The sequence below is a fragment of the Globicephala melas genome, chromosome 2 (assembly GCF_963455315.2).
Source record: "Globicephala melas chromosome 2, mGloMel1.2, whole genome shotgun sequence".
NCBI classification, from domain to species: Eukaryota; Metazoa; Chordata; class Mammalia; order Artiodactyla; family Delphinidae; genus Globicephala; species Globicephala melas.
This window is the reverse complement of record NC_083315.2, coordinates 137,564,114-137,852,471: the sequence shown is the minus strand read 5'-3', so window position 1 is coordinate 137,852,471 and position 288,358 is coordinate 137,564,114. Positions and strand designations below refer to the sequence as shown.

Genomic DNA, 288,358 nt, shown 5'->3' with positions numbered 1-288,358 from the left:
TAAAGCATAGTGTCTAAAGCAGGGTAGCACTTAAATATATTTGTTTCCATCTCTTCACTGTTCCCTGAGTTCAAAATAGAATCTATCATGTAACAAAAATCCATACGCATAATGCAGCATTGGATTGAATTTATTTCAGGGATAGAAGTATAAATAACACAATTGTTAAATATTTCCCATTTATTTCCAAAAATGTTCACTAGTATTTGTATTGGGATGATTGACTAATCTCTGCATCATCTGTCTCCACCCTTGGTAAAAACACTGAGCATTATGGGAATGCCTGGCTTACCTGTGCCAGATTCACTTTGCTCCAGTGGGTGGAGTTCTAGTGGTTTCCAAATAGAACAAAAGCTTGGTGAGGAGCAACAGGTTGGATAGAACTGGCTCCCTTGGTGGGCCATGGTCCTCAGGCCCTTTAAGACACATTGAAGACCAGCCCACATCCTGCCTTCAACCTAAGAATTAGTCAGAAAAGCCAATAACTTCTGTGAATCAAAATTTGAGTTGAAGTTTGAAAGCCTGAAAAAAATCACTGGGTGGTGTAGACAGATGAAAAAGTGGCCAAAGGACATTTTCAGTGGGGCCTTAAGTTCTATAGAACAAGCTAATTCCACAAAAAAGAAACTCTTGGGATTTCTGGAGTCAGGGACTAAGGACCCACAGGTCAATGCCCTCTGAGCACCAGCCATTGGGCTTTCTTCCTGGCCTCATTTGGCCTGGGCACTGAGAACACCAACAAGGGGTGGGATAGGGAGGGTGGGAGGGAGGGAGATGCAAGAGGGAAGAGATATGGGAACATATGTATATGTATAACTGATTCACTTTGTTATAAAGCAGAAACTAACACACCATTGTAAAGCAATTATACTCCAATAAAGATGTAAAAAAAAAAAAATCGGATGGCTATGGTATGAAGGGGGTGTCTTGCTAACACCCTGAAAATCTGCAAGAGCTACCACAAGCTAGGACCCATCTTTGCTGAGGTGTACAGAATTCTTGTTGATACAAGTATTCTTTAAGTTAAAAGCAATAAATTCCTTCTGGTTTAACTTAAAAAAAATTAGTTGGGAGAACTTGGATTCTTTTTCTTTTTTCCTTTGTTTCCTGAGCTTTTTGGCCTCTACCAGTTAAATAAGGGTGCTGGCCAAAGTGCAACCACCGCCTATAATCTTTGTCTCTTTTGAGTCTTTAATCTTTCCATGGCTTCCTGCTCTCAGCCTACACTTGAAGTCTACCTCAGTCCAAAGATTTCCCTTGTCCAGTCATCTCAACGCATTACTATTCTGCCTTGTTATAGAGCTGGAGGTCTGCCCTGCACTCTTTATTCAAGTAATCACTACTTGAAAAGCAGGAAGCCCTTCCTCTGTGACTTTCCCATGGCTCCCAGCTCAAACCTTGATTACGGCAAATACTCAACTGGTTGTCCTGAATCCGATGCAGAGCCTCTACCATTACCTCCTCTACCCTCAGAAATTACTCGTAGGCTCTACTGTTGATGTATTTTCTCCTTATATTTAACCGAAATTAATCCCACAATAATTTGTCTTTTCATACTCCATTGGTAGTACATTGTTTGCAAAAATGGCCAAAATCATTCTCTTCCTTGTATCCATGCTCCTTTGCAATGTGGCTTACCATCTCCTCCCATTAAGAGACGGAATCCGTTTTCCCACCCTTTAAGTGTGGGCTGACCATGTGACCAGCTTTGACCAATAAATCACAGCAGAAGTGATGTTGTGCCCTTCCTAAGCCTAGCCCTTAAGAGGTTTGTGAGTTCCTATTCTCTCTCTTAGAACTCTGCTCAGCCACCAGCGAACAAGCTTGAGCAAGCCTGCTAGATAGTGAATGACCACATGGCCAAGTCAACCCTGTCAGCCCTGTTGGCGTTAGCTGACAACCAGTTACTTCCTCAGGTGCAGAGCTCCTTAGCTGACCTGTAGCTGACCGCGGATGCATGAAAGAATCAAGTAAAGACTGGAAGAATGTACAGCTGATCCACCCTAAATTGCTGATTTGCAGAATCATGAGTTAAGTAAACAGTTGCTGTTTTAATCTATTAAGTTTTGGGATGGTTTGTCCCATAGAAATGGTTAACCAACACACTATCCAAAATGTTCAGATGTTTGAAGAGTCTAAGGAGCTTCCGGTTAGTCAACATGGCTCTACAAATTTACGCTTTGATACAATTTTGGTGCTTTAAACTCATAGTAATAAGAGATGCAACAGAAAATAAAAACTGTAAAGCTGGCTCATGGATGAACATCTCTGCAACCAGAAATCTACATTGCTCCCAGAATGAAAGCAGGGAGAGGTGGCTGGGAGCTTGGTGTCTGCAGAGTAAAGGGAGTTAAAGAGTTCCACCTGAAGCAGGGAATAAAAGCCAGTTTACTGCTTGAAGCCAGGAGCTGGTGGGGGTAGATAATGCCCTCACTTTTGCCAGCTCATGAAAGGAGGCTTATACATACTTGCTAAGTATTATCACTCAGGTATCTCCCCCCACCCCGCCTCCCCTACTGACTTTGCTAAAACCAATGGTCAGTTCTCAGTCCTCATTTTACTAAGCAGACTTTGATAGGGGTGATCCCCTTAGACTGGTTTCACTCCTACTTCACTGGCCACTTTTCTGTTTCCTTTCTAAAGGTTTCCCTCTTCTTCCCAAACTCTTAATATTGGAGGATGTTTAGATTCAGTCCTTGGTCCTGTTCTCTGTCCATATTCACTCCTTTGTGATCTTATCAGGGCTCATGGCTTTAAATGTCATCCAAATTCTGACCCCTTCCAGTTTAACTCTCTAGCTCAGATCTCTCTCCAAACTCCAGGCGCAGATATCTAACAGCCTACTTAATATCTCCATTTGGGTGTCTAACAGAAATCTCAAACTCAGATGAACTCCTGATTTTCCCTGCCCCAACATCTGCCCAACACTCAATCTTCCCCATCTCAGGTGATAGTAACTCCATCCTTTGGTTCCTGAGGCCCCCAAACCTTGATACAACCATTTTCTCATCTCTCTAAACAAATGTACCAGGAAATAATTTTGGATTTACCTTCATCATTTAACTAGAATCTGATCATTTGGGATCATAGCTTTTGGTAAAGCCTGAGCCTGGGGGAATGAGAGGACTTGGACCCAGTCTCATGAATGGAAAATGAGTAAAGCTACCTGCTGGCTCAGTGCCCAGATCTCAGGTGTCCAAATCTCTCCAGAAGACGGGGGCCCCATCTGTTTCCAGGTCCAGGTGAGGCAACTGCAAAACTACTATTGGAAGGAGGTGGGAAAGAGAAAAAAAGTAAAACTCGCTTTAAATAAAATTTGGAAAGCTTGCAAACCAAAATTCTAAATCCCACCTCAAAAATCTAATGTTAATAGTCAGTCAACAAATTACTTACTCCAAATAAAATTATTTTATAGAATAGTCTGAAAAATATTTTTAAAATAAGCATGTTTTCGAGTATTCAAAGCAATAAAATGGACTGGCTTCTTTTTTTAAAGAGCAAGATGAGAAACACAAGTAGGCAGAAATGAAATAAGATTATGTGAACATGAAAATAAACCATTTGAAATCTTGGAACTGAAAATTATAATAATTTGAATTAAAAATTCAAAGATAGGATAAACACTAGGCTGAACACAATTACATAGATAATTAATGGAAGTGGAAAACAGCACTGAGGAATCTACCCCTACATATCCAAAGACAGAGATAAAAAAAATACAAAAAAGGACAAGGAACATAGTTTGAATAGCTCCAACACGTGGTAAATAGGAGTTCTGAAGAAGGCAATAAGGGAAGCAAGATTTGAAGAGATAGATAGTAGAGACTTTTCCATGACTGAAAATAGAGTAGAGTCCTCACACCAAAGGAGTGCTTTAAGATGGACAGCTAAAAAACCCATGCCTACCAGACAGATTGAAGTAAAGCTGCACAGCACTAACATTAAACAGAAGAGCTCAGAAATTTCCAGAGAGGAAACATATATTATCTTATCTAGAAAGAAGTGACAACTGCATTGACAGATTTCTTATCAACAAGAACAGAGTCAAAAACCCCACGAAAAGAAATATTAAAGGATGGTATTCACGAAGAAAAGTCAGCCCAAGTCATGAAATATAAGAAATCAGGGTAAAATAGAAATTGACTACATTTATCAGTAAGTTTAATTAATTATTGACCATAAGGGCACACATATTAAGCTTTTTTTTAGGGGGAGTATTTAAAAGGGGTAAAATTCAAGCTCTACACTGCAAAACTAAGATAGAAGGAAAGGAAAACCATGCTCAGTCTATGAGGGCTATGCAATAGTAAAGAGAAGGATAGAAATTCTGAATAACTTTAGCCTTTGTTAGAAGAGTTTAGGGTTAACTATGTGTGTTTAAAAAATTAAAGGAAATCACCAAAATCAACAAATAAATTTGTATTTATTAAAATAAAATTTTAATTTATTAAAATTTAAAAGTATATGGAAACCTTATTAGTAGAGTAGAAGATAGAAAAGGAGAAATTTACAAAGCTAAAAAAATTATGGTAAGGAGAAAACCCAAAATAACAGGGCAGAAGTTCAAATATATTGCAATAAAATATGTATCTACTAACATGGTTATCACAGTAGATTTTTTTAAAAATCCAGCTATATGCCTCCTATAGGAGACATAATTAAAACAACACTAAAAGAGAAAGTGTGACTATAAAGGAATTAAAAAGGTGTACCATGTAATAATAATAAAAAGAAACCTGGCACATTAACATTATATCAGACTAAATAGAATTTAAGACAAAAACACTACATAATCATAGAAGGGACAATCCACCAAAATGTAGCATTCGTGCACCTGCAGGTACCTAACAGCATATCTCTGAAAACTACAAAGCCTAAGTGAGAGAATTAGAAGCAGAAATCAACAAGTCAACAATCATAGTATAGATTACTGAGACCAAGTAAGGTGAAAACTTCGAAAGAGTTTTAAAAGTTTGAACAACAAATCTCCAAGACATGCAGGAAAGTCTTTATTCCCAACAGCATATATTTACATAATCTTACCTCCTATGAAAATCACAAAGGACATCTCAACAAATGTAAAGGGATATGATAGAGGCCATGTTCTCTGACAATAGTGCAATTAAATTTGAAATCAACAATGAAAAGAAGTTTAAAACAATAATAACTATAACATATGTTTGGAAACTAGTAAAGCAATCTTCTAAATAACTCACGGGTTAAAGAGGAATTCACAATTGAAATGATAAAATATTTAAGAAGTAAATGACAACAGAAGTACCTCACATCACAATGACAACAAAAGTACCTCGAGAACTCATCCAAAAAAAAAGTGCTGTTTTGGATATTTTGGGAATAACTGGAAAAATGCGAATAAGGTCTATAGATTAGATAATACTACCGTATTAAATTTCTTGATTTTGCTAATTATACTGCGTTGTGAATGAACGTCTTTGTTCTTAAGAAATATGCACTAAAATATTTAGGGATTCAGGCATATGAAACATTCTCAAATGCATCAGATGATGACGATAATGATGATGGTGGTGGTGATATCCAGAGAGAAATAACAAAATGTTATCCCAGAAATGGTGAATCTGGGTGAAGCGCATACAGGAGTTTTTTTTTTTAACACTATTTTTGTAATTTTTTTTAAGCTTGAAAGTTATTTCAGTTAAACAAAGAAAAAAACCTGTAAGATGCAGTTAACGCTAAAGGAGACTTTATCTTTAAATCTAAATAGCTGTGTCTTTTAAGAGGGATAGTGATTTGCCAGACATGATTTCCCTTCTGAGGGTTCTCTGTTTCACTGATTGGATAAAACAAAAAACCTGTTGTGTGAGAAAACTGCGTGTTCTGCACATGAGCAAAGTAGACCACGATGCCTGTTGTATATGAAACAGCATCTCAGGGTTGGCGGCACCATTCGTCAGGAATTGCCTTGGGGGTAAACATAGACTAGTGACTAAACAGTGATGTCACACAATTGTTTTAAATAAATAAGCCAGAAAGGCAACTTGTGCCACGTTCCAACTAGGTCATCAGATTTATTTAAGAAGTTTTGACCCTAGGATGTCTCTCAGCCTTTTATAATACTTTGTGTTCCTCTTTCCACATAATTCAAAACAGTGGAACCCAATCTCCTTTTAAATGTTTCCTGAGAAATCTGCCTCTTAACTTCAGAAGAGCGCTGAAGTGTCAACACTGCTGAGAGATTGTTTCCAGATGCTCAGCATTCGTAGAAAGGTCTTCTGATGGAGGATAAGAGCAGGAATATGTGAAACACGTTGGGGCTCCCGAGGAGTAAGCGTGAGGGTGGACAGAGGAAGAAGGAGAAGAGGGAAGAGAAGGTCAACGCGTGGTTTTGAGAGGAGGCTTAAGGATGGTTTGGGGAAGTCTACCAGCCCCTACATGTTCACAAGGTCTCTCTGTCGCCAGATAAAACTTTTTGGTGAACACGGAGAAAGTTCTAGACTGAGGGCCTCGGGTACTCCCATGGTAGAGAGTACTTGGCAGAGATGAAAGAGGAGAATGCAGGTTCTAGATGCGTGGTGTCACTATTTACTCAGTCAGTAGATTAGGGTGGATCTGATAGAGTGGGCCATCTGGATGGTTTGGGCACATTACTCGTTTTGCAGCAGATTCACTTTGGGGGCATTGTTTGGGACACTGCTCTCTCTGGTCCATCGGACTCATGGTCTTGGCTCTGCTTTATCTGACAAAGTCATAGCGACCTTTGGGTCAATGGCACTCACAGCATCTCGACAGCCAGAAGGAGACTAGCAAATGCTGCCACCTCTAACAGCACAGTTTAGGTTTTCTACGAATTCTCTATGTTCCTTTTATGTCAGACTCTGTCTGTTTTAATTAAAACTACTTCAGAAGGCAGAACATGGGACCAGTTCCAGAAGTGCACATTTCACGACTGGCGAGTGTCGAGGGTCAGGAGCAACTTGCAGATTTCTAAGCTGTGCCTAAGTATCATCGTGTCTTGGAAGATGACCGTGCGATGGGGGTTTCAGCCCTGGTTCCGATTTCACCTGACCACACCCCTATAGCAGCCGTTCACTACAGAAAACCTTTCCAGACTGGATGGGCTAAGCTGAGAATTCCTAATCTCCCAGACATAAAGTGTGAGGACCTTGTCTAATCACTGCTCCCTGACAATTATTATCTTTGAAGGAAAAAAGAAGAAAAATATGACTGGATGAAAATAAATATCTCATAGGAACAATCAGTGAGCTTTCTGGTGGAATTTTTCAGGGCCATAGAAAGTTAGTGCTAGAAGATGGCAGTGTTCAACATTTATAAAGATGTTCCAAATGCTAAAAAATAAGAATAATAATAATAGAGCCTGCCTCTACCCCTCCCCCCACCAAAGGGTTTCCCTGAACACCAGTTGAAAACCTCCAGCTTAAGAAAATGAGGCCCAGGGCTTCCCTGGAGGCGCAATAGTTAAGAACCCGCCTGCCAATGCAGGGGACACGGGTTTGAACCCTGGTCCGGGAAGATCCCACATGCCGTGGAGCACCTAAGCCCGTGCAACCACAACTGCTGAGCCTGTGCTCTTGAGCCCGCAAGCCACAGCTACTGAGCCCGCGTGCCTAGAGCCCATGCTCTGCAGCAAGAGAAGCCACCTCAATGAGAAGCCCGCGCGCCACAACAAAGAGTAGCCCCTGATCGCCACAACTAGAGAAAGCCCGCGCGCAGCAACGAAGACCCAATGCAGCCAAAAATAAATTAATTGGTGAAAAGAAAAGAAAATCAGCCCCAGAGAAATTGAAAGCCATACCCCAGGCACGCCAGCTAATTGGTGACAGCACTGGGACCAGAGCCCTTTCACCCACAGAAGCATTTAGTCATTGCCTAGAAGTCAGTGCATCATGAAAAATGGATGGCAGAGACCAGTCTCTGCCCCCAGTAATTTTCAGTGTGAGATAGGCACTGTCAGAGTTAGCACACACACAAAAGTATTTTCTTCAAGCCCTCCAAATACGGGCAGGCAGGCTAAAGTCTTTGAGGCATTTATATTAATATGCAACAGACTATGCCTCCAGGAACTCATATGACTTCTCCTCCACCCCAGCGTGAGGCCCAGGCCATAAAGACAGTAGAGCAAGAAAGAAAACAAAGCAGAGATGCAGGGTATGTGCATCCTTGGGAACCCATGGATGAGTCCCACAGCAGTGCCACGTGTTTCCACTCTGGCCACGACTTCCATTAGCCATGCCATCACATAGTTTGGCAAGGATTTTGCTTCTTTGTTTTCGGTTTGTTTTTTTCCAGGGGGAATAGGGAGAAAGGATAAGAAAACACTACTTCACATAATAACATGGTTATATTAACATACTATTTTAAAACTTGTCACAGTTCACCCACATACTACAAATTAAATGTTTCATAATAACTCTATGAGAGCATAAGAGCAGCATTCTCCTTATTCTACAAAGAAGGAAAGAGGAGAAGGAGGTCATGTGGTTTGCCCAAGGCCACTTCATCGGTTGGTGACAGATGGGATGACCAGTGACTGAGGGAGGAACACGCCTTTCTAGACTGGGTTCAGACTCTGCCCTTCAGTAAACATGTCACAGATACAAACAGAGGGACTGTTCTAATTTGGAGGAACGGAACAGAGAAGACATTCCAATGGTGCCTGAATCAGAAAGAAAAAAAAATAGAAAGATAATAGCAGACATCATAGAATTCCCTCTGACCTGTGTGTTCTTCAGAATTGTTTGTAGATGATTTATATCCAAATGTAGATGTGCATTTGGTGGATAAGGTCTGGCACCGGAGATGTATATATCTTTCAGAACCTCTATTAGCTAGTTGAAACTACCTTTTCCTATGAAGAGTTTTAGATCAATTTAATTCACCCCTGAAGTAAGACTGAAGAAACTGTGAGGAAATGAAGGGTGGACTTTGAAAGGAAAGATCTGTAGCAGTGCCAAAGCAAGCCCCAGGAGTGAGGGACTAATCTGGCAGCTGTCAGGACAGATCAGCTCATGGAGTGAGAAGTGGGTTGATGGGAGGGAGCTTTGGCTGCAAGGACAAAGCTGGACATGTAGGTCCAATTTTTCAAGCTGCTTCTCTTCCACCGGGAACCCCCCCAAAACCCCACATGCCTTGTCACCTCTTCTGATGGAGGTAGAATGCTACCTCTGGCCACAAGAGTCATCTCTAATTTCTGGAGCCTGAAACATCCAGGCTCACAAGTCCTGAAATACCACAGGTTTTTCAGCGGCTTGTCTGAGCTCTCCTGGAATTCCTTTAAAATGCAGAAGGATGAGTCACCCTGGGTTCATATCTGCACGGAAGGCTGGGGAAAGGCCCAGACACAAGGTGCCAACAGTGCAAAATTTGTAAAGCAAATCTAGTGAATAAGCAACTACTTTTCAGATCCTCAAAACCTGTTGAGGATTAAGATGTCTTTCTGGCAACCCAGGGGGTGTTCATGTGCCTGTTTCAACTTTACCAGGAGCTTCAGGAAATGGTAAGGTGGGACAGCCAACAAGAAAGCTAGCATCATTCACGAAGGATGGGCATGGTTTTCAAATAAGGAATCACTTTCCTCTCAAAGAGAATTTCTGACCACCCTAGAAGGTGATCCTGGGAACTTCTGAATCTTAGAATAAACATGAACATCAAAGAACAAATGTCTGGGGAACACACATTCTTTCTTTCTCTTTCTAAGTGACCCATATTATATGCCCCCGACAATATTCCCAAGGAGCACATCTGCCTGGGGTGTAGGGAACTGGAAAGCTGTCCTTGGTGTGGCAGCTGACTAGTCCACTGACCTTGGGCTAATCATTTAATTTGGGATTGGGAATTCACAGTCAAAGCCATGATTACTGTGATCCAACAGAAGTGAGCCTGCCTGGGCATGGGAACCCAAGGGTTCTAAGTTTAAGGATTTACTCCTTGGGAGTGGAGGCAAAAGGTTCATGGAAATAAAGCAGCCCATATTTGAATGCCTTAGCAGTGAGTTTTAGGAGGACTCCCACACCTTTCAACAAGCCCTCTAGGCTTTTCAGTGGGCCTGGGGGGGCATCACACACTTGGGCTCAGAGGCTAAGAAGCGGGACTTGGGCAGTTCATTAGACTCTTCATGGGAGAGTTGGAAGAGATGTGAGTGACGACGTTTTTGCTCACCATTGTCTCACCAGACCAATCTTCTGGAAACACAAATTTAATGTTCTCATCGCTGCTTAAAATGGGTTTCCATTGTTCTAAAATAAAAGCCAGACTCCTCAATACTCTTTACACATCCCCACCTGTCCCAGTCCCTGTCTACCTCTCCTGATCCCTGCTTTCTTCATTCCCTTTGATCCAGACACAAGGACTTTATTTCAGTGTCTCCAATGCTCAGGCTCTAATCTCAAGCACTTCCTTACCCCTCTTTACTTTTTAATTTCTATTTTTCTTTCGGTGTTCCGCTCAAATGTCACTTCCTCTGAGAAGCCCTCCCTGAATCCTCCCCTCCCCACCCCCGTTAGATCAGATGAAAGTGCTTGTATGTTCTTGCAGAGCATCCTATTCTTTCCCTTTAGGGCCTTTATCACAGTCGATAATTACATACTTACTTGTTTACTTATTGGATCGATTCCAGTCTCTCCCACTAGATTATAAGCAGTGTCTATTCACCACTGTATCTCTAATGCCTACACAATGCCTTGAACGTAGCAGACACACAGTACAGTGATCTCATTAGGATGAAGGTGATGTGAAGTAGAAGACAGTGACATTCCTATAGAAATCCAGAGCTCTGCTCTGATCCACACCTGCAGACCTTATTGGTCAATGGCCACCAACACCCCAGCTAGCCAAACAAATACTTTTGGAGGAGTGTTAACACCTGTGAGTAAAACAAATCCATTCTTTTCATTAGTTTTGGCTGTTCAAGAACACAGGGAATTCGAGAAGAGTGGAAATCTCAAACTACCCTGCTCACTTTCATGGATGGTAGACCTGGTGTGAACACATTCCACCAGCTGCCCCATCTCTGGGGATGGGGGCAACAGGGCAGAGTGAGGGAATCTGTGTGTAGGGACTCTGGCCCGACAGTGGGATCCAACACAAGCAGATACTTAGAAATATGCTGACAGTGGGGGTTATGTCTCTTCAATGCACTGGAGGCAAAACCCCTTGTTTTAAAAACAAAGCATTCATACACAGCCAAGAATGTCCCTGAGTCAATAGTCCTAACCCTTCCTCAGTCTGCCGATGAGGCCCTGGGTGAGGCTTACCAGACCAATGGGCCAAGGACCTGCCACTTAGAGGTTACCGTCTCCGTACACCCAACTGATGTTGGTCAAGCACAGACTGGGTATAGTAAGAGCTTGGGAGACAATAGGAGATGAAGAACATTGAAGGCTACTACTGACAGATCAGTGTACATAGACAAGAACAGAGTGTAATTCCAAGGTCACACAGAAACAAGGGGGTAGGCTCTGCTCCCGAGCAGTGAATGTCCTCTACATCAGGGATGAGATCCCTGTGAGCTGAGATCATTCAGGAAGTCTTCCTGGAGAAGGTAAGTTTGAGGTTTCAAGAAAAACAAAATTGGATTGGCAGGGAGAACTGAGCTGTGAAAAGCTGGGTCCACAGTTACGAGGCTGCCTGGAGCTAAGAGTCTGTTCGAGCTGTGATTTGAGATGCCTCCCATCAACTGTTTTGGGAAAAATAAATCCCTTTGTAGCATCTATAATAAACTGCCCAACATCGATGTGATGAGGTGAAGTTTTGTTTTTCTTTTCACTTGGATGTTGGGATGCAAAGCAGTTCCTCTCTGATTCTCTCACTAACCCAGGATCCCAATAGGCACTTTGTTCCACCAGCTGAATCAGCCTCCTCCCCTCCCCTAAATTTTATAACTAGGACTGTGCACTTTTGCTTACTGTTGGTTACCTCTCCTGTTGTCTGAATCATTCTCCATGGAAACATTTAAGTCCCGAATTTTAAGCAGCTGTGTCCACTTAGCTCCTGTTTACCTAAGCAAAAATGTAAGAATAAAAGGCACAGGGCATACCACAGCAGCCATTACTTTCCACAAGGAATCAGAGATTGGAAGTGAAGCTAAAACATCTTCAGCTATAATAGCATCTCTTTTAAGGTAAGCCATTTCCCCAGGGAGAGTTTGCTGCTCTGAGCAAAGGCAGGACAATAAAAGAACAAGGATGTCTTTCTAAGGCTGCAAACAGAGCGGCTGACACCTTGAAGTTGGTTTGCTTTTGACGGCTTTAAAAGCCAGGACAGCAAAGTGCCCACATTACATTTTCTATAAGCTGGCCAAACATCTCTCTCTCTTTTTTTTTTTTTACTGCATAAGCCCCCTAATATGTGTAGAGAACAGGCAGGGAAGGATGTCCTGTGAGATCAGGTTTCTGTTTCAGCAGGTGTCACTGAAGCCTGTCTTCCCCTGAGCAATTTTCTGCACTTCTCTTCCATTTTCCCCTGTCGGGCCCACTCTGGAAGTCACCGGTCTGTGTCCTCACCGCCCATAGTTTCTGCACCTTTCTTTTCAAAGGCAAATGAAAATAGTGTTAGATGGTACAAATGGGCAATTGCAGACTTACCCTCCTCCCATTTCCCCTGAAGTATTTGGTAGTTAGACCTTGGAACTGGTTCCAGCAGCAATGGGGTTAGAGCTACCGCCAAAGCTAAAGCCAAATTGGATTTTATTTAGGAGGTAGTCTCTTGTCATTTTCATCTCCAGATAGAAGACTTCTCTGTTTCCCCAGAAGATAAAATCATAGAATAGCAGTAACAAGGTGGGTGATTCTGCCAACAGGTGGGTGAGGTCTCTGGTTGAGGGAGGGGGTAGAGGTGGGTACTGGTTCTCCTTGTAAGCGTGGCCATCATCTCCTGCAAGCAGAGCTTGGAGGAATTTCATCCACCTGTTGTGGTTTTCCCAGGTAGGAGCAGCGGATGACTGGGACTCTAATAATGACCGCTATCAGCCGACTTTGGGTGGGGTCTCTCAAACTTTAACCCATATGCAAATCATCTCAAAATCTCTTTAAAACGCAAATCTCCTAGTGGGTCTGGGACAGAGCCTGCATTTCTACCAAGCTCCTGGTGACGTCGATGCCACTGGTGCCATGCACACTTTGAGTAGCAAGAGCTTAGGTTTTTATTTACTGCCTTCCTACCCCCTGCTGGGCTATGTTATTTTATCAAGACTATGCGGTAGGAGTGAAGGCCAGTTATAGCCTCCTGAATCATCCATTGCTAGAGCTGTTTCTTGCAGTACATTCAAAAGGGCACTCCCAGGAGTTCCCCATTGTACAAGAAGCCCACTTGCACCAGATACTTCTGGGCAGGCAAGCCACCGTGCAAAGCTGCTTTGGTTCTTGTTGGTCACTACCAGGCAGCGGCTGGATGCTGCTGGAGCGGGAAGTTTTATGTGATAGTGTGTGTTGATGGCGCTGACTCTGAAGGGGGTGGGGACTTCTTTGCTGCAGCAGCTTCAGCTCCCTCTAGCTGCACCCTCTCCCCAGGCTCACGCGAAGGATGAGTGGAAGCTGGGAGAGAAGGATCAGGCGAAGTTCTGCAGACCTGGGGGTGTTATTTTTCACTTTCTCTGCTTCAGGACATCCCACACATTTTATAAATATTTATGGGACAGCTTCCCTCTTGAGAGCGCCCAAGTGTGGAGGGTCAGTGGGGAGGATGGTTGAAGAAGGAAAGGAGGGTGCTCGTGGTGCAGGAGGATGGGCAGGTGGGGGGAAACCCTGAGGGCTTGTTTCAGGCCAGTCTCCTCACCGGCAAGAGGAGGAGTTGGACTAGACTGTTAAACCAGGGGTCTGTGATTTACGCCAGTAACTCCCTGCAGTTGTAAGCAATGTTTGATGGGTGTGTAAATTTTTCTAGGGCGAGAGCTCCTAGATTTCAACACTCTCTCAGGGTTCACAAAACGTCCATCAGCACCTTTGCAATCGGGATCATCTTCTAGTCCCTCCCAGAGTGGATATGTGGAGCGCTGGGCTTCTAGAAGCGGCGAATATCAAGTTCAGACCACGGGATTAGGAGGGACAAGGCAGCCACTCAGAACCATTTTCAACAGAGGCGGAAGGGGGTCAGCTATCAACAACAGAGGGAAGGCTGAGCGGCAGCCAATTCAAGTGACTCCACTAAACCGAGCTGGGAGCTGAATCCGGACTAGAACCCAGGCTGACACACAGAGAACAGATCTGCACTGCGGAAAAGTCCCTTCAGTCAGCCCGTCGTTTCGGAAGGGCAAGACATTTGTGACCACAGCGCCAGGAGCCCAGCTGGTTATTTCTAGCTCGCTGAATGTCAAAAATCCAGGCCGCTTCTCACAGCAGCCTCCACTTGTCAGACCAAATCAAGGCATCAGAGCGTCAAGCAGGCGAATCAGCTGCCTCCAGCGCAGGCCTAGCGGCGCCCGCGCGCTGCCCCGACCCTGTCCGCGCGCAGCCCCGCCCCGCGCCCCGCCCACCTGCAGCCCCGCGTCCCGCCTGTGCCGCCGCTGGGGTTCTCAGCGTGGAGCCTCTCGGCAGTCTGCGTTGGCCAAGTGTGCCCACAGGACGTGGTCTCCCACGGCCTTTGACCTCAGCGTCGGACTGCGCACTCTCCCTTCTCTCTGGTTGTATTTTTTATTTTTTGATCCTCCCACCTGCACTTGCTTTTCTCCTCAACACAACTCCCATCTCCCAGTTGCTCTCTAGATCCAAATCAATGAGCTGGTTTGTGTCTGCAGAATCCAGTTTTACAGCAACACAAGCAAACGCCAATCCTGAGTGTCGGCTGTCGGTTTCCCTTCTCAATTTCCTTTCTTTGAAATATTAGCACAACTGCTGGCTAGGTTTTGGACACAGCAGGCTAACCTCGACCCTCAGGGAACCGGCAGTCTCCTGGGGGAAGAGAAGGTGATGTTTAAAACTGTGATATGAGAGTATATATAAGTCCATGCCATGGAAAGTAGATAGCTAGTGGGAAACAGCCACGTAGCTGATCTCCCTAGATCAGCTCAGTGCTTTGGGACCACCTAGAGGGGTGGGATAGGGAGGGTGGGAGGGAGACGCAAGAGGGAGGAGATATGGGGATATATGTATATGTATAGCTGATTCACTTTGTTATACAGCAGAAACTAACACACCACTGTAAAGCAATATACTCCAATAAAGATGTTAAAAAAATAAATTAAAAAAACAAGCAAACAAAAAACCCGGTCCCGATGGTCTCGGGACAGGGAATGAGCATCGCACGCAGAGAGAAAAGGCAGAGTGTACGACTTGAGACTTGTAAGGGTGGCTGTATATGTAAAGAGGTGGGAGCCAGTACCGCGTGATGAGCGAGAGAGGAGATAGGAAAGGACTCTGAGTCAGAGAAAAGAGTGTAGAATTTATCCTGACAATTCAGGCCTTTGCAGGGTTTTTCGGTAGTTTCATTTTGCTTTGGAGGGTTTTAACCAGGGAAGTCATCCATCGGATTTGTTTTCTTAAATGGGAGGGGAGGCAGAACTCCTCTAAGTCCCAGAATAGAGGCAGCAGCATCTTTAAAGATTGTAGCATATTCCAGAGCAGGGGCCATGTTCTCCCACGTGGGGCTCAAATTACCCATTTTCTTCCGATTACGCCCACCACTGCCCTGTTGCTTTATTCCTATCCCTAGCCCCACTCTGACTGGTTTGGCCTTCTGCATCCCACTGGCTCTTGCCTAGCCTTTAGGTAAGATGCTAGGTTGACTCTACTTCCAAGCCACCACCATGTTTCCAGCATTCATTGATTCAATGAATATAAGTGGTCGCTCTGTGCCAGGTGCTGTGCTAGTCACCGCGGGCATACAGAAGGGTAGATTCACATCTTTCTTGATCTCAAAGAGCTTAGAATTTGTCCAGTGGTTCCCAAATTTGCTCATGCATCAGAATCATTAAAATACAGCTGATTGAACATCACCTGGACTGACTAAATTGGAATCTTTGGGGGTAAGTGCCAGGGAGCCATATTCTGGAAACTCTCCCCCAGGTAATATTGCGAAGTAGTCAGAACCACTGATCCTTAGAGGAATGTGGAACTGGAATTTCTCTGGTGGCCATTCCTCTGCATGGCTGATGGGGAGAACAAACCCAGAGTCTGGCTGTTGGCCACAAGACAGAAATCATCAGAGGAAGACAGGCAAAGCTCAGTCTAACTGGGCTGTAAGTCTGGGACCTGCTCACGTGACTTCAATGAAGCAGGAGGGACAGTGGGGATGGATGAATGGAAGAGTAGAGTAGAATGTATTGGGATGGTGGGCTGGGCTATGCCTGCCTAGAGTGGATAGTGCCTCCTTCTTGACCTAAATGGTATAAATCATCCATTAGAAAGCAGGAGACTAGCTCTCTGGCTTGTTGACTCCTTTTCAGGACCACCTTGATTATCATGGTCAAGAGCTAGGGATGATTGCACCCGGTAGTTTCCAATGGTGTCTGTGATGAACAACTAATAGAAAAGAAACATCAAGTACATTGTACACAAACCCATAAATCTCCACCAGTTAAGTCTGAGTATTGGGGCAAGCTGAAGCAAAGGGAGGCTGTTAACTCACTGTTCCCAGAAATATCCCCCATATGCTTATGGCTGCCCTCTGAGGGATTCCAGGAAGGGGTGATCCTGTCTGATCATGCCTGGAATCTCACACCCTGGAGGATGGATCTTCATGGGGTTTGAGAGGATTAAATTTCCAGTTCTACTTTTCACCTCTTGGTGAAGACTCTTCTGAAACATCTAATAGTTAAGTATTTACTTGTTGAGAGCTAATTATGGCCCAGGCACTGAGAAGCCTCAAACATGAAAATATGTACAACCCACTTGGGAAGATAGGACATAATTGTAAATAAAAGTAAATATAAGGTTTAGATATTTCCAGACCACAGGAGAAGAACTGATTTTGTTGTTGTTTGAAGTTCTGTATCCCAACCACTAATCCACACAGGATGTATTTGAGAGCAATGTATTTTGGGTGATATAAAGGCACGTAAGGCATAGTCTTTGCCCTCAGGAATCTCACAGTCCAATAGGGAAGATAGGACATGTCAGTATAAACTGTAATAGAAAATAGTATAGGCTGGGACAAGTGAGTGATTCCATGTTAGCTTTAGCATCAGTAGGGCCTGTTCTGAAACTTTTTTTTTAATACCTCTTTATTGGAGTATAACTGCTTCACAATACTGTATTAGTTTGTGTTGTACAACAAAGTGAATCAGCCATATGCATAAATACATCCCCATATTCCCTCCTTCTTGAGCCTCCCTCCCACCCTCACTATCCCACCCCTCTAGGTCATCGAAAAGCACGAGCTGATCTCCCTGTGCTATGCGGCTGCTTCCCACTAGCTATCTATTTTACATTTGGTAGTGTATATATGTCCATGCTACTCTCACTTTGCCCCAGCTTCCCCCACACCCTCGTGTCCTCAAGTCCATTCTCTATGTCTACGTCTTTATTCCTGTCCTGCCACTATGTTCATCAGTACCATTTTTTTTTCAATGTGTATATCATTTTATTTTTTTAAATTTATTTTTACATTGTTGGAGATTTTATTTTAATCTGAAGACAAACTGAAGTCATATTTTCAGCATTTTAAAATGGGATTAAATAATATAATTTTGTTGTTCCATGTAGCTTCCATGCAAAATAGTGTATATGTCCCCATGTATGTATATATGTGTGTTTTTGTGTCTATATCTATATCTATATATATATCCTACTGGTTCTATTTCCCTGTAGAACTCTAACCAGTACAGATTTTGGTATCCTTATATCTTTTTGTTTGTTTGTTTGTTTGTTTTAACATCTTTATTGGAGTATAATTGCTTTACAATGGTGTGTTAGTTTCTGCTTTATAACAAAGTGAATCAGTTATACATATACATATGTTCCCATATCTCTTCCCTCTTGCGTCTCCCTCCCTCCCACCCTCCCTATCCCACCCCTCTAGGTGGTCACAAACCACCTAGCTGCTCTCCCTGTGCTATGCGGCTGCTTCCCACTAGCTATCTATTTTACATTTGGTAGTGTATATATGTCCATGCCACTCTCTCACTTTGTCCCAGCTTACCCTTCCCCCTCTCCATATCCTCAAGTCCATGCTCTTTAGGTTTGTGTAGGTTTGTGTCTTTATTTGGTTTGTGTAGGTTTGTGTCTTTACTTCCGTCTTACCCCTAGGTACTTCATGACCTTTTTTTTTTTCTTAGATTCCATATATATGTGTTAGCATACGGTATTTGTTTTTCTCTTTCTGACTTAATTCACTCTGTATGACAGACTCTAGGTCCATCCACCTCACTACAAATAACTCAATTTTGTTTCTTTTTATGGCTGAGTAATATTCCATTGTATATATGTGCCACATCTTCTTTATCCATTCATCTGTTGATGGACACTTAGGTTGCTTCCATGTCCTGGCTATTGTAAATAGAGCTGCAATGAACATTTTGGTACATGACTCTTTTTGAATTATTGTTTGCTCCGGGTATATGCCCAGTAGTGGGATTGCTGTGTCGTATGGTAGTTCTATTTGTAGTTTTTTAAGGAACCTCCATCCTGTTCTCCATAGTGGCTGTATCAATTTACATTCCCACCAACAGTGCAAGAGTGTTCCCTTTTCTCCACACCCTCTCCAGCATTTATTGTTTCTAGATTTTTTGATGATGGCCATTCTGACTGGTGTGAGATGATATCTCATTGCAGTTTTTTTTTTGTGTGGTATGCGGGCCTCCCACTGTTGTGGCCTCTCCCGTTGTGGAGCACAGGCTCCGGACGCGCAGGCCCAGCGGCCATGGCTCATGGGCCTAGCTGTTCCGCAGCATGTGGGATCCTCCCGGACCGGGACATGAACCCGTGTCCCCTGCATCGGCAGGCGGACTCTCAACCACTGCGCCACCAGGGAAGCCCTCTCATTGTAGTTTTTATTTGCATTTCTCTAGTAATTAGTGATGTTGAGCATCTTTTCATGTGCTTCTTGGCCATCTGTATGTCTTCCTTGGTGAAATGTCTGTTTAGGTCTTCTGTCCATTTTTTAATTGGGTCGTTTGTGTTTTAGATATTGAGCTCCATGAGCTGTTTGTATATTTTGGAGATTAATCCTTTGTCTGTTGTTTCATTTGCAAATATTTTCTCTCATTCTTAGGGTTGTCTTTTTGTCTTGTTTATGGTTTCCTTTGCTGTGCAAAAGCTTTTAAGTTTAATTAAGTCCCATTTGTTTATTTTTGCTTTTATTTCCATTTCTGTAGGAGGTGGGTCAAAAAAGATTTTGCTGCGGTTTATGTCAGAGTGTTTTTCCTATGTTTTCCTCTAAAAGTTTTATAGTGTCTGGTCTTACATTTCAGTCTTTAATTCATTTGAGATTTATTTTTGTGTATGGTGTTAGGTAGTGTTCTAATTTCATTTTTTTACATATAGCTGTCCAGTTTTCCCAGTACCACTTATTGAAGAGGCTGTCTTTTCTCCATTGTATGTTTTTGCCTCCTTTGTTGTAAATTAGGTGCCCATATGTGCATGAGTTTATCTCTGGGTATTCAATCCTGTACGATTGATCTATATTTCTGTTTCTGTGCCAGTACCATACTGTCTTGATTACTGTAGCTTTGTAGTATAGTTTGAAGTCGGGGAGCCTGATTCCTCCAACTCTGTTTTTCTTTCTCAAGATTGCTTTGGCTGTTCAGGGTCTTTTGTGCTTCCATACAAATTGTAAAAAATTTTTTTCTAATTCTATGAAGAATGCCATTGATAGTTTGATAGGGATTGCACTGAATCTGTAGATTGCTTTGAGTAGTATAGTCATTTTCACAATATTGATTCTTCCAATCCAAGAACATGGTATATTTCTCCATCTGTTTATGTCATCTTTGATTTCTTTCATCAGTGTTTGTTTTATAGTTTTCTGAGTGCAAGTCTTTCACCTCCTTAGGCAGGTTTGTTCCTAGGTATTTTATTCTTTTTGTTGCAATGGTAAGTGGGAGTGTTTCCTTAATTTCTCTTTCTGATTTTTTGTTGTTGGTGTATAGGAATGCCAGAGATTTCTGTGCATTAATTTTGTATCCTGCAACCTTACCAAATTCATTGATTAGTTCTACTAGTTTTCTGATGGAATTTTTAGAATTTTCTATGTATAGTATCATGTCATTGGCAGTGACAGTTTTACTTCTTTTCCAATTTGTATTCCTTTTATTTCTTTTTCTTCTCTGATTGCTGTGGCTAGGACTTCCAAAACTATGTTGAATAAGAGTGGTGAGAGTGGACATCCTTGTCTTGTTCCTGATCTGAGTGGAAATGCTTTCAGTTTTTCACCATTGAGAATGATGTTGGCTGTGGGTTTGTCATATATGGCCTTTATTATGTTGAGGTAGTTTCCCTCTGTGCCCATTTTCTGGAGAGTTTTTATCATAAATGGGTGTTGAATTTTGTCAAAAGCTTTTTCTGCATCTATTGAGATGATCATATGATTTTTATTCCTTCATTTGTTAATATGGTATATCACATTGATTTGCATATATTGAAGAATCCTTGCATCCTGGGATAAATCCCACTTGATCGTGGTGTATGTTCCTTTTAATATGTTGTTGGATTCTGTTTGCTAGTATTTTGTTCAGGATTTTTGCATCTGTGTTCATCAGTGATATAGGTCTATAATTTTCTTTTTTTTGTGGTAACTTTTTCTGGTTTTGGTATCAGGGTGATGGTGGCTTCATAGAATGAATTTGGGAGTGTACCTCCCTCTGCAAGTTTTTGGAAGAGTTTGAGGACTGCTCTTACCTATTCTCTAAATGTTTGATAGAATTCGCCTGTGAAGCCATGTGGTCCTGGACTTTTGTTTGTTGGAAGATTTTTAATTACAGTTTCAATTTCATTACCTGTGATAGGTCTGTTTCTATTTTCTAATTCTTCCTGGTTCAGTCTTGGAAAATTGCACCTTTCCAAGAGTTTGTCCGTTTCTTCATGGTTGTCCATTTTATTGGCATAGAGTTGTTTGTAGTAGCCTCTTATAATCCTTTGTATTTCTGTGGTGTCAGTTGTTATTTCTCCTTTTTCATTTCTAATTTTATTGATTTGTGTCCTCTCCCTTTTTTTCTTGATGAGTCTGGCTAAGTGTTTATCAATTTTGTTTATCTTCTCAAAGAACCAGCTTTGCTACTGTTTTCTTTGTTTCTATTTATTTCTGCTCTGATCTTTATGATTTCTTTCCTTTGAAATATCTTCTTCCCACACCTAGACATCTTTCAGAAGACAGTTCTAGTGACTTTGGGATTCATCTTAGAGTCTTATCTGTGTCAATAATGTGAACTTTTCATTACAGTTTGAACTTAGTTCTCTCAATTATTTCCCAGAGATACTTGTGATTTAAAATGACAGAAACCAAGAGGTTCAAGCCTAGAAAGGTGGGTGAAAAGTGATTTCCACCTGGAGAAAGTCATGGCATTTCTGTGCAGAGCCATGTGCCCTGATCCTTGCTTGAAAACTGGAGGAGTTGACTCAGAAGAGGCAGGTGGGAGCAGAGGCCGCTTAATGTCTCCCTGGGAGGAGGTGAGGAGTCTGGCTCCTGGTTAAAAACCTGTGGGTGATTTGTGTGATTTCTCAGGCCTGACCATCAGCAATTACAAAGGCTTTGCCTGCAGGCCTGCAGGCAGCTTCCCGTGCTTTGGTGCATAGCCCGAGAGGTGCAGTTAAGGACCCAGGCCCCACTCGCTGGTCATGCGCTTCGCATATTTACATTCCTAGCTCAGAAGCGCCTTCATTCCTAGGTTTCTATGACTGAGGCCTTGGGCAGAGGTCCTCTTCAGGTGCTGTCTCTCCTGAGGCCTCCTTACGGTGGGGAGGAGGAGGAAACTGTGAAGACTCTTCCCCTCCTCTGACTCACTTCTTTTCCACACCTAGCCCTTCCCCTCCCCCCACCCAACATTAGGATCCATAAAACTGCCTTTTTCTCAGGGGCTCCCTCAACAGAGAGATGACCCCCACATCTATGCTGGTCCACCCGACCTTGGGCCGGTGTTCAGTTCCATGAGGGAAAATGGAACAGGAAGATGTGTACTTTCTCCAGTTGTAGAACTTTCATTTATGCCATCACAGTGAGTGATTAAAAGCTTGTTGCTTTAATTGGCTACATGGACCCCTGACAGCATAGCCCGCTCGCTCTTTCCCACCTGAGCTCCCAACAGGGGGACCCCTCCAGCTCCCTCCCTTCTGGGAGCACACAGTCAAAGCATGGGCCCATTTCTGTTGGAAGCTATGACCTCTCCTACATGTGTTTCTACTTCATTTCTAGATTGGATTTCTCTGTCTCTCTCACAGTTAATTGACCAAGGACAAGACAAAACTCAGGATTGCCATGAGGGCTAGGCAGGGAGTCAGCAGGAAAGAGAAGAATAATGAAGCAGGCATTGGCCAGATCAGGACTTACAGACGTGAGAACAACCCAACCTCAGAGACTAACTTCTTCCTGTCTACACTTCTGAAGAGGAACCTAAAAGTCCAAGAGGTGAGTGACCTGGCCAGGGCCACCCAATCAGAACCCAGGTTCTGATTATTTCCAGGTTTCCTTCTTGATCTTCTTTCTGCTTCCTACTACAGGTTCTGGGCAGGACTGTGCCCCTGGTTCCCAGGACCACCACAAATGGGGAAGAAGAGACTAGAGCAGGGTTCTCAAATTAGAGTGCTTAGAATCCCCTGAAGGGCTGGTTAAAACACAGATTGCCAGCCCTTCCCCCAGGGTTTCTAATTCAGTAGGCCTGTGGTGGGGTCTGAGAATTTGCATTTCTAACAAGTGTCCGGGTGTAGCTGATGAGAACCACTGGACCAGCCTATATATGACCAAAAAGCAGCAGAGAAAGAAAGAATGGAAGCTGAGTAAAGGAAAGTAGGAAGAAGGAAAGGAGTAGGAGTGACATGGTTTATTAGGGCAAGAAATGAGGTCCACGGAATGGTTTTGGGAGGTTTGTTTTTCTCTTCCTCGTCCATCCTGACTTCAGGCTTATCTAGAAGTTTTCACAGTATCCTTTAAATCCCTCCCCTGACTGCTGAGGGAACCTGGCCCACAGGTGAGGTAACCTAAGCCTCCACTTAGATTATTAGATTTCCTAGAGCTGGAGCTAAAAAGCCCTGAGCTGGCTGCTCTCCCAACATGCCTCACGGCTTCTTCCCTGTTCAGGTAGCTACAGGCTGCACAGCTACCTGCCTCCCCTGAAGCTCGAGGGCTCATGTCCCAAAGGCCATGAGAATGAAGAGTCTTGGAAGGTGGTTGCAGACAACTCAGTCACCTCTCTCTGGCTTCCGTGGTGCGCTCACATGAGCCCTGGCGGATCAAGGCTGCTGACTCTCAGAGAAAGGTAAGGAGGTGCATACATGGCAAGGAGATGGGTGGAGGGATTAAATAAACTCCACAGCCGCGTTGCCTCAGCTCATCTTTCAAGTTCTTCTGAATCATCAGGGAACATGGACTTGCTTTCTTAATCCTTGGATCTGAATGTGGGTCACTGAGGTCTCAACCTGTGTTTGAATGTAATAGCATGGAGGAGAGCCAGATATACACGCAGGAAAAAAGAATTAGCTCTCGTGTGGGTGTGAAAACCCAGGAGCGACCCCCCTCTCCAAATCTGTTCACTGTTTGCCGAGCTCCACAGGGCTGTGGGAAAAATAAGGCACAAATGTTATGTCCAGTGGCCCAAAGCTGTGCCAGGGCTAGCAGTAACCTCAGGAGGAGGTCAGAGATTGGCCAAGGCAAAGGCAGAGAGCAGGAACCCTCCACTTGGGGTAGAGGCACGAGAGGGCCCAGGGTGATGACAGTGGGAGCTGTGCGCCCCCCCCCTTTTCCTAAGCCCTGTCCAGCTGCTTAGTGACCCACAGAGGTCCAACCAACAGGCTTCTGGGAGCTTCGCAGACCCTGGCTGGCTCTGTAGTTAAGAGACTGATAACACATTGAGGCAAAAGCACACCATGCCACTCAGAATGCAGAGACTTCTACGTAGCTTCTGTGTTGTGATGAACTCTAGAAGAGAGAATCAGAAACCTGGGATAGATTTTCTACAGCAAAAGCCTGAGAATGTTTTCAAAACACTCAGGTAGGGGCTTCCCTGGTGGCGCAGTGGTTGAGAGTCCGCCTGCCGATGCAGGGGACGCAGGTTCGTGCCCCGGTACGGGAAGGTCCCACATGCCGTGGAGCAGCTGGGCCCGTGAGCCATGGCCACTGAGCCTGCGCGTCCGGAGCCTGTGCTCCGCAACGGGAGAGGCCACAACAGTGAGAGGCCTGCGTACCGCAAAAAAAAAAAAAAAAAAAAAAAAAGACTCAGGTAGGGTCTGGGGCTGTGAGGTTCCTCATGTCATCCCTATTCTTCCAGTTTTAGGAATGGGGAGCTGCCATGGAGACCCCCTTTCAGTCCCTTCCAGAAAAGCCCGTGTGTGCCTGGTGGGTGTTTCTCTTCCTGGAGAGGAGATGGGTGAGGCCCTGGATAAGCTTCCTGAAACCACAGGAAAAGAGGAGGCTGCTGATTCACCAACAGCAGCTTCCTGGAATTGCAGTGTCAGGCTGCAAATGAGCGATATTTTTCCAAGTTGATCCAGAGCTGTTACAACATTCCTGCTCTATCCCCATCAGACCTTCCTGTAAGTCAAACCAGAAAGCTACCCAAACCACGCATTCATGAGCAGTCAAGGACATGAGATTCCAGACACACTGTTTCCAACTTGCCTTAATATCCCTCCTGAGACCTGGTCCAATCAACCCCATGCCTCTGGACTTTCTTAGTGGGGCCATGCAGTTGTCTGGCTGGCCCTGGAGTCATGTGGAAGTCCATGTGTGGTTCCAGGTCATCCAGGAAGTGCAGGACTGGCCTGATTCCCAAAACGGGACTGTCAGCTGAGTAAAGAGCAGGGCCTTGCACCGGCTTTGCCTAGCCTTTCACAAAGATCCATTCTCTGTCTGGTCCTGCCCAGCTCTCCAGCTTGTCTGAATAGAAAGCCGCCATGTCTCATGCTGGATCAGTCTTGGCCTTTCCTCAGAAGTAAGAACTGGTGTGGAAGTGCCCCTGCTTGACCCTGGTGTCTGTTTCCCCCATAAGAGAGATACAAAGAGAATCCAAGTCTCTCTCCTGCTTTTGGAAGGTCCTGGCTCCTATTTGGGATGAACTCCCTATGGGTGCAGCTGGGGAGTTGCAGGGAGGGGCGAGGAGAAACTCTGGGCTTCTCACATTCTGCCTCTGAGACAGATTGCAGTGGGAAACAAAAAATAGAGCTCCTTAGTTCCACTTCACTTATCCCTTCCTCGGCAAGTGGAGAGCTAACGAGAGTGGAGGTGTCTGGGGAATAAGACAGATGGAGCTGAGAACTAGGCCCTGCTCTTAGAAGCAGTGACTGAACTCCACACCTCCTCTAGGATGAGCTGGAACATGATTCTTCCTCCTTCCCTCCCCCCTCCCTCCTCCTTGACTGATGCTTATGGAGCCTTTAGATGGGGAAATGCTGACTTAGCTAAAGGTCTCTGCATTTTTTTTAAAAATAAATTTATTGACTGATTGATTTTTGGCTGCATTGGGTCTTCGTTGCTTCCCACAGGCTTTTCTCTAGTTGTGGCGAGCGGGGGCTACTCTTTGTTGCGGTGCGAGGGCTTCTCACTGCGGTGGCTTCTCTTGTTGCAGAGCACGGGCTCTAGGCGTGCGGGCTTCAGTAGTTGTGGCTTGAGGGCTCTAGAGCGCAGGCTCAGTAGTTGTGGTGCATGGGCTTAGTTGCTCCGCGGCATGTGGGATCTTCCCAGACCAGGGATCAAACCCGTGTCCCCTGCGTTGGCAGGCAGATTCTCTACCACTGCGCCACTAGGGAAGCCCCTAAAGGTCTCTGCTTTTAAACCTAATTCCTCCGTTATGCTAAATGTAACTATAATTTGTGTGGAGAGGTAAGAGTTTAAGTCGTCCTTTTTAAAAATCCTTGTCACAGTCATATAAAGTGGGTATTGTTGCTGCTTAATCAATGAAGGGAGCGAGGTTTGGGAGAGTTTAACAACTGGCCCAGGGAGAATGCAGGGTCAAGTTTCACATCCATGTCTCCTGACTCAAAGTCCATATTCTTCAAGATCCATAGTATAGACTCAGCAGTTACTGTTGGCAGCCCCTTGGAGTCCAGGAGACAGCTCTGAGCCTCAGAAAGTCAGTCCCTAGAATCACACTCGGGGTCTGTCAAATGATAAAACGAAAACAGTCTAGTAACGTGTTTGATGTGCTTTGTTCAAGGGAGAAACATCCATAGATTGGAGGAGGACAGTGCCCCAAGCGCTCCTCTTGAGGGATTTTGGGCAAGAGGGAGTTCTTTAGTGTGTTAGAAGAGGCAACGCTGAAGCAAGGCATGGTTGGCTAGGAGGTCAGGGACTTCCTTATAAGGCTACTGGATCCTATTTTTCTAGGCTCAGGTGAGCTAGCTACAGCTGAGTTGGAGGATTCTGATTGGTGTAGTTAGGTTTCCTTGACAGGTGTTTCCCATAAGTGCTGGCTGACTTAGGTTTAGATTTGTGATGTGGGCTGGCCCCCGGCGGCAGCTTCCATTTGGGGGGGTCCTGATACATGAATTAACTTTATTAGGGCCCCAACATTCTGAGAAGATACAGACCAAGCAGAAAATTCTGCTGTGCCTGTGGCTCTGTCTCAGTGTCGGTCTGCAAGAAGCACATGTGGTTGTGATATTGTGATTTATAATAAGAAATATACATTTGGTCTTGGATCCTATTCCTGGCACAGAGCTCCTAAGACCCTTGGGATTTCCTATGATGAGAGTGATAAAGATGTCTTGTTATATTAATGAAGCAAATTTGGAAAGCACCTAAGGATGGGGTTGGTTGCCAGTAGAGCCATCATGTGATTAGAGGGCTGGAACTTCCAGTCCCACCCCTCCCTCTGCACCCCTCCCTCTGCACTGAGAGGAGAGGGGCTGGAGATTAAGTTCAATAACCGAAGGCAATGATGTAATCGACCATGCTTATGTAATAATGCCTCCATAAAAACCCAAAAGGACTGGGTTCAGAGAGCTTCCAGGTTGGTGAACACCCAGAGATTTGGGCAGAGTAGTGTGCTCTGAGAAGCATGGAAGCTCCGTGCCCTTTCTCCATACCTTGCCCTAGTACCTCTTCCAGCTGGCTGTTCCTGAGTTACATTCTTTTGTAATAAACCGGTAATCTAGTAAGTAGATGTTTCTCTGAGTTCTGTAAGCTGCTAGCAAATTAATTGAACCCCAGGAGGAGGTTATGGGAACCTCCTATAATCTATAAGTGGTTGGTCAGAAGCACAGGTGATAATCTGAGTTGTAGGACTTAACCTGAGGGATCTGCCACTATCTCCAGGTAGGTGTCTGAATTGAGTTGAATTATAAGACACAGCTGGAGTCAGGGACTTGCTGGTTGTGGGGAACTTACCCTTCCCACCCCGCCTCACTGAATTGGTGACCAGAATCTTAGTGGTCCTCACAGGGCTCGCCCCAGTGCTGTAACACAGGACAAACAGAATGAACAGAGCAGCATGTCTTAACCTCTCAGGATAAGTTGCCAAAGCCTTCTTTTTTTCTTTTAAAGAAAACTTTTTTTAATTAATTAATTTATTTTTATTTTTGGCTGTGTTGGATCTTCATTTCTGTGCGAGGGCTTTCTCTAGTTGTGACAAGCGGGGGCCACTCTTCATCGCGGTGCGCGGGCCTCTCACTATCGCGGCCTCTCTTGTTGTGGAGCACAGGCTCCAGACGCGCTGGCTCAGTAGCTGTGGCTCACTGGCCTAGTTGCTCCACGGCATGTGGGATCCTCCCAGACCAGGGCTCGAACCAGTGTCCCCTGCATTAGCAGGCAGATTCTCAACCACTGCGCCACCAGGGAAGCCCTTAAAGAAAACTTTTAATTTGAGAAGTATTTGGTAACTTAAAAGGTTATTGTCTATTGATCATTTTCCTATATATCATTGAGATATAATTGACATATGACATTGTATTAGTTTCAGGTGTACAACATAAAGAGTTGACACACGTGTGTATTGTAAAGTGATCACCACAATAAGTTAAGATCTGTCACCTCACATAGTTACAATTTTTCTCTTATGATGAGAATTTTTATGATTTACTCCTAGCAACTTTTTTTTTTTTTTCGGTATGCGGGCCTCTCACTGTTGTGGCCTCACCCGCTGCGGAGCACAGGCTCCAGATGCGCAGGCTCAGCAGCCATGGCTCACGGGCCTAGCCGCTCCGCAGCACGTGGGATCTTCCCGGACCAGGGCACAAACCTGTGTCCCCTGCATCGGCAGGCGGACTCTCAACCACTGTGCCAGCAGGGAAGTCCTACTCCTAGCAACTTTTAAATATACAATACACTATGGTTTACTATAGTCACCATGCTGCATCCTCAGAATTTATTTATCTTATAACTGGAAGTTTGTACCTTTTCACTCTCTTCACCCATTTCACTGCCACTCCCTCGTCTGTTCCCTGTATCTGTGAGTTGTTTTTTTTTTTAAGATTACACATATATTTGAGATCATACAGTATTTGTCTTTCTCTGACTTATTTCACTTTGTATAACACCCTCTAGGTCCATCCATGTTGTTTCATATTGCAGAATTTCCTTCTTTTTATGACTGAATAATATTCCCTCCTCATATGTGTATGCCACATCTCCATTCATCCACCTAATAGTGGACTATTAGGTTAAATTCATGTCTTGGCTATTGTAATAATGCTGCAATGAATTGACATGGAATGTATATATTTTTCAAGTTAGTAACTTTGTTTCTTTTGGATAAATACCCAGAAGTGGAATTGCAGGATCACACACGGTAGTTCTGTTTTTAACTTTTTTAAGGAATCTCCATAATGTTTCCATAGTGGCTGCACCAATTTACATTCCCACCAACAGTGCACAAAGGTTCTCTTTTCTTCACATCCTTGCCAACACTTGTTTCCTCTTGTTTTTATAATAGCCATTCTAATGGATGTGAGGTGATATCTTACTGTGTTGTGTGTTTTTTTACCACTTATTTTAATTGAAGTATAGTTAATTTACAATGTGTTAGTTTCGGCTGTGCAGCAAAGTGATTCACTTACATAATGTATATATAAATGAATATATATACATATTCTTTTTGAGATTCTTTTCCACTATAGGCTATTATAAGATATTGAGTATAGTTCCCTGTGCTATATAGTAGGTCCTTGTTGTTGTACTGTGTATATGTTAATCCCAAACACCTAATTTATCTCCTGCCCTGCCCCGGGCTATCCCCTTTGTTAACCATAAGTTTGTTTTCTATGTCTGTGAGTATTTCTGTTTTGTAAAGTTCATTTGTATAATTTTTTTAGAGTCCACATATAAGTGATATCGTATGATATTTGTCTTTCTCTGACTTACTTCACTCAATGTGGTAATCTCTAGGCCCATCAATGTTGCTGAATAGCATTATTTCATTCTTTTTTATGGCTGATTAATATTCTATTGTGTGTATATGTGTGTGTGTGTATATATATATATATATATATACACACATCACATCTTTATTCATTTATCTGTCAATGGACATTTAGGTTGCTTCTACATCTTGGCTATTGTAAATAGTACTGCTATGAACATAGGAGTGCATATATCTTTTTGAATTATAGTTTTGTCCAGATATATATACCCAGGAGTGGGATTGCTGGATCATATGGTAACTCTTATTAATATTTTAAGGAACCTCCATACATTTCTCCATAGTGGCTGCACCAATTTACATTCCTACCAATAGTGTAGGAGTGTTCCCTTTTCTCCACACCCTCTCCAGCATTTGTTATTTGTAGACTTTTAAATGATGGCCATTCTGAATGGTGTGAGGTGATACCTCATTGTAGTTTTGATTTGCTTTTCTCAAATAATTAGCCATATTGAGCATCTTTTCATGTGTCTATTGGCCATCTATATGTCTTCTTTGGAGAAATGACTATTTAGGTCTTCTGCCCATTTTTTGATTGGGTTGTTTGGGTTTTTTTGATATTAAACAGTATGAGCTGTATATTTTGGAAATTAATCCACTGTCAGTAGCATCATTTGCAAATATTTTCTGCCATTCTGTAGGTTGTCTTTTTATTTGGTTTATGGTTTCCTTTGCTGTGCAAAAGCTTCTAAGTTTAATTTAATTTTTGTTTTTAATTCCATTACTCTAGGAGACCGATCCAAAAAGATATTGCTGCGATTCATGTCAAAAGAGTGTTCTGCCTATGTTTTGCTCTAGGAGTTTTACAGTATCCGGTCTTATATTTAGGTCTTTAGTATATTTTGAGTTTATATTTGTATATGGTGTTAGAGAATGTTCTAATTTCCTTCTTTTACATGTAGCTGCACCACTTATTGAAGAGACTGTCTTTTCTCCACATCCTTGCCAACATTCTCTTGTCTTTTTGATAATAGCCATTGTAAGGGGTGTGAGGTGTATCTCACTGTGGTTTTGATTTGCATTTCCCTGATTAAGGCTATTGAGCAACTTTTTAATGTACTTGTTGGCCATTTGTATGTATTCTTTGGGAAAAAGTCTATTCAGATCCTCTGCCCATTTTTCAGTTAGACATTTTTCGTGTGCTATGGAGTTGTATGAGTTTTTATATTTTGGATATTAACTTCTTATCAGATATATGATTTGCAAATGTCTTCTCCCATTCTGTCGGTTGCCTTTTCATTTTGTTGATGATTTCCTTTGCTATTCAGAACTTTTAGTTTGATGTAGTCCCACTTGTTTGTTTTCACTTGTATTGCCTTTGTTTTTGGTTGTCAAATAAAAAGAAATTATTGCCAATACTTATGTAAAGGAGCTTGCTCCCTTCGTCTCCTTCTAGGAGTTCTGTGGTTTCAGGTTTTATGTTGAAGTCTTTAATCCATTTTGAATAGATTTTTGTGTATGGTGAAGATAGGGATCCAGTTTCATTCTTTTGCATGTGGCTGTTCAGGTTCCCAACACCATTTATTGAAGAGACAGACCTTTTTCCATTGTATGTTCTTGACTCCTTTATAGTAAATTAACTGACCATATATGCACTCTCTATTATGGTCCATTGACCTGTGTGTCTGTTTTTGTGCCAATACTACACTTTAAAAAATATATATATTTATTGGAGTATAATTGCTTTACAATGCTGTGTTAGTTTCTGCTGTACAATAAACAAAGTGAATCAGCTATATGTATACATATATCCCCATATGTCCTCCCTCTTGAGCCTCCCTCACACCCTCACTATCCCACCCCTCTAGGTCATCACAAAGTATCAAGCGGATCTCCCTGTGTTATTCAGCAGCTTCCCACTAGCTAGCTATTTTACATTTGGTAGTGTGTAAATGTCAATGCTACTCTCTCACTTCGTCCCAGCTTCCCCATCCCCCACCCTGTGTCCTCAAGTCCGTTCTGTATGTCTGCGTCTTTATTCCTGCCCTGCCACTAGGTTCATCAGTACCATTTTTTAAAATTCCATATATGTGAGTTAGCATACAGTATTTGTTTTTCTCTGACTTCACTCTGACTTCACTCTGTATGACTTCACTCTGTATGACAGACTCTAGGTCCATCCACCTCACTACAAATAACTCAATTTCGTTCCTTTTTATGGCTGCGTAAGAATTCCATTGTATATATGTGCCACATCTTCTTTATCCATTCATCTGTCAATGGACATTTAGGTTGTTTTCATGTCCTGGCTATTGTAAATAGTGCTGCAGTGAAAATTGTGGTACATGTATCTTTTTGAATTATGGTTTTCTCAGGGTATATGCCCAGTAGTGGGATTGCTGGGTCATATGGTAGTTCTATTTTTACTTGTTTAAGGAACCTCCATACTGTTCTCCACAGTGGCTGTATCAATTTACATTCCCACCAACAGTGCAAGAGGGTTCCCTTTTCTCCATACCCTCTCCAACATTTATTGTTTGTAGATTCTTGATGATGAACATTCTGCCTAGTGTGAGGTGATACCTCACTGTAGTTTTGATTTGCATTCCTCTAATGATTAGTGATGTTGAGCATCTTTTCATGCGTTTGTTGGCAATATCTATGTCTTCTTCAGAGAAATGTCTGTTTAGGTATTCTGCCCATTTTTGGATTGGGTTGTTTGTTTTTTTGACATTGAGCTGTATGAGCTGCTTGTATTTTTTGGAGATTAATCCTTTGTCAGTTGCTTCGTTTGCAAATATTTTCTCCCATTCTGAGGGTTGTCTTTTCGTCTTGTTTATGGTTTCCTTTGCTGTGCAAAAGCTTTTAAGTTTCGTTAGGTCCCATTTGTTTATTTTATTTCCATTACTCTAGGAGGTGGGTCAAAAAAGTTCTTGCTGTGATTTATGTCATAGAGTGTTCTACCTATGTTTTCCTCTAAGAGTATTATAGTGTCTGGCCTTACATTTAGGTCTTTGATCCATTTTTAGTTTATTTTTGTGTATGGTGTTAGAAAGTGTTCTAATTTCATTCTTTTACACGTAGCTGTCTTGTTTTCCCAGCACCACTTATTGAAGAGGTTTTCTTTTCTCCATTGTATATTCTTGCCTCCTTTGTCAAAGATAAGGTGACCATAGGTGTGTGGGTTCATCTCTGGGCTTTCTATCCTGTTCCACTGATCTATATTTCTGTTTTTCTGCCAGTACCATACTATCTTCACTACTGTAGCTTTGTAGTATAACCTGAAGCCAGGGAGCCTGATTCCTCCAGCTCCATTTTTCTTTCTCATGATTGCTTTGGCTATTCAGGGTCTTTTGTGTTTCCATACAAATTGTAAAATTTTTTGTTCTAGTTCTGTGAAAAATGCCATTGGTAATTTGATAGAGATTGCATTGAATCTGTGGATTGCTTTGGGTAGTATAGTCATTTTCACAATGTTGATTCTTCAATCCAAGAACATCTTATCTCTTTCCATCTGTTTGTGTCATCTTTGATTTCTTTCATCAGGGTTGTATAGTTTGTGGAGCACAGGTCTTTTGCTTCCTTAAGTAGATGTATTTCTAGGTTTTTTATTCTTCTTGTTGCAATGGTAAATGGGAGTGTTTCCTTAATTTCTCTTTCAGATTTTTCATCATTAGTGTATAGGAATGCAAGAGATTTCTGTGCATTAATTTTGTATCCTGCCACTTTACCAAATTCATTGATTAGCTCTAGTAGTTTTCTGGTGGCATCTTTAGGATTTTCTGTGTATGGTATCATGTCATCTGCAAACAGTGACAGTTTTACTTCTTCTTTTCCAATTTGGATTCCTTTTATTTCTTTTTCTTCTCTGATTGCTGTGGCTAAAACTATGTTGAATAATAGTGGTGAGAGTGGGCACCCTTGTCTTGTTCCTGATCTTAGAGGAACTGCTTTCAGTTTTTCACCATTGAGAATGATGTTGGCTGTGGGTTTGTCATATATGGCTTTTATTATGTTGAGGTAGGTTCCCTCTATGACCACTTTCTGGAGAGTTTTTATCATAAATGGGTGTTGAATTTTGTCAAAAGTTCTTTCTGCATCTATTGACATTATCATATGGTTTTATCCTTTAGTTTGTTAATATTGTGTATCACATTGATTGATTTGTGTATATTGAAGAATCCTTGCATTCCTGGGATAAACCCCAGTTGATCATGTGTATGATCCTTCTAATGTGCTGTTAGATTCTGTTTGCTAGTTTTTGTTGAGGATTTTTGCATCTACATTCATCAGTGATATTGGCCTGTAATTTTCTTTTTTTTGTGATACCTTTGTCTGGTTTTGGTATCAGGGTGATGGTGGCCTCATAGAATGAGTTTGGGAGTGTTCCTGCATCTGCTATATTTTGGAAGAGTTTGAGAAGGATAGGTGTCATCTCTTGTTTAAATGTTTTATGGAATTCGCCTGTGAAGCCATCTGGCCCTGGGCTTTTGTTTGTTGGAAGATTTTTAATCACAGTCTCAATATCAGTGCTTGTGATTGGTCTGTTTATATTTTCTGTTTATTCCTGGTTCAGTCTAGGAAGATTGTGCTTTTCTAAGAATTTGTCCATTTCTTTCAGGTTGTCCATTTTATTGGCATATGGTTGCTTGTAGTAATCTCTCATGATTCTTTGTATTTCTGCAGTGTCAGTTGTTACTTCTTTTTCATTTCTAATTCTATTGATTTGAGTCTTCTCCCTTTTTTTCTTGATGAGTCTGGCTAGTGGTTTATCAATTTTGTTTATCTTCTCAAAGAACCAGATTTTAGTTTTATTGATCTTTGCTATTTGTTTCTTTTTCATTTTTTTCTGATCTGATCTTTATGATTTCTTTCCTTCTACTAACTTTGGGGTTTTTTTGTTCTTCTTTCTCTAATTGCTTGATGTGTAAGGTTAGGTTGTTTATTTGAGATTTTTCTTGTTTCTTGAGGTAGGATTGTATTGCTGTAAACTTCCCTCTCAGAACTGCTTTTGCTGCATCCCGTAAGTTTTGGGTCATCACGTTTTCATTGTCATTTGTTTCTAGGTATTTTTTGATTTCCTCTTTGATTTCTTCAGTGATCTCTTTGTTGTTTAGTAGTGTATTGTTTAGCCTCCATGTGTTTGTATTTTTACAGCTTTTTCCCTGTAATTGATATCTAGTCTCATAGCATTGTGTTCGGAAAAGATGCTTGATACCATTTCAAGTTTCTTTAATTTACTGAGGTTTGATTTGTGACCTAAGATATGATCTATCCTGTAGAATGTTCCATGGGCACTTGAGAAGAAAGTGTATTCTGTTGTTTTTGGATGGAATGTCCTATAAATATCAATTAAGTCCATCTTGTTTAATGTGTCATTTAAAGCTTGTGTTTCCTTATTTATTTTCATTTTGGTTGATCTGTCCATTGGTGAAAGTGGGATGTTAAAGTCCCCTACTATGATTTTGTTACTGACAATTTCCCCTTTTATGGCTGTTAGCATTTGCCTTATATATTGAGGTGCTCCTATGTTGGTTGTATAAGTATTTACAATTGTTATATCTTCTTCTTGGATTGATCCCTTGATCATCATGTAGTGTCCTTCTTTGTCTCTTGAAACAGTGTTTATTTTAAAGTCTATTTTGTCTGATATGAGAATTGCTACTCCAGCTTTCTTTTGATTTCCATTTGCATGGAATATCTTTTTCCATCCCCTCACTTTCAGTTTGTATGTGTCCCTAGGTCTGAAGTAGGTCTCTTGTAGACAACATATATATGGGTCTTGTTTTTGTATCCATTCAGCCAGTCTATGTCTTTTGGTTGGAGCATTTAATCCATTTACATTTAAGGTAATTATTGATATGTATGTTCCTATCACCATTTTCTTAATTGTTTGGGGTTTGTTTTTGTAGGTCTTTTCCTTTTCGTGTGTTTCCTGCCTAGAGAAGTTCCTTTGGTATTTGTTGTCAAGCTGGTTTGGTGGTGCTGAATTCTCTTAACTTTTGCTTGTCTGTAAAGGTTTTAATTTCTCCATCAAATCTGAATGAGATCCTTGCTGGGTAGAGTAATCTTGGTTGTAGGTTTTTCCCTTTCCTCACTTTAAATATGCCCTGCCACTCCCTTCTGGCTTGCAGAGTTTCTGCTGAAAGATCAGCTCTTATCCTTATGGGGATTCCCTTGTATGTTATTTGGTGCTTTTCCTTTGATGCTTTTAGTATTTTTTCTTTCTTTTTAATTGTTGATAGTTTGATTAATATGTGTCTTGGCATGTTTCTCCTTGGATTTATCCTGTATGGGACTCTCTGTTCTTCCTGGACTTGACTATTTCCCTTCCCATGTTAGGGAAGTTTTCAAGTATAATCTCTTCAAATATTTTCTCAGACCCTTTCTTTTCTTCCTCTTCTTCTGGGACCCCTATACTTCAAATGTTAGTGCGTTTACTGTTGTCCCAGAGGTCTCTGAGACTGTCCTCAATTCTTTTCATTCTTTTTTCTTTATTCTTCTCTGTGGTAGTTATTTCCTCCATTTTATCTTCCAGGTCACTTATGCATTCTTCTACCTCAGTTACTCTGCTATTGATTCCTTCTAGAGAATTTTTACTTTCACTTGTTGTGTTGTTCATCATCGTTTGTTTGCTCTTTAGTTCTTTTAGGTCCTTGTTAAACCTTTCTTGTATTTTCTCCATTCTATTTCCAAAATTTTGGATCATCTTTACTCTGAATTCTTTTTCAGGTAGACTGCCTATTTCCTCTTCATTTGTTTGGTCTGGTGGGTTTTTACCTTGCCACTTCATCTGCTGTGTGTTTCTCTGTCTTCTCATTTTGCTTAACTTACTGTGTTTGGGGTCTCCATTTCACAGGCTGCAGGTTTGTAGTTCCTGTTATTTTTGGTGTCTTCTCCCAGTGGGTAAGGTTGGTTCAGTGGCTTGTGTAGGCTTCCTGGTGACAGGGACTGGTGCCTGTGTTCTGGTGGGTGTGGCTGGATCTTGTCTTTCTGATGGGCAGGGCCACACCCAACAATGTGTTTTGGGGTGTCTGTGAACTTAGTATGATTTTAGGCAGCCTCTCTGCTAATGGGTGGGGTTATGTTCCTGTCTTGCTAGTTGTTTGGCATGGGGCATCCAGCACTGGAGCTTGGCCATTGGGTGGAGCTGGGTCTTAGCGTTTAGATGGAGATCTCTTGGAGAGCTCTTGCCAATTGATATTACGTGGTGCTGGGAGGTCTCTGGTGGTCCAGTGTCCTGAACTTGGCTCTCCCACCTCAGAGGGTCAGGCCTGACATCAGACAAAAGCACTAAGACCCTCTCAGCCACATGGCTCAGAAGAAAAGGGAGGAAAAAAGAAAGAAGAAAAATAATAAAAAGAAAAAAATACTAAAATAAAATTTTTTATTGTTAAAATTAAAAAAAATTTTTTTAATTATTAAAATAAATTGTTTTTAAGAAAGAAGAGAGCAACCACACCAATAAACAAATCCACCAATGATAACATATGCTAAAAACTATAATAAGATAAACATTAAAATCAGAAAAAAGTCAGTCACAGAGAGCAAACCCCAAGGCTACAGTTACTCCCAAAATTGAGGCAGTGGGCTGCCTCAATTTTGGGTTGATTCGTTGTCTATTCAGGTATTCCACAGATGCAGGGTACCTCAAGTTGATTGTGGGGATTTAATCCACTGCTCCTGAGGCTGCCTGGAGAAATTTCCCCTTCTCTTTGTTCACACAGCTCCTGGGGTTCAGCTTTGGCTTTGGCCCACCTCTGCGTATAGGTTGCCCTCAGGCTTTTGTTCCAGCCCAGAGAGGATGAGGTTAAAGCAGTGGCTGATTATGGGGCTCTGGCTCACTCATGCCGGTGGAGGGAGGGGTATTTATAATTGGAATGCAAGTCAAGCCTGCAGGGGCAGAGGCCGGCGTGACATTGCAACAGCCTGAGGCATGCCGTGTGTTACCCCGGGGAAGTTGTCTCTGAATCACGGGAACCTGGCAGTGGCAGGCTGCACAGGCTCCTGGGTCAGGGGGGCGGTGTGGATTGTGACCTGTGCTTGCACACAGGATTCTTGGTGGCTGCAGCAACAGCATTAGTGTTTCATGCCCATCTCTGGGGTCTGTAGCCGTGGCTTGCACCCATCTCTGGAGCTCATTTAGGCGGTGCTTCTGCCTTCTATGCGCAGGGAAGGAATTCCCTCTCTTCGCGCACCCCGAAACAATGTGTCTTGACTCTTAGGCAGTTCCACGCTTTTTCCCAGACTCCTTTCTGGCTAGCTGTGGCACAGTAGCCCCCTTTGGGCTGTGTTCATGCAGCCAACCCCAGTCCTCTCCCTGGGATCTGACCTCTGAAGCCCAAGCATCAGATCCCAGCCATCACCCGCCCCAGCGGGTGAGCAGACTAGCCTCTCGGCTGGTGAGTGCTGGTCAGCACCAATCCTCTGTGCAGGAATCTCTCCGCTTTGCCCTCTGCACCCCTGTTGCTGCGCTCTCCTCCATGGCTCTGAAGCTTCCCGCCCGCCCCCTCCAGTCTCTGCCAGTGAAGGGGCTTCCTAGTGTGTGGAAACTTTTCCTCCTTCACAGCTCCCTCCCAGTGGTGCAGGTCCCGTCCTTATTCTTTAGTCTCTGTTTTTTTTTTCCTTTTTCTTTTGCCCTGCCCAGGTACGTGGGAAGTTTCTTGCCTTTTGGGAAGCCTGAAGTCTTCTGCCAGTGTTCAGTAGGTGTTCTGTAGGAGTTGTTCCACATGTAGATGTATTTCTGATGTATTTGTGGGGAGGAAGGTGATCTCCACTTTTTACTCCTCTGCCATCTTGAAGGTCCCCCCTCTATTCTGTTGCTTTTGAATGGAATGTTCTATATATGTCTGTTAATTCCATCTGATCTAACATGTTACTTAAGGCCAGTGTTTCCATATTGATTCTCTGTCTGGATGAATTATCCATTGATGAAAGTGGGATATAGAAGTCCCCTACTACTATTGTATTGCTGTCTATTTCTTCCTTTAGGTCTGTTAATATTTGCTTTAGATGCTCCTATTTGGGTGCATAAATCTTTACAAATGTTATAATCTCTTGTTGGATTAACCCCTTTATCATTATATAATGATCTTATTTACCTCTTATTACAGTCTTTGCCTTAAAGTCTATTTTGTTTATGTAAGTGTAGTTACCCCAGCTTTCTTTTGGTTTCCATTTGCATGGAATATCTTTTTCTACCCCATCACTTTCTGTCTGTGTGTGTCCTTCAAAGTGAGTCTCTTATAGACAGCATATAGTTGGGACTTTTTTTTTTAACATTATTAATCCATTAAGCCACTCTCTGTTTTGATTGGTGAATGTAATACATTTACATTTAAAGTAATTATTAATGGGCCTGGACTTATTGCCATTTTGTTGATTATTTTCTGGCTATTTTGTATTTCCTTTGTTCCTTTTTTTCTCTTGCTCTCTTCCTTTGTGATTTGATGATTTTCTGTAGTGATATGCTTATATTCTTTTATCTTTCATGTATCTACTGTAGGTTTTTGCTTGTGGTAACCATGGAGCTCATATAAAATATCTTATATTTGTAACTGTCTATTTTATATTGATAAGTTCAAGTGCATTCTAAATCTCTACATTTTTACTCTCCTTCTCTATCCGTTTTATGTTTTTGACATCACAATTTATTTTTATCTTGTGTATTCCTTAACACATTATTGTATAGTTGTTTTTGCTTGTTTTGTCTTTTAACTTTCATACTAGATTTACAAGTGATTAACCCACCAACATTACAACATTAGGGTATTCTGAATTTAACTATATGTTTACATTTACCAGCAAGATTTATACTTTCATATGTTTTCCTGCTACTAATTAATACACTTGGTTAGCTTAAAGTAGTCCATTTAACATCTCTGTAAGGCTGATGTATTGGTGATGAAACCCTTCAGCTTTTGCTCGTCTGGGGAATTCTTTATCGCTCCTTCAATTCTGATAGACAATTTTGCTGGGTAGAGTATTCTTAGTTAGTAGCTTCCCCCACCCCCCCCAGCACTTTGCAGGCCAGAAGAGAGTGGCATCATATATTCGAAGTTTCTACTGAAAAATCTCCTCATAGTCTTATGGGGGTTCCCTTGTACATAAGTTGTTCTCTCCTTGTCTCTAACTTTTGGCAATTTATTGTGTATCTTGGTGCAGATCTCTTTGGGTTCATCTTATTTGGAACTCTCTGGGCTTTCTGGATACAGATGTCTGTTTCCTTCCCCAAGTTTCCTTCTGTTTTAGCCATTATTTCTTCAAATAAGTTTCCTGACACTTTCTCTCTCTCTTTTCCTTCTGGGATCTCTATAACGTGCCTACTGGTTCACTTGATATATGCAATCAGTCCCTTAAGCTTTCTTCACTCTTTCTTTCTTTCTTTCTTTCTTTCTTTTTAACTCCTCCGATTGGGTGAGTTCCACTGCCATGTCTTTGGATACACTGATGCTTTTTTTTCTTTCATACAGTCTGCTATTGAACAGTTCTATTGAATTTTTTAGTTCAGTTATTTTATTCTTCAGCTCTGTAATTTTTGTTTGGTACTTTCTTATATTTTCCATCTCTTTGTTGAAGTTCTCACTTTGTTCATGCATTGTTCTCCTGACCTTCGTGTGCATATTTATGACCATTATTTGGAACTCTTTAAAATTTTTTAATTTTATATTGGACTATAGTTGATTTACAATATTGTGTTAGTTTCAGGTGTACAGCAAAGTGATTCAGTTATACATTTACATATATCTATTCTTGTTCAAATTCTTTTCACATTTAGGTTATTACAGAATATTGAGCAGAGTTCCCTGTGCTATGCAGTGGGTCCTTGTTGATTACCTATTTTAAATATAGTAATGTGTATATATCAATCCCAAACTCCCAACTTACCCCTTCCCCCCACCTTTCCTGTTTGGTAACCATACGTTTGTTTTCTAAGTCTGTGAGTCTGTTTCTGTTTTGTAAATAAGCTCATTTGTATCCTTTTTTTTTTTTTTTTTAGATTCCACATATAAGCAATATCATATGATATTTGTCTTTCTGTGTCTGACTTACTTCACTTAGTACGATAATCTCCAGGTCCATTCATGGTGCTGCAAATGGCATTATTTCATTCTTTTTTATGGCTGAATGATATTCTATTGTATATATGTAACACATCTTCTTTATCCCTTTGTTGATGGACATTAAGGTTGCTTTCATGTCTTGGCAATTGTAAACAGTGCTGCAATGAACATTGGGGTACATGTATCCTTTTGAACCATGGTTTTCTCTGGATATATGCCCAGGACTGGGATTGTTGGATCATATGGTAGCTCTATTTTTAATATTTTAAGGAACCTCCATAATGTTCTCCACAGTGGCTGTACCAGTTTACATTCTCACCAACAGCGTAGGAGGGTTCCATTTTCTCCACACCCTCTCCAGCATTTATTGTTTGTTTGTAGACTTTCTGATGCTGTCCATTCTGACTGGTGTGAACTGATACCTCATTATAGTTTTGATTTGCATTTCTCTAATAATTAGCAGTGTTGAGCATATTTTCACGTGTGTCTTGGCCATCTGTATGTCTTCTTTGGAGAAATGTTTATTTAGGTCCTCTACCCATCTTTTGGTTTGTTTGTTTTTTTTAAGTATTGAGCTCACGTGCTGTTTGTAAATTTTGGATATTAATCCTTTGTCGATCACATCGTTTACAAATACTTTCTTCCATTCTGTGGGTTGTCTTTTCATTTTATTTATGGTTTCCTTTGCTCTGAAAAAGCTTTTGAGTTTAATTAGTTCCCATTTGTTTCTTTTTGTTTTTATTTCCATTACTGTAGGAGATGGCTTGAAAAAGATATTGCTGCAATTTATGTTAGAGTGTTCTGCCTATGTTTTCCTGTAAGAGATACATAGTATCCGGTCTTATATTTAGGTCTTTAATCCATTTTGAGTTTATTTTTGTGTATGGTGTGAGAGAATGTTCTAATTTCACTCTTTTACAGTAGCTGTCCAGTTTTCCCAGCACCAGTCATCAAAGAGACTGTCTTTTTAACATTGTATAGTCTTGACTCCTTTGTCATACGTTAACTGACCACAGGTGTGTGGGTTTCTCTCTGGGATTTCTAGCCTGTTCCATTGATCTATATTTCTGGTTCTGTGCCAGTACAATACTGTTTTGATTACTGTAGCTTTGTAGTATAGTCTGAAGTCAGGGAGTCTGATTCCACCAGCTCTGTTTTTCTTTCTCAGGATTGCTTTGGCTATTCAGGGTCTTCTGTATCTCCATACAAATTAAAAAAAATTTTTTGTTCTAGTTCTGTGAAAATTGCCGTTGGCAATTTGATAGGGATTGCATTGAATCTGTAGATTGTCTTGGGTAGGATAGTCATTTTGACAGTGTTAATTATTCCAATCCAAGAACATGGTATATCTTTCCATCTGTGTCATCTTCAGTTTCTTTCACCAGTGTTTTATAGTTTTTGGAGTACAGGTCTTTTGCCTCCTTAGATAGGTTTATCTCTAGGTATTTTATTCTTTTTGTTTCAGTGGTGAATGGGATTGTTTCCTTAATTTCTCTTTCTGATCTTTTGTTGTTAGTGTATAGAAATGCAAGAGATTTCTGTGTATTAATTATGTATCCTGCAACTTTGCCGAATTCATTGATGAGCTCTATTAGTTCTCTAGTAGCATCTTTAGGATTTTTTATGTATAGTATCATGCCATCTGCAAGCAGTGACAGTTTTATTTCTTTTTCTTCTCTGATTGCTGTGGCTAGGACTTCCAAAACTATGTTGAATGAAAGTGTCGAGAGTGGACATCCTTGTCTTCTTCCTGATCTTAGAGGAAATGCTTTCAGGTTTTCACCATTGAGTATGATGTTGGCTATAGATTTGTCATATATGGCCTTTATTATGTTGAAGTATGTTCCCTCTGTTCCCACTTTCTGGAGCATTTTCATCATAAATAGGTGTTGAATTTTGTCAAAAGCTTTTTCTGCATCTACTGAGATGATCTACTGAGATGATGGTTTTTATTCTTCAGTTTGTTAATGTGGTGTATCACACTGACTGACTTGCATATACTGAAAAATCCTTGCATCCCTGGGATAAATCCCACTTGATCGTTGTGTATGACTCTTTAAATGCATTGTTGGATTCAGTTTGCTAGTATTTTGTTGAGAATTTTTGCATCTGTGTTCATCAGTGATATTGGCCTGTAATTTTCTTTTTTTGTAGTATCTTTGTCTGGTTTTGGTATCAGGGTGTTGGTGGCCTCACAGAATGAGATTAGCAGTGTTTCTTTCTCTGCAATTTTTTGGAAGAGTTTCAGAAGGATAGGTGGTAACTCATCTCTAAATGTTTGATAGAATTCACCTGTGAAGCCATCTTGTCCTGAACTTTTGTTTGGGAGTTTTTTAATCAGTTTCAATTTCAGTACTTGTGATTCGTCTATTCATATTTTCTATTTCTTCCTGATTCAGTTTTTGGAGATTTTATCTAAGAACTTGTCCATTTCTTCTAGGTTCCCATTTTATTGGAATATAGTTTCTAGTAACAGTCTCTTATGATTCTTTGTATTTCTGTGGTGTCTGTTGTAACTTCTCCTCTTTCATTTTTAATTTTATTGATTTGAGCCCTCTCCCTTTTTTTGTTAATGAGTCTGGCTTAAGGTTTATCAATTTTGTTTATCTTTTCAAAGAATCACCTTTTAGTTTCATTGACTTTTTCTATTGTTTTATTCATCCCTGTTGCATTTATTTCTGCTCTGATCTTTATGATTTCTTTCCTTCTACTAACTTTGGGTTTTGTTTGTTCTTCTTTCTCTAGTTGCTTTACATGTAAGGTTAGCTTGTTTGAGATTTTTCTTGTTTCCTGAGGTAAGATTCTATTGCTATAAACTTCCCTGTTAGAATTGCCTTTGCTGCATCCCATAGGTTTTGGATTGTTGTGCTTTTGTTTTCATTTGTGTCTAGGTATTTTTTTATTTCCTCTTTGATTCCTTCAGTGACCCATTGGTTGTTCAGTAGCATATTGTTTAGCCTCCACGTGTTTGTGTTTTTTATAGTTTTTTTCTTGTAGTTGATTTCTAATCTCATAGCATTGTGGTCGGAAAAGATGCCTGATATGATTTCAACTTTCTTAAATTTACCAAGGCTTGTTTTGTGGCCCAGCGTGTGATCAATCCTGGGGAATGTTCCATGTGCACTTGAGAAGAAAGTGTATTCTGCTGCTTTTGGATGGAATTGCTCTATAAACACAAATTATATCCACCTGACCTAATGTGTCATTTAAGGCCTGTGTTTCCCTATTGATTTTTTGTCTGGATGATCTGTCCATTGATGCAAGTGGGGTGTTAAAGTCCCCCAGTATTATTGTGTTACTGTCAATCTCTCCTTTCATGGATTTTAGCATTTGCCTTATTTATTGAGGTGCTCCTATGTTGAGTGCATATATATTTAAAATTGTTATATCTTCATCTTGGAGTTGTCCCTTGATTATTATGTACTGTCCTTCTTTGTCTCTTAACAGTCTTTATTTTAAAGTCAATTTTGTCTGATACAAGTATTGCTACTCCAGCTTTCTTTTGATTTCCATTTGCATGGAATATCTTTTTCCATCCCCTCACTTTCAGTCTGTATGTGTCCTTAGATCTGAAGTGCATCCCTTGTAGACAGCATATATATGGGTCTTGTTTTCATATCCATTCAGCCAGTCTGTGTCTTTTGGTTGGAGCATTTAATCCATTTACTTTTAAGGTAATTATTGATTTGTATGTTCTTATTGCCATTTTGTTAATTGTTTTGGATTTTTTCTTGTAAGTCTAGTCCCTTCCTCTTTTGTTCTCTTGTGATTTGATGACTAGCTTTACTCTTGTGTTTGGATTCTTTATTCTTTTTTTGTGTGTGTGTCTGTTGAAGATTTTTGGTTTGCAGTTACCATGAGGTTTTGATATAGCAGTCTATATATAAACAAGATTGTTTTAAGTTGATGGCCTTTTCATTTGAAATACATTTCCAATATCCTTCATTTGTGCTCTCCTTACAATTGCTAGTTTTGATATCATATTTGTGTGTGGATGATTTACTACCTTTACTGTATATTTGCCTTTACTGGTGATTTCTTCCATTTGTAATATTCTTGTTTCTAGTTGTGGCCTTTTCCGCCTAGAGAAGTTCCTTTAGCATCTGTTGTAAAGTTGGTCTGGTGGTGCTGAATTCTCTTAGCTTTTGCTTATCTGTAAAGCTTTTGATTTCTCTGTCAAATCTGAATGAGAGTCTTGCCGGGTAGAGTATTCTTGGTTGTAGGTTTTTCCCTTTCATCACTTTAAATATATCATGCCACTCCTTCTGGCCTGTAGAGTTTCTGCTGAAAAAATCAGCTGATAACCTTTTGGGAATTTCCTTGTATGTCATTTCTTGCTTATCCCATGTTGCTTTTAATATTTTTTCTTTGTCTTTAATTTTTTCAATTTGATTACTCTGTGTCTCAGCATGTTCCTCCTTGGGTTTATCCTGCCTGGGACTCTGCACTTCCTGGACTTGGGTCACTGCTTCCTTTCTCATATTAGGGAAGTTTTCAGCTATTATCTCTTCAAATATTTTCTCAGGTCCTTTCTCTCTCTTCTCCTTCTGGGATGCCTATAATGCAAATGTTGTTGCATTTAATGTTGTCCCAGAGGTCTCTTAGACTGTCCTTATTTCTTTTCATTCTTTTTTCTTTATTCTGTTCCAATGCAGTGATTCCCACCATGAAATTTTTAGTTCAGTTATTGTATTCTTCAGTTCTGTGAATTCTGTTTGGTACTTTCTTATATTTTCTTATACTTTCTCTTTGTTGAAATTCTCACTTTGTTCATATGTTGTCCTCCTGATCTTAGTGTGCATCTTTATTACCATTATTTTTAACTCCTTATCAGGTAAATCACTTATCTCCATTTCATTAAGGTCTTTTTCTGGGTTTTTATCTTGTTCTTTTGTTTTGAGCATATTCCTGTGTTTTTCATTTCTCTTGACTCTCCATGTTGGTTTCTGTGCATTAGATAAAAGAGCTAGCTCTCAGTCTGGAAGTGGCCTTGTGTAGGAGATGAAACTTACTGTTCAACCCTGCCTTAGCTCTTGCTTTTCTCTCAAACATTTGTGATTGTCCAAGCAGCCATCTTTAATCTTGGTGACTCCCAGTTGGTGAGGGGTGTGCCAAGACCTGTCAGTGTCACAAATGGGGGATCTCAGTCAACCCCAGATGTAGGCTGATAGGAAACCAAACCCACAGGAAGCAGTATTTAAAATATGCAAATATGCCTCTTTCAGGGGGAACACTGGATATGGGCATTTCTGTCTGTTCCCTTTGTACTGAGCCCTAGGGGATAGCCAGTTAAGAACTGTTTATTTTTGGCTACCGTCCCATTGAACCTCTTAACACAAGCCCCACTGGTCACCAGACTCTCAGGGATGTATCATTTGGGTGACAGCCACAAAACCCAGGGTACCAGATGTATGCACAAGCTTCGTTATCAGAGACACTGGTTACCTGGGGTGGGACAGAGGGAGACTGCAAAGATGGCACCCACTGGCCTCCCTGGTCACTGGAGAGGATAGCAGTTAGCCCCTAGAGATGTGTTAAGTTAGAAGCCCGACCTTCAGGCTGCAGCTTTTAAGATACGTAGATAGGCCTCTTTCATGGGAAGACTGGGCATTTCAGTCTGTTGCCTCTGTGCTGTGCCTTGGGTGGATAGCTAGTTAAGAACTGTTTTTCCATCTGTTACAGCGCTGTTGCACCCACAAATATAAGCTCTGCTGGCCACCGGAGTCAGGTTATCAAGGGTTTCATCCCCTTGGTGGCAGCTGGTAATGCTAGGGTGCCAGATGTAGGCACAAGCTCCTTTCTGCGAGGTACCTGTGACCTGGAGTGAGACACAAGCAGAGTGTGAAAATGGCATTGGCCAGCCACCCCAGTCTCTGGAGATGACTGTATTTGACCCCTAGATGCCTTAGAAGTCTACCCCTCAGGCCATAGCTTTCAAGGTAAGCAAATAGGCCTCTTTCCCAGAAAACCTGGGCATTTAGTTCTGCTGCCTGGGGTCATAGTCATGATGAATCCATGGGAATAAGTTAAGAACTGTTTCTTAGTTTGTTATAGCCTTGTGGGTCTCATGGACACAAGCCCAATTGCCTTTCAGAGCTAGATATTTTGGGGGCTCATCGCTCAGGTTGAAGTCTTAAAAGTTGTTACACCAGATATGAAGACTAAACCCTTCATTCCTCAGAGAGAAGTTGAGCGTTGTGAGTTCCCTCCTGGTTGTGTGTTACTGAGCTGGGGGTGGGGTTTATGGTGAGATTGTCTCAGCCTCTCCTATCTGTTTTGATGTGGGGTTTTTTTCTCATTTGCCCAATGTGTACAAGTTACTCGGCTAGTGTCTGGATTTCTTTCAGAGGAAGTTGTTCCATATGTAGCTATAGATTTGGTGTGTCTGTAGGAGGAGGGGAGTTCAGGAGCCTCTTATGATGCCATTTTGAACCAAAACTGCAAAAACTTTCTTAACCTTCTCTCTCCCACACCTTATTTTCTCAAATCTTAATCTAAGACTTCATTTCTGTTTTCAAACAGTTGAGTGTCTTGACTCTAAGAAAAACCATTTCTTAATGCCTCTGGTTTTCCCCACTGAACTCTTTGCCCCTGAAAGGTCCAGTAGCTAGGAATGCAGACTGGGACCAATACTGCTGGTTACCTGATACACAGCCTCCTTTATCCCTTTCACACTCCTAGAACCCCGATTGTGTCCTCCATCCTTGCCCTCCAGGAGGAAATGAATCCCTCTCCAGGCCCAGTGGGCTAAGTCATAATTTGTCCAAGACTTAGCCTCTAAACCACTGGTTTTATATCCTAAATGCACATTGAAACCATGTGGGGAGCTTTAAAAATCCCACCAATCCCACCTGGGACTCCTGGGCACACTCAGGAGCTGTAGTTCGGCTTCTATTACCCTTGTCAAGTATTGTTTTAGGTATAATCATGTGTGATGGTAAACTGGCTGATGGGATATGAGGATGTAAGGCTGGGACACTTCTGGGACTGTTTTACACTTTAAAAAAAAGAAGTCATGATTCAGAGGTGTTCTTTTTCTGTCTTTGGAGGTTGTTGTCTGTATGTGCCCCGAGGTGAAGGAGCGTTGTTTAGTTTAGTAAGGGATATGTGGACATTATCACATTTGATCCTCATACTACCCAATGAGGTACATAATAGCTTGATTTTCATTATATACCCATTTTAGACAAGGAAAGTAAGGTTCACAGAAATTTTAGTACTTTCTCCCTAGTGACAACAAGTAGAGCAGAGCCAGAATGAACCAGATCATCCTGGTTCTGAAGACCATGATTTTCTTGTTATTTCTTACCAGGGGGTGTGCTGGTAAGTGGTCAAAATAGTGCTGCAGAACAAAACAGAATGCTGATTTGTACCACTTACCAGTTTTCGTGGTGTAAATATTCCCACCAGGCCCAATTTTAAGCTGACATTGTGAGCTCACTCAACACTGACTTGGGAAGAGATGTGTTTGATTGGTTCCCGTGAGCCAGTACGAGCCAGCTCCAGCAGAGCACAAGAAGATGGGACAAGTGCTCAAAGGCAGCCTTTTTTTTTTTTTTAATTGGGGTATCGTTGTTTTACAATGTTGTATTAGTTTCTACTGTACAGCAAAATGAAGTAGAGTTCCCTGTACTATACAGCAGGTTCTCATTAGTTATCTGTTTTATACATATTAGTGTATATATGTTAATCCCAATCTCCCAATTCATCCCACCTCCCCTTTACCCCCTTGGTATCCATACGTTTGTTCTCTACATCTGGGTCTCTATTTCTGCCTTGCAAACCGGTTCATCTGTACCATTTTTTCTAGATTCCATAAATATGTGTTAATATATATTTGTTTTTCTCTTTCTGACATACTTCGCTCTGTATGACAGTCTCTAGGACCATCCACGTCTATACAAATGACCCAATTTCATTCCTCTTTATGGCTGAGTAATATTCCATTGTATATATGTACTACACCTTCTTTATCCATTAGTCTGTCGATGGACATTTAGGTTGTTTCCATGACCTGGCTATTGTAAATGGTGCTGCAATGAACATTGAGGGGCATGTGTCTTTTTGAATTATGGTTTTCTCAGGGTATATGCCCAGTAGTGGGATTGCTGGGTCATATGGTAATTCTATTTTTATTTTTTTAAGGAACCTCCATACTGTTCTCCATAATGGCTGTATCAATTTACATTCCCCCCAAGAGTGCAAGAGGGTTCCCTATTCTCCACATCCTCTCCAGCATTTATTGTCTGTAGATTTTCTGATGATGCCCATCCTAACCGGTGTGAGGTAATACCTCATTGTAGTTTTGATTTGCATTTCTCTAATAATTAGTGATGTTGAACAGCTTTTCATGTGCCTCTTGGCCATCTGTATGTCTTCTTTGGAGAAATGTCTATTTAGGTCTTCCATCTATTTTTGATTCGGCTGTTTGTTTTTTTGATATTGAGCTGCATGAGCTGCTTGTAAATTTTGTGGATTAATCCTTTGTCCATTGATTCATTTGCAAATATTTTCTCCCATTCTGAGGGTTGTCTTTTCATCTCGTTTATGGTTTCCTTTGCTGTGTAAAAGTTTTAAGTTTAATTAGGTCCCATATGTTTATTTTTGTTTTTATTTCCATTACTCTAGTAGGTGGGTCAAAAGAGATCTTGCTGTGATTTATGTCCAAGAGTGTTCTTCCTATGTTTTCCTCTAAGTGTTTTATAGTGTCCAGTCTTACATTTAGGTCTTTAATCCATTTTGAGCTTATTTTTGTGTATGGTGTGCAAGTGTTCTAATTTCATTCTTTTACACGTAGCTGTCCAGTTTTCCCAGCACCATTTATTGAAGAGACTGTCTTTTCTCCATTGTATATCCTTGCCTCCTTTGTCATAGATTAGTTGACCATAGGTGCATGGGTTTATCTCTGGGCTTTCTATCTTGTTCCATTGATCTATATTTCTGTTTTTGTGCCAGTACCATATTGTCTTGATTACTGTAGCTTTGTAGTATAGTCTGAAGTCAGGGAGTCCGATTCGTCCAGCTCCGTTTTTTTTTCTCAAAATTGCTTTGGCTATTTGGAGTCTTTTGTGTCTCCATACAAATTTTAAGGTTTTTTTTCTAGTTCTGTATAAAATGCCATTAGTAGTTTGATAGGGATTGCGTTGAATCTGTAGATTGTTTTGGGTAGTATAGTCATTTTCACAATATTGATTCTTCCAATCCAAGAACATGGTATGTCTCTCCAACTGTTTGTGTCATCTTTGATTTCTTTCATCAGTGTCTTATAGTTTTCTGAGCCCAGGTATTTTACCTCCTTATGTAGGTTTATTCCTAGGTATTTTATTCTTTTTGTTGCAATGGTGAATGGGAGTGTTTCCTTAATTTGTCTTTCTGATCTTTCCTTGTTAGTGTATAGGAATGCAAGAGATTTCTGTTGCAGGTTGTATCCTGCAACCTTACCAAATTCATTGATTAGCTCTATAGTTTTCTGGTGGCATCTTTAGGATTTTCTATGTATAGTATCATGTCATCTGCAAACAGTGACAGTTTTACTTCTTCTTTTCCAGTTTGGATTCCTTTTATTTCTTTTTCTTCTCTGATTGCTGTGGCTAGGACTTCCAAAACTATGTTGTATAATAGTGATGAGAGTGGACAGCTTGTCTTGTTCCTGATCTTAGAGGAAACGCTTTCAGTTTTTCACCATTGAGAATGATGTTTGCTGTGGGTTTGTCATATATGGCCTATATTATGTTGAGGTAGGTTCCCTCTATGCCCACTTTCTGGAGAGTTTTCATGATAAATAGATGTTGAATTTTGTCAAAAGCTTTTTCTGCATCCATTGAGATGATCATATGGTTTTAATTCTTCAATTTGTTAATACAGTGTATCGCATTGATTGATTTGTGTATATTGAAGAATCCTTGCATCCCTGGGGTAATTCCCACTTGATTATGGTGTATGATCCTTTTAATGTGTTGTTGGATTCTGTTTGCTAGTATTTTGTGGAGGATTTTTGCATCTATATTCATCAGTGATACTGGTCTGTAATTTTCTTTTTTTTGTAGTATGGTTGTCTGGTTTTGGTATCAGGGTGATGGCTTCATAGAATGAGTTTGGGAATGTTCCTTCCTCTGAAATTTTTTGGAAGAGTTTGAGGAGGATGGGTGTTAGGTCTTCTGTAAATGTTTGATAGAATTCACCTGTGAAGCCATCTGGTCCTGGACTTTTGTTTGTTGGAAGACTTTTAATCACAGTTTCAATTTCATTACTTGTGATTGGTCTGTTCATATTTCCTGTTTCTTCCTGGTTCAGTCTTGGAAGGTTATACCTTTCCAAGAATTTGTCCATTTCTTCCAGGTTGTCCATTTTATTGGCATATAGTTGCTTGTAGCATTCTCTTATGATTCTTTGTATTTCTGTGGTGTCCATTGTAACTTCTTTTTCATTTCTAATTTTATTGGTTTGAGTCCTTTCCCTCCTTGATGAGTCTGGCTAAAGGTTTATCAGTTTTGTTTATCTTCTCAAAAAACCAGCTTTTAGTTTTATTCATCTTTGCTACTGTTTTGTTTCTATTTCATTTATTTCTGCTCTGATCTTTATGATTTCTTTCCTTCTACTAACTTTGGGTTTTCTTTGTTCTTCTTTCTCTAGTTCCTTTAGGTGTAAGGTTAGATTGTTTATTTGAGATTTTTCTTGTTTCTTGAGGTATGATTGTATTGCTATAAACTTTCCTCTTAGAACTGTTTTTGCTGCGTCCCATAGGTTTTGGGTCATTGTGTTTTCATTGTCATTTGTCCTGGTATTTTTTGATTTCCTCTTTGATTTCTTTAGTAATCTCTTGGTTGTTTAGCCTCCATGTGTTTGTGTTTTCTACAGTTTTATTTTCCTGTAATTGATATCTAGTCTCATAGTGTTGTGGTCGGAAAAGATGCTTGATACTATTTCAATTTTCTTAAATTTACTGAGGCTTGATTTGTGACCCAAGATGTGATCTATCCTGGAGAATGTTCTGTGTGCACTTGTCAAACCCAGCCTTTGGTGGTAAGATCCATATTTCTCCCTAGCCTTACTCTCAACACATATATCTCCAGAGCAGATCTCTGTGCTGGAGTTCTGCCTGGTTAGGGAGGATGTTTAGCTCTTCTTCCTAGAAAGCAGATAAGCATGATGAGGGACAAATCAATAGGGGTGAATTCAGAGGTTTCCTAATGCCCCTAGGATGCTAATGGTGCAGACAGTAGTCCGAGAGGACTATTTATCACTCTGCATGATGGTGAGTCAAGAGAGCCTTTATCACTTGTTTTACCTCTTTGTCATCTGAGCTGCTGTGCATTTTGTACACACTTCCTGAGCCCATCAGCAATGCTGAGCACAGGTGCAGGACTGTGTGGTATAGTGAAAGCAGCAGGGGCCAGGGCATGTGGCCAGTGGAGACATTATGGTGAGCCAGCCCCAGGCCTCCCCCGGTGGACCCAGAGAAGCAGCACAGTTACAGTGTGCTCGCTAAGCCCATTCAGTGTGTGTCATGATGGTCTCCCAGGGTTGAAAGGAGCCTCTCTGAGATGGTCCATTCTGACCTCCTGTCCACCATCTCACCAAAGATTGTAGAGTCCTTGAAGATGTCCAGTGATGGTGAACTCTTTCTTTCCCAAGGAAGCTGATTACACGTTTGAGTACCTTTGTGAAACAAAGTTCACTTTTATGCTAAAACAAATTCTTTAACCCTTGTTGCAGCCTGACATGATCCTAGTTTTAACCCTGGGGGCTCTAAATTACCAGACTCTCTCCATATAGCAAGCATTAGGATGGACTAGGTTATGCCACAATGACAAACAACCACCACAATCTTAGCAGTAATGAAAATATGAGTAATTATTGCTGATCTTGTAAAATGTCCATCAAGGGTTGGTCGAGGGCTTGGCTGGAGGGGAAAGAGAGTCCGTCCCAGCACTGAATGTTCAAGGTTACACACATTATACATCATTCTGCTCTTAACTTGTTGGCTAAAACTCTTCATGTGGTCTCACCTGTCCACAATGGGGCCAAAATGGGGCTCTTACTCAATGTCCAGGAGGCAGAGAGCTGGAAACACTTGAAGAGCAGCCTTAATGATCACCACAGTAGTTGTTGTATACTTGAAGGTAGTTACCATGTCATCCCTCATTTTCTTCTTGGGCTCACGCCCAGTTTACCCTCTCATTGCTGTTGTTACACACTTTTTCTCCCTTCATCACCCAGTTCACTCTTCTCTGAATATGATCGAGCTTTGTATCTCTGTACTGGTGTCTGCAACTGAGTGCAGTTTTCCAGGCATAGTCTAATCATGGCCAGCTCAGTGGGGATCATCATCCCCCTCATCTGACAGTGGGAACTCTGGGGCCTCGGTTGCATTTTTATTTTTTGGGGTAGCCACAGCACCCTGTGGTTGTCTATTCACTGGACCATAAGCTCCAGTGGGGAGTGTGGGGACTGTGACTGTCTTGCTTGTCATAGTGTCCCATAACTTAGCAAAAGGTCTGATAAATCCTAATAAACATTCATTGGATGAATACATACATTGAATTTATTCTCTTTGCCTCTGCCTACTTTTTTGCCCCTGCTATCATCTCCATCTTGCCCTGATATAATCAGCTTTTTCAGACCCAAGTACAAGTTTCATTTATTTCTTAAATTTGTTCCAGGTAGAGCTGAGAAAGTGTATTATCTTTGTAGTCAAAAAGTGGGTGTTTGACCCCCAGCTCTGATGGTGTCATTCAAGAGCACATATTTCTGAAGCACCTGTAATGGCTCAGGTGCCACAGGACCACAAGCCTGCCTTACCATTGAGTGGGTTCATTTGGGTAAACACTATCACATCTCTAGATTAGAGTGCAGGAATCTTTGGGTGTGTTTTTATTTTTGTTTTTTTGCTTTAGTGTTTTCCAGCCACAAAAGCATGCCAGGCATATAGTCCGTGCTTAATAAATATTAGCTTCATGAGTGAATGGATCTCTAAGCTTCACTTTGCTTTTATGTATCAGAATCTCCTGGGAGGGCATGTGTAGTTTGAAAACAAAGTAGCACTTTGTCTCATTATCAGATTGTTGTGATTGGTCATGATGTTTGAAATCTAAAATAAGACTCATGGAAGATGTGAAATTTGTCTGTTACTCTCCAGGAAGCAAGGGTTACCCAAGGTTGCAGAACACTGTTTCAGATTGATACTAATCTATTAATCACCATACTTTGGGTACCATTGTTCATTGAATCCTGCTGGGCCACATGGAAGTAAGACTTTGTCATGTATGTTGTTGAAGCTCAGCTATGTGAAACTGATCTTACAAACCTGATCCACCAGTCTAGTAAACATCAAAGAAGAAAACAAGATTAGACTTTCAAGAGTTGTTTTTTATGAGCCCCGGTAAGGATCAATAACCCTTCTGGTGCTCATGCATTACTGCTTAAATAATTCTGCAATTTTGCCTGTACTTACCTAAATAATTGATATCATCTCTTCATACACCTTGGCCTATGATTCATTTTCTCAATAACTATTGTATCCTTGAAAATCATTTTCTTTGAGAAAATAGAAAGGGAGCTGAGTTGAGGAATATTGCTTTCTCTTTCATTCTTAAGTGCTTGATTATCAGTTGCTAAAAGGGGGCTTATCCTTCTTGTGATCTTGGGCTGATCATGATTTTAGAGAGCCTTTTTCCTTTCCATGTATGGACAATCATGAGAAATATGAAGGCCAACCACGTATAACATGTGGATATGTGATTTTGGGGACAAGCGATCTGTGTGAGACTCAGGGGGATTCGGGTGGAGAGAGCTAGCAGAGAGGGTGTGTGCGTGTGCCAGGGTGTGAAGTTTGCAGAGATGGACAGGGAGGAAATCTGAGTGATGGAGGTTTTGTGTGTGGTGAGAGTAGTGTGGAGTTGATGTCTACTGGTGGAGGCTGATGAACCATGTCCCTCTGTTCATCTCTACTCTTGAGAGCACAAGCCTGTTAGAACTTCAGAGATCATCCTGGTAATTCCTGACACTGTCAGATCAACTGTGACTACTAGACTAACCCTGGTTTCTAATTTGAAATGTTTCCAAAGAAGATTCCTCTTTCAACCTTTACAACCACTTGAATGTTGGACTGTACTCAGTGCCTGCACAATCTTCACTTTGTCTAGCCCAAATTCTCCCAGCTGTGGCCCGAGCCCTTAGAAGAATGAAACCTCTGTGAGGTAAGAACTGCCTTGGTGGCATGAGAAAAGCAGCTCTGGGTGGTCTTTGAGTGTTACATGAGGACAGGGGTGCTACGGCCCAGGTTCTAGTGAGAACACATAGGACTACGCGCTCTCTGGTTTTACCAGAAACCTTCATAGGTATCTTAATCCAGGAAGAACAGGCTCTGTACGCTACGGTTGGCTTCCAATCCTTAGGCATGCTAGGATGCAGTGGACATCTTGAGCACACGTGTTCTCTTTTCCGAACTGGTCCACAGGCGTGCTGAGGGTCCAGAGGGTACCGGCAGGTATTGGTGTTGAGGTGTGGTTCTTGTGTTATTTGGTCAGAAGTCAGTTGAATGTACCTTCAGATTAGATCCAGCAGAACGAAAGAATTCCTGAAAGGCTTGAGAGAAGAGCCATTTTAGGGGAAAACCATGGGTACTTCTTAGTCTCTTTTTTTAGGGTGAGCAGCACAGTTTCAAGCTTAATGCTGACTCTGCATGTCAATCAGGGCAGCATGGACTCAAAACATCCTAGGAGAAGTTTTTAAAAGAGTCTCCTGAGAAATCTCAGCGGCCAACTAGTTAGCAAAGTACAAAGCCCTCCCACATGGAGCTGGCAGGCATCCCCATAGGTGAGATGGGCAGGATGGAGGACATGGGGGTCCCACTCTGCCCATTTTCTGGGGGGCGTCACATGCAACCTTCCCTTGGTCCTCTGGAATAGCTCACAGTAATCATTGTTACCACTGACTGAGCATTTTCTATGTCCCACCCTGTAGTATGGGTTTCACGTAGAGTATCACATCTAAGCCCTGCAGTAATAGGATGGGCCAGGCAGGTGTCATTCTCACTCCCACTTCACAGATGAGCCCTGTGGTCACAGGTTCTTCTGAACTGATTTGCGGATTGGACCGAGCAGGCCAGAGTGCAGCGTGTGGGCCAGAAAATGGGAGGCTGGGGAACTGACCCCCTTTCTCCAAGCACACATGTTAAGAGGCAGAGTTAACACACAGACCTACGCTCTGCCCAGCTCACTCCTGTGACGGCTTACCTCCAAGAACCATGGGCGGCACAGGCAGGGCTGCACTCAGAGGCTGTCTATGCCAGGGCAGTAGCTGACACGGGGTTGGGGTGCGGTGGGGGTGATGCTGGAGATGCAGAAACACAAGGGAAGGACGGCTGCCATTTCCGGGCTCTAAAAGAGCCTATAACGTAGGCAAATCAGGATTTTATGTCATCTTGGTGGTTGGAAAACTGGCTGTATGACCGGCTGGGCTGTAAAAATCAAATGAGAGAGGGAGAGAGAGAGTACAGAACTGACTTATTACACCAGGGAATAAAGAGTGTGGAAGGGGAGGGGGAGGAGAGAAAGCACTGACAAGGGAGTGGAGGTGATGGGGAGAGGGGCAGCTGGGACAGGAAGAAGCCGACGGTGGCATTCAGCTTTGGTTCTAATTCAACACAGGAAGGAAGGGAGACGACAAATCCTCATTTATAGCCGCACTTGGACCCGTTCTGTCCAACCCACACCTCAGTTCAGAGCAACTATGACCACAGGGCTCATTTCCACTGCAAATGTCTCCAGCTGTATCTGAGTCTTATCCCCAGGTGACATAAAATGAGAAGTTGTAGGACACTGAGCCAGGGGCAATCACAGTGGGCTGCCTAGTCATTTTAAGTCAACACAGCCAGATTAAGCAATGAGGATGACCAAATCCGGGAATAAAGAGGACCTAAAGCTTTATGACGTTGGCCTGTGGTGTGGTCAAGGCCAGATCTGTGGCTGGAATATGTTTATGGCAATGTGAACCTAATTAAGATCAACAAATGATAAACGGGGCATTTTTATTTCACTCTTTTCTTTACTGCCAAGTTACATCAGCTCTGTAGCTGGAAACATGCAGCTGCCCGGGTAGGACTTGGGCTATATGCCTCTTTCCTGATGATGCTGTACTACCAGCAGGGTGGATCACAAGGGTGGGTTACCAAAACACAAAGAAGCTCCTCCGGGAGGGGAGAGGAAGGGAACGGAACCCCTCACCCTGCACCCTTACCCTCAAGGCTCAGAGGTTACCGCAGGGGTTCAGACAGGGTTTACAGCATCCAGTCTGGGTTTATGACCCAGACTACCAGACTGTTTCCTCTTCCTTGGGGCGGCCCAAGTCCTGATTACGTCATTCTGACCTGCCCCAGTTCCTTTAAGGGGGTGCATGAGCAGCTCCAGGCCCCTGACATGCAAATCACACGGTTTCACTGCTGGTAAATGGTTCTGCAGACCGGCTGAGTAATACCATCCTGCCCAGCAGGCAGCTTATCTAGTGCTTTCTGCTAAATCCAGTTTACACCCTTTTTTTTTTTTTTTTTTTTTTTTTTTTTTTTTTGTGGTGCACAGGCCTCTCACTGTTGTGATCTCTCCCGTCGCGGAGCACAGGCTCCGGACGCGCAGGCTCAGCGGCCATGGCTCACGGGCCCAGCCGCCCCGCGGCATGTGGGACCCTCCCGGACCGGGGCATGAACCCGTGTCCCCTGCATCGGCAGGCGGACTCCCAACCACTGCACCATCAGGGAAGCCCTACACCCTTTTTATTGTTCTCAATACCTTACAAAAATGGGAAAAATAAAATTGGCCTTAATAGAGGAATTTCAACAAATTGGGCTAAAACTAGGGACTCAGGAGTTAAACCGCCTTGTCCCAATCCTGACCCTACTGCTTTACTTGTGTGACTTTCAACAGGTTACTTAATCTCTCTTAATACCTCAGTTTCCCCAGTTGTACAATGAAGATGAGAGTACCCACCCCTTGGGGCACTGAATGAGTAAATACATTGAAAGTGTTTGCATCAGGGCTTCATACATAGTAAATGTGCAATGAATGTTAGCCATTAGTAAGTGAAAACCCCTTCTGCAGTCAAAGGATAATCAACACGTCAGAGCAAATGCTTTACGGTTTATTCTTTCAAATACTCAAGGCTGCATGTCTAACTTAGGTTGGCGTGGAATAGTTTGGGAGAGTAGGGACAAATGGGTGTCGGGAAGAGGGAGTAGGGTGATAAGGCCTGAGGATTTCTCAAGATTCCTGTTGCAAGAGGCGAGATGGTCTTGAGGGAGGGACGTGTCAGTGTGACCTCGTCTTGACCTCCATGGTACCTGCTGAGCTCAGGGAACTGGGCAGCCCCAGCAGACTCAGCACCTGCTGATCAAATGGCTTGTGGCCAGCCCGCCTCAGGAAGTGTGGACCTGTGGCCTTGTGATTCTCAGAAGGGATGCGAGGTTTAGGAGAACTGATGAAAGATGTGAAACAGAGCTCTAACCCTGGAGTCGGAGACTGAGCTTTAGGTCAATATCACGTACCTCCTCTCTCTCCTCACATAAAAGAGCGATGGGGATGAAGCGCTGGAAATCCCATCATTGCAGGCTTTGGCTGTTGGATAATCTGATAGGTCTGGAGTGATCTTAGAAGAATGGACTGAACCTGAACTGGGGGACCCAGGTAGCAGGCTTGAGAATAGATTGTGACGAGGGAAGCTGCTGAGTCTGGAAGATATTTGGGTCCTCTGTAGGCCTGTGATAATGGATTTTGTAAATGAACACGGGGGCCTGCTTTATTCTTTGTGGTTCTTTACACTGTGGAGTAAACCATAGCCAGCAGCTCATCAGCCCCACTGCTCTTCAGAGCTGCGAAGTCGCTACAAAGGCCAAAAAAAGTCCTCAAGTCAGAATGAGCCTCCCTTTCCAGAAGTCTGTTGGATCAGAACATCAAAGATTTAGACTCTAGACCGGATCCACTCTTTACCAAGTCTGAAACCTTTGGGTAATCAACTAACTCAGCTTCTCAGAGCCTCTCTTGTTCTCGTGTGTAAAATGTACCGGGTATTCACACCGGAAATAGTGGTAGAACGAGCTGCTTGCCTCACAGGGATACTGGGAAGAGCCAGTAAAACTGCATGGGTGAGAGTATTTCTGCACTGCTAAGAGCTAAACATAAAGGGCGGCTCCTAGCTACTCTCTTCATTCGAGAGTCATTTTTCACGTTGGGATGCAACAAAGAATCCCCAACAGAGACCGTCACTTCTGCCCAGATACCCCTTGGCTGCTCTATAATTCCCAGTCCTGCTTGTAGTTAGAGGGAGGCCATGTTCTGGCCAATCTGGTGTGAGCAGAGGTGATGTGTGTCCCTTCTAGGAGATGTAGTTAAATAGTAAGCACCGCCTCCATCTCTCCCTTCCCTTGCTGTGGCAATCTTGGAAGCTGCGTTATCAGAGGGCACAGTTACGAGTTGGAAGAGGGCCGTTGAACTTGCTCTCACTGGATGAGAAATAAGCAATTACTATGTCTAGCTACTAGGAGTTTGAGGGTTACTCTGTGGCAGCGATACTTAGCAGTCATTACCCTGACTCAGAATGAAAGTTGTGGTTAGGAAGAGACAGGCCACGTTCATTTAAGTGCCTTACACAATGTGATGCCAACCTTTGCTCTCAGGACATTGCTTTGAGTCAAGAGTTCTAGCCATTCTGCTCAAAGCTTATTTTAATTACATATCTCCTCTCCTAGTGGGGATGGGACAAATCCTTCTGGACAAGAAAAATCCCTTTTGTTACAAAATGCATTTATTTCAGCCAGATAAAATTCTCCAACTGCATACATGGGTACATATTATAAGGTCCTTCTTTGATACATGTCCTGCTTACAAGAGCCATTTCTAATTATTAAAATGCATACCAAACAAACATCTTTGTCTCTTAAAATATAATTTAAATAAATTGCTAAGGTATAAGCCATAAGTCTGGTCATGGATGCGAGTGGAGTGCGATTCTTCAGTGATGAGTCCAGAGCAATATTGGCACATTGCCCCCATGATGAGATTCCACAGGTCAGCGAGCACCTGAGCTCACCTGCTGATTAACCTGCCGATTATGTGGATAGTTGCTGTTGGGGCATTGAGCTGCCTTCTGTGAAAAACGTTATGTGCAAAGTATGACGTAGGCAACGTGGAGAGGCCTTTCACAGAACGCAAATGCCATTCACGTAACTTAAGGATGAAAGCTTGGTGAAAGCAAGTCTGTTGTTTACACTGCTGGGTATTGCGGCCCCGTCTCACTGGGCACTCAATAAATATCTATTAAATGAAAGTAAGGATAAAAGAATAAGCTGTGGCCGTTGCCTTGGTGCCCATCTGTTGTCAGGAGGGGGCTTTAAGTTATGAGCTTTATGGACACACTTTTTTGTTCAGAGTAAATTGTTCTATTTGGAAGCCATCCCTTTCCTTCTCTTCAAGTTCTTCCTTAGCATTTACAGACTTCTTGCAGAAGTCTGCCAGTATTCGGGGCTCAGTGGCTTACAGAAGAGCCCGGCACTCCATACAAAGTCTAGGTTTGTCCCTTGAAGTAAAACGCCTGATTGGCTCAGAAGTTCTAGGATCTGATTTATTCTTCACACCTTTTCTCCTTTTGGCTCCTGTTAATCTCCCGAACCCCAAGTAGCTATGGAAACTCAGAGGCTGAGCAGTGTATTTCTTCATGAAATCTCATTTCAGTATCAACTGTTTCCAGGACCGTGGCTCCCTCAGGACTTGAAATACTGTAGTTGATCTCTTGACGTTCCGTCCTTCACAGAGTTCTCCACCTGCTCCCTGAAGGCAAGGTTCTTGTTCTAAGGCTGATGCTGAGGAGTTCCCCACAAAGGAAATTCCTGGAAAATCTCTATCCCCTTTTGATTCTCATGCCATCTCTCCCATTCCCCATACGGCTATGGATGCAATTCTGGAGAGACAAAGGAAAAGTTTCTAAACTCATCCTGGTTAATCATAGGAAGATGTCCCTCATCAATTGGAGTTAAAGCTGGTTCTTCCTTTATGAAGTCGGGGTCAAAATTACTGACGTCTTCTCGGGATTTCTGTCAAAAAGGAAACAAGGGAAATTTCAGATTCTATGCACTTGAGGTTTAGTCATCTTCCACAGGACTTAGCCCATTTCAATGAGTTCGGAGGCCTGCCCTGCAGCTCTCTCGGTAGTGTTATTCACAGTTATGACGATCGGTTAAACAGTGCTTATACTACTTCTACTGCATTGTGTATTACTAGGGCATTTGGTAACCGCCAATTCACTAACCCCACAAAAATCTTGCTGAGCAGGCCAGCCTTAGGTTGGGAAACTGAAAAATTAATGTGCTCACCTGACCCAGCCAGCTGGTTCACCCTCCCCATTTCACTGAGGTACCACTTCTCAGCAGGCCTAATGGAGAGGCACATAAACCAACAGAGGTAGAGCAAAGTCACGCTTGCCCCACCTCCTGTCTTACAAAGGTCTAGATGCTTGAAGAGATTTTCTTGAAAGACTTCTTGGAAATGCTGAGTTTAGGGAACAAATGCCTCTCACTTTACTCAATAGTCAGATTCATTCTGCCCTGCTGGCAAAGCTTTCCCTCCTCCCAGAGGGGCTGGCAGGGGGATGTCCATTAAAGGAAGTGGCTTTGTCTCTGTGTCGCAACCTAGCAGGCTGTTACAGATGAAGCTAATGATGCTTGGAAGTGTGTATTTTACATCTTCATAAGCTAACGCTGGAGAGATCATTTTTACCATTGTGAGACCTCCTACTTCTCTTCCTTGAGTCAATGATTGATAGTTTTCTCTCTGCCTTTGAGCACCCCTCGTCCCCCTAACTCTTGAAGTACTGCCAGCCCAGCTTCTCTGCCTTCCCATTGTGGTTCTCTTGACCCATCCATGAGAAGGAGCTTAGCTCTCAGACCGAGAGCTGGACCACCCTCAGGAACGCCACCCCACTCAGCTGCCTCACTTCCTAGTGAGGTGCTCCCAGTATTTCCTAGTCAAAGAGGACTCGGCCTGTTCTGCCCTGAGCCCTGTGCTGCAGTAGCTGTTACAGACCTGAGCTCTCCAAGCCAGCGAGCCAGGCTTAGGGCTTTGAGGAGCATTCCATGGCCTCTCTACTTTCTTGGGGGCTTGGGAAAGGCACCCTGACTAAGGAGCGTAAGGAAAGCAGCTAGGAACAATGTTGGGGAAACCTGGAAAGTTTCAAGCCTTCTTAGACCCCAGGAAATTTTAAATTAAGAGAGGATGGGGCCAGGGCAAGCAAGAGGTAAAAACTTTTGGAGAAGTAACCCTGGCACACACACACAGAGACGTTGCCTCAGGGGCAAGGAGCCCAGCCTCCTCCTGGGTGAAGTACCTTGCAGAGCGGCAGGCTGAGCTTCCGGTCTGATCATTCCCCAGGGGACCACCGGGCTGCTCAGTGAAACACTGAGACGTTTTAAGAAAGAAGAAGGTCTACTAAGGTGGTCTTGGACAACTTACAATTCTGGGTCTGAAAGGCGGTTCTACTTGGCGATGGTTCAGCTGGGTCCAGTCGATTTCCTTAAAGAAAGGATGTCGCAAGATGGCATGCTCGCCACCCAGACTCGGGCTGCCCAAGCGCATAGTGGGGTTCTTGGTCATGAACTGAGAGGGAGAGAAAGAGAGTCAATCATTCAATCCTAGACAATAAGTATGTCACAAGACGGTAGGCATTCGCTCTGGCAGAAGAGCCGATGTGAGGTTTTCCGGCTGATCTGGCTTAACCGGCTGAATTTTCCCAGCGGCACAGCCACCATGAATCATCCCGTAAAGGCGCAATTTTCCTTTACACGAGGCGCAAATTGCTCATGTGTATTTATGGCCTTCCCCACTTCCATTTCAGACGTGGCACCGAAAATAAAACCGAGGGGCCCGGTTTTCTGTCCTGTAAATACCATGTATATTTTTTTTCCTCTTTAAAGAAAAGAAACGCTTTATAAAATAGTGTGCTTTTCTCTAGCACTGCAGTTGTGGACAGCCGGCATCTTATGAATGGGGCTACTTTTCAGAACAGCTGTGCCATTCTTCTGAGAGACCCAACCAGCCGGCCAGGATTCCCACTCTCTGACAAGACCACAGAGAGAAGAATGAGAGTCATTTTTCTGAAGAGCTGTGTGAAGAAGCCGCAAGGGTGAAAAACTTAAAGTTCTGTGTTCGGGCTCCAGGAAAAACAAAGTTGGCCGCTTTTATTATGCAACAAAGATATCACAGTTTTGAGTGAAAAGTGTTTTTCCTTTGAGATGCTCCCTTCTCTCCTGCCCCTCCATTTTGAAATGTCTCATGACTGGGACTCTTGCCACATAGTCCAAAATTTAAAAGCACTGCCATACATTCAAGGAATGTGTGTATATAAATCCTCTGTATTTATATCCATTGGGCACTTCCTCGCAGCTGAGCTCCTATCAAGATGTTTTGGGCTAACCCTCCTTTCCCAGAGTGGTCAATAAAGGCATTCTGATCGTATCCTGACCAAAGACCAGTATAGGATAATTCACTTTTCATGGCCAGAATGTCATTTTCAATTTTAAAGACACATAAGCTAATTTCCCATTATCAAAAGAAAATTGCCTTGGATAAGAACTTTTTAAAAACTTTCAATCAAGTTATCTTTAAATGAATTTATAACAGTCCCCAAGAACCCCTTTCCAAGTCTGATTTATGAACACAAAAGTAATGATGTGTTCATAGAAATGGCTTTGGAGTGGAATTTACACAGTATTTTGGAAAAAATCCTGAAGGTGCACACAAGAAAGGGTAGGGTTGGGAGGTGAGCAGCCCTGCCACGTCAGGTGTCCAAAGCTGCAAGACTTCGTGGATTGCTTCAGGTGAACGGGATCAGGTGGAGGGAGGAGGCTGCCGAAGTCCCTAAGCAAATCTGACAGGACAGACCTCATAAAATGCTAAAAAAGCTTCCAAGGGGAGCCAGTAAAAACTGAAGACACGGATGGGGTTTAATGGTTTCTCCTCTTTCCTAGAGACAAGGAATGAAAGGCCTGGTGGCGCTGAATTGGGACGTGGAGCTCGAAAGTAAAAGCAGCTTTCAGAGCTCCACAGCAGTTAGCACTCTGGGCACGCACGGTGATCAGCGTAGACTTAGGAAATATATCTCATAAACAACTCCGCTCTGAAAGAGCTAGGAGCTCATGCTGCGTGGGCTCTCCCCAGATAAGTCTGTGCAACTCAGAAAGGCAGGGGAAAATAAATATACAAAAGAAATGAGTAGATTCTCTCCTTAGGAAAGTCAATAGGATACAATCCCTGATGGAATAGCCATGTCTATTCTAAGAGCTAATTAACAAAAAACAAACTCAATGCTGCAAAAAACTCAAGCTACAAGGACAGCAGAACAGACCCAGATGGCTTGTGGGAAACTCCCAGGCCTGCCAACGGTGCGAGCAGAGGACACCTTGTGAATGTGTGAGTACAACTTGTTCTTCTGGGCAAGAGGAACAGTGTGGGGCTCTTGATGCCAGGGTGGCAGAAGCCCTGGTGTCTGAACAACTTTGCCCATTTCTCCCTGCCCCGGCACGCAAGCCAGCCTCCCAAGGGGCACCGTGGAAAAGCACTGCCCAAGGAACAGGAGACCAAATAGTGGCTGCTCTCCTCTATAAACTTCATCCCTGGGAATGGAGTCAGGCAGAATGGCCCTTTCACTAGCTTATGCTTAGAATTCTGATAAATCCTTTCAAATAACCAAGCAGTTTTGTTTTTGTTTTTTTTTTTGTGGTACGTGGGCCTCTCACCGTTGTGGCCTCTCCCGTTGCGGAGCACAGGCTCCGGACGCGCAGGCTCAGCGGCCATGGCTCACGGGCCCAGCCGCTCCGCGACATGTGGGATCTTCCCGGACCGGGACACGAACCCGCGTCCCCTGCATCGGCAGGCGGACTCTCAACCACTGCGCCACCAGGGAAGCCCAGCAGTATTAACTTTGGCTGTATCTAAAGGGCTCAAGATATTCATTCTCCACATAAAAATATTCAATTTACAAAGGTTTGTAGGTGTCTATGCAAGGCAGTGCACTAGGCCTCATAGGGGGTGGGTACATGGATGACAAGGACAGTGTCTCCCCCCAAGAAGGAGCTGATCAAGAGAAGGGGCCGAGGCAAGCACACTTTATCTGTAACGCAGCTGGACGAAAGGAAGAGAGACACTGCCAAGTGCAGCGGGAGCTTCGGAGAGAGACTGGGAAAATCGCATTGGGGGCTGGTGGTGAGAGGGCAGGCGATGGCCTCCCAGAAGAGATGACAGTTGCTGACATGAGGCAGATACATAGAATTAACAGAGCCAGGAAGGAAGAGGGCAGTCACGCCTGAGAACGCAGTTGGCACAGCGGTAGGCAACCACCGGCCACGTTGGTGAGGGAGCCTATAGGGTGGTAGGGCTGCCGTGAAAGGACGGCCGAGGAACCGTGGGGCAGCCAGCAGGACCCGACGAAAGCGTACGAAGAGGTGAATGACGAGAGCTGCCCTGTGACGCAGGGATGACTCTAGCCACGATGGGATGGAAAAATCCCTCATGGAGGGGTAAGAGATTTGTGGGTAGGGGGCTGACTAGTTAGGAGGCTGAGACGACAGCCGAGAAGACACGACAAGTCTGGAAACTAGATTTTCTGGTTAGTGGAAAGGAAAAGAGGGGCGCAGGTCCTGGGGAGCTTGTGGAAGAAAAATGAGCACATTCCACACTGCCTGGAGCTGGGGGGAAGGGGCAGGAGGACAGCCAGGTCCCAGGGTCCTCTCCGGCTGTTGAGGGACGGAAAAGGATAACAAAAGAGAGACTGATTATTGTTGGGAGTATTAGTGTTAACAGAAGTATAGTAGTAGTAGCGGTAGTAACTTTGGTCAAAGGGATGAAAACAAAAACATCTACCATTTCTCAAGGTCTTGCAGATCTGGGAGGTTGGTGAGCTCAGCTTTGCATCTGAGATGCGCAAACATCCTCCAGGAGCTGACTAGCCCTGTAAGCCTGGGGTGCAGGCCAGGGTGAGAGGTCTGACACCTAGGGCCATCACCGTTTGGTGAGAAAGAGCTGATGCTGGGAGGGCAGAGGTGGAGGGAGAGAGAATAGAACTGAGAGCAGCTCCAGGCCACAGACATTTTATTTGGCCCACATAGAGTGTTTCTAAAATCATTTTAACTACTTGTCAAACATTTAAAAAGTAGCAAATGTCACATCACACACATGAAAGTCAAGTTTTCCAAATTCCCTTGGAAGATGGAATATTCTGGAACATTGGACCTGCACTTCTTCTTGGTGAAAATGACCTGGAGTTGAGCAGTGGCTGCCTCATTAGCTGGGGCGGGTGACTCCCTGTTCCCACCACTCCCCTCGGCCTCATACCTGGCTGGCTCCCCGCATGCCTGAGCCCTGGCTCCGAGCCCTGGCATAGGGTGGAAAGAAGGCCGGGGTGGCAGCAGGAGCTCATGAGAAAGCCAGAGCAGGATGAAGACCACGGAACAGAAACCAGCACAGGGACCATTCCGGGCAGGAGGAGGGGTGATGGGTGGTGCTGAGGGCGTGGAAGGCTGGGCGGGGAGGGTTATAGCTCCTCTGTGACTAACCCCTCCCTCCTACAAAGATGCAGAGGTGGGAAGTTCAGGGAACACTGAACATCAGTCCCAGGCCTGGAATCTTTCACAGTACATGTCGGTGGAGGGGTATGGGGTTGGGGACAGGAGGGGTTCACTGCCCTAGGCCAGGCCCAGGACTCGCCTTAAACACGGTGTTCCTGCTGCTGTGATGGTGACGGCACGATCCCGTTGCAGAAAACTTCCTCTGTTTGCTTATGCCCCTACTGGGACCCGAATGCCAAACAAGTTAACAACCGTGGCGTTTACAGCCATCACTCAGCTGTGTCTAAGGTCATACTGAAAGCTTGCCTCACCTCAACTGACCTTCTCCCCGACTGTGGTCCCAATGGGGAAGTCAGCCAAAGAGGAAAATAAAGTGACTCCATGGAAGATTCTGGACACATTTACTAAAGGAAGCAGAATGGCTGCTAGGGTCAATGAAAGCACGTTATAAGCCGCAAAGAGGGAGGAGGCCAGGGTGGAAAATCTGATTCCACCCCGAATGTAAGTCTCCAGCTAACTGGAGAGCAGGGGCAAGAATGTGTGGACTCGTTTCATATTCCCCTTCCTCCTGTGGCCCTCGTGAAAGTGGAATTTCTCTAGAGGATCCAGAAGGAATCAGAAGCACACCTGCCCAGAGAATGAGAAACAACAGTTCCTTCAAGGCCGCAGAGAAGGCATGACCACAGGGGAAAGCAGTCATCCAGGCACCTTCCTGAAGAAACATAAGCAATGCAGGCCAGGTCTGTACAGGAATGTCCTGCCAAGCCTCCAGCCAGCCAGGGACGGATCATAAAGGATATAAGAGCTCCTCTGATATGGAGGGCCCAGAGGGGAACTGGTGAGGCCCTGCAGCTTCACTGCTGTGTCTGGATGCCAGTTCTCCCATTGATGAGCTGTGTGACTTTGGACAAATGTATTAACTTCCCTGGACCTCAGATTCCTCAACTATAAAATGGAGACTTTTCTGTATATCCTAATACGATAATGAGTAAATGAGATCATCAGTGTAAAATACCTGGCACAAGAGCAAGCCTTCAACCAAAGCTAGTGAGTTTCAGCAAGACCTTGTTAAACCACTTGGAGGGCCACCCTGTCCGACCTAAAGACAGGGGCATGGACTGAAAAGCCTCTGAGAGATGAACATCTGAGGTGAGCCTTGGCCCCGAGGCTTATCTGGCTCTGTCTCTCTCTCTCTCATACTTTGCAGCCAGGAAAAGGAACCAAGGTCTGTTTCTACCTTCACAGCCCCAGACTCCAACAGGGGGGTGGTAGTGATGGTCTCAGTGAAAAACAATTTTTCTGACAGCAAAGATTTCTAAAGACAATTGAAAGTAAGAATACAGATGACACGCAGGTTTTAACGTGCAGTCGTATCTGCTTTCACAACAGAAGGGAAGTGCTGAGCGCAGGGTGAAGGGTGCAGTGCAACACTTTCCTATAATTCTGAGGTCAGCTATAGCACTTGTCATGTCTTGTGGGCTCTGCTACACCTGAGGCGGCTTTGGTTTTGAGTTTTCAGATGTTCCAGAGGATAGAGTTCAAACTCACCCCATGTTAACAATGTGTCTAGAGATAACAGGGTCCAAATGTACTCTAAAACTCATTCAAACGTAGGCAATGACTACAAGTATATTTCCTTCCAAAATCTGATTTCATAGGAAGAGGACTAGTTATATAAATAGGGCCATTAATCTAACGAGATTTTCTTCCAGGAGATAGAGAACACTGTATTTTCTACTTAACAGATGGATTTGGCTGTTGGGCAAACAAAAGGACCTTTTCCTTTCATTCAACTTCGGACCAAAGGGCAGAGAGTTAGCAGATAGTGCTGGTAAGCATGCCAAAGGACATCCCCATCAGTATTCCAGGGAGATGCTCCTAGTCAGGAAGAAGGAATTTTATGACTCTACAGAGAGTCCTGAGGAGGGAGTGCAGAGAAGGAACACAGGACACAGAACAGAGTATGGTTCACGGCCATGAAGGCCACCCTGGGGTGGATAAAATGCATGCTTGTGTATGTTGCAGCCTCCTGTGTCTCTGTGTTTTGCCACTATCACAGGTAGAGTCTGACCTCGTTACGAAGACTAGTCAGCAACCTTCTCCTCTCATACCCCTTCCTGCCAGCTGCGGTGGTGGGCATACAGCTGGCAACCACCAGTGCCAGCCACATTTCTCCAAAGAAGACATAAAAATAGCCAAGAGGCACATGGAACGATACTCAACACTGCTAATTATTAGAGAAATGCAAATCAAAACTACAATGAGGTATCACCTCACACCAGTCAGAATGGCCACCATCAGAAAATCTACAAACAATAAATGCTGGAGAGGGTGTGGAGAAAAGGGAACCCTCTTGCACTGTTGGTGGGAATGTAAATTCATACAGCCACTATGGAGAACAGTATGGAGGTTCCTTAAAAAACTAAAAATAGAGCTACCATATGACCCAATTCCACTACTGGGCATCTACCCTGAGAAAACCATAATTTGAGAAGATACATGCACCCTAATGTTCGTTGCAGCACTGTTCACAATAGCCAGCTCACGGAAGCAACCGAAATATCCATGGACAGAGGAATGGATAAAGAAGATGGAATACTACTCAGCCATAAAAAAGAACAGAATAATGCCATTAGTAGCAACATGGATGGACCTAGAGATTGTCATACTGAGTAAAGTAAGCCAGACAAAGATCATATGCTATTGCTTATATGTGGAATCTAAAAAAATGGTAGAAATGAACTTATCTACAAAACAGAAATCGACTCACAGATGTAAAAAACTAACTTCTGGTTACCAGGGGGGAAAGGGAGCGAGGGATAAATTGGGAGATTGGGATTGTCATATACACACTATTATATATAAAATAGATAACTAATAAGGACCTACTGTATAGCACAGGGAACTCTACTCAGTATTCTGTAATGACCTGTATGGGAAAAGAATCTAAAAAAGAGTGGATATATGTATATGTATAACTGATGAACTTTGCTGTACACCTAAAACTAACACAACATTGTAAATCAACTATACTCCAATAAAAATTTAAAAAAAATAGGGAAACTGAGGAACAGACCCACCTGGAACCTGCCCCAGGCCACACAGTTTGGGAGCAGTAGAGCTGAGATTTGAAGCCAGGCCTATCTAACAGTAAAAGCCTTTGCCCTCAGTCACTATGCTAAACCTCTTTTTGAGGTTTACCAATCTTCTCATTTGGACTGTGGATGAAAGAGCAGTGACAGGTCAGGAGCAATCCTGGGATGATGCCCAGGTAAGAATGCACAGCACTGTGTGTGTTTACCTATGTTGTACTTCCTTTGCTGGCCCACAAGCTATTCTTCTTTCTCTGACTCTATGGAGGGAGAAGGGATGGAGATGTACACCCAGAGCAGGTGCTAAGAGAAGGGAGAGAAAAGGAATAGTCTTGAACCCAAGGAATCCTTCATTCTGACCACCTGGTTTTATTTCCAACAACTGGGGTCTTTATATTGGAGAAGAAAAGACAGATGCCACTGTTGATAGTTTCAAATAATGGAAGTGCTGTTGGCCAGAAGAGACGGTTCTAAATGGGAGAAATAAGTATGGGGAGTGGAAGTTAAAGGAGTGTATGTAAGGATGTCATAAGGAAAATTAAAACAAAAATTTCTAATACTCAATGCCATTCAGTGAGAGAAGGCGCTTCCCCGGGAGGAGCGGGACTGTCTTACTGGAGACACTGAAAGAACCACCTGAATGACCCATCTGTCGTCAGGTGCGAGGGGAGAGCAACGTCCTCCAGGCTCTGTGCCTACATCAACAGTCTACAGTCTTATCCTTTCTTCTCTATTTGGAATTAGAAAACTTTTGAAGATAACTGTACCTCCCTCAGCTGAAGATGCCATGTTTTCCTTGGGTCTGAAGTGGACTTGCTTTATAAAAATGAAATAAAACATGTTTAAGCTGATCTCCAGAGCTAGTTACTGAAGGAGTGGGCAGGTGAGTATGTAAGTATATTTGAACACACCAACGGATCAATGTCTTACCTGAGCCACATCAGAATATTCTGTGAGATATCTCCAGAGACGGTCTACAGTGCACTTCATTCCCTCCTAATGGAAACAAGTACAAAAATGCCCTGTCCTCTTTCTCTTTCTGCACTGGGGCAGGAATAGTGCTAAAATCTGTTGCAGGTTTGTTGGCTATATTTTCCATCCTGTCTCTGATTAGAATCCAGCAGCCTTTACATGGGCATATACTTATTCCTTATCAATGCTCTTAACACTCTGCCTTGCCTGTGTTTTATACTCATTATAGCTTCCCCTGAAACCCAAGCCATCTCAGTAGCTTCACTAAGGTCATGTGATAACACTGGTTAAAAAAAGTTTAAGATCAGAGATGAGTCTCAGAGACAGAAGCCCAAGGTCGGGCCCTTGTGCCAATGCCAGTGTTGTTGGCCAAGAAGGTTTTATTCCTGGCAAACCAGACCCGAGCATCTCTGACTAATGGTGAGGGTTTCACTGCTCTCCAATAACTCCCAAGTGTTGAAGGAAAAGGAAGCTCACCTGATAGCTGTGATCCCCCAAAGTGCAGCTATTGAAAGGAAGCAAGTGCTAAAGAAGGATCCTCCAGAGGCGTACTACACAAGGTCTTTATTTCCTCCCGATGAAACCCAGGGCAACACCCTTCTTTATCCTGGATACACATTATCTTGGGTGTCCAAACCAAACCTAAGCACCACCTGCTAAAAGTTAATGCTCTTTGATCACTGGAAGGGACAAATGAAAGAAAACAAAGTGCACTACTTAGAGTTTTTAAGTGTGTTCCTTAGAGTTTTTCCAACTTAAAACAAAAAGCTCTTCTGACCCGCAGGCATCAGTTAGCAAACCCCTACATAGAAGAGATTTCCATGCTCATTTTACAAAACCTGATATCTTTATGCTTCTATCTGAGATAGGAAGATTAAAGAGTCATGTGGTATTAATACTTCATTAAAAAAAAAAAATCCTTCACGCTGCTAGCCACAGATAAAATGTAAGTTTCCTAAGAATAGAGGTCCTAAACAATCTAAAATGGGGGAAGGAAGTTGAGAATAGTAACTTTAATAAAATGATAAAGAATGCCAAAAATGAAGCCTCTAGGAAGATCAGCATTTTTCTGTTTTCTGCCAACACTAGCCTGGCCTATCTGTGAATAAATGGTCCATTTCTGAAGGTGTTAGTTTCAGTAAGAAGCCTGAAGCTCCATTTCCTCATATGGGAACTCCAGTCCCGGCAAAGGGCAGGGGCTGCCAGGCTTCATGTTAACCATCCTCTTTTTAAAGGACCTTTTAGTAACTTACTTTTGGATTTTCCCTGTAACGCTATTTCAAAAATTGGCTCTAACGATGGAGAGCTGGGTCCTCTGCATGACCCTGGTCCCAGTTTTCCCTCCACTTCCTCAGCCCCCTCCTGGCTGACCACCTTTGGCTGCTGCCTTGACCATTCCAATCTTTGCCAGGAGGGGAGGAGGAAATGCAGAGGATCAAGCCCAGTGCCGCTCTGGTCAATTGCCTGGTAACAGATGTGAGACACACTCAGGGCTAAAAGAGGATCCCAAATTACTTGTGGTTCCTTCTCTGTACACAGAGGCAGACGAGACTCCTGCAGGCAACGCACAGAGGATGAAATCTGATAGGCGTGATGACAGATAAGCCCACATGCAAACACACAGCTTAATTTCTGTAAAGCTTAGGAGCGAAAGCATGCTATAATCTCCTTCTGAGGCCAAGTTTACAATGCCTCCCGAACTGACAAAGGTGACTCAGGAGAATGCAGCAAACTCCTTTCAGCACTTATTTAACCTGGCCACCTGTGTGAGCCCCGAGAAAAGGGCGTTGACCTCACCCAAGTCAGCACTGGCGCCTTGTGATCTCTCACCGGAGATGATTTAGCACAAAGGCATGCTCACCTCAGAGACAGAGGGCATCACCTTCCTAAGCTCTGGGGACTCACGAGGACTCCCTCAAGTCTTTCTGGAGCTGATGAGGCCAAAGCTCAGCGCAACTGCAGAACCTCTAAGCAAACCGTACATTTTCGTCTGTGTCATGATTATTCACGTTTTGGGATAATTCAGTGCCAGTTTAGGAAACTCGGTAACATGGTAGCCAACAGAAAACGTGTATTTATACCAAAACCAAGTAAAAAAAAAAAAACAATTAAAAAATCATCTTTAAGGTCAGCAATCTAGAAAGTCTAGGTCTGTTTTTCACACACGAGTGTGTATCTTTATGTATCTTTCCTGTGCTACCTTCTGTGGGTGTTGCCAGTTTTTACAACCTGTTCTCTGAGGGGGGAGGGGAGGATGGTCTTGCTTTTGGAACATGCACGTGTGAGCATTTAACACACACACCCCTTCACAGCGAAGATGAGACATGAGAGACAAAAGGGCAAGCAAGAAAAAGTCTTCCGCTGTACATTTTGGGGTGAATACTATGGTTATTTTCAGTTGTCAGGATCACTGGTTAATGACTTGGGAATTTTTTTCAAGTAGAAAACTGGGCTAAAAGCTGTGTGCCCCCCTCGCCTCCTCCCGCAACTCTGTGCTCCGTGGGGAGTGTTCTCACACGCGAGTTCTCATCTCTCTATCCAAGCTCATGTGAAATTTGGAAGGACTTTTGAGTTTTGGGTGTATGGCTACCCAATCTTGGGGGTGGGGGTAAAGATGATGATGGGAAGGGTGAGAGGAAGGAAAGTAATACTGGGTTAGGAGTTACACTGGGTAAGATGTTGGTGCCCATCCTGTTCAACCCCTCACTCTCCTTGAACGACAGACAAGAACACCCCTCACCCCGAATTCAGAGGACGCACTGACGTTATTATACCATATGAAGCCCCCAGGTCTTGAACATCTATGACTCTCTAGTGTTACATAAATGGGCATCCAAACAGCTTCTACAGACAGGGAATGATAATAATACCTTCTACTTAAAAAGGTAAGAAGGCATTCAGAAAGCATTTCCTTCTGAAGGGAAGAAACAAAAGGGCAAGTAAACTATCCAGCAGACACCAGTTCCAGGAACAGTGCTGACCTTACGTTCCAAAGAGAGGATCATCAGGAAATCTCAGGAAGCCAAGGAGAGACGACCCACCATGCTGATTCGGTGGTGGAACGGATGTGAAGGGCTGGCTCGGGGATCTTGGCTTTCCTGCCTCTCTGGTGGGGAAGGATCGCACACAGAGGCGAGGGCAGCAGCGTGGGCAGAGCTCACCAATGGGTGCTTGCTCCTTCTCTGTTTATTTGTTAAAAATCTTTCTTTGGGGTGCACTCAGGTACTCAACTTGGGGGTTGGGGAGTGGGGAGAGGTAAATTAGGAGTTTGGGATTAACAGATACACACTACTGTATATAAAATAGAAAAATAGGGGCTTCCCTGGTGGCGCAGTGGTTGAGAATCTACCTGCTAATGCAGGGGACATGGGTTCGTGCCCTGGTCCGGGAAGATCCCACATGCCGTGGAGCGGCTGGGCCCGTGAGCCACAACTACTGAGCCTGCGTGTCTGGAGCCCGTGCTCCGCAACAAGAGAGGCCATGATAGTAAGAGGCCCGCGTACCGCGATGAAGAACTGCGATGAAGAGTGGCCCCCACTTGCCACAACTAGAGAAAGCCCTCGCACAGAAACGAAGACGCAGCACGGCAAAAATAAATAAATAAATTAATAAACTCCTACCCTCAACATCTTTAAAAATAAAAAATAGAAAAATAACAGGACCTACTGTATAGCACAAGGAATTATAGTCAATATCTTGTAATAACCTATAATGGAAAAGAATCTGAAAAAGAATATATATATATATATAATATATATATATATAAGTGAATCACTTTGCTGTACACCTGAAACTAACATAACATTGTAAATCAACTACAATTTTAAAAAGGTATAAGAAAAAAATGCTTAATTGGAAAAAGGCTCCTGGGAAAACAGAAATACAACTCTCTCCAAAATAAAAAGCTAACACAGCCTCATGTACAATTAAGTGCTTAATAATCTTGATGATGTTGGTGGATTGTTCAAAGGGAGGATGAAGATAATGACACCTCTCAGCGTGCTGTAAAATTACTACTCATAACATAACAATACTAATAACTACTCCTGTATTGTGCACACCACTTTGAAAATGCTTTCATGGGTGCTACCTCATTTGAAGTGGGTACTGTAGGTGTTAACATCATTGCGTTACAGAGGTACAGACTGGAAAGCAGTGGCAAGAGTAGAATGAGGTCTCATGATCCTCAGACCAGTGTGTGCTCCTTCCATTCTACTGTGTGAGGTTGGTTCACCTCTCAGCCTCAGCTTCACCTACCAACCAGGGAGTTAGACAAAGTGTGTTTTTTGTTTTGTTTTGTTTTGTTTTTTGCGGTACATGGGCCTCTCACTGTTGTGGCCTCTCCCGTTGCGGAGCACAGGCTCCGGACACGCAGGCTCAGCGGCCATGGCTCACGGGCCCAGCCGCTCCGCGTCATGTGGGATCTTCCCGGACCAGGACACGAACCCGTGTCCCCTGCATCGGCAGGCGGACTCTCAACCACTGCGCCACCAGGGAAGCCCTAGACAAAGTGTTTTTAAAGATCCTCCATCTCTGAAATTCTGTGTTTATGTTTCTAATAGTCACCAAGCTCCATGACAAGTGATTACAATCCAAAACAGCATGCACGACTTCCTCACAGTTTTGGGGACTATGTAAGACACTACCCAGCGGAGTCAACATTAGGAACTTTTTTTTTTAGTTGAAATATCCTTGATTTACAATGTTATATCAGTTTCAGGTATACAACATAGTGATTCAAAATTTTTATAGATTATACTCCATTTATAGTTATTATAAAATATTGGCTATATTCCCCGTGTTGTATAATATATTCTTGTAGCTTGCTTATTTTATACATAGTAGTTTATACCTCTTAATCCTCTACCCCTTTCTTGCCCCCTTCCCTCTCCCCACTGGTAACCACTAGTTTGTTCTCTATATCTGAGTCTGTTTCTTTTTTGTTATATTCACTAGTTTGTTTTATTTTTTAGATTCCACATATAAGTGCTATCATACAATATTTGTCTTTCTCTAACTTATTTCCCTAAGCATGATACCCTCTAGGTTCATAACATTAGGAACTCTTGAAGTCACTAAGCTCCCAGAATCACAGGTGGTCACAAAATCCTTGGCAAAGGCCTGAAGTCTGTATTTTTAAACAAAGCAGTGTACCTTACCTTGATCTGGAATTACACAACAAAATGAAAGCTTGTTCAGGGTCCTTAAAAACATTTCAACTTACCTACCTCCTAAGAGATACTTCCCCAAGCTCTCGGTTTTCTGGCCAAGGACCATTTGCTCCTGAACCTGGCTAGCACTACTCAAAAGTTATTGCAAGCATCAGTTTCTGGGGAAATCACACTGTAAAACCACTGGCCTATTTCACCACAAGTAAAACTAGCAGATGAGCTGCAGATTGAGATGTTTACACAACCTGAAGTCATTCCTTCCTGACCTCCTCTTCCACTGTCACCCTTTCAATACTGGCCTTGTGTCCCCAGGCCTTGTCCTCCTTTTACTCTTCACCCTCTCCCCCAGGCCATGCCTTCTCCCCTGTTCTCACTACCATGCTACAGTGGTCACCTCCTACCTCTCTCCTGAGCTCCAGACCTATGTGACCAATTGCAAGGAACAGACCACTTTCTGAATGTCTCCCCAACCCCTCAGAGGTCCCATTTCCTAAACTCATCTTTCCCAGCCCCTACCCTGCACCTAACACACCCACGGCGGAACTGGTGACTGGAGTTCTTTGAACACGCAGGCTGCCTCTCCCCTCCGAGGCTTTGCACAAGTTGTTTCCTCTGTCTAGAATACCCTTCTCCCCCTTGTCAACCCTACTGAACCCTTATTTGTTCCTCAGCACCCAGCCTACATGCCGCTTCCTCTGCCTTGTCCTTATGTCATTTCCCTGTCCCTGACCCCAGAGAGAGTTTTGATCATTCCTCCTCGGCAGCCAGCTAAGTATCCGTTTACGTGTCCTCATTCCTACGAGGCTGTGAGCAACAGAAGAGGCCGTGTCTTTTCAGCTTTGCTTCCCGGCACTTAGCGCAGGCCAAGCCAAGGGAAGGCATCTGACAAGTATTTGCCGAATGGAACTAGACAGGGATCCTAATTCCCTAAAGTATCAGTTTCTCCTTCTACCGTCACAGGCTCAACTCAGGTCAAAAGAGAAAGATTCAAATGCACAATCTTTAAATAACACTAACATGGTTATCACAAACGTTATATCTTACTTTACGGAAAGTTAAAGAGGTGGCAGATTCTTGCTCTGTGGGTATTAAGTACACAGGACCCTGGTCACTTCCTCCAGTGGCTCATGCTTCTAGGACAAGTGGAAATCACATCAGGGAGTAATCTGGGTGCTAACACGTGGTGCTCTAAGGGTACAGGACACTTATTAATGAGACGTAGAAGAAAAATGGGGAAAGGCCAGGTGTAGCTAGCTTAGGACCCTGGACTGGGAGTCAGGAAAAGCTGGATTCTGACCCCAGGGTTTTTTCCTTACTGTGGTGTAATATACAGAACATAATATTTACCGTCTTAACCATTTTTAAGTGTACAGTTCAGTGGGATGAAGTCTATTCACATGGTTGTACAACCATCACCACCCTCCACCTACAGAACTTCTTTCATCTTCCCAAGCTGAAATTCTACGTCCCTTAAACCCTAGCTCTCCACCCACCCACGCCGCCAGCCCTCGGCAACCACCATTCTGCTTCTGTCTCTATGAATGACTATTCTAGGTACCTCCTGTTAGTGGAATCACACATTTGTCCCTTTGTATTTGGCTTATTTCATTAAGCATTATTCATTCAAGGTTCATCCAGGTTATAACGTGCATCAGAATTTCCTTCCTTTGTAAGGCTGACTAACACATTTTGTTTATCCATTCATCTATTGATGGACACTTGGGTTGCTTCCACCTTTTAGATATTGTGAATAATGCTATGAACATTGATGTACAAATGTGTTCGAGCCCCTGTTTTCAATTCTTTGGGATATACAACCAGAAATGGAATTGCTAGGTCATATGGTACTTCTACGTTTAATTTTCTGAGGAACTGCCTGCTAGATTACTTTCCGCAGTGCCTGCATCATTTTATATTCCCATGCGAGTTGCGCAAGGGTTCTAATTTATTTGTTTGTTTTAAGTAATGTGCTGAATGGTCTTTGGTGAGTCACAATTTCTCTGGACCTCAGTTTCCTCATCTATTAAATGAAGGAATTTTAATGGATAATCTCTTAGGTTTCTAGTAGCAATTAAAAAAAAACTGTAATGGTCTAATTGAATCAAGTTGCAATTACAGCCAGAAAGCAGTTTAAATCGTTTCCTAATACAATAAATAGAGTCATAATTTTTCAGAGAAAAGGGCAAAGGATCTAAAAATACACCCAGGGCTTCCCTGGTGGCACAGCGGTTAAGAGTCCGCTTGCCAATGCAGGGGACAGGGGTTCGAGCCCTGGTCTAGGAAGATCCCACATGCCACGGAACAACTAAGCTCATGTGCCACAACTACTGAGCCTGCGCTCTAGAGCCGGTGAGCCTCAACCACCGAAGCCCGCATGCCTAGAGCCCGTGCTCCGCAACAAGAGAAGCCACCGCAACGAGAAGCCCGTGCACCGCAACTAAGACTAGTCCCCGCTCGCCGCAACTAGAGAAAGCCCACGCGCAGCAACGAAGACTCAACGCAGCCAAAAAATAAATTAATTAATTAAAAAATAATAAAAATGCACCCAGCTCTCACTGATGACAGTGGAGGCTGCTTCCTGAGCACCTACTCTGTGCTCGGCACTGTTCCAACTGTCCTCCACGCATTATCTCAGAGCCTGAGGGTACAGATGTGGAAACCGAGGAGCGGCAAAATTGTGCCATCTTCCCGAGGTCCCACAGCCAGCAGGTGAAAGCGTCAATATCTGCCCTCGGACAGCGCTGCTCTGGAGGCAGGTTCCTCACCACCACGCCCTGACCCTTTGCTCCTGGGTGCTTTGCCCCAAGTCTTCAGTGCTCTTCCCTGTTTTCTGTCTTGTCTTTGATCACACTTCTGTTTAGATGTCTCAGTCCTCTGCCAAGAACAGCTGAATTTCCTCAGCTACAGCATTGAAGCTTTTTATTTTTAGGTCTGGAGGCTGAAATGTACAAAACTGTCTCAGAAATCCTCTCGGTGACTGTTTTTTAGTAATTTTCTCTGACACCTTTTCCAGTGTTTTCCAGACAATCACTTTTAAGGTACACTCCTTGAAGGAGGAAGAAACAGAATGCTTACTGTGTTCCTGTGTGGTTTACATATGCATTCACTGCATCTGGGCAGTAACCCTATGACATGGATTTTATTACCTCAATTTTATAAGATTTTATGAGCAAGGACACGGAGATTCAGAGAGGTGTGTTAGCTCATCAAGGTCACTCAGCCAGAATGTAACAGAGCTGGGAGATAAGACCGCCATGGGGTGAAACCCAAGCTGCTTCCTAGGGGGGAGACTCCCGGCAGAACACAGAGAGCCACTTAGGAAAATCAGTGCTCGGCCAGTGACACACCATGACCCGCTACCATGACCCGCTGAGCTGCTAGCATTAGAAAGGGGCCAAAATAAAGGGAAGTGAAGAGGTTCACAGCTTCGCAGAAGGAAGTAGAGGGAACAACTCAGTCCACACTGAAGAGTAGATTCTCTTTAGGCACCAGAGGCTCTGTTTTCTCCCAGAACAAAGATTGTGGAGGGAGGATATTCCTGGATAACATATATTCTAGTTACCAAAAATATTTCTATATACATCAAAGATATAGTTTAAAGTAATCGGGGGAGGGATAAATTAGGAGCTTGGGATTAACATACACACACTACTACATATAAAATAGATAAACAACAAGAACCTACTGGACGGCACAGGGAACTCTACTCAGTACCCTGTAATAACCTATATGGGAAAAGAATCTGAAAAAGAATGAATACATGTATATATATATAACTGAATTACTCTGCTGTACACCTGAAACTAATACAACATTTTAAATCAACTATACTCGAATAAAAGTAAAAAAAAAAAAAAAAGTAATTGGATTTATCTGGTTAAGAAGAAACCATCTTAATAGTTCCATATGATCTTAACATTGCTTAGTGCCTGTTCTAGGTTTTACAGGGATTGAGTTAAAAGGGATGAAATCTAGGTCCCAGATTTAGTCAGAAAGAATTCTCTTAAGAGGACTCTAAATGCCAGAAAGAGGTTGAGGACTCCTAAAAACTGGAAATAAAAAAATTGAGAGAAGCAGATGTGGGTTAATGTTCAACTCAAACGATGATGTGGTCTCTAAAGACCACCGTAGAGGATTCTCAGGGACAATCATCCCATCAGCCCCAGGACACAGTGATCTGTATACAAAATGTCCTTAAAATGACACTAATTATATGACTGGAGATTTCTTTTTCTTTTTTTTTAAGATTTTTTATTTTTTGATGTGGATTTTGATTTTTAAACCATTCAATAAGACTTTACTGAATTTGTTACAATGTTGTTTCTGTTTTATGCTTTGGGTTTTTGGCCATGAGGCATGTGGGATCTTAGCTCCCTGAGGAGGGATCAAACACATACCCCCTGCATTGGAAGGTGAAGTCTTAACCACTGGACCACCAGGGAAGTCCCTATGACTGGCAATTTCTAAAGAGAGACAAGTCTTTCACCAGCATGGCTAATTAGTTTTTTTGTCTCAAATCACTGGAAAGGATATGATTTGAGCAAAGTAATTCTTATCCCATAGATACTATCCAGGAGAGAATGGATTGTTCTGAGTTTTCCCTATTTGAAGAATATTCATCTTTATTCCTCCTATGCATTTAGTGGGAAATAATACCTGATTTTCTAATACAGAACTGACCCAAATGATATGTTATTCTCTCATTACATGTTACTTTCTTATTTTCAACATAAAGCATCAGATCCACTTTCTTCCACACTTGAAAATAAGGCTTCCAGCACAATGCCTTAAAAGCACGAATGAAAGACTTTTTCAGTGTGATATTCTACACTGCACCTGAATCCTGGGCCTGGCACCTGACTTGCACAAGGATAACATGGAAGCAAATGAGATCTTGCACAACTTTGGAAAACCTCTCTTCTCCTCTCCCAGCACTACGGGAAAGGCCCCTTCATCCTTCGATGTTGCCGACAGAAACACAATCCGTGTCGAAACAACCAGGAGTGCTGTTCACATGACCCAACGGCCTTATGTGTCCCGACTGGATGAAGCGGGAGCATCACTTCACCTACACTGAAGCCACAAGTGCTAGAAATACTTGATATATGGCAAACAATGCTATCAACTGCTCATGCATTGGCTCCAAAATAAGTATTGCGTAAGAGAAAAAAAACAGCCTGAGAAAACCCTGCTTCTTTGATTCTACAGATTAAAACACAGATTTCAGTTAGAGCTGGTAGCTTCCTGGCGGGTGGTATTCAAAAACAAACCAACCAACCCGAAGCCCAAGAAGCACACTCGTCAAGCTGGTTTGCAGTAGTTCAAAAGCTGGCCGAGCGCACCCAACTTACAGATTTCAGGATCCCTGTGGCATCTTCATGCAGCCACGTCGGGTAGACCACTTCATCGTTCAGTATGGCTTCAAAGAGGTCATCTTCGTTCTCTGCTTCGAAGGGCGCGTGGCCACACAGCATCTCGTAGAGCAGCACGCCCATTGCCCACCAATCCACCGCGGGCCCGTAGAGCATCTCCTGGAGGATCTGTGCATAGGGGTAATGTGAGAAGAACTTCGTGCATCTGATGAACAAATGCATCATTAATGACGAAGGAAAAGGATGGATTAGGAGGTGAAGTAAAACAAGGGAGTTTCCTGCGTTGGCATACGTGTTTCATTCCATCTCTAGAGGGTGGTCTGTTCTCCCTGGGGTCAATTCAGAGGCCTTGTCATCCAGGTGATCAAACATCTATGGCCTGCTTAGGCCAAAGTCATAGTATATGCAGATCCAAACCGGAAAGGGTTTTGGAACTGTATCTGTGGGCTCACTCACTCCTATGGGAAAGATTCAAGAGCTTGTCTTTATTTCTGCTAAATGGGGCTGGGATCAAAGCAACTGAGTAGAGGCAAAGAAAAAAATTAAATAGCTGTGCCTGGAACGTACTTTGTCCTCATTCAGGGCTAAACCCTAAAGCAACTGCAAAGTTTACAAAACTTTTTGACTCACATTTGTATCGGGAGGAACCAAGGACGTTTTCAGCCATCATTCACCCAATGAGCCACAAAGGAGTCTGGAGGCGTCAACTTTCAATGCCGCCCACCAGGCTGCAGCACATCAATGCAGCCTGTGTGGCTTTTCTGACGGGGCTGCTAGAGAGCCTGGATTTCCAAAGCTGCTCAAGGAGCAAGCACACTCACCTCTGGAGCAATGTAGTCGGGTGTGCCGCAGAAGGTGGCCGTGGTGACCCCGTTACAGATCCCCTCCTTGCACATTCCAAAGTCTGCCAGTTTACAGTGACCCTCGTGGTCCAAAAGTACATTGTCCAGTTTCAGATCTCTGCAAGAAACAAAAAGCAGCATGTGGTGGGGCAGCCAGGCCCCACGCCATCCACCTGGCTGAGCTGGGTCACGGGATGGGAGATCACGCAGCTGGGAGAGCTTTCTGCACACACCCTTCAAAGGGAACACACTTCCTTGTGTTATCTGGAGAACAAATTTGGATCTGCTCTTGACGTTGGCCTCATGGTCCCTAGACGATGGTTCCATCTGAATGGGCTAACCACATATCAAAACACAGGCTGCCCATTAGAAACTGAGAACGTGACTTCCAGGCTTCCCACTTACCTTAAGCCCATGAGACATCCACCCACCCGCCCCCTGTTCTCTGGCATCTATCTCTGCCCACTGGACTTCACTCAGTGAACATTCCGGAGCAAGTGGCCACTGTGTGGCACGGACTGTGATAGGCATGAAGAGTACAGACGATCCTTCTTCCTAAGGAACTCACAGTATAATGGGGAGACAAATATTTGCTAGACTGTAAGCTCCATGGAGGAGGGACCAGGTGGGTTTTGTTCACCATTGTGCCTAGCATAGTGCACTCAATAAATAGTTGTTCAAAATGTATACATATAGATGTGTGTGTATAGAGATACACACACATGCATACACACACACACACACACACACACGGGGGAGGGAGGAGAGGAGAATGAGAAGGGGGTTGGGGAGGGAGACAGAACCAACTGTTGTATAATACAAGCGGCACAAAGGAAGTATGAACCGAGCGCTGTGAGAGAAACACAAGAAGGAACAATTCATTCCTTCTAGTGGGAGGGGAGAGGGACATTTCCACAGTAGAAACAGAAATTGAGCTGGGTCTTAAAACATGAGTCAGCATCTTCCAGACAGGGAAGGGGTGTGAGAAGGTCGCTGTGGGCAGGTGGTCAAGGCTATTACATGGAGCAGACGCAGAGGTGTGAGGTGCAGGTGGGCTCAGGAACCCCACGTGGTATAGGAAGGATGGAGAGGGGGCTCGCATGGGAACACGGGGGCCATCAAAATGCCAGGGCTAGAAGGCAAAGTTAGGTCCAAACTGTGAAGTATCCTGAATGCCACACTAAGGCATTCTGATATTTAGATATTAGGCGAAAGTGACCCACTGAAGCTCTCTAATTACGATTTCCAGCTGATGAGAAGAGATCCGCTGGAGGCAGCTGAAGCAGTCCAGGGAAGAGACGACCTGAACGAGGACAGTGACAGATGGAATGAAAACTAGGGGGTCGGTCAGCAGTGCTTTGGTGAAAACACAGTTAGTATTAAGGCTCGATGACCATTTAGAGGGAGATGAGAAGAAGCAGCAAAACTGATGACCCCTGGGTTTCTGTCTTAGATTCAGTGGGTCAGTGGGGACGTGAATAACCAGGGAAAAGCAAAACAGGGTAAGAAGAGGGTTTGTTCAGGTGTACCCCAGATACACAGAAGCCTCAGATATTATGGTGAGCACACGACAGAAAGGCACTTACCGTCCCTCGCCCAACCCCTAGGAGCAGCATCCACTTAAGGGCAGTGCGTTCCCAGCAGCAGAACTGTCTGGTAAAAGGCCTCAGTGGAGGCAGGAACATGGGTTGGATGCTAATAAAACTGTCTGCACGTGAAAGGCAGTGCCCCCCGAACACCCCCTCCCCAACACAGGCTTCTGGCGCCACCTCTGCCATCGCCATGCATATCCGGGCATCATTAAAGACGGAGATCTGGCACCATGGCAAACTGGGAGAGAGTCCTACACACCGACGCCATTGCCAGCCTCTAAGCTCAGCCTCGGGAGAGGTCCAGAGAAGCAGCTTTGCCTGTGGGGCGACACCTTTATGCTTTTGGTCTTTGAAGGAATGACGTGCTCAGAGGCAGCCACGCGGACTTATCAGTAAGGAAAGGCTGCCCAGCCAGAAGGCGATGCTAGGTGCCTACCCTTCCCTGGAGGTTTGCAGTCGCCTGCCAGGTGGGAGGCTGCCATGGCCGCGGCCTCCTGGGGCTGTGCTGTTAGGAGTGCTGGCGGCCCCTCACTGGGCATCTTCACGTCCCCAGTGGGCTGTGTCGAGGCACTCATAGCTCTGTTCTCCCATCCCTGCTCTGACAATAAAGGTCTGTTGGGCTGCTTGGCCCAATGGGAAAGGCTGGTCTCTGTCCAGCCCAGAATCACGCTGTGGCTCAGAGGAAGCAGGTGATGACAGAACTGGCAAGACTGGTTTCCACACTGGGCCCTGTGAGTTGATCCAGCTGGACCATGCAGGTCTTACAGACAGTGGTCACTGGAAGACACCCAGGAATGAAAACCAAGTCCTGTTTTCCAGGAATCCCCGATAAGCGAGGTGAAAGCAGCAGAGCTTTCTCAGACCAGCCTCCTCTCTGTGCTTGCGCTCCAGGCGTCTCCCGGGTGTCAGGCAAAGATGTGCTGGGTACTTGTGCAGCCACCGCAGGAAAGCGAGGCTCCTCTGCCTCTAACTCAAACCCGGCCTCCGTCCTCCAATCAGGCTCCCGCCCCTTTCCCTGAGCAGAATCCCACTTCCCTCACAAGCAATGCTTTCAGTGGGCTGTGGAAACCATACCCTCCTCCACTGACCCCTAGACACACACACCCAGCGTGAGCAAGATTTGTTTAGCCAGCGTGAAGGCGGAATCCCAAAAGCACAGGTTGGGGGTGAGGATGGCACTGGTCACGGCCACTGCCAAGAGCACGGTCTCACGCAGTTGTTCTTCCAGAAGTGGTTTCAGACCCGAGGCCCTATTAGCGCCCGGTTGTCTGGCTCCTCTGGGGACTGATGCAAACATTATAATCTCTAACCTCGGCCAGCCACCTCTAGTCTGTGGCTTCAGGAGAGACCAAGGCCGTGGGGGACCCGAGCCTGGGGACTGGCTTTATCAGCACCATGTTCCAGCCCAGCGGTCCAGGCTCGTGTGGTCCTGCTCCCGGAGCGCTCTGACTCTCTCACATTGCCAAACAGGGTGACTGCATTTCTGAACTCTCCTGAAGGGCTGATAAGCGCTGATATAATGCCTGATAAGGGCTCGGAAAGGATCTCCTTGGGTAGCAGAAACAAGTGCTAACAGAAACCCACAACGGTCTAAAGAGCTGGCCTGAGATGCTCAGGAGAGCTTGTCACTAACCACCCAGGTAAAGGGGTTTGATTGTCTACTGCTCAGCAGCTGTCACAGGTAGCAGGAATTGTTCGGGGAGAGAAAAGTGCTTTGTCATCAGTTTTCTAAGCTGCCCGTCACAATACCCTCTGCACACAGCAGTCTTGGAACACAGCCCCGACACTCAGGACACAGAACCGAGCAGCGCTGGGGATGAGCCTCAGCCTGGTCATAGGATGCCCCAGGACACAGAGGCAGGTTATATACCTCAGTCCTGAGTTTGCAGTCTCATTTTAGGCATTCTCAGAACCGGACCAGCCCTGAGGGAAATGCCATTGCTCGTTTCACATCAGATGCTACCTAATAGGACAAAACTCTCAAATTGGGATCCTAAGGGGGTTCGATTAAGAGCATAACATAATCCCAGGCTATCAGTTCTGCCCTCAGCCCAGATATCTCCAACCTCCACTGTGGGGTCTGTTCTAATGTCCCCAGCTAGTCAACTCTGCCCCTGGAGCACGCAGTTCGGAGCCCTACGACAGCACACCTTTCACTGCGCTCCGGAAGACTCTGTCTACGCACCTGTCTCCCCCCGTGGCTGGGGCTGAGCCTTATTCCTCCTTAGTCTCAGCTCGGGGCTGGCAGAAGATGCTGACCAAAGACATAAGCAGAAGAATGTCAGATGGATAACAGTGAGTCGTGCTGGTCAGTTCAGAGCCTGTTTTATTTTTAGGGGAAGGAAGGAAGTTCCATAAACTTCACTGGGACTTTTGTTCCAAAGTAATTAAACCCATAAAAATCCATGCGCTTTACCCCTTAGAGAGAGATTCCAGGGGAAAAGAAGAGCCCTGAAATATAAGTTCAAATTCTTTGCTTTAGTGAAGCTGGAGGAAAGAAACTGCTTTAGGAGGGGCAATTATAAAGCAGAGAGGACCCAAGCATAATCCTTTCCCCTGGTTTACACGCAGACGGAAGAGGGTTTTCAAACAGATGCAAAGGTTACAGAACCATTTATGGCCACGGTCAGCTTCCGCTCTAAGGGTAAATAGACATCTTCACTTCAACAACAACAACAAAAAAGCAAAAAAGTCACCCTCTGACTCCCGAATTGAATATGAAATATGCAGAGGTCCGTTTTTGGCTTTGGAGCTCCTCAGCCTCCTCTGCCCACATGTAACTCGGCAGCCAAAGTTAACAAGGCTACACAATGAAGACTACAAGTTCATACAGGGCAGAGGCTCAGATCCTAAACTGCTGAATACACAGTTACGGGCTCATCACGCATTAGCTTATTGAGCGCTTGTATTTAATAGCTATACCTTTGTTATGCAAGCACAGAAGGGTAGAAAGAGTTATTTTATCCTCCCTGATGGTCTGAAAGGTACATTGTTCTTGCTGGGTAATCAGGGTTACTTAAAATGCCCACAGTGGTTTCAGAGAGGATTCTCAAGTGGTTGAAGACAAAGGAAATTCAGAAATTGTATTTATTTTGTTTCCACCATGAGCTATTCTGAGAGTCATAAAACATAATGACAAGAGACTTACTGCTTAGATCACTAGAATCAGTTACTCTTCCAAAAGAAATAAAGGACAGTGAGTTGAGAGCTGGCTCCCTGAACAAGAATGCATCTAAGAGGCTATTCAGTAGCTACTTTTAATGTATTTACAAAATTTTTATCTTGGAAAACTTCAAACTTATACAAAAGTATAGTGAATAACACAACGACTCCCACAGTGATCTCACAGCAAAAGCCGCTATCAATGCCCCATCGTGTTTCAGCTGTGTATTTTCTCCCTTGTTGACCCACCTGTTCCAGATCTGGAAGCAAATCCAAAACATGAAATCATCTCATTTATCCATACTTTAATATCTAAATCTAAATGACAACAACTTTTTAATGAAGTACAACTTTGCTATTAGTTTTCCTAAAATATACAGTCAATATACTATTGTAAGTATATTGCTTTTTGTCTGTTTGCTCATTTGGGGGTATGTGTGTGTGTCCAGAGAACCTGAAAAAACCTTCTGGGGATGATAATGATGATGATAATAATAATAACAACAATCAGTGTCATTAGTAGCTAACATACATTGAATGTTCACTAAATGCTAAGTGCTTTATCCATATTCTTATTTTACCTTCAAAACAACCCTATGAAGTAGGCTCTACACCAACATCATTTAGTGAGCCAGGGATAGAGTCAGGATTTGAACTCAGTTCTGCTCACCTCCCTCCAAGGCCTGGGCTCCAAACCCACTACAACAGGCACACTCTCTTCCATGCAGTACTATTGTGTCACTGGCTAATCCTCCTAGTAGACTGCTTCCTGAGAGGACTACATCAATTGAGAAACAAGAATCATCTGGAAATCAACAAATATCCTGACCCTGAATTATGCCCAAAGGCCATTTTTGTGCACATTATTAAATGCATGATCAAAATTCTGGAAAAATAATTTTTTTGCTTTGGTTCTTAGCTTGTGCATGGAGGAGCTGACTGGATTTCACACAATCCTTGAAGGTACAGGAGTAAGGGAATGCATAGCAAATCCCTCTCTAGTCGTCAAATACTGAGAAGGTAACTTGCTGCCCTCTTCTAAGGAAGAGAGGCTGGCATGTGGGCAAGAGTTAAGAGGTGGCATTTGCCAAGAGAGTGAATTTGGATTATGATCTTAGTTTCAAAACAAAACCATTTAGGGCCGGCTTGGGTTTTGAATATGTGGGTTTATATAAACTTGACATTTTTTCAAAGCAAGACGGACTGTATTAAATTGGTAGAAGAATTTTGAAAAGTCACTGAAATAACAAAAGCCTAAAATTTGGTTTTATCACAAGTTAGATATAGTAATGCCATTCATGTCACCTCAGAGAAGACATTCAGACATTCATCCACCCAACAAACCTTTGGGTGCCATCTGTGAGCCAGGCAATATGCAAGGGACTCAGAATATTGAAGGGGGCAGGAAATGGCAGGAGCCTGATATACCAGGGTCCAGGGAAGATTTCAGTCTTCAGCCCACAAGTTAAAAGAAACCACTGAAAGGTCTTCCACAGGAGAAGGATAGCATTAATCTGATTTCACAACAAGCCTCCAGCCACAGGAAGGAGAATAGGTCAGAGGGGATGAGAACAAACATGAAGAGACCAGCTGGGAAGCTAATGGAGTATTCAGAAAAGAACTGATGGTGGCCTGGATCAGGGTGGGGCAGTAAGGTAAAGAGAACTCGATCGATGGAGAACTACTAGGGGAAAAAAAGCAATGGGATTTAGTAATGCAAGGATGTAGAAGGTAAAAGGAAAGAAGGTGTGAGCATGTTCTGGCTCAAAGAATTTATTTTGGACATACTGAGGTATTTTTTAGACATCTGAGTGGAGATGTTTAATGGGCAGCTGAATATACATGGCTAGAACTCAGATGAAAGGCCAGGCAAAGGATAGAAATTTGCAAGTCATTAGCTGGGTGTGGATGAGTTCACCTGGGGAGGGAGAATGGAATAAAAAGGAGAGGGCTTGGTACTAAGCTTTGGGAAGTGTATCCTGAGGATAACATCCCTGGTCTTTTTCACACTGAGACCACAAACACTAGAGAGAAATGATAGAGTGGGTAGCATAGCTGAGTGCCGGGAAGCTGGGATCCAACTCTTTTGCTTCCAGTGGATCATATGTGGTCCTGTTAAGATTTAAAAGGATTAGAAAACATTACCCTTTTACATTCAAAACCATCTTATGGATTCTTTCTAGGTTAAACTGTCAACCTCTGCTACATGAAGTGACGATTTGGAGAGTGTAAACGTAAGTCTTATTTTACAAAGATGTTTGTTGCTGTATTGTGCATAACAGCAAATTTTGGAAGCAAGCTAATTTATTTATTAATAGGGGAACAGCTAAATAAATTATGGTATATCCAGGACAGAATTTTGTGAAAGCTATTAAAATCGTATGAAGGGCAAAAAATGCAGGGAAATATTTATGACAGAATTTTTGTCTTTTGAAAGTTATTTCTTTGGGGATTATACAAATACTATTTTCATTACCTAAAATTTGGTCATTCTTGAAAAAATTATGGCAAAAATGACAGGTTCCTAGTCGTCCAATCTTTTCTTCTTAATGCTACACTACCATAAATCAGGAATTAACTTGCTTTTCTCACTTAATGAACTTTTGGACACATTTCTATATCCTGTAGATCTGCCTCATTCTTTGTAATGGTTACAAAAAATTCCATTATAAAGATGTTTCATAATTTAACTAGTCCCCTCTCTATGAACATTTAGATTGTTTCTAATTGTTTGCATCTTCAAACAATGGAGTAATGAACATTATTTGCACTCTTGTAGGAGGGTTAAATTTTTAGAAGTGGAAATGCTGTGTCAAAGGGTATGAATATTTAAAATTTAAATAGATGTTGAGCAACGGCCCTCCAAAAAGCTGGTACCAATTTATACTCCCACCAATAGTGTACGAGAGCATCCGTTTAGCTTCCTTATTCAGGTTAGATGTAATCATCCTTGTATCCTTGCCAATTTGCTAGGGGAAAATGATCTCATTGCTTTAACTTCATTTCCTGATAATTGAGATTAATCTTTAAAATATATATATGGTTAGTGGCCATTTGTATTTCTTCTGTCTGTTGCCTATTCACAAGTTTTACCTATTTTAAAATTTGAGTTATTTTTTAGATTCTTTTTTAGAGGCTCCTTATACATTATGGATAGAAGTAATTTGTTATACGGGTTGCAAATATTATTGTTCAGCTTGTTTTTGTTTTGTTTATGGTAACTTTCATATTTTTATATAGTCAAATCTATCAATCTTTTTATAGCTGCTGGGTTTCACAACTTATTTACAGACTGATACGATTCTAAATAAAAAAGCAGAACACGAAATTGTATTTTCAATATTCTCTTATGTTACAGTTGTTGGAGTGGGGGACAGAGGGAAGAAAGAAAGACAGGAGGGAAAAGGGAGAGGTGGGAAAAGCTAAAAGAAAACGATTACAAGTTTATTTCTAGGTTATATGTTTATGAATGATTTTTCCTTTTTTGTATTTTCTAAATTTTATAGGAATTACGTATTACTTTGATGGCCAGCGAAAAGTCATAAAATATGTATTTACATCTTTTGGCTTTAATCCTTTTCTTTGGTCTCTCTACTGTTTTAGGTTGTAATTCCCAAGGAAGATGTGGAGGGAAAGTGATCTACTGGTAGGAATGGAAAGGATTTATTCTGGAACCCAGGCCGTACGGGAACGTTGAAAAAAATCACCTTACTCGCTTAGGGAATGTGAACATTTGTGGACTCAGAATTCTGACCTGTTGTCATAAGCTCATTTTTTTAGCCACTGAAATTGCCAATGCTTGTGGATAGCACTGGTATTTTCCATAGCCCTACGACATGTCCCTGTAGTCTTAACCAACTTAAGTACGAAAATGAGGCCCCTGCTAAAAGAAGCAACATTCCCAATTATTAAATGAGGTCCCCATGCCATTTGCCCTCATGAAGTGACAATCTATCTGGTGTTTGTGAGGCTGATCTATTGCAACATCAGCTTAAGAACAAATACATGAGGCATGAACATTCATTATTATGAAGGTAAATGCGAAATAACTTAACTTTCCGGTAAATGAAAGTCGGTAAAACAATTTCCAACCCAGGAAGTGTCAGAGGCTCCTTTGTGGCTCTTTTCCCCCTACCTTTTCATACTTCTTCCCAACAGCTATTTGAGATGGGAAATGATCACAAAAATGACTCCGTGGCGAGTCTGGCTATTATACTCCCTTTAAAACGGGGCCAGGGACTCACGAACTAACCCCCCACAGACCAGGTGCTGGGCTCTAACCAGTGCTGGTGTTTGGTGCACTTGATATGCAGGTCGCCTGTTTCCACCTTCACTCCTGTGTACACACAGGACCAACTTAACTTGAGCAAAGGGACTGAAAGATTGCCCCTTGCCTTGTCTTATGGTAGGAAAAATAAGTGCAAAGAAAACATTCGTTGACTCTCTGGACAAATGCAAGAGGCAATGAGTTTGGTTAATGTCCACACTGCAGGTCACACACCTCCTTAGGACCATCCAATGAATGAGCCATCAAACCAGCAGTTGAGCCTTCGATATATATCTTTTCCTTCCACACCCCCCCACTCCCAGGAGGGTTGAAATTCCCTGGCTGAAGCGGCACAAATTTATTTAGCACTCCTTACAGTACTCTTATTTTATAGTTGCCAAGAAAACCTCTCTCAGCGACACTTCTTGCCAAAACGCTTCCTACGTGATACCTGACAGCATTCGCTGAGAGAGCCGGAGGCAGGGTGGAGGGCTTCAGACAAAGACACCAGGGAGATGACAGCCCCTTGGTGGTCAGGGAACTCCTGGCCATTGGGCCTAGCTCCGACCACACAGAAAAGATGCCAGGCCCAACGGCATACCTGGACTTGATGGTCCAGGGGGCACAAAGTGATCAACACGCTGAATCCCGCTTTAACTCCGCAGGCCCCCCGACTGCAGAGAGCCGAGTGCAGCTGCTCCATGGAAAACTACCTGCCAGGGCAGCGTGGCTTTCCAACCACAGAAATCCAACAAGGAAATGGAGGTTCTCAGCTAGCAAGACCGCAAATAGCATCAGTGAGTCACAGGGATACTGAGAGCCTGCAAGCTGGGGTCACGGTAGGCGGGGAGGAGACCCTCCCTGGCTGGCCGTCTGCAGGGCACGTGCATGAAGATGAAGGATGGAAAGATTTCCAATAAGGAGGAATCAGAGCGTGGCTCCCTCCTAAGCAGAAAGATTTTAATGACAATCAGGGCAGCTGTGGAGGAGGGGGGGCGATGGGCAGGGGCAGACGGATCCAACCAGGTTTATGTCGGACACACGGTGCCAATACCAACAAACGGGTTCACAGAGTGAAACTCTGTTAACGTTACCGGGCACACAGCACTAGGGAAATGCTAGCCATGGTTTCTGGAGACGATGGAGACAGTGTAAGGGACAATGAGACATCTTAACTTGTCTAGCTGCGGCTGGTTCCCTCTAAGGAAACCCAAGACTCTTCTGACTAATGAGACTAGATCCTGTCACTGGGGCTGGTTCCCTGAAGCCAGTCCACTGCGAAGAAACAGTAATGTCCCTCCTCTGCCAGGGTTACAGCTTGGGGCAAACAAGCAGCAGAAGCTGGTGCAGCCATTTGCTGAAGGAACATGCAGCCTTGCAGACCACGTGAAGGGGGACGTGGGTACTGCTGGGAGGGGGTGAGGAGGAATGTTTTATGACAGGAAGGAGATTTTATAGCCCCAACCCCCCCCCCCCAAAAGCAGGCTGTTTTTGGCAAATGGCTAAACACAAATCTTTGCCAGCATTAGTAATACCTTATGCAATAGCAATCTCAGAGGGGAGGGGCTGGAAGAGCAGGGGAGGGGTGGGGAGGGAGGGAGCCCTCGGACGACCTGAACAGGAACTTTTGGCCACAATCAACAGGTCTCATCTGGTTACCTGCTCTCCCTATCCGAGCAGAAACCTGAGCCATCTAAACGGAAGTCTGAAAAAACCCAAGGACATCTATTCAGAACCACTCCCAGGCCCTCAGAATTGAATGTGAAGCTCACATCTTAGTCCTGGATTACAGTCAGTACTGCTTTGTTTTCTAATTATGTTTTGCATAAAAAGTCTTGCTTTTCCCAATCAGATTACAAACTCCAAGGGTAGGCCTGGAATATTCCACAGCTCATTCCCAGACTACTGATCACAGGCTGGACTCAGGACAGCAACACACATCTGAGTTCCTTTCCAAGAAGGAACTTTACTGATTTCCTCCTAACGCTGCGCATGTCAGAGAAAATGTGCAAAGCATCACATTTTCCCCTAAGATATCTCCCTTTGGGAGAAGTCATTGCTACTTCCTGAACACCTACCTAGTCTGTTCCCGGTACTTGGTCTTGTAACCAAAGAGCCCAGGTTTTTCAAAACAGACATTTAAGTTGTTCACTTTGAAATATGTGAGTACTTGTCTGCGGAGACACTGTCCAAAGACTCGCCAATTTTATGTAGTAGTATTCTTCTTAATAAAGGTAATCTGTTAAATGCGTAAGAGTCATCATAACTTCCTAAGATCTTAAAAGTCAACAGAATTCACAAATCAGGGGGAAAAGTATTTTTAGCTTATGCACCTTATTTTTACTTTAGAAAGTATCACCAAACTTGTAAGCAGAAGTAGAAGATGAACATACTTTTTGAGAGGAGACTAACATTCTTCTTGCCTAAATGCTGGACTAATCTTGATCCAGTAAATAAAGTCTATTTCAGTTTGGTCACTTTCCCCAGCTCCTCAGTTTCTCTGTTAAAACACTGTTAAGGTCACAAGGTGATCGACCTTAGTCTAAACAGTTACTAACCCCGGATTTCATTCCATAAATAATCCATGCCACAACATTATACATATTCCCATATGTATATTACAGAGGCAATTAAAGACCTTTTGCAAATATAAGGTTTCATGCAGCAATAATAGTGGGGCATATTTTACATTTCCTAGGGAACCATAGTCCATGCTGATGATCTGGTAACAAATCCAGAGTGATCAATTCTGAAGACAGAGCAAATCTGAACTTGTGGCCAAGAATGACGGATGGGCAAATACTCGATTATGCCCTTATGGAGCAATACAGCCCCCATTTGCCTCTTTCAATCTGCTTCCTTCCCCCTCCCCCGGGCAACCTTAAGGAGGTTATTCGACTGACTTTTGTCTGCCTGTTCCTAGGAAGTGGTGTAGTGTGAGGTTAAGGGACTCTGGAACCAGGCATCCTGGGTTTGAGTCTTGGCTCAATTCTTTACTAGCTGTGTGATCTTGGGCCATTTACTTAATCACTCTGCGTATATTTCCTTATCATGAAACACAGATAACGAGAGTTCCTGCCTCATGGGGAATTATGAGTGTTTCAAATATGAATTGCTTAAAACAGTGCCCACAATGCACTGAAGTGCCATGGAAGCATTAGCTATTATTTCCTCGTCAACAACAACAACAAAGAAACACATGACAGATAACAGCATGGCCGGTTACTTAAGATTTTTATGAGAATCAAAACCAATAGAGAGGATACACGGACTTTATAAATTCTAAGTAACTACGGTAAGCTTTTGAGTTTGAGGCAGGGAGGTCTATTAGGTTATTAAGTGACACATCTGGCTTATAAACGGCTCTGCGGGGAAGAGAGCAAGAAGCCAAAGCAGCGTGCCACGCAGTGCCCCAGCCTGACGCCAACAACGAGCAAAACGTCTCAAGAACTGGTGCAACCCCATCATCCAACACCTTCGTCTCCTCTGCACGTCTTTGCTGAGACCACTTTCTGAAGCACTAAGATGTAGGAACAAAGATCTCTGTTCAGCATCAGCAGCCCTGCCCAGCACAACGAGAAAAGGTGGGCTTAAGTTGAACTGCCAGGCAGTTCACTACAGGTGATCCATTCTTTCAATCAGACTAAGCTGGAGGAGGAGAGGGAAGTCACTAAATCCTGTTGTTGGCTATCAATACCATCGCTGTGGCCGGGGACATTTAATTCCATTCTGAAGAACTGACATGGGATCCACATCTCACAATGCAATCAGATAAAACTCCACTGGTACACCCAGTTCTCGTTTTCTACTACCCTCTCCCTGCCTAATTATCTAGGACATAAACCCAGTTATGCAGATGGGTCTCGTACATTCAATGATGTGATAAAACCCAGGTCCTGCAAGGCCACTTTTGGGAGATGTTGTTTCTAATTGTTCACTGTTTAAACAATATGGTGATAACTGAAGGTATCTTTTCAGTGTGTCTAAATCGATTAATATTTTTTATCACGTGTTTTCACAAATGAGCAGTCAACTCCGGGTACCATTTAAGAATTTCTATCAAGGCCACTGCACTGGTGTTCACCTTCCTTTACCACAGGAAGCCAACAACGGTCACAGGTATTCAAAGGAAGGGGCAGGCAGAGAGCACAAGTTCCAAAATCCTGCCTCGGGCTGCTATTTTATGATTCTCATTTTCCCAACTAAAATGTGATCTCCAAGGCGGTGCCTCCTTGTTTTCATTTTTCTATCTTTGTATTTTTGAGTTCCCTTTGGTGCCTAACACCGTGCTTTGCACCTACTGAGCCCCTAATAAATGGCTGATATTCTTTTTTTTTAATAAACCTATCTATCTATTTATTTATTTATTTTTGGCTGCGTTGGGTCTTCATTGCTGCGCAAGGGGTTTCTCTAGTTGCGGCGAGTGGGGGCTACACTTCGTTGCGGTGCCCGGTCTTCTCAGTGCGGTGGCTTCTCTTGTTGCGGAGCACGGGCTCTAGGCGCGCGGGCTTCAGCAGTTGTGGCACGCGGGCTCAGTAGTTGTGGCTCACGGGCTTGGTTGCTCTGCGGCATGTGGGATCTTCCCAGACCAGGGATCCAACCCGTGTCCCCTGCATTGGCAGGCGGATTCTTAACCACTGCACCACCAGGGAAGTCCCAATGGCTGACATTCTGAAGAGCATGCTCCCTCTGCCATCTGGTGTTGGTTTGGTTCTGAGACCCCAAAGAAGCTGGATTAAGGGAGGACGTGGGGGACTCTTAGGAAACTGGTTGATTCTGGTTTGTGCTGGAACCCTGGCACCCATCTGGGACCTCTGGAGCAGACATGAAGCTGCCATTGCCTACTGGGGTCCTGTCTTAGAGGTGACCTAGGACCAGTACAGTACCCCACGAACCTTTGTGTCTCTGAACACACTTTCAAGTCCACCCCGCTCCAGACATGAATCCTTCCTGTCCCATCTAGAACCAAACCAATTCCATCCAAGAGAGAAAGGTAAACTGGCCCTGCTTGGTGACTGCCTGTTCATGTTGGGCTGATAGGTGAGAGCAACCTGTGTTCCTGTAGAAGGAGGATATTAAAAATTCTGTTGACTTCCTAAACAGGATGTATGTGAATTCAACTGACTACTACAGGACACAGTGAACCTGGGAGTGGATTCTGTCATTAAGACGGTGGCCATGAGCGGAGAGCACAGGCAGTCAGGCCGGCTGGCTGAGTGCTGCTGGGCAGCGGGCAGGCTGGAATCTTGGTGCACCAGGACCTTCTGAGGGACACACATCCTACCCTCTCCTCAGAGGCAGCACAGGGGGTCAGGTGGTCAAGCTGGAATGCAGGTACTATCTGGTGCACTGTCTAGTCAAGGGACAAGGACACTCGTTCCAAGCAAGAAAGCAAGGTTTCTTGCCTCAGCTCTGCCACCTCTCTGGGCCTCAGTTTCCTCATCTGTAAAAGAATGGGATGGGACTCAGTGACATCCCCTCTCTACTGCTCACATCCAGTCAACCACTAAGAACCGACAATTACGCCACCTGATTATAGTTAGAATCGGATGCCTTCTCTGCACCACACTGCCATGGTCTCTATTCAGCCCATCTCTTCCCAGGTGGATCACTGCACTGCCTAACTGGTCTCGCTTCCCCTTTTCTCCTCCATTCTCCATGCTCTACCAGTTACTTTTCAGAACTACAGTTTTGATCTTGTCCTTTGAACGTCTGAAACTTTAAGAGGCTCCTGTCTGGTTGTAGCATCCGTAATGCTCCACCACTGGGCCTCTGCCGGCCCTGCCTACACTACTTCCTCCCTACACTGTCCTCGCCTGCTTTACATTCCCAGATGAGCACCGTGCTCTCTGGTGGACAAAGGCTCTCTGCGCCTAGAGCAGCGCTACTCAAAGTGTGGTCCGCGGACTGGTACTCACCTGCAAACTGCTACTGGCCCACAAGGACGTAGAAGATGAATGAAGTAGCAATGAGGTAAACTTGAGAATCAGCATGTAGAAACTTTTATAACTCTTCAACAGTAATTTTATGTCTGTTGAATCTAATAAAAATGTGGGTTTCTATTTATGTCTTTTTAAAAGTTCATTTTTCTAGTAATTTACTTTTATTACATTTTATACAAGTATTGGTCCTAAATGGATTGGAAAGGAAGAAAAATCCACTGGTTTACCACTGCAGATAGTTTGAGGAGCTCTGGCTAGCATCTTTCTTCCTTCTTCTCTACTGGGCTTGTCTGACCACTTCAGTCTCACTGAAGCCTCTGTGCCTCAGAAACTTCCTGCGTCCCTTCCTTGGACAAGCATGATGTCTCTCCTCTGTGCTCCAGGGGAATTCGCTGCATACTTCTAATTACAGCATTGATTGCACTGACTGTAATTGTTGTTTTCCCTGCAGGTCTCTCCCATGCTTAATTCAGCCCTCTAACCTCAGAGCAAGGTGCCTGGGCTGAGTGGGCAACTAAGTGCTGATTAAACTGAACAAGACCTAGTTTTTTACCCTAAACTCTGGTGACATGCCCTTTACCCATACACCCCTTGAGTATAAAATTCTTCTGGCCAGTGTATCTCCCTCAAATACCTAGTTGGTGTTCTGTACATAACGGGTGCTTAGGAAATGAGGAAGAAATAATGGGAGCGCTTTCTGCATTTGGTGGTGACTTCTTCGTGCCACGCAGCCAGTTGTACTCAATACTCTGGCTCTCAATCTCGTCCTAGAGTTAATAGAAGAAAGCTGGGCTTGTAGGTTACAACAGCGCATGACTAATGTGTATGCCTGGTGATTAAGCATCCTCACAACAGTGTAGTATTATAACCGGCCAAGACAAATTACCCCTGTACATTTTGCATAAAATTAAAAGGTTAGTCCGGGAAGAAAAGGAATAATAAGATTCCTGAAGTCCTTCATCATTCTGAAAAGCTCATCTGATGTTTTTTGTAAAAGGCATCTCATGGAAAACTCCAAAACCAGAAGGGACAGAATATTACAGAAGAATCGACTTAAAATCTCAGAAAGTCCTTTAAGCCAAAACTAAAGAACACAATTCCGATCATACGGGACCACTTTCTTTTTGAAAGTTGATAAATCCAAAATCGTCACTGGGAGCCAGTGGTTCTCTGCATTTTCCAGAGAAGGCAGTCTGAGAACACATTTCCTGAACCTCAGCCTCTTGGGTTCTACTCCTAGATTTTCCCTTTGAAGCCATGGAAAAATTCTCTCCCCTCTTCTCTGCTTCAGAGACCTTTCTTTTAAAATGGTTATGTAATCGCCCGCGTTTTCAGGATGTAGTGTATGAAATTATCCCAAGACTTCATGAGGGCTTCTGAAGCCAGGGCCCCTAGGTTCACTTATGGTTAAGAACCAAACAAGCAAGCCCCAGAGACAGAACAAGTGATTTTTTTTTTTCCCTGTTGGAGAAGGGAGTCTTCCTCACTCAAATTAAAAATAAAGGATCAGCTGATGAAAGAAAAATCAACAACATTTAAGATCTGAAAAAAGTGATTATTTTGAAACAGAACATTCTGACTGACTGATGTAGGTAATGTACAAGCCATGGAGTTCCACCCACTCTGATGAACCCCAGTTTCACTCTGAGTTTTACGGCCGTTCTGAACAATGTGTTATCTGCCTATAGGGCCGGGGTCCCGTTGACAGAGAGGTGAACTCGGAATGTTTGGTCTGGGTTACGTGACACATTCCTGGCCAGGAAGGTGGTGCTCTCTCTCCTCCTGTAACTTTCCATCAATGCAAACGAGGTCACAGAGGCCGGGAGGCAGCAGCGACAGGTCTACATGGGAGAGACTCATCAGCCGAGGCGGGGCTCGTGCTTTCTCTTCTGCAAAAAGCGTTCACACCATCCTGCTGGCACACGTCGGGGAGGCCACAGATGAGTCGAGACACCCTCCAAGCCATTGCTCTGGGGATGCCTTTTCTTCCTTGCATGGCTCAGGAGGCAAGAAGCTTCCTCTGCCCTTCCAGGCCCTCAGAGGTCAGGACTCAGGGCCATCAGAGAGGTTCTGCCTGTTCTGGGCTGGGAGTGGCCCCAGCAGCTCCTGACTTCTGGCTGGAGCCGAATGTGACAGGGGTGAGTGGCCTGAGGGCGTGTCCTTTCCTAGGGACAGCGAACATGGCCCGCCCTCTTGGAGCCACCGGGGGACGCTCTGGAGTGGGCATTCCAGAGACATCTATTCACTCTGCATGTTGCTCACCTGCCCAGTATTGGCTCTCAGGGAGCAGAGCGACAGAATTGATCATTCTAGGTCCTAACCGGATGGAGACTGTTAACTCTCCCATTGGCTGGGGTGGGGAGAAACCCGTGGGATAGGTGAAAAGGGGAAACTCAGGGATACTATTTGCAGGGGCTCCACCTGAATCCTTAAACCGAAGTAAGATGGGAGTTCACCGAGTGGGACTACGTTGTCAGGTAAATTCCAAAGCAGCTAATAAACACAGTCTTCCTCACGTCTCTAACCACTCCTAAGTGTCTCCTTTCTGGGCCCCTCCTCCACCCTCCCTTGAAGGGTAGGCGGCTCCCTGAGGTTCTGTTCTTGGCCCTTGCCTGGGTTTATTTCCAGCACAGCTGCTAGACCATATGGCACCTTTGTGCAAATTAGAGAAAGGCACCCTTTTCTCAAGACGTGTTACCACCATTGCCTAGGAAATTCATAGTCATCACACACATTATCACAGACTCTGACGGAGGGGCATTCCCTGGAGTTGCTCAGCACACGGTCTGGCCAGTTGCGCAGTGGAAGCCCATGGATTCAAATATCACCCTGGACAGATGGCTCCCAAGTTGAAACCTCTACCCTGACACCTCTCTCTGGAGATCCAGAGATGCCTGAGAAGTCAGCCATTGACTGATTTGGGGGCAAAGCTACCAGGGATGTGTCAACCCTTCAAACCCAAAAGGATGAAACTGGACATTACCCACTGCTGTCTTCACTCAGTTGAAAGTTATAAAGCAGAAACTAACACACCACTGCAGAGCAATTATACTCCAATAAAGATGTTAAAAAAAAAAAAAAAGCTTTAGAGTTCTCTGCGGGAAATCTCGGAGTCATCTTGAATGCCTACTCCTTGGTCTCCATATGCAATTCACCAGGGTCCTCTCAGCTTTCCCCCCACTCCATCTCCCATCCCTCTTCTCTCTCCATCACTGGCACTGGCTTGCTTCAAGCCGTGACTAGGTCTTGCCTGACTTACTCCAAGGACTCCTACCTGAACTCCTGGCTTCTGGACTCGCTCCTCTGCACTCTGTTTCACACAGCACACTTATTTCCTATTAGTCTCTTTTCTCCAAAGCTTCTGATGGTTTCAGCTGACAGGCCAATAAAACCCAAACCTCCTAGCCCACATCCAAAACCTTCCACGTTCTCACCCCAACTTACCTCAACTGCCACCCGCCCCCTGCTCTGGTCCCTCAATCACATTGAGTCCTCATGATTCCCCAGCACAGGACACTTCCTGCCCCCAGGCCTCTGCCCCTACTGTTCCAATTACCTGGAAAGTATTTCCATATTTTGCTGCTAACTAAAAACCTATGGCTCAAGTGCCATCTCTTCTCCAAAGCCTCTGCATCAGAATTAACAGCTTCCTTTTCTGTGTTCTCATCGCATTCTGTTTTCGTTTCACTTTGACCATTTATGGTACCATGCCTTAAGCTGTCAACTTATGTATGTGTTTGGAGCCCCCAGTAGACTAAAGCCTTGAGGGCAAGGACCCTGTTTTATGTATCTTCTGGTTTTCAGAGCCAAACCCAGTACCAAGCAGATGTGCAGGACATACTGAATGAGTAACTGAATGAGTAACTGAATGGTGGAGACGGCTCCTTCATGGTCAAACAAAGGCCACGGAAAGACTTAACGATGGTCTACTCTGAGCCTGCATGTTGCAAACCCCAGCCAAACAAGGGAAAATGAGTGCACCACAGTATGTCAGGCGGGGTGAAGGGTACTTTCCAAACCCAAAGGTCCATTTAAGACAAACATGCATTGATGCCATAACTCACAACCTGCATCAAATGTGATTCCTGGAAACCAAAAGCTCTTGGCAGGGGGCTGAGGCTTGGCACCTTGGAAGAGAGTTGGCAGGGCTTGGGGCTTCCTTCTGAAGTTCCCTTCTGCCTCTGCACAGCTCTCCAGACCCTGGACTGACGCAGCCCTACCGCCCATGTTAATAACACATTACAGGAATCTGGACATGACTCAGAACAATGCTCACCTTGGGAAGGTGAGAACGTGGATGGGAAAGAAGTACCGCCAAATGGGATGCTTACGAATCTAATTAGTAGCACCGTCTTGAGAGCAGAGCAAAACAGCTGACTATAGGTTCTGAGTGCAGTAATGCCCTCAAGCTCCACTCTTTGAGACACATTTACAGACACGAGAAATCCATCTAAGAAAGACCATTTACAACATAGGGTCTCACGTGTGAGACAAACCCAACCACCCGACCAGCATTTTTTCACCTTTATCCTATGTAATGCCAAACCTCCTCTTATCTGAGATTGGGTTCCCCCATTTGGGTGAAAGAAGTGACCAGGAGCACGAATCTACCAAGACAGAAACTGGGGAGGGGTAGACTGGCTTTGCTTTTCTGACACAGTGGAAAATGTGGGTGTCTGCACATACCACTGCCCTTATATTCTGTCCTCATGCAGAAGCCTGACTAGCACAGAAAAAAAAAGGAAGAGCTTTCAAAGTCAGCTGATCATACGCTTTTCTGGCCATCTAGATTCCTGCTTCCTGGATAGATGTCACTAGGATGGCCTTAATAATATCATTAACCAAGCCATCCTCCATCACTGTGCCTAGAGAGGGGGAAAAAAACCACACCCTTATCAATATCTACAGAAGAACAAGACTCCAACCTCTGTATTACCTTGATGCTAAGATCTGTGCCCACTCCATCCCCTTTAATGTTTTTGCAACAGGGGAGTTTCTTGAAACTAATGACAAAAAAACTTGCCAGTTGCCAGTATCCTCATTTTCATCGTATCAGATACCATCAGCATCTTGTGATCTTTGGTTACTTGGAATCAAGGATATACAGTAATTTTCAGTAGGCATTCCCCTTGTCAATAGCTGTGTTAAAGGCTGGGGGAACCAAAGGGAAGGAGCTACTAACAGGGAAATTACGACTTATGCATATTGATTCACCTTCAAAGAAAACAGAGTCTAGCTAATTCCATTTGAAGACACCAGTGCCTTAAAAGAGGCTTTGTGGAAGGCCACTGGCTGCAGGAACTTTCCTACTGCATTAAATGTCTGTTCAGGAGGAGTCACTGTGTGGCCAAAGGGAATAAGAGGCAGTCAGGTTCCTTCTTAGGGGCTGTCTTTTTTCTTTCTTTCTTGGTCTGAGAAAGAGCCCCATGGAGCCATAGGGCAGGTGACTGATAGCCTCTCCCATCCTTAATGAAAGTCTCGGTTAAGGATAGTGTCTGGTTTTCTAGGAGACTCACTCTTGGCACTGAAGAGAAATTTTCTGGGAGAGTGGCAGGGGGTGGGTGATGGCTAAAGAAGAAGGGAAGATGAGCTTTCCAGAAGACAGCCCACTCAAGAAGCCAAGGCGTTCAGACTTGGCTTGGGAGGGTCATCATCGCCCACTCGAAGGAGCCTGCAGTCCAGGGCTGGCATGTATGGTAACACCACGTACCCCCCCGACAACCCCCAGCTGGGGCTGGGAAACTTCCACAGCCCCTCTGATTGGAGGCCCGGGGCCACAGCGTGGTGGAGTTCCTCCTGCTGACTCACGGGAGCTCCACAGAAGTGTGTAGAAATTCCATGATGAAAGATGATCTTTGTGACATTTCTGCCAGTGCTGGGATATTCCATCAGATTTCCTAGAGCAGAGTCTGGCCGCCATCCAAACTCTGGAGGGATGGCTCAGTGTTTCCAAAGTGAGGTGGAAAAGCTCCCTGTGGTTGTAACATTCTAATAAATACTGCCCTCGTTTCCTCTGAGGACCCACAAGGGGACCTACTGCAATGGAAGACTGAACCAGGCCTGTGGGCACTGATGTGGAGCTAAAGGACATCTGGGAGTTTTGGAGGAAGTGAATGAGTGGCCAGGGCCCAATGTGGTCTGGCCTTGGGTTCCTTGTTTTTCTTTTTTAAACTGAACTTTAGTTGTACAGACACATGAGTTCTATTTGGTTAGAACTGTGGGACTGTAGTGTCCCCTTTGGTCCCTATTCTGAAGCTATTTGAGTCTGAGACCCCGTTCAGCAACAAAAGAAGTGGACAGAGAGGTAGCTGTCTGTCTCTCTCATCTCCCCTTTCTTCAGCTCTATCGAGTAAAACTAAACATGAAAAATGCACTTATTTCCTTCCATGTCATTTTCAAGAGCAATTACTTTTACTTTTTTATATGCTTACACTAGAATACATGCTTCCTGTAGGCAGGGTCCTGGCCTATCTTGGTCACTATGATATCCTTAAACACAAAGTAGGTCTCAATGAATATCTGCTGCATGAATAAATGACTTAACAGATGCATAAATAAACAGATGAATGTGGACCCGTAAAGTTATGACTACTGACAAATTTATCTCTCATGCAAATATATTAAAGTATCATGCAAAGGACATAACACATGGGACTCAGGGGAAAAGCAATTTTCTTCCATGTGTCTTTCAAATGAAGATAGTGACCAATGCTAAAAAGATACTTTTAAACGGTTAATAACTAAATTTCCAATTCATGGCCTGGGAGAGAATAGTCCATGAAAAGAAAATGCTGGGGGAATTCCTTTCCTACAGAAGAGGGACCCTTTAAACTTCTAAAACATATCCCCTTTTCTTTGGTTCTGCCATCTCACAGAAAAAAAAGAAAAAGTTGTAGAATGTGGACACCTCTTTGTAGGGTGACTGTGCAATGTATTGTCCAAAATGGGCCTCTGAGTAAAAGGGGGGCGCTATTCAGGGGGAATCACAGGAGCAGACTGGGGCTTCCCTGGGAAAACTAAGATACGGGGCTGACCTACCTCTTCACCATGTAAGCTACCCACTCAGAGTTAAAGCAATTTCTTGAAATTCTTCTCTTGAAAGTGCTTGTCCTTTCCTGAATTCTTCTCATCTTAACTCTTTGCTGAGTTGTTATCTTGAGAACTCATTCTTAGGAAGTACAGTATCTTGAGCTTCTCTGGGAAGTTATCAGTTCTAGAGTTAACTCTTTACACACCAGGTGTGACCCAGGCCACCCTTCCTGGATCACGTATCAAGTGAGATACTATGAAAATGCTCTGCAGAGTAAGCCCTCGATGCTTCCTCTTTCTTTTCATGCAAACAGAACATAAAAATATACCATAGCTGCAGCAAACTGAACAAAGCCCAGCGGCCCCTCAGACAGGCTTCGGAGGGAACGTGCTTTTTAACATACTCACTTCCTTTGGTAGTGCCACAGCACAAAGATTACACTCAGCCTTCCCAGCCATAAAAGCTTCAGTTTTTCCCATTCTTGCTGCCAAAGCTGAAATGCCAAGAAATGCTGGGAACTGTGATTATACACACTTCATATTTTACACTCTGAAACTCCAAGGAATAAGCTGTGGAGAACAGAGTCTTATTTCTTAAATGGCAGCTGAACAGATAGGGCACTCAAGCTTTGCGGAGCGCGGCTGAGTATTTGCATGGGGAGAAACAAACAGAGACCTCACAGATTTTTCCCGTCTGTGTGGACCTTCCTGGCATGTGGGGCAGACGTTGGCTAGCTTTTCTCATTTCTTTCTTTTTTGCTATTTTTTAACTTTCTGAATGACTCATCCAGATTCTTACGGGAAAAAAAAAAAAATCAATGCCACACATATAAGTCAGTCATAAGGAAACTCAGCAACTGCCTCTTGACAGGTTTGAACCTGTCTCTTTACAGACAAGAAAACAAAATTTCAGTGTTCTTTAGGCCCAAACTGAATCCTCCTTTTTTTAGAGTAGCAATAAAGCGGCCAGCCTGACGGCATTTAGATCTCAGGTTTGCTTTGTCAAAATTTTCCTCCCAAGCTGTAAGTTAAGTCTTAAGTTAATTTCTCCGCTACAGAGTATTTTTCTCAATTCCAGCATCCAGTGTAGGAATTAGAACAAACACACACTAACCAAAAAAACTGGTCTTCCTTCCTCCCTCCCTCCCTCCCTTCCTTCAAGAATTAACACAAGAGCCCTGGGTACCTCACTCAGGAAGGGCTCATGATGGCAAGAGCTGTTCTTCTAAAGGGTGAATTTCATGACTCACTTATCACCTGCTTTCCTCTATTGCCCCCTCCCATTTCTTTGTCAAAGGAGTGTTAAAATCCTCACTCAGGGCAAACTTGGGAGGCGCCGGCTTCTCATTGCTTGGATTAAACGAAGATTTAACACCCGCTCTTGCTTAATTCACAAGATCTGGAAGGCTTCCACATGTTTACAGAGCATAAGAGCTCACGTCTGATTTTTTTTCCTCCCTTTGCCAGTGCCTGCTCCAGTGCTTTGCAGAGAAAGGGGTTTGAGAAGCTGCTGGTAAATGACCACTGTGCACCAAAGCAAAGCGAGCACCACGCAGCCAGCGTGGACATGAGTGCCGCTGCTCCTTAATCCCGTGATAAACATAACCACTGATGCAGCTGCACGACGTGTAGGGCTGGAAATAAATTTCTCTTTGTAGCTATATAACTGCAATAAACTTTTATAAGCCTGTTGCATGATCTCCACAGACCTGCACAGTTTCTCCAACAAGAGCAGAATTCTTTGCAGGTTTGAACCCTCACCCACAGACCCTGCTTGGAAAAGAGGAGGAGTCTCAAAACTGCTAGCTTTTTTACAGGAGTTTAGAGCTGGTCTTTCAAAAGGCTTAGGAAATCTTCAAGTGTATCCTATAGCACCATTTGTTTTTCGATAGGAAACATAGAGCTTGTGTATATGTAAACCATTTCTGGCAGGACATACAAGAAATGGGTAACTGGTTGCCTTGAGAAAGAGAAATCAGGAAGCTGGACTTAGCTTTCACTGTAATCTTTTTAGAATAGCTCAATATTTCTTTTTTTTGTCATATGTATGCATTAACTCATCTAATTAACTTACATCGACACTGCTCTTCAGTCAATAACTAATACCCTGTTGATACCCATCTTCATATCATTTATCTCTCCCAATGTGTTCCTCTGGACAAGCTCAGTAGCTAGAAATAAAACAGAAATGAAGAGAAGAAAGAAGAAATATTGCTATACCATGTGCCAGAAATGGAGGGATACCAAATGAAAATGAACAAGGAAACCAAAGCTCTGGATGCCAAGCCCTGATAGAGCCATGACAAATGAGAGAAAGAGCCTGAGGATCTTGGCTCTTCATCCTGCACCCCCTGGAAAACATCCCTTCCCTTGCTGACAATTCCCTTTCACTCCCTACTGACTGATTTCTCCTCTTCCTCTGCCCATCCCCCACTCCTTTTGCTTATTTCATTTAAAAATATTGGTTCTCAAAAATCACAAAGGTAACACATTCTCACTACAATCAGTGTGATACAATATGAAGATACCTATCGAAAAATTAATAACTGTCCACCCCATCCCAAACTTGTTTTGTATCTGCTCTCCCACAACTTCTTCCATGCACATATCTATGTACAGTTGGGTTTTGCTACCTTTTTTATTTTTAAGCAAAAAATGGGACTTAAATGAGCATATGAACCATTTAACTTATTTTTCTCACTGATTTATCTATCAGGAAAAAACCACCCAGGTGAATAAATGTAAATCTAACTCATTCACTCTTTCAATAGTTGTATAATATTCTGCAGGGTATACTGTAATTTATTTAACCTTTCCTTATGAAATCTGTCCACCTCTTAAATGGGTTCACTATTCAAGTTTCTTCCCTGGGTCATTTTCTTCTTTATAACTGATAACATGTATGGAGAATTAACTGATACCAGATATGGGGATAAACAAGCAGCATGAATTGAATTCTCAAAATAACCTCATGGGATAAGCAGAACTGTCATCCCCATGTTATAGATTAGGAAACTGAGACTTAGAGGAATTAAAGAGTTTACCCAGTATCACAGAGCTAGTACACTGTGGAGGTAAGTTTCAAATCCAAGTTTGATTCCAAAGCCTTGCTCTTAACTGTAAGTCAATACTGCCTCATTTGCACACTGTTGCCACGCAATCAACCTGGAGCCTATGGCCACTGTCTTCAGCGTTAGCCTGGTATTTACAACTTTGAGATGGGTCAGTTGACTAGGCGTTCCACAGGTACCTCTAACTCGAGGTGTTCAGGTCTTCATCTCCCCCATCCCCACACCTGTGCTCATCCTCTGCCTCATCTTTGCAAAAGGAAACTCTGAAGAGCCTATTTTTTTTTTTCCTTTGCGGTACGTGGGCCTCTCACTGTTGCGGCCTCTCCCGTTGCGGAGCGCAGGCTCCGGACGCGCAGGCTCAGCGGCCATGGCTCACGGGCCCAGCCGCTCCACGGCATGTGGGATCTTCCCGGACTGGGGCACGAACCCGTGTCCCCTGCATCGGCAGGCGGACTCTCAACCACTGCGCCGCCAGGGAAGCCCTGAAGAGCCTATTCTAAAGTCACATCAACAATCAACTTCCCACCATGCCTGCTGCCCCTATAATCAGCATCAACAAAATTCAGTTAAAGCCCAAGTCTTATTTAAGAGGAATAACGTGAGCTATTAACATCACAACTCACTTTAGTTAACCAATTACTAGTTATGACGCTGCTGATCTTACTAGAGAAGAATGCAACACATCAAACAGATACTGAATCAAGAATGAAAAATTACATGGATGGCTTATGATTGCTCAGAAATCAGTGATTGCAAAAAGATAACCAGAATGAACAATATCACACTAATCACATTTCCTTCTTTGACAGGTAAACTACGTTGGAAGAACCAGATTGCCTCCAAATATCTAAAAGGCTTTCTTGTAGAAGATTTGTGTTTTTTCAGTTTCCTCCTTATAGGTGGTTCAGAACCAGTGAATGGAAGATACTGAGAGATACTGTTTGGGTCAATACAAAGGTGAAATTTCCAAGTCATTGATGCCTAAAAGTGGAGGGAACAAGTTCCTTTTTGTTTGGAGGTGTTTAAATATAGAAAAAATGACCACTCAGCAGGCTATTAGGTATTCATGCTTTGAAAAAGAAGGGTATATAACTGTGAACTCCCTTCCAATCCCAAGGTTCAAAAATCGTGTCAGTGGGACATGGATCAGGGAAGTATCAAGAATGTAGGACAGAGATTCTATATGTGAAAAAGCAGGTTTGGAGGGATATTCTGAAGGTTGGAGGAGCAGTGCCAAGGGAGGAAAGAGAAATGAAAGGTCATACAGTCAAACTGCCACCTTCCCATTTTGAGCACCATGCACGCACTTTGGGAACCGGATCCCTCAGTGACGTCATTCTCCAAGGTGTGGGGCAGTTTGCCTGTCAGTTTCACTCCCTTTTCTTTGCAGCTGAACCCAGAAATTCATCAGTGTCTGGGCATTTTGGCCAAATGGTAACAGGGTGCTTGCACCAAGTTATATTTCTTCTTAGGAAGTTTGCTGATAAGTAAAATTTGACATTTGCAAGACAATGGAAAAAATTCCACCTTCAGGCAGACTATTTATCAAAAGGCAAACAGTAATAATACCACGTTCCGCTTAGCTATTTCTCCTGCCAGGCTTAAGTACTGGGATCCAGGAGGAGGATTTGGTCTCAACACAACTGGAAAACATACCCTCCAAGACTAACATACACAGCTCAGTGAGCCAAAAGAATGACAATGCCCTCATCTAATCCTCAGCTGTTCTCTCGCGTCAATCCATGGTGTGTTCAACTCCAGCAGGTACTATTCTCCTCAGGGCTGAAATTATTTCCAGGTAGATTTTGTACTATCAAGTAGTTGCAAAGCACCTTGCTTCACATAATAGAAAATGTTGAAAATTGAATAAACGTATGAATGAACCACTGCGATGGACTGAATGGCTGCATACCTCCCAAATTCATATGTTGAAGCCCTGACCACCCCATATTTGGAGATGGGGCCTCTGGGAAATAATTCAGGTTAGATAAGGTCATGAGGGTGGGTCCCCCATGATGGGATTTGTGCCTTTATAAGAAGAGACGTTAGAGAGCTTGCTTCTCGTCTCTTCTCCACCAGGCATGTGAAGATACAGCAGGAAGGTGGCTGTCTGCAAACCAGGAACACAGGCCACACCAGACACCAAAATGGCCAGCATCTTGCTCTTGGACTTCCCAGATTCTACAAGTATAGACATAAATTTCTGTTGTTTAAGTCATCCAGTCTATGGTGATCATTATGGAAGCCTGAGTAGACTAGGATGATGACTCACAGACAAGGAGTGATCACAGCCGGAAGGCCAAGGCCTGACAGAACTTAACTGGTACAGCAGCAGCAAGGTACCTATTTTTGATATAATCACGTTGCAAAACTCGTATTGGGGTATATTCAATATCATATTTGAGATTCCCTTTTGAAAATAATATTTTTAATGATTAAAAAGACAATGTTTGTTCAATGTAGAACATTTGAAAAGCATTAAAAGGGAAATAAAAACCACCTACATTCCCTCAGATACTCAGACAACCACTGTTGATGTGCTGATAAACATCCTCTTGAACTATTTTCTCTACAGAGAATAAAGCTGACAAGGAATGAGGTCTTCTGGGGGGTTTCTTCTGAACCATGACCATCACTGCACTCACAAAGTCACCCTAAAGAACCCCATCCTCTTACACTCACAAGGACATTACTGAGAAGTGGTTTTGTTTTCAGGATCCTAATATGGATATGCACATCCTATACTATCTATATAGAATCAACACTGGTTGCCTATAGGGGTGATTAGGGATTAACTGAAAGGAGCACAAGGAAACTTTCTGGGATGATGGAAACGTTCTATCTGTTATTTAGAGAATCGATTACATATTGTGTACACTCATCAAAACCTATCAAATTGTACACTTAAGATCTACAGGGGTGGGGGTGGAGTGAAGTGGAAAGACAAATACAACCCACTGGGTAACACCAATACTCATCATTAAAACATGTGCTCTGATGCATTTTTCCAAAGAATGTTCAAAAGGTGAACATTACTGAGCATGTACTACATACCAGGCTCTGGGCTAAAGGCCTCACATGCACCACTCAGGTGTGCATTTCTAGGATCTGCATTTTATCAATGAAGAAACTGAGGCTTATAGCGGTTATGTAACTTGCTCAAAATTACACAGCTCGGAAGTGGCAAGGCAGAACTGGAACCCAGGTCCCTCAAACCCCAGGAAAAAAAGTTATAATAACATGCATGCCTTTTGACTCAGCAGTAATACCTCCAGGAATCTGTTCCAAGAAAAGAATCAAAGACGGATCCAAACAGATGTGTACAAGGATATAATAAATTCACCATTATTAATAAATCAACTTAAAGGTACTATAAATTAAGTAGGTCCATATGGTAGACCACTCTGTATCATGTAATATTAGGTTTAAAAGAGAATGTAGATGACTTTCATGATGGGGAAAATGGTCATGACAAATTAAGTGAAAAAAAAATCAGGTTAAAAATGTATATATAGTATGACCTCAATTTTGTTTCTTTTTTTTTTTTTAAAGTAAATACATTTTAAAACTCTAAGGAGGGCTTCCCTGGTGGCGCAGTGGTTGAGAGTCCGCCTGCCGATGCAGGGGACACGGGTTCGTGCCCCGGTCTGGGAAGATCCCACATGCCGCGGAGCGGCTGGGCTCGTGAGCCGTGGCCGCTGAGCCTGCGTGTCCGGAGCCTGTGATCTGCGGCGGGAGAGGCCACAACAGTGAGAGGCCCATGTACCCAAAAAAAAAAAAAAAACTCTAAGGAAATATATCTGAAGAAAATGATTATCTTTCAGTGGTAGGGGTGGTAGGGTTATAGGTTATTTAATTTTAAATTTTCAACAGTTACTATATGTTACTTTTGTAATTAGAGGAGAATCAATTTTATTTTAAAAATAAAAAACACGGGGAAAATCATTGCTCTCACTAACGAATGTATACCCGTATACCCAAGACTGTATATACACATCTTTATGAGAAAAATATCTTTGTACAGCCCCTTAATAATTTTAGGGTATTGATGGTATTCGATAACTTACCCATAACTGTAAAAAAAAGTGAAATCACCAGGATTTCTAACATAGTCATATAGGTAAAATATACATGATAGGTTTAAGGAACTTACAAAACAATGTCTGGTTTGTAAAAATGATCTTGAAGCAGTTTTTACCTTTCCTTTTAGCAGAAAGGCATAAAAAAATGGAACAGATTACTGTTGAAGTCCTCTGAACACAGCAGACAGACCTGATGTAAATCTGAGAGGAATCAGAATCACCTAAAGCAGAAAAGTACACAACTTAAGTTTTCTACAAATTCTATGGATCTAAGTCATCCAGTGTAGAAGGGTCGTGGCAGAGACCACCACTGTTTCTCAAACCCAAGACCGTACAGCTCCTTTTGAAAGAACATGTGAAGAAACACTGACAGACATGTCTTTTCCTATGAAATATCTTTCACTTGAGAATTACAATCACAAGGAAGAAATTTTTTCTTTATAGTGAGTGAAAGACGTATGTTATCATCAAAATGAAAATCTAAAATTTTTAAATCCATAAGAATTAAAACGATCATTTGAAAAATACTATTATGGATGCTCAAACATTCTTCTCAGTAGGTCAAATTCTCAAAAGGCATTCATTTATAAAAAAAAAAAACAAAAAAAAAAACTACCTTGATTTCTCAGCAAATCATGTGTTTGGACCAGTATAATAGTGCCGATAGATACTGGGTTAAAGAGGCATGGTCCCTGCTCTCACGAGGCAGCCCATACGCAGAGAGGCATAGGCCAGGAAGGATGCTGAGGGAAGGGTATTACAGGACACCGTGCGAGCAGAGAGGGTGAGCACCCAACCCAGACGGAGATGGGGGGCAAGGGGGTCCAGGAGAATTTCCCATTAGAGGTGACAATCTAAGCAGAGACTGCAGGGATCAGCAGGCATTCCCTTGGCAGAGAGAGGGAGAAGTGTTCCAGGCAAAGGGAAATGCATGTCCCAAGGCCTGGAGGATGGAGGAACTGGCACCTTCCTGGATTCAAACCTGAGGTGGGATGATAGAGTTCCACCACAGGCTGCATGACCTTGAGAGAGTTACTTCCCAGAGCCTCAAGTTTCCTTATCTGTAAAAGAAGGTTGACACCATTTCCTTGGAGAGATGTCATAAGAAGGCAAAATTAAATAGGTACAACTCCTTTACAGAGGTGTTTGTCCTCATGAGATAAATGCTCAGCACACATGGCTATTATTCTGTGTGGCAGAATCAGGGAGAGAGCTCGGATCATCTCCTCCGCTCTGCCCCATACCTCTCTGTCCAGCCATCCTTGACCTCGAAGAGCACATGCCCCTCCCACAGTGTCCCTGCCGTTCCTTCCACCCAGAATGCTTTTCCCCCCGTTATTCATAGAGAGCCTGTTTCCTCGCGTCCTTAGGTCTCTGCTCATCTGCTCAAAGAGCCCTTACAAGAGAAGCCTTTCTTAATCCTCTGTGTAAACAGTAAAACCATTCTCCTCAAACTTTATCTTCCCTGACATAGCTTTTTCTCCACGGAGTTTATCACCCCGATAAAAGTATATTTATCACTCAATATACTTACTTGTTGCTTGTCTGACTACCTGTGCTAGAATTTAAGCTCCTGGAGGGTAGCGTAGCTTTATTTCCAGAGCTTTGAACAGTGCCTGGCCCACGATGTGTACTCAACACCTAAGTGTGAAAGGAATGAGTAAGTAACCCAAGCTAGAGGGCGAGGCCTTCCTTTATTCTTCTTTTAGTCTCTGAAGGTGTGACATAAAGCTTTGCATTAAGTAGGCATTTGTTTAACTGTACAACTGAATCACTTTTTACAAATGGCAGTGTTCATCTGGTACCTAAAGATCAACGATTCTATTTTTAGAGCTTAGCAAATGAATCCAAGATTGTGTTTAATTATAATGAAGCAGTAGATTGCTGGATCAATTTGGTGGGGAATACAGCAAGACTGGTGGTCTGATTTCATTAGCCAGTGGAATCAATTAACACATATATCAATTAGTCCCAAATAACCACAGCCTTTGTTCATGCAAAGGTCAAACACGGATGATATATGCCAGGATCAGTATTCTGATCTAATAAGTGAAGTGCAGAAACAAAGTGTTTCAGGGCTGAAATTTCTTTCTGTCATTAATCTGGATCCTTGGAGAAACTGTACCAGGATATTTACTCCTGGTAAATAGTGATGGTCCAAAAATGTTCTTGAATCGCCCCTCAAATGAACAAAAGAAAAGTTTGCTTCAATACCAGAAAAAGTAAACTCAAAATGAGTTCGACTGTTTCCCCTATACATTAGAGAGGCAGTTGACATTTAAACAAGATGCAACAGTATAGTCTTCAAGTTTTACAATATGTCCCCAGTGCTCCAGGGCTTCCTAAGGCAACTATCTTAAGGACTTATGATAACTACATGGTAACTATATTAACTATACATGATATCAAAATATGGCTAAAATGCAAAGAAAATTATTTGGCTTGAAAGGAAAGCATAATCAGATTTAGTTTACTGTAAAAAGATTGGTCCCCTTTCAGCTTTTGGCTCAGAGGAGGCCAGGGCGCAACTTTCTTCATTCATCCTGAATCCCGGTTCATCTGACACCAGCTGCCTCCACCATGCTGCCTAAGTTCGACCCCAATGAGATCAAAGTCATATACCTGAGGTGCATTGATGGGGAATTTGGTGCCACACCTGCTCTGGTCCCCAAGATCGGCCCCCTGGGTCTGTCTCCAGAAAAGGTTGGTAATGGGCTTCCCTGGTGGTGCAGTGGTTGAGAATCTGCCTGCTAATGCAGGGGACATGGGTTCGAGCCCGGGCCTGGGAGGATCCCACATGCCGCGGAGCAACTAAGCCCATGAGCCACAACTACTGAGCCTGCACGTCTGGAGCCTGTGCTCCGCAACAAGAGAGGCCGCGATAGTGAGAGGCCTGCGCACCGCGATGAAGAGTGGCCCCCGCTTGCCACAACTAGAGAAAGCCCTCACACAGAAACGAAGATGCAACACAGCAAAAATAAATTAATTAATTAATAAACTCCTACCCCCAACATCAAAAAAAAAATGTTTGGCATTTAAAACAAAAAACAACAACAACAAAAAAAAGGTTGGTAATGACATCACCAAGGCAACTGGTGATTGGAAGGGTCTGAGGATTACAGTGAAACTGACCATTCAGAACAGACAGGCCCAGATTAAGATGGTACCTTCTGCCTCTGCCTCTGGTCATCAAAGCCCTCAAGGAATCACCAAGAGACAGAAAGAAGCAGAAAAACATCAAACAGAGTGGCAGCATCACTTTTGATGAGACTGTCAACATTGGCATGACAGATGTGGCATCTATCTTTAGCTAGAGAACTCTTTGGAAGCATTAAAGAGATCCTGGGGACTGCCCATCTGTGGGCTGCAATGTTGACGGCTGCCCCCCTCACAACATCATAGATGACATCAACAGTGGTGTGGTGAAATTCCCAGCTACAAGAACTACAAAGAAAAATAATTTAATAAAGGATTATTTGACGATCCCCATGCCTCCAAAAAAGATTGGTCTTCAGAGGGTTGATTTTTACACGCCACAACTCCAATTTCTGTGAAGAATTCTCTATTTTTGAGGACGCATCACGAGCAAAGTTTCAGCTCAAGCCAATGCTACAGAGAAAGTGCAAATCTGCTGATAGCATGTATGCAAAGAATAATCTCTATCGACGTGGCATGTTTCAAGGAGCTTTCACATTTTCACCTGACTGGAGCTTCATCAACACCCTACAGGAAAGCTATGTCAACGGTACCCCATTGGACAGAAGGGCAAACGGGCTCAGAGTGTTCAGCCACCCACCCACATCCTCAGGACCAGTATGAAGCAGGGCTGGGACTAGCACCTAGGTCCTTCTGAAAACCAGGCCCAGCATTCTTTCAGTTCAAAGAATATATGCTGCCTCTCAAACTTACTTTAAAATAAGTGATGCTTTTCTATTTTTTTTTGTAGCATTATATTTTAAATGGAATTTTACTTTGGGGACATGTACTCTAAATGATGCAGTATATCAGTATTTTGTGTAACCACACAGCCAAATTTAGGCGGCTTCCCAATGGGGCCTGATTCCCTAGGGTTCTGTCTTTAGCTCAGTGTTCCATTTAAGACACTGTTGTTGGATGATCTCATCCAGTCCTATGATCTGAACTAACAGCTATGTCCTGATGACTTCCAAATATTTAGTTCCGGCCCCCCTTCACTGGGCTTCAGACTCAAACCCATCTGCCCATTTAGCATTTCCACTGGAATGTGTCTCAAGTACCTGACATCTTATGTTTCTAGTTCTCATCTTCATCTTCTGCTGAGATCTATTCCAAGGCTCATGGTCTCTCCTAGCTAACGGTACCATCCATCATCTATTCAAACTTCTAACTAAATACCTAGCAATGACCCCAGGTTTCTCATTCATGCCCTGGGTCCACCTAGACACTAAGCCCTGTCTGTTCTACTTGCTGGTATCTCATAAACGTATGCCCTTCTCCTCAGCCCTACCGTCAATATCTTAGTTCAGAGCCTCCTTATCTTCTTACCCAGAGCACCGTAACAGCCACAAACTGAACCTTCCCCTGCTGTCCACATGCACATGTCCACACACTCCCCCCACCCCTGCCAAATACATGTAAAACATAAATCCACTCACTCATGTCATGCAACTTGCTGAAAATTCTTCAAAGACTCTCCTTTACCTGCTACATAAAGCCAAATCTCCTGGTATGAAATCTGTACCTGACAGTGCAGGTTTTCTATCAAATAACTATTCTCCTTCTTTTTCCTTAATAAGAGAAACTCAATTTTTAGTTAGAACATAGCCATGTAGTAATTTCCTAGCCTTCACTGAAGCTAGGTACAGCCATGTGACCAAGTTCTGGACAATTCCATGGTAAGTATTGTGTGGAAGTTCAGGAAGGATCCTTAAAGAAAGCTGACTCAGCTGGAAGGAGTGCCCTTTGCCCTTCTTACTGCCTGGAACTGGAATACAGAGATGACTTCTGGAGCTGCAGCAACCATCTTAGACCATGAGGTGACCTTGGAGACGGCAGAATAGAAAAGATAGAAATCTGCGTCCCTGAGGACTCCATGGAGCTTTAATGGTAGAGCTGGACACCCTACCTCCAGATTCCTTACAGGGAAGAGAAATACATTTCTGTTTAGTTTAAGCCACTGTCATTTTATATTTCCTGTGACAGGCAATGGTGCCAAATCCTAAGTGATACAGAATTCATACTTCTCAAGAATGTTAAGCCTTGCATAACTTCATTTCTGTCAAGCCCTCTGGCCTTATTCTTCCACCATACTTCAACCTTTAGGCTCTAGTACTACCAAAATTCTAGTAGTTTTCCACTCCACCCACAGATTCACCAGGGACTTTCACACTTCTCAGATTTTGTTCAAGTCTGCGCCCTACCTAAACACCCTACTTAATTTTATTCAGCTTTTAACTTTCCACACTCAGCTCAGGCATCCCCTCCCATAGGAAGTTTGCCTAAATCTTCGTCTTAAGCTAAGTGGCCATGCTCTGTGCTCCCATAATGCCCTGGGCATACTCCAGTTTTGGAGCCCATTTGCTATTATTTACGGGCCATCTCTCCCACCCCACAGAAAGCACCTCAGAGGGCAGACAACACATCTACTCATTTTGTATCTATATCTCCTAACACAAGCGGGAGCTCAGTAATTAATGTTCTGAGCTCAACTGCATTTTCCTCACTGAAATGGAGCGAACAATATCACATGCTTCCGAATGTCTTGCTTAGCCCTTCAGGCCAGCAGTATGTGGAAGATTGAAACAAAATTTTCTAATGGCAATATTTTTTTTCTGGAGATGAAAAAACAAGCTGCAAGTGAGCCTTCCTAAGAAAACATCCATTCTGAGAAGCAATTTATTGTTTGGATGTTTCAGGCTTGAATTCTTTCATCTGTTAACCGGGAACTCGGCACTAAGTAATCTTGTAGGTCTCATCTGGTTCTGACACTTTATAATTCCATTTTTGAAAACAAACACATAGATTTGGACACAAGAAACTCACTGTGAGTGAATGGCTCCTCCAGGGACTGACAACATGACTAGCCTTACCCAATTTTTAAATAAATTATTTATAAGGAGTGCCTAAAAAATCTCAAAGTCATCAGAGGACAGTGACCACATTAGGATATTGAAACGTCAGTTGTGGGAAGATATGCCTCCTAAATTCCAACCACACTGGACTTCTCTAAAAGCCCTTGAGCTTGCCATGCTCCCTCCTGACACTGGGCACTTGCATTTGCTATTCCTTCTGTCTTGAACGCTCTTTCCTTCACTCTTTACTAGTTACCTCAGCTCATGAGTCACTTCCTTAGGAAAATCTTCCACCTTCCCCTGACCAGATTGAATCACCCGATGAGAGGTTCTCATTCATTGCAATGCATTCCTCTTCTTCACAGCACTGGTCACAGTTGTGATTTTCTATTAGTATGATTATGTGATTGATGTCTTTCTCCCTCACTAGACCATACTCTCCACAAGGGAGCACTTTTGTTTTTGCTTATCACAGTAACCATATCCTTGGCACAGAGTCAATGCTCAATAAATTCTTGTCAAACGTCCCCAAAGGCTGTGCAAGGGAGGAGAATAGGGGCTGATGAGTTTCATTCGGGGGACATGTCAAGCTATTTTAGTAAGTTGGAAATCCTCAGAGCTCCCCATCACACCTTTGAAAAAAGATCTCAGGAGTTAGGGATTGAAGTCACTTTCTGGTGACGGACGAGCAGGCACTGAATGAGCCCATCATCTGACAGAACATGCATAACAAGCTAAGAAGAGAGAAGGCAGGAATAGGACTAAAATGTTTGGAGCTCCAGTAATAATCCTGAGTGAGAGCTCACAGCCAAAATCCGAAGTGAAAGTTACTAATGTATTGAAAATCCCACGGCTAGTGCTTCCTGAAAAAACAAGGACTATATGAAGATAAAAACACGACAATTTGTGGCTGTCTTTGTAGCACACAGAGCAAGAAAGAGTAGACCTACTTCTTGGAGCAGAAAGAATGATGTTATCACATGGCAAAGGGAAAACAGAGCTCCGAAATTTGACTTTCAACTTTATCTAAAAAGACCACCTTTCTCACTAGAGTGAGTAGAATAAATACAAGTATAGAATCGAATTCCACTGTAGATAGGAGTCCAGAATTCCAGGCTCAAATGAAAGACATCTGGGGACTCTGAAACTCTGATAAATACTTAGGAGTAAGAAAGGTCCCCGGAAATGGGACTCAGACAGGTGTTGCCACAATTTTCAAGAGGGGGAAGAGCTAGATATCAGAGAACAATGACTCAAGCATATGATATTCACCATGGACCCAACACACAAGTTGATCTGGAAACAGATGACTTGTGAATTCTTTTTTTTATTTTATTTTATTTTGATGTGGACCATTTTTAAAGTCTTTATTGAATTTGTTACAATATTACTTCTGTTTTATGTTTTGGTTTTCTGGCTGTGAGGCATCTGGGATCTTTGCTCCCTGACCAGGGGTCAAACCCTCACCCCCTGGTTTGGAAAGCAAAGTCTTAACCACTGGACCACCAGGGAAGTCCTGACCTGTGAATTCTTAAACATGAAAGCAATACTCACAGAGGTGGCCTCTCTCAGCATGGCCTCTCTAAGCAAAACGGTACTCAGCTAACTTCAGATCACACAGGTATGTGGAGTCAGCAAGGAACCTGATGGTCCCTTATGGTATCTTTGAGAAACAAGAGTCAGATGATATAGAGGTTGGTGTATTCATGCAGATACAATGTCTCACAGCTGTGCTCAGAGACTAGCTTGATAGATCTCATCTGGCAGGGAGATTGCTAATCTTTCCAAATTCTGAATTTATGGGGAAAAAAAGTCAAATTAGGTAGTGACTGTTCTCTAACTTGAGGAGAAATCAAAAGTGATTTTCTTTAAAAGTTAATGTACTGTATAAGTATATGAGTACAAAACAATATGTCAGGTCTGGCAGTCAGCCTCTGTGGCCAGTTCCACATCTGGACGATGGGAGGGCAAATTACCATTGATATCCATGCAGCCCGCATGATGAGAACTGCACAGGGCACAAAGCAGTCAGACGCATGAGTTGAAAAGTATACGTTGAAATGTGCTGTGTTCAAGTATAACCTGGGAAGGAGGAATCAAAACTTCAGCTGGGCTCTTCTATAAATTCTTCTTCACTCAACCTATTTTATTTTATTTTATTTTTTAATTTTTAAATTTTATTTTATTTTTGCGGTACGCGGGCCTCTCACTGTTGTGGCCTCTCCCGTTGCGGAGCACAGGCTCCGGACGCACAGGCTCAGCGGCCATGGCTCACGGGCCCAGCCGCTCCGCGGCATGTGGGATCTTCGGGGCACGAACCCGTGTCCCCTGCATTGGCAGGCGGACTCTCAACCACTGCGCCACCAGGGAAGCCCTCAACCTATTTTAGATACATCCCATGCTTTGTCAGAAACAGCAAATCCAACGTGTGCTTGCTGGCTTTGGGAGTTAGGTGTTGACACGTCAAATGATGTCTGAGTTCTCCCCTAACACAGTTTATGAAACACGATAGAGAACGGTGCCCATAATGCTGGCAGGCAGGTAAATGGGATGCGTGCCTCTTTGTTTTCCCCATTTCTGTAGGGCTTGACTTTGGAAAAAAGTCAGTGCCCATGTAAATTATTCATGAGCACTGTCTGGGATTCCAGTCAGCCAATAAGCCCCAGACAAAGGACTGAATAAGTCTTTTTTTCCCTTAGCAAAGTGACTGCTTATTTCGCAGCCCTCTCTTTTCTTGGTCTGTGGGCCACAGCAAGGCTCCAGACCTTCCAACCAAAGGCAAAGGGGCAGACTCTTTTCTTGCTGTAACTCCCAAGAGCTGGGCTTCTGTTCCTCCATGGAACGCAAGTGAACACATCTGAGAATCAGGGTCAGAACACAAGCAGAAAAGCACTTGAATGTAACTGGCCTGTCTCCTCTCACACAAGGCACAGTCCGCTGAGAGAGAGAAGAAAGGCATAAGGCACTACCTTCTAAAGTCCCATTTGATGATGACTTGCAAATGGTATCATCTTTGTAACTTGCTGCAAAAGAAACACCTCCCTCAGAAAAAAACAAAAACATAAAACAGCCAAACAACAGCTCTATTTGGAGAGATCACAGGCATCATTCAGGCATCATTCATCCTTTTAGCTCTGATAAAGGCCATCCCAGGACATGTATGATAAACAAGGCTGTCCTGTGCTCCCACATTTCTCACTGTGCTCTCTGGATCAAATTCACACCCTCTATGACCCAAATGTACCCTTTGCTCTCTGTGAATTACAAGGACTTGGTTTTCAAAGGCTTATCCTTAAAGACTCTGCTCTCAGGCCAGTACCCTGAATGGAATTAAATTATCCCATGAAATAAATCCACAGGATAAAAATAGCATTGGAATCTATCCTAATTAAATGTGTTCCCTTCAAAGTCAACCATATCAGTTAGAGCCTGAACATGGAATTCAAGTCAAAGAGTGAATTAAATTCTCAGATTTGAACCGCAATATCAAGAACTGAAATAAAATTTCTCAAGATGTGGGCTGATAACTGCTTCACCAGAAACCACATCAGGCTACAATGTCCATCCTCTATATTTCAAGACAAATGAAACAGGGAGATGGAGAGGCAGTCTCCATCTGACATCCCACACAGGTCATCTAGTATGTGCCTCGCATCAAGGTAATACAGTGCTTATGAAAAGCCTGAGTATTCAAGAAAATGATTTAGGCCTTACTGCTTTTCCCCACTGCTAGTCTGAATGTTTGTGTCCTCCCTCCCCCACATTATGTTGAAATCCTAACCTCAAAGGGTGATGGTATTAGTAGGTAGGGCCTTTGAGGGGTGCTTAGGTAATGAGGGTGGGGCCCTGATGAATAGGGTTAGTGCCTTATAAAAGGGGTTCCAAAGAGATCCCTGGCCCCTTCCACCACGTGAGGTCACAGTGAGAAGGTACCAGCTAGGAGCCAGGAAGAGGGCCCTCACCAAACATGACCATGCTGGTTCTTTGATCTTGGACTTCTAGTCTCCAGAACTATGAGAAATAAATTTCTGTGGTTTATAAGCCACCTAATCTGTGCTATTTTGTTACAGCAGCCTGAATGGACTAAGACACCCATTCTGCCTCATTTTCACAAATCAAAGTCACCCTATCACCAAAAGGGGAGTAAGAAACCCACTCTTCAATGGGTTTACGTGACAGTTTACTTTAAGGTTGTACTCTAAGCCTTCAAGTCTCTCCTGAGGAGACAGTATAGCCCAGTGGTTAAAAACATAATTTGAATTCTGGCTTCACTACCAGTTAATAGTCTGGTTATTAACTCATTTGAAGATTAGTAATTCATCTAAGTAACACAAGTAATATTATTGTTGTATAATACCATTGTTGGGAGGATTAAGGGAGAAATTCAGGTCAAGTACTAGGCCTGTAACAAGTACTCTGTTTAGCTCTTGTTGCCATTGTTAATCTTTTTAAATTTACAACACAAGTTCCTGTCAAATAGGGAAGTGATTACTCTTAAAAATTAAATGTGGGGAAGGCTCTCCCTGGGCTAAACAGAGCAGAGATGGGTAGCTAAAGCAAGGAGAGGAGAACAACTGTGGAACACACACCAGAGTCCGATACCACCACCAGGAAGGACCTAGAACTCCCTCCAGCACCAGAGATCATGTCAGCAACCACCACCAATCATGCGCTGGGCGGAGGGCTGAGACAGGAGAAACGCACTGCTGGAGCCACCAGGAGAACATCAAGTCCTGGTTGAGAAAGCTCAAAGCACAGGCCATCCAAAGTGACCTGGGGCCGCCTCAGGACTTAGGAATGAGCGGAGATTCCTTAGGACCTTCAAGGGACGACCCCACTGCTGCCTATCCAGCCTGGCTCCCCGTGCTGTCCCCCCTCTTCTACTTCACAGCGGGGGCTGTGACAGAAGAGCTGTGTCTACTTGAGGTTTCATGTTCTACAGTGCGAATTCACTAGAAGACATTTCTGCGCAGTGCCTGCTCTACCTTCTTGTTTTCCCACTTCTTTCTGGTACCATCGACCAGTCCTACTGCATTCTTTACTGTCTCACTTCTCTTTTCCTACTTTTTTCTCCCAGGGTACTTAGGAATATTCAGTTTTTAAAGCTCTCTCACACTTTAATAATGATGTTCATGCTGTCACGAGCTCACGAAAGGAAGAGCCTTTAGCAAGCTAATAAACAATCAGGAAATTCTTTCCTTCAACATTCATGTGCCTAACATGAGACAGAATTTTTCTCAAGGGAAAGAAACAATTGCTTCTCAAGAGGGGGAAAAAAAAGGAGTATGTGTGGCAACTAAGTCATAATGTGATGTAAAGAGCAGGATGACATTTTCAACAGAGGAAAAAAGGGAAATTTAAGAATAAAAATGATCTAACACTCACTATTACATTTTCCACTTTACTCAGCTTTGTGTCTGACTAAAGTTTAATTTGATCTCCCCTGAGCTCTGAGATCTAACAACATCAACCAGATTTCAAGCCCATTTAACGTATGATATATTACGATCAAAAGACTGTGTGTCATGAAATGGAATCAAACAATATTTGGGAGGGGGCTTCAAGTGATAGGTATCATCAAGCAGGAGGACACTGCCATCAGCAGGTCACCTCTTGGCTCCTGGACTGGTAAGCCGCAAGCTCATTGGACTGTGATTCCTAATCACAGCAATTTAGGGCAAGAGGCATCCATGCTCTGCAGTTCAGGCATGGATTCTGAACACGGAACGAATCACTCTCAAGGTTAAAACAGAAAAAAGAGAGCAGCCACGTGTTCAGCCCTTTGCAGGGTTTGGCCTTAGAAAACTCGAGCCGAACAAGTTCTTGAACAGTCTCTTCTGAGACTCTCAAGCCTATTTTACGAATACCACACGGGGGCAGGTTTTAGTTCGCAGGCATTGTTAATCGCTGTGTTATTCATTCATTGTAATGGACACACAAAGCTCGGTGAATTTAATTCCAAAACCATTTCAATTGTTCATCATGAGAAATGGAAGGACGGGTTGAACAGGGGAATGAACCAGGGATGAATCATGAGAGGGGTTACCAGCAACCAAAACTCACCTATAGATGATTCCTTTGTCGTGTAGGAACATAAGCGCCGAAATGATTTCTGCAGCATAGAAACGAGCTCGTGCCTCATCAAAACGACGTGACTTCTGAATATGAAACATCAAGTCGCCCCCGTTCACAAACTCCATCACAAAAAACAGACGATCCTGGGTACAAACACAAAAGAGACAAAAGAGGATCCAACGTGGTGTAGCCATTAGCCTAGAATTCAGTCAGCATCACATGACCCTGGGCTCCGGCGTGGGGAGAAGAGGTTGTTAAATGGAGGTACTCAATGGAACATCCTGACAGCGGGTCAGGGCAAAGCAGGAGGGTCTGGTGGATTAAATCCTTGGGATGGTGGGGATGGGGGCTAGGTGGTGCTAGTAACGTCTGGATCTCCTTTAAGTAATTCCACACAACCTTGAATTTCTGCATTAAATAAAAAGTAGAGAGGCTTTGGTTCTAGTTTTAGTTCTGCACTTTAAACACTATGTACCCTTGAATTTAACTTTTTTTGGATGTTCAACATTAATAAGGTGAGGATGATGATGTTATCTCTACCAGAATTGTTGAGTTTTATAAACTGGAAGAGAGAAGCATAAATCAAAAAGTGCATGCCTTTTTGTCTGGAACATGTAGGGTTAATCACAGCAAGTAAGGGACATCTGATAGGTCCTCACACCTGGGCGGAGAATAATCACAGAGAAAGGAAAACATTTTTGACAAATCAGCCAGACAACAGTCTAATGACAGCCTCAGAGTTGCCTCAATGTTAGAAATTCTATTTGGCCCCTCAGAAGGTTCCTGAATCAGAAAAGGCAACTTAAAGTCAAGTGAGATGCTGTCTCCATCTGGAAGGAACTCTAACCTAGCAGGTGAAATGGGCTCTTAGAAGTCACTGTTGCAGTCAATGTACTAAGTACTGTGCAAGTGTTATGAATAAAGCGCTATGGAAAGTAACACTGCTTAATGGAAGAAGTGTACAAGTCTCCATTAAAAAGTGATTCTCCAAGATGGACAGCATAAAACGCTTTGCTTCAGGAACCTCTGAGACCAATGGACTTCCTCATTCCCTCTCATTAGCATTTATGGAGTCCCAAGTTAGCCAGTGCTGAATTAGGTGATGGGGACCCAACAGAGAGTAAAAAAAGGCACAAAACAGACACAGTCTCTATCCATAGAGAGTCTAGTGTGGGAGATACACATTACTTTAAAAAAGCCACAGAGTCACATAAACAGGCAAATGTACAAATTCTGGTCAATGCTGTGAAGGAAAAGTGGAGGAAGCAATGATATTGTGTCATCCGCTTGGGGGGTCAGGGGAGGTCTCTCTGAGCAAGTGATGTGGGAGCTGAGACCTTCCAAATGAGTGCAATCAGGGCCAGTGGTCATCCTTTTGGAGGGTGGGAGGGTGGGAGGTCATTTTGTAAGGAAACTGGTATCTTACCAATTCACAAAGGATGTGTATACGCACACAGAAGCCATCCTTATTAGTGCTTTCAGGTGCTGCCAGCTCTGTTTGGCATTGCCATGCATTCACAGCTGAATGGTGGACAGAGATTGTGTCTGCTGTTGTTCATCTCCTGATCCAGCACTGGTTTAATCAGGCCCTTCCCAATCAGAAGACACTACAACTTATGACCTCCTATGCCCAATTTTAAGACAAACCTTAATTAGAAGGAAAAAAAAAATCCTCTGGGTCTATGAAACGTCTCTTTCTGCTAATGAGAAGCAAGAATTTAAGAGTGAAGATGGAATGGCAAGACTCACGCACACAAAACCCCAAACCAAACGTCAATAAAACAACTCTTCAGGTTGACCAATATAAGCCAACAGAATCCTAGATATATCAAGCCGTCTGACTAAGCTAATGGCCTTCACGTGAGCGTGACTGACCAGGGGGAGAGGCCGAGTTGGGTGGGGCGAACTTGGATGAGCAATGGGGTTCCCTATTTTCTGTACGGGGAGGGCTCGGGTGGAAGGAGCAGGTTAGCAGTGGGCGGGGCAGAGGGTAAGCATGTGATAGAGACGGGTCTAAGAGCTGCATCCGCATGAGAAATTGTTATGCCGACGCTGTGTTCATTTGGAGGGGCCTCAGGGGGCCCGGATGAACCCCCCAGGCGGTAAAGCTGCCTCAATCCATCCCTCAGCAAGAAGGTCCATCTGATACATTTCTGTCATCTGGCCGGTTCACCTTTGCATGGCTGGGACTGGCAGTCACATGAATTCCAACAGCTTGAATTATCTGGTTGCTAGAGCTGGGTCAGTAGGTACGTGGCTCCCCTTAGGCTGCTGGAAGTCAGCGGGGGCTAGCAAGAACGTCTAAGGCAGTAGGCATCAAGATGAGGGCATTCCAAGGGAAACTGCATCCATTCCTAGTTCCCTCCTAAAATAATTCTCATAATCTCAAGTCTGAAAAGCCAGACCCTGGGCTAAATTCCAGATCTGGGGAAGGACATAACTGCCTTCCCTCCCCAGTCATGCTTCTCTGTCTCGGCCCCACCACCTGCCCCGGCGGCAGATTTCTCAACTAATGCACGAGTTCCTGGGAGGCGTGCACGCCTGGCACGCACAGCAAGAGGTCATAAGCTTTAGAACTGCGAAAATATGTGTTATTTTTCACCCAGAGTCTCATTTCTAACTTCCTGTCTGGCACCACCTAGAACAGAGGGTACAGCTCCCAGCCCTCGGGCTACACGCAACTCTTTAAGCAAGCAGGAAGGGAGAACGAGCCAGGAGATACCAGGACACTTTAATGAAAAGTAATAGTCCATCTTACCAAAGACCTACAATAAGGTCACAAGGTAGAAAACTAAAAGCATGTTTATCAGCTAGCAAAATGCGTTTGCTGTGAAGAGACCTTCTGTTTACATACAGTTCTGTTCACTCTATTTTAGAATGTCTGCTGCCAAGGCCGTTCAAATTAGGTAGCAATTTCTCCATGATTTCTTTTGTAGAGGCGGAGCTAAATGACAGAAACATCCAGCTTTTAGCAAAGATTCACTCATAGTGGGGGTGAGTGAGAAGCCATCCTCAGCAATGAACTTTCATTAAACCTGTCCTCAGGTGGGGCTTCTAGAAAGTGCACAATAAACAGTAGCGGCTGCTGGTGGTGGCTGTAATGGTGAAGATGTTTTCAGTTAGAAAAAAAAAAAGATCATACCCATGAATGTGCAGAATTATTTCAGTTACAGCCAAAGATGCAGATATGCACAGAAAAGACCAAAAAATACCTATGTATGACAAGTCAGCTTTCAGTTGTGAGATCTTGTATGTCATTTATCTCTTCTTTATACTTTTCAGTATCTCTGAAGGTTTCTTTTTAAAAAAAATTTTTTTATTAAAAAAACTTTTTTTGGCCACACGGTGCAGCTTGTAGGATCTTAGTTCCCCGACCAGAGACTGAACCCGGGCCCTCGGCAGTGAAAGCGTGGAGTCCTAACCATTCGACCTCCAGGAAATTCCATCTGAAGGTTTCTATGATGAGTGTGCATTATTCTTATAATTAGAAACAAAGCAAAGCACCTATGGCTTCCTCCATATTTCCCTAATTTTCATCTGAAAGATGAGAGATTGGGAAAGTGCAATTTTGAGACTGTCTTAGAGCAGGTACTTAGGCAGTGGGAGGTGGGATTAGGAAAGCAGTTGCAGAAAGAGGGGTCTTCACATCCCTGGCTGCCCATTATTCAGGGCCCCTAATAACGACCCTCTCCCTTCATAGCCATTCTGACGCCTGATATAACCAGGCCATCAGGCTTGTTGGAATCACATCCAAAATGAGACTCGGCAGGCTCTGGTTTGGGTCCCAGGGCTCCACTGAGAGGAGAGGGTCTGAGTTCTGGCACACAGGCTTCATAGAGTCTACTGAGTCCTTCAAAGACTTTTTTTTTTTTTTTAATACTACTCTATTTATTTATTTTTGGCTGCACGTGGCCTCCTCATCGTGGTGGCTTCTCTTGTTGCCGGGCACGGGCTCTAGAGCGCAGGCTCAGTAGTTGTGGCGCACGGGCCTAGTTGCTCCACAGCATGTGGGATCTTCCCGGACCAGGACTCGAACCCGTGACCTAACCACTGCACCACCAGGGAAGTCCCCTCAGAGACCTTTTATGCTTGCTTTAAGGGTCTCAACAAGGAGGAATACACGTTTACTGAGCACACAGTATGCCAGGCCCTGGGTGGGGGCCAAGTATCATAAAATGAACGAGAGACCAGGCCTGCTCTCAGGAAGCTCTGGTAGCCGGAGCACATCAGCCCAGTGTGCTAAGCACAGTAGAGGGGCACAGGGGGCATCATGCAGAAACAGAGCAGGGACACCGGAGCAGCCTGGAGGCTGGGGTGGGGTTGGGGGAAAGCTTCGAAGAGGAGCCGATTCACCAGCCTTGAAGGATGAGGAAGCACGAGTCAGGATGGAGTGGGATGGAGGGGGCAGGAATCAAGGTGAATGAACAGCTGAAGCGTCAGGTGTGAGGCACGGTGTCGGGAGTGCAAAGGGGGATGTTCCCCAGGTGCTGAGGCTGCTTTCAGGGTCAAGTGCTGGTACAAAAAGCCAAGGCTGGGCTTCTCTGGTGGCGCAGTGGTTGAGAGTCCGCCTGCCGATGCAGGGGGTTCGTGCCCCGGTCCGGGAAGATCCCACATGCCGTGGAGCGGCTAGGCCCGTGAGCCATGGCCGCTGAGCCTGCGCGTCCAGAGCCTTGCTCCTCAACGGGAGAGGCCACAGCAGTGAGAGGCCCGCGTACACCCCCCCCCCAAAAAAAAAAAAAAGCCAAGGCTAGTTAGGAAGCTTCCCTTCACCCTATCCGCAGGTCACCCACAGCTGAGAACGGGGCGTTGGTCCTATGAATACACACGGTCATTCACTATCGGCCTCTGTCATAATTACAGGCCCAGTGTCTGGGCTAAAGCAGGTGGCAGCTATGCTTTCTAAGGGCTAGGCTTGAAAAAGACTGCAGTAGTGTTGGAGGCTGCCACAAATAATAAACATCGGCTACAAAACCCGATGACTCCAGCTCCTACGGCATTTTACTCCTATGGCGTGAATGCCATCACGCTGGAAACCTTTCACATTGAACAAATGCCCTTTGCAAAGCAGCAATGAAGCAACGAGGCAGAAGATCACCTCCTGCCTACAGCTCCACTATCTGTGCTGCTTAAGACCTAGTCTCACTGATGACTTGACAAACACTAAGTCCTGCTGAAGAAACCCAACTGGGAAGCAACCAGAGGAAGCATCTGCTGGGATCACTGCACGGTGGATTAAGGCTGCCATGAGTCATTTCTGGGGCAGGGAAGAGTTTCCAAATCCCACCTTGGGCAGTGAGGGCAGACGGTTGTTTCTGTATTTAAGCCTGTGCAGATAGCATTCCAGTTTTTCTAAAATCCAATTTCCTAGATGCTGAGCCTGGACACCTGCACGGCATTCCCCGAGGCCTCTGGCTCCTCGATGGGAAATCTTGCCCTGATCTGCACAGTAGAGAATCTAAGGTCCCCCAGGCTGGCTTAACCTCAGTTCTAAAGCCAAGTGGCCCAGCCCTTTGTCTGTCCCTTGCTCCTCTCTTTTGTTCCTGATTCAACTAACCACAAATGCAAGTCTTTAACATGGGGTGAGGAACACCTGGGGGAATGAAAGCAACTCAGAAATCCCTTTGTCCCACTCAGCCCAGCCCAGCCCAGCCCAGCGTGAGTTACAGGAGGCCAAGGAGCTGGTGCCTGGTTAATAATAGAATTCCTGTCATCACGTGCCTGGTTCCATTGACCGGCTGCAGCCTGGGCCAAGTCTGCCCTGGCTACTGTCAGTTCAGGGATGTTACTTCCCCAGGCCAAAGGGGATAAAAATACCTTCTGCCCTGAAAGTGGCTGTCAGTATAAGCAGTGTGCATTCCCTAAAGCCCCTCCTAAGGACTGTTTTTTAGGAGGTAAAACTGTTGGACAATTGCATGAGGAAACGTTAGAGAGAAAACACCAGTATAGATAGAAGTGCTATGGTACCTGTGGCAAGGTGACGTCGCCTAAGGAGGGTGAGTGCAGAGTGAGCACGGGCCAGGGATGAGACCCCTTAGGGTCCGTGTGCCAGACACCTTCAGAGGTGTCTGCTCAGCCCATTGAGCCCTTCCTTTCTCAGAGACCTGCCCTGGCACCGTCACATGGGTAAGTGCTGGACATCCTGCACACAGCAAGTTGGACCAAGTTGCTCCCCGCCTCCCGCCCCAGTCCCCTTCCCAGAAAATTGGAACTGAGATAGACAGGTGTTCATGTAGGCTGTGCTGTGTGCAAGAACTGAGGAAACATGAATTAGGGAGCTGAGGCTGCCGCCTCTGTGGTGTCAACACATGAGATGTCTCGGTATATCAGAGCAGTGGAAGCCTGGATGGACAGATGGGGGAGAAGAATGGGGCAAAGATAAGAAAGTGTGAATGGGCCGAGAAGGAAACTACCTGGGTCCCTCACACCCTTCCAGTTTCAGGTCCCCAGAGAGACGTGGCCATTGTGTGCCCTTGGGTTCCACGAGACACCACTGTACCTCTGATTCTTTATTTTCACTTCTCCCTTTTTGCATGACTCTAGTTAAGTGTTTTTCCATTATTTGCTACCAGGAGATTTGTAACTGAAACATTCACCGATTTCTAAGGGGCATGAGGTTTCCTGATTTATAAATCTAGGGTAATAACACCTCTAGCTACACCGATCGTGTGAGGATTAAACCGAAGCCGAGTGCCTGGCACAGCCCCAGACCCAGACAGGGATCTCAACAAATAAACTCTATTGTTATTACTACATCACACAAAGAGGACCAGAGCTACATCTGGGAGACCTTGTGCCCAGCACTGAAGTCCCTGGTGTAGCCAAGAGAAAGCACGGTGCAGGGGTCAGGAGTCAGGAAGCCCGAGATGCCAAGGCAGCTCCTGCTGTGCGCTCTTTATTTTTTCGCTCTCAAAACTCTCATCGGCAAAATGGGGATAATCAGGTGATTGAACTCACAGGTGTTCGAGGATGAAATGATTTAAGCTTAGAATTTCAAACAGTTATGTGGTGGATGCGGAGATGGTGCCCCACTCGTGGAGTACTCGGCCTGGCGAGTACACTGGAGCGAAACGGCAGCCGCAACCGCTACAGCAGCAGCTCCCCGACCCTCGGTTCAGGACAGGAATCTCGAGGGATCAGGGAGTCAGGAGGACCCCAGGGCAGCTGCTGGGTTGCAGGAGCTCTTCCCGATACTGCACAGTCATGGCCCTGACCTGATAAAGTGAACTTATCTTTCTTGGACGTGACTATTTAACAAGGGGTCACGAAACTAGATTTGATGAGCCAGGACACATTGACCAAATAAGTTTTCTCATTTTCCTAATATTAGATAATAATTCATATTCTCTATTTTAAGAGCTTTATAATAACCATAATCATTATTGCAAGGCAAATGTGCTCCCCTATGAACTGCAAACACTATGGTAAACGAGACTGTTTATAGTAGCTATTCTCCCCTTCTACAAAGTCGATTTTTTCTTATAAACAGACTGAGAAAGATGTTTCTGTTTAAACCAAGGATCCATGGTCACTGCCACTGACACATGTAAATCTCATTTAAAGATGTATTTACAGTGAGGATGCAGGTTACCTTTTGGAAATAAGACAAAGAATAGAAACAACATTTAAAGTTAATGACTAATTTAGTTACTGCTTTAAGGCAATGTTAAGCTGGGAGCCACATCAATACTTACTTAGCCAAGTTCTAAGAATTGCTTTGGAATTACTTCTAAATGAGTAACACGTCAACCCTGTATCAAAAGCTGTGGAGTGCTGTTGACCGGCTGTGGACAAGGAAAAGGAAATCTCCAGTAATAGACAATAGATTTCTCATAAGTGCCTCTGTTTTATAATTTGTCTCTGACAAAGTCATCTAGAGGGTGAATAGGGAGTTCAAACCAACAGGAAACCGTTACTGACGTCAAAGAGGTGACAGCAGAAAAGCACCCCTGTGAGGAAATCTGATTGCACCATGCCTGAACTGGAAACAACTTGAACTTAACCACATTAAGAATGATTACAAAGTCTTCAAGGAAGAAACAAGGAGAGGGAATCGAATGGCTTTTTGTTTGTTTGTTTTGTTTTTAATTTATCATTTTGTGCAGCCCAGAAGATATGCGAAGTTAATTCAATTACCCAGCAACTCTTCTGTCAAGCCCACAGGCATGGTACATCCTATCTGAGCTCAGAAGCTAGTCTTTGGGAAGGTGAAATACGTCTCCAATATAACAAGCCCTTAGGAGCTTGCATTTTAAACCTGGAGGGACACACAGTTCTTTCCAAAGACCAAGTGTTCTCCTGGCAAACTGGATACGTTACGGTCCTCTCTTATAATGAAACTCGACAAGGCTCATTGGCATATGTACCAGATGAGGGAAACGAGGCAATCGAACCTGCAGGTCAACATCCTGTGAAACATCTGGGCCAGGATGGTTTTTTTTAAGCATAAATAAGCAGCATACGATCAGGGATATAGCAAAGTTGGGGCACAAGTCCTCCCTTCCTGCTGGAGCCTCCTTTGGCGTCTCCGGTCCACACACATCCTGCCCAGTATCACAGGGCTGGCTGTGCTCACTTTGTGCACTTGGTTGTGTTTTCTCTGGAGGACCCGAAACCTTTTAAGGCAAAGTCCAGATGCCAAATGATGTATCTCTAGTACCACCGCCCCCGGTGCCTGGACTACGGTAAGGTTTAATAAACCCTTGAGGAACTACCATAGCAGGAGACCATTTTTGTTTCCTGATAAAATTTAAACGAGATTAGAAAAGTTGGAACAAACCGCCAAGACTAGTTTTACCCGGCCAGTTTGTGGAAGTCAAGTGCAAAGAAGTGAAGTGTCTCGTCCACAGTTAAAACCGTTCGTGAAAGAGTTCAAGAGAGGCAGGTCTGCTTGACGCCACTCCACTTCCCTTTATTTATAAAGCTCTGGTTTTTCTGTTTATAAAAGTAATTACATGTTCTTCCTTCAAATGTAACTACAAAGTAAATACATGGAAAATTGAGAAAATAAAATCACCTGTAATCCTGACACCCAGAGAGAGAAGTCTAAACACAAGGAGAAACAAAACTATTTATGGCTTTTAGCATCTGAAGAACTGCCGATTTTAGAGCACCTAAGATATTTACAAAGTAATTTTAACTACATTCGATTTTCCCCTTATGTCCGAATTATACTTAACACTTTATAGCATGTTTAAAGAACAGAAAAAGAGAAAACAAAAAAACATACCCTTCCTTTTTCACTTACATTACATAATATTTCCTGATGTACTTAGTCATCAAAACCATGATTTTTTTTAACAGTTGCGTACTATTCCCCATGCCATTTCTATGAAGTCCTACAATTAGCTGGATTTCTGCTTACGTTAATGAGAATAAGAGACATGGTATTAACAGTCTAGTCACTGTCCTATGATAAAGATCATTTTTATTAGCCTGGAAAAACAGGCATCTCTGAAAGCAGATTATTACGAACTGGACATGGTTTTTAAATTCTGAATGTAGATTCCCAAAGAAGATACCTTAGGTGATTATTCACTTAAAAAAAAAAAAAAAAGGTTTGGTCACTTAAAGGTATGCAGGATAGGATTCCTTTAAATCATTATTTCACATAGTACATTCTTTTTATAAAGATTTTGGTTTCAGCATCAAATAGGAACAAGTCTATTGAAGATATTTATGGATTTAGTTTGTATAGGGCTACAGAATAAAGAGTAAAATAAAGAGTAAAAATTCCGTTATGCCATTTCACTTTAGATTCTTTCTCATGACAGAGGTTCCTAAACTTCGCAACTTGTTAAAGAAGATTTCATGTCTCCCTTTGATCTGTGGATCAACTAGACATTTCTTCCTCATGGGAGGACATTCTGGGTTATAGCTTTCTGATTAAACATTTTGCCAATTAGGTAAGTATCAAGTCTGGCCAAGAATATTCCGTATCTGCCTCAAGATGATGCCTGGCAACCCACTGGCTGAGAGTCTGTTCCTTCCTCTGCTCTATGGTGCTGCATGCTTGCTGAAGTTTCTGTCTGGAATGTGCCTTCCATGTGCTATTTTGAGTTTGAGACTTCCAGTGTAGCCACAACATCATTCTTCTCTGGCCCTCTGGCTGGGGAATGAGATCCCCTACAATCTCTTCCCAGATCCTTTTTGCAACGTGGGCAAAATATGGATCTCCACTGTCCACTGAGGAAGAAAGATGCAGACTTTCCTGTAAAGGTAGGGAGACCCAAGTAAAAGAGACACAGCTCTAATAAGATGAGGGGCAAAGTGATCAGAAATAGATGAAAAAGTTTACCCAGGGGAGAGGACACTGTGTTACTTTCGTCGAGAAGCTTTAGCTGGTGAAATGAAGTGTGATGGGCCCTTCAAACCCCAAGGATGAGAATGGTGACTAAGGTGGCCACACAAACAACCACATCCCCAATCCAGTGGATAGCTTTGAATCCCTTGGTGAACGGACTTCATCTCGGCACTTGATGGCTCCTCCGAAGAAACCACTTCCTCCTGATTCTTCTTTTTTCCCCCTACCTTTAACCTCCCTTACTTAGAAATCCCTCTTCAGCCTTCCTCTCTTCTCCTTCTATAAACGCCTACTGACATATTTTAAATGACAGTTTCTACTATGCCAAGTGGATACTGACACTAAAATCCACTCCCCATCTGAACAGTGTTTCTGAGCAACATCTTACCGCTGGATTTTCTGCAAAACAAAAACACAACAAAAAAACCCAAAACATTTATTCCGTTCCCCCAGGCTCCCAGCTGGTCAGAACTCTCGCTACTCCTCTCACTCTTTTACTCTAAAAAGTCCTATCAATTCCACCTCCTATGTGTTTCCTTGACTCCATCCCTGTGGCTGCTGCCTTGGAGTAGGAAGGTTCAGCAGGCCAGTGGTTCAACAGCCTTACCAGGGCTGCCCCCCCAGTCTCCTCTCTCTGCAGACAGCCACCTGCAGCCCTCCCAAAATGCAAAGCTTAGGTTGCTCCCTGCCAGTTCCTTTCACCTCATGATTGAGTCTAAACTCTTCAGCAAAGGATGTCTTCTTTCCCTCCCTGTATTTCCTCTCCTGCAATCCTGCTACATCAAGTTATTTGGGGGTTCCTGGGCACATCGTACAATTTCAAGCCTCTGTGTCTTTGCACTGCTATTACCTGTCTGGGAGGCCCATCCCCCTTCTGTCTCTGTAGGGCTCCTGTTCATCCTTAAAACACAGCTCAGACAGCCCCTCCCATGCAAGGCCTTTCCAACCTCCCCAGGGACCAAGCTATGACTGTCTTCTATCACACAGTGATAAGACTTATCTGTGTTTAGGAAGACCCTTGCCTGAAAGCAACAAAAGGGCAGGTCCACATTTTGTTCTTCCTTATGCCTTCAGTCCCTGGCACATAACGTCCCTGGCTCAGGAAACATTCACTGAATTGAATTAAAAATGCAACGTAGACACAATATTACCATTCAACGTATTAACAGGTAATGTCTGTGGTGGCTAGGATCTACTTTTAATATGTAGAGACCACTCAGTTTTGCAGATAGCCTCTAAGGTATCTATCTTAAGCTGAAATGGCATTCCCATACATGGGAACAAAAGAAAGAAAACAGCAAGTCCGCTTTCCCCAAAGCGCACTTGTATTGCTACCAGCACATTTTTATACACTGGTTGGGAAATATTTCTTAAAGCTTTATCTCTGCTTGTAAATTCCAGTCATATGTACCACACACAGGATAAGAATCTGACTCACAGAGAGGCACCCCTTTAAGACCAGAGTGGTGACGATGATTTTCATAAAATGCCACTCATTCGGTGCTTTGTTGGTAAAGTGGACATATAATCATTAAATGCCAAAACACGAGAAGCTGCACTATTTGTATTGCTTGCTTTCTAACATAACCCATTTTAACTATATGCTCACTGAGCTTATCTTTTGTTCCTTAGATGCCCCAGGCTCTGACACTCAGCGTGCTGTTTTTTTATTTATTTATTTTTTATGAGTATAATTGCTTTACAATGGTGTGTTAGTTTCTGCTTTATAACAAAGTGAATCAGTTATACATATACATATGTTCCCATATCTCTTCCCTCTTGCATCTCCCTCCCTCCCACCCTCCCTACCCCACCCCTCTAGGTGGTCACAAAGCACCTAGCTGATCTCCCTGTGCTATGTGGCTGCTTCCCACTAGCTATCTACCTTACGTTTGGTAGTGTATATATGTCCATGCCTCTCTCTCGCCCTGTCACAGCTCACTCTTCCCCCTCCCCATATCCTCAAGTCCATTCTCTAGTAGGTCTGCGTCTTTATTCCTGTCTTACCCCTAGGTTCTTCATGACATTTTTTTTTCTTAAATTCCATATATATGTGTTAGCATATGGTATTTGTCTTTCTCTTTCTGACTTACTTCACTCTGTATGACAGACTCTAGGTCTATCCACCTCATTACAAATAGCTCAATTTTGTTTCTTTTTATGGCTGAGTAATATTCCATTGTATATACGTGCCACATCTTCTTTAACAGGACAGCTGTTAGGAGTCCCCAAACAGGAGCTCTGTCTGTCTACAAACTCAGAAAAAAAACAGAGATAATGCTTATGTCTTTACAAAGAAGATCTGTCACATTTTCTTTGGCCTCTGTGAAAAGGCTAGTGATCCAGCCTACTTGACTTCCCATATCTAGGCTGGACCACCAGACACTCATGTAAGGCACTGGTTTTCAGCTGGAGAGATTCTTCCCCCAGGGAGCATCTGGTCATGTCTGGAGACTTTTTTGGTTGTCGTAACTAGGGAAGTGCCGCCGGCACCTGGTGAGCAGAGGCCGGGACGTTGCTAATCCTACAACGCACAGGGCAGCTCCCTCCCCTCCTGTGACAAAGGGTTATCCTGCCCTCAATATTAGTAGTGGGCAAATGATATCACATTGTACAAATACGGGATTTAAATTTTTTTAACTTATTTTTTTAAAACCTTTTTTACTGGAAAGGTTGAACATTCGCCAGTCATTCAATTCCTTAAACTACTGACCTGCTGGTGAAGGTCAAGGTCTTGGAGGTAAAGTTCTGAGCAATGTGGAGGGAACGTCCTGCTACGGATCTGCCCTGAAGCCAAAGTAAGGAGGGGCAAACCGAGTTTCTGAGCAGGCTCTCACTTCTGCAGGTTTCCAGAAGAGGAACCTGAACCAGTCTCTAAGTCCAGTTCTCTACCTTGTTGGTTGTGGCTCACTTATCTTGAACCGCCTTCCACCACTGGTGAGACACACGCTAGTGCAGAAGGTCTGGGCTTGTCGTGGGCACAGGCTAGTTCCCACTTCACAAGCAGACTATGGGTCAGTGCTCCCTGGGGGTGAGGAGAGGAAGGAAAAGGACAAAGGCACTTCCCACGCGGCCACCGCACAGGAGCAGGAAAACACGTATGGGTGGGAGGGGAGCAGTTTTGCAGGAAGGGCTCTCCTCTTTTGTTTTGGTTGGGAATTATACATTATATCATTTTAACGTTGAAAATATCATACACAATGAGAATGGAATTGAGACTCTGGGAGGAGTTCCAAGACTCGCTTTGTGAGACCTAAGCAATACATCATTACAGACCATCCTAAAGAAATGGGTAGGAGTGAGCTCCAAATACAGCCGGCTCTTTTGCTGTGCAAATATACTAAAAGCTGGACGCCTGCACTGAAAGGAAACAGGAACTCCCTGGGTGGTCCCAAAGGGGCTTGCCAGAGCCCGCCAGTGGAGCGGGAAGGTCTGCTGGTGAGACAGCCAAGGTGCTCTCTGACAGTGGAAGGCTGGACGAGGAACCCTGCACAAGTCAGTCTCGACGGCACTGATAGGGGGGTGGGGGCAGGGAATGAGACCAGTCTTTCCAGAGGGATAAAGAACACTGTGCCAGTTACAATGGTGAGCATGGGAAGTAAGCCTGCTCTTCCATGACGCCTCCTGCTTTGGGCCCCAAGCCCAGTGGTGCTACAGAACCCATCGCCGTCCCTGCCCCCAGGAATCTCCATCAGGTCTTCAATTCACTGCACCACACAGGCATCCACATGCAAATGCAACTTCAATACAAGCCCCGCAGACTCTCTTCTAAGCGGATGGCTGCTCTGAGCCTGTCCTAAATGGAAATCCCAGAACTGCTACCATGACCAGCCCACCGTGGAGGGTCAGCAGCTGACTCTATGTTACGAACAGGCTGCTCAGGCCCCCGAACTCCCCGGGAGGACACCGGTTCCGTGAGGGAAGGGGCCCCTCCTTGCTCCGTCCACTGCTGCATCCTCAGGGCTCACCCGAGCCTTCACCCTGAAGGAACTCTGTGCACATTTGCCAAATGAATGAACACCCTTGATCTTCACCTACTGGTGGACAAGCCTCTGTCACTACAAGTCGGCTAAGCTGATAGTGACTGACGGGGCTGATTCTGTCCTGAGGGGCCCCGGATTGTTCTGGGGCCTAGTGGAGATGGGCGCAGCTGGGTTCTAACCAGTGATGAAGCAATTATAGAAAATGCAAGTATTTCAAAACTAGGAGACGTTATGGTCTGTGGTTTTCACCCAGACCAGTTGGGTTTCTAGACTGCACGATTCTGGGTTCAGGGTAAGGGGGACCCACTCCAGCCACCCACAGGTGTCGTGTCAGGCCCTGGCCTCAAGGTCCCAGTTGGTCCTGGCAGAGGCCAACCCAGCTTCCCAGAGAAACACCCGCAGGCCACCCTCAGGTGCTGCTGGTTAGACTGTTAGTTTGATAGTCATTCTGGTTGCCCTTCTGAGGAGAGACTGGCCTGTAGGTAAAATTTTCCCCCAGAGGCCAGTCCTCGTTTTCAGCTACCTTTCCTTTGGTAGCATGGAGTAAACACAGCCATTATACTGTCTATGCCATGCGTGTGAATCTCCTCTTCCCAGCTAGACTGAGGATTAAAAGCACTGCTTCTCCCCCTAGCCCTCCATCAGTGTGATCCCGGACTGGCTGACTTCTCACTCAACTATTTGGTAGAAAGCCCATCCCCTTCTCATGCCTGGAGCCACTCCTGGCACCTCAAGCCCAGTGCTTTAAAACAGGGCCTGCTGAGGCGGGAGTATCTATAGTTTGGCAGGTTCCCAGGCACAATCAGGGAAAACCGTAACCAAAACTCACTGCCACAAAGCCTCGCCAGTCATCGGGAAGCACAAGGGCCGCGTCTGACCCTGGCCACTCTCAGATAAGTCGACGGAAGTGACACACAATTCACGAACCGCCTTACAACCACGGAGGCGGGGAGTCCAGGCCATCTCTGGGTCATCGGTGTGGATGACAGCTAGTGACGAGGCCAGTTACAGCTGAACAACCTCAAAGGAAAACACATGGCAACCCTTTCAAGCCCTTTGGTCACACCAAGTGTTCTGGCAGTCCTCCCTGAGCAGAGACAGCCAAAGGAACAGCAAGGACTTCGCGTCCTCCTATTTCCCATTCATTTTCCCGGCCCTACTGAGTCACAGATAGTCGGGGAGCCGGGAAGCCTCCGAGGACAGAAGCAAAGGTCCTAAATCAGCCTCCCAGAAACGCAGAGCCCAGAGATGGCCTATGTGCATTCTCTTCCCATCTGGAACACGATTAATAAGTTGGGAACATGCCCAACTGGGAAACACCATGTTCTGGTTCATTTTCTATTTTGATCTGAGCCAAAGGCAAACTATACCAAATGACCCATAAGCGGCCCATAAGCAGACCAAATGGTGTTTATGGCACTCACTGCTCAGGGAAAGGAGGAAACCCAGTTCCAAACAGGGACGAGGAAATGGCCTCTCCTTAGGTATTTTATAAAAGGCCACAAAACTGTATGTTGTGAAAAACTGCCTTTACTCCTGCCTGATGACACTCTCCTCAGCTGTACACACTGCAGAGAGAGGATACTTCTCTTTGTGCCATATTAGATTATTGAAACTGGACGACCTGGTTAAGAATCCACAGACTGACTCCTGCTTGCTGTGTGATCTGGGGCAAGTTCTTTAACCTCTCTGGACCTCAGTTTCCAGACCTTTAAAATGAGGATAATAGTATCTATACCCCCATGGACTGTTTTGAGTATTAAATGAGATATTTCATTCAACAGCTATTTATGGAAATACCGAATTGTACACTTGTCTAGACACTGGTAGTGAACACGAGCACCCAGAATATGCTAGGGTCTCGGTGAATAGTACCTGCTGCTGCTACTTCATCCTTCACCCACCCCTTCTGCGAAGCTGGCGCAGTGAGGCGCCAAGAATCGACCAGCTATGTGACGTGTTAACAGAGGGCTCTTCCCCTTGCCCGGGATGTCGCTGTGATTTAGAGCGTAGCGGGTAAAGCTGTACCAGGGGCCAAGTGGCCAAGCTGCCGCTTCCAGATGCTCCCTGCACACCGGGAAAGGGAATGAGGGCTGGAGGGGCTGCAGGGCGGTTGGGTGTGCAGGGCTGACTGCACCTCCCACCCCCACCTGAACGAAGTCCGTGGGGGGGTCCCTATTGGGAGGCATTTCTGCCAACAGGTCTGTGACAGAAGGGCACAGGAGGTGCTTATCTGGGAAAAAAAAAAAAATCCAAGGCAGGGGACCTTCCTCAAGACAAGGGGACTATTAGCTAAGTCAAGATGAGAACTCAGGGCTCTCCTGTTGAAGGCTACAGTGTAGTGACCTCCTGATGAGATTCTGAAAGATGCATTCCAGGGCCACACGACCATCCTGCTGCCTAACTCTTCTGTCTGTCTGTCTGTCTGTCTGTCTCTCTCTCACATGTACACCCCTTTGCTAATATTTAATATGACGATGGAGACAATAACCCAGAGAAAAGACTGTTTCCCTGCACCCATGCTGGCAGGCGATTTTCAGACATATTTTAAGTGTGATTTAAGTGCACCAAAATCAGTTTGCACCGGTTGTGTAAGCTGACAGCACTTAGGTCACAAGATTCCTAGCCGCCCTACCCTTCAAAGGCTGGATTTCTGCTTTGTTGACCGACACTGAGTGGCAGCTTCTTAGGGAAAGCAATGCCCCTGCCAGGAGCCCCAGGTGCACTGCTTCGCCGACGACCCCTGCAGGTGACACCCGAGGACACCCCATCAGTAGGGAGGTGAGAGCACTGGGCTTCTGTCCCTGTAAAAGGAGGTTTTGTGTAATCTGTCCCCCGTCCCTCGCAGGGCAGCAGCTCACAAATGCAAACAAGTTCTCTCCCAAAAACCGGGCTCGTGGACCTGACGCGGCCGGGGTAGTGCCGACGAGAGGCAGCTCTTGGGCACCAAGCACAGTGTGTCTTATGTTTTCCAAATGGAAGCCTTTGCTCTAACAAACTGGGTCTCTGAACAAAGGCTAAAGCATCTGACCAGTGTTTACTCTGCCACTCCCCCTCCTGCTGCTGCTGCCTCTTTGTTCTTCCTGGTCTCGGCCCTCAGCACTCAGCCAGGGCTCCAGGAGAGCCAAGGAGAGCCCCTGGGAGCTGGGGGTGGGGAGACCCGGAGCCTAGGCCATAAATGCCAGCAGGCTCGGCTGCCGGCACAACAGTCACTGATTAAGATGAAAGGCGTGTGAAGTGAATTGAACCTGAAAGAGCGGGGAAGGTGGCCTACACCAGGCCGGCAGCCCAGACCCTGGGCCCTGCTCCTTTCATAAGGCCTCACTCCTCCCACCCTCATCCACAAAGAAACAGAAACACATTGCAGAAACTGACAAACGAGCAAAGAAGAAAAAGATCATCCCTAATTCCACAACCTTCATAACAGTCCCTGGTAGTTTACTGGCATCATCTCCTTTCAGGCTTTTTTTGGAGGAGGGGCCAGGTTTGCCACATTGCAGTCCTGGGTGAAACCTGATATAGATTCACGCCCCTAATCATCATAAATTCTGTACTGTTTCCCGGCTTCCCATCTCCGAGTTCCACCATTTACTCTGTTAGATTTAGGGCAAGTAACTTAACTCCTTCACTTTAGCACTCGGCAAAATAAGGATAATTAATTGTACCCATCTTCTACGGCTGATGTAAGAATTATATGCAATAAATATTACACGTTAGATGCTTCTGACAGTAACACACGATGATCTAACTACTTAATATTCAATTATTTTTCTACTGGCTGAAAATCTTCATCAAATAGTGCATTGTTTAAGTAGACTCCTATTGCTGAAGGCTGAAGTTGTTTCCAATATTTTCCTCTTATAAATAATGCACTGAAAGTTAAACATCTTTATGCATAACATTTATTTTATTCTTTACGTTGTTTTCTTTGGCTAGATTATCAGCAATAAAATCAACAGATCCAAGAGTATATGCATTCTTATAAGTCTGGATCCAGGTTATCAAATTATTCACAAACGATTAGGATTTACAGTGCTTTCAGAAATTTATGAGGATGCCAGTGGAATGATATACATGCAAGTAACAAGCATTATATTGAAAAAATCGGGGCAGTAATTCATGGGCTCATAATTCTATGCAGCAAACGACAAATTATCTAATATTTGAAATTTGCTTATCTTTTTGTTCTGGCCAAGAACAAAAGGAGTTTCAAAATGCCTACTTTGTGGGTGTTTACTGTCACCTCCATGTGGGGGTCTGTGCTGGCCCCTGGGAAGGCACAGGACATCTTTCTGGTGTGGGAAAGGAGGCGGTCATCATAACACCGAGTTGCCGTGCATGTAGCAACAGTGTGTCTGCATTCTCGCCTTTGGTCCTCACAGCAATCCTGCTTTCATCTCAACCATGAGACCTTGAAGGCTCAAAGGAATTTTAAGGTGGTTGCAAGCCATTCAGACAGAGGAAAACAGAGCTGGAAGAACTTAGGTCTTCCGTTTCCAAAGGCAGAGCTGTTTCCATATCAGCAGGTTGGAGGTGAGTCAGGGCAGACAGGAGGGGCTTTAAGCAGATGCTGAACCAACAACCTCAATGCTGTATAAGACACCAAGTGGACGGAGCCAGGCTGCAGAGTCAGCCTGACCCAGAGATAAACATTGTCTCCACCACTCCCAGCCTAAGGGGTCCTCAGCAAGTTGCTCCCTTTCTCCTGGGCCTCAGAGACACGCATTCTGCAGGGCTGGACGGCAAGTGGACTGCCGTCTCTGCCAGCGTCTTCACAGTGAAGTGACACATTGCAGACTAGCATCTCACTTCAGAGGCCAGGGCCTGCCAAACCCAGTTTTTAGCTAAAAGTACTTTTTAGCTAAAAGTAGTCATTTACCTGCTTTAATTTCTCATGGTAACTAACATTTTCTGTTCTTTATAGTTAGTTTTTCAGTAGCAAATGGCGATAGTGACTGAGGATTTCTGACAGATGGACAGATGCAGAGAGCAAATGCTATGCATATGTGGAGTCTGATACCTTGCAAATCCGAGAGAAGGCTTAAACTACAGCAAAATGGAAACTGTATATCTCTATCTCAGCATGAGAAAAATGCACTTGGTTCTTTTAAGTTGGTTCTTACCACTTTATCCATTAGACTTAGGGCAAGGGAAAATTCCCATTATCCTTTGCTTTGGAGACATCTACTGTAACACACAAATTTTAACCCCAAAGTCAGCTCCTGTCTCTCTGGTGCAGAAATAAAAAGCACCTTGCGGTAACGACTGCCACCTTGTGGCCATATATGAAACTGTCACTAGGAAAAATAGATGGCCCATGTTAAAATAAAGGCTTCACCGGCTGAACACTGTGGAAATAACATGTGGACACTAATATTTGGCGATACGGTAGAGTTTATATTTTCCTGGAAAATTTTGCATTGTGTATTCTATATTTATTGGTCTCCCAATCTGGTCCAGGTTAAGTTCTTTTCTACTACAACACCCTGTAATTGTTGGTAAGACCTCAGACTGCTTCCACAGAATCACGGGGATTTCCTTCGGTAGGTAAAGTCCCCTGGAGTTGGGTAGATGACGCTTCTTTATTTGTTCATTAGAGTAACTTGAAGCAGCCACTGCACAACCATGTCCGTCAACTGTTAATACCATCTAACCCAATGTCATAGAAAACCATCTGCACTTTGGCGCAGCCCTGGAAAGACGACCTGAGTATGGCCCTGTCCGGCTCATGGAATGAGGAGAAGGCAAGCCTGAAGCTCAGGCGGGTGACCAGTACCACCCATCAGTCTTGCCTTCTTCACAAGGGTGTTCTCACGCTCAGGGCTGTCACCCCACTCTTCTCCGGGAGAACAGCTGGATGAGGGCTGATGAAGGGCTTCAGGTGGACAGAGCACAGAGCATGGGAAATAGTGTTTTGGGGATACTCTGGGTAGCAGTGGAGAATGGGCAGAACCGGAGCTCTGAGGGAACCGTGGACCCGGAGATGGGAAGCAAGAATCGGGCAAGGTGGTAGGGGCGGCATGGACTCCAGGGACTCCAGGGACTCCAGGGCTCCTGGAGCCACCGAGGACTCTGATGAGGAGGGCGTGGCCTCAAAGAGCCTGGACCATGAGGGGCGGGAAGGAGTGCAGAGGAAACCGAAGCCCAAGAAGCTATTACTTGAACCCCAGCTCCTTCCAACGTACTCAGACAGCATGGGAGTGCACGCTGTGCATCCCCTTTCACACACCCTCCTGTCTCCCGGCTTGCAGTGTTCCCTGCTCCGTCCATTCCCTAAGCTGTACATGCGTCTTTGCCAGCACAAGGGACCCTTAAACACACGTGAACGCTCAGCCTCACTCACCGTCAGAGAAATGCCGGTTAGAACTCCAAAGACACCTTTTCAAAAATCTCTCCAACCACCAAAATGATAAGTAGCATGCCATGACAGGAGGGTGGGGGAAATAAGCCTTCTCACACATGGTTTGGGAGTAGGAATTTAGAAATACAGCCAGCAAGTGGTAAGAGCTTGGGCTCAGCAGTCAGACTGAAAACGTCTGCCACTTGGAAGCTAAATTTCTTCCTGCCTCAGTTTGTTCATCTGTAAAATGGGAGTGATGTTAACAGAACTTACTTCATGGGATTACTGTAAGGATTACTGAGATAATACACATAAAGCACTTAGAACAGTGCCTGGTATTCAAATGATAAAGTGTTAGCTATCTTTAACCACGATGGGGAGAGAGGGCCAACTAGATAAAATTATAAATGCATCTACTTCTGACAAAGCAGTATCACTTCTAAGAGTGTATCATATAGAAATCATAGCACAAGTACCTAAAGATAAAAGTACAAAGAGACTCACTGCAACTTTGAAATAAAAGTCTAAGTACAGCCTAAATATATAGCAATAGGAAACAAGTTGAATAAATTGCATCATGTTCTTAAAATGGAATAGTATGTAGCCATTAAAAATGACGCAGCCAGGTATATACAAATATAAGACAATCTCAAGATACATTATTACATTTTTTCAGAAAAATAAGGAGAATGGGGATGCAACTTACAATATGGTGACTACAGTTAATAACATAGTATTGCATATATGAAAGTTGCTAAGAAAGTAGCTCTTAAAGGTTCTCACCACAAGAAAAAAATTCTGTAACTGTGTGATGATGGATGTTAGCTAGACTAATTGTGGTGATCATTTTACCACATATACAAATATCAAATCATTATTTTGTACGCTCAAAACTAATATAATGTTACATGTCAATTATACCTCCATTTTTTTAAATGTGTAAATTTTGCGAGATGCATTACAGAGATTTACTTCCTTAATAAAACCGTTTTGGATTTTTTTTTCCCTTAAAAAAAGGATACAGAATGGTGGACAAATACATACTATCATTTGTGCTTTTTAGAAAAATAAATATGGATGCATATATGTGGTGTGTGTGTATACTTTTGGGTGCAAAAAAACTCTCTGAAAGGCTACACTTGAAACTAGTAATAACTGTTCCTTTCAAAGAGAGGGTATGGTTACTTGGAGGATGCTTATACTACCTATTGCAAAAAAAAAAAATAAAATGGTTTTTAATAGTTAAAAAATGCAATCTGATATGTCATTCCTCTGCTTAAATGTCTTCCATTTGTTCTTAGCACTAAAACCCTAGCTCCTTTAACAGCGCCTACAGCGGCCTGGGCTACTTCTGCAGCCTCAGTTCTCACCAGGCCCCTCCTCAACTTCACATTTTATGCTCGTGAGCTTTATTTACACCTCCTCTTCCCGTTTACTAGTAGATCCATGCCTGAGCTGTTTAAACTTTATTGCATATTCGCTTTCATTCTCTTTGCCTGACGAATTCTGACTGGCCCTTCTGGTTCCGGCATAGCTGTGACTTTCCCTAGAAATGCATCGCAGCATCACTGGACCAGGTGGGACGCCCCCATCCTGCTCCCATCACACCCTTTACATCCCTGATGGTAGCAGAGGCAAGGGACATGTCCTGAATTCTCTTTCAGAATGCCTTTGACAGCAAGAAGATCAAGAAATATCTGTGCCAGACCCTCTTGCTGCCTTCACAGGAGCCCTCTTCCCTCTCCACTGACAACAGGAGCCCAGTTCTGAGCCCAACGCTAAATGGGCTACAGAGTGTCCTGCCCCAGGGGATACGTCAAGGTTGATGCGAGTCAACCATGATAAAGCAGCTTATCTTGACTCGATATTTGCTCTTCCAGCCTCCTTTGCAGCTCAGGGTGAGCCTGTAATTCAGGTCTAGGAAAGATTTTTCTCTCCTTGATAAAAGGAGAGTGGTCCATGAAGCCCTTCTGCCTCTGTCCCCCGAGCTTCCTGCTTCGGATGCTGTCATATGAGGTGTGATGTTTAGGGCTGTGGCAAATACCTTGAGACCCACGGGGAAGAGATGTCTGAGGTCACTGAGCAACTAATCCAACCCTAACATCGCTACTGTCAGACTTCCCAAGAAAAAAGTCTGTACTGATGAACTAAACTCATCCTTCCTGTCTGTTGTATAAACCACTGTCAGTCACACGTTCTGTTAACTGCAGCCCAAAGCATTCTTAATTGCCCAACATGATGGGATAGACAGAATCCCACAATCAGTCCACAGGATCAAGCAAAGGGTCCTTGACTGAGGCCGGGAGCAATGCCCTGGGACATTACAAGTCAAGGTGCCCCCTTCGGGCCTATCCTGGTCTGAACTCTTTTCCCCGGGTCAGAACCAGTTCAGCATTTAGCAACAGAGCTGAGGTTAAAGTCACCAAAATAAGCAGTCCCTGACGTTTACTGTATTCTTCGACTTCTGCAACCTTCACTCTGCTAGAGAAGACTTATGTATGAAGACGTTTTCAATCTTAGGACACACAACCCTCCAAGTGATCCCTCTCCAGGACAGCATGAGAGGAAGGAAGCAGTTAGCTCATTGGTTCTTGTCATCAGAAGTCACTGGATACTTCAAATGACCCTACCTTAGGTGTCCATCCCCCCAAAGTTTCTAATACTCTACTTTATGAAATCTTCAACATCTGTGAGCTCAGCTTTTGAAGAAAGGAGGCCACTGAGGCAGTGAAGGTGGGTCATACTTACAGGGGTCTGAAAGCAGCAAAACAACTGAGTGAGGAAGGGGTGATTGCGGGCCAAAGACAGGATCCTCTTCTCTGTCATGGTGCACTCCACATCGTCATCTTGCAGGATCACGTCCTTCTTTAGCACCTTCACGGCATAGAGGTCTCCTGTTTCTTTTATTCTTGCAAGCATCACCTATGGCAAAGCAGGAGGAGGGAGCGTGAGAACTCATGCAGCTCTTAGGGTGTGGCCTCGTCTGGGGCAGAAGGCAGATGGCACGTGGGAAATGGGCACGTGTATACATACACGCACAGGCAAACAACATACATGGAGCAGGCATCCTTTAACCACCCAAACACTTGGCGCCAAGACTCACTTTCCCAAAGCTGCCCTTCCCCAGTACTCGGATGAACTCAAAGTTGCTGATCCCAAGTCGGTTGGAAGAATTAAGCCCAATGCCATTTCCTTCTTTGATGCTCTCCTTTCCTTGTCGTCTTAGGGTTGATCTGGAAAGAAGATTCTGCAAAGGAGAGTAGGAATACATCGAGTCAGAAATCACAGTGGAGCATGAAGCATTTATGGATGAAGAAGACCTTATTTGCAGCTTCAACCCTCAATACAACACATGGGGAAAGATCAATACAGCTTGACATGTGATCAGGTTCTGCCACTCAGAACTGCTTCGGCACCAACTCCTGATCTGTGCTTACTGTATTTGGGTCAGAATCATTTAAAATGTATCTAAGCCACCGAGTTTCAGTTTGTGCTCAAATGGGAGTATATAGAAAATGTCTCAGTCTGGTCCACTTGCTTTCTTTTGGTGGCTTTCTACAGGGTGGTCAAAGTTCCAAGAGCGCCACCTGGTGTCCATGTCCTGCAAATAGCAGCTTTCACAACTGCTCAGAGAATTGAGCACCACTCCACACCAAGAACGGATGAAGCAACACTTCTATACATCATATTTTAAATTATAAAAGAGAAACAAAAGTTAATGTAAATATATGAAGGGTAAGACTGACAATACCTATAATCTCATCAGCCCTCCTCAAAAAACAAATACATATACACACGTCTATCTTTACACTTAATTTAAAAAAATACAATAAAATTGTTTCATAACACAAGTTTTAATTTAACATTTTTCCATGCATATTATCCATATCTCTAAATTTTCTTCAAGAACATGAGTTTCAAAAAGCTGTCCAATATTCCATTTTATGGATATATCACAACTGATTCACTAATTCCTGGTATTGGAAATATAGATTATCTCCCAGTTTTCACTAGTATAGATAACACACAGTGACCATACTTGCATGCAAATCTTCAAATCAGGGTGATTAGGAGTCTAAGCTCTCAAGCAGGCGGCCTGCGTTCAAATCACAGCTCTACAACCTAACCCTGTGGCCATGGACAAGTCACCTACCTCTCTGAGCCTCAGTTTCCTCTTCTAACAAAGGGGATGTTATAGTACCTGCAACATGGGTTGTTATGAGGAGCAAATGAATAACTGCACTTAAAGCACTTAGACCAGTGCCTGGCACATTCCATAAACCTAAGCTGTGTTGTCATCTTTATCAACACGATCATCCTCATCAACATCGTCTATTTTCTTAAGATAACTTTCTGGAAAGGGAATTCTTTGGGCCAATGTGTTAATTTTGAAGACTTCTGATACATGGTCAACTTGCCCTCCAGAAAGGTTAACCACCAACACAATGAGAGCTCCCGGTTCACCACAGAGAACCAGAAGTAGGTGTGGCCTCTTTGGGGAGTTCTCTAGCCCCATCCCACTAGTACAAGACTCATCCCAGGGAGGGTGCTACCTAAAGACAAGGTGACGTGCAGGTGTCTACCTTGGGATATTTATAAGACAGGCTACCACCAGATAAGAGACCAAAAGTCTGACATCCTGGAGCATTTGACCTATTTAGCTAAAAAAAAAGCTTATCTGGGGTAACTCCTAAGCAATGTTTGTAATACACAGCTGGGCAATATCCTGAAACTACAAGGATTTTTCTTACTCAACCCAGTGAAACAGTGATTGAAGATATAAAATGGATCACCTTTAAAATCCAATTATTTTAATAGTTTCTCCTCTAGATTTCTGATCATAAATTTTTCAAAGATGGAAAAATTTTACCAGCTTGAATCTCACTTCCTCCACTTAAATACTTCCCCTGCCAGAAAACTCTAAATCCAGCGTCTCAATCTTTTGTTTGTTTGTTTGTTTAACCCATTCTTCTCTTTTGATAGACTGAAGATGTCTCTCTTCAATGCTGTACTGTCAGCTAATTTGGGTTTTCTCACTATTAAGTATCAGAACATGAAAGATACTTGGTTCAAGTGGCAAGTGGCGCTGCCCATTCCTAGAGGTTGTGCCACATGGCTCAGCTTATTTCCACGGTATTTCAGAAGCCCTGGGCCAGGCCGAAATCCCTAACCTACACTCTTCAGGCACAGCTGTCCCATGCACTGGAAATCCCCCTCACGGTATAGCATCCTGCCTGTCTGTCCACAAGAACGACACACAGACTTGAAGGACTTTGCCAACGCCTTCCTGAAATCAAGAAATGCCATGTCAATCCAAGCCCCTGCTGTACCAGGCAGGGCCCTTCAGTGAAAAGGAAATGGGGTGGTTAGTGATGACACTGTTTGGATAACCAAGAACCTGACAGTGATTGCACTTCCCTTCCTAAGTGCCCAGAGAGATTTGACAGTTAAGTCTAGAATTTTCCTGAACCCGGCGTCAAGCTACACATTTCAGAAGCCTCAGCCATAACCATGGCTCTTGCCCAATTCCCAGCAGACCACAGCCAGGAAGGCGGCAATAGGATGTGGGCCTGGGATGTGGCTGAAGCTCTAATGGACAACAGCAGGTGGGGGAGGGTCACTCAGGGCGGTGGCAGGACACAGCCACTGACATGCTCCACCCACTCCCGCCAAGAGGAAGGAACTCCTGTCTGTGGCTGGACTTGAGATAAATTCACGATCCATAAACAAATACTACACAACTGCTGGATTCCAGGCCTGTGGAGAACATCAGCTCTTTAAGTTCAACCCCTTCAGAGAGAAGGAAGCAAAGGCCCATAGTTACTGGTCAACTGCAGTGCCGGGGGCCCCGACAAGAGCAGAACCGAGGACCCTGGATTCCAGGCTTTTCACCAGACCACAATGACAGGAAGCTGTTTAAAAAAAAAAAAAAAAAATCCCTTTTCTGCTTCTTGCTGTATCTGCACGCTCATTATTTCTTGTTATATAATTGTATACAGAACCTTATTTGTGGAACAAAATGCTCTTTAAAAATGCAGTAAATCTGTTTATTGTATTTGCTGAGACTAGGAACTTTGATTATGCCACACACAATACTAAGGGCTCGCCACATCTGAACAACTTCTAAATTACAAAATATGAAAATAGCAAAGTCTCACCGAGGTGGGAGAAATACTTCCGGGTTGGAGGCCCATGCCTGCCAGAGTCTTGGCCAGCTCCGCTGCATTCACTCCACAGTTTGGGGCCACGTTCGCCTGACATCGAATGTGTACATTCATTTTACATACTGGATGGAAGAGGAAAAGGGAATCCACGTTCAGAAAGGAGACACGTCAACATGTGCTGTGAAAGAGAGCTGAGATAACCTGAAAGACCGTGACTGAGGAATTGCACAGGCTGAATAATGAGATCTTCTCATCAAATTCAACTGACACTCACAACGATCCCTGAGTGTAAGTAAATCCCTGATTTTTTCTCTATTTCTGTTCTGTGCAGAAGCAGTAAGCCTGGCATACGGAAGAATACTACATTTCAAATTTCTTTTTGTTTTCACTGTGACTTGATGCAAGACACTCACTTAAATCATATTTTAAAAGTCATCACTGATTTCCCAGCATGATTCAATACAGAGATCAAAACATTCATCACGGCAACAGCTCACTCGATTAAGTAACAAGGAAACGCGTCAACCGACTTTATGCCATTCCTTGTAACTCTCAATAAAAGGTAGCAATCTAACAGCCACGTGTAGATGGCTGTTCAGACAGGATGGAACTGGTGTTTCTGAGAGAAACGCCTCTAAGTAAAGCTTTCTCTCTGAGCACTGTCTTTGGGTGGCCCTCACAGCACAGAATGCGGCATCCTGTGCAGCAGCTGTATTTCTCAGTGCTTGCAGCCTGTGGCTTCATGGGTGACAGAAAGCAACTTTTTTAAAGGTCAAGGCAAGTGGCAGTTGGAAGAGGAGAGCGAAGCAAGCTAAGCTCCTGGTGCACAGGAAGCTGACTTGGGGTGATGAAAGACCCGAGGTTTAATCAGCACAGAGTTCTGACATGGTTTCTTGACATGGGCCCTGCTGATCGGAGGCAGGGATAAAGCAGCGTAAGATGCGTTGAGGTGTGTCAGCCCATCTTTGGAAGCATACACAGAGCCAGGTTTCGTGGTGCCTGAAGTGATGCAATTGTAGGGTTGCCCTCTTTAAGAAAAAGAGCACTTCATCAAGTAGAGAACTTGGAAGGTACCTTGCAAGGGAGGAGCTCCAAGGCTTAAGCTTCATTAGATTCATAGGAAATCCACCTCTCTCAGCAAGGCTGGTACGGAGACATACAAGCCTGCAGTGGCCTTTCTAAAGCTCCACGTGACAATAAAAGCAAAAATGATAGGAGCTGGAGCACTGCAGGCATGCTATCCTCAGCACCACCAGGGACAAGTGCAATGCAGATGAATCCCACCCATGGCTCTGCCTGTCAGCAACAACCATACGAAAGCAGAAAGCGACTAGAAACCCACACCTGGGTGACACCATCCAGCTAACGATCAAGCAGTGCCTGAAACAAAGCTACATGTGAGTTGGCTGCTGTTTTGGTTGAAAAAGAATTATTTCAGGTATCTATGAAGAAAGAATAATTAAATGGTGCTCTGAAGAAATGAAAGAATTTGCCTTTCTTAAAGACAAGTGACTAGCCCCTTCTTGTTAATAGAAGCAGGTCTGGTTAAGTCCAGGCAGCCAGTGGAAGCTGTCCAGTTGTACTGACATGAACTCTGCCTCCCCTGGTGACACAGAATGTGTCTCAGGCTTCAGGCTGAAACTCACATGTATTTCAGCACAGGACAGTGCACCCCACGACAGCCAACACTCAATGAGAGATGACTCCAGGCCAACAGCCCCTCAACTCCTAACAGGACAGGGACCAGCCCCCATATCCTTATCCTCTGCTGAGGCAAAAGCTCCAAACTCAGGCTCCACTGGACACTGTTGTTGAAGTGCATGCCCTCGCACGGCCACCTACTCTCTGATCTCTATCAAGCTCTTTGAGAAGACACAGGGCGGACTGAGTTATGCTTTCTTTCTTTTTTTTTTTTTTTTTTTGCGCGTTACGCAGGCCTCTCACTGTTGTGGCCTCTCCCATTGTGGGGCACAGGCTCCGGACACGCAGGCTCAGCGGCCATGGCTCACGGGTCCAGCTGCTCCGCGGCATGTGGGATCCTCCCGGACCGGGGCACGAACCCGTGTCCCCTGCATCGGCAGGCGGACTCCCAACCACTGCGCCACCAGGGAAGCCCTGGGTTATGCTTTTATAACCCAATTCCTGCTTATTTTTGGTGAGGTGATCAAACCAACTCTCCTGCTAGCTCTTACTCACAACTCAACCTTCTCTGCTGGCCACCTCACCTCCTACCATCTTCCCTTTCTGACCAGATCCCATCTTTTCCTCTTTCAAATACCTATGGAAATACACAATGACTAGCCTGTACTCAGTACTAAATAGAGGATAGCCAACGGGTTAGTTAACCAGACAGGACATTTCATTTAGCAAGTGAGTAAACATTCCATGGTTAGGAAGTCTGTGGCTCACATGTAGCTCTCTTTACGTGCCTGACAAGGGACACGTACATACAGAGAGAGCCACTAAGATGTTCATTTACAAGGTGTCTGAAACCATCCGTCCTAGGTCAGATTCTGAACTGCAGAATTCTGAAAGCTCGCAGCAAGGTGTTCTCACGAGGAAGTGGGTCCCAAGCCCCCGAGAATCTCACTTTTACACTGAAGTCCTTGTCGCATTATCCCCCAGAGCAGGGAGCCACAGTGATCACAGAACGTTGGCACCTTGTAGTTGTGGACGCTGAACTTGTGTGGGATGTTGATTCCGAACCTCTGCTCAGCAATCTGTAGCAAGGAAACAGGAGGACGAGAGCTGAAATTCCATACCCACACCTTTTGTGAAAACTGTAACAGGAGCCCACCAAACGCAAAGTGTTACTATGACACCCGAGATGAGTACACTATTACTGCTCGGCCACGATGAATTACCCAGGCCTCACCACGCAGACGAAACACACTTTCTAGCGAACAAGACTGGCTGGACAGAAACGTGTGGTATACATTAACCTGTCCACCATCTTGGGAGATTAATAGAAATTTAAATATTCATTTCACATTTTACATTCACTTGGCCGTGTTTCTCTCCTGGCCAATTCCTCACACCCATGTCTATTTCTAGAACCTTTTAACTTCAGGATTCAACACGTCTTTTATAGGCAACATACACTTGCTATCACCACGAGTTCTTCCAGAAATTGCGTCATGAGGATGGGGTGACCCCCAGAGGACAGGGAACCACAGAAGGAATTTATTCCAAAGTGACATTCAACTGGTGATCTTATTCAGCCCTTCCAGCCTCTGCCTGTCTTTGTATTTTGATATCTGAGTGCAAAGGTTCTGCTTTTATCTCACAGACGATCACGTCTCAGGATCAGGTGAAATCTCACATACTGTTTCCAGCAAATAGTTAAATTAGGCATATGCTCTATAGTCTATATCACAGTTGGAAGCAATAACCACAGAGCCACACATAACAAGTCGTGGGGCAATATTACTCCTCTTGAAACGTTTCTGGCCTCTTTCTCATAAAAGAAAGTACACACGCCTCTGTGTGTACTCTCAGCCATCCTGGGCGTATACTGTAAAGAACCAACAAGTTCCAGAGTCAGACTCTTCAGTGCATCTGTAAATCCACTGCTAACTGTTGGTAATACTCCAACTGCCTTCTACCTCCAGAATTTAGAATGTATGCCCACCTCAGCTGGATGCAATGCTAATGGCAAGAGTGATGTTCAAGCCTTTATGTATAGATCTAGATCCTCCTTGAAATTCCTCGAGAGGCTGGAGGGGGCCAAAGGTCACTTTATTTAGGAAGTGCAATTTACAGTTAACAACATACTTACCATATCAATTCTATCTTGTAGTATTGATACTATTTTAGGTCTGAGGCCGAGAGAGAAGCTAGCTAGCAGAGTCTGGGTTCTACATTCAGATCCCAGTCATCTGATGCCAAACTCAGGGAAATCTCTCTGCAAATTAGTAGAACTGATCCCTAGAGCTTTTACCCAGCTGATCACTAATGGAGTCATTTGCAGGACAGGTCAAGCTATGCAAGTAAAGAAATACAAATGCCATAATATAAAAAGGAGAGAAATTTCAATTCTGATACCACCATTGGCTTCAAGGAGTGTGGAAGGGAATTGGGAATGAGAGGGAGGAAGGAAAAGCAGAGGGAAGAAGGGAGAGAGAGAGAGAGAAAGAGAGACAGAGGCAGCGAGAGGGGGAGAGAGAACGAGCAAGAGAGACAGGGAGCGAGAGAGCGAGATAGAGAGAATGTGCTCGCATGAGCTCATGCAGGCACTTAATCAGCAAACTGCTATCTCACCTTTGAATCCACTTTGTTAATATTGTTTTGGCAGGTGCAGGCTGTAACAATTAGATGATGGCAGCGCTTGTGGACGACACAGGTGCACACTAGGAAATTAAATCCAGCCATTAAACATTTATTGGAGGCACCAGGCCATGGTGGCTTGATTTAGATGGTGGGCCCACATGATGGCAGCCAATGCTCCCGTTCTTCCTATATTCCTCACCACCACCCTAACTCAGGCCTTTGCTCACGCCTGAACTATTCACACTCAGGTCCGGAACTAATGTCATCCTTCCTGGCTTTCCTCCTTCCTGCCCCAACCTCCAGAGGAATCATCTCGCAGTATATGATTCTGGTCACCTCAGGCCCATAATCTAAAGCATTCAATCGTGCCTCACAGTCAGTCAAACTAGAGTTGAAATTTCCCAGATGGGTTTCAGGCTCTCCCAAGCCGACCCCAGGCTCACCTGTCACCTTTCTTCTCTGGGGGCTCTTTGTTCCACTAATAACTAGACTAGGTGCTCTTCCTGGAGCAAGTCTTCACTCTCCCCAACACACTGTCCATGTCCCTCTCAATCCCTGGGGTATCTTCCTTTCCTATCACTTCACTAAACCTTAAATGTATAACAAGACACAACTTTAAAAAATGTCTCTTTTATGAAAATATACTCCCCATGGCTCCCCTTCTAGACTGAAACTCTCTCCCTCCTCTAGTCTCCTACAACCTCTAGCTGGCCTCCCTCATTTCAGATCTTCCACATACAGCCTCTAATGTCCTCAGGATTCCCAGCCAGCATGATGACTTGAACAAAGTAGGCATTCATTAAGTATTTGCAGAATGACCCAATCAATTGCTTGAATAGTTAGAACTTTCTAAATAACATTTTTTTAATTTTCATTCAGACAACTGATAGAGTGCAGAGTCCAGTTTCCATTAAAGGATGAACATGTGCAATGAAGCAATATGAAAATACACATCATTTTTAAGATCTTTCAAGACATATGGAAGTTTCTAGGATTAAATACATAAAGAGAGATGACATGTCAGCAAGTAGCACTATAATCTAAAACAAATCTAGCTGTCATCAGATTGAATTCTCAGGAGAACCAAGTTGAAAGTGCCCAGAGAACTGGTCTTTCTATATGAGGGAATCCTTCACATAGAAAAATCTTATATTCCAAGGCATTTGTTTTTTTCACAGTCAGCTTGGCTACAGGCTTATCAATTTTATTGATCTTTTTGGAGAATTATTGATAGCATTTGGTTTTGTGGATTTTTTAAACTGTTTTCCTAATTTCAATTTCACTGTTTTGCACTCTATTTTTGTTATTTATTTTCTGCTGCTCAGTTTAGGCTTAAATTTCTCTCCTTTTTAAGATGGAAACTTGGATTATTGATTTTAGACCTTTATTCTTTTCTAATATATGCATTTAATACTCTAAATTTTCCTCTGAGCACTGCTTTCACTGCCTCCCACAAATTTTGATAAATTGTATTTTCATTTGATTTAAAATATTTTTTATTTCCTCTTGAGTCTTCTTTGACCCATGTGCTATTTAGAATATGTAGCTTAATCTTCAAATATTTGGAGGTGTTTGAGCTATCTTTTGGTTATTGATTTCTAGTTTAATTCCACTGTGGTCTGAGAAGATACTTTTTATGATTTCTATTCTTTTATATTTGTTATGGTTTGTTTCAATGTCCCAGAATGTGGTCTATGTTGGTAAATGTTCCTAGTAAGCTTGAGAAGAATGTGTGTTCTGCTGCTCTTAGATGGAGAATTCTATAAATGTCAATTTGATCAAGTTGTGATAGTGCTGTTTAGGTCAACTATATTCTTACTGATTTTCTGCCTGCTGGATCAGGCAGAAATGCTGATCAATCAGAATCAGAAACTGCTGAGATAGTAAATAAAATTAAATCCAACTATAATAGTGGATTTGTTTATATCTCCTTGCAGTTCTATCAGTTTTTGCCTTCAGTATTTTGATGCCCTGTTATTAGGCGCATATACGTTAAAGATTTTTATGTCTTCTTGGAAAACTGACTCCTTTTATCATTCCATAATGCCCTCCCTTATCCTTTATAAATTTCCTTGTTCTGAAGACTGCTTTAATCTGTGTGCTTTTTTTAGCATGATTGGTATATCCTTCCAACTAGGCATGTGGTTTTATATCCCTTTGCAAGATGTGAACAAATTAGTGTCCTCATGTCTCCTGACCAGTGTTCTTTCCTGGTCCTTTAACAGGTGGCCCACTGAAAATCAGCTCTTCAAATATCCTGGCACTATGGGCCATGGTAGAAGAAATAAACTAAAAACACAACAGATACGTCACAAATCATGTATTTTTAAACTCAAAAATGTAATCTTGTTTACCAAGAGGTTCTCAAGTTATCTTTGTATGCATGAGATGGACAGAGCATACCCCTGTGCTGGAGAGGTCCAAGCCAAAAAGTGACATTGATTCTGACCTGTGAACTATGCTCTCAGTTGAGGCTGAAATTAATAGCAGAAGGTCAATTATTGTTGTCATATCAATTCAGTTTTTCCTAAATTTGAGAACTCAGAATTGTTCATACATATTAAAGTCAAAATTACATCCAAATGTATGTCTTATTCCATTCTTCTAAGGGAAATAATATTTTACTTCCCCTCCTTCAGAAGAGAAAGTGGGATTTCTTTATTTACCTAGTTTACCATAGGTTACCACTCTAGGATAGGTAGTACTATTTTACCAATGATCTGTAGGGTGTAAATTAAGATAATAGGTACCATATGGATAAACCATGAGATGACGCTCAAGTTAATGATGAGGGAGGCCCAAATAAAAGAAAAGTCCAATCCAGCCTGGCTAAACCTCCAGATTAAGGAGCCTTCTTTTCCTCTTTCCTTTTTTATTTCATTCCAATTCTTCCGGAACACTAATCGAGGTTATCTCAGAATTGTGAAAATCAAAATAAATTGAATGGATAATAACTTACAAGACCTTTAACAGCCTAACTTTGAACATTCTCACATTTAACTAAATTCAGAAAATCCAAAAAGCAACTTGGATAATAGCTTCTATTTCCAATGCAGGTAAAGAGAAATCAGCATTGTGCTACTTCTCACTCCTACGGACAAGGGGATTGTAAAACACCAAAAATTTATCTTCAAGACTCAAGGGTCCTGCTCACAAAATCGCATTACCTTTTAGTATGTTCATGATCCTGCAGAGACAAAACTTTAAACAACTACACGTATATAGGTATCCTGGATTCAGAAATAAAAACATCCCCTCTACTTTGTCTACAAAAAGACATGGCTAAAATTTAAACAAAACTAAAGGGTTGTAATTCTACGGGGGTCTCATTTGACCTACAGAGAGTTATTTATCAAAATATTAATGGAATGTATCCTGTTTCCTCTTGGTATAATCACTTTTTAACACAGGAACAAGATTAAACATAGTTTTAAAATGTTTTCTTACCTTGGCATTGATAACCCTGTTTCCCAAATACACCCCTGTTCAAGACAATAGAGAAAAAAGAAACCATTAGTCAAATATTTCAGCAACAATGTTCCTATAATTACAGTACTTAAGGAAAACAAATTTCATCCTCTGGTCCTTTATAAAAAACACAATTTCAGAGAAGCAGCAGAAATAATGTCCTTTTTAAGCCCTTTTTTGTTACCACAGGACAAGGAGGAAATTGATGAGTTAGAATGCTCCGAATAACAAACAGGTGAGTTTGGCAGTTCTCATTCTACCCATCGCTGCGGCAATCCCCCAAGTCCTCAGTGAAAATAAACCTCCTCTGTGTGTATGACTGAGCCTCTTCCTGAAGTTTCACTTTACTGCCTTACTGATCATTCTCTCTCACATACACATAAAGACATGCAGAGGGTGAAGTAAACAGATGCAGATATACATATGGATGTAAACAGGTGAGTCCACTCCAGCTGCCTGACCTGAGGCATCTTCCATCTTCCGTGTGCCCACATCACCCAGAGTCCACTGGGGAGCAGAAGTGCGGTCACAATATGCCCATCATACCCACAGCTTCCATCTCTGTCTCTCCCTAATACAGTCTCTGAGTGATGGTGATATGATTCTCATTCTTATTAACAAAAACCACATTTTACTAAGCCAGTAGGATATGCCAGGCCATGAGCCAAGCAGCTGACCTCTACCATCTCATTTAATCCTCATAAAAGCCACGTGAGGTAGCACATATAATAGGATGGCCTAGAGCACAGATCCTGAAGCTGGATGGCCTGGATGTGATTTGGGGCAAGTTGTTAACTACTTTGAGCCACTGTTTCTTAATATATAAAAAGGTATAATAATAACAGTACCTACTTTATAAGGTTATCATGAAGATAAAAAGTGTTGATAATGTAAAATACTTAGAACAGTGCCTGGCACTCTAGTGCATATAAAAGTTTACTATGTAAATAAAATAAAATTATTGTCTCTGTTTTGCAAATGAGGAGACATTGCTGGGTTATATAGCTTGTCTAGGTTCACACATATAGTTGGTGATGAGATTGAATGACAGAGTCCATGTGCTTAATCATACGTGTGTGTGTGTGTGTGTATGTGTGTGTGTGTGTATATATATAAAACACATAACCACTATTTTAAGTGTGTGTGCATGTGTGTGTGTGTGTGTGTGTGTGTGTGCGTGTGCGTGTGTTTCACAAGGCCAGTTAGGTGGGAGTTAAAGTTTCCTTGGTAGAAAAAAAATTGGTGAAATTATCAAGTAAGTTTCCATTAAGAACGTTAGTTGAGATCACAGGTTGTCACCACAAATGCCTACAGGGGCAGACAGGTCACGTAAAGGAGGGAAGCCAAATGGTGTGACATGAAATAAAAGAGCAACAGACAATTACCCTTCTGGTCAGGCAAATCCAGGGAGAGGTGGGTCTAACTGGAACATGCAAAGAAGAAAAATGGGCTCGAAGTTGCCAGAGATGCTAATTTTTTCATCAAAAAATGGAATAGGAACGTCTTCCTAAAGACTACAGTTTTAGGCTTCATACATATCGACAGCCAGTTTAGGGCCTTTGGTTTAGACAAGACTCTATACTTTTTCTTTCTTTTATATTTTATTTATTTTTTTATTGTGTACAAATTTAATGTCTTATTTCTTTTTAAAATTTATTTTATTGAAGTATAGTTGATTTACAATGTTGCGTTAGTTTCTGGTGCATAGCAAAGTGATTCATTTTATATATATATATACATATCTATGTATACATATATGTTCTTTTTCAGATTCTTTTCCATTATACGTTATTACAAGATATTGAATATAGTTGCCTGTGTTATACAGTAGGTCCTTGTTGTTCATCTGTTTTATATATAGTAGTATGTATCTGTTAACCCCAAACCCCTAATTTATCCCTGCCCCCTCCTTCTGCCTTTGGTAAGCATAAATTTGTTTTCTATGTCTGTGAGTCTATTTCTGTTTTGTAAATAAGTTCCTTTGTACCATTTTTTTAGATTCCACATGGGATCATATGATATTTGTGAGGAGATGGAAAGAGGTATTCCACGCAAATGGAAATCAAAAGAAAGCTGGAGCAGCAATACTTGTATCAGATAAAATAGACTTTAAAATAAACACTGTTTCAAGAGACAAAGAAGGACACTACATAATGATCAAGGATCAATCCAAGAAGATATAACAATTGTAAATATATATGCACCCAACATAGAAGCACCTTAATACGTAAGGCAAATATTAACAGATGTAAAAGGAGATATCAACAGTAACACAATAATAGTGGGGGACTTTAACACCCCACTTACATCAATGGACAGATCATCCAGACAGAAAATCAATAAGGAAACACTGGCCTTACATGACACATTAGACCAAATGATATTTATTGATATTATCTATAGAGCATTTCACCCAAAAAGCAGCAGAATACACATTCTTTTCAAGTGCACATGGAACATTCTTGATAGATCACATGCTAGGCCACAAAAAAAGCCTCAGTAAATTTAAGAATAGTGAAATATCAACCATATATTTCAACCACATCACTATAATATTAGAAGTCAACTATAAGGAAAAAAAACCTGCAAAAAACACAAACAGATGGAGGCTAAACAGTATGCTACTAAACAACCAATGGGTCACTGAAGAGATCAAAGAGGAAATAAAAAAAATACCTAGAGACAAATGAAAATGAAAACGTGACAATCCAAAACCTATGGGACATGGGACTTTGCTGGTGGCACAGTGGTTGAGAATCCGCCTGCCAGTGCAGGGGACACAGGTTCGATCCCTGCCAGGAAGATCCCACATGCCATGGAACAGCTAAGCCCGTGCGCCACAACTACTGAGCCTGCGCTCTAGAGCCCACGAGCCACAACTACTGAAGCCTGCGTGCCTAGAGCCCATGCTCCACAACAAGAGAAGCCACCACAATGAGAAGCCCGCGCACCGCAACGAAGAGTAGCACCCGCTAGCTGCAACTAAAAGAAAGCCCGTGCACAGCAACGAAGACCCAACACAGCCAAAAATAAAGAAATATTAAAAAAAAAAAACCACAACACCTATGGGACACAGCCAAAGCAGTTCTAAGAAAGAAGTTTATAGTGATACAAGCTTACCTCAGGAAACAAGAAAAATCTCAATAAACAACCTAAACTTACACCTAAAACAACTAGAGAAAGAAGAACAAACAAAACCCAAAGTTAGTAGAAGGAAGGAAATCATAAAGATCAGAACAGAAATAAGTGAAATAGAGACTTAAAAAGCAATAGAAAAGATAAATGAAACTAAAATCTGGTTCTTCAAAAAGATAAAAAAAAATTGATAAACCTTTAGCCAGACTCATCCAGGAAAAATAGAGAGAGGGCCCAAATCAATAAAATCAGAAATGAAAAACGAGAAGTTACCACAGACACCACAGAAATACAAACGATCATAAGAGATTACTATGAGCAACTATAATGCCAATAAAACGGACAACCTAGAAGAAATGGACAAATTCTTAGAAAGGTACAGTCTCCCAAGATGGAACCAGGAAGAAATAGAAAATATGAACAGACCAATTACCGGTACTGAAATTGAATCAGTAATTTAAAAGCTCTCAACAAACAAAAGTTCAGGATCAGATGGCTTCACAGGTGAATTCTACCAAACATTTAGACAAGAGTTAACACCTACCCTTCTGAAACTATTCCAAAAAATTGCAGAGGAAGGAAGACTTCCAAATTCATTCTGTGAGGCCACCATCACCCTGATACCAAAACTAGACAAAGATTATCACAAAAAAAAGAAAATTACAGGCCAATATCACTGATGAACATAGATGCAAAAATCCTCAATAAAATACTAGCAAACGGATTCCAATAGTACTTTAAAAGGTTCATAGACAAGACCATATTCTTGATTAAAAAGGCCAGAAACACAAACTAAGCCTGCATTCTGACTGTTAAAAGGTATAAAATCCAAAGTAATCACAAAACCCCCCACAAAACACAAAGTAATTGATCAATACTCAAATGAATCTGAATCAAGTGTTTCTGCTTTAAACAAAATGACTAAAATTTGCAACAAAAACAAAGATCTCCTTTTATGCTGCAGATATGAAAGTGTGTTTCTTCCTCCTGAGAAGGGTGTGTATGTGTATGTTTTGTGCATGTGAGGGTATTTCTTCCTTCTCTCTGCAAATAAATATGTTTAATGTTGCCTCTGATTGAAGATAACTATTACTTAAATTTATTTTACATTATAGATTTGCCACTTGAGTAACATGTATAGTAAGATATTGCCCCAAATCATCTAGAATTTCTCAACTATTAATTATCTTGATTCTTAAATGCCAGGGATTATAGTATGTGATCACTGAAAGCTATTACCTTTGTCTACATACTATAAGGCTGAAGACTACTGTATGTTTAGTTTACTTGCAACAATTAATTCCATAAGTCATCATGTGATTCATGCCTTCTTAGAGAAATACTGTTGATATTTCTTTCCTCCTTAGGGATAGATCATTTATTAACTGATTAGCCTCTCTCTCTAATTAGTGCTTTTTAACCAGTTCATGATTCATTAGCACTTTTACCAACATGATTGGCAAAAGAAATAACATATAAAACTTAATCTGTAAATTGTGTAATTTTTTTGTTGGGGATTAAAATTTCTAGGTCAACATATTAGAGTAAGAGAAAAAAATCAGATTCTAAAACAATTCTTAATAATCATGCTTTCTCCTGAAATCACACACAACCAGAGGAAGTCTCAGCTCTTGGGAGCAGAGAAGACAGGGGACCTCTTACCAGATAAACTCCCTGCAGTGAGAGCAGTAGGTGGGCTGCCTCAGGTATGTGGCCATGAACTTATGTCCGTTGATCTGGTGGACTCGCCTTCGCATAGCCCTTTGGCGCTTCCTGGTAAAATGTTTGAAGATTCGGTCTCTCTGGAGAGTAGCTATACATTAAAAGAAGGGAAAAAAGAATAATGTGTAATGAACCTACCAGCACCTAATGTATGAGAAAGTTTGGTAGTTCAAATACTCCCCAAATTACTTTTTTCTTTCTTCAAGATGTAAAACACCCCAGAAAATCATCATGCTTTGTTAGACATATGTGAACCCTGGGATTCCCAACTGCCTAGTTATAATTGGCTATCTTGGGCCAGTCTCCCCCGGAACAGAGCGTGGGTTCCCCAGAGTTTCGATGCGCCAGTATGTGACAGCAGCATGGTCTCGCAGTCCCTGTCCAGCTGTCTGGGACCTCAGGTGCATCGACTGGCTGCAGTGACCGGCTGGCAAACAGGGCTCCTCATTACTCCCCTTTCATTCTGCTGTCCTCACAAACTTAGTGAGGGAACTGCCCCCAACACAGTGAGAGCCCTGCCCAAAAGCATCAGTTCCAGCACCACCTCTGTTAACTTGGAAGAGGCAGAAATTAACTGGGAACACACTCAGAGTTCCCTTTCTAATTTCATATTTTAAAAGTAGTGGCTCCTAATCTGAAGACTCTAAAAACTGTGCACCATTTAAAGATCATAAATGATATCTTCCACCTAACTGTTCTAGAACTTTTCCAATGTATGCAGAGACTTGTGATTATAAAATAAAGATTCCTTCTTCAATAATGCTTTTAAATGAATCACTGCTCCAAAGGAAACTAAAGGAATCATGCAAGAATAATCTGCTAATAAATTTTAAAACCTGGAAGAAATAGAAGATTTCCATGTAAATACATGGTCAAAATTAGTCACATAAACCAAAAAGTCTAATTTTTTAGAAGGAATTGATAAAGTTTTTAAAGGACTACCTCTAATACTGAAGGATTCATTTTATGTAGACTTTTCCCAGTAGCAATATACTCAAATAACCAGAAACTTCTATACTATCCAGAATTATCTTAAAAAGAAAAACTCACTATGACCAAGTGGGAATTTTCTCAGGAGCATAACAATGGGCATATTATTACAAAATCTATTATAGCTTATTCTATTAATAGGTGAAAGAATAAGTATGACAGTTTCAATAGATGTTTAAAAGGCACTTGATAAAATTTAACTTGTAATCCAATAAAAAATTCTTTCGAAAAGACTAAAAGATTGTCTCTTTAACATGACTAACACACATTTTCACAGGTCAGAAGTATCAAACTGAATGGTAAATGTTAACAAAATTCCTGTGACAGTTAAGAACGAATAAGACTAATTATCACCACTATTATTTAATATTATTCTGAAAGTACTCACCAAAGTTGTTAGAAATGAAACAAAAGATCAAACTATTAGGAAAAGGTGGCAAAGATACCATTATTTGAAGTTGTTTAATGTATGACTAGAAAACTCAGGAGAATTCAGCCTAATCTATTAAAAAAATGAGTTCAGTGTGATGGACAATAATAAATCATTAAAAGTCAAGGTATTTAGTATATCAAAAGAGCCAATTAGAATAAGTTAAAAAATCCCATTCATACAACCAAAAAAACCAAATTATCTAGGAAATAATTTATCAGAAGTGGAAGATTTATATGAAAAAAAGACTATAAAACCAACTGAAGGGTATGAAAAGATAAGTAAAAATGAAGTTCTTAAATTGGAACACTCAATACTACAAAGTTGTCAATTCTATCTAATGTCAAATTCAACGAAATTTCAATCAACATTCCCAAAGGATGTTTCTAAACTTGACAATTTTTTTCAAGGTTTATTTGGTACTATAAATATTTTAAAACTGTCCCAAAATTTCAATGAGGGAGGACCTGCTCTACATGTTAAAACATATTATAAAATTACGATAATTTAAACAGTGCTCTACCCCCTCAAGAAAAGTCCAAAACTAGAAATCAATTTGGCTGAAAGAGAATATGGTTCAAATCAGTGGGAAAAGATGGATTATTCAATAAGTGGTGTTTAGACAACTAGGTAGCCTTTTGGGAAATACCTTTACCTCACTCCTTACACCCAAATAATCTCAGATAAATGTTGAGGTGGAAATTATAGAAAGAAAGAAAACATGGGAAAAAAATACACTCCTAGTAATGGGATGAGGATAACAAATTTCTACAGCCATAAAAGATCCACAGATTTGCAATCTATGAAATTGAAAGTCCTACTTGTCAACAGACACAAAACAAAGTTAAAACAAACTGGGGAGAAAAGGATTTGCAACATGCTACAGTGTTACTATTTATAATATGTATAAATCATTAAGAAAAGAGGATAAACAATCTAGTAAAAAAGGGGCAGAGGAAGTGAACAGGGAATTCATAAAATTATAAATGCAAATAGACAATAAACATGCCAAGATGTCCAATGCTATCCAAGACACACATGTAAGAACTGCAAGGTAAATGACATTTTACCTCTTAAGTTGGCAAATACTTATAAAGGTAGTTAACATGCCTACTCTTACTACAGTGTAGGGAAATCTGCACCTCCAGCCTCTGCTGGTAGGAGCATAAACTGGTCTCTAGTCCTCGCCCCACCATCCTCTGGCTGTATTTACCCTGCTAAGCCTCAGTGTTCCCATCTATAAACCAGGGAGTGCCTTCCTCCTAGGTTTTTTCCAAGGACTGAATGAGATAACGCGTTAGAAACGTTTTGCCCAGAGCTAGGCACACGGTCACATTCAACACGTAGCTATGTCAAGAATGATTTCTTTCGGTGACCAATTTGACAAATACCTGTCGAAGTATTTATTCCAGTTTTATTGGGAAATAATTGACCTAACTTCACTGTGTAAGTTTAAGGTGTACAAGCATGATGGTCTGATTTACAAATACTGTGAAATGATTACCACAATAGGTTCAGCTAACATTCACCTTCTCATATAAATACAATAAAAACAAAGAAGAAAAGGAAATATATATTTTCTCCTTGTGATGAGAACTCTTAGGATTTATTCTCGACTTTCCTATATACCATACATCAACGTTAGCTGTGGTTATCATGTTGTATACATTACATCCCTAGTACTTACTTATCTTATAACCAGAAGTTTATACCTTTTGACCACCTTCCTCCAATTCTTCCTCCCCCTACACCCGGCCTCTGGTAACCACAAATCTGATCGGTTTTTCTGTGAATTGGTTGTTTTGTTTTTCCTGTTTGTTTTTTAGATCATAAAGTATTTGTTTTTCTCTGACTTATTTCACTTAGCATAATGCCTTCAAGGTCCATCCATGTTGACGTAAATGGTAAGATATCCTCATTTTTTTATAGCTAATATTCCATTGTGTATCTATATCACAACTTCTTTATCCATTCATCCATCGATAGACACAGGTTGTTTCTATATCTTGGCTATTGTAAACAATGCTGCTATGAACACGGGGGTGCGGATATCTTTTCGAGTTAGTGTTTTTGTGACCTTGTCCAAGTGTTATGTGCATTTCCTTTCATGCAGCAATTCAACTTCTAGGATTTGTTTTCTATAAAAAAACACCAGAAAGCAGGAATATATGTTATATAGATATCAATCATTATATTCTTTTTAACAGTAAAAATTAGGGTCAATACAAGAAATCTCAAAGAATAAAATGTAGAAATAGTCCAAATAAACATTGCTAAGATACCAATTCTTCAGAGGCTCTAGCATGGTTAAAATTGTACCTGCTTCAGGTTTTGTTTTGGGGTGTGTGTGTGTAACATCTTTGGCAAGCAGCCCAATTACTATCATTCTCAGGTTTCCCAGCTATCTAAAGAAGATGAAAATATACCTTTGTCCTCAGCGCTACGGGGATAGTGTCATAATCAATATTCCTGAGAGGTTCTTACAATTTTGGATAAGGGTCACATAAGAACAGAAGTCACTGTACTGTACTGCTCTCTTTCACAATACTTCTAGAAGCCGTTTAGTAACCACAAAATAAACAGATTTTAATGTTTGTTTGTTGACAGATGATGAAAGTTAGCCTAATGATAAGACCTTATACCTGATCTACATTATCACCAACCTAAGACCCAGCTCAGTACTGGCCAAAGTAAAACTTGTATTGAATTACTAAACACTTATCACATCTAAATGCAAATTAAATTCTCCCTGGGGGTCCAATTACCAATAATTTACTCATTTAATCCCTTAATACTATAAAGATTGGTTAAAAGGTCAGCTCACTTGCAGTTTTAATATTTCATGAATTGGGTCTTTCTTTTCCCCCCTCAACAGCTATTACCATTGCAGTAATGTGACCTATCAATTTTCCAGGTGATTTGTTATAGCTGGAAGGACATGGGAAGAAACTGCTTGTAGTTGTTCACCAAGTCGGTCATCCCCTAATGCCTTCGCTCCTGCCTTTCACCCCGCCCTGGAATGTTCTTCCTTCCTTTTTTTTTTTTTTGTTTTGTTTTAAACTAGTTAACTTAGACTTTCCTGTGTGCCTCAGAGCCTAAGGCAAATCCTGAATCAGAGTGAAATGCTTCTCCCCTCTGTTTCCACAGCAACCTGGGAGCACACCTCCATCTTTTCCCTTATCCCAGGCAACTAGGGGTTATGTCTCTTTCACCTCCTATACCCAGGTGCCTCAGAAGACCTCATACATGGTCATTTTAACTAAACTTCACTCTTCCCTTTTCTCTATTCTTTTGCACATGTGCCTCTTTTTGTTTAGAAAGCAAACACACACTCACCCACACCTCAGAATTTGCAAGAAATTTAAGTCATGTAAGTAAACCGGGGCCCCCATGGCTTCATATGGCTTTCCCTATCACCATTCTTTTGCTGGCTGCCCTGACCAGGAAGAAAGAACTCTGGGACTTAACTGTGTTCCCCAGAGCACAGACTCAACCCCCATTTGACAATCAGAGCGCAGAGGGAGCTTCCTCATTGTTCACACGGCCTCCTGTTGACTTAGGACTGAGTTAGAAGGGCTAAAAAAGACGATGTAATCCTGTGTACCCTGGGCTTTGAGAAATCTTTCAGATCACGTGTTAGGTGAACACATCAAGCCATCCTAACATGCTCTGCAGCCAAAACTTGCATCACAACCTCTGTTTTGCTCCTGAGGTGCTCAATGCCTCTAAGTAAATAGGAAGCTGGCTCAGTGCCCCAGAGTGGAAACTCACATTCCAGTCTCAGGAGGTGGGCAGGTCTGGAGCCCTGATCTGTCTTATCCAGGAGTTGGTGTTGCCAAGCCCTCCCAACCACAGGGTGGAGAATAATTATGTCAAATGTAACGAAGCTTAACTAGTTTGAAATAAAATTATATTTCATAAAATCTGATTGTCAGCCCACACACTCTTTCAGAACTTGAGGAGGCACAAGTGAGTAGGAGCCACCCCAGGGTAAGCTTCCATCGCAGAAAGCTGTGCTGGTCTGAAACTTGCGCTGCTGATGTGAGGCTCTGCCAGGGAGCAGTGGCTCTCCGAAGTCTCTGTCATACGGTCTAAACCTGATCTCAAAAATAGTAAATATTTCATCCTTTTTAGTCTTCTGCTCTCCCTACCTGAATTTAAGGCTTTATATACCAGATATAGACATCTGTATTTGAAAGTACTTCTGAAACATTCTGATGTGAGTCAAAACAGCATAGTTCCAAGTTTCCAAATGACTGTAAGCATATTAAATCAGAAAGAGAAATCTACGGCACTTTTTAATTTTTAGAATTACTGATATAAAGCATATAAAAGAAATACCTCTGATGTAGTGTAGAATGCAATTTAAGTTGAATTTGCTCAGCAGCAAAAGCACTTAGTTTACTAAAATCTGGTCTTCAAGGGGGTGGTGCAGGGAGGTCGTGCAGCCTTTATATATGGCAGGCAGGAGAGTGTGGTGGGTGAGCGCTTCGAATCTGGAGCCCAGCTGTGAATCCTGCTTCTTCCCCTTATAAACTGGGTGACCTTGGGCAACTTGTTTTATCTCCTATGCCTCAGTTTCCTCATTTGTAGAACATGAAGGGCTAGAGAACTCGCCTCAAACGGCCATTTTGAGGACTTGCTGAGATAATAAGTGTAACATAATTAGAAAAATACCTAGCAGGTGGCAACTAAGTGCTACCTATTATACTTGTTGTTAAAACTCTTACTTCAGAGTTCAAGAAATAGAAGGGATTTTTAATCCAATCACCTAATTGCCTAGAAGAAGAATCAATACCTAGGAAACCATTACCTAGAAGTTCAACAACGTGCTCAAGGCTCATCTAGTAGCTAGCTAGCACCAGAACTACCCCCGGAATCCTCCACTCTTGATCTTATCCCAGGACCATACGGTTAACACCATCCTGCACTTTGTCCTTTATTAACATTATTAACATTGGGTCTCCTAGAATCTTCTAGAATCAACTGGGTCTCTCCCCTGGAAAGTAATAAATTTTCTGGTGAGGAAACAGAAACTAACAGGAAGGTTAAGTGAGGTCAGGCAGCCAATGATAGAAGTGGGGACGCCAGACCCTGTTTACTATGTTGAACTACTGAGCAATGCTATCAGATGTCTTTTTTCTTCTTCCTGAGACATTCATTTTCTCATGTGTGCACTTGGGAGGTGATGACTATGGGAAAAACAAACAGGAAAACCTTAGTGTTGACCAAAAGTTACTAGTCAAGAAAGAACCAGAGTGTGCTATGTTGTTAATGTTTCTAAAATACAAAATATCCTTGAAAGGTAATGCAATAAGGTAGTGAGAGAATTTTGCTTAGTATTATCCAACATACTGAATAAGCAACCACGTGATCACAGAACTGTGTGATAAAGAATGATGCTTAAGAACTTAAACTTAGATGATTCCTGTCTGAGACAATAGTGATAATAACAGAACAATTAGCACACGTATTAAGCAAATACATAATTTAAATGAGTCTTTACGATAGGTACACACAACCAGTGGGTGACAGCATTTATTGGGTGTTGAGTGAAGAGAGAATCGCAGGAGTTGTGTACCTAGTCGTCTGATTAATTAAGGAAGACTTCATAAATGGGTTGAGATTAGCTGTTGTTTGGAAGAGGAAGGAGAACCTGGTGAAGCAGGATAGGGAGAGGATTCCAGGAATTTATGCCAGCACCAGTCACAATGGCTGTGACAGTGTTGGTATTAAAAATGGCAAGCAAAAGCCCCCAAATGGCACTGAGCAGAACACAATCTTCTGTTTTTTGAAAAGAGCTGAATCACATGACTCATAGGTATTTCTAAATTCAGACAGAATGATTCAACTCAACGTAGTATGAGACCTGACTCTACAGGAGCTATACACAGGTGTTTCTCAGGGACTTGGCTTCCTCTGAGGAAGCACAGTCTACAAAAGCATCTACCATCGTGCAAACTCATGGGGATGACTATCACTGGAAAGGGGGGGGAAAAACAATTTGTTACTAGATTGACCCTCTCGCAGAGGACTCATGGCTCATAGCATCATGAAAGCTGAGCCCATTCTCACCCAACCCCACCTAACCCTCCAGTCTCCTCTGTCAGCAGAAAGAGGAGCAGAACAGAGGTCCTGGATGCGGCCATCAGAAATGGTACCCAAGTTCCATCAGGAGCCTTGGGAAAGGCCTCTCACCCCACTGTTATAAGAGCCCTGATCTCCCATCGTCCAATCACCTCCTTCTTAATTTCACCCCTTGTATCTACGGGTATTGTCCAAAGTACAAACTCTCTCCTCCGCCCTGAAGAAAGGGACCTTGGCTCCAATAACATCTGGTTCCTCTCACTCCACAATTTCTTCTTAGTCTCCCTCACCAGCTATTCTCTTCCACCCAACGTTTTAAACATGTGTGTGTCCCAAGGTTCTTTGTACACCATTCTTCTGGTCTTTAGGGGCACTCATCTCCTCCAAGACTTCAAAAGACCTCTTGACTTCCAACAATTGCCTATGTACTGAGGACTCGCAAATCTGCAGCTCTAGCTCTGGCTTCTAACTACTAAACTTGTTTCTAAGTAGCTTCTCAGTATCTCTTCAAGACATCCCCAAAGTACCTAAAACTTGACATTTGTAGGCTGAACCCTCTTCCCCAACCTCTTGAACCCATGTTTCTTCCTAGATAATAGTACCACTATGCTTGGAGTCATCCAGAAAAAGAAGAAAAAAAACCAAAAAACAGCGCAGAGGTGTCTTCAGGTCCTCCTTCTCCATCCACAACAAACTGATCGTCAAGTTCTACTAAGTCTTCTATGATCTGACTGGGTCTCTCCCTCCCATGCTCACTGGGTATAGTTAGTTCATGCCTTTTTCCTCTCATCTGGACTGTGAAATAGTTTCCTAACTAGTCTCCCTGCACAAGTTTGCTCCCCTCTGAAATCCATCCTTCATCCAACCAGTTATGTGCAGGAAATACACATAATTCACAGTGTATGTGAATATCCTGCATGGAAATCAGGCTTACTGTAGTTGTCCTATTTGAACCATAGTAAGGTAGTAGGGGGTATATTTTCCCCAAAGGGTGGTGCTTCCACTGTCCAACATCTGAGAGAAAGTTGGGTCCTCAGACAGCAAAAAGACTTTCAAGTGGGCCTTAGTCAGGTGGGAGACTAGTCTTTCCCCCGGTCCTCAATTTCTGGGGTCTGGACCTGAGGTACCAGGAATGGGGCATCCACAAGGCTCTGCAGAGAAAGACAGTGGTAGGCTAGGAGTAAGTCCAGTAGTAATGGGCTTGGAGGACCAGGATTCCTTTCATTACGAACCCAGAAGATCTTAAACTCCTCCACTAAGTCTGTTTAGTAGATACCAATGTTGACTTCCCTAACCCCACACCCATAGTTCTCAGGAACCCATCAAATCTTCTCCTCCCTTTCATCCTGCCACCTGGGTTCCTTCAGGGATTTCTAAGAGTGGACAGAACATCCTCAAGGGGCAAGGAAACTGGGATATTTATCTTCCAGCTTCCATCTGACATTGGTTAATGGCTGCTTCAAGGAAAGGGGACATTAATTCTCCAGCATTTCCAGCCCTTCTTTGTGGGCTGAGAGGAAATATGGGCAGGTCATTCATAGCATCTACCATGGAATGAATTCATACTTAGCCTGGTCCTGATTTCTTATGTATATTTTGCTGCCATATATATTTCCTAACAAGCTGCTGTGGAATGACATGGAGTATAACTAGAAAATTCTTACAATAATAATCTTTGACTATCATTGTGCCTACTCTTTTCTGCACAAACAATTTAATGACAGAAATTTCTTCTTGTTCCCTATGACAAATGCAAGGATCCTACAATGACTCACTGTGAAAAATGGGAAGGATTTCTACTCTGTGATTCTACAAATATTTTATTTCCCCCACTGATTTCATCCGTAAATAGACTTCCAGCAGCCACTCCTTCATTCTTCAGTTTTTTAAAATGAAAATTAAACATTGCTTAGTGGATCATTAACCATCAGCTTTCAGGATGAGCAGGAAATATGTTTCTGTTCCATCAAATTTGTATTGGATCCTTGGAGGTATGTCCCTATCATCACTCTGTCATCCTAACTATCTGGAAATTATCTCAAAATGGCATTATCCACAACTCCAAGCTTAAGTTAGATAAAGTATCTTGGTTTTATATGCTTAAAAATTGAAGCATTTTCCAGTTATCTGGCAATTTTTCTTTTACCTGGAGAAAATTTAACTGGAGAGAAAATGTCCCACTCATGGTATCTCCTGTCCCTTTGATAACCTTCTGAACTTAAGAGGATAATGAAACCATGATGTGGTTTCACTTATCAGAGCAGAGGCAGCATATAAAAATGTCTTCTTGCTCTTTCATTACAGTTGTTTATAAAGATAATATATGGTCACTAGAGAAAATGCAAATGATACAGAAAATAAAGAAAAATTTTTTTCTTTTAAAAAGTCATCTTCACGGGGCTTCCCTGGTGGCGCAGTGGTTGAGAGTCCGCCTGCCGATGCAGGGGACACAGGTTCGGGCCCCGGTCCAGGAAGATCCCACATGCTGCGGAGCGCCTGGGCCCGTGAGCCATGGCCGCAGAGCCTGCGCGTCCAGAGCCTGTTGCTCCGCAACAGGAGAGGCCACAACGGTGAGAGGACCGCGTACCGCAAAAAAAAAAAAAAAAAAGTCATCTTCAATCTTACTATACAAATAATCACTGAAAATTTTGGTGAACATGCCAAATATATACACTGTATAGACATGCAATCTTATGTAAGTGGTGTCATATTCTTTGTGCTACTTTGCCAACCACTTTCCAATTAAAACGTCTTTCCACATTTTTTTAAAATTTTTTAAAAAATTTTATTTATTTATTTATTTTTAAATTTTTGGTTCTGTTGGGTCTTTGCTGCTGCCCGCGAGCTTTCTCTAGTTGCGGCGAGCGGGGGCTACTCTTCATTGTGGTGCACGGGCTTCTCACTGCGGTGGCTTCTCTTGTTGTGGAGGACGGGCTCTAGGCACGCAAGCTCAGTAGCTGTGGCTCGCGGGCTCTAGAGCGCAGGCTCAGTAGCTGTGGTGCACGGGCTTAGCGGCTCCGCGGCATGCGGGATCTTCCCAGACCAGGGCTCAAACCCATGTCCCCTGCATTGGCAGGCGGATTCTTAGCCACTGCACCACCAGGGAAGCTCCCTTTCCATATATATGTATATATATATATATATATTTTTTTTGCTGTACGCGGGCCTCTCACCGTTGTGGCCTCTCCCGTTGCGGAGCACAGGCTCCGTACGCGCAGGCTCTGCGGCCATGGCTCACGGGCCCAGCCGCTCCGCGGCATGTGGGATCTTCCCGGATCGGGGCACGAACCCGTGTCCTCTGCATCGGCAGGCGGACTCTCAACCACTGCGCCACCAGGGAAGCCCCCTTTCCATATATTTTTGAAGAGTATATATTTTTAGAGCAGTTTTAGGTTTACAATAAAATTGAGAGGAGGTACAGAGATTTCCCATATACCCCCTGTACCTGCCCTACACATGTGTAGCCTCCCCCATTATCAATATCATTCACAGGAATAGGTACATTTGTTGCTAAGGATAAACCTACATCGACACAACATAATCACCCGAAGTCCATAGTTCACCTTAGGGCTCACTCTTGGTGCTATATATTCTATGGGTTTGGACAAATGTATAATGACATATACTCATCATTATTACAATATACAGAGTAGTTTCACTGCCCTAAAAATCCTCTGTGCTCGGCCTATTCATCTCCTTCTCTTCCTCTCACCTCTGGCAACCACTGATCTTTTTGACAGTCTCCAAAATTTGCCTTTTCCAGAATGTCATAGAGTTGGAATCACACAGTATGTAGTCTTCTCAGATTGGCTTCTTCCACTTACTAATATGCATTTAAGGTTCCTCCGTATCTTTTCATGGATTGATAGTGCATTTCTTTTTAGCACTGAACAATATTTCATTGTCTGGATACACCACAGTTTATTTATCTTTTCAGCTACTCAGGGATATCTTGGTTGTTTCCAAGTTTTGGCAATTATGAATAAAGATGCTATAAACATTCATGTGCAGGTTTTTGTGTGGACATAAATTTTCCCTATCTTTTTAAAAGTTACTATTTCTGCTTTTATAGCAACTAATACTAAAGTTACCACTTAATCATATCTTATAAAATGAATATACAGCACAGCTGACTTAAAAGTAAGCTAATAGCATTAGCACATCCCCCCTATGAAAGTAGGGTTTCTCTATTTGAAATCTGTACTTTTTTTTCTCAATCTCATTCTCTAACAGCTTAGAGACTGTCCTCTCCACCGCCAGCCTCCAAGCTCAGGTTAGTCTTCCTTCCTCACAAAAAAGATTCTTACACAAACAACCTGTCCAACCAAAATCTTTTCCAGATAAACATGTGTTTCCTGCTGAGAACTAAAAGAATCCTGCCCTTTAGTGTGGCTGATTCCATTTCCCTTTCAATTTTTGTTTTTTTCCTTTCTACTAGTAGACTTCTGAGGTCCCTTCTAAGCTCTTGAGTTCTGATTTCATGATTTTAGAAAAACTTCACAGGATATTAGCCATGAGGAGTATGATGTCTAATCATTTCCTTTTCCAGCTACATGGCTGGAATGAAAGCAATGCTGCTCCCTCATGTTGCTGATTCAACATGATTTTTAAAACCACTGCACCATTGCTCATTGTAAACAGACTAATTCAAAACCTAACACTGAAGGTAAAACACCTTTATCACACAACTAAATGTGCTCCAACACTGATGCCAGGGCTTTGAATCTCAGCCAGATTTGATAGTTATTTTAAAAAAAGGAGAGAGGGAAAGAGAGAGAGAGAGAGAGAGAGACAGCTGCTTTAATCAAATGTTATTTATATCATATGGTCACTTCCTGTTAGAGGCTCACAACTTAGAAGCATACATCTGGCTATTAGGTTGGCTTTTTTTGTTGTTTGGGTTTTTTTTTGACAATTGCTTTATGCCTTAAATTAAACAGGGACAGATAAAATTTAAAGGTGACAAATTAAACTTTTAAAAATAATGCAAACCAAGGTTTGGTACTGACAGGGACTGAAACCACTGATAAAAGTAGAGTTTGGGATTAGCAATAAATTCCCATCTTAATGATCCAGTGTTGTTATTACTGTGCTACCAGAAAGAACATTCCACTAGTCAAAGACAAATGAATCCTCTTTTCTTAAAATCCATTCAAAGGATTCCTTCTTTATTACCATAAACAACCCACTCTATATCCTTGAATAAGAGTTCATACCTTTCTAGGAAAAGCAGAAATGTATACAAGAATACACCAAATAGCTGGATAAGGTGTGACAAATGCCTCCATCTTCTGAAGGATTTAGTACCAGCTCAACGTATCACATTAACAAAAGTCTGGATATTTTGGGTTTAATTCAGAGCTTTATTATAACCTAGTAAACATAGTCTAAATACACAACAATTCAACAAACTGCTAGGGTTCCGCTGGAAAATGAATAGCAAAAGACCTCTCAACCCTAAAGCTGTCATTCAATGCACAAACCACTTTGAGGGCAAGCAGGTATTCTGTCCCATTTTGGACACTAAAGGGCAGCTCATCTTTTGTTTTAACCTTGGTCCCCATATAGGCTCTAAGGACACCCAACCTCTTCCTTCTCTATCATATGTGCATTCAATCCACAGATTTTGAATCTTTATTAAGTGCTGGACACTGCGATGGGAAGTAGGGGTACAATGGTGAACATGGTAGAGTAATGCCTTCAACAACTGAAAGCCTACATTGGAGACAGACTGTAAATGGCTATTACTGTGCATAGTACACATTTCCATGTGAGTGTGGAAGGGGTGGAGCCTTACCAGGACAGGCGGCAATCAGAGGTGGCTTCTTTTTAAGGACAATGAAGTTACGACTTTCAGAACAAGTGAAGGGGAGGTGGAACAGGAAAAATGGGGAAGAATGTTGCAAGAAGAGGAAACAGTACGTACCCACGTCCAGAGTTGAGAGAATACAAGGTTCAAGCAAATTCTGATATTCACCTTCCGACCTGATCACTTTAATACCTCGTAACTGCAGCACCATCATCAAATATTTACTAAATGTCTACTATTTACTAGGGCCCAGAACACCAAGAAGTAGGGCAAGATTACTCCAAGAAGTTTCTCGAATCGTTATGGTGGGATACAGGAAGAAACTACTGTACCTTCCATTTATTTATTTCTCACATTCCTCACTTCAATTCTATGATACTTTGTGTTTATAGCAATCATAGTACTATATATATATATATATACACACCCACACTATATATATATATATATATAATTATATATATAATTTAAGAAAATATACATATATGTGGGGTGTATGCTCAAAAATTGTTCACTGATGTCTACTTGATCAAAGAAGTTTGAAGGCCATTTATCCAGATGGGCTTACATTCCAATTGGAGACACAAGCTATAAAGAGATGAAAAGCACCCAGCAGAGAGGCTAAGTGCTATCTACAGGTGTTGAAAGGGGAAGGGAAAGAGGGCTGGGGTGGTCAGGAGAGGCTCCATGGCAGAGAAGGCATTTCATTTAGGCCTTGACGGAACAGCAGAACTTAGACCAAGGCACCCTATAAAGGTTAGGGAGGATGACCTATCTGGGAAGACTGACATAAGCCCTAGTATATGGGCACTAGAGAACAATGAGAAAACCAACTTCCCTAATACAAAGGCTTCCCACACAGAAGCAGGACAGATGGTGGGGATTCTGAAGCAGAGACAATGGGAGCAGGACAGGGGCATCTTCATTATCAGGCTAAGAAATTGTACTTTATTTTGCAGGCAGTAGGGACCCTGGAAAAATTGTGTGCCCAGAGGCAGGCTTTCTCTGGAAATGGAAAGCTGGGCTACATGGTCACTGAAGTTCCTTCTAACTCTTTAGAGTCTATGTTCCTAATGAAACTTGCTTTCAAGAATGAGGGGAAGAGAAAGATATTTCAGAAGACTGAGGTAGTTCACCACCAAACACCTTCACTAAATCAACTTTTAAAGGCTGTACTTTAAGAAGGAGGATGTACTTTTAAAGGATGTACTTCAAGAAGGAGGATCCTCAAAGGAAGGTCTGAGCTACAGAAGAAAATGGTGAGTAAAACATTACAAACATGTTAGGTGAGTATAAACAATGATGGAATAAGCAAGTAATGTCTAGTTAATAGAGCTTCAAAAGAAAAGTAAAAAGACATCTAAAAATAGCAACCAATTAATTACACATCAGCCAGGGGTAAGGGGACTGGAGTTGAAGCATTTAAACATCCTTATTTGCTCAGTAGAAGGTTAAGGTAGTGGCCAACTTTAGAGTTTGTTACATAGATGTATTAAAATTCCAAGTATGGCCAGTTTTAAAAAAAGAGGTTATATCTTCCAAACCATAAGAGCAGGGAAAATGGACTTGGTGGAGATGGTGGTGGGAAGAACCTCTATCAACTTAAAAAAAAAAAAAAAAAAGAAATTTAACTACTTGTGGTTTATATGACACAAACCTAAAACATGGATAGAAAAAAAAAAAGAAAGCAAAAGAATCAAAGAAGATACAAGGTAAATACTAATCAGAAGAAACAGAGTAGCCATATTATATCATATTAAATACATTGTAAGAGAAATAGTATATGTCGTGCTTCTCTGTGGGAAGCCTTTGTATTAGAGAAGTGACCATATAGTGATAAAAGGTTTGTTTCACCAGGAGGATATAAAATTTTATTTTATATATCTAATAGCACAGATTTACAAGAAAGTATTAAGCAGCATTAACTCATTATATACTATTGCTTACCGAGGAGCTGAGTAGTACAATAGGGTTACATTCCCTTCTCTAGGTGTCCACCCTGAGACCCTCTAATAGAGGAAAGAAAACACGCCAAATGTCAAGCTCAAATATATTCTTGATTCTTTCATTCCTTCAGTTGTTCAAAATCACACTATAGTTGGCATCTTCTTTCCATTCATGGAGATATACTTTCATTTCTCTTGGATAAATACCTAAGATAAGAATTGCTGGGCTTCCCTGGTGGTGCAGTGGTTGAGAGTCCGCCTGCCGATGCAGGGGACACGGGTTCATGCCCTGGTCTGGGAGGATCCCGCATGCTGTGAAGTGGCTGGGCCCGTGAGCCATGGCCGCTGAGCCTGCACGTCCGGAGCCTGTGCTCCGCAACGGGAGAGGCCACAGTGGTGAGAGGCCCGCATACCACAAAAAAAAAAAAAAAAGAATTGCCGGGTCATAGAGTAGATATATTTCAGTTCTGAAAGACAGTGCCTGCCCATTTTTCAAAGTGGTTGTACCATTTTGCACTCCCACCAATCATTTGAAAAGCTCTAGTGCTCCACGGTCTTAAGCATTTAGTGTGGTTGGTGTTTTACATTTTAGTCATGCTAGTGAGTGGTATCTTATTGTGGTTTTAATTCGCATTTCCCTACTGCCTCAAAACGTTGAGCATGTTTTCATGTGCTTATTGGCCATCCATATTTCTTCTTTTGGGAAAATGTCTGTCCAAATCTTTCACCTATTTTTTTAAAATTGAGTTGTTTGTCTTCCATTTGTACTATGGCTTTCTGATACAGCTGTTTACTTTTGGGGAGAAGTTAGCAACTGTTTTTCCTGTTGAGAAAATTCAATTGCATGGAATTCACCTGAGAACTCTCTGCCCAAGATTGTGTCCAGATTGAAGGCAAAGAAGGCTTCAGAAAGGTTAGGGCTCATGTTTACTTTTTTATACATACATATGGGTGGGGAGGAGAGAAAATCTAGACTTATGTTTTAAAATTCCATGTATATAGTATTATCCTGACCAGCAAGCAAAGTAAAAAATCACTTTTGCCAAGTTTTTTATACCATCTCTAGCTGAGTAAAATAATCCAGTTAAATTGTAATATTTCTGAATTTTAATAAACTAATCTCAATTACATTGATTCTGCTTCATCACCATTTACAATTCCTAGCATACACACACAGATTTTTTTTTTTCTGGCCTCATTAAAATGAGTCTTGTTAATATCTTTGTCAAGTTCTTTACTAACTGAAGTACATTTGATTTTAGCAACTGCCACTGCAACTAGGCAACTTCAGCAGAGTCCAAAGAACACAAATTCCAAGACTGCCCAAGGCTCTGAAAGCATCAGCAATGGGTGTGACTGCTCGCCTTCTTTACGTGGAAGCAGCGTCCCGAGCTATTGTACAGACGTATTTTTTAAAAAATCCTCATATCCATCTTTGATCACAAAGATCAAAAACAGTGGATGAGAGCACGCCCTCTAACTGCAAAGCATTTATAAACCTCTACCATTTGCCCTTGAGAAACAGAGTGTTCACTCAGTTCTATTTGAGCTCTTGCCCAAAGCTTACCAATTGGTTCCTTGACGTGACACAGTAATTCTGATGAAAGAGGCCTAAAAAGAGTCTACTTTTTCTGTTTCTTACTTGTTTTAATGAGAAGATAGGAACCGGTTTCACTTGATCTGTAAGGAATGAAGCTTTTCATGTTTCCCTCTACTCTCCAGATGAACTGGAAACTGAATGTAAAACTGTAGGAGTGCTCTGTAACACTTAAGAGATAAGTCCCTCTTGCTTTAACGTTGCTTCCTTTAAGAACTTTTTTTAAACCTTTGGCCATGAATGTGGAGCAGGGGATAAGGGTGGGATGGGAACAGTGGCATTCAAAATTCTTTAAACCATCTATGCAAAAAAGGAAAAACTATCGTTACTCAAAGTTTGAGCCACCTCATTCCCTCACCTCCAAAAAAGGGGTATTTTATTTTTTTTATTTTTGGCTCTGTTGGGTCTTCGTGGCTGCATGAGGGCTCTTCTCTAATTGCGGCGAGCGCGGGCTACTCTTCATCAAGGTGCGCAGACTTCTCATTGCGGTGGCTTCTCTTGTTGCAGAGCATGGGCTCTAGGCACGCGGGCTTCATTAGTTGTGGCTCTTGGGCTCAGTAGTTGTGGTTCACGGGCTTAGTTGCTCCACGGCATGTGGGATCTTCCTGGACCAGGGACTGAACCCGTGTCCCCTGCATTGGCAGGTGGATTCTAAACCACTGCACTTCCAGGGAAGTCCCAAAAGTATTTTAAAGAGACAATTAGAGACAAGTCTACCTAGTAAAAACTTTTTTTTTTAAATTTTTAGGCAATGATTGAATCTCAGAAGCAAACCAATGGGGAATATTTTCTGTGATTGACAGACACAGAATTTTTCACGTTCCCAAAATAAGAGTCCCCACTAATGTAAACAAAACATTTTTGGTGTTTAAGAGCCAGGTGAAAGCTCAGTAATTCTCAGCATCTGGTGCTGACCGGTAACAAGGTGGGATTTCGAGGGGAGAGCCATGTTGCTGCTTTTGTGAGCACATATATTTCCCCATTACAAGCTGACTCTAATCCACTTTGTAAACTGCGCTCCTGAAGCAGTAACTCATGAGAGATGAAAGAGTCGAATTTCCTGAAACAAAACTTTCCGCATTTTCTTGTAGCTGTGTGAGAAAATTCCTCTGTGAACACAAGGACAGGGTACTCCAGCTTCATGCTCTAATTGTAGATAAAAGACTCAAAACAGAAACATTTTAAAATAAGCTACAGCCTTCACTTAAAACTGTATAAATAATTTTAACAATAGAAGACTTTCTTCTGCCAGTATTTGTGGCAAACTCTAAAGAAAACAAGAGCCTTCACGGGAGTCCTCTTATACTTCCTTGGGGCAAAACTACCATCTAAGACTATGAAGAAGTTATCCTGGATCAAAGGGTTATTAAGAAGTGACACCTCTGATGAAAACATTCTCAGTGAGGCTGTCTGCCCAGACTTGTGAAAGAGTGAAGAATCTGGCTTCAGCAATGACAGGGTCAGTGTGAACTGAAAACTTTATTCGAGATCACGTGTCTGGAGGCTGTAGCACTGTGTTTTGCATTAATGACTAAGGAAATCATAGTTCTGATCTTTTAAGTGTTTTCACTGAAGGCACTGGCAAATGCATGGCACCATAGGGAACGTGACAGCTTGGTGGTGTGAGCAGGGCACGGGCACGAGGAACAGGTGGTGACATGAGAACACTCCTCCCTAGGGAGAGCCAGACAAAACGGTCCCTGGATGCATTCTGGTCTGCTTTCCACTCACCTGGAACTCAAGTGTGGCTCTCCAAAAAAAGAAGTATATGATTGTTCTCTTAGATTCAGAAATGCATGACTTTGTTAAGGTGCACAGAGTTGGAGACAAGGAAAACAGACCTTTAAACAGCTGAATTTGCCTGAAACTGCCAAGTACCCAGATCCCCAGCCTTTCCTTGAAGGCCCCCCCAAGGCTGGACCAATATCCCTTTCCAGAGTAACACCTGTGGCCCCTCTACACAGACCTGCTCCAAGCTGGCGTCCTTGCCACTCAGAGCCCTTCCTCCAGCCAGACTCTGCCCAGGTCACTCTCATCAGCACGAACAGCTGTTCACTCTCCCCAAGCCAATCCTCATCCAAGTGCTTCCTCATCCCAAGGCGTCTGGAGACCCCTCTAGCTACCTGCGCTCTCCTCTTCATTATCAGCGCATGGCTCTGATGCTCGTCCGTGCACAGCACCCCACCCGGCCTTCCCCATCTCACAAAGTCATTCAATTGCCTGTGCATTTTTCCCTTTTACCTCAAGTAGACCAAAGATTTCTTGGAGGCCAGAGCTAGGTTTTGTATCCTCACAGGATCCGTCATAATGAGGTTCTAACACCCATTAGTGGAATCCTTGCAGGTTGCACCAACACACAACTGAAAATCATAAAATGCAAGTTAAAGATCCCTTGTTCCCATTTCTGGGTCTCTAGGATTCTGTGGTTCAATGGGACTGCCTGCTTCTCCGAGGCCATCACAATGTGGCAGCTGTGACATAGTGATCTGTAAAAGAGCCTGGCCTCACAGTCACCCGTGAGCTTTAATTTAGGCTCCCACGCTACTTATATATATAAATTTGGGCGACTTCTTCCATTAGACCAAACATGTGTAGCATAGCAACTATGTACCAGGCACTCTGTTAAATATGGCTTTAAGTATTGGGTTGGCCAAAAACTTCATTCTGGTTTTTCTGATGGTAGAGGGTATAGAAAAACCTGAATGAACTTTTTGGCCAACCCAGTATGATTAAGACAAAGTGTGTGGGTGTCAGTGTGTGTGTGTACAGTGTGTACACACACACGTAAGACATAGAGCCTCATTAAACTCACACTCTGCTAGAATATTTCTGCTTATTAAGAAGTGGAGATTCCCAGACTCTATTCCAAACTAAATCAGAATATCTGGGGTAGGAACCCAGAATCTGTATTTTAAACTCAGAGAACCAGTGGTCTAGCAGGAAGGACCCGCAAATCAATAGAGAGTTAAAATACAAAAGCAATTGTTGCCTTATTTCTAGGTTGCGTGTCCAGGGTGCTATGAGACAGAGGAGGGGGCCTGGAGAGAGCCCGGGAATCTGAAGCAACGCAGGGGGAGGTGTTGACTGCACTGAATCCAAAGCCCGAGCAGCACTGGATCAGGGGGAGAAGCAGAAGGAACAGGAAATACCCAAAAGAGTCTGTTTCAGCCATTCCCACCCAGCCAGCTCCTTCTGAAAAACCTTTCAGTGGCTGCCTCCAGGCCTCAGGGCAAAGTCCTCAAAGCAGCGCACTATCTGCCTGCACTAAACCCTTAACATTCATCCATCCCTGCCTGGCCCTGGGCTCCAGGCTAGCCCTCCTCTCTCCTGTCCTTACTCTCCCACCCTACCTCCCTGTAAAACAACTTCCTTAAGGACTTGCTTGCCTCATTGACCCTTATTCAAGTCAGGGTTTGACTGTCGCCTTGTAGTGTTTCCAGCCCCAACACCAAAGCTCTTATCACGCAGACTCACATTTACCTGTTCAGACTGTGAACTAGGGGTATGTGGGGGTAGGGAGACGTATCCCTAGTGTTCGCATATCAATAGCCATGAATGAATACATGGGTGAGTGAGTGAATGGATGGAGGAAGAAATGAATGAATGGATAAGTAAACAGAAGTATAAAAGAGCCTGCCACATTCAGGTACCCACAAGTAGTATACTATAGCTGGAACTACAGTGGGTATGAAGGCCTAGTAGGAGATGAGATTTAGAAGGAAGATGAATACCAGACCTGGGCAGGAAGGAGGAACGTGAGCCTGCACAGATCAAGAAAGACACCGAGAGGTTTCAGCGTTATGAGATTCCTGAAATTCGCTCAAGATACGGCCAAGAGAGAACCAAGGTCACAAGGGCTGATCTGTGATGATTAAAGAGGAGAATAGGGGCTTCCCTGGTGGTGCAGTGGTTGAGAGTCCGCCTGCTGATGCAGCGGACACGGGTTTGTGCCCCGGTCCGATGCAGGGGACACGGGTTCGTGCCCCAGACCAGCTGGGCCCGTGGGCCATGGCCGCTGAGCCTGCGCATCCGGAGCCTGCGCGTCCGGAGCCTGCGCGTCCGGAGCCTGTGCTCCGCAACGGGAGAGGCCACAACAGTGAGAGGCCACAACAGTGAGAGGACCGCTACCACAAAAAAAAAAAAAAAAAGAGGAGAATACACATAAGAACAATGTATACATTATAAAGTTATGTATAAGTGTAAGAATATTTTCTGCAACTCCTAGCTCTGAAACCCATTCAATCCTGTATGTTTAGTTTTCATATCTCAGCAGCACCTAAAACGGGTTGCATAATTAGATGATAAAAGATGACAAAAGTACAGAGGTCAGAAAATGCAGCCACTTGTTAGAGTACTTCGGGGAGGAGTCCTGGGAACTCTACTCCCCTTTCAAAACAAACCAGTTACATACCTGGGTCACTCATCAAACCATCTGCAAGATAACATCTACTACATACTCATATATCAGTGGTAACCTTTGCTGAGCCTCTGTTTTTAGCTCAGTGGTTTGTGCGCTTACAGCAATAATCCACACCAAAGATTTAAGTAAATAAAATGGATTTCAAACAAGGAGTAGAAACCTTTTAAGCAAGAAGTAGAAACCTTTTTTCTAGATGTTCTGGAGCTGGGGGGTCTCAGATCCCTCACCCAATTCCAACCCAAGGCGCCCCCCGAGCTCCTCTCCTCCAGCCGATGGTGGCAGCAGTGGGAGAGGGCGGGGGGACGGAGAAGCATTACCACTGGCTCTTCACAGCCTCATCCAGGAATTCTAGGCAAACTGTTGCCAGACTCCTGCAGGATTTCTGGGAGTGGATTTCTAAGAAGGGTTAGAGACCCACAGATGGACATATAGGTACATGAGTTTTATTCATTCCTTTGTCCCCACAGCTCACTGTAGGGGTCATGCCATCTTCGAGGAAAACAGAACTTTGCTTTAAGGGCCAAAGACCTTCAACAGCAGCCCAACAGATGGCTGGGACGAGGGGTGAGCCCTCGAGCAAGGCACAGGCTCTCCAGTGATCTAATGCTGGACTCCAGCTGTGGCATGGGGTTAGGGGGAGTTTGCTGGACAGACAGACTGAAGTTGAGCCCTCTAGGCAGACAATCCCCGCCCTCCCTGAGCCCATGTGTCCGCCCACTGGTGAGAATGACTCAGCGGTATTGTTTTTTACACTGACACCCACTTACCTGGGCTACAGAGGCTGCCTCTGGGATAGGCTTCCACACACTTTCCCCACCTGGGTCAGGGAGGAAAAGGTGGGAGCAGCACGTGCCAAACTCCCAGAGTCCTCCTCCCACCCCAACTGGTGCTCAGAGTGGCAGGGGACAGGAGGCAGAGCTGGGCTCCCTGAAAGTCACTCACACGTGTACAAAAGCACGTGATACTCCCTAAGTACGAAGCACAGAAGTACGAAAACCCATCCAATGATTTCAGAACAACGATCCAAACTGGGATCCAGTTAGAATTTGGCTGAAAGAGGCTGCTGGTACTGGCCCGCACTTCGATCCTACCTTGATCAGAACCACCTTGAGGAGAGCTGGTTCTGCTGAGTCTCACGGAAGCTGGGGGTCACACAGCAAGGGTGGGCTCTGGCATGGGGCTGAGAGCCACATGCCCCCAGCTGGCATCCCTGGTAAAAGAGGACAAAATGTGGTAGCCAAAGCCCAGTGCATACGCAGTTAGGTGGCTATCATCCAACCATCTCTCTTTCCTTATTCTACAGAGCCAAGTACATCTACAAAGTATACCTTCATACACATGTAACTGTTCAGTGTACATTCAAAATACTTGTACGTTTGTCTAATTTTAGATTTTTAAAATTTTAACCAGTTCCCCATGTTCCAGATCTTGAAAATGACAACCTATCCCTCTGGGACTGTGCACCTGTGTACCTCAGAGCCCCACACCAGTTCCTCAAATACCACCAGCAAGGGTCAGGAACCCTGGGCAGAGTTCAGAAGGAGTTTAATCCCCCTTCCAAAGCATTGGTTCCTTCTTTAAAAAAAAAAAAAAAAAAAAAATCAGTTTTATATACTGTAGTGCATTGGTTCTCAACTGGGTGTGATTTTGCCCCCTGGGGACATTTAGCAATGTCTGGAGATATTTTTGGCTATCACAACTGGAGCGAGGCTGGGGTTGCCACTGGCATCTGGAGTGTACAGGCCAGGGATGCTGCTAAACTTCCTATAACGCACAGAACAGCCCCCATGACAAAGAATTATCCCACCCAAAATGCCAATCATGCCAAGGTTGAGAAATCTTATGGTATTTGAATTCTGTAGATTTCATCTGGGGGGAAAAAGTATTTTGTTGCTTAAAAATAAGTTTGAAAACTTCTCCTCTTGGACACCTGCTCGGACCTGAACTATTCAACAACTATAAAGAATCTTTTGTATTGGGCTTCAAAGTCCTAAGATAGTACAGATTTTCCCATCAGACATTTACTTTTAAATTCCCATAATAGGTCTTTTGGAGAATCTCTAGCTGCTAAAAGAGTTACGACCTTGTCTTTTTATCTTTAAACACAGGGTGGGAATCCAGGCCAGGTAGCCACCTACTAGGACTTAACACAAGACTCCTACCGAGCCAGTTGAGAATCTCAATAACTTCAACCAGAGAGGGGAAGATGAGATGAACACTGAGGGTCTGTCCTGCTGGGAAGCCACGGGTGTTGGCTTCATAGAGATCAACCCTCCATCAGTCAGGCAGAAAGCCAGAAGTTAAATATATTGCTTCTTTTAGGAAGGAAAAGGAACAATGGCCTCTTCATTTGAAACCACGATGGGAATTTACGAAGCGGCAGAGCTTAATTCTCAGGATGGAAAATGGCCCGGGCTTCAGGGTTAACGTCCTTGCTCTTGTGAGGCAGCCTTCAAGAGGTTTTCAATCTATGCCAGTGAATTCCCTATTTACTAATTCCAATGCAAAACCCAGGGACCAAGGGGCATCTTTTGATGCCAAGCAAAGGGATAATTCTGATTCTGGGGTCAGAGGAATAAGTACAGTTGCCCAACCTGTCACAACGGCTTCCGGCTACTCTGAGGGTCTCTGAGACATCTCTCAGTACCTGAAACCGACACCCCTAGCTTAGGCTAATCCTAAGATTACAAGATACAGAGACAGAATCCACATAACCCATCACACGTGGCTCTCCTTCTGAGCCCAGCTTCACCTTCTGTCCCCACCCTCTCTCCTGAAGCCATCAGGCCTTCTTCCAGGAGGCACCCTGGCACCTTGTGCAGCAACCATGATGTGTCACGCTGACTGTGTTTATTCCTCTCCAGACTGTAAGCTTTTTGAAAGCAGAGATGCTGTCAACATTCCCCTTTTTATCACTAGGACACAGGCTAGTGCCTGGCCCGGGACCAACTTAATATTTAATGAATGACTGAAGGAGCTTGACCTGTCAAACATGCAACATGCTTCAAAGTATGACCTCCCCAAACTGGACCGGCGGGCCAAACCCACCCTCACGCCGTACGTGCGGTTCGCAGGGTAAACGTAAGAGCAGAACTCGCTTTGGTAAACACAGCCAAGAAACAGGATAGACCTGTGCAGATGTTAGATCTTTCTCCAGGAACCATTCCATATGGAAAACAATTGTAGGGTGGATAAATTCAATAAACAGCTGCCCTTTGAGGCGGCAAAAGACACACTCTCCCTTTTCAAGTGTAATCAGCGGGTCAGATGACCTTGCCTTTGCTCTCCCAGCAGAGGAGCAACCCCGGCGTGGCTTCCTCATCAGCTCTTAGAAGCATCCACGAAAAAGCCCTCCCACCCAAACCAGCTGCACACACGAACATACTTTCAACCTAGAGGCTTTCATGTAGACGCTCAAGTTTTGTAAGATAAAGATTCAATCACTCTATAGGCTGTTTTCTTTTCTTTTTTTTTTTTAAAGAAAACTGGCTACTGGGACCATTGCTAAGCTGTGGGTCTAGAAGGGCTGGGGTGGACTCCTTATAAAGGAAGATGAATCCGCAATGCACCAAACACTGTCTCAGACCACAAAACATGGCTAACATATATACAACTCGTGTTTACATACTTTTGTAAATGAAACAAAATCCAATTAGAGACTTTACTGAATTTAATTTTGCCATTAAATACATCATTGGTCCCAAAAGACACAGAGTCTAAGTAGCTACACTTATGTGGCGAGCTGGGAAATTTAGCAAAAGCCTTGCTAACCAACAGGGTTAGAAACCACTAAGCCAGCCATTTAAAGCTGCTACACTGCACGAACAGCCCTAGAAACAAGGCTCTTTCAGTTAAAATGATGGTAGACCAGGGAAGGTTACCAAAAAAGGAGACACTAATAGGGATTCTATTTGGTAAAGCAATCTGGGATGCAGACAGTGGGAGGAAGCCCTTTCAAAGAAGTTCACCTTAAGGAAAAGGTCTCACCTCTGGAGAGACTGAAGTTGCAGTCAGTGATCATACAGTCATCTAGAACTAGGTCCCCTTTAATTTTTTAAGTGTAGCAGGAGGTTGGGTGGGACTTTTCCTGTTGTCCTAAAATTTTCACTGAGGACAAAAGGTGCTAGGTACCCCAAATCTAAGTTCTGAGAGCACCCCCCCCCCGCAGCAGGGCTTCCTAGAGACAGAACCGGTAACCCCATCACCAGGTCTGCACACTCCCTCAAAGTCAGAACCAGTCTGAGAAAGGAAGGGGACTTCAGCATTAGAGGGGCTGAGAGTCTATTCCCTCCCCAACCTGAAGCAGAGGAAGGGAGGCTGGCTCCAAGACAATCACTCTTGGGGGAGAGGAGGGGAGGAAGAGAGGAGAAGAAGGGGGGAGAGGAAGGACAGAAGGGGATGTTGGATCTCAGGACAAGACTGCACCCTCCTCCCAAAAGGTACAAACTTCCAGTTATAAAATAAACAAGTCATGGGGATGTAACGTGCAACATGGTGACAACAGTTAGTAATACTGTATCGCATATTTAAAAGCTGCTAAGAGAGTAGACCTCAAAAGTTCTCATCACAAGAAAGAAATTTTTTTTTGTAACTATGTATGGTGATGGATGTTAACTAGACTTACCGTGGTGATCATTTCACAATATATACAAGTATCAAATCATTACATTTTACACCTGAAACTAATGTAATGTTATATATCAATTATACCTCAAAAGAAAAAGAGATTTCACCCTCCTCTTCACTCCAAGCAGCCGGGTCACAGTTGTGGGAGGTGAGTCAAGGAGGCCTCAACTGACTGTGAGATGGGAGCTTTTAAAATGAACAGGGGCTTCCCTGGTGGCACAGTGGTTGAGAGTCCGCCTGCCCATGCAGGGCACATGGGTTCGTGGCCCGGTCCGGGAAGATCCCACATGCCGCGGAGCGGCTGGGCCCGTGAGCCATGGCCGCTGAGCCTGCGTGTCCGGAGCCTGTGCTCCGCAATGGGAGAGGCCACAGCAGTGAGAGGCCCACGTACTACAAAAAATTTTTTTAAAAAAATAAATAAATAAAATGAACAGGATTCGGTCTAAAATATTAATGTGAGACTGTTTTAAAACTGAAGGTGAACAACCCAAGAGTCCACTGACAGATGATAAACAAAATGTGGCATTTACATACAGTGGAATATTATGCAGCCTTAAAAAGGAAGGGAATTCTGATACATGCTGCAACATGGATGAATCTCGAGGACATTATACTAAGTGAAATGAATCAGTCACAATAGGACAAATACTGTATGATTCCACTCATAAAAGATACCCAGAGTGGTCAAATTCATAGAAACAGGAAGAATGATAGTTGCCAGGGGCTGGGGAGAGGGGGAATGGGATTTATTACTTAATGGGTAGAGTTTTAGTTTCACAAGAGTTCTGTTCAGTTTCGAAAAAATTTCTAGAGATGGACGGTGGTGATGGTTGCGCAGGCAAATGTAATAAATATCACTGAACTGTACAGTTACAATGGTTAAGACGGTAAATTTTTATGTTAAACGGATTTTACTACAATTAAAAATAACTTTAAAAATAGAAGGTATTGACAGGTGTTAATTAGGTGCAAATCCTTTCATGATGCATATGTATCTCAGATCACTATGACGTATACTTTAAACACCTTGTAATTTTATTAGGCAACTGTACCTCAATAAAGCTGTCTGCATGCCCCGCCCCCAACATCTGTGAGGGTATAAAGTGAGGCAAAGAGAAGAAAAAAATCTGAAGGTAACAGGAAAGTGACGGAAGTGGCCCCATATGGTGTTAAGGAATCCACTAGCCAAAAGGAAAGAAGACTGCAATAGCATAGTCTAAAGTAAGTGTTGTTAAAATAATTCCTGCAAACATCCCCAGTAAGAATCCTCATTAAACTGATTCTACATCCTCATCTTTCAATGGCTAATCTTCTTCCCTAGCTCTCCTTCTGGTTGGAAATGGAAGTCTGGATGAAACCTCTTCCAAAAACATCACTTCTACTGTGATTACTTAATGTCACAGCTGGAAGGGGATGGGGGCTCTGCAGATGCTTGTTAGAACGGGACATGGTAGGAGCCGCTTCTCTCTGCCTCACTTCATACCCTCACAGATGTCAGGGGCAGGGCGCACAGACTGAGGTACACAACAGAGCAGGAACTGCACACTGCTTCTGTTTTTAGTTGGAGAGACAAAATACTTAGGTGGGGAAAATATGTCGGTTCGAGCTTGGGTGTCTAGGAGAAGAGAAGTAGCAAGGACAGAAATGGAGTAGGCAGAGGGGGTTGAGAAGGGAGGAGAATGATGACTCGGGTCTGAGTCTAAGGTGTTTGAAAGATATCACTGAACTAAGGCTCATGGGAAGAACTGAGGCTGCAGGTAATAACTGACAGTCTCCCTGAAGATGAAAGACCCTATAAGGATCTTATAGGTGCTCACTTTTAAGATATAGGAGGAGGAATGGAAGCCCATGAAGGAAGAGGAAAGAAAAGAGATGGGAACGGGATCAGACACCTGGCAGAGGGGGGATGCTTTCTTCCACCATAGCTAACATTTCATATTCAACGGAACATGGGGATAGAAGATGCATGTTTGCTAACTGAAAGATTGAATGAACACCAAGGTGGGGGTTCCCAGCATGTGACTGGATATGGGAGGCTGACACTCAGGTGAGAGGGCTGGACTGCAGACACAGATGTCAGGGTGGAGAGCGACAGGCAGAGTGAAATCCCCGGACTAAAACAGATCCCCAGGGACGTGCGTGAGGACACCAGTGTGCTGAACACTGATGCCCGGAGAAGCAAACTGAAGGGGGATGGAGAGAAGTCCAAAGATACAGAGAAGGAAGAGTCAGGGAGATGTCAGCCGACTTCAGAGTCATGGAAGTCGAAAAGTGGAGGGCCCTGAGGTAGAGGGAGTGATGGGCATTGTCAAAGGCAACACAGATGTCCAGTAAGATGAGGCCTGAAAACTGCCACTGGATTTGGCAATACAGATGCCCCTGGTGACCTCATCAAGGGCTCCTTGAGCAGAATGATAATGAAGGAAGCCAGTGAGCTACAGTAGTGGCTGAGGGAAAAAACAGAAGGCAAAGAAGGGGAGAGAGTGTACACAGGCTATACTCTGAAGACATCTGGATGAAACAGAAGAAACACATTGGAAAGTACCCAAGGAGGTGCTGGATTTTTAGGATGAGAAGGCTTGGCCATGTTTACAGATTGAGGAAAGAAATCAAGAGAGAGGGAAGTGAAGAATTAGAGGTAGGGAAGCCAAATGCTTGAGGAAGCTCAGGTCTTTGGCAAAAACAAGCACAACTGTCCTCTGGGACAGAGACTAAGGAACAAAGATGGTGGGCACGCAGATAAAGTCGTGAGCAGGATGTAGCTGAGGGAGGTCACGCCTGCTGCAATTTTCTTAACCACTTAGGAAGCAAGGCCACCTGCTTTGAGTGGAGGCATGGGGTAAATGGAGGTCTTGAAGAGGACGAAGGATGAAGGTTATCGTTGAAGGGAACGGGAGAAGGAGCTGAAGGCACTGAGCATCACCAACTCAGAACAGAGGGGAGATTTGTAGTGGTGATTTGAGGCTCCCAAAAGAAGAACAGGAAACAGAACCAAATACAGCAGGAAGGTCAGAGAGGAAGATTGCTGAGAAAGGCTGGTACATTTTGTAATCAGGAGGTGTCTGAACAAGAGAGAATCAGAGACTGGGGTGAAAGTAGGTGGTCAGGAGCAGACACAGAATATTTGTCAAGATAGTTGGCTATAACAGGGGGAAAGAAATAGGATGGTAGCTGAGGGTCAGGTGAAGAATTTTTTTTTTTCCGTCAGCGTGACCAAAGGAGAAGCAACCAAAAGCACAAAGTGTAGTCAGACCAGATAAGTGAACAAGCAAGAATATGTTAAAGACGCCAGAGAGGATGAATCTTCCCAGGAAAAGGGTGTAGCCTCTGTGAGAAGAGTGGTTTCCCTGGCAACCGGCAGAAAGGAAGAAAGGAGGTGGCCACACTGAGAGACAGTGAGCACATAAAGATGGAAGTTATTGCTGGATTTTTTTTTTTTTTTTTTTGCGGTACACGGGCCTCTCCCTGTTGTGGCCTCTCCCATTGCGGAGCACAGGCTCCGGACGCGCAGGCTCAGCGGCCATGGCTCACGGGCCCAGTCGCTGCTGGATTTTTTTTAGCAGAGTATTAGAATCAGAATTTGTGTGAAAGGGAAAAAAAAAAGAAAAAAAGAAAAAGCTTGCAAGTGTAAAGGTTTTGGAATTGCTGAAAAAAACCAAGAAGCACACCTGGATTTTTGCTGAGTGCCTGGGTGCTACACCAGGAATTCAGATGCATTCTTTGTCCCAGGAGCAGCACTGCAGAATGATTGCTCAGGTCTGGCACTGGCACAGCAGGCATGAAGGAAGGTTAAAGGTGCAGCGGACTCCTGGCATCACTGAGTTAGCATTGCAGTGGCGACCCCAGCGTCTGGGCTCAAGAGAACACTGAGTGGACCAGGATGGGCTTAGGGATCAGAGAAATCAGTAGGGCCCAGGTTTGGGTCATGTGGATTTGGTGGAAGTAACATTAAGGATTAAATTACATAAGGCTTGATTGTAGGCACATCATGTTTGAGATCCGATTTGTGGGGGGGGGGGTTAATCTTCCTTCTCTGTATTTAACTTTTTTGAACATATGAATACTTAGCATAACTGTTTTAATATCTGGTCTACTAATCCTAACATCTGTGTTAGTTCTGGACCAGTTTCAATTGATTAATTGATTTTCCATTACAGGTCATATTTTCTTGCTTCTTTGCATGTCTGATTTTTGATAGGATGCCAAGCATTGTGAATTTTACCTGTTGAGTACTGGATAGTTTTGTCTTCCCATAAATATTCTTGAGCTTTGTTTGGGGGCACAGTTAAGTTACTTGGAAATAGTTTGATCCTATCAGATTTTTTTTTTTTTTTTTTTTTTTTTTGAGGTATGTGGGCCTCTCACTGCTGTGGCCTCTCCCGTTGCGGAGCACAGGCTCCGGACACGCAGGCTCAGCGGCCATGGCTCACGGGCCCAGCCGCTCCGCGGCATGTGGGATCTTCCCAGACCAGGACACGAACCCGCATCCCCTGCATCGGCAGGCGGACTCTCAACCACTGCGCCACCAGGGAAGCCCTGATCCTATCAGATTTTGATTTTTAGATTTTTTTAGGTGGGCCAGAACAGTGCTAAATCTAGGGCTAGTTATTCCTCACTAGGGAGGCAACGCCCTTCTGTGTACTCAACTCAATGTTCCATGCATCTTGAGATATTCCAGTCCAGCTGGTAGGAACAGGCACTATTCCTGGCCCTTCGTTAGTACCAGGCACAGTTCTCTCTAATGCTTTTGGATGACTCTTTCCCCTGCCTCAGGTATGTCCTTATACTGTTTAGTACTCAGTACTAAAGGGGTCACTTTGCATATTTCTGGGGTTCCTTCTCTGGGCAGCTGTCTCCTCTCGGGTATTCTATCCTATCTCTAGCTGCCTTAGTCTTTGTGGACCCTCAAATCCCCATCTCCTTAACTCACGGAGTCCACTGGGCTCCAACTGAGAGAGGGGATGGGGGAGAATCCAAGAATACGGTGGGGACTGCAGAAGGAGCAACTGAGCCGCGACAGTCCCCACTGTCACCGTCCACGAGCCAGAAATGGTGCTAGAAGCAGGAAGTAAACACCCAGATCTAGACTCTGTTCACCATCACAGGCAGCAGCACTTCCCCAAGACCCCCAGAGCGAAAGAGTCCTTAACATACCTTGATGATACCTGTCAGCCTTCCCAGAAGCAGGAGCCTACCTTCAGCCCTTTGGATACGTATTACCCTCCCTACAGGCACCACGGGGCAGCGTAAAGAAGCCAAGCCAAACCGCCACAAAAATTCCCAGTTTTCTAGCACGTGCTCCTCCTTCATGAGCAACTAAGTTGTAATTTTGCCTCCAAAATACACAAGATAGATATATATATATATATATATATTTTTTTTTTTTTTTTTTTTTTTTTGCGGTACGCGGACCTCTCACTGTTGTGGTCTCTCCCGTTGCGGAGCACAGGCTCCGGACGCGCAGGCTCAGCGGCCATGGCTCAGGGGCCCAGCCGCTCCGCGGCATGTGGGATCTTCCCGGACCGGGGCACGAACCCGTGTCCCCTGCATTGGCAGGCGGACTCTCAACCACTGTGCCACCAGGGAAGCCCCACACAAGAGATATTTTAATTAATAATTAAATACTGGATTTAAAATGGATTTTCACTTGAACATAACACCATCCTTAACTTAAGAAGGAACTAGGTAGTGCTTAAGCCCTCAACAAAACAAGCCAGTCCACAAACAAACCCTGCTTATGGACTCAAACAAGAGACACCATCTGGCAATACAAAGACAACCAAGCCTGTAAAATTAAAACCACAAAAGTCAACACACACTTTAACTGATAAATGAGGAACTAATTTAACAAAGTAAAGTAAATATTTGGAAAAAGACCAAAGGCTACGAAAACATCCACATGGAGTGAACCAACTGCAATGTGTGAATAAATAACAACAACAACAAAATAAAACAGCTAGGGCTGCTCCGAGTTGATGGACAGCACTTAGGTCATCAGGCTGGTGACCAAACCTAACAAAATCCGGGTATGGGGAAAAGGTAGAGGACAAGAGCCAATGCTGCCTGACAATTTACAATGTGCAACCTGTCACTTAAAATTCAATCCTCTAGGGATAAGAAATTAACAGCAAGCAGCACATGCAATCTGCTTTTAAAACACACCTTTCTGGGACCTAGAAATGTCTTACAAACATTAACTCATTCATCTTAAAATAGGCTCAGCATCAAATATAGGTGAACTTCCAACTTCACTTAATTAACAAAGGTATGTTCCTGAAAAGGGAAGTGACATTAACAGGGTACACACCTTGTGTCAAAATGATGCTGGTACCTCCCCCGGACCCCAAGGCTCAGCCACGATCCTCTCCCTACTGCTCTCACTCACCTACCACGCCCCTGCCTTAGGGCCTTTGTATTTCCTGTCCCCTCTTCCCCCACCACAACCTCATGGTCCCTCCCTTCCTTCAGATCTGCAGCTCAAATACCAACCTGATTTGAACAGAACTGCACACACACAGTCTTCATCTCTGTCCCCTTGCTCTACTCTATTTTCTCCATAGCACTTACCACTTGGCATACAATGTTAATTTGTCTAATTGTTTGCGTCTCCACCTACACACTTTTTGAGTTCTACTATAATAAACTCAGTGTCACTATTAAGCACTTGCCTACACACAGGCATGCATATATACATCACATAATGTTATACACAAATACTCTGTGTGTGTCCAGAGAGAGTTCCCTTGACCCACTGGATCCAAGCGGTGATAATTTGGAAGTATCGCTCAACCCAGTATATTCTGTAACCAAGTAAATTCACAGAGATAGCAACTGACTTTCTCCAAAACAATGTTAGAACTAAGTTGCACTTAGAAAATCGAAGGCAGTCTCTGACATACACAAAGAATGTGTCTTCAACCCTAGATCACTAAGGCCCCCCTCGCCCACTCTCAAGCTCATGCAGGAAGTCAGCTACTGCTGAACAGAAATTTCAGATACCAGGATGAAATCTTAATGCTGAAGACAAGTTTCAGGGGGGAAGGAAAGAAACAGGTCTTCCTGCCTCTTTACCTGCCCACTGACACAGGTGTTACTGGGGAAAACCTAATAAAAGGGATGTCAATGTTACTGGCCTGGCAAACAGAACCTCTGCTGCCTTGTTCGTTTGAAACAAAAAGAGCAGAGAGCTCTGAGGTTGCTGGAAATGAGATTGAAGCATAATGAAACCAGACTCTGGAGCAATTAATTTTTCTATCAGATAATTAAATCATTTGTTTTTCCCAAATCTCAGATCCACTGAGAGAACACTGCATGAGTATAATTTCAACTAAAAAAATATGAAGCTTGAGAAAATGAAGATACCAGTCAGACTCTGTTTTGCAAGAACCTTGATTTTAGAGGAACATGCTGGTTAATAAGTGAGTGTCACATAAGGTGAATCCGCTGATGCTTCCGTCCATAGACTTCTGAGCTATTTTTGCAGTTCAGCTTTTAGTGCTTACAGCTCTGATCACTTGCTCAGAAGTATTGCGACTGCCTTGTTCCGCTCAAATCAAGCAAAGGTTTAGCATCAAGCTACCCATAACAGGCACCTCTAAAGTTAGAAACCACCATACGCTTTTGGGTTGTTTGGGCGTCATTTCCTGACCTCCCTATTTTTATGAGAAAAGGCTTATAACAAAAACCGGCTGAAAAAGTACATTGCACAGTCAAAATAATTAGAGAAAAAGGATTACAGTTTCAAAAAATGATCGAATTATTCTGTTGTGTTTATCAGCTAATTGTCACCTAACATCAGTCCCCAACAGAATGTACACAAATGTCTGTCAGTTCCTTCTCTTTAAATGCTCACTAAAATGAAAAGTTCTGGACTTCTGAAAGAAAGATAAAGGGGAAAAATAACCTAGAAATTCTAAAAATAATTGGGGCTCCGGACCCTTTTACAGTCTTAAAAATCAAGGACTCAGTTTTGGTTTCTGTGGGTTCTCTCTACCAATATTTGCCATATTAGAAATTAAAATTGAGACTTTTAAAAATATTTATTCATTTAAAACAAGTCCATTGCATGTTAACAAAAACAATATTTTTATGAAAGATAACTCTATTTTCTAAAGCAAAAAATGTTAAGTGAGAAGAGTGGCATTGTTTTACAATTTTGCAAATCTCTTTGATGTGTGACTTAGAGGTCAGCTGGATTCTTAGATCTGCTTCTGTATTCAATCTGCTGAAACATTGTTTTAGATGAAAAATGTGAACAAAATCCAGCCTCGCATGGAAATTAGTGGAAAAGAGAGTGTTTTAATAGTTTCAGGTACTTCTTTGATTCTACATCAAAACTTGACAAGTGGTAGCTTCTTAAAGGTTACCTGCAATGTAGACTCTAAAAACAATCAATGAACTTTTTATACTGTTGTATTAAATCGATTAGTCTGTCTTCAGCTTTCAGTGGATCCTTGACCCATGCATGGTTTTGTAACATTTTGTACTGGTCATTTTGAAAACATGGGTTTACTGAGTTATGCAGATCCTCTTCCAAATGTTGACCTATTTTACAATATTAAAAATCACAGTTGTTAACATCAACAACAAACTCATGTGAAAAGTCTTTTTTAAGTATTGCAAGCTGACAAGCTCATATGGTGGATATAAATTTTCCAAAATTCTACCTACGGCTTGCAGGATCCAATTTTATCACTGGCATCATACTCACAGTTGCTTGCCTTGAAGTAACAAGCTCATTTCACTCATTTTTAAGAAAATACCTGATAAAATCCCAAGTCTCCATAACTATAGTTTGTCCATCATTCTTTCAAGTAAATATGGTGCCCCATGGGGGAAAAAAAGCGGCTAGCTCAATCATACAAGTGTTCTTCCTGAGACACAGTAGTATTGCAGTAGGTAGCAGAAGTGTCTTGTGCATATCTCCCACTTTGTCACACAGAATATTATAAAGATATATAGTCAAGGGATGAGCTTAAGAACACTAATCATGTTTAGTGCTTCATCAAAGATATTCTTAAGTGAAACTCTTCCTCCCTGCCATTGCCACATAATTGCAGAGAGGAAGAATACACTGGCTACACTGACAACTGTACACTTTGGTGGCTTGAGTCATTCTGAGGCACCAGCAGTTTTACCCACCACTTCTTTTGCACCACTGGTGCAGACGTCAACACATTAAAAAAAAAGACAGAACATCTTAGTATTATAAGGAAAATAGTTTTGAACTACAGACCTCTTGAAAATGTCTCTGGAACCTCCAGAGATCTGCAGGACCACATTTTGAGAACCCAATGAAGAATTCTGAACAAAAACACCACTTAAAAGTTTATCATCAGTAGTCAATGCAAGTAAGAGAAGTAGTCAGGATGAAGCTAATGATGGTTGAGGTATAACTAGGCAAATATAGCTATCATATCCTAAGCTGAACTCGTTCATTTGACTTTGAATTTCTTCCGAGTTCTAGTTTAATGCCTGCATTAAGAGAAACTACGGATGATGACGGTAAAACTCAGCAAATCTTAAGCTCAGCCTTCTCTGAGCTCTCTGATCCATACCTTGTATTTGAGAAGGTGGAACCTTTCCTAGGTCAATGTCAATCTTTAGGTTTAAGAAGGAGGAATCCAAGGAAAGCCTTGCAAAAAAGACATCATCCCAAAAGATGACAAAACTCTGAGGAGGGTGGGATTATACCACCTAAAGGACAGTCTTTTTTTCCCAAGGTAGAATCAAGATAAAACATGGAAACACCTCCCAGATAGCTAGATGACCTAGAAAGACCTTGCACCTCAGCCTCCCAGTCTGAGCTTGTGTCTGGGCTCCGGCACTCATTATTCAGGAGACCACAGCAAATCAGTGTCCCTGAGCTTGCATACTGAGGATCACATCAGCCTCAGAAGTTTGTTGTGACGAGCAAATGAAATAACAAACAGGATAGCGGGAACATACAGAAGGCATCAGTTACGAGGGTACGAGGCTATCCTGCTACCAGAAGAAAATAAAACAAGGGCTGCTATTGCTACGTGCTCAATTACAAGCCTACCACAGCGTCTGGTCCTCAGAAGGAGTTCAATAAATGAGCCCGCTGTCATGGAAAGGAGGAGCAGGTCAACTATGACATGGGACGATTAGTCTCAATCCTCTAAAAAGATCATTTCTTCTTTTTCCAGTGTCCCGTTCCCTCAATACCTTTCTTTCTCTCCTACCCTGTCTCCAACCTGGCAGTCATTTCCAGTGGGAGCCACATAACTGCTTGGACCAGCAAGAGAATGGAAGTAGTCACTCATCCCTCAGGATAAATGTACAGAAAGAATACATTAAAAAAAAAAAATCTAGGGGCTTCCCTGGTGGTGCAGTGGTTAAGAATCCGCCTGCCAATGCAGGGGACATGGGTTTGATCCCTGGTCTGGGAAGATCCCACATGCCACGGAGCAACTAAGATTGTGTGCCACAACTACTGAGCCTGTACTCTAGAGCCTGTGAGCCACAACTACTGAGCCCTCATGCCTAGAGCCCGTGCTCCGCAACAAGAGAAGCCACCGCAATGAGAAGCCCGCACGCCGCAAGGAAGAGTAGCCCTCGCTCGCCGCGACTAGAGAAAGCCTGCATGCAGCAACAAAGACCCAATGCAGCCAAAAATAAATAAAATTTAAAAATTAAAAAAAAAATCTAAATTAAGAAAAAGTATATCAACAAGCTGTCACCAGGCTTGAAACATGAGAAAGGAATACTAAAAAACAACTGTCATCAGAGATAACATTTTCCCCTTTAAAAATGACACACACTGAGGGTGTCAGATACAGTGAGAAACTGGGGGTTGCAGCCTTCAAGCAGTTAACACGTTTCATCGACCTTGGTACATGTGGCCATGATGATTTAGCAGAGAACATAATTATGTGTAAACCAGTGGTTTGACACAGGAAATTTGAGTGAAAATGGTTCAAAAAGATCATAATCTTACTCTACATTATAATGCACTGCCTTAGTGGAAAGAATAAGCAGATACCAAAATTCAAGCACTTTCTATATTCTTCCCAGGGGGAAATGTGTTATTAGTTCCAAGTAACATAATAAGAGCCTGAAAGAAGGGGGCGATTCAAAGTTTTAGCGAAGTTTTCTCAACGAGCTTCAAATCCACAAATGACAGGTGCTCTGTCAGGTGGCATTTTTGTTTGTCTTTTAAGAAGTTACTTTTTCCTCCTAAACTGGTGCAGAATACTTTCAAGTTTGTTTTGGGAACTCTGGGGAAGAAACATGTCCACAAAGAACTTTCATCTTACTATCTTCATAAAGATACTTCTACCATTAATTCTTTTGATTTACTTTATTCTTTTAGGAAACTATCTTAAAATTAAACTTTCTAAGGGCAAAATGTTATGTAATATTTAATAGGAGATGATTCACTTGTCATTCATTATGAGTGAGAACTTTACAACAGAACGAAGGGAATTATCTTACTCATCTCTTCCTACCTGCAGTTTTTGACTCACAGCTTAGTATTTATTTAGAACCTTTAAAATATTTCTGAAATACTTTAGTCATTTAAATTTTTTAACTCACCTCTTTGTAATACATAAAAATTGGGAATTAAGGATAAAATATATAGACAAAAAACACCAGCTTTAATTTATAAATGAGAATAGGTAGCATGTGTTCAAAGTTAAAGCATCATTTGGATGTTGCAGAGGCAACCCAGATTCTGTTTTTTGTTTAGAAAATAGATTTTTAAATGTGTAATTTTAATTTCTTATTAAAGAGAATCTCAAACACATGCAAAAGTAGACAGAAATTTATAATAAACCTACATGTAACCATCACCCAGCTTCAACAGCCAGCTTGTGGCTAATCTGGTTTTATCTGTACCCTATCTCCCCTCCTCCCACCTCTGGAATATTCTGAACTAAATCTCAGCTATCATTTCATCAGTAAACATTTCAATATGTATCTCTAATAGATGCTCTATTTTATTTATTTATTTATTTATTTATTTTTGCGGTACGCGGGCCTCTCACTGTTGTGGCCTCTCCCCGTTGCGGAGCACAGGCTCCGGACGCGCAGGCTCAGTGGCCATGGCCCACGGGCCCAGCCGCTCCATGGCATGTGGGATCCTTCCGGACCGGGGCACGAACCCACGTCCCCTGCATCGGCAGGCGGACTCTCAACCACTGCGCCACCAGGGAAGCCCAAGACGCTCTATTTTAAACAACCAAAATGCCACAATCACTGCTAAATCAGGTTAATAATTCCTTAATATCATCATGTATACAGTTACTGTTCCCATTTTCCCAGCTGTGTCCTGGGAGTTATTGTTTTGCAATCTGTGTTTGACATGTTCTATATGTTGAAACTGGTTAATATGTTTCTCTTCTGTTATTTTGATTTTCCTTCTCTTTTTTTTTCTTCCAATTTCTGGTCAAAGGAACCAAGTCTCTTGTCCTATCAAAATTTTCCACAGTTTGGGTTTTGCTGATTGCATCTCCTGGTGTCATTTAAAATGTGCCCCTATCCACTGTATTTCGTCTACAATGGTGGTTAGATGTGGAAGACTGACCAGATTTGGGCTGGGTTTTTTGACAAGACTACCCCACAGATGGAGTGGTGTGCTCCCATGAGGAAACACACATTGTCTGGTACTTGCTCTGTGGGCCAATCACTGAAGTATGACGTACCCTGAATCCAGGCAAACTTCACTTATGCAAACTACATTATCAACTTCAAATCTTAGACTGTATTTCTTAATAGCATTACAATGCAGCAACATCTTTTTTGATTTGTTCTCACCTGAGGGCACATCACTACTTTAACTTAACTTCTTTGTGTTGCTTCTCTTCCAATTATAACAGTTATGAGGTTAGTTCAATGCATTTTCATCAGTACTTCATCTGTTTTTTTTTCTTTTTTTTGCCACTCCACTCTTCCAGGTAAGAACTAGTCCAAAATAGTGACAATCGAACAGGGCCACAGTGACAGCATCTAGAGGTTGCATTAAAAATCCAGGTCTATTTCATCGCCTTAATAAATTTCAGCTTGGTTACGTGACCAATCCAGTTGTTAGCTCCAGAAAGGCTTAGCCAGAATGAAATAAAGAGGGACATGAGACAGCCCTTTCCAAAGAATAAATCACTTCAACTGTGCCTTGACAGCAGTGCTGAGGGGAATTTGGTATCTGATCAAGAGTGATAACACCTTTCTTTTTTTTTTTTTTTTTGCGGTACGCGGGCCTCTCACTGTTGTGGCCTCTCCCGTTGCAGAGCACAGGCTCCGGACGCGCAGGCTCAGCGGCCATGGCTCACGGGCCCAGCCGCTCCACAGCATGTGGGATCTTCCCGGACCGGGGCACGAACCCGTGCCCCCTGCATCGGCAGGCAGACTCTCAACCACTGCGCCACCAGGGAAGCCCAACACCTTTCTTAAGAGGAACAATGGTGATGGGTTTTTGACCCCGTTGATAATGTTATGCCTTCAGCTCTGTGACAGACTTCCACGAAGCGTTTTCTTGCTCCATCTCCGTTTAATGAAGAGCCCTCACTGTAGGTTTTTAAGCAGGCTCATCTTCTTACCTCAGCATTAAACATAAACCTATACACAGCATACTTGATCATCAAATTGTGAAGCTACTACTGCTAACACCAATTCAAGTATGACTTTTCAAAAAGACTTTTATGTTCTGTCCTTTCTCCAGACTTCATTATCACCATTTTGATGCCAATTTCTACCACCTGGCGAAACAGTCCCTGGCATGCAGTAAGCGCTCAAATATTACTGAATGAGGATATTAACAAAATGGGTGTTCATTAAGTAAACCTTCAGCAGAGTCTGGGTGAGTTTGACAAATTATAATCTGTGATCCAGGTCCTTAATTACTGGTGTTCCACAGAGTTCTGCTCTTAGTCAACCTTGGCTTTCTCTCTAAATCTTCTTACCCTTCATCCTTGTGCCTGTCTCCCACTGGCACCCAGAGCTACATCTCAGGCCTCAATCTCTTGCCAAACGCGAGACTCCTATTGCTAGTTCTTCCTAAACATCTCCACTCGGGTTTCCCACAAGCTTCTCAAACTCCACCCATTCAAAGCTGAATTCATCACATTCCATTCCTATGCTTCTGCTCTGGTGAATGACGCCACACCCCTCTGAGCATCATCTGGGTCTCATCCCTATTCATCCCTGACACCCTATGAACTGCCAATTCCTGTTGGTTTCGAGATCTATATATTTCTCATAGTCCCCTCCTCTCCATCCATCCTGCAGATTCCAACTGAACTTGGGCTCTAGTAACATCTCCCTCAGACAGCTTTAATTGTCTCTTACTGGCTGTCTACACCCCTGTCTCCTCTTATGATCTGAACAGCCCCCAGCCCCAAGCCCCTTGTACCCACAGCTACCAAGTCAGATTTTGTTTCTCATTCCTTAAAACCCTTCACTGGCACCCCATCACGTCTACTAGCCTAGAAGTAGTGTGTGACCATGCAATTTATCCTCTAACCTGGGACCCTTCTGAGAGTGAAAGGTGACACTGTTAGTAGTTACAGTGGTATAGCAGACAAACTCAGACTGTCCCGGGCAAACCTACGCATGAGGCCCTCCCAAGTCTCTGCTACACCTCCCACTGCACTCCCTCACCTTCGGCACCCCTCTTGCTACTTTCAGTCTCTGAAACCCGTCACTGTTCTCTCACCCCTATGCCTGTGAACAAACTATCATCCCCTCTTGAACCATCTTCCCCGGCCTGCGACATTTCTATGGATCATTCCAACTTGCTTTAAACATCACCTCCCCTGTGAAACTTCTTCTAAAATCTCCTGGCTGATCCAATCACATATTCCTGCCAGCCAGCACCATGCCTTGGACTTATTCCTATGCTGGGACCTGGGCCCCTGCACTGCAAACATGGGCTGCATCTGCCTGCCTCCTATGAGCTCCTTCAAGTGTCCGTGTCTTGTTCATCTTTATCTCCCCAGCATCTGTGATGAGATCACAGGTCTGTACCCAGCAGGCATTTCTCATGTCATTTCTCAGTCATGTCTTATATTTAATAAAAACGTTTTTGCCTTAGCTACTAATTCAGCACAATTAATGAAAGATGAAAAGAGGAGACAGGGTGAAATAAGGAGTAGTCAGTAGCTCCTAATGCCAGTCCTGTACATCACAGACCACAGCTCCATTTAAGCAACTGCTTTTTAAAGGAGAGCTTTGGGATTATAACATCTGGGCTAATGGCAGAACCCCTATAGGAGGCCATGAAAGGGAAACAGCCATGGCAATAAGCCAACATCATATTAGAAACTGTCCACTAAATTCTCGAAGCTTCTAGTATAAAATAAAGGCGGTGTCGAAATAAAACACACCTGCTGAGTGTACTTGGGGTCCCAGGCAGGGGTGGGGAGAATGACAGGACTGCTGCTGCTGTGACAACAGGAACACAGAGATAAGAACCACTAGTGTACCTTCACAGAGCACTCTACAGTTTGCAAAGCATTTCCCTACACATTCTACCACCTGACCTTCAAAATAACCCTGTGAGATAGATCAGATGCATGCCGAGGCTCAACCAACACTTCCTTTTTTTTTTTAATTTAACTTTTACTTTATATTGGAGTATAGTTGATTTACAATGTTGTGTTAGTTTCTGCTGTACAGCAAAGTGATTCAGTCATACATATATCCATTCTTTTTCAGATTCTTTTCACATATAGGTTATTACAGAATATTGAGTAGAGTTCCCTGTGCAATACAGTAGGTCCTTTTTATCTATTTTATATGTAGTGGTGTGTATATGTTAATCCCAACCTCCTAATTTATGCCCCTCCCAACCTTTCCCCTTTGGTAACCATAAATTTGTTTTCTAAATCTGTGAATCTGTTTCTGTTTTGTAAATAAGTTCATTTGTATCATTTTTTCAGATTCCACATACAAGTGATATCATATGATATTTATCTTTCTCTAACTTACTTCACTTAGCCTGATAATCTCTAGGTCCATCCATGTTGCTGCATGTGGCATTATTTCATTCCTTCATCAACCAACATTTCTTGATCTTCGACAATCCCTCTGGGATCCCAGGCCAGTGCCCCCTTCACAGCCTGAGCCACACCAGGCAAGCCTGACCTCATCCTGCTTCTTTATGTAAAACCCTTCAGCATCCCAGATGGAAACTAGAGCTCCAAATGTTCTATCAGTCTACCTGTCGCTTTATGGCCAGGGATGGTCTAGGGTGGCTGACAGGTGAGAGGCCAAGCCAGGGACATTCTCACAGTGCCGGGTCCAGGTGCTGCCATAGCTGAGGCAGGTGTGTGTGGGCTGGGAGGCTCCATTCCCTCCTTGTGTAACACACACAGAGGCAGCCATCACGTTGTCTGCATGTGACAAGGAAGCTGTGCCCTAAGGCAGCAGCAACGTGCGAGCTCAAGCTGAGCCCCGGCCTAGGAGCCAAACTGACAAGGCAAGGCTCCCACAGACAAAGAGAACAGACCTGAGCTTCTAAAATACAGCCCACACCGTGATGCCATAGATCCTGAAATTTCAACATTAAAAAAATCTATTTCTCATGGATAAAACAGCTCTTTCAGCATCTTTTAAACTACGCAGGCACACCTAAGAAGGGTAGAGTGCTAAGATAGCGATCACTATCATTTTAGTGTGAATTAGTCCATGAATTCACTGTCTTCCTTATTAGCAAGTGTTCCTGGAGAGAGGAGATCACTGGGCATCTTACTGGAGTAAGAGACAGTGGAAGGCAGAGAACAGGAAGGACTTAGAGGGGAGGTGGAATTACCAAAGATGAACTCGGCCTGCCTCAACATTTTACGCAGGGTCACCTCCGAAAGGAATATAATTGCAATGACCTGGTAAGAACTCACCCCAAATAACACTCCTTTCTTCTTATCACTATAACTAATAAATTAATATTGCGTTGGCCAAAAAGTTCCTTTGTAACACAGAAAACCCGAACAAACTTTTTGGCCAACCCAATACTATGCGAATACTGAGGAGTATTCCAGAGCCACTGTTCTGATGTTTCTAGTGTAAAATTAAGGAAGATAAAAACTTAATAAAATTTAGTCCTAGAGAGCTGGTGTAACTCTAAAACAAAGATGTCATGTAACAACAATGGCACCATCAGACCTGGTCTAACAGGCATGGCCTTACTCCACTGGTCCCTTGTCACTCAGTGCAAAAACGTAGTTCAGCACATTCAGAATCTCACTCCTCATTCACACCTCTATTCTCACTGCTGGGCTTGTCTATACCATGGCTGTACCCATGTTCCATGTGCTGTAAGAATGTTCTATCAGCAATGTTCTGTAATATTACATTATATTTTATTTGACTGAGTTACGAGCAGACTCCTTTTTCCCACAAATCCTATATGTTCAAGATACCAAGCCAAACCAAAAGACCTGTGAGCAGGCAGAAGACCCCCAAACTGTAATCTGGACAGTTTTTCATGTTCAAGTATCCCAAGTTTCAGCTAATTTCAAAAGATAAGATGTGACAATTGAGACAACAACTTGAAAAATGTTAACATTAAGACAATTTGCCCACATGAATGAGAAGGGTTGGCTGAGACGAGAGAAAACCACTTCTCAAAAGTGTCCTCAATTTGCAAAATGCCAACACCAAACAGACAAACCACGAAGCCACACATTCACAGATCTTTGCAAGGATTTTAGTAACGGTGGAGTAGCTTGTAATGGACTAATCTTCCCACCCAAAACAATTAAGATATTTAGAAATACATTCTGAAACAATTAATTGGAAACACTGGAGGGCCACCAGAAAAGAGACAGAAATTAGAGGGAATTTGATATGCAACTTAAAACTACAAGATATCATTTCATAGCCACCAGCATGTCTAAAATTTAAGAGAATGACCATACCAAGGGTTGGGGAGGATACAGAGTAACTGGAACTCTCATACATTGCTGGTGGGAATATAAGAATACAACCACTTTGGAAAACCATTTGAAAGTTTCTTATAAAGTTAAACATGTATCTACTCTATTATCCAGCAATTCCACTGCTAGGTATTTACCCAAGAAAAATCAAAGTGTAATTTATGTACAAGGATGTTTATGGAAGCGTTCTTTATAATAACCCCAAACAGGGAAAACTCCAAAATGTCCATCAAGATGAGAATAAGCAAACAAAATTGTGCTACATTTATGTAATAGAATACCCAGCAGTAAGAAGGAACAGAATACTAATATACACAATGACATGAGTGAGTCTCAGAGAAATTATGCTGAGCAAAAGAAATCAGACACAAAGGAGAACCTGCTATGTAGTTCCATTTATATGAACTTCCAGAAGAGACAAAATTAACCTATAGTGAAGAAACAAAGCAAAACACTGCATTCACTGCCTCTGGCAGCAGGGGATTAACTGGGAGAGGACACAGGGAACTTTCAGAGGGATGAAAATGTTCTATGTCTTGGATTGGAGCACTTGTTACACAGTTGTATGCATCTGTCAAAACCAAACTCTTCATTTCTGATCTATTCATTTCTCTGTATATAAATTTTACCTCGATTTTTTAAATATGGGGAATGGGAGATGGAGGTAGCGCAAGGGGAAGAGGAACAGAATACCTTAAAGGACAGAATGAGATAAAGATTATAAGGAAGAAAACGCAATCCTTAAATTTTTAATACACTCCTAGGGCAAACTAAAAGGTTGGTCCAAAGCCAAAAATCTAAAATACAGTTTAATAGACATGAACCAAAAGAGGCAAGAACCTCTTGAACTAAGAACTAAGATGATGATGAATAAAAACAAAACCTCAGTGAGTATGTTAAACAAAACACAAGATTGCCAGAGTTAGCAAATATATTTAATCTGGCAACCCAAACCAAGAGACCATTAGACAACAAAATACCAACCAACCTGGTTTATACAGTCAATTTTTAAAGCGTCTTTTACAAAATGCTCTTTTTATATGCTCCATGATATAAATTCCTACTAAGTATGAACTAAGAGTACACAAATACCTGAAACCACCCCAAATTCATTCTTACCTTCAGTGAAACTTCCTGTTAGGGTTATTACAACAAATACTTTCCCTTCTGGCTCCAGATCCACCTAGAAAGAGAGAAAAAAAATTGTACGTTATATGCTAATTTTGAAGTATTTTTTTGTGGGCCTCAAATAATTCTTGACAGACAGGCCTCAAGGCACACATCACAGCCATAAATCAGATCTATGTTTTTCATTGAACAGTAGAGGGGCAGGAAACAAGTGACAGCACAAGAAACTGTAACGGATGAAAAGCAGATCTAAACGAAACCGTGCAATGTTTTCCCTCTCTCGAGTGTTTTCCTCTTCCCTTTTGGCTCTCTGTGATATTGATGAGCAACCATACACGTGGTCACTATTTTTGAGACGCCCCTAACTGATGTGCACCATTTGTAAGAACAATATTTTGCTAAACCACGTGGCAAGAGTTTGAAGTAGAGAAATAATGGCAACATAAAGGCAACGAACCAATGCCATGGGCAACCGCGTACCTTTAGTTTGAGGAAGTAAAGAGTTTGAATAGAAGAGTGCTGTCTCTGTCTACACCATCTCCACCTGAGTGCAGTTCATCCTCAGGGAGCACCAGGGGAGGCAGTACGTGAGCTGTCATTCACTCCTCTCGACTGTTCATGGGAACATCAACGTTCCTTCAAGTTCTTATCTATGAGTTGAGAAAACAAGACAGACGTTCTGCCAACGAGGCAGCGGTACGTCTTCTCACTAGAGCCAGTCCTCTGCACACACTCCCGTCTCCCAAAGACCTTCACACAGCATGGCCCCAGGATGGGGCAGGACCCTTTGTATCTGCTCTGACCACACTGGCCCAGGTAGGCAGGCTCTGCCCTCTTCATGCTAACCTTGAACTACCCATGAACACCTCTAAGCCACGGATTCTGAGGTTCTTTGGGGCTCCGATACATAAATTTACAATTGTCCTTAAATAAAATCTTGTCAGGTTTAGCCTATCGCTTCAGCTCTGCCTTTGACCTTTCGTCTAAGAGAGGGAGGTTCAGAGAAGCTGAGTATAGATATGGATGGTCTTTTGGGTAGAATCACATGGTACAGCGTCCAAACTAGACCAGGACACGGACTCCAGTCTGACTGCCGCAGCAGCTCTGCACTCTGGGCAAGGTCCTTAACCATGCCCAGCTTCACTGCTCCCATCTCCAAGTCCATAACGTCGTTATTCAGCATTTCCGACGTGGCTTCTGTCAGACAATCTCAAAGAGCCTTAACAGTACTATTTACTGTTTGTATTGTATCTATAGGTGACCAATACCGAAGAAAAGAAATGCACTGACCTTACCCTAGAGCTCACCACCACCTGTTTTTAAGTACTACACCCTGTTTATGCTTTTTCGAAATAAAAGATGCCTGTTTTATACTGACTGGGAGAGCTTCATCTATATAACAGCCAATTCTTATAAACCCTGCTGCCTTTTTCTGCATTCAGTCTGTTATCAGTGTGGTTACCACACCATAACTCACTCCAGTGTTCAAATCAGCTTCTTGCATCACGACTACTAACTTAACAATAGCCCCTTAACTATCTTAACACCACTTGTGAACCTTTATAGAACAGTTCTGAAAATAGAGCTCTCTGGAGAGATGACTAAACAGGATGTCAGTCTCTAATTGTCTCCACTCTCTGCCTCGACTTGTTTCAAGTCAAAAATATTTTATTTTTAAAAGCCACTCCCTCATCTTCAATATAAAAGCCTGGCAGAGCCACATACATGCACACACATTCGATCTCACAACATCAACTGCTGCTGGCACAGAAGGAGCTGCTGCCAGCCTCCCAACTGCCAGGCCACCTCCGAGATCCAGCCCGTAAACTCCCTCCAACACTGCCCGAGGGCCCACAAAACAAAGAAGGCTACGCCACCACATGGGCAGGAGCTGCTCTGACAGACAGCAGGAGACTCCAGCACTCAGAATCAGGAGCTCTCACAGTGCAACAGGTTCGAGCCTCATTTTTGACCCAAGTCACCATCACAGTGGAAATGTCAGACTCAAACGCCATCTGTAAGCCTAGTCCATCTAAGACCTCTGACCTTAGAACAGGGTTTTACCAACTGCAGGTCGAGACTCACTAGTGAGACATGAAAACCAGGTAGTGGGTTGCACACAACAGGGATTTTCAACTAGAATAAAGTGGAACAGAAAATATGAACAAGCCAAATAGTAAGGAAAAGCACCACGCCATGAAAATTCTGTTTGCGGTTTTATACGCGTGAGAATGGTACACTGGGTTTTGGTGTAAAACGTCTTCCTTAGTGCATCACAGAGAAACAGTTTGAAAATGCGGCCCTCGAGGTTATCTGCTTCACCTATACAGTGCTGATGGTTTGGCATCTATACATGGTGGTGGCCGCTTAGACACCTCCAGTGACAGCCAACTCACTTCCACCACAGCTGGCGTCTTTCATTCCTGTACCCCAGAGAAGATCCTTCTCTAACAGCAGAAATGCAGTGACCAATAGCTTCCATTCATTGACCCTAGTTTTGTCCCCTACTGCTGTAATGCATACTTTAGCTCTGCAGATTCTGGGAAGAGCACTTCAGCTTGATTGGAGAACCACCCTGCCCTCACATTAGTCCATGGCTCAGCTGAGAGTCTACTGCTGGTTCCAGAGCGGACATGTGACCCAGGCTTGCCAAACTGAGCACTGAATTCCCTCGGCCAAGATGACGGGCCTGGAGCTGGCATATGCCCTACATCTGGCCATCTGAGTAATTGCTCCTCTCAACCCTCAATCACTGGTGCAGGTTTGGGCACAAAATCCAAGTAGGTCCAATCAGGAATCCTGGATCTACAAGGAAGAAGTACGATCTCACTCCTGCTGAACTGTAATCTGGAAGGACATACACTTGGGAGTGTCTGGCACCATTCTTACTACCACACTGGGCTGGAGAATGAAGTCAATAAAGAAGGGAGAGCTAAGAGACAGAAAGAGACCGGGTCTTGATGTCATTTAAAGCCGTAGATCAAGCCCTGCTTGATTCTTCTGGATTTTCAGTTATTTGAGCCCATAACTTCCTTTTGCTTTAGCCAGTTTGAGTAGGGTTTTCTATCACTTTCACCCCAAAAGGCTTATCCAAATTGGCAGCCAAAGAGAATAAGTCATATATGTAAAGACAATCATCACCTCCCCTCTACACTTTCTAACGCCCAGGCCATCTCCCGCAATCTGTCCCCCTGCCTCTCTCTGGCACTGAAACAGCTCCTGTAACCCTTGTCACATCCCATGGTCAGATCCAAAGATGTGTCCATCTTCCCCTCAGCTGACCCGTCTGCCAGTATCTGATGTTCTTGCCTACTTCCTCCTTCATGAATCTCTCTTTAAACCCTGCTGCTCCTGAGTCCTCTTTTCCTTCCATTGGAAGATTCAGGCTTATGATTTCAAAACCCACCTGACATTCTTTGGGCGTAGGAGTAGGAGAAAAAACAAACATATCAGAACCTCCGAGAGGGTGTAGTCACATTCATTTCCTAAGTCTCAAGCACACACTTTATTCTCAAACCTATATATGCACCTTTTCTGAAAGTCTCCATCTCAGTGTCTCACTAAGACAAGTCCCTTTAATTCAACATGTCCAGAGTCCAAAGTCTTATCATGTACCCCCAAATGACTCCCCCGTTTCCCCAGCAGCCCAGGCTCCTCACTATGTGCATATAATCCTACCAGATCCCACCAAGTGCACTTTCTGAGCCTCTCTTAAACCTTCCCCTTCCTCTCCACTCCTCCTGCCCTGCCTCACCTTGCCCCTTGCAGGCGCCTTCTAGCTGGTTTCCATCTCCAGACTCATAATCCCCCAGCTGCTACCACTGACATTTCAAAAATGAAAATCTGACCATGTGACTTTCTAACTTAAAATCCTTCTATGTGTCCTCTCCCTTCTATAACAGCCGAACTCCTTAGCAGGGCACACAGCCCCATATGCTGTGTCCCTTACCATCCCAAACACACACAACCCATATCTCAGCATCTATAAATTATTTGTAGACTCTTCAGGGAGGCACATTATTTCATTTATAACCTTAGAGATCAACAAAATGTATTACGGGTCAGACAGCATAATGGAGAATGTAGTCAAAATGATGAAAAATATACATTACCTGTCTGAAGCTTATTGCCTAGTGATTTGAGGCATGCAATCTTTATACCTAGAAAATCCTTCTCTTTTTAACCTGTCAAACTCTTACTTGTCTATCGAGAATCAACTCAAAACTCACTTTTTACAGGAAGACCTCCTGAGACCTCTTTTAGACAGGTGGGCAACTCCACACCATTATAGAGACCATTGCTGGAACCCCTTCGTTGTTGTAGCCACTATGCCCTGGTCCCTTAGGACCCTGACTTGCACATAAGAGGACTGAAATGGTTTTGTGAATGAGTAAATTAACAGACAAGCAAGGATACTCCAAGCAGCTTCATAAAGGACATGGTTTTCTCCTCCTTTACCATTCTGATTGGTTTCCTCCAGATATGCTCCAATTTCTCCACATTCCCATGAAAGAGTGAACATCAGCCCGCAGGTGCATCAGACGCTAACAGGGCAAAGCAACATTATCACCAACTTTGATTTCAACAGTGACAGTGCCCTTTAGTGATGCAGCTACAGACTTCATGAACACTTTGAGAAGCCCCAGTGACCCAGCTTGAGTTTGCCATCAACTAAAACCTTTGCATCTTTTCTACATGCTGTAAGGCTCTGCTTCTCACATCCTGTGCAGTGCTTAGGCCCCAAATCCTAAGAGCTCCATATTTTTTCTGCAGAATTTCAGCTTGTTGCTCTGGGCTCCAAGGCTCACTAGATCCCAGATCCAGTCATTCAGTCACTCTCCTTGTCAGCTTTATGGCCTTCCAAATCAGGGCCTGGGTTACCCTGTCATCATCTAAGGCACTTACAGAATATCCACCATGACAGGGCTGAGGCCAGAGGGCCATGGAGGTCCCACATAGAAATGGATGTACTGTGCATACTTTCTGTAACAGTCATTCAGTGGGAAGTGAATATGCCAAGCCCTCTTTCCTACAGACCACTTCTATTAGTGAGAAGGGCAACTCCTGGGCCCTTGTCAAAACTCAGAAAGCAATGGCCTTTAAAAGTGACACTCTGACACACAAATAGATAAATCATCAAAACTCAGTGTAAACAAATGGTGCTGTAACTGGATGTCCATATACACAATAGTGAACTTCAACTCACACATTGTAACTTATACAAAAATTAACTCAAAATGGATCACAGACCTAAATGTAAAACCTAACACTTTAATACTTCAAGAAAAATACATCAGAGAAAATCTTTGGAACCTTGGATTAGGTAAATATTTCTTAGATATAAAACCAAAAGCACAGGGCTTCCCTGGTGGCGCAGTGGTTGGGAGTCCGCCTGCCGATGCAGGGGATGCGGGTTTGTGCCCCGGTCCAGGAGGATCCCACATGCTGCGGAGCAGCTGGGCCCATGAGCCATGGCCGCCGAGCCTGCGCGTCCGGAGCCTGTGCTCTGCAACGGGATAGGCCACAACAGTGAGAGGCCCGCGTACCGCAAAAAAAAAAAAAAAAAAAAAGCACAATCCGTGAAAAAAATGACAAATTGGACTTCATCTAAATTAAAATTTCTGCTCTTTGAAAGACACTGTCAAGGGAATGAAAGACAGGGCACAGATCAGGAGAAAATAGTGTAATTTTTTTCTCACTTGTATCCAAATAAAGACCTTGCAAAACTCTATAAGAAAACAACCCAACTTTTAAAAAATGGGCTTCATCACTTCATTTCACCAAAGAAGACATAATATAAAGATGGCAAATAAGTATATAAAAACAAGTTCAACCTCATTAATCATTAGAGAAATGCAGATTAAAACCACAATGCAATAACAATACATACCTATTATGAGGGCTAACACTAAAAAGTCTGACCATACTAAATGTAAGAATGTGGAGCAACTGGAATTCCCATATGTTGCTGATGCGACTATAAAATGGAACTATCACTTTGAAAACAGTTTGACATTTTCTTAAAATGTTACACATACACCTCCCATTTGATCCAGCCATTCAACTCTTAGGTATTTAACCAAGAATAAAGCAAGCATATGTTCAAAAATATGTATGCAAATGCTCAAGGCGCTTTTTAAAGAATATGATATAGCCATACAATGGAATAGTATTCAACAATAAAAAGAATAAACTATTGATGCATGCAACAACATGGAAAAATAGTAAATGAAAGAAGCCAAACACAAAACAGAACATACTGCCTAGAAAAAGAGAGACAACATACAGTTTAACCTGACTGTAAACATATAGTTTCTATAGCGGCAGAAAACATCAGTGGTTGCCTGGGGATGGGTAAGGGAAATAAGACAGGTGGGAGAGAGGGATTAAAAAGGGGCAGGAGAGTACCAAGACAATTAAATGGAGAAAGAGTACTCTTTTCAACAAATGGTGCTGGGACAACTGGATTCCACATGCAAAAGAATAAAAGCAGACCCCTACCTCACACCATATATAAATATGAACTCAAAATGGATCACAGACCTAAAAGTAAGAGCTAAAACTATAAAACTCTTAGAAGAAAATAGAGGAATAAATTTTCCTGACTTTGGGTTAGGCAACGGTTCCTTAGATATGACATCAAAATTACAAGTGACAAAAAATGATAAATTGGACTGCATCAAAGTTTAAAACTTCTGTGGTATAAAAACAAACAAGTGTCTACCTCTCTCTGCCCAAATGCCCTTTCCAAAGTGCCACTCTCATCAACTTTCCTCCATCTAAGCCTCCAGAGGCTTCCTAGTGCCTTCAGAAGAAAACTCACTCTCCTTTACCTGGCTTTCCAGGGCACTGTGGGCTCCCCACTAACTAACCCAAACCTGTTTTTCAAATTTTCATTCTTTAAACCTACTCTTCTAGTCAGGTCCATCTCCTCACTATGTCACAGCCACACCTGTGCTCGTGCTGCTGTCTCTACTTAGAAAGCCTTTCTCTCTTCACCTATCCACTCATTCCAACATTGACTGAATGACTCCTAGGGTCAGGATCACTGCCAGGTGCTCAGGATTTCCCAGAGAAGCTCCCTGAGGCTGCAGGTGGAAGAAGCAGCTGAGTGTACCTGGCAAAGATGATGTAGCTACAGAAGCTGAAGGAAGAAACTTTTGCCAGGAAGATCTCACATGCACATTGATCCCTGCAGTCTCAAAATTCCTTTCTTGATTATTATCTTACTATTTATTGATACCCTTAACAATTAGATAAAATTTCATAGACTTACATCTCATCACTTGCAGTTAAGTCTGTAAGCTCCTTTCCAGTGGGATCTGACACTTTTTTTTTTTTTTTGCGGTACGTGGGCCTGTCACGGTTGTGGCCTCTCCCGTTACGGAGCGCAGGCTCCGGACATGCAGACTCAGCGGCCATGGCTCACGGGCCTAGCTGCTCCGTGGCATGTGGGATCTTCCCGGACCGGGGCACGAACCCGTGTCCCCTGCATCGGCAGGCGGACTCTCAACCACTGCGCCACCAGGGAAGCCCGGATCTGACACTTTTTTATTCCCCGAAGGGCCTAGCAGAGTTCCTTGAACCAAGTAAACACTCAAAAAATATCTGTTGATTTGGTCTAATGAGCTGAATTGGAAGGTCATCTGACCACCTCAATTTCATCACCTATAAAGTGGGAATGATAGTATTTTATCCTGTAATAAACACTCTGACAGCACTTTGTAAAATATAAAAGCACTTCAAGATGGCTCCACGGCAAACCAGTAGCATATGGACTACACAGGCCCCCTCCTTAAGGATCATACTCTGCTCACTTGACGAGCCAACTGATCGCCAGCCCCCCTCCTCCACCACACACCCTGAGCCAGTGTTTCCTTTCCTTTGGCATCACTTTGCAGAAGTTGGGCAAGTCACCTATATCCCTGACTCGGTCTTCTTGCCCATGAAATGAGAGGATTGTTAAAAAAAACCTTTCTAGCTCTAATATTCCATGATTCTAAACAGGCTTGGATAAAAGCCTGCAGACAGGACTCAACGGAAACACTCATTTAATTAACTGGTAATAATTTACAACCATTTCCCTTCACAGAAGGCATTAGAATTGATCACAGGCAGGAAACTTCTGGCTACTTAATTTTCATCTCAGCCTGGGATAAGCAAAAGGCCCTAGCATATTAAAAGAAAAAAAAGAACAATCCTTTATTGGGCAAAGGTAGAAGGTTCACCAAAACTCTATGGGCCTTGGGCCAGACATCTGTGATATTCAGATTCTTGGCTAGGTGGATCATTTCTATAACTTTTCTAGGTCTTACTCCAGGGATAAGTAACTAAAGAACTTAAAAACATGATAAAGCATTTCATAATTCTCTTCCAGCTAAAACCATGAGACTTGAAAATGAGAGTTCAAATTCTTAAAGGAAAAAAAATTTCTTTACGGAATTGTACCAATAACCAACGAGGAGACATGTAGCTATGATCTTTAGTAACAGAAATAACAGTTACTGTGTCTTGAATTCATCAATGTGCAGGAGCCCTGCCAGGTAGGTGCCTGACCTACCTTATTTCTCACCTTCACCCCCTGCAAGGTATCACCACCACCATTACAGATGGGAAAATGAAGGCTCCATGAGGTTATGGAATTCACCAGCAGAGAAGGCCAAGCCAAGATACAGACTCAGGGAAGACCCCGCCCCAGTTCCACACCAGCCTCCCTGTAGGCTGCTGTGCCTGCACCTGCCTGCACGTTTGCCTGATGCCTTCTGTTCCACCCGAACCAGCCTGCCCAAGCCTTGGCATGTTAGGTCACTCGCATCACCCGTCTCCCTGGGAACCTGGGCTAGACTTGTGCCCTCGGCACCTGAGGGTGCTCCCGGCCAAATGCCGAGCCTCGGTGTTCCAGCCCTGCTTCCTCACTGCCAAGGCCAGTGGGAGTGGCATCAGCCTGATGGTGTCGCCTGATGGCTCTTCACAAGGGCATGTGGCAAGTCTGTGCTGGGGCTAGCAGAATGCAGAGGGCAGCTCAGGTTCCACTAGTCAGCTGCCTGGAGGACTTGAGTCAGGGTCATGTGCTGCAGACACACAGCGCATCGCTTCGCCATGGGAAGGAGTTTAAAGGAAAAGGGGGTGAATGAGGCAAACCCTATGTCCCTGCTGATTTTCTGTTTTTGCAACCAGACAAGGTTTATGTGTTAAAAGCACACTAAAAAGCACCACAGATTAAAAACGATCAGAAAAAGAAGATGGCAAAAACTGAACAGAAAGGTGAGACTTATCAAATACGACTATAGTTTAAAGCGAAGGAAAATACTATCTTTAGTCAGTGATTAAATCCTCATCTTTCTAAGTCTGGACCCTCCATGTGGTCGAAGAGGATGGTGGGGAAAGAGCCCTCGGCTGTGACCACAGCTCTGGTGGCAGGTCATCTGGCTTCTGCACCTAGACAATAAAGGTGGACAACTAGGCTTTTAAGTCCTTTTCATATCTAAGATTCTACGACTCCAAGCCACAAACAGGTTCTGAACTCCACAGAGGACGTAAAGACTACAGAAGAGTATGCCTCTCAGATGCATAAAGCCTCATGGTAACTCTTCCCCACCCCCAGCTAAACATACCCAATCACTGCATATTTAAACTTAGAGTTATTTCAATTCAGAGCCCATTACCCCTATGTCCTAGTGTAAATAGTGTAACTCCTGGCAAAAGGGGAATTCTTTTGTATTAAAATTAGTTTTTCAAAGTGTCCCTGACCAAAATGAAAAACCAGGAATAAATAGTCCAGATTGGATATCTCTGAGGACTAAAATACTTTTTGTTTGCCAAGGAGAAGGCTAAGGATAGATAGATAGAAATGGTCTATTGTACAAGTGCTGTGTGTGTGTCTCTCAATCTTTGACTCCAATATCCAAGGGATTGAAAATGTCAATTAGATGATGGGATGCCTTAGGCTCTTCAAAACACTCCACTACAATTCCTCCCTCTTTACCTCCTAGGGAGTTCAATTCTGTGCTGGGAGGCCTACCTGACACCTCCTTTGTGAAGGAGGACAGAGGTTCTGAAGGGATCTTCCCAGCCCAGGAGATCCAGAGCTGCTGGTACTCCTGATGGACCAAAAAGGGTGGGCTGAGCTCTTCTGGAGTCAAATGCCCACCCTTGAAACCAGCAGGGGACTCTCAGAACAGCACCCCCCAGAGCTAAGAGGGTACTTGCTTTCTCCTCCAATAAGGTGTCTGCCCCGCAAGGACCTCATGCCAGAGCAGACCCTAAACTGAGAGAGGAACCATGGTCGTTGTGTTCCCTACATCAAAGAACACTTTAAAAGGGCACATTCACCATGATCTCAATCCTTCTCTTTTCTGTTCCATAGACCCTTCCGGAAGAGAACGTAACTCTGTCCTTGCCAGGATAAGGTATTAAATGAAAGGGACAGGTGGCCTTTGGACTGTGGCTGGAGGAGAGGATTGCCATCCTTGCCCACCCTCCTGCTCAGTGGTCTCACAGCCCCCTTCCTTCTTCACAGCTTCTCTGGGTTGCCTGGGGAGAGCTCTCGGCACCCCCAGTGAGCCTCCCCGAGGTGAAGCTCCCACAAGGATGGAGACATACTAGGAGGTGGAGAGTCTCAGTTTTGCTACAGAAGATTTCAGGTTTTTTTAAAAAAAAGATATAAACAAATCCAGAATTATTCTACATTGTAATGGAGGAAGAAAGCAAAACCAAAGCAAGGAGTAAGTCAAACTATACAGCATACTTAAGCATTTAAGAGGTTTGTTTGTTTGTTTGTTGTTGTTTTTACTATGGCATTCTTTTCAGCATTGACTTGAGGTCTTTTTGTTTCCCAAGCGGCATGAGGGATTAGTTCCCCCACCAGGGATCGAACCCACTCCCCTTGCAGTGGAAGAACAGAGTCTTAACCACTAGACAGCCGGGGAAGTCTCTCAAGATGTTTTATAGATGTGTCTACTTAATTTCTCATTGCTCAGACTCTTGGTCACCTTTAGATAACTGTGAATCTGAAGGAACATTAGAAAATACATCAAGCCCAAGGTCTCTCCCAAGGGTTATCTGGTGAAACTTTCACTCCTTTTGGCCTCCCAGAGGGAAGGGAAGAGGAAAGCTTTGCCAAAATGGACATGGGTGCCCTACCTAGAAATACAGGTAGCAGTTTTCCAGGTGGGCCAGGGAAGGGGAGACAGAGCGGAAGTATGTGCAAATGCACTGAGGACTATTAGGATTGCGTATGGTGGAATGCAGGCTGTGTAAATGAGATGGGTCAGAAACTAGGCTGGAGAGGAAAAGCTATCAGGTCAACAGTGGCCTCCTGGCACCCTGGAAGGCTAGCTCTTATCCCAGGGCAATGGGGAGCCGCTGAGGGGTTTCAATCTGCAAAGTTTCAGGATTATACCAATATGATAGAGCCCTACAGACAGGGTGTTGGGATTATAAGGGGAGAGAAGCTCGTGGTGGAGATACATATTCAAAGGCTATTCTGTTGGTCTTAGTAAAGGTTGCAGGTGACCTGAGCTAAGCCAGCAGCAGAGCGGATGGAGAGGGGGAGGCAGACGGGGGAAGACAAGGGAGGGAGCAGCAGCTGTACTTTGTAATCAGAGGTGGGGTAGAAGGTAAAAGAGAAGTGGTCACAGAGAGTCACCAGGCCAATGACAATCTTGGTGGCATTAAATGAGACAGAGACTTGTAATGGACAGCTACTTGTAAAAAAATGAAATTAGAACATTCTCTAATACCATACACAAAAATAAACTCAAAATGGACTAAAGACCTAAATGTAAGACCAGATACTCTAAAATTCCTAGAGGAAAACATAGGCAGAACACTCTATGACATACATCACAGCAATATTTCTTTGGATCCGCCTCCTAGAGTAATGGAAATAAAAGCAAAAATAAACAAATGGGACCTAATTAAACTTAAAAGCTTTTGCACAGCAAAGGAAACCATAAATAAAACAAAAAGACCACCTACAGAATGGGAGAAAGTATTTGCAAATGATGCTACAATTAAGAGCTTAATTTCCAAAATACACAAACAGCTCAATATCAAAAAAACTAAACAACCCAATCAAAAAATGGGCAGAAGACCTAAATAGACATTTCTCCAAAGAAGACATACAGTTGACAACAGGCACATGAAAAGATGCTCAGCATTGCTAATTATTAGAGAAATGCAAATCAAAACTACAATGACGTATCACTTCACACTGGCCAAAATGGCCATCATCAAAATGTCTACAAATAATAAATACTGGAGAGGGTGTAGAGAAAAAGGAAACCTCCTGCACTGTTGGTGGGAATGTAAACTGGTGCAGGCACTATGGATGTTCTTTAAAAAACTAAAAGTAGAGTTACCATATGATCCAGCAATCCCACTCCTGGGCATATATCTGGAGAAAACAATAATTGGAAAAGATACATGCACCCCAATGTTCACAGCAGCACGTTAACAATAGCCAAGACATGGAAGCAATGTAAATGTCCACTGACAAATGAATGGATAAAGAAAATGTGGTGTGTGTGTATGTATGTAAACACACACATACACACACACACACACACACACACACACACACACTGGAATATTATTTGGCCATAAAAAAGAATGAAATAATGCCATTTATAGCAACATGGATGGACCTAGAGATTATCAAACTAAGTGAAGTGAGTCAGACAAAGACGAATATCATATGTTATCACATATGTGGAATCTAAAAAAAGATACAAATGAACTTCTTTACAAAACAGAAATGGACTCACATACACAGAAAACAAACTTATGGTTACCAAAGGGGAAAGGGGGGAGGAATAAATTAGGAGTTTGGGATTAACATATGCACATTACTATATATAAAATAGATAACCAACAAGGACCTACTATACAGCACAGGGAACTATATTCAGTATCTTTTAATAACCTATAATAGAAAAGAGTAAATATGTATATATATACATATATTTATATATTTATAACTGAATAACTTTGCTGTACACTCGAAACTAACACAACATTTTAAGTCAACTATACTTCAGTTAAAAAAAGAAATAGAGCAGAAGCAAGAAGAACTACAATCCTGCAGCCTGTGGAAGAAAAATCACATTCACAGAAAGATAGACAAGATGAAAAGGCAGAGGGCTATGTACCAGAGAAAGGAACAAGATAAAATCCCAGAAAAACAACTAAATGAACTGGAGATAGGCAACCTTCCAGAAAAAGAATTCAGAATAATGATAGTGAAGATGATCCAGGACCTTGGAAAAAGAATGGAGGCAAAGATCGAGAAGATGCAAGAAATGTTTAACAAAGAGTTAGAAGAAATAAAGAACAAACAGAGATGAACAATACAATAAGTGAAATGAAAAATACACTAGAAGGAATCAATAGCAGAATAACTGAGGCAGAAGAACGCATAAGTGACCTGGAAGACAGAATGGTGGAATTCACTGCTGCAGAACAGAATAAAGAAAAAAGAATGAAAAGAAATGAAGACAGCCTAAGAGACCTCTGGGACAACATTAAACGCAACAACATTTGCATTATAGGGTCTCAGAAGGAGAAGAGACAGAGAAAGGACCAGAGAAAATACTTGAAGAGATTATAGTCGAAAATTTCCTTAACATGGGAAAGGAAATAGCCACCCACGTCCAGGAAGCGCAGCAAGTCCCATACAGGATAAATCCAAGGAGAAACACGCCGAGACACATAGTAATAAAATTGGCAAAAATTAAAGACAAAGAAAAATTATTGAAAGCAGCAAGGGAAAAATGACAAATAACATACAAGGGAACTCCCATAAGGTTAACAGCTGATTTCTCAGCAGAAACTCTACAAGCCAGAAGGGAGTGGCATGATATACTTAAAGTGATGAAAGGGAAGAAACTACAACCAAGGTTACTCTACCTGGCAAGGATCTCATTCAGATTTGATGGAGAAATCAAAACCTTTACAGACAAGCAAAAGCTAATAGAATTCATCACCACCAAAGCAGCTCTACAACAAATGTTAAAGGAACTTCTCTAAGTGGGAAACACAAGAGAAGGAAAGGAACTACAAACCCAAAACAATTAAGAAAATGGTCATAGGAACCTACATATTGATAATTACCTTAAACATGAATGGATTAAATGTTCCAACCAAAAGACACAGACTTGCTGAATGGATACAAAAACAAGACCCATCTATATGCTGTCTACAAGAGACGCACTTCAGACCTAGGGACACATACAGACTGAAAGTGAGGGGATGGAAAAAGATATTCCATGCAAATGGAAATCAAAAGAAAGCTGGAGTAGCAATACTCATATCAGATATAATAGACTTTAAAATAATGTTACAAGAGACAAGGAAGGACACTACATAATAATCAAGGGATCAATCCAAGAAGAAGATATAACAATTATAAATATATATGCACCCAACATAGGAGCACCTCAATACATAAGGCAACTGCTAACAGCTATAAAAGAGGAAATCGATAGTAACACAATAATAGTGGGGGACTTTAACACCTAACTTACACCAGTGGAAAGATCATTCAAAATGAAAAATAAATAAGGAAACAGAAGCTTTAAATGACACAATAGGCCAGATAGATTTAATTGATATTTATAGGACATTCCATCCAAAAACAGCAGATTACACTTTCTTCTCAAGTGCTCACAGAACATTCTCAAGGATAGATCACATCTTGGGTCACAAATCAACCCTCAGTAAATTTTTAAAAATTGAAATCATATCAAGCATCTTTTCTGACCACAATGCTATGAGATTAGAAATCAATTACAGGGGAAAAAACCATAAAAAACACAAACACATGGAAGCTAAACAATACGTTACTAAATAACCAAGAGATCACTGAAGAAATCAAAGAGGAAATCAAAAAATACCTAGAGACAAATGACAAAGAAAACACGATGATCCAAAACCTATGGGATGCAGCAAAAGCAGTTCTAAGACGGAAGTTTATAGCTATACAAGCCTACCTCAAGAAATTAGAAAAATCTCAAATAAACAATCTAACCTTACACCTAAAGGAACTAGAGAAAGAACAAACAAAACCCAAAGTTAGCAGAAGGAAAGAAATCATAAAGATCAGAGCAGAAATAAATGAAATAGAAACAAAGAAAACAATAGCAAAGATGAATAAAACTAAAAGCTGATCCTTTGAGAAGATAAACAAAATTGATAAACCATTAGCCAGACTCATCAAGAAAAAGAGGGAGAAGACTCAAATCAGTAAAATTAGAAATGAAAAAGGAGAAGTTACAACAGACACTGCAGAAATACAAAGCATCCTAAGAGACTACTATAAGCAACTCTAGCCAATAAAATGGACAACCTCAAAGAAATGGACAAATTCTTAGAAAGGTATAACCTTCCAAGACTGAACCAGGAAGAATTAGAAAATATGAACAGACCAATCACAAGTAATGAAATTGAAACTGTGATGAAAAATCTTCCAACAAACAAAAGTCCAGGACCAGATGGCTTCACAGGTGAATTCTATCAAACATTTAGAGAACAGCTAACACCCATCCTTCTCAAACTCTTCCAAAAAATGACAGAGGAAGGAACACTCCCAAACTCATTCTATGAGGTCACCATCACCCTGATAATAAAACCAGACAAAGATACTACAAAAAAAGAAAATTACAGACCAATATCACTGATGAATATAGATGCAAAAATCCTCAACAAAATACTAGCAAACAGAATCCAACAACACATTAAAAGGATCATACACCACAATCAAGTGGGATTTATCCCAGGGATGCAAGGATTCTTCAATATACGCAAATCAATCAATGTGATACACTATATTAACAAATTGAAGAATAAAAACCATATGATCATCTCAATAGATGCAGGAAAAGCTTTTGACAAAATTCAACACCCATTTATGATAAAAACTCTCCAGAACGTGGGTATAGAGGGAACCTACCTCAACATAATAAAGGCCATATATGACAAACCCACAGCAAACATCATTCTCAATGGTGAAAAACTGAAAGCATTTCCTCTAAGATCAGGAATGAGACATGGATGTCCACTCTCACCACTATCATTCAACATAGTTTTGGAAGTCCTAGCCATGGCAATCAGAGAAGGAAAAGAAATAAAAGGAATACAAATTGGAAAAGAAGTAAAACTGTCACTGTTTGCAGATGACATGATACTATACATAGAGAACCCTAAAAATGCTACCAGAAAACTACTAGAGCTAATCAATGAATTTGGTAAAGTTGCAGGATACAAAATTAATGCACAGAAATCTCTTGCATTCCTACACGTTAATGATGAAAAATCTGAAAGAGAAATTATGGAAACACTCCCATTTACCAGTGCAACAAAAAGAATAAAATAACTAGGACTAAACCTATCTAGGGAGACAAAAGACCTGTATGCAGAAAACTATAAGACACTGATGAAAGAAATTAAAGATGATGCCAACAGATGGAGAGATACACCATGTTCTCGGATTGGAAGAACTAATACTGTGAAAATGACTATACTACCCAAAGCAATCTACAGATTCACTGCAATCCCTATCAAATTACCAATGGCATTTTTTACAGAACTAGAACAAAAAATCTTAAAATTTGTATGGAGACACAAAAGACCCTGAATAGCCAAAGCAGTCTTGAGGGAAAGAAACAGAGCTGGAGGAATCAGACTCCCTGACTTCAGACTGTACTACAAAGCTCCAGTCATCAAGACAATATGGTAGTGGCACAAAAACAGAAATATAGATCAATGGAACAGAAAGCCCAGAGATAAACCCACACACCTATGGTCAGCTAACCTATGACAAAGGAGGCAAGGATATGCAATGGAGAAAAGGCAGTCTCTTCAATAAGTGGTGCTGGGAAAACTGGACAGCTACATGTAAAAGAATGAAATTAGAACACTCCCTAACACCATACACAAAAATAAACTCAAAATGGATTAGAGACCTAAATGAAAGACCGGACACCATAAAACATTTAGAGGAAAACATAGGAAGAACACTCTTTGACATAAATCACAGCAAGATATTATTTGATCCACCTCCTAGCGTAATGGAAATAAAAACAAAAATAAACAAATGGGACCTAATGAAACTTCAAAGCTTTTGCACAGCAAAGGAAACCATAAACAAGATGAAAAGACAATCCTCAGAATGGGAGAAAATACTTGCAAATGAATCAACGGACAAAGGATTAATCTCCAAAATATTTAAACAGCTCATGCAGCTCAATATTAAAAAAACAAAGAATCCAATCAAAAAATGGGCAGAAGACCTAAATAGACATTTCTCCAAAGAAGACATACAGGTGGCCACAAAGCAAACGAAAAGCTGCTCAACATCACCAATTATTAGAGAAATGCCAATCAAAACTACAATGAGGTACCACCACACACCAGTTAAAATGGGCATCATCAGAAAATCTACAAACAACAATTGCTGGGTGTGGAGAAAAGGGGAACCCTCTTGCACTGTTGGTGGGAATGTAAATTGATACAGCCACAATGGAGAACAGTATGGAGGTTCCTTAAAAAACTAAAAATAGAATTACCATATGATCCAGCAATCCCACTACTGGGCATATACCCAGAGAAAACCATAATTCAAAAAGACACATGTGGGCTTCCCTGGTGGTGCAGTGGTTGAGAGTCCGCCTGCCGATGCAGGGGACATGGGTTCGTGCCCCGGTCCGGGAAGATCCCACATGCCGCGGAGCGGCTGCGCCCATGAGCCGTGGCCGCTGAGCCTGTGCGTCCGGAGCCTGTGCTCCGCAACGGGAGAGGCCACAACAGCGAGAGGCCCGCGTACAGAAAAAACAAAAACAAAAACAAAATAATAAAAAAAAAGACACATGCACCCCAACGTTCATTGCAGCACTATTTACAATAGCCCGCTCATGGAAGCAACCTAAATGCCCATCGACAGATGAATGGATAAAGAAGATGTGGTACATATATACAATGGAATATTACTCAGCCATAAAAAGGAACGAAGCTGGGTTGCTTGTTGAGACGTGGATGGATCTAGAGACTGTCATACACAGTGAAGTAAGTAAGAAAGAGAAAACCAAATATTGTATATTAACGCATATCTGTGGAACCTAGAAAAATGGTACAGATGAACTGGTTTGCAGGACAGAAATTGAGACACAGATGTAGGGAACAAATGTATGGACACCAAGGGGGGAAAGTGGCAGGGGGTGGGGGTGGTGGTGTGATGAATTGGGCGATTGGGATTGACATGTATACACTGATGTGTATAAAATTGATCACTAATAAGACCCTGCTCTTTAAAAAAGAATTAAATTTAATTTAAAAAAGAAGCAATCGCTGGGCTAGGGCAGAGCTTCAGCTGAGTTGAGGCCCGAAGGCAAGTTTCAATAAGCAGGAAGAGACCCTGTGAGTCAGGAGCACATCATGAGCAGAGATAGATCCAGTAGCAGAACACAAACTAAACCAGCGTGAATGAAGAAGTGTCCATTCAGAGGAGCAAGAGAGAAGGTTAGAGGCAAAACTGAAGAAAGAGCTGCACTTAGAGAATTTTAACCTTATTAAAGATGAGACACTAGAGGTTTTTGATTATGTAAATTGATGGACAGTAACATGTAAAAGGGGCATTTTATCTACTAGACCAATGAATGAGGGAGAGTATGGTCTAGAAATATGAAAGGTTTCGTAAGGATGGAATCAGTGGAAATTAAAATCATATGAAAAGAAAAAGCAGTAGGAAAGTCAAAGGAATATTGAATCTGAGGCCCAGGTGACCTAGGATCAGAGGTCAGCAAACTATGGCCCACAGGCCAATTTCAGGCCACTGCCTGTTTTTGTTAAGTAATGCTTTACTGAAACACAGAGACACCCATTTTTATTTAAATATTGTCTGTGGCTGCTGTTATGCTACAAGGGCAGAGACGAGTGGTTGTGACTAAGACCTTATGAGCCACGAAGACAAAAATATTTACTGGCTGGCTCTGTACAGAAAAAGTCTGCCAACCTCTGTTGCCATTAATCAAGCAGGGAACTCAGGGGGAAGGAACATGTTTTAGAAGGAAGGAAATGAGTTCAAATTTGGACACAAAGGAACCCAAATAGAAACAACTGGCAAGAAGATAAAACTAAAGACAAACTGTGGAGTGAAGATCAGGCTGGAGCTCTCATTTAGGGATCTTTCTCAAAAGGTGGTCACTAAGAGTCTGAAATTCTTCAAGAAAGAGCACAGGAAAGGGAGAAATAATAAGAACCAGAGATGCAATCCGAGGGGTGGGGGGAATTCGCCCAAGTGTGGTATCATGGGACATGGGAGGAAGCAGCTTCAGAAAAGAAGAGACATGCTACAGAGGTGTAGGAAGATAAAGACTTTAATGGGATCCCCAGGCTTGGGAACCGGGAGGTAACAGCTGGCCTTCCTCCATGATACCCACCCGCTCCTTAGCAGCTCTGTTGGAATGGTCCTCCTCATACTTAGCCAAAGTCCATCCATATTGCTATACCCTCTACCTGCAAGTTTAATTCCCCCTCTAAAATTTACCCTGCCAAGAGAAGGGGGGTGGGGAAAAGGAGAGCAAACAGCACAGAAGCAAGAAGGAATATGTAGTTTAGTTAAATAGTTGAATTAAGCTGGAAGGTAAAGCTAGAAATGCAAGTTGTACCTTGGATGCCAAGTTAAGAGTTTAAATTTAAGAAAAATTAGACTAGCAATAGTAGAGGAGGCCAGGCTGGGAGACAAGGTAGAGGGGGTGACCGGACTGGGGGAAAAGGACACAGTTAAGAGTTTATTCCAATGGTACAGATAGGTGGTTGGGGGGAGACAGGAAGGAAAGATTATAGGAGCTCAGTACGGCTTGGGGGCTAAGGGCCAGGGAGGCTGAAAAACCAAGGGCTCCAGGATCTGGAAGCCTGGAAGACTTACCCTGGAAGAAGTAAGAGAATCTAGAAGGTCAGTTGGTTTAGGTTGACTCTAATTTTTAAATATATTGATTTTTTGAGGCGACATTGAGGTAGTAATGCTTGGCAAAAAGATAGATGGGGCCTGTAGCTTGAAACAAAGGGCTAGACAGAGTGGTAGGTGCCATCCATAGACTAAGGACAACTGAACTACAAGACAGTGACCCCAAGGACAGAGGATGGAGTTCAAATAACAGGACAGGGGCTTCCCTGGTGGCGCAGTGGTTGAGAGTCTGCCTGCCGATGCAGGGAACACGGGTTCGTGCCCCGGTCTGGGAAGATCCCACATGCGGCGGAGCGGCTGGGCCCGTGAGCCATGGCCACTGAGCCTGCGCGTCCGGAGCCTATGCTCTGCAACGGGAGAGGCCACAACGGTGAGCGGCCCGCGTACCGCAAAAAAAAAAAAAAAAAAAAAAAAAAGAGCAGAGTCAAGGGGGAAAGCCATGTTTAGAGAAAAGGAGAAAGCAGAGCCAGCAAAGGAGAAAGAAGAGGGTGCAGAGGGTACAGGCACTCCATCTACCTTGGGTACCCTGAGCGATTTCACACATTTGTTTTCCATTTATCTTCACAGCCACCTTCCGAGTAAGGCAAAGTAAAGTACAACTGTGCCCACTGTGCTGCACAGTCACCCAGGGGTAAATGACTTAATAAATTGGTAGGTTGAAATAAACTGGCAGGTTGAACTAGAGTTGGATTTTAGGTCCTCAAGTACCATTCCCACCACCCTGTGAAGGGAATCCTAATACATGTATGGCTTTCAATAAACTCGATTAATATTTACCACACAGGAAGTTTTCCTAAAGTTCACCTGTCCCATTCTCTCACTTCTTACTAAATTAACTTTGCCTGCTCTTAGAAACTAGTTCACAACCACAGCTGAAAGCCAACGAGGGCTTCAGCCAGGGGACAGGCTGACAGCAGACCAGTTTCTGAACATCACTTCGAAGTAAAACCAGAACTGCTTTCAGATGTAACTGATTGGCAGGACTCTAGGCAGGATGTTCAACCAAAGGGTGAGCTGAGGCTACTGTAGGGCCTGGAAAAAAGAAGAGAGGCCTGAGACAGGATGTCCACCACCCACCTCCCACCTCACGTCTAAACCAGAGGTACTTCAACTAGGACTCTTTGGAGGCTTTTTGCTAAAATGAAAGACCCAACCCCTATTCTTTTCTCAGTCATGTCACTTGACTCTAACCTAAACACATCCCTGGGCCCTAGGCTCTGCCTTCTCCTAAAGCAGCAGACAAGGCCCCACCAGCCTTTGCTTTTTCATGAGAAGCTGTTTTCTAATATTCATTCCTATTCCTTTCACCTAGGCATACTTTCAAGTTCTTAAAAATGCTTCATTAGCACAGGGGCTTTTTTGAGGGCAGTAAAACTGTTCCGTATGATGCTGTAATGACAGATACAGGACGCCAAGCATTCACCAAAACCCATAGAACTTTACAGCACAGTGAACCTGAATGGATGCAATTAAAAAAATAAAAAGCATTCAACGAGTCAAAAGATCCCTGGATGGAATGCAACTGCAACATGAGAATCAAGTGTACTCAAAACTATGTTAACCTCACTGAAGGGAGAGAGGGAAAAGGTGCTGACCTAGTAACTTGGGAAATGAGTGAGGACTCAAGACTAAAGCAAAAGGAACTTCACGTAAGCACTGAACTCTAGCTGGAAAAGCTGAGGGGTGGGCGTGGGGTGGAACCAGTAAACCCTTCTGAAGCCACTACACACGTATATAAAGGGATGGCAGATGGTGGGAAGCAGTTCTCACTGTTGGAATCTGCAGACAAGCAAGGGAGAAAGGCTAGAACGATCCATGTAGTCGTGTATTGGAGTTGAAGACATCAGTGCAAACTCACGTCTGGCTTAACACAGATACATACATACAGAGAGAGAAATACTTATATATATGTGTATATATAAGGCTTGGTATAAATACATCTCTCCTTGCTCTGTCAGCTGAGAGGACCTAGAAGCAGTGACACTCTAGTAGCAACAAGGACACCCAATGCCCAGAACGTGGTTTCTAATAACATTTTGCAATAAAAGGAACAGCACTCCTTGGGGAAATGGTTGATTCTACGGCTGGGGCGATAAATATACAAAATGAGCCTGGAGCGTCTGTAGTGCCAGAAAGAATAAGGAAGTGCTCAAAAAAAACCCCAAAACAGGGCTTCCCTGGTGGCACAGTGGTTGAGAGTCCGCCTGCTGATGCAGGGGACACGGGTTCGTGCCCGGGTCTGGGAGGATCCCGCATGCCGCGGAGCGGCTGGGCCCGTGAGCCGTGGCCGCTGAGCCTGCACGTCCAGAGCCTGTGCTCCGCGGCGGGAGAGGCCACAACAGTGAGAGGCCCACGTACCGCAAAAAAAAAAAAAAAAAAAAAAAAACCCACAATGATGGGGATATGTCACCAAGGGACGCAGGAGCCTACTGAAAGAGCTTCCAAAGGCCAAAGCTGGCACAGTTTGAGCAACCGAACAATGGAGTGTTGGATTATAACCTAAGGTATGAAATAAATATCCACAGTTCCACACTGACCTAAATAAAGTGTTGAATAAATAAGTAAATGGTGTGTGGGGGGAATCTCGTGAGCAGAACATCTAATAATGTACGTATATACTTATCCCCCATCCACCAGCCCAGGAGGTGGAGGCTACCTCTCCAACCTTAAGTGTGGGCTGTGCATAGTGACTTCCTTCCAAAAAGTACAGGAAGGAAAGGGGGGAAGAGCAACCCCATGGGAAAAACGTGACAAACGTGAGCTCATCCACACAATCAAGGTTTCCATCAACAGTTTTTTGCTAGTATGTGTGTATGGAATGTGTACTGATGTAATTGACGTGATGTAATGACACGCAACACTTTACTCTGGTCTTCCTCACCACAACCCCACCACATCTCAGTCTAACTACAAGGGAAACATCGGACAAACCCAAACTGAAGAATATCCTACAAAATATCTGACTAGGGCTCCTCAAGCTTTTAAGCTCACCAAAAACAAGGAAAATCTGAGAAACTGTGACAGTCTCAAGGAGCTTAGGGAGACATGACAACTAAATATAATGCAGTATCCTGGATGGGATCCCAACACAGAAAAGGGACATTAGGTAAAAACTAAAGAAATGTGAACAAACTATGGAGTTTAGTTAGTAGTAATGTATCATTACTGGTTCATCAGCTGGGATAAAAGTACGACGCTAATGTAAGATATTAAGAGAGGAAACTGGGTGTGAGGGGTGTGGGAAGTCTCTGTACTATCTGCACAATTTTGCTGTAAATCTGGAACTATTCTAAAATAAAACATCTATTTAAGAAAAGTCCCTTTTAAATAAAGACTGCCTCCATGGAGACCTGAATCCAGGTGACCCTTAGAGAAATCTAAATCTGAATTAGTAACAATACTACAGGCGATAAATGTGAGTTTTTCACTAAATGGATGAAAAGCCAGCCAGAGGCAGCAGTGCAGAAGGAGCCCTGACCTTTTTAGATTGTGTACGTAGCTTTGCCACATCAAAGCTAAGTTGGCCCTGTTTCCCACTTTCCCCTTCTGGTGCGGGTTAGCCCATCCCAGGCAGAGCCAGTTTTCATACTGCAACCTTTAGTGCTGCACCATGCTCCTGGAGAAGGTCCTCAGTGAGAACCCAAGACTTTTCTTTTAAGAAGTACTCCCCTTGATTCCCTTTCTCCAGATTGTTTTTAGACAAGCTGTTGGTGAAGGGTCTTCCATTAAACTCAAAGTAGAAGAAGAGAGAGCAAGAGAAAGGGGAGAAGAAGAGAAGAGACAAAGGGGCAGGGGAAGGAGAGAAATCAGCTATAAACTGCTTCCAACCAGCATCTAACATGAGTATTTTTTTTGGAGCTAATGCTGTGTAATGCAAATGATGTCATGCCCATTACACTATCTGATTTCACAAAGAGTTGCAGAAAATCTGAACAGGAACTCCTCATCCTCCAAAAAAAAAAAAAGGATAAAGACTTGGGAGGTTTTTAAGACACCCCCGCTTTTCATTTTTCTCCCCAGGACTAAAGGAGTAAAAGCACAAGAACTTGTCCCAGGCCCCCGGAGCCAGACTCTCCTGATGTACTTAGTAAAAATGCAGGCCCCAAGCCCAGGCCCAGTAAACCAGCACCCCATGTAACTAACCCCTCAGGTGACTGACTCTGATGCACACTAACGCTTGGCAACCCACTTTATTAGTTCTTCCTCCCCTGTTCTCACCGCTCCATCCCTTCTTTGCTCATCCTACAATCTAAGAAACTATATAGTTTGCTTTTATATAGTAAGGTTCTCAAGCAATATAAATTTCTGCTTGTATGTCATATTACCTATGTACCAGTTGTTTAAAAACAAGTCTATAATTTTTTACTGAGAACTTTGTTTCTCACCCTCTTATCCAAGTTTTTATTTTCAATCCACTTTGGTTAGTTGCTATTAATAATTCGACTTTTCTGGAGAAACTACTCCTATAGCTAATACATTAAAGAGTTAAAACAGAAAAGCCAAATGCCCAAGAACGGTGACTGCAATCACATTTATCAATATGTACTATATTCCACAAAACAGTTTACCGGAAGTTACATAATAAAATTGCAAAATATAAACAGGTAAACAAATCAGAATGGGGAAAATGAAATAGGAGGTCAAGGCTGGGGCTAAGTTTAAAAGTAAACAGTTTAACTTTGATTAAAGTTGACCTAAAAATTTCAGTCCGAATTTCTGAAGCAAAGCAAAAAGGGAACCAAGATCATAACCATGATTCACATTAACCACAATGAAACCACACCAATTTCTGAGGAGGAACAGAACTCCCGAGGCCTTTAGGTCTAAAGAAATGTCTAATGTAAGACCACATCCAAGTGTGGTCCCTAGACCAGCAGCATCAGTACCACCCGGGAATTTCTTAGAATGACAAATGGTTAAGCATCCCGCTCACCTTAACCTGTCAATCAGGAACTCTGGGGCTGGGCCCAGCAATCTGTGTTTTAACAAGCCCTCCAGGGGATACTGATGCAGGCTAAAGTTTAAGAACCACTGTTTTAGTGCATCTTCATATAGGATGTACTGAAAGTGGTTACAGACCTGCCCAGAAATATCCCAACAGTAACTCAATGGTGCATTTTGCACAGCAAATTCTAGCAGCATTCTTCTAAAGCTGATTTACAAAACCCAAACCATGTGGCCAAGTACACAGCCTGGGTGTCAAAAGGAAGCCTAGTTTTAGCCACAGCAATCAGAGAAGAAAAGGAAATAAAAGGAATCCAAATCGGAAAAGAAGAAGTAAAGCTGTCACTGTTTGCAGATGACATGATCCTATACATAGAGAACCCTAAAGATGCTACCAGAAAACTACTAGAGCTAATCAATGAATTTGGTAAAGTGGCAGGATACAAAATTAATGCACAGAAATCTCTGCCATTCCTATATACTAATGATGAAAAATCTGAAAGTGAAATCAAGAAAACACTCCCATTTACCACTGCAACAAAAAGAATAAAATATCTAGGAATAAACCTACCTAAGGAGACAAAAGACCTGTATGCAGAAAATTATAAGACACTGATGAAAGAAATTAAAAATGATACAAATAGATGGAGAGATATACCATGTTCTTGGATTGGAAGAATCAACATTGTGAAAATGACTCTACTACCCAAAGCAATCTATAGATTCAATGCAATCCCTATCAAACTACCACTGGCATTTTTCACAGAACTAGAACAAAAAATTTCGCAATTTGTATGGAAACACAAAAGACCCCGAATAGCCAAAGCAATCTTGAGAACGAAAGAAGGAACTGGAGGAATCAGGCTCCCTGACTTCAGACTATACTACAAAGCTACAGTTATCAAGACGGTATGGTACTGGCACAAAAACAGAAAGATAGATCAATGGAACAGGATAGAAAGCCCAGAGATAAACCCATGCACATATGGACAGCTTATCTTTGATAAAGGTGGCAGTAATGTACAATGGAGAAAGGACAGCCTCTTCAATAAGTGGTGCTGGGAAAACTGGACAGGTACATGTAAAAGTATGAGATTAGATCACTCCCTAACACCATACACAAAAATAAGCTCAAAATGGATTAAAGACCTAAATGTAAGGCCAGAAACTATCAAACTCTTAGAGGAAAACATAGGCAGAACACTCTATGACATAAATCACAGCAAGATCCTTTCTGACCCACCTCCTAGAGTAACGGAAATAAAAACAAAAATAAACAAATGGGACCTAATGAAACTTCAAAGCTTTTGCACAGCAAAGGAAACCATAAACAAGACCAAAAGACAACCCTCAGAATGGGAGAAAATATTTGCAAATGAAGCAACCGACAAAGGATTAATCTCCAAAATTTACAAGCAGCTCATGCAGCTCAATAACAAGAAAACAAACAACCCAATCCAAAAATGGGCAGAAGACCTAAATAGACATTTCTCCAAAGAAGATATACAGACTGCCAACAAACACATGAAAGAATGCTCAACATCATTAATCATTAGAGAAATGCAAATCAAAACTACAATGAGATATCATCTCACACCAGTCAGAATGGCCATCATCAAAAAATCTAGAAACAATAAATGCTGGAGAGGGTGTGGAGAAAAGGGAACACTCTTGCACTGCTGGTGGGAATGTGAATTGGTTCAGCCACTATGGAGAACAGTATGGAGGTTCCTTAAAAAACTACAAATAGAACTACCATATGACCCAGCAATCCCACTACTGGGCATATACCCTGAGAAAACCAAAATTCAAAAAGAGTCATGTACCAAAATGTTCATTGCAGCTCTATTTACAATAGCCAGGAGATGGAAACAACCTAAGTGCCCATCATCGGATGAATGGATAAAGAAGATGTGGCACATATATACAATGGAATATTACTCAGCCATAAAAAGAAATGAAATTGAGCTATTTGTAATGAGGTGGATAGACCTAGAGTCTGTCATACAGAGTGAAGTAAGTCAGAAAGAAAAAGACAAATACCGTATGCTAACACATATATATGGAATTTAAGGAAAAAAATGTCATGAAGAACTTAGGGGTAAAGCAGGAATAAAGACGCAGACCTCCTAGAGAACGGACTTGAGGTTATGGGGAGGGGGAAGGGTGAGCTGTGACAGGGCGAGAGAGAGTCATGGGCATATACACACTAACAAACGTAGTAAGGTAGATAGCTAGTGGGAAGCAGCCGCATGGCACAGGGATATTGGCTCGGTGCTTTGTGACAGCCTGGAGGGGTGGGATAGGGAGGGTGGGAGGGAGGGAGACGCAAGAGGGAAGACATATGGGAATATATGTTTATGTATGACTGATTCACTTTGTTATAAAGCAGAAACTAACACACCATTGTAAAGCAATTATACCCCAATAAAGATGTTAAAAAAAAAAAAAAAAGGAAGCATAGGCTGAAGTATGTTTCCAGGGTCTGGCACATATTAGACTTCTACACATTTTTCTGAATAAATGAATAATGAATAAATGCATGCATGCATTGTTAAATATCCTTCAAACAATTCCCCATAAGTACCAAGTGGATGCCTATATATATAATTTCGAAGGCTGCAAAAATGTCTAATGAATTTATTTGCAGGGGGCAAATCACCATTTATTTATAAGCAAACATCTTTCTATTCTAAATTTTTGTAAAAATTTCAAGAATGTTCAGACCTCCACAGCACACTCCCCTTGTTGGCTCCACTCGGGAGGTAATTGGTACCAGCCCTAGTTTTACAGATGGAAAATACCTACAAGAGAGTTACAGGAGTTGCCAAAGGGCACATCAGCATTAAGTCCTCTGACCTCTGGCCTAGTTGTTCCTCCTCTGTTACTTCATAAACATCCATCTGTCTGCTGAGCAGAGACTCCATAAAGTCAGCTCTGCCTCTAAGGGCTTTCCTTACAAATCGGTCTGGAGGAGTCTCCTCATCTCCGGCATCAGGCCAAGGACCATCAGCAGGAAGTCTTCCCGATCAGGACACACACCGGGCTCAAAGGCAAGATCACCTTGGAGGCACGGTTTCTCTCTTTTTTTTTTTTTTTTTCATAACAAAAGGCGAAATATGGGCTCTGTCAGGAACCTCCAGCAGATGCTGGAACTAGAAGGCGCTGGCATGCCCACAGGAGGGTTAGGCTGGGTTAAAGCACTGCCCCTCAGGAGGCCAGGTTGGGTCATAGACCCCTCTGACTCTCTCCCCAGAAAACCCCAACTTTGCATCCTATTCCTGAGGCCCATGGAAACCTGAAGGCTCCTCCAAGGAGCCTGGGTTTAGAGCCTGTAGTCCATCTGAGTAACACATTATTTTGCAGTTGTTACAAGAAATTCACAAGCAGGACATAAATCTCCCCTGGGCTCTCGTTGCTTGTAGAATGATTCCAGGTCACAGAATTTCCAACAGGGGTCAGAGTTAGCACCTATTCATCCAGTTAGTCATTCAGCAAGCATTTTTTGAGCACCTACTGTGTGCCAGGCACCAAGGTGGATGCTGAAGACAGGGAAATCGTGGGAGGAGAGCAGCACCAAGGGCAGCTCAGGTGTGCGGTGCCTCTTGCATGTAACCTCACCCACCATGACCTCACTCACTGTGACCTCAGTGGCAGTTACATCAGGGCTGCTCTCTGATACACATGCATGTACACACATTGCAATACCAGAGTCGCACCGTCTCGTATTTGTTTTTCCCGGTGCGTGTCCTCTGAGGACGTTGAGTCAGACGTGGACGTTTAGACTGGGGAAGGGGCAGATGTCACTCTGAGTACTAGCTGACTCTACCGCTTCCCTGTGGCTGTAATGCACGCTTCCTTCAGTTCCTGTCTCACCTCTATCCCCACTGTTCTTTGACATACTTTCCTAGCTCTAGGCCCCCAATCTGCCAAAGTAGGAGAAAGTCATGTTTATGGCCCTTGGGTTACCAGTTCCAGAAGCAGTGAAGGAGTGGAGCAATGGAATATGTAGGCAAGTGGATATATTCAGGAAAACAGAATTCCCTACTCAAAGTATTTATCTCAGAAATTTCCCTTTTTGTCCAGGTTACTACTGCTACGTTAGAGAAGCGAACACCACAGCAGCAATGAGCCACCTCCCTAGACAGAGAGGTACTCTCTGAATACTCAGTGAATTTTAGGCTAAACTTCCAAGGTCCCATGTTCATCACCATTACGCTAAGAGCCCAGGAGCCCTGAATGCCTCAAAGTCTTTGGCAATTCGGGCAAGTATAAATGTTTGCATAAACATGGAACACAGAGATGTTGAAGGATCAATAAATGTATAAGGGTCCACATTAGTTACAGTCTGGGTACAAGCTTCCTTGCCTGATGAATACCATTTATATCCCCAAAGCAATTAACAATAAAGTTGACATGACTAACATCCATGTCCTTATATCTAGGAAACCCATGAATTCTGAGGCATTGTCTCCAAAATGCCAGGGGTCAGGCTAGGTTCACTCAAAGTGGTCACCAGCCACCCTGCAACTTCCACTGACTTTTTTAAGGACACCAGGTGAACAAGTGAATTACAAATTATTTTCCCCCTAAATTGGAATCTGGCTCCTCTCCTGTTTTGCTTACTACTTATTATCTTTGCTCAAGGAAATAAAGAAATAAAAAAGGATACATGGCCATGGAAACAATTTTTCCAAAGCAGTAATTTGTCTAGTAATTTTGCATAAAATGTCTTCCGAGTTTTATGAGTCTTTTCTTACTGAAAAAAAAGGGGGGGCAAACAAGGCCAAACGTTAGCAATATGCTAATTCTTTCCATCTCAGTAAATGCGAACAACAGAAACGAAACCCTAGTAACCTAAAACTTCACGCACCTTCCAAAGGTTTGCCATTTGTACCTCCTACACATTATGGAAGGCCCAGGCCTTATTTGCAAACAACTTTGCAATCACTGTCTCACCTCCTGACAGTCTGGGAGGCAACATACCATCATGCCCTTCTACCGACTGGGAAATGGAGGCAAAAGGTAAGCAGAAGCTGTAGAACAAGGCTTCATAATTCCCAACGTTCAGTCCCTCTACTTAATCCTTTTCTTCTTTCCCTTCACTTTCCGTCACTTTCCCCTTCCTTTACCGTCACTGCCTGAAATGGCCTTTCTTCTGAACTCCTGCAGAACTGCTGCCCAAACCATGTATCTATCTGTCCACTAGTCACGTCATGCCTTGCTGTTTACTTCCTGCATAATTATCTAACTTTTCCTGTGTTTACGTCTTGTTTCTTCAACTACATTCAGATCTCTTCGGATTCAAGAAGCAAGTCTTATGCATCCTTTGTCCTCACACCACCCAGCACATGGTAGGAGACGAGAAACTACATGCTAATGTGATTTGCTTCTATTTTTTCTCATCTTAGAAGACATACCTGCAGTTTAAAAAATCAAATACAGAAATATATAAAGTTGAAAATGAACTTTTAGGTGGAATTGCATTGAAATGTGTATAATTCAGCATCAATCTACTGCCTTTCTTAGCACGAGAAAACACTTAAATTGACTTTAGAGCTTTCAGTTCTTTCTGTTACTCAGTGAAATATATGGGTTATATATTCCTTTCTATCACCTCTGCAGAAAGTAACAAACTAAAAATTGACTTTTAATGGATTACCCAGAACTACCAAACTAAACTGAATAGCAAACAATATCTTTGAAAAGTATGAAGTATTATCATAAATTATATTCATTGTCTAAGCGTTCTTATTTTCCTCCTTAAAGAGACACAAACCCAGATTTTTTCCCTCACTTTAAATAAATGACGACAGAATCCCAACAGGTGCCTTCAGAGATGCTGAGGGGAGATGCCCCTGCATCTAGGAAGACTGCTCAAAACGTTTAGGACACATACCTACCTACTGTGTTCTTAAACATCCAAATACAGTTTTTTATTCAACACATTCTCTTGTAATTCAGAGTGAATCCTACAAGTTTGTGCAACTGGAATCGAAGTCCCTTTTCTATAGTTTTCCTTGCGGGCCACCCTCCACTGCCAGGCCACTTCTGCCACCCACTCACATGACCACACACTGAAACTGCTCTGGGATCTACACCACCCTACAGCCTCCTGGCTCCTCCCTCTACACCTGTTCTTTGACCACACAGAGCCCTCCAAGGCCATGAACTGTTCCCTTCCAACCTGTGAGGCCCCCTCCTGGTTGCATTTCCTTCCCATCTCTTGCTAGTACCTTCACGTCCTCACACCCTGCTTTTCTACCACCTCTGATTGGCAACACCCCACCCTGGACCAATCTCCTCATCTGCTGCCTCTGCTCCTGCACACAGGTTGGGGAGCCACATACACTGGGGCCACTGGTCATTCAGAGTTTCTAACCTCAAGCCTCAGCATCTCTTCACCTTTCTTCCACTCTTCTTTGGTCAGCTCACCTCCCATTTTCTCCAGTGACTGGATTATTCCAAACAATCTCCATTCTCTTCAAACGCCCAAACCCACTCTACCTTGACGGCTACTTCATCAAATACTTAGGGTGGCCTGGGTTAGCTAGCTCAACTCCAAACCTCTCAAAAGGCTCCCCCTCCCAGCTTCTATGACAAGCACAGATGCCGCCTGCAGAGCCCTTCTTCGCAGTCTTTTCTAGGAATGTTTTCTTTCATCCATCCTTCCACTTCTGTCTGCTATTCCCTAGGACTCTGTCCTCCGTCCACTGCCTTCTTCGTTCTGTGCTCTCCTTGAGCATCAAACTACTCATATTTGTTCTAACTACCACCTCTATATGGATGACTCCTATGTTCCTGTCTCTAGCCATCCATCCTCCCAGAGCTTCAGATGCACATTCAATTGGCTGGTAGACACTTTAAAATCAATACGTCATCTTGACCCCCACACCAATTCTTTCTCCTACATTCCCCAGATCCATAACACCACCAGAACTGGAGGAGTCATCCTGGTTTCCTCCATCTCATTCATTTCCCACAGCCAATTGATCAAAGTCATATAAACCTCACATCATGGGAACTTCTCACACCTATCTTCCCTCCAGCCCTAACTTCCATTGCTTACTTGCATGGCTGATCCTCTCTCATCTGGCCGACCATGATAGCTTCCTGCCATTCAGCCTCAAGTCTCTGATCCACCAAGCTGCCATGGCAACCCATCCAAAAGGCAGATCTGACCATTTACATCCCTGGTTAAAATTCAATGGCTCCCCAGCTAGAGCATATCTCTAAGCCTTCACATAATAGACCTGGCTCTTCATGGTCTAGCCCCCAGCTACACCACTCCCCTTGCAGCCCTTGACCCTCACCCTATGCTTTTTTTTTTTTAAGAAGTGGGGGCCACTCTTCATCACGGTGCACGTGCCTCCCACTTTTGTGGCCTCCCTCGTGGCGGAGCACAGGCTCTAGACACGCAGGCTCAGTAACTGGCTCACGGGCCTAGTTGCTCCGCGGCATGTGGGATCCTCCCAGGCCAGGGCTCGAACCCGTGTCCCCTGCACTGGCAGGCAGATTCTCAACCACTGTGCCACGAGGGAAGCCCTCACTCTGTGCTTTATGCTCAGTTGAAAGGCTTGCACTTACCAACATACACAGGATGTTTAGTGCGTTAACACTCATGCTATTCCCTTAGCCTACAAACAGTGGCCCTCTCTCCTGCCCATTCATCATATGACTAAGTCCTACTCATCATTCAAGACTCCGTTCAGGTGACTTCTCCACAAAGACTCACATGGGGTAAGGAGCTTTTTTCTGTCATCTCCCAGCTCCCTGTCAGGGCACTCATCATCTGATACTGACGTTGCCTATGCTCATGTCCACGTTCCCTTCTATACGATATGTATCTCCAAGGCTAGGACCCATCGTTCCACCTCTGGGAATTTGCCCAGTATCGGGTGCAATCCACAGGACACACATCTTCAGTAATGCTGGCCCAAGCAGCCCAGGCATTAAGGAAAAGGGAACTTCATTTCCTTCTGTGATGATTGCTGCATAGTGTTCATGGGAGGAACACTTGATTATTCCACCTCCTCTGTGTCAGAGTCACATGAATCCTGACTTTTGTAAGTCTGTGATAATGTTTGTGATCACTCAAAACTGGGTAGTCTGTCCTCAAAAAGTCTCTGAGGATAAGGTGGATTTTTTATTTCTCTTAGGCTGGATTGAAATCAGTGAACAATGATATTCCTCAAAACAGTAAAAAGTTCAAATAATCAAGGGCTTTTTAAAAAAAATGAACTTCCTTTGAATTTCCTAGTTTTCTCATTTCCCTTGGCCTCTTTGTTTTCCTTTAAATAATACAGTGATTTGCCTTAAAAGGAATAGATCCTTTTGAGCACATTCAATTTTATTTTCTGATTAATTCCCTAATAGTAGGACAGATTCTGAGACTGTCTAATTTCACTGAGAGCCCCTTCTCCTTACAGTTTTATAACACTAAGTGAATACATGTGGTAAAACTCAAAGAAAATGACCAAACTTAATCATAAAAATGATCAAGAAATATGGCATGTCTATTAATTTTCAAAGGTCTTTCTGAAAATGAGTCAACTTGACTTAATTTTGTATTCCACACATGAAAATGTCCTTCTCTTGCCTGTGAGGTAAGCATTATCATTCCCATTTTACAGGTTATAAAATTAAGGCTTGGAAATTTAAATAACTTGTCCAAGCAGTGACCATGGGTTTCCATCCCCCATCTATCTGCTGCAAAGCCCACATTTGTAACACCAGGCTATACCGCCTCTTTTCAAAAGGGGACGTAAAGGGTATAAAATTGAGCCCCATTGTGATGAAGGGAGACAGAGTTGAAAGTTTTAGAAAAACCATGAACAAAGTCCACAAATAATTAACTGCCGGAAATTCTAATGTTTCACTGGGAAGTAAAAGTTCATTGGTAAAATAAACTTGTAACGTTGGTCAGGAACCCACTTTGCCTATACTATAACCAGTGTGATTATTATCTAGGACCAATACCCTTCGTCCTTCACTCTCTTACAAACTTTTCCACACTTACATGCCCTCTATTCTCTCCCTCAATAAGGAGGCACCCTATGAAGACGAAGGTACAGGAAGGTTAAAGTAGAATTCGGTGCCCTTTACCCTCAAGCTCACATCCCTCCTCTCAAAAAATGTTAAGCGGAAGAATGTCCCCAAGCACTGTTTTAAACAGGGTGGGGAAACAAGCTGGTAATATGAAATCACAGCTCTCTGTAATCCAAAAATTACCCCACCTGCTGCAGCCTCTGAACTGGGTGTCAGAAGCCATCCAGATGGGAGTCACCTATGGTCTCCTGGGGTCTTTAATCACGAATGACTCAGACCATACTTCCCTGTGCATGGCAGTCGTGCGTGAATCTGTGTGTGTGAGATGAACTGTACAGGTCTGTCACTTTTATTCCTTCTGAACGATCATTCCAATTCCTCCCATCCCTCTACAGTACTGGCATCCAAGGTATTCAGTGTAAAAAGTTGCTGCTCCACAGTGAAATATTCTAGTGAGTTCCCTGGCACTACAAAATAGCTAGAGCTTCCTAGCATGGTTCCAGCTGAACTAAGCCTATGCTTACTTCTTAAATTCCTCAGGCCACCAGAATCCAAGTGGATAAGGCAAATATGGAAGAAAACAAAAGAAAGCAGAAGATCTTGCTTTCATTTTGCTTTTAATTTTTAAGTGTTTTTATATTATACAACAATACAGATCATTTGTTTCCCTTTCATCCAATACATACACACACACACACACACACACACACACACACTCACAGAGATGACATTCTTTAAGAAATGTAAATATTTAGTTTCAGGATGTATTTTAGCCTGTGAGTTTTTCTGATAATGTGAAGCAAAGAAAAATAATTCCATTTATTCAACCCACGTTCTTCATTTTCCCCTTTGAGTTGTATAAGAAAACATTTCCAGACAGAAAATATAACATTCGATGTCTGAATATCGTCGTCTCTGAAGATAAAGACAAGTTCAAATGATAAGGAGACATAATGCTATATATACTATATAAAATGACACAGCAATTATATGGTGTACCCAGTAACAATTCTTATTTCATAGCTCTGTAAAACTCCCTCTGTGGTTAGGTGGTTTTGAGATTATCCATCAAGACTTTCACATTCAAAAGCAGTGTGTCTAACAGAACTTTCTGCAATGAAGGAAATGTTTTATATCTGAGATGCCCAATATGGTAACCGCTAGTCATAGGTGGCTACCGAGAACTTGAAGTGTGGCTAACATGATTGAAGATCTGAATTTTTAAATTTTAATTCAATTGAAACTTCAGCAGCCACATGTGGCTAGTGGCCACTGTATTGGGCAGCAGAGTTCTAAGCTTTTCAGTGTTCAGCTGCAATCTTTTTAAAATAGAAAATTAGGAAACAATCAGCCGCTGAAGTAGGTCAGTCTATTTTCCATCTCTAAAGAAGTTCTGTCTCACAGTATACATGTTCTCTATCTCTGTATCGATGGAAAGTAGTTCCACCGTGGTGTAACACTACTCAGAAAACTTTACACCTGTGGTATCTTTCATCAGGGAAGTTCTCATGCAAATAGAAAGCGTTAATATTACCATAGGTTTTAAAATATTAACGTTTTCTCCGGAAAAAAATTAAGCCAATAACGTGACACATTTTATTCTTCACAGGAATAATTTTCAGGCTCTGACACTAGTGAGGTGACAGTCTCACTCCAGCGCTGTCATCTAGGACAAGGAACTCCAAGGAAGGTATATGAGCGTGTCTACTTCTGTTGTGGCTGCCCAGCCATGGCTTGAACTGCTGAAACCCAGTCCTGCCCCAGAACACTGTAGTCCACACAAACCAGAAAAACAAGGTCATCGGGAGGTTTGCTCGAATTCAGTCATTCATCTAACAAACATTTCAGAAGTCCCTACGACATGTCAAGCATCGAGCTAGGTACAAAAAATATAAAGTTGAATGATACATAGCGTCTGCCCTTCAGGATTTATGTTGGTAGGAAAGACCATAAATAGACCGTGATCCCACCTGGTAAGCGCATGATGAGTACAGAGAATAACAGGATTCTGTGGAAGATGACCTAACCTATCATAGAGAGTCAGGCAGGGAAGGCTTCCCGGAGGAGGTGGCAACTGAGGGGAGTCCTCAGAAGAAGGAGGTAGTAAGGCAAAAGCAGGGAAGGGAGCATTCCAAGTAGTGTGGATAATAAAGGTGAGAAAGAGCCTAAACGGCACGGCATGCGCAGGGAACGGAGCAGGTATTTTTGCTCATGAATAGAGCTGGAGTCAGGGAGTGGGGAGAAATAAGCTAAAAGGCCACCAAGGGCCATGAGACACCAGGGATACCATGTTAAGGAGCTTGGTCTTTGATTTACACGTAACGGGAGTCACCAGAGGGCTTCAACCAGGGGAGAGGTCCTGTTAAACAGAGAGAGGCCACCTGGTAGCAGACTGGACTTGCAGGAACAAAAAGAAAGCAGGAGACTGTGGCCTCATCTTGGGGAGCAATAATGAGGACCTGCATGGAGGCAGTGGTAGTGAGAATCAAGAGAAGAGGAAACTCAGAAATTTCCAGGACTAGGAAATAAATGGTAATTAGAAATCAGCCACACTGGGAGACTGGTTGGATATAGGAGCTAAAGAAAGCAGGTATTAAGGATGACTCGATGGATGAGGGTAACTAAGAGAGAATACCACCAGTAGAAGCAAACATGTATTGCCCTCTTATTCTGAGCCAGGCACCGTATGGATATATTAGGGTCTACTTCCTAAGAACGTTCTGAGATAGGTACTATTTCTATCCCCATTTTAAAAAGGAAGACTCTTGAGTTTTGGGAATTAAATGATACGTTCAAGATCAAATATCAGTGAGTGTCAGAATCCAGATCTGTCTGATTCCAAAGCACCAACCTTCACCACCATGCAATATAGTCTCTGAAGATGGGAGAAAGGGGAGACTTCGGAGGAAAGGTGGTGCGTTCAGCCCCCACGCAATTAAGGAGCTTTTCAGATATACATGTGATGACCAGCAGATGCTGCACACCAGGCTGCAGTGTAAGGCAGAGAACTGGGGGGTCACGGCACATAGATGGTGATGAAAACTCAGTGAGTGGATGAAGCCCTGAAGCCAGAGTATGTGAGAAGAGACGAGCATTACTCCAGAACTGAACTTCAACAGCAAGGGCTGAGTAAAGGAGGGCAATTGCACAAAGGAGATAGAAGATAGAAAAGCAGCAGGAAAACCAGAGGCATGGACCATCCCTTCTGGAAGCCAAGGACTCTTAAGGAGAAGAGAGTGGATAAGCTGCATCAGACACAACAAGGATGTCCAGAGCAACAAGGACTACAGCATGTCCACTGGATTTGACAAATATATATTAGTAAGTACAAGAAGTACAAACATAGGAAATGCTGAGAGCATTGCATAGCCAAAGGGAAAGAGAGCGTCAAGATGCAAAGGTTGAAAATTAGAGAGGAAGGCATAATGACTAATAGAGGACGGCCTAGGAGCAAGCAGGAGGGGATGGGAGAAACCTAGAGGGAAGCAGATGAGGTGACTACACATATGTTTGCAGGCACCAGGACAGGAAATCGGTGGAGATCATTCTAGGAAGTCCCAAGTTTCTTAACGAACTCAGATGCAGTCACTTGAATGAGGGGGTGGAGAGGCCTTCTGGAGAACCAACTGCTTGGAGTAAGTGTTCAGTAGAAGGGGGTTGAAATGGACAGCATCAACCTGCCCAGGTGCAAGTCTTCCCTGCATGACTTGGCGGCCCAGGTACGGGACCTCCACCTTCTCCCAGGTGGAGAAGGCAGTCCTGGCTTTGGCCTGGGCCTGGGTTGCTACCAGACAAGGATGGCAGAAGCACAGACAGACCATAGAATTGGGGGACTGACCAGTTTTCAGATGACCCACCACGGCCCTCCTCACCACTGGTTGCCTACTGAACTCCCCAGTGGGTTCTACCCAAAGTAACAAAGAACTAAAGATACCTTTATTTCCCCCCAAAGATGTCCCAAGGCAACACTTAATAAATTATCAAAGTATAGGTCTTTTGACTCTTACTATGTAAGCTTCTAAACTGAGACAAAAATCAACTGACACTCAAAACATGTCAGTGGCAAAGCCAGAAATAGCCTGTAAAGAGTCTTCTGGCTCTCAAATTTCACAGAATTTGACACAGAAGAATCTCAATTCTTAAAATGATGCTAGAATTATCATCAGCAAAGTCCCAAGGTCAGTGTGAGGGGAATAGCAGGGATCACAAGCAATCCAGATTCTGAAGCAACACAAGGATAAAACGTGTACAAATTTCCCTCCTTGACAAAAATGGTATAATACATTCCCTTAGACATAGACAATGAGGTACATGATTCCAACTCCTCCCCCCCACCCCAAACAACCACTGCACTAGAGCTAGCAGCCTACAAAATAATGGAAATGTCAGGTCACCCTCCTGCTCTGTGGCCCCGCCCCCTCCACTTCCTCTTTCACCCTGAATGAGTTGTCATCTTTCCATGAAAGAATGCCAAGCGTTCAGTCAGTCTGACTGGCAGTTCCTGCTCTTCAGGTTCTCTGGATACTTCAAAAGGGTGGTGATGTGTTACCAGAAAAACTACCCTCTTTGGCAGGCTGTTTTCAGGCTTCCACCCATGGTGAGTCACCTGCCAGTTTCTATTATGTATAAGGAGATTTATGATTAAATCATTTGAGTGTCATGAGCCTGAGGTTGCCTCTCTTGCAAGTGACACTTCTGAATTCAGACTGAATTATACAGGTGTTTTGGTGGACATCTTCCAGATTCCAGGTCAGCTAGAATGTGGAAGTAGCAACAAATAAAATCATGACAGAGCAATACTAACAACACTGGCCCTGAGTAGCAACATTCCAAGCAATGAATTCAGAAGCCACCCATGAAGCAAATGATAAGTCAAAGCAATAGTAGTCAAGAGATTTCAATCTTGAACACGAGACTACCAAATCTTCCTTTAAAATTATTTAGTGTATGTTTTTAGTAAAAAGGTAAGAATATAAATTTTGGTCCAATTACTTAAATACTTATTTGATAATCATCTTTTAAAAAAAATTCTCCATTTGACCCAAGGGATACATTAAAACGTATGTAAGAAAATGAATTTTCTGGTACAACCACTATGGGGAACAGTACGGAGGCTCCTTAAAAAAATAAAAATAGAGCTACCATATGATCCAGCAATCCCATTCCTGGGCATATATCCAGAGAAAACCATAATTTGAAATGATACATGCACCTAAATGTTCATAGCAGCACTATTTACAATAGCTAAGACATGGAAGCAACCTAAATGTCCATTGACAGAGGAATGTATAAAGAAGATGTGGTACATATATAGGATGGACTGTTACTCAGCCATGAAAAAGTATGAAATAATGCCATTTGTAACAACATGGACAGACCTAGAGATTATCATACTAAGTGAAATCAGACAGAGAAGACAAATATCATATGATATCACTTATATGTGGAATCTAAAAAGATGATACAAATAAACTTATTTACAAAACAGAACAGACTCACAGATGTAGAAAACAAACTTATGGTTAACAAAGGGGAAAGCTGGGAGGGAGGGATAAATCAGGAGCTTGGGATTAACATACACACACTACTATATATGAAGTAGATAACCAACAAGGACCTACCGTATAGCACGGAGAACTCTACTCAGTATTCTGTAATAACCTATATGGGAAAAGAAGCTGAAAAGGAATGGATATATGTACATGTATAACTGAACCACTTTGCTGTACACCTAAAACTAACATAACATTGTAGATCTACTATACCCCAATATAAAATAAAAATTAAATTTAAAAAAATGAATTTTCCAATGTATCCTATCCAAAGTTTTATTACCAACACTGTTCCACATGAATTTGTGTTAGATACTATCGGAGATCAAATCATCCCTTCCCTCAAGGAACTAACAGTTTTTAAAAGGGCATAAAGACCAAAACAAGAATAGCCATCAGATAACACCAGTGAAAGAGGCCCTGAAAAAGCTTTTAAATATGAGGAAAACAAAGATGTCAAAATAAGTCCAAAAGGTGAATGTTATTGGTATACAGTGCAATGACAAAGAAGGATTTGTACAGAAAAGCAATAGCCTTAGCAGAAAAGAACTTAAGATGAACCCACTCCTAGTGCAGAGTATGGGTAAAATCAGGTAAGACATTGTATAACATGCTGGCACTGAGTTCTCCTCCAGGGACTTTGTTGCAAAGGGGAAAAAGGTTATTTTCATAAAGCACTTATATATCACTGAAATTATCAACCCAATCCATTGGTCACCTCTAATGTTCTAAGTTTCTCAAAGCAGGGAACACATTCAAACATTTAATTCATTTATTCAAGCACTCATTTATTAGAGATATTTGAGTGCCTAGTAAAGTACCAAGAGGAACAAATCAGACATGGGACCTGTTCTCAGAGTTCATAGTCTATTGAGGAAAGCAGAAATAAAACAAATAATCCCAGAATGACCGTGTAGTTATAACCATGATTAAATGAGAAGAAAAAGTACAGAAAAACCTAAACTACTTTGGGGGACTCATAGAAGGCCTCCTGGTGAAGTGGAATTCAAATGGAGAATTAACCAGGTGATGGGGAGAGAGTTCCAGGAAATGGACACAGCTCATGCAAAGGTTCTAAAAATTCATCTTTGTATCTCCAAAGCCTCAACACACAGTAGGTGCTCAATAAATGCTTATGGAATAAACTTCAAGTTCTTATTACATTCAGAAAATCTTTCATAAGAAAACAATCCCTAGATACACGAGGGGAAATAAAAAGGAAGACCTACTGGCACAGAGAGGTGTTATTTGTAAAAAAAAAAAAAAAATTAGAAATAGCAATAAGTCAGCAAATTATGTAAAGCAGTGACTGAAATATTATGCAGCAACATACAAAGAGTAATTATACAATTAAGTGGGAAAAGGTAACAAATGAGTGATGAGTATATTTTGATAAGAAATATGAAAAAATGTGAAAACTAAGAATAATATAGGTCCTTATGTATGAACTGACAAAATTAAACAATCAACTATCAGCCATCCCACTTATGTTCCATACATAAAACTGCAAGTGCAAGTTCCTTCAATTTTGGAGGAATTCTTCCAGTCCATTTTCAGACAAAGCCCATTCCCACCAACTCCATTCATTCCGGGCCACCAAAGAATTGCAATGTTACTTCAATAACATCTTTTATTTCTGTAAGGCCTTATATTTCCATAAAGTGTTTTCCCATACATTATATTTTGGCTATCATTATTTGCTTCTTCCATGTGATTTTTATTATTTAATAGGTCACTATAATGTGCTCTACAAACCAGGAAGGAGGAGGTGTCTCCTGACCTCCCACATGGGACTCCAAAGGACTTATTTTTTTACCACTGACTTTTTAATTACTATTACATATTCTTTTTATATTTCTTCTAATATTATTATCTAGAAACAATATAAGTATATGTAAATTATAGTTGCAATTCAAAAATTTGAAAAATTGAGGAAAAACATCATTCAAACCTTAATGTCCTAACAAACAGTGCAATGGATTTGTTAAATGTATCTCTAGCTATTTTTTATACATATCTTTAATCATTTTTTCTGATTATAAAATTAGACACGCTCACTAGAAAAATATATAATTTGGAAAATAAAAGTCCTCTGTAACTCCACTCCACTTCTCTACCCAAGAAAACCATTGCTAAGAGTTTGATACATAATCTTCCAGATTTTTTCCCCCTTTGTCTATACAGGTCCATAATCCCTTACCTGCAATCCTGATATTCAAAAGGCTCCAAAACATGAAAAACTTTTATAATGTTTGTTGTCAAAAATCTGACCTCAACAAATATAAGGCAATTTGCCATCTTCATTTATCCCACTTAGTGTGAATATTCATGTTTCACTGCAGAAGCATTAATGCTTTTTTTTTTGCGGTACATGGGCCTCTCACTGTTGTGGCCTCTCCCGTTGCGGAGCACAGGCTCCGGACGTGCAGGCTCAGCGGCCATGGCTCACGGGCCCAGCCACGCCGCGGCATGTGGGATCTTCCCGGACTGGGGCACGAACCCGCGTCCCCTGCATCGGCAGGCGGACTCTCAATCACTGCGCCACCAGGGAAGCCCAAGCATTAATGCTTTTGATTACAGGGTGCCATCCAGCCCCTAGGGGAAATATTATTTAACAGAGGACACACGGCCCCGTGTAAAACTGAAAAATCCTGAATTCAGGAACACATCTGGCCCCAACAGTTCAAATAAAAGATGTCGACTTACACTAATGTAGATATTGCAGAATTCAGAGCCAGAAAAGCCCATAGAGATAACGGTCTGATTCCTCTGTTGAAACATAATCTCAGTGGAGACAGCCGTGATGGTTTCCTTGAGTTCACACCGCTATTTAGCAACCAAGCTGGGACAGTCACCCCAGGGTCCTTCCTACCACAGTCAGGGCTGCTGCTCTAAGACTCTGCACTTCACAGTTGACTGTGAAAAGTGTGAAAGCAGCCTTCTCTGCGAGGGAGCATCAATTGTTCCCAGGGTTAGCCCAAGGCGTCAGCGTAAAAGTCTCTTCACCTGCCCTGGTGAGTAGCAGCCATCCAAACTTAACAGCATGCATTTTTATAGTTTTACAGCTAAACAGAAAGAGATATGGGAAGCCACCTCTTCGTTAAATTCATTACTAAGAATTCAAGTTGAAAGCTCAAACTGGTGTCACTTTTTCCTCAATACAAACCACAGCGTGCCAAGAGCATGTCATTTTCTTTACTAATCTTGATTTGTCTTTTGGGCCCCAGAGAGCTACACCTGTACCAGAGAAGAGGGCGCCGACACTATTCTACCAACTGGAAAACCACCAACACCGTGTGGGCCTCCCCCAGAATCTCCCCACCTCTCACCGTGCCTCCAGACACCGCATAGTTCCCTCGCATATGTCCCTCCCAGCAAGCAAGTATGCTTTCGTTTATGTAGAGCAAATCTTAAATGTATACATGCACCCAAATCCTGAAATTCAGGAGACAGAAAGGCAGAGCAGGAGAAAAGACAGACTAAAGCTACCGAATGCCAGCCTGCCTTTCCCTGTCCTCTTCCCCAACAGGCCCCCAACCATGACCACACGCAGTTCCCACTCCGCACGCCCACATGCCCAAAGCAGGAAGAGCAGTGTGGCAGAATGCAACCCTGCAGGACCTTAGCTAGAAGCGCCACCTGTGAGAATGAAAATTTAGAAACACATTCTTCCAGAATCCTGGGGCCCTTCAAAGGAACCCTCATCCCATAAAGACAAGGGAAATAAAGGCCAGTGATGCAGCCCTCACTCAACACTCAAGGTTGCAACTCAACATTGCAACTCGATGTGGCGACAGCCCAATCATTTATTTTGGGGAATCAGTAGCTACCTTAAAGTTTTCTAATAGGGTATAATTTCGTGCAGCTTCTGCAATGTTTTAAATGAGCACTGCTTAAGCTGTGTAAATTGACTGCAAGATTAGAAACACGTGTAGCGTATTTCTCACCCTGGGATCCTAACATGCAAAGCAAAGCGGTGCTTCATCAAAGGTGTGGGGTGAAGAAAAGGCAGCACCAGAGTCTACTTATTTCCTCAGCTGAGGCTGCATGAGGCAGACTGGGCTCTTCCAGGGAGAGTCGAAAAAATAACCTAATAGATAGAAAAATAACCTCAACAGATATGTTTGCCACACCTGACACTAAAGGACTGGTCTTTGAGCACCGTAAGATCGCAGTCAGCAAGGGTGTTTTGGAATAACCTGAAGGTCTAAGCTAACAGACACAGTCGATACCTCTGCCTCCACAAAGGAGAACTGACTGTATTCCCTTCCCTCCCTCCCCAGGTTGCTGGGGCAAGTGTAGTTATAAAGCGCTTTGAGCTCCCCGGTACAGACAGACACGGGGGATAGGAGACATTCTGATAGTGTCTAAGAGGCATGGGACTCTGATGAAGAGGTGAGGACAGAGACTCTGCTGCAGTTTCTAGGCTCAGTTTCGGAAACGATTCCGAGGGGCAACGAGATGTTCTTACTCTCCAGAGGAGTATGGAGCCAGCAGCCAAGGCATAAACACTAACCAGATAAAAGTAATCTTTATTTTGTGTACAAGTGCATAGATCTAAATATCTGTCAATTCTCTTCTGTTTTTATACTGTTTGTATACAACACCGACCAGGCAAATGCATGTGTTGGTGTTCTTCTAGGGCCCAGTAGCCGACAAGTAGCCTTTGGACAGGTTACTGTCTCAACCTCAGCCCTGACTGGAGAGGGAGGGGGATGGCGGTACGGGGCCGGGGGGGTGGGGGGGAGTGTGGGGGATGAGGGGAGAAAAAGAATACAAAAAGGGTGACCGTGAAAGCAAGAGACATCATAAGAATACAAATGTTGGTTATCTTCCCAGCTCTACATTCTATAACATATTATATTGTCAATAGCTCTCTGTATGGTTACCTTATTCATCTTTGCATGCCAAGCACAGTCCTGGCATGTCATTGACACTTGCTAAATACCGTACAGTATTTCTAACACCACCATGAACATAAGGATGAACATACAGACAGCAACCAGAATTTCTAAAGTGACAAGCACTGCTCCCCATTCCCCACCAGAAGAGTCAACAAGGTTTCAGCTGGCACTCTGTGCCCTCTGTGGCAACAGCTGTGCCCTCCAGCACTGGAGAACTGGGTTTGAACCCAGACTCTTCCTATGCCTTTTACTATGTGTCTCTAGGAAAGTTACTTAACCTCTTGTAGCCTCCATTTCCACATCTGCAAAATGGGCATAATATCTACCTCAACAGAACTGATGAGAGATTAAATAAGGTAACAAATATTGGGCTGGCAAAAAAGTTAGTTTGGGTTTTTCCATAACATCTTGTGGAAAAACCTGAACAAACTTTTTGGCCAACACAATATTAAGGACTGGTACATAGTAGATGATCAATAACCATGACAGTAGGGGGAGGAGCAACATGAGATAGCAGGAAGGTCACTGGATGTAGAGTCAGAAGACCTGTCATCAAGCCCCAGCTACACCCCTTAAGTTACAGGCCGTGTAACCTCCTATGTCCCCTCAGCTGAAATGGAAAATGATGATATACCTGCCTTAGAGAATGACTGTGAGGGTCAAAGTAGGAAACGCATATGAAAAGAAACAGGGAAAACACTGTGAAACCTGTAAAGGGCTAAGCAAACCAACTGCCACTTACAAGTCTCAAGGGCAGACTTGTAAGAGTATAAACTGTTACCCACCATCATTTTAGCAAATTCTCAGAATGATTCCATTTAATGCTTCCAAAGGCTGCCTCTGCGCCACTCCGTCAGTCTACTGGTGGGTTGGACAACCAATACTAACTGGTCACCTACTGTGTGCCAAGCGTGTGTTGGGAGCGGAGGATGCTGATGGACCCTGGCTCATGAAGCTTACAACCTAGGAGGAGATAACTAATCAACTGTCAATAACTGTGTGCAAAGTGCTACAAGGCAGAAGTGCCAACTGCTAGGGAAGTATAAAGTGGGGGTGGGAGACTAACCGAGCCTGGAGGATTCATAGGAAAAATGATATTAATCAAGGGCTAATTGGCTTTTGGTGACTGTGACAGGGGAGAAAGAAGAAAAAATGCTCAGCCACAGAAGTTATGTACTAAGTCTGGTGTACAAAGCAGCTCGGCAGAGCTTACTAAAATTAAGAACACCAGTAACAAACGCCCTTTCTCTTGTATTGGCCCCAGTAAAAACTAGAGAAGCTTCCCTCCGTCTTAACACAATCAAAGCAGAAAAGTGGCTGACCAAGCCTGCACGCCAGAGGCAGAGTTTTGTTTCCCTCCGTCTGTCAGCAAACCTTGTCCTACCTCCTGCCTCTCCAGAGGTCACACATGGTTCAAAAGGCCTCATGTGTCGATCCACCCAGCCTTTCCTTCTATTGATTCAAAATCCACTCTCTGGCCACGCACCTCTGGAGCATTCTAACGCAGGGTGAGCCCAGACAACTCGCGCTGAACAAAGGAGCAGGCGGTCCTCTCCATGGCACCCTGCTCTCACTGTGACACCCTCCCCCGAAAACACCGCACTGTACTGTCTGCCATTTAGGAAGATGTGAAAATAGACCAGTGCAGACAAAACTGGAAGGCTGGCCAGTAAATAAACTGGTCTAAGATCATATCAGAAAGAGGAATGGAAAGGAACCGGGGAGTTCCTCTGTGGGTTTCGACAGCTTTCTCGGCACCTGGTTGAACCAGCTTTGGAAAGCTTAGTGAGATGCTCTCCTCCCCAAGCCTGTTAACTCCCCTCTTCATCCCACTGCCCCAGCCAAGCTCAGTAAAGTGCATTTCATCCCATTCCCTGAAGAACCCGGGTCCTCTCTTCCTTTCTATTTGGGTAAAGATGGTTGCATCCTCCCTCACCCTGAGGACACTTCACTGACTGAGTGAAGTTAACACACGTGGCGTAAAATGTTTTAATATCTAACACGACAGATCTGCCAATATAAATTACTAAGGAGATTCATTACTAGTTATATTAGGCTCCTGGTGTGTAAAACAGAAGCATTATTAACCAAATTCTGATGAAAATGGACTGAGCACTTCTCTTCAAGGGACATACATTAGGTGTCTTTCCTCCCATGACCCCTAGTTAACATTGACCACCACTCAGGGGTAATTAAATCTAAGTTGAGAGTACAAACCTCCACAAAATTGGGATTTGGGAATAAATTACAAATGTTCCAACTGCATTAGGGCCAGAGACACCACTGTTAAGCCCAGCAGGCAAGAGGTACAAGGTGGCTGCCAACCACCTGCATGTGGGCACCAAGGCCTGGGCCAGCGAGCAGGTGATAGTGGAGGAGCACATGGAAGGACCTGTGCTAACACTTTCCATACAGTCTTGGAGATCATCAGAAAATTACCATTGGTATAAGGACATCGCTTTACACTGCAACACCCCATCCCCATGACTCCAAGGAAAACAGTGAAATAAAAAGCAATTGCATTTTTTTAAGTAACTAAATTTCCTCCAAACTTGGCACAAACCAAACCACCTTAAATAAGCAGCATTGTGACAGCTTCTCCTGGATTTTCTCCCAAATACCTTCACAGTTTTTGGAATACCTATCATTGGTTCCTCTCCCTACCAGTCCCCACCTCGTACCATCAACTTCAAAGGAACTCAAAGAAACAATGCAATCATTAGTGAACAGACTGTAAAGCAAGGGACAGCAAACAAGTCCAAGTAAATATATGGCACAATTCCTAAGCCACCTCTAAACTTAAAAATGACGGGAGAACTTCATTAGCTAATCATGGAATGAAGAGGTGAATGAGGAAAACCGTAATGCTTAGGAAAAGGAACTCATTTAAATGTTCATTCCTATAATGGCTGCCTGGTTGAAGTCTCAGACAGAATGGTTCACAAAACACAGGCAGAAAGATGTGAAATGTTTGCTCATGCTTGCTTTGCTCATGAAGTTTTATTCCTTTAGAATTCTGCATTAAGGTCATGTTAGACACAAAATAAAATCTGTGATCCCTAGAAGTATTTAGGTGTCTGTTTCCCCTATGAGGTAAGCTCCCTGAGGGCAGAGAATCTATCCTTTTATTTCTGCATGATCCATGTCTAACAGAACCCCAGACACATAATAATTGCTTGAAGAAAGTGTTGAACCTATTGGCAAAGTAAGAGTTAATCTTAAAATATTTCAAAAGAGGAAAAAAGAGCCATTGGCATAGGCTACAGCCATAAGCACTGGGAAATTCCCGACTACCTCCAGTGACTGCTTGTAGACTGCAGCCAACACTGTCTGCACCATGCTTGTGCTGGTAAGTTCCATCATGTCTTTACCTAGTAATTCACTGTTCTATTAAGAGAGCATAAAATTAAAGGTAGAAGAAATGTATAGTGCAGCAAGCACAGGGTTTGAGGGGAGGTAAATTCCAGAGAAAGCCCATCAAATTTGTGCTGTGTGATCATCTGATACTTCACTCACCCCACTGCTAAGACAGGCACCAAGCTGAGGACCTGTCATCTGCTACAGAAGCATATGCAGTGCATGGGGCATGTTCTCCCCATCCAGGCCCTATGAACTCTTAAGCTCTTGATAATGCCACAATATCAGAATTAAGAGACATATACCTTTAAAAGGTAAATACACAGGAGTTCATCTACAGGTCTTACATCTTGCTTCTAATCATCACCTGAAGCAGGTGAAATGCCACCTAGTGACTCTATACAGGGGTTCACACTCTAGTTCCATCACTTACCTGGGCAAGTATCTTAACGTCTCTGGGCCTCAGTGCCCTCATAAGGAATGGCTCATAAGAAAATCTATATATCTCAGCGGTATTCTGAGGATTGGATAAGTCAATGTGTGTGAAGCAGTCAGCCTGACACCTAATTAACCTTTATTGAGTACCTACTATTACTATGCATGACCCCACCCTCACCCGACTCCATTTATCACTTCTCTGCTCCCTCTGGACGCTGCACAGCAGAACTCTAAGACAGAGGAAACAAGCTGAGACTCATGGTGGAGGATCATTTATCCTCTTCAATATGCACCTCCATCAAATTACTATTTGAGCCTCTGTCAATCTGGTCTCCAGATACAAATACTAAAAGTTTTGGTCTACGGATGGGGAAAGGATACAAATGACCTACTACTCCTATGTAGTGGTCAATGTTAACTAGAGGCCGTGGGAGGTAAGACACCTAACGTAGGCCCCTCTCTTTTAATGAGAGGTCTTAGTCTGGAATAATTAAATATTAAATGGAGACTCTTAGAAAAGACTTGGTAGCACCCTACTCATGGTAGCCTCAAAGGGACTACAGATGACAGAAGACTCTAGAGAGAGACTGTCCTCCATAAATGTGCTCCCTAGAGAAGGGTTTGAGAAAGGAGGGTATCTATATGTGAGTATCTTAGGATCTGCTACCCTAAAAATAGGGGAAAGAGGACAACGATTTGTGAGGAAATATACTAGAAAAGGGAACTGCGGGAGGGTGAGTGTGCAGCCTAGTATTGTGACAGGAACAGAAAGAGCCCTTTGCAGGCCTGAGAAGGTCATTCTCTCAAAGTGGAAACCAAAAAACTATCACGTGAAGTAGGAGACTTGGTAAGCAATTCGAGCCTGGCTTCAATCACTCAACTGGGAGTTCAAGGTGGTCACTGGAACTTAAAAAAAAAGAGAAAAGAAAACTTTGGTCCTAGATGAACTCTAAGATCCCTTTAGCTTGAAGGAGCCAGCAGTCTGAACCTGGTGAAAACAGAAGGTCACATAGCCCAACCATGGGAGGAGCTTTCAGAGTCACACCCAAGCAAAGACCAGCAGGGCCAGTACTTTCATCAGAGCAGACCAGCAGGTGTCCACTCCACCTAGCTGATCCACAAGCAAACCTGCTGATTATAGGCCCTGATGCTGCTCCGGCTGTACCTACAGCTGTTTGACTGCCCCCGAGCTGGCTCTGCCGGCCTGAAAAGAACAGATCTGGTCCCACGGCAGCCATCCAGCACTCTCCATGGGCTCTTCTTCTCTCAAGTAAGTTACTTCCAAACATTAAGCACTTCATTTAACAACTCACCAAAAAAAAAAGATTAAATTGGTCACTCATTCCAGTTGGCAGTGTGCCACACCTGTCACACAGCAGCTTATTTTCCTGAGAACCCCTGGCACACAACAGACCCGCCTGCCTCTGCGTGCATCACAAGACACTTCTGCTCTGATGTGGCTGAAAAATGCCAGGCACCGTCTCACTCAACTCCTGACCCACTTCCCACTGGCCCAGCAGAGCTAAGTCTCTCATATTTATTTCCTTTTCTTCTTACACCTCCAGTGTCATGAAGCTGCAACCCTGGCAGTGGATGTGGATAACATCAGAATTCTCAGAGCCGGGGGAGCTTTCAGAGATCACCCGGTTCCATCAACAGCGTGAACCAACGCTACAGCTCTTCTTTCTCAAGCCCACAAGAAGCCATGTCCCTCAAATGACAACCTTCATGATGTTCCTAAGATAAACGGGCATCATTTCAGGACGACGAGGAGAGATTACTAAAGGCAGGAAGTCACCATCCAAAAGAGCCACTATTACAAAACACAGGCCTGGTGTAGCATAAAGAGGACGTGATTCTGGGGGTAGAAGACTGACACTGAAGACTGTAAGACCTAAGAATCGCCTAAGAACTCACCTAAGAATCCTGGACCCGAGAGAAAGCCAAGGGGTAAGGCTGTGCTTGTCCACAGAAGACGGAATCTGGAAAAAACCTGTTCTAAATAATCCAGACCAATTTCCTGGTGCCAAAGATAATTCCACCCATCTCAGCCTAACAAAGTTATGAACAAGATTCTTTTTAAACATCTTCAGACTCATATAATTTTTTAACCAATGTTTACACTTTCACAGTGTGCCATGTGCTGTTACATAATGAACATTACTCAAAATACTGCTTGATTACAAAAAAAAAAAAAAAAAGGCCAGATCTTACTCTTGCACATTAGATAGAGATGTTCTGTGTTTAAGATAAAAGTCTAAAGAAATCTGTCGCTCTGCCTTTGTATTGTCGAGTCCTTGTTCTAACACAGCTCCAGAATGAATGAAAATTTAAGACCTTTTCCTTATAAAGCCTAGTCCCTTCATAGTTTTAGAAGAGGAGTCAACCAGTCTGAACACAGGTGTCTTCTCTATCTAGCCTAGTGCCTTCTTTTTCAATGAGCTGGTCACTATTTCTCTGAAGAGCCACTCTTTTGGAACATCTCTCACTTGGGTTATAGTCATTTGAGATTCAGTAATTTCTTAATCAGAGTTACAGTGAACCTTCCTCCAGACAGTACACTAGCCTCCAAGCCATTCCTTTGACTTACCAACGCAAATAACTACTCGATCACAGTGGCAACTGCTCTGCCATCAACACCAACCAGGCATAACGTGAAGTCCAGTTAACAGCCAACTATTCCAGGCCACCCTGTAAGCACTCAGAAAAAAAGGAAAGCAAGTGACTCAATCAGAACAATATCTGTTGATCCACTGAGAAACTGAAAGGAACAAAACTGCCTTAGCCAGAGGTAAGTCTTAACTTGGCTCACTTAACGGTGATGTCCTTGGCTGTCTTAACAGTGATGCTACACACTTCTCGGACCTTAAACAGCAACTTCTACGTGGTGTTGTCAAATGTTAGCAGCTAGCGGTACACACTAAACGGCCTTTCTGCATGCTAGTCTTCAACGGATCATTTAGGACATCTAATGATCAGTTCTTATGTGGGAATCAGTAAAGCTGGTTTTAAGACTCCACGGTGGACCAGAACGCACTGGAAAATTTGCAGTGAGGGATGGAAAGATCTGTGACATTTTCAGCGAGGGCTAAAACACCTCCGCCCTGTGGGTTCTGCCGTACAGCCACAACAATGACACTGGCAAAGGGCAGAGTTCCTGTGGAAACACTTACGGTGCGATTCTTCTGGTGGAAAAACAAAGGCTTCACACCAATAGTAGGCAGTGACGAAGCCCAGTGGAACGGGGGTCTGGGGCAGATAATTCCGGGCCCAAACCAGATAATCATTAACTTCACATATGTGGAGATAAAAATCTGTAATTAACTACAGGACAAAGCCCACAGATATGACATATTCTGGTATTTTGAGATCTTTGAGCAGCTGCTTATTGACGAACTCATAATCCAGGGCATGTCTCCCAGGTTTTTCTGCAGTTGGGAAAGGACAAAGCGCCATCATTTACATTTACAGAAGTTAGAGTGATCCTATTATATGCTAATAAATGAGTTAGCTCCACCTCCATCACCCTTCTGCTTGAATTTAATTATTCGTTTAGCCTTTAAAAGGGCACTCCCTTCAACTGCAAATGAGTTTGGCACTGGTGTTCAGAACAGAGTTGGACATCTAGCCTACACACTGCCCCCGCCACGAGCCAGCCCAGTTCCACGACACAGGCAGGCCACCATGCTTCGACCTCACAGGCCCATCCCACACCGGCCTCAACTGTCACACTGACTTGTCTCACCTCCAGGGTAAAGAGGAGAACCCTTTCTCACCCCTCACTCAAGGTGTCCAATTCAACCATTTATTCAGCACCTACCAGGGCCAGGCACTGGGAATCAACAGGGGCCAAGACAGTCCCCTTTCCCTCATGAAGCAAGTTCCTGCCAATGGTCTGAACCAGACAGAGTTTGCTTTTGATTTTTTAATTTTTTAAATGAACTTAGCACTTAAAAATTTTTTTAATTTATTTTTTAGTTGAAGTATACTTGATTTACAATGTTGTGTTAGTTTCAGGTGTACAGCAAAGTGATTCAGATATATATACATATTACATATATATTATATGTATATTACATATATATTATATATTTTTTTTCAGATTCTTTTCCCATATATATTATTACAAAATATTGAGTATGGTTCCCTGTGCTATATAGCAGGTCCATGTTGTTTATCTATTTTCTATATAGTAGACACAGTTTGCTTTTAAAAGGCACTGAAAAAAAAATGATTAAAAAAAAAAAGCACTGAAGTGTTGTTAGCCCTGTGTAAAATGACCCACATGGGTAAAATTCTATGGAAAAAATACAAATCCCTAAGGGAGACAAGGCACAGGAGTTTGTGCCACCTTAAATCTGGTGAATACTGACTTTCCCTGAAGACTGAACTTGGATACCTCCTCCTCCACGAAGTCCTCCCTGAAGCAGGCTCACAATCCCCTATGTCCTGCACACACTTCTATTCCAAAGGTACCCTCTGATGAAATAGTGGGCTCGTGCCGTCTCCCTCACTACAGGTGAGCTCCTTGAGCTGTGCACCCGTAGCACCTGATGCGCCTCTGGCTGTAGCAGGTGCTCTGGGAATGCCGTGTGTGTTGTTATGTGCATGTGCGTGCCCAGGCCTGTTTGTGAGTGTGTGTGTCACATGGCAAGTGACATCTTTTTGCTATGTAACCTTCATCCCTCCTATCTTCTCCAGTGTTATGCAACAAGTCCTCTGCACAAATTACAAAGGAATACCTGCTCTCCTCCCCCAGTATGTACTGAAAACAAAGTGAATTAGACATGAGTAGCAGCAGGAAAACCTAATTAGCTCATTTGTACCTAGATCATGAGCTAGGAGACAAGGAGAGGTGGCAAAAGGACTGGGGGAGGGAGACAAGGGCCAGACTACTGGGAATCTTCCCAAGGAGCCTGCACTTTATAGGAGATGGGAAGCCTTTAAAAGATTTCTAGCAGGAGAGAGGCTAAGGTCGAGTTTTTAGACAGCTGATCCGGGTAGCTCTGTGGAGGACGGATTTGAGGGAGTAGATTCATGGCGACCCGTTCCAAGGCTATTGGAATTATCTACGTGATAAGGGCCTGAACAAGTGTGGTGCTGATGGAAAAGAGAAACTGACTCAAGAATATTTAGCAAGCCAAGTCAGCAGGACTTGGCAGTTGGTGAAAATGGGAAAAGAGGTAAAAGGAGAGAGAAAACTCCACAATGATGCATAGGTACCTGAACAATGGTGAGATGAGTTCTGACTGGGAAAGTGGGTGGAGGAGCAGGTAGGGATAAAGGTGGGGTATTTAGTTGTGGACACCGTTGACTTGGAAATGCCTGAAGGATGCCCAAGTAGGTCTTTCCAGCAAGCCTATTAGACACAAGGCCTTGGACCTGTTCTTGGACATTCTAAGCCACAGTCTCCTCGGGTAGGAAATGCAGGAACCATGGCACTGCTCATCTCTCACGACTGTTGTATAGACTGAAGGAGACAGAGTATAAACCCCTTTGCCCTGAGCCTACCCCAATCCTAGAAGCTGTAATCAAGCCCAGGGACAAAGATGGGAGACAGAGCTTTGGAAATTCTTGGCATATGTGCAATATGGTTAAGACCAGGAGAGCAGATTAGACCATCTGGAGTGAGAAAGACAACAATATAAGGACAAAACTCCAGGAAACACCAATATTAAAGGAGATTAAGGGATAATGAAAGGGGTACAGTAAGAAACAAACAAAATTCCCAGAAGGTGCTGGAGAAACACAGAAGCAGGGAAGCAAAGAGAAGGTAGCAGTCAACAAGACAAGTAAGTACCATGATTACACGGCCATTCCTGGGCTTTGCAGGAGCGGTATTCACACAGTGATGCAGGCAGAAGTCAGCCTGCATTGGGAAGAAGAATGAATGGGCTAGGGAGGACAGATGCAGACAGCTCTTTGGGGAGGTGGCCGAGATGGGAAGGGGAGACACTGAGCCTCACCTCAAAAGGGAGACTAGGGCTTCCCTGGTGGCGCAATGGTTAAGAATCCGCCTGCCAATGCAGGGGACGTAGGTGCGAGCCCTGGTCTGGGAAGATCCCACATGCCGCAGAGCAACTAAGCCCGTGTGCCACAACTTCTGAGCCTGTGCTCTAGAGCCCGCGAGCCACAACTACTGAGCCCACGTGCCAGAACTACTGAAGCCCACGCACCTAGAGACCCTGCTCCGCAACAAGAAGCCACTGCAATGAGAAGCCCACACACTGCAACAAAGAGTAGACCCCCGTCACCGCAACTAGAGAAAGCCCGCGCGCAGCAACAAAGACCCAATGCAGCCAAAAATAAATAAATAAAATAAATAAATTTATTTAAAAAAATAAAGGGAAACAAGCAAGGCAAAGAGAGGCCTGGGTGGTTTGTTCTGTGGGGTTTGGGGATGCTGAGTGCTTAAGAGATCTGGGTCATTTCTAAAGGAAAGGTGCCGGGAGGAAGGGAGAGGATGAAGGTACAGGAAATGAAACACCTGACCCAGGGTGGATACAGAGGGAGCCCAAACAGCAGGTATAGGACTGGGCCTCTTCCCAAAACTGCCTGCAGGAGATGCCACAGGCGGGAGCAGGAAGTTCACACCTGTGCACTTCAGTTTTCTTAGAACATTAGGGCCCTTGACTACAGAGAAGAATCTGGGTGCTAGGAAACAAACTTAAATTCTCCCTGATTATAACTCTGACTCTAACCTGAGCTCTTCCAACCAATGACCCAAGCAGGAGACAAGTAAGGAGCAAGGGTCCTGAGAAGAGTAAGGAGAGGGGGAGTTGGGGGGAGGGGCTTGGGGAGAGTGCTGAGAATTCATTATTTTTCTTCCAATTCTCTCAGTCAGTCTCTTCTTTTTAATGTAAGCTTCACTGAAGCCAAACTGTCACTAGGTAATTTGACTTCAAAATACTAATGGAAATGATATTAATGGAAAGACTCATTTAATATCTTGACAGGAACAATTTTTCAGAATCATTATTTTTCCTGTTTTAAAACAAAATTCTACATGCAGAAGCCCAATAGGACCAAATTACAGCAGGAGGAGTAGATGATGGGCCATCAGATATTCCGTTCAGAGAGAAAAATGCACCCTGGATTCCTAATGAGGCAACTTCAGGGGTCACTCATTTATTTTGCTGTAACAGAATTTTTTTTTTAAAAAAAAAAGTAAGCTTAAATGGCAACTATTCCTTCAAGGTCACAGTTAAACCATGATCTAGTTTACGCCCCTTGCTGGTGCCTTGTTCTTACCAAGGGCAGGCTGCCATTAATATGGTCCTTACATCTGGTATACCAGAAGATGGTTTGAGTCAGTTTTTCCTCCTTTGAAAACCATCTTTTATCCCCCAAACAAAAGTTAACGTTTTATTTGGGGAACCTGGGATTCAGCTCGTCTTTTCACACACCTTTTACACTTCTTAAAATAATCAAGGGAATAAAAATCACACTGGCATATTCATTCTCTCTAAACGACTCCTGAGGCTGCTCTTAACCTCACACACACCAAGTATGAATGTCTATATCTGAAATAGGAATTTTTTTAAAGAGAAGATCTCTTAGCAAAAGTGAATGACAGTGTTTGAATCCTGAGGAAGACTCAAGACAGGAGAACAAGGAGGGGTTTCTTCATTCTACAAATGTTTCCTGAATCTCTACCACGTGCAGGGCACTTTGCCAGGGACCAGGGAGCCGCTGAGGGTCTCTAGTGCTCACACAGAGAGTGGTAAAACTGGGCTGAAAGGAGGTCAGCGGACGAAGTGAGGGCAACACCCATGAACAAATTCTCATTCGCCCCCAGATATCTGCAACAGCAGCGCCCCAGCAAATCAATATGACCACAACCCAGGTACAGGAAGTACATGACAAGAAGGCAGGGAGGCCCAGCAGGGAGACTCAAAAACAATGTATTCTCCGCAGAGCCAAAGAGCTAACCAAGGCTTCTGAACAGCCAAAACCAAGGCCGCGCTGAACATTACTATAAACACTGTTGGCCCTTACTATGGAGCAGATGAAACTTTTGTTCTGAAAAATTAAATATTTTCATATCAGAAAACCTCTAACTTAAAATCACCTGTGAAAGATCTAGGACCCCCCAAACAAGTATCATAAGTCGACAGATAAAACTAGAGGGAATCGATATAGGGGGAACTCGTCATATTTTCTTTAAACCAAATCAAAATTATTGGCATCTTTGATTCACCCAGAAATCCACAAGTTCAAACTATGCACTTTTAAAATTGTAGTTTTCCTCCGTGAAAGGATGAAAGAACAATTCACATCCAATGCATTACATGTTCAAACTTAAATCAAGGAAACGTCTTTTAATGCCTATTTAAAGAGGCTATTTACCATCTTTCTCAACTGCAGCAATAAACATGCTCACTTCAGCTCTCGAAAGGGGGCTCCATCAGACTTTCGCAACTAAAATGTTGCAACTTTACTTCTTTGTGATTACTCACCCTAACTCAGAACCTTCTCTCTATCCAATATCGGATAAGCAAACCAACAGACTCAAACTCAAGGTTTTCCATAAACTAACTTGGGCCAACATTGCAACTATAGTAACTCCAGCTTCATTTCCCCAGATTCCTTGCAAGATCTTTCAGAATGGACATTTGTACAGCATTTACCCCAAACCCAGGATAAGGAAACCATCTCCTCTTCCACCAGTAACCATCCGCTGATTTACACTCCAGAATCTTAAATAAAAAGCAAACACGGCAAGAAGGCTGGACTCAAAAATCCCTTCTAAAATTCTAGATATTCTAAAGTCTAAATTCCTTAAAATTAAAAACTCCAAAATTCTAGGTAAATAAATATCAGACTGTTTTCAGAGTTAATTTCAGAAAAGGCTGGGCTCATGACTTCATATGTAAGTACTGGGGTAGAGTGGTGATGGTGGTGGTAGTAATTGTGACATTGATGATTCTTCTGTAGTGGCTGGTATGTGTTATGCACCGTGCTAGATGGTTTACATAAGTCTTCACTATATTGTCACATAACCCTGTGAGGTAGGTACTACGTTATGATGAAAAAGCTGGGGCTAGCAGAGGTTAAATGACCTCTACAATACGAGGCAAAACAAATAGCTGAACCCCAATCTGGCTGACACCCAACCATCACACTATGATGCACTGCTAATTACGGTAGTTGTCCAATAAATATTCCTCAAAGCCGGTATTTGTGTGCTATGACTCTGTCATTGTAGATTCTGCATCTTAATATGCACAATCTTAATATGCATCTTACATGGCTTAGGCAAATGCTAATGTGTCTTTTTACATTGAACACAGACCAAATGGATATTGAAGGGACAGTCAGAAATTCCGGAGATCAGGGAGATGCCAAAATAGGCATGATCCAAAATTATTCAAAATAGACACAATTATCCAGAATTAATTCACAAAATTATAGTCAATAAGGTAAATGAGCTTTCAGTAGTCAACAAGAATCAACTGTATCCACTTATTCATAATTTTTGAGGTTTTATTTCCTTTATCATTACTGGCACCATGATTATTAATTCTCATCCATACATTTATACTGATAGTTTCCTAAAAAAATAAAATAAAAACACCTGGGACCCTATCAATTGTATCACTGCAGTACAATTATCCTATCCCTCTAAGTATTAAAATTTTCCATTAATACTTATGACTCCATAGAAAATAAATATATCATTCAAAAATTCAAGAATCTTGAATAAACTTTCGTGTCTTCGTTTCCTTTCCCCTACTCTTTTTTTTTTTTTTTGGAAAATATGGCACTGAAAGAGGTAGAGAGCAAGCAGACGCTATTCCCAGGAAACGTTTACATCGTCGCCTTCATTGTCTAAAGTGCAACCATCCGAGCGTCCTTCCTTGGCCAATATTATTTTCAGAAGACCCCTGTCAAAATATCAATTTCCTTGGGAGATTAAAAGCAGCCAAAGCTACCATTTCTTGAGGGCCTATTTTGTGCTGAGCATGTTTAATGTATTAAATCTAATCTTCACACCAATCCTAAGAGTTATCTAACTTTAGCACCATTTTCCAGAAGGGGCAATAGAGCTGAAGGGACTGGTTCATCGTGGCAGACCTGGGGTTAACATACTGCACTTGCTAATATGAAGTCTATCCTCTTTCTAATACCTTCTGCCTGTTCCTCCACACGTCAAGCCTGTTGCCACTTTTGGGGCTTTGCCTTAGCTGTCCCCTCTGCCTGGGATGCTCTCTCTAATCTTCACATGACTGGTTGTTTCTTGCCACTTGGGTCTCAGCCAAAATGTCACCTTCTCTTGAGTCCTCTATCCATTCTAGGTAAAGCAGTCACCTTGTCACACTCCATCACATCACCCTGTTTTAATTCTCCACTTAGCACCTAACCATGATTTGTTATTTTTTTGTGTTTTGTTTGTTTGCTTATTATCTGTCTTTTCATGAGAGGGTAGAAGCCCCGTGAGAGCCGAAATTCTGGATGTTGTGTTCTCTGCCCCATCTGTAACACCTAGAATGGAGTCGGGCACACAGTAGGTGCTCAATAAAGATCTATGAATGATTGAATGGCTTTCCTGCTGCCTCCATCACACACTAAAGTGGCATCAGGAAAGAATCTTGAAGTCCAGAGAGCTAAATTCAAGTTTCACCTTCAACTAGCTAGGGGGCTGCGCTCTGGGTGCCCTCCATTCAGCTCAATTTCTACCACCATCAGGTTGTTTTCCAAGGTCTCAGCAAGGTGAGCTGGAACTCAGGACAGAATCAGAAAATCTTATTGGGTCAGAGGGACCCAGGCCATAAGAGACCAGGGGTCACAGGGCAAGAGGAACAGGCAAGCATCACTGATTTCATCATTTTGTCTTGGACTAACACAGTGGTTCACCGTAAGGCCCAGTACAGCTCAAGAAGAGGGTAAAAGTTTTAAGTATACAGATAAATCCTATCTCTTTTTACAGGGAAAAACTTTATATTAACAAAAGACATCAAGCCAAGGTCACTCAAACTGTCCTAGTTTTGTTTTTTTTTTAACTTTTCATCTATTGCAAACCTCAAAGAAACCCCTTCAACAGTAGAGACTTCTGAAAATACCTATATAACACAACCAAATAGGTCCTAAAATGGGTCATTATCTAGTATATTTCACCAGGAGCCAGCCACTTTACATCTTTTTTCTCTAAAATTTACAGCTTCTCTTTTCTACTAGTTAACTGTCTCCTATAATTAGCTGAAGTGAAAATGTCCTCTAATTGCAGGGGAAAATATCAGTACAATGTCCTAGGAATTAGGAATTAATAAAAACCTTATTTTTTGACACTTTTCATTGTAATTTCTTAAGCTGAGGCCGTGTGTCCACAGTCAGGCTTCAGGGGACCACTAACCTGATGACTCTTTTCCCAGCATGCTGGTAATATGCACATACGTGCATTTTTCTAGAAACAGGGTCCATAGCTTTTAACATCACTAAAAGGGTCCAGGGTTCAAAAACAGTTTCAGAAGCACTGCTTCTGCTAAAAATTTGTTCTCAACTCTTCTGTACTGTGATGGAACAAGAGTAATAAAAAATAAAGCACTTAAGAGGTCCACAGCTCACAAATTAATAAATGCATTTTGTTTAGGAAATTCTGCTAATATGGCTCTTTCAAAAATAATTTTAGAGCCTAGAACAAAACTGAGTATCAGCAGAACAATGTCCAGAAGACATTTCAGAAGGGAGCAGAATTTGTATCGTCCAATGGAACCATGACCAGAACCACATAACTCTGATACTGGAAGGGGCCACAGAACACTGGCTGCCCAGATGCCAGCATCACACATCACAGGCAAGAACACCTAAGCCCAGTGTGAGGACAGAGGCCCATCAAATGTAAGTGCTACGAGAGAGAAGCAGAAATAGCGACAAGCAAGTACAAGAGATATACATGACTTGCAAATAAAAATTCAGCTTTGTGGTTTTGGTTTAAGCAATTGGAGAACAGGCACTAGGTCTAGAGTATGCTCACACTGGCCCCATGTGACTTATTTCATTAAAGTAATTACAAGGAGCTCATGTTGGCCATGGTTCTATCCTATAGCAAATTTCTTAATTTTTTTTATCGCAGCACAAACTAAACACCTTTGGTTAACTTTTAAGCATTTCTTTCCCTGTAAGGTCAAAGTTGTGCAAGGGTGAAACTTATGAAAAAATCAAAGGAACTTTCCAGAAGGCAACACATAATAAAAGCACAGTTTAGTCTTTCTACTAAAACATCCTATGTGCTCTGACAATCACTGTTCTAATTTACAGGTGCTACAGAAACACACTAACGTAATTCTTGATAAATCTCTCTGGATAGTACCACAGTTCTCAACAAAAATTTCCCATCTCATAAAATTCTTCAGTATAGCACTTAAACACTACAATAGCCAATACGCTTGGGCCCATTCCTCCATCTAATTAAAATGTCTGTCCTGGGCTTCCCTGGTGGCGCAGTGGTTGAGAGTCCGCCTGCCTATGCAGGAGACACAGGTTCGTGCCCCGGTCCGGGAGGATCCCACATGCCACAGAGCAGCTGGGCCCGTGAGCCATGGCCGCTGAGCCTGCGCGTCCGGAGCCTGTGCTCCGCAACGGGAGAGGTCACAACAGTGAGAGGCCCGCGTACCGCAAAAAAAAAAAAAAAAAAAAAAAAAAAGTCTAAGTCTGTCCTACAAGTGATTTATAGTGTTTGTCATCACCTAGGGTGGATAGATAGACTGGTGGCTACAGACATTTCATGACAACAAAGCATTAATTACCATGCTAGTGAGAATGGCTTCTAGCAAAAGCTCAAATGGTGGGATTCTCAGTCGCTCTCTGATGCGAGAAAACAGGGACATAACTTACCATCCCATAGAACAAGGAACCCATTAGTGTAAATCAAGAAATATAGGCTTCCCTGGTGGCGCAGTAGTTAAGAATCCGTCTGCCAATGCAGGGGACACGGGTTCCAGCCCTGGTCGAGGAGAATCCCACACGCCACGAAGCAACTAAGCCCGTGCACCACAACTACTGAGCCTGCGCTCTAGAGCCACGAGCCACAACTACTGAAGCCCACGTTGCCTAGAGCCTGTGCTCCGCAACAAGAGAAGCCACCGCAATGAGAAGCCCGCGCACCGCAACGAAGAGTAGCCCCTGCTTGCCACAACAAGAGAAAGCCCGTGAGCAGCGATGAAGACCCAACGCAGCCAAAAATAAATAAATGAATAAATAAATTTTTTAAAAAAAGAAATATAACTGCATGGCTTGAAATGAGGACCCACTGTAATTCCTTAAGGCTGATTCTAAACCAAGGAAATAACATCAACATCACTACCAATGCTGAAAGTCATTTAGACATGAGTTAAATCCTCTCCAAGCCGGAGCAATTTAGATTTGGACCAACTGAATTCTTAGGAGTTAACTAACTTTGAGAAGATATAAGTCATTTTGACTGCTTAAAACCAAACCAGTTACTCCTAAAGCAAAGAACTGATGTAACTGCCTAACAAATGGAGGCAGAAGCTTTAGAGATGGAAGGGTCCTTAGAGAGATTCTAGTGCAGCCCCCTCTTGATAGAAACTAGGGAGCCGAGACCCTGATACACAGAGGCTTGCCTGCAGTCACAGCTGACAGATGGCAAAGCCACACCTTGAACCCAGCTCTCCTGACTCTCACAGAACAGTACCTATATATTGCTGGAAGCTGTACAATGAAATACAAAGAGTTTCTTTAATTGGGTAGTTAATACTATACTAATTTACAGTTAAAGTTCCCATAAACTTCCCATATATTTACTAATAAGCCAGCTTCCACTAACATTTTAGAACACAAATATATATAAATATCTAACTTAATGTATTTACAAATTAATACATATCTAAATAAACTGAAATAAGTACATCTTCATATCTATGTAGATGTTAAGTGTGTCTGTCTGTCACACATCACATGAGCTAAGGCAACAGTAAAACTTTGGCTGGAGCTTTGGTTTCCACATTCTGAAAACAAAGGACTGAGCTATAGTAGGTTCAAAAATTTCTCAGGACCAAGCAGGTAATGAGTCAAGGGGACTGAGTATTAGGGGGTGGTGGGGTCTGCAGCAAACTAGAGCACCACAGAACTAAATGCCCTCAGACTGAATGTTAAACATCACTGCCAAATGAATACATCTGTAGCCCGTCCACGGGCCTAAGAGCTGTCAGGCTTTTTGTTGCTGTTCTGAACTAGACTCTCCCGCTTCAACATCAGTGATTCTTTTCTGATCTGTAAAAAGCTTGGGGCATTTGATGGTTCAGAAAGGGTGCTACTGTTTTCTGTCTTCAGGAGTTAAATGTTCTTTTGGGTCATCTGTTCATAGATATTGAAACTTAGTTCCCTCCAAACTTTCGGACGATGGAAAGATTTCTGTGGGTCAGGAACGTTTAACTTTCAAAAGGGATCTGTGATGTCTCTCTGGGAAAGCATTATTAGGTCAGACGTTCCTTATCTTCTTTTGAGGGATGATTTTTCACGGTCCTTTAACTGAAGCAGGCCTGTGGCCATGCTATCTATGCTGGAGCCTTAAAAATCAACTGTTTTTCCTCCAGGAAAATGTTTCTGGTCTCCCCAAAGCAGGCACTCACCAGCATCTTAGTCCTTACTTCTATTCTGTCATTTCCTGGTTGTTGTCCCCCCTACCTCCCCAATCTCTCTCCCTCTTGGAACTACGAGGCCTGTGAAGAAAAGGGCCATGTCTGTCTTGCCCACTTGCCTCTCCAGGGTACAGCACAGTGCCTGGTACATAGGACACGCTCAGTGGCGCATGAAAGCTCACCTAAGGCTTGGCATTTCATAGAGAAACATGTAATAGTCTGTTAGAGTAGCTACCCCAGGAGCAGAGGGGATGAATCTCAGTCAATCACCCACACTTTTAAACCCTGAACTCCTCTGACCAATATCATACACTTCCATGAGAGCCCAATCCATTCATATATCCATCTTTTCAGGATACAGGGGGAGTGGGCAGTGGAGATCTTAGGATGCTGAGGGAACACGAAGGAGGAGGGGGAGAACCAAACCCAGACTTGGAATGTCAGGGAAAGTTTCCTGGGTAAAGTGAGGTCTATGGTGAGACCTGAAGCACAAGTAGGAATTAGCATGGTCGCTCTTGAGGAACTGAAAGCTGCTCATTGTGGCTGGAGCATGGAGTGTGGGCTGGGGTGAGGTAAGCAATAAGGCTGAAGAGGAAATTGGGGTCCAGATCATGCAGAACATTCTATAGCATTTTGAAGAGTTGTGTTTTATCTAAGGGCAGTGGGGAACCGCTGAAGGGTTTTAAGTAAAGGAATGACTATCAGCTCGGCAACTGAGAAAGATCATTTTGGATACAGCAATGATGAAGGTGGAAAGAAGGTGGTCAGGAAATGACTTTCAGGCCTCATTTTTATCATATGCTAATAAAATGGAGCCAGCAGCCAACACAAATGGAGTCCCAGATGTAGCAACTGTTTTACAAAATAGAAGGAAGACCACAGAAAATCCAAGGCACTTCTCTGATTCTACATAAATGCTACCCCTCTCATTAAAAATACTGCACCTCTACTATCACAGCTAGTCATCATTCTAAACATTTGCTAGATACCAAAACTGCACTAAGAGTTATGTAAGATAAAATGATTCACTCTGCCCACCAACCTCATTAGCTCTCCAGGGTTGCACAACCGAATTTAACATGTCGGGCTCACAAACTACCAGTGAACAAAGTTATACCATATTAACAGGTTTAGAAATCACAGTCTTGTAAAATAAGCAAAAGCAAAGAATTCTCCAAACAGTTTTCCATCCATTATCATATTCAAAGGACACAAGAATCTGGTCCAGTCTTTCAAGTGCAAGTTGGTATGTAATTAATTGATTTTTTTTTTTTACAAGGGACACTGTGATCATTGTAATAACTGGTCAATCCCGAATTACTTTCATTTTGTTTTTAGACAGATGAATAGGGACTTCCCTGGTGGAGCAGTGGTTAAGAATCCGCCTGCCAGTGCAGGGAACACAGGTTCGAGCCCTGGTCCGGGAAGATCCCACATGCCACGGAGCAACTAAGCCCATGCGCCACAACTACTGAGCCTGTGCTCTAGAGCTCACGAGCCACAACTACTGAGCCCACTTGCCACAGCTACTGAAGCCCACATGCCTAGAGCCTGTGCTCCACAACAAGAGAAGCCACGGCCATGAGAAGCCTGAGTAGCCCCCGCTCGCCACAACCAGAGAAAGCCCGCAGGTAGCAACGAAGACCCAGTGCAGCCAAAAATAAATAAATTTTTTTAAAAAGATGAATAAAATGTTTAAGTCAAGATCCTTCCAAAGTGCTTATACTTTACTTGCTCCAAAATCACATTTCAACAGAGATTTAGTGCCTACTATATACCAGACACTGCTCAAGATGCTGGACTTAGAACAGTGAATAAGAGAGGTGGGGTCCCTGCTCTCAAGGTGTTTATACCCTAAAGGAGGAAGGTAAAATAAGAAAATAAATTAACAAAATGATCTCAGAGAGGGATGAGTGCAATGAAGGGTGACAGATAATAACGTGGTCTGGAAGGTGTTCTCTGCAGGGGGAACATCTGAGCCACAACTTAACCATGATGAGAAACAGCCAGCCCCACTGCAGCAAAATTCTTACCATGAAACTGAAGACACAATAAACCCAACACAATTCACGTACACTGGGATAAACCTCCCTAGAGATGCTAAAATATGTTTCTTCCCTAAACGCTCCTCAACAAACTGGCTCCGAAAAAAATCATTGTGAGAACAAATAACTGTACCACAAAGTACAAAAGAGAATGAACCGCTAGATAACGAATCTAGAAGATTCAATCTGATGCTATAAATTCATGTACCTGGATCCAGGAATCAAGAGCAAAGATAATCAACGATTGCCAAGTGGTAACCTGGAGGCTTCCCCTGACAAGACTACTAAACAGGTAACCAAGACTACTAAATAGGTAACCTCACTGAGTTGAGAGAAAGCAGCCCTCCACTGCTGCAGGGAACAGAATGTCTTCAGGAGGGTTGAACCAGGAAAACAGCCTGGGATACTGCCAAGCAGGTCCTTCCTTCCTGAGGGGATGCCAAGGCCTTTCCATGACGCAGCCTCCAGCCCCTCCTGCCTCCTGCCATGTCCCTATGCTCTGCACTAAGTATTAAGTGCTGGTCCCCATTTGGAAAGTCAGTGAATACAGAGCAAATCTGTGAAAGGAGAAGATAAGGTTTTAACTTAGACAAACTTTCGGGTTTTAGAAGTTCAAGAAATTATGCAAAACAAACCGGTTCTAGAAGAAACAGAAAAAAAGCTGACAGTGATAATTTAGAAAATGAGACTGTGTCCAAAAGTCAGAAACTGTATTTAATGAGTTTGGTGTTTTTTAACGCTCCTACTCTGATAATATTTTTTGCACTAAAGAGGCAACATGGTTTTCAAGAGTCAGCCTTGGCTCAAATCTAATTCAGGCACTTATTTACCTAACATCTTCTTTGGTAAAATAAGGATAATAAATCCTCAACGTTTTTTCTCTACAGCTGTATTGAGTATAACTGTCACGCAACAACGTGCACACACTTAACAGTGAACTATCTGATGTGCTTAGACGTTAAGTATATAACTGTGAAACCATCAGCACAATCAAAATAATGAATATATTCATCTCGCTCAGAAGTTTCCTTGTGCCTCCTCTGTAATCCATCCCTCCATCACCTTCATTCTCCCGTTCCCAGGCAACCACTGATCTGCTTCCTGTCACTACAAACTAGTTTACATTTTCCATAATTTTGCATAAATGAAATCATACAGTATGTACTCTTTTGTGTCTGGCTTCTTTCAGTATGTAAATCACATATTTTAAGATTCATCCATACTGTTACGTGTACCAATAGTTCATCACTTTTTATTACTGGGTAGTATGCCATTGAATAGATACAGAATTTGTTTAAATATTCACCTGTTGGGGACTTCCCTGGTGGCGCAGCGGTTAAGAATCCGCCTGCCAGTGTAGGGAACACTGCACTCCTGCCAATGCAGGAGACACGGGTTCGACCCCTGGTCCGGGAAGATCCCACATGCCGCGCAGCAACCAAGCCCGTGCGCCACAACTACTGAGCCTGCGCTCTAGAGCCCCTGAGCCACAACTACTGAAGCCCGCGTGCCTAGAGCCTGTGCCCCGCAACAAGAGAAGCCACCGCAATGAGAAGCCCGCGCACCGCAACGAAGAGTAGCCCCTGCTCGCCGCAACTAGAGAAAGCCCACACACAGCAACGAAGACCCAACGCAGGCAAAAATAAATAAATAAAATAAATAAATTTAAATATTCACCTGTTGACTGACATTTTCCAGTTTGGGGGCTATTACAAATAAAGCAGCTGTGAATGTTCATGTACAAGTCTCTGTAAAATGGTTTCATTTCTCTTGGTAAGTACTTAAGGGTAGCTAGGTCCCATGGTAAGTATATGTCTAACACTTTAAGAAACTGTTAAAGTGTTTTCTAACGTGACTATTATTTTAGATACTGCACAGTAGTATATGAGAGTTCCAGTTGCTCCACTTCCTCACCAACTCTTGGTATGATCAGTCTCTTTAATTTTAGCCTTTCCCATGGGTTTTGGTTTTAATTTACGTTTCCTTGACTAATCTTTTAATGTGCTATTTTCCATGAAGGGTGCCTATTCAAATCTTTGTCCCATTTTTAAATTGAATATTTTTCTCATTGCATTTTAAGAGTTTTTATATAGTCCCGTTAAAAGTCTCTTGTCTGATTTACATGTTGCAAATAATTTCTCCCAGTCAGTGGCTTGTGTTTTCTTTTTCTTAAGTATCTTCTGAAAAGCAATAGTTAATTTTAATAGTCTGATTTGATTTTTTTTTAATAGTACTTGCTTTTTTGTGTCCTGTCTAAAAAATGTTTGCTTAACCCAAGGGCACTAAGATCTTTCTTCTATGTTTTCTTATAAAAATTTTATAGCTAAAATCCTTTTTTTAGGTCCATGATCCATTTTAAGTTAATTTTTGTGTATGACATGAGGTAAAGGTCAATGCTCAAGTTTCTGCACATAACTATTCAATTGTTCACGCACCTCTTGTTGAAAAAAATTATCATTTCCCCATTGAATTGCCTTGACATCTTTGTCAATAAAGAAAGTCAATTTATCATATATGTGTGAACCTATTTCTAGACTCTCTTCTACTCCGCTGATCTATATGACTCTCTTTACTCCGATACCACACTATCTTAATTATGGTAATGTTATAGTTATCTTGAAATCAGATAGCATAAGTCCTCCAACTCATCTTTTTTCAAAATTATTCTTAGATGAGTCTGGGTCCTTCACATGTTCATATAAACTTTAGAATCAGTCTGTTAATTTCTACAACAAAGCTTGATGGTATTTTAACTAGGATTGCATTAAATCTATTGAACAAGTTCGGAAGAACTGTTAAGAATTGAGGTCTTAACAATATTGAATCTTCCCATTTATGAACACAGTATCTCTCTCCATTTATTTAGATCTTTAACTTATTTCAGTGATGGTTTGTCATTTGCAGTGAACAAGCCTTGCATGTTTTATCAGATTTATCCAATTTCATATTTTGATGCTCTTTTAAATGGTATTTTTCTATTTCGGTTTTCGATTGTCCACTGATAATATATAGAAACAACTGATTTTTGTAGATTGGTTTGGATTCTGCAACCTAGCTAAACCTAGCTTGTTGGTTCTAGAAGCCCTTTTGTAGGTGTCTTAGAATTTTCTACAATTTTACTTCTTCCTTTGCATGTACTTTATTTTTTTAATTGCCTATTGCACTGACTGGGACCTCCAATACACTGTTGAACAGAAGTGGTAAGAGTAGCTATCCTTGTCACTCCTGATCTTAGCGGAATATCATTCTGTTTTTCACCATTAACATGTTACCTGTAGGTTTTTCACAATTGTCCTTCACCACATTGAAAAAGTTCTCTTCTATTACTAATTTGTTGAGAGTTTTTATCATGAATGGGTATTGAATTTTGTCAAATACTCTTTATCTATTGAGATGATCATATGAATCTCCTTTTTTATTCTGTTAATATGAAGAGTTGCACTGATTGACTATAAATGTTTAATCAACCTTGCAGTCCCGGTTATAACCCCATTTGATCATTTGCTATATTGCTGGGTTTGATTTGCTAAAATTTAAGAGTTTTTATATCTATATTCACGAGGGGCACTGGTCTGTAGTTTTATTTATTTGTAATGTTTTCATCAAGTTTTGGTATAAAGGTAATGTTGGCCTCATGAAATGAGCCGGGATGTGTTTCCTTCTCTTCTGTTTTCTGAAATAGTTTGTGTAGTTGGCAATATTTCTTCCTTAAATGTATGATAGAACTCACCAGTAAAGCCTTCTGGGACCTTGAGTTTGCACTGTGGAAGGTTTTTAACTACAAACTCAATTGCCTTAATAGACATAATGCTATTCAAGTTATTTGAATGAGTTTGGGTCATTTGTATCTTTCAAAGAATTTGTTCCTTTCATCTAATTGTGGAATTTCCTGGCATAAAGTTATTCATAATATATATTTTTAAATGTCCATAGGATCTATAGTGATGTTCTCTCATTCCTAACATTGGTAATTTGTGTGTTTTTATTCTTGATCATTTGAGGTTTATCAATTTTATTACGTTCTTTTTTTCCCAAAGAACAGCTTTTTGTTTCATTGATTTTTCTCTGCTGTTTCTATTTTCTGCTTCAACTAACCTCTGCTATCTTTACATTTCCTTCTTTTTGCTTACTTAGGATTCAATTTGCTCTTCTTTTCTAGTTTCAGGTGGAAACTCAGGTCTTTGAGATCTTTTCTAATTTAAGTTTTTAATGCTGTGAATTTCCATTTAAGAATTTCTTTAGTTGTTACATTATATCCCACTACCTCCTTGGATATAATGTAAATTAAATGAAATAGTATAGTTAGGAAAGAAATAGTTGATTGCCTAATCCATGGCAGGCACTGTGCTTGATACTAGGAATATACTGCACAGAAGAGATCTAACCCTTTCTCTCATCAAGCTTAGAAGGTAATACAGACGAAATTGGTTCAAAATCAACGCCAATGATTATCTTCTTAATACTCAGAAAGCATGTTAAGCAAAAGAGCATTAACAACTTTGTTTTAGTCTAATAATAAAGGTGTCTTCTGTTTTTGTCTCTTCTCGTGATCTAGCAAGAACTAAGCTTTTAGTATTTTTTAGAGTTTAGCAATTTGTAATTTCAATTGCAACAAATAAATTTACTGTAGAGTAAATTACTCCATTTGTAACTTCCTGAATAAACTACACATTTCAATTTAATATGCTAAAGATAAATATGTAATTCTAAATTTCAAAACCACCTTTAGACCTATAAAGGATCATTTAGAAAACAAGCATTCCATATATTTCCAAATATTTTCTTAAAATTATTTTCTTAACAAAAAATTTTAAAAGAAAGGAAACACACTACCCATTCTACCCTATCATCACAGTTTCAAAATACCCAGAACTTTTAAAAACTGCCTCCTAATTGAATGAGTGTCTGACAAATCACCAGTTCCAAGGTCATTTAAAGGCTGACCTATCCTACCAAACACTCATATTCTCCGGAACACCACATTAAACATCTAAATATAATGAATTCAGACAATTATAGATACAGAAATTTAATTGACATTTAAATCTATTCAGCCAGTGGGACAATAGGCAGCTCTAAATACCCCCACCTTGTCAGGTAACCTGAATCTTTCTACACTTAAGCTTCTCCAGCCCTTATCTTGCGGTCTTCATTTAGGCTACAGGTTCTCAAACTTCACTGCACATTGCAATCACGTGGAGAGCTGAAAAGTACTGATGCTGGGGTCCACAGCCATAATAGATTCCTGTCTAGAGTCTTTAAAAGTGGGGATTTTGAAAAGCTCCCCAGGTGATTCAAATGTGCAGACTAGGGGTAAAATGAACCAGTCTAGGATCTTTTTGGGAAAACAGGCTTCTAATGGCCATTGGTCAGTCTGCACCACCATATTTCAGAACCTAGTTCTTTTAGAGCTTTGCCCAACCTAACTCCTAATCAGACACTAATTTAATAATTCCATTCAGATTCCTAGACTCACCTCTATTTCCTGTCCAGAAAGTCACAGGATAAAAAGTCAATCTCTACTTTGGCCATTCCTCTCTAATCCACTTCTAAATTCCACAAAGTAAATTCAGCTGAAGGGAAAGTAACTCAATATAATTTGATGATATGGTTAAACAGTCGTTATGGTTTTTTCTCCTATTTAAGAGACTACTCCACAAGCTGCTGTAAGTTTACAAAGTATATGATAAAATAATCAATTCCTCAAAGTGTAAAATAAATATCTAAATGAATCTTCCTTATTATCCATCTGATTCCCCCACTTGTTAATTTCAAACAGGTTTTCAATACTGAGTCACCATTCTGGGCTCAAAACTGACATTCTCCAGAATTTAAATCATTAAACTCCCGAGACTCTTCAAAGGGCTTACTCCATTTTGCCAGGCCAGACCACTTCATTATAATTATCATTTCATCACATAAGAGTGGGAAGGATAACACCTGCATCACAAAAACAGTATGAAGATTAAGAAGCAAATGCATTTTAGCACTGTGTAGAGTGCTCTAGACATTTTAATTTATTTGCAGCAGAAATTTTGCCTCATGGGAACTATGTGAAAAAGCACAGGCAAGTAGGAAGTGGCGGGTTAACTACTTGTCAATATACAGAAGCACCAGCAGGTGAGGAGAGGGGAGGGGGGCGGTTCACAAACTGCTGAAGAGCCCTCTAAACTCTCAGTACCAATAACAACAGAAACACATACTGCAGGACTCACCCCTCTCAGGCTGAAACTGAACTGAAGTTACAAACACACGTAAACCTCATCTCCTTGGAAAACTGCTAAACGAAACTTGGCCAACTGAAGACCCAGGCACTCCAATCCCTGCCAATGCAGGTTATGTACCTCTGGGATGTAATGGATGTGCATGCTGAAACACGTGTGCACATCTGAGCTGCTGAACCAACACGTATCCAGAAACATTATGAATAATACCTGCGAGAATGTATCACCTTCTCCTAAAAACCGCTTAAAGAACTTGACCCAAATCAAGTCACTTTCCTATCTATCACAACTTCTTTGCCTTTCCTGCGTATTACCCTCAAGCTGAGAGTTGGGGCGCCTTACCCAAAGTGTGGGCGGAGGGGGGTGACCGCCCCTACCCCGACTTCCCGTTAGCCCAAGCTGCCATCCCGAAAGGGGACCGTGTCGAGGATAGCTTTCTAGAGACACACCTGTGCCCTAGCGCACCACCAGTGCCGTGGCCACCTGGGCGAGAACCAAAGCGAGGGCCGCAGTGGAGGGAATTCCCTGCGCTTGGGAAGATGGGAAAGCGCGCCCCGGGCAAGTTTTGTAAAATGAAGGGGGGAGAAGGTGCGGAGTGGACACAAAGGGGAGTGTTCAAGGTACTCACCCAGCCCTCAAAGGTGTCCGAGGCGCCGGCCGTGCGCAGCAGCTCCTGGAACTGCAGGGTGCAGTTGGCCACAAAGTGGTCGTAGCCCAGGGGCGTCTCGTGGAAGACAGCCAGCTCGAGGTGGCCACCGTCGGTGACGTTGGCGCAGAATTCCTCGTTGTACGTTGGTTTGTTGGTCTTCTGCTTGGTGCTCGTCTGGCCCACGCGTACCTGGTCCACGCTCACCGTCAGGTAGGGGTCCAGCAGCTGATAGCCCTTCTTGAAGAGCGAGTGGCGCAGGGACCAGCGGGTGGGCTGCAGCCCCACGGCCTCGCCAATGCGGACCCTCAAGTAGCCATTGAACTTCATGGTGCCGGACGACATGCCGGGGCCGCTGTCCCAATCCAGGGACCGCGCGGTCTCGCAGCGGGAGAGCGGGGAGACCTCGTTCAGACCAGCCCTCGCGGCGGCCGCAGGAGTGGAGGCAGCTCCCGGGAAAAGCAAATCGCAAGCCCCCCTCGAACAGCCATTCTGCGTCCCCCGCCGGACCTTCCCTCCCCTCCTTCCCTCCCTCTCTCCCTCCCTCGCGAGGTGGAAAGGAGGGGAGCCGGGCGCCAAGCCCTCAGAGGGCCGGGGTCGCCCGACCGTCCCTCTCGAGCGCGCGGCGTCTCCCGGGGGCTCGCGCGGGACTCGCCCCTTCTCCAGGGCCGGGAAGCACCTCTCCCCGGAGAGCCGGAGCGACCCGTCCGGTTAGCTCGAGCCTCAAGCGTCTCTTGCCCCCGCCTCCTCCCGCTTCTGCTCCTGCCCCCGCCTCCGCGGGCTCACGCTCTCCCCCACTCGGTGAGCTTCAAACCAGGAAGCAGCTGCCGCCCCGTCCCGGGCAGGAGCCGCGCGCCGCCGGGCTCCAAGTTCACGGCAACCCTGCGCGGGGCTGGCGCGCCCTCCGAAGCCCGGGGGCGCGGCGCGCGGCCGGCGCCCGACCCTGCGTTCGGTCAGTAGCGGGGCGCAAGCGGCCTGGGGAGCGCGGCGCAGGCCGGTTCGCACCGCTCTGCTCGCGCTCCCTGCAGCGGGGTCTGGCGGGGAGCTCTGGGCTGGAAGCTACCCCAGGTGCAGGCCAAAAAGGGAAGGGCTTGCGGCCCAGCCTGAGCGAACACCTGAAGCGTGGGAGACAGACCCGGGGAGCGCCGGAAGGCGGGAAAGAGGAGGAGCAGGGAACCCACGCGGCCGGGAGTCGCCCGCGCCCCCCCGTCCCCCCTAGGAGGTGGGATGGCGACCCAACGTGGCCATCTGGGAGAGGCCCTGGCCGGAGGCGGGTGCGTGACGGGAGGTTCCTTTACCTAATCTTTACAGGGATGGCTCATCCCGAGTTCAGCTTGGGCCCATCCTGTTTGTGTACCTTTCCTGCGGAGAGTAATTACACGGTTGTTGTGTGTGTGCGTGTGTGTGTGTGTGTGTGTGTTTTTAATAGAGCAGTAGTGATGATGGAAATCCTGTCCGCCTCCTTCCTCGGAGAGGTGTGTCTTGTTGCACAAAGAGCAGGAAAGTTCAGTTCTGAAGACAGACATGGCCGGGACGTAATAAATCTCTTCCTCTGCGGGGTGATTCCCGGTCCACCCGGCCCTGCATGACAAGAACAGTAGATGTTCACACACACAGTCCCTGGCACATGTGCTCGATCGCCTCTTCTAGGAACACTCGGGGCTGTTGCTCTCTTTATGAGTCAGAGGGGGCAGCCTTCAGTTTTTTCTCCACTCGGGGCTCCTGCAGTTTTTGTCCCCTGGGAGCTCCTTACTCCCTGAGGGCCAGGTCAACCAATTTGTCTCCCATAAAGCCTAGGCCATTCTTAACATACTTAATTACATTCTCCCTGGCGACTCAGCCTCCTGCTAGCGGGTCAGTCTTTCTAGCCCCCCTACCCACAGTGCCCTATTGGGGGCTTTCTAACCTAGGTTCTCAACATTTCACTGAGGCACACTATGGAATGAAAACAAATAAGAACAATGGGTCGGTGGGGGAGGGCCTGTCTTAGAAAACAGCAAAATGTCCTTAGAAGAACGGCAAGGATGCAGCACATCGTCCTAATGACCCCTTAGCTTTAGATGGGGCTCGTAAAGCAAGCTCTCAATCATCCAGGGAGTTCCTGCGTGGCCCTGGTGCTCCAGGAGAAGAGGTCAAGGGGACCATTTGCGTCAACTTTGTCATCCTCTCCTCCAAAGAGTGGGACTCTAGCTTTAAGAACCACTAAAGGATTTGCTGCTGTTGGGCTATGATACTAAAAGAAGACTGTCCCAGATCGTGGCCAGCTATACAGCTGCCCTACGGTTGTGTGATGAGAGACACAAGATACTCCATTTTTGCCCTATCAGTCAGTGCCAGGCATAGGTGAGCAGTGGTGACAGAGCAGTGAGCAGGATAGCCATGGTGCCTGCTTTCCTGGGGCTCACAGTCCCACAAGGGAGGAAAAACAACGAAGGGAGGGTGCAGTGGAGGAACAGGCCAAGGTGCCATGGGATAATGTAACCTGCGGGTCAGGGGTAGTCAGAGAAGGGTCACCTAAAAACATTGACAGCAGAAGGATCTGTTTATCCAGGGCTCCTGAGAAAAGGGACAGTTTGACCTGTTTGGGGAACAGAGAGGATTCCGTGTGGCTGGAGGAGCAAGTGACTGAAATGAGCCTGAAAAGGTGGGTCAGGGTCCGAGACTGACCAGAAGTGGTAGGTTTTTGGACATTAGCTGTGAACAGCTGGAAACCTCTTGAAGGCTGTTCAGCAGGGCCAGGACAGGATGAGATTGGGGTTTGAAAATCCTCTCTGGGGCTGTGTGAAGAATGGACTGGAAGGGGCAAGCACAGGTGTGGGGAGACCAGAGAGGAGGCTGCTGCTGAACTCCAGACGGGAGAAGACAGTGACCGGGACTCAGGTGGTGTGACGGCGATGAGGATAAGGAGGTGGGATTGACAGGTCTCGGGGATGGATGGAAGGGAGGGAATGAGGAAGAGGAAAGTATCAAGGGGGAACTTGCAGGAAATCAGCCTGAGCAACTGCGTGGATTACAGAGCCATTAGTCATTAGGAAACACTAGGAGAGGAGCCGCAGGTTTGTGGGAGGGTTCGGAGGGGGTGGAGTTCAATTCAAAACATGTCAGGTTTGATACACCTTGGATACGTTTAGGTGTAAATCCCAAGTGGGCAATCGGGGCTATGTGGTTGCGAAGGTCAGAGGTGGAGTCTGAAGTAAAGGCATAAACGTAGGCGCCGTTAGTATAGAGATCGCAATCAAAGCTGGAATAGTGGATGAGATCTCTGTTCCAGGAAAAGGTAGGAAGAGAACGTAGCTTGAGAAAAGAAGGGGCTTATGATGCGGCCTTCCAGAAACCCCAACATCTATAGGTGGAGGGGCAGCAAGGGAGTTGAGAAGTGGCAGGCGGGAGTGAGAGAAAACGCAGGAGGATGTGGTGTTAAGTTATTGTGGAAACTAACCCCAAAGTTCTCCAGCAGGAAGGAAAGGTCAGCTAGGTCAGAGGATGCTAAGGGATTAAATAAACAAGACTGAAGAAGCCCTGTGGAGTTGGCAATGGACAGGTCCTGAGTAATCTTTGAGCCGATTCAGTAGAAGGGTAGACATGAAAGCCTATTTGGAGTAGGTTGAGGTGAAAAATAAGAAGTGGAGAGAGTGAGCTTAGACACTCTTTCAGGACGTTTGGCTGGAGTGAGGAGGAGAGAGAGAGCTGAAGATCAGGACGCAATCACCAGACGGAGGGCTTTTTAGTAAGGGGAACAATGCAGGAAAGGAGAGAGTTCGTACCGTTCTGAGACTGCAGGAGGGAATGCCATCTGAGGCACATGTGAAAAAATGGGCCTTAGTTTAAGAAACATCTATGCCTGTGGCTCTTAGCCTGCTGTCTAAAATTGTCTGCCTATAGCCAGGGAAGACGGTCTACAGCAGCCCCAGCTTCCTGGATTTCTAGTTTAACAGCCCCAGCAGAACGAGGATTTCCTCTACTAGTATCCTTAATTCAGTCTTGAGGAAGACTCTGTCTCCAGCCTATGTCATGTGTCATTAGGTGGCTCCTGGGGTACACTAGACAGGCAGAAGACAGCACATAGCACAAAGTCCCTGTAGGGGAGGACTAGCTGCCCATACAGACCTCGCCTACGTGACAGCTGTTATCCAGAGCTGGTCATGACTTTTAAGGAAGGCAGGGGAGCAAGAAGTTCCCTCTCTCTACACATCCCACCCTGCTTACTAGTGGCTTGTACATAATACAGTGTAGCAACTTGCATATCTGTATAGACTACTTTGAAATATGTATTATAGGTTCTTTTATAGACTAGAGGTTTGTTTCTTTTTTCTTCCCTTATCACTATTACTTGTTTCTTGTCTTAGTCACATTATAACTTTGGACTTCTCTATATACAATTCCTAGTACATTGTCTAAATGCTATTTGATTGATTGCTTGATTGACTAAATCACTGCCACTTTTCTAATTTCTTAAGGAACATTTCACACAACCCCCATTCCACTTTAAAATAGAATGAGAGAATTTAGAGAATAATGCAGCCAGGTCAAAAACTACCCCATGTTACGATAATATGACACAGCCTTTGGAGGGCAGTTTGATACCATACATCAAAATCTTCAAAGTAAGGAGTCACTTATTTGCCTGAAGAGGTCCAGTAATAGTGAAATGGCTGAGTAAATTATAGAATAACAACTCAATGGAATATCACATCGTTATTAGAATGACATATGATGACATAGAAAAAAGATAGTAAATAGCATTTTAAAAATCTAACGTAAGAAATATAAATATGCTATGAAGTACATAAAATATGCATACCAAAGGATTAAGATTGGAGTTTGACACAGATAAACGAACACAGTTCTTAGAATGCTGGACTTACAAACGAATACTAAATGTACTTATCTACAAGGGCTCTGAAGATTACATAATTCAATATAGAATATGTGATACATGGGCAATCACAAGGTACATTTCAGCTGTTACCTCAGCCGCCACATTACCATTGATTAAGTATCCACCAGCATTGTAACAAGGCACTTGACAAACATTTCATTTGAGTCTCATGACAGCCGTAGAAGTAAGTGTTATTATCTCTATTTTACACATAGGAAAAGTGAGGGCCAGAATGGTTAAGTGAATTGGGTCACATAGTTAATACATGAAAGAGCTAAGATTTGGTCCATTTTTCAAAACAGGCACACCTAACCCCCATCCCAGGTGGTTTTAATGCATAGTAGGAATGAAAACTATTATACACACTGAGTACAAAGAGGAAGAAGATGGAGATTCTCAGCAGTCAGGAGAGAGTGCCACACAGAACAGGGGTTATAGCAGTGCTGTCCCTTATGCGTTTCTGAATATGCAAAGGCACGTATGTATAATGGTATATGTATAAAGGTACATAGAAAGTGGCAAAGGTGGGCCTCAATGTCCTTATACATGTTCCAAAAAGAACAGAGAAAGGTAAGCTATTTCACAGATGTTGTACCGTTTCTCAGAATGCAAGGAAGACACGAGTGTCACATTGAAAAGGACATGTTGTATTAGGCAGAATGAATGAAAGAAGACCCAAACCTAGACACATCACTGTGAGGCTTCTGAAACCAGATAAAAGGAGAATCTTCAATGACTTGGAGGAAGAAACAGAGGCAAAGTCGGGAGGTAGGGTGGGGTGGGAGGAGTCTGGGATGAGATCAGAGTAACAGGTCTTCAGAGAGCCAAAGGGTCCTGACACAACAGTCTGTGAGTCAGTGGATGAACAGCTCATAATGAGAGAGGGAACGAGGGAAAAGAAGGCTGAGGGGCAAAGTCCTAGAGAGCCGATGGGGTAGACCGGCTGAGCTCCCCACCCGTCCTCAAAAGAAGGGCCTTCCAGGGACTGAGATCAGAACAGAGGAGCAAACATAAAAGTAATACCCTCATAAAAAGCAGTCAAGTTGCCTAGACATAGCCTGGTGATCAGGAGCAATGACTCCGTAAGTCATTTCTGCCATTGTTTTCTAACAGGAAACTCCAGTGAAGTTAAATATTTTCTGAGTATGAACAGAACAAACACAAATCTCTCCCATGGCTGATTTACTTTTTTACATAACTCACCTACTTGAATCTACCCATGTTAGAATATTTTCATTTTAAATCCCTTGCATCACCTAAGTGCCTTTCTTATTAGTACTATGGAATCCTGGAAAACGTTACAAACATTCTGTTAAGAAACAGTCCTCAGTCTGGGGCTTCCCTGGTGGCACAGTGGTTGAGAGTTCGCCTGCTGATGCAGGGGACACGGGTTCATGCCCCAATCCGGGAAGAACCCACATGCCACGCAGTGGCTGGGCCCGTGAGCCATGGCCGCTGAGCCTGCGCGTCCGGAGCCTGTGCTCCGCAACGGGAGAGGCCACAACAGCGAGAGGCCCGCGTACCGCAAAAAAAAAAAAAAAAAAAAAAAGTCCTCGGTCTGAATTAAAGTTTGGTAGATTTTTTAAAAAGACATACCTCATATACCATAAGAGATAAATAATTTAGGGGAGCCAAGACGAATCTGCATTTAGTGACCTCCAACATTTCTTCGTCTCCACTTCTATAATCACAACTTACGGAAGCATGTCACCAAATGAGGCAAAAATATCTTTTGAAACTAAAATAATTCAAAATTCCTTAATTCTGAATGCAGAACTTACTGTAACTTTTCATTTTAGTATGTTTCGAAATATCTTAATATTTCTAAAAAACACTAGTGATAGAAGCAAGCAACTATGGTTTAAAATAGTAATAATTTTCTCTAAACCTATTATTAATGTAGTTAATGGTCCAGTTGTTCCGTTAACTTTTATCATTTGGTTCTAGTCCATTAACAAGCTAAGTGGTTATGAAGTAGCAACCAAGTTATTAGATTTTAAGGGTTGTGTAAGAAACCTGTGAGAGGAAAATGATTATTTTGTCCTAATGGCATCTTTCTTTCGCCCTTTGCTGGATTTTCTCTATGTCTCATTGATGGCATTCTTGGGTTTACTCAGTGGCCATCTAATCCGTAATTCCATTCTGGTCGCTGGGCATCAAACTCAGACTTTTCAAAGTCCTCTGGAATTGCCTTTAGGTCATTTGTAACACCCTCCACGTGTTCTTTCAGCCTTGGAATTGAATAGTAGATAGTGATAAATTTAGTACATAAAATGGCTTTTGTCAATTCAAGTAATCTTAATAGGAAGATCACCTGGGCCTTCCTGCCTATGCTTTTTCTTAGTTGTACAAAGGGAGAGGGGAGGAGCTTCACTTTAAATAGAATATTTAGCCAGAATGTGGCAGTTACTATTTACTATAGTAACCATTACAGATGTTCACAATATACTGTCAGTGAAAAAAGCAGGCTATCAAACTGTAATTCAGCAGGATCCTATTTGGTGTAAAGCGTGCATGTGTATGTTGCGTGTGTGTGTGTATGTGTAAATTTGGAAGGGTAGACCCCTAAGTGTGAACAATGGCTATCACAGGTCATAGATTACAGAGCAGAGTCTGGCTAGCGTAGAGGTTGAAAACAGGGACTCTGGAGCCAGATTGTCTCCACCCAAATCCTATCCCCTATAGCTGTGTGACTTTAGGCTCTACCTCTCCTTACTATGCCTTAGTTTTTCATCCAGAAAGTGGGTTGATGTGTGTTCTATAGAGCTGTTTGTAAAGCCCTTGAAACAGTGCCAGGCACATAGTAAGCAACTTTATAAATGTTTATTATTGTGGGTGGCTTTTTCTTCTTTTCATCCGTCTGTATTTTGTGATTTTTCTATTTTTTTCTGGAATGAAGATTTCAGCAATTTAAGTTTATTTAGCTAATATTAAAAAACTGCACACCAAATCACAGATAGGTGGACTTTAACCCTTTCAAATTGTAATCATTTCCTGTCATCTTTCTGGTGAAACTTGAACGTCTTCTCGTTCTTGGAAATGGAAAAAGCAGTTTGTCCCCTCTTCCCAAGAGCTTATAGTTAGTTCATAATAAGGAGGTATAAAAAAAGCTTTTCCGTCCTTGAAATCTTGGTAATGAAGTATGAAATTTTCACGTCAACCCCAATCATCTTTCTCAGGCAAGGAGAAAAATTTAACTTTCTACAAAAACCAATACATATTGCCATATTAAAATCCCTCAAATCCCTTCCCGTCTTCCCTTCATAGAACTCTGACTCAAGGCATTTGTTTAGAATACAGAAAGTTAGCAATTGTAGATACTAGAAGAGCAAAGTAGGTAAATACTTTGTAGTAAAGCAATGTACTGTTTGTTTTCTAATAATTTAATGCAGTCCCACGATACAGGCAACATAATTTTAGCTCTAGAAGCCAACAAGTGACAGAAGGGCAATTCAGACTTTCTGGCCATGATTTTGGGGACGGAGTAGGGAGTTGGATGGCCAAGGAATTGGCATTTTTGACGAAGTTTGGCAGGCTTAGCTGATTCTTTTATACTTAATTTCAAGAAGCCCAGGCATGACAGACAATAGCATTCAAAGATTTAGGTTTGCATCCTCTAAAATCACTAGATGACCTTAAAGAAGTCACATGATTGCACAGAATTAAGTGAAAAACCAACTTTAATAAAACACGTGGCAAAGTCCTATAGTATTATTTAAATGTTCTCAGTTCTTCCTCACCGTGCTGCTCACTTTCCCTTCCCCCACCTCATTCTTACTGCTTCACACTACGCCATGTGTTCCCCCCTCTCTGCTGAGGAATTTGTGCTCAAGACCAGGGGCTCAACTCCACCACCCTCAGAGACTCTTCAAATCAGAGGGAGAATTTTTGACACATTGTCTTAGTTCAAATATAGTCACTCATATTGAGATTCTAAATATGGAGGAAAACTTGAAAAAATAACACCAGTAACAAGACAAACAAATACGGAGAAAATAAGCTCATGGGCTAAATGGGCATGGAAACACAAAAACCACTTATAGTACTAAGATGAAACTTGGGCTCGATACAGGAGAAAGGAAACCAACAAAGGAATTTTACACATTTCCCTGACTTACTCATTTTTTTGAGAGTTTGAACAACTGAAATCAGGAAACACCTGTGCTTGTTAACATTAGTTAGGAAATGACTTTAAAAAACTTGGACTCAGCTTGAGATAACTGATGGCAGGCAGTGATATCATTCCAGAGTCTATATTTCCATGTAAATGCACAAGCTACTTCTGTTAGTTTGGGTCCATTTTTGTAATAGCAATCGAAGACTCAATGCATTACATTTATGGGGTAATTGTTTTCTTGTTTTAAAATTACCTGGCACTTTGCCACATGTTCGTTTTCTTTGTTCCCATTTATAAGTATTCGACGAATATGATAACCACCCAGAAATACAGCTGTCATTACTTTGAGTTGAAAATAAACGTATGGAAAGAACGTTTTAAGATGAAAGACTGAAAGACAAAAATATAGCGTTGTAATAAGAAGATGGGTTGGAAAATAAAGATACAAACGCAAAAAGGTTTGGTCCTTTGATCTGGAAGGCATGCCTGAGAACTCTAGACCAAAACAATTTTTTTTTTTTTTTTTTTTTTTTTTTTTGGTGGTACGCGGGCCTCTCACTGTTGTGGCCTCTCCCATCGCGGAGCACAG

At 43.1% G+C, this 288,358-nt stretch overlaps 1 protein-coding gene and 1 pseudogene across 1 annotated transcript; one reads left to right on the top strand and one right to left on the bottom strand.

Annotated features, from left to right (window-relative positions):
- Positions 1-59,232: 59,232 nt before the first annotated feature.
- On the bottom strand, positions 59,233-279,502 carry PRKCH (protein kinase C eta). The gene is made up of 14 exons (XM_030855165.2): positions 278,756-279,502; positions 207,047-207,110; positions 162,069-162,219; positions 157,251-157,285; positions 153,795-153,883; positions 152,125-152,254; positions 149,529-149,656; positions 146,474-146,617; positions 146,119-146,292; positions 122,736-122,890; positions 81,457-81,595; positions 80,615-80,803; positions 61,920-62,063; positions 59,233-60,505 (listed from the first exon to the last, which is right to left on the bottom strand). The coding sequence occupies exons 1-14, from the start codon at positions 279,116-279,118 to the stop codon at positions 60,359-60,361; spliced, it is 2,052 nt and encodes a 683-aa protein (XP_030711025.1). The 5' UTR covers positions 279,119-279,502; the 3' UTR covers positions 59,233-60,358.
- LOC115852053 (large ribosomal subunit protein uL11-like) lies at positions 113,134-114,176 on the top strand (annotated as a pseudogene).
- Positions 279,503-288,358: the final 8,856 nt, after the last annotated feature.

Coding starts and splice junctions, on each gene's coding strand:
- PRKCH (XM_030855165.2), bottom strand. CDS start 279,118: ATGTCGTCCGGCACCATGAAGTTCAATGGCTACTTGAGGGTCCGCATT. Junction 153,884..157,250: donor ACAGGGTTATCAATGCCAAG/GTAAGAAAACAT, acceptor TTAATTTCCTAG/TGTGCACCTGTGTCGTCCAC. Junction 60,506..61,919: donor CGCCTTTCAGACCCAGAATT/GTAAGTTGTCCA, acceptor CCTTTTTGACAG/AAATCCCGAGAAGACGTCAG.